The sequence below is a fragment of the Hyla sarda genome, chromosome 13 (assembly GCF_029499605.1).
Source record: "Hyla sarda isolate aHylSar1 chromosome 13, aHylSar1.hap1, whole genome shotgun sequence".
Taxonomy (NCBI): domain Eukaryota; kingdom Metazoa; phylum Chordata; class Amphibia; order Anura; family Hylidae; genus Hyla; species Hyla sarda.
The window spans coordinates 6,894,227-7,138,019 of record NC_079201.1 but is presented as its reverse complement, the minus strand read 5'-3'; the positions used below and the strand labels follow the sequence as shown (position 1 = coordinate 7,138,019).

At 43.6% G+C, this 243,793-nt stretch overlaps 3 protein-coding genes and 2 long non-coding RNA genes across 7 annotated transcripts in view; 4 read left to right on the top strand and 1 right to left on the bottom strand.

Annotated features, from left to right (window-relative positions):
• Window positions 1-411: 411 nt before the first annotated feature.
• STX8 (syntaxin 8) lies at window positions 412-226,844 on the bottom strand. Of its 2 annotated transcripts, none has more exons than XM_056549544.1 (8): window positions 226,708-226,844; window positions 194,344-194,443; window positions 185,438-185,532; window positions 182,886-182,996; window positions 167,884-168,011; window positions 162,590-162,682; window positions 58,812-58,913; window positions 412-684 (listed from the first exon to the last, which is right to left on the bottom strand). In XM_056549544.1, exons 3-8 carry the CDS (start codon window positions 185,506-185,508, stop codon window positions 617-619), a joined length of 573 nt encoding a protein of 190 aa, XP_056405519.1. In that variant the 5' UTR covers window positions 185,509-185,532; window positions 194,344-194,443; window positions 226,708-226,844; the 3' UTR covers window positions 412-616. The 2 variants fall into 2 exon arrangements, with proteins under 2 accessions (XP_056405519.1, XP_056405518.1); XM_056549543.1 differs by lacking the exon at window positions 226,708-226,844 and adding an exon at window positions 199,459-199,619.
• Window positions 41,338-41,764, top strand: LOC130297266 (uncharacterized). Its single transcript, XR_008849461.1, has 3 exons — window positions 41,338-41,430; window positions 41,507-41,595; window positions 41,686-41,764. It is a non-coding gene; the product is annotated as an uncharacterized LOC130297266 (long non-coding RNA).
• On the top strand, window positions 47,131-52,088 carry LOC130297265 (uncharacterized). The gene is made up of 3 exons (XR_008849460.1): window positions 47,131-47,284; window positions 48,500-48,552; window positions 51,974-52,088. It is a non-coding gene; the product is annotated as an uncharacterized LOC130297265 (long non-coding RNA).
• Window positions 199,832-227,900, top strand: LOC130297262 (TBC1 domain family member 24-like). 2 transcript variants are annotated; one of them, XM_056549539.1, is made up of 7 exons: window positions 199,832-199,955; window positions 215,876-216,902; window positions 217,091-217,249; window positions 221,994-222,057; window positions 224,593-224,691; window positions 225,642-225,954; window positions 226,718-227,900. In XM_056549539.1, the coding sequence occupies exons 1-7, from the start codon at window positions 199,925-199,927 to the stop codon at window positions 226,861-226,863; spliced, it is 1,839 nt and encodes a 612-aa protein (XP_056405514.1). In that variant the 5' UTR covers window positions 199,832-199,924; the 3' UTR covers window positions 226,864-227,900. The 2 variants fall into 2 exon arrangements, with proteins under 2 accessions (XP_056405514.1, XP_056405516.1); XM_056549541.1 differs by lacking the exon at window positions 199,832-199,955 and adding an exon at window positions 208,590-208,642.
• A 13,734-nt stretch (window positions 227,901-241,634) lies between these two features.
• Window positions 241,635-243,793, top strand: part of CFAP52 (cilia and flagella associated protein 52) — a gene marked incomplete at its 3' end in the record, with an annotated part of 2,673 nt that continues 514 nt past the window's right edge. Inside the window, 2 exon segments of the mRNA XM_056549542.1 lie at window positions 241,635-241,849; window positions 243,475-243,674. Coding sequence (XP_056405517.1) covers window positions 241,786-241,849; window positions 243,475-243,674 — 264 coding nt within the window.

Here is a 243,793-nt window from a genome sequence, read left to right as displayed (position 1 = left end):
GCGAACCTCTTCTGCTCAGGACAGTTCCTGACACGGACAAAGATGTCAGCATAGAGCACTGTGGTCGGACAGGAAAAAACGACACAACTTCCTGTGGAGCATACACGTGATATTGTGTAGGTTAATATCATGTAAGCTGGTGTACATTATGCATTTTCCCGTTCCTTCGCTCTTAGAGAACAGCTGTTTTCAGGTAACATGGTGTCACGCAGGTCTGAGAATGGATGGGCGTTGGCCTAGTGTGTCTGTGAATATTTATATACACTTCATATATACTTTTCACAAATGTATTACAGTTATTGCAGCACCGGGATGGGTAGCAGAATGTAACCCAATCATTGCCAGATTTCCACTGAACATGAACTAAGGCGGCACGGGTAAAATACCACAACATCTGACGGCCTCATTCACAAGCTCATGAAAAAACTGCTTTATTTTGCATTAATCATTGGGTGAGTGTAGAAAAAGAAGTATAACATGGGTTTAACCATTTAAATTAGTCCATCCATTCCCGTGATACCAGTGGAAGAAATAACCTGTGTCTGCCGCCTCTTACCAGACCATCAGGAGGCGCCAATGTTTTCTCTAGCAGAAATGCCGGGTCTTGCTCTGCCGGTCACTTTGAAGGCCAAACCGCAACGACTACTATAGCGATGAGAAGTAGAACGATAACCACCATCATGGCTGCAGGAAGAGAAGAGAGAAAGGTGTCACTCATTTTGCTTTAATCTGTTTCTAGGAAAGCTGGGTGATGAAAAACAGCAATGATTGGTACCTGTTCACAATGTTTATTCCATTATAAAGTTTACTCTTACACTGGTTACATTTGCTGACAGACAACCTTTACAGGCTGACATTAAAGTATTCAGGGGGGTTGTCACCCAGCTTTGCACAGACCCTGACTTGCACACACACGTGTATGCATTTTTTTTTAGCATTACATCTCTTCCTGCTCTATGTGTCAGTATTTATTGCAGTTGTAGCAGTTTGCTCATTAACCAGGAAGCTCAGGATGAACAGACCTCAGTAATGTGATTATCACGAGTAAGCCTTACAGCACGCCTAGGCGCTTCACTGGTAACTTATCACATCCATTTGGCATCTATGGGCGATCAGAAGGCACTTCACCATAATCTGTAGCCTCTCCAAGACAACAGGTGGCCGGAGAGTATTGTGGGGGATCAGGACATTCCCCGGCCTGGCCACGTTTGCGTCCTGTTGAGATTACGCGCTCTATTAATATAATTCCCCGGCCTGGCCACGTTTGCGTCCTGTTGAGATTACGCGCTCTATTAATATAATTCCCCGGCCTGGCCACGTTTGCGTCCTGTTGAGATTACGTGCTCTATTAATACAATTCCACAGCCTGGCCACGTTTGCGTCCTGTTGAGATTACGCGCTCTATTAATATAATTCCCCGGCCTGGCCACATTTGCGTCCTGTTGAGATTACGCGCTCTATTAATACAATTCCCCGGCCTGGCCACGTTTGCGTCCTGTTGAGATTACGCGCTCTATTAATATAATTCCCCGGCCTGGCCACATCTGCGTCCTGTTGAGATTACGCGCTCTATTAATATAATTCCCTGGCCTGGCCACGTTTGCGTCCTGTTGAGATTACGCGCTCTATTAATACAATTCCCCGGCCTGGCCACGTTTGCGTCCTGTTGAGATTATGCGCTCTATTAATACAATTCCCCGGCCTGGCCACGTTTGCGTCCTGTTGAGATTACGCACTCTATTAATACAATTCCCCGGCCTGGCCACGTTTGCGTCCTGTTGAGATTACGCACTCTATTAATACAATTCCCCGGCCTGGCCACGTTTGCGTCCTGTTGAGATTACCCGCTCTATTAATACAATTCCCCGGCCTGGCCACGTTTGCGTCCTGTTAAGATTGCGCACTCTATTAATACAATTCCCTGGCCTGGCCACGTTTGCGTCCTGTTGAGATTACGCACTCTATTAATACAATTCCCCGGCCTGGCCACGTTTGCGTCCTGTTGAGATTACGCACTCTATTAATACAATTCCCCGGCCTGGCCGCGTTTGCGTCCTGTTGAGATTACACGCTCTATTAATACAATTCCCCGGCCTGGCCACGTTTGCGTCCTGTTGAGATTACCCGCTCTATTAATACAATTCCACAGCCTGGCCACGTTTGCGTCCTGTTGAGATTACACGCTCTATTAATACAATTCCCCGGCCTGGCCACGTTTGCGCCCTGTTGAGATTACGCGCTCTATTAATACAATTCCCCGGCCTGGCCACGTTTGCGTCCTGTTGAGATTACGCGCTCTATTAATACAATTCCCCGGCCTGGCCACGTTTGCGCCCTGTTGAGATTACGCACTCTATTAATATAATTCCCCGGCCTGGCCACGTTTGTGTCCTGTTGAGATTACGCGCTCTATTAATACAATCCCACGGCCTGGCCACGTTTGCGTCCTGTTGAGATTATGCGCTCTATTAATACAATTCCCCGGCTTGGCCACGTTTGCGTCCTGTTGAGATTACGCGCTCTATTAATATAATTCCCCGGCCTGGCCACGTTTGCGTCCTGTTGAGATTATGCGCTCTATTAATACAATTCCCCGGCTTGGCCACGTTTGCGTCCTGTTGAGATTATGCGCTCTATTAATACAATTCCCCGGCTTGGCCACGTTTGTGTCCTGTTGAGATTACGCGCTCTATTAATATAATTCCCCGGCCTGGCCACGTTTGCGTCCTGTTGAGATTACGCGCTCTATTAATACAATTCCCCGGCTTGGCCACGTTTGTGTCCTGTTGAGATTACGCGCTCTATTAATACAATTCCCCGGCTTGGCCACGTTTGCGTCCTGTTGAGATTACGCGCTCTATTAATACAATTCCCCGGCCTGGCCACATTTGTGTCCTGTTGAGATTACGCGCTCTATTAATACAATCCCACGGCCTGGACAGCACAGCTTCTAGGAACATCTACTGGTCTCTATGATCAGGGAGGAACACCATAAGAATAAAGTACTTTTTAATGCTACCACCACGGAGCAGAGCTGGGGTCTGTGCCTACTAGACCAGGGCACCAATAGCAATCCTTTGGCACACATATAAAAGGGGTTATTCAGAAATAGAAAAAACAGAGCTAACTTTTTCCAAAAACAGCACCCCACGTGTCCTCAGGTTGTGTGGTATTACAGCTTGGCTCCATTCACTTCAGTGGAAACGAGCAGTAATAACACACACAACATCTTAGGTGTGAATGGAGAAGAAACATATCACTTTAAGCAGAAAAAAAGGGTTGTAAATCAACTGGTGACATAAAATTATACAGATTTAGAAATTACTTCTATGTAAAAAAAAACACAACAAAAACAACTCAAATCTTCCAGTACTTATCAGCTGCTGTGTGCTCCAGAGGAAGTTGTGTAGTTCCTTTCAGTCTGACCACAGTGCTCTCTGCTGACACCTCTGTCCTTGTCAGGAACTGTCCATAGCAGGAGAGGTTTGCTTTGAGGGTTTGCTACTGCTCTGGACATGGGTGGCAGCAGAGAGCACTGGGTTTGACTGGAAATAACTACACAACTGTCTCTGGAGCATACAACAGCTGGTAAGTACTGGAAGGATTAAGATTTTAAACAGAAGTAATTTACAAATCTATAACTTTCTGGCACCAGTTAATTTGACAATAGTTTTCTTTTCCTCTGGAGTACCCCTTTAAGATTATAATTTCTTACTGAAAGCTCCACACGTAGAAATGATAAGATTCTATAAGAAGCACAGTAAATGGGAAAAAGTATTCAGAACAATAATTTTCCATGATGCAAATTTAACATTTTGAAACTGGAGGGAAAAAATCGGTGTAAATCCCAATGTGTGTGCGCTATGGTGTGGATTCCCACTGAAAAGAATGGAAGATCGAAAAACTACACGTGACTCTGGCCTAAGCGTGTGACATTTTCATTTAAACTCTATGTCATGTTTCATTGAGAATCCACACTGTAGTTCATAAAGCACAGAATGTTTCCTCAGAGGATTGTCAAGGTGGGTTTATACCTTACATCACTGGTATCCATCGATGTCCACAGGATATACTGTAGAATACTGCAGCAGGGACTGTTCTACCTACCATCAGGGCGATTTTCTCTGATATATACAGAAGGCCACACCATTGAGCCCTGTTAAATAAGTACCGTATTTTTCGCCGTATAAGACGCACTTTCTCTTTCTCAAAACTGGGGGGGGGGGGGGGGAGTTGGTGCGTCTTATACGGCAAATACACATTAAAACCCTGTCCTATTGCGGCGGTCCCTGCGGCCATCAACGACCGGGACCCGCGGCTAATACAGGACATCACCGATCGCGGTGATGCCCTGTATTAACCCTTCAGACGCGGCGATCAAAGCTGACCGCCGCATCAGAAGCGAAAGTGATACTAAGCCGGCTGCACCGGGAGGGACCTTACCTGCCTCCTCGGTGTCTGCTCCGTGCCGGGATCCCCTGCATGGCCGGCACTCTCCTTCGTCGTCATCACGTCGTCGCGCACGTGCGTAGCGACGTGATGGCGACAATGGAGAGCGAGGATACCGGGCAGCAGAGACGTTCCGGAGCGACAGGGACACCCCGGGACGCGGCGACAGCGATGGAGGGCGACATCCAGGGCAGAGGTGACGGTCCAGAACGGCGGGGACACATGAGTATTACCTCCTATACCTGTGGTCTTCAACCTGTGGACCTCCAGATGTTGCAAAACTACAACTCCCGGCATGCCCGGACAGCCAACGGCTGTCCGGGCATGCCGGGAGTTGTAGTTTTGCAACATCTGGAGGTCCGCTGGTTGAAGATCACTGTCCTATACTTTACATTGTATTTTAGATTTTCCTCCTTTAAAATTGGGTGCATCTTATATGCTGGAGCGTCCTATAGGGCGAAAAATACGTACATACCAAGGGAAAGTGGCCTGAACAAAACTGCTAGGCAACTAGATTTGGGTGTTTGAAATAAAGAGGCTGCAGTACGTCACAGTGTACGTTGGCATCTTTATCTTGGTGAGATGTTGACGAATACCAGTAATGCATGACATAAGCGCAGTGTAAACCCATCCTTATGGACACTATATCCTTGCTGGGTAGCCTGGACGTGGGTTAACTCCATTGAATGGTGTTAATCTGCATCCAAATCCGCAGTGTGAACACGCCCTTACAGAATCAGATTACAGTTTAGACAGGAGGAGGAGCTAAACTGTGATCACAGGACTAAGAATACGGTATCTAAAACATAACCTTTAATGCATATATCTAAAAATAGATCAACCAAGAAGTCCTTAAAGGGGTACTCATGTGCCTGAACCTTCTGAACATCCGGCTCAGAAGGCTTGGAGCAGCGGTGGCGGTCGCGACATCACCACCTCCCCTCGTGACGTGACGTCACGCCACGCCCCCTCCCATAGACATCAATGGAGGGGGCGTGGCGTTGGGACTGCCACCGCTGCTCCAAGCCGTCTGAACCGGATGTTCAGAAGGCTCGGGCATGGGAGTACCCCTTTAATGTTGTCTATAACAGAGAGACTAATAGACCAGTATCTAGTAATCATAGATCATGGTTAGAGATGAGCGAATTTACAGTAAATTCGATTCGTCACGAACTTCTCGGCTCGGCAGTTGATGACTTTTCCTGCATAAATTAGTTCAGCTTTCAGGTGCTCCGGTGGGCTGGAAAAGGTGGATACAGTCCTAGGAGACTCTTTCCTAGGACTGTATCCATCTTTTCTAGCCCACCGGAGCACCTGAAAGCTGAACTAATTTATGCAGGAAAATTCATCAACTGCCGAGCCGAGAAGTTCGCGACGAATCGAATTTACTGTAAGTTCGCTCATCTCTAATCATGGTTGTCCATTTACAGATTGGGGTATCATACAGCACTATGTGAAAGATTGCCCCCTAAAATTGTGGCCCTAAAAACAATTCCTGTCCCAACACCACTTGTCCTGACGTGTCTCCACCCTAAAGATGGCGGGGTTCAGCAGTGGACATAGGACATGATAATGTAAACTCATGATATGATGTAATAAAGAGATATAAACAACAACAGGTCCAGAGAGTCAACACCAAGACCCAAAGATAGATAACTGGGCATGACATGGACGGAGCTATGATGATAACTGCTGAGGATCTGGTATAGCTTCACTATCCACATAAACTCACAAACCATCAAAGGAAAGAGAAAATGGACAGATCTAAACTGTGGTGTGTTCTAAGGGCAACAAGCTAAATCTTTAAAGCAGCCAAAAAAGCTGAAAACATACAAAACCAATCACAATCTTTCTGTAGAGATACAAAAAGAGTAGATGTGTAGGTTGTACACGTGAAACCTCACGCTTTAAGTCTACAATGGCATTGTTTGAGCCTATTATGGCATAAAGGTCTCCTGCTCAGGTTGATTTCCCTTTTTCCAATAAAGGGGCCGCTGCAAGTTTATTAAGGAGGACTTATGATTTCATATATTAATATCCGTCAACCGAGTGGCCCCCCCCCCCTCCCGCCCTTCACCCACAAATCTGGGCGTCCAGTCTCTTGTGTGAAAAAAAAAGGAGAATTACGGCAGAGGGGGGAGACGAAATCCCCCTTGCCTGGGATCTGGGAAAGATGAATATTACTCAGCTGAATATTTCAAGGCTCAGTTCAGTGGAAAAATTGTAAGATAAATAGGGAATGACACCAATTTAGAGGCTGGAGATGAATGTGACACATGCTGGTCCTTTTAGGATTAAAAAAATTATGTTTTCATGCCCAGGACCCCAATAAACGCCCCTAATTTTGTTTTTGCCAAAGGAGATAATGCTTTCTAAATTGCAACGAAGGGAGTGAGGGACTAGGTTTGTACAATACTTAGGTAGGTAGTACGTGTAACAGTAACATCCACATGGTGCCAGGTTACCAGCAGAACATTGCCCATCACACTGCCCTGCTCTCGTCTGCTACCCATAGTACATCCTGGTGCCATTCCTTCTCCAGGTAAGTGACGCACATGATTCCAGCTATCTACACTATGTAAAACATGATTCATAAGACCAAGCGCCTGTTTCCAATGTTCCATGGTACTAGTTTAAAGGGGTACTCCCGTGGAAAACTTTTTTTTTTTTAAATCAACTGGTGCCAGAAAGTTAAACAGATTTGTAAATTAAATATAATAGATTCATCACTCTCGCTGGTGGAAACTGTGGGCTAAAAAACCTTGCTGCGTTACTCCAGTACGTTTTCCTCTACAGCGTACAAAAATAAGTAATAAAATCTAAATAGAATAGGAGTACGCGCTGGGAAAATTAGCAGGGTAGAATGACAGTAGATAAAAAACATAGGTGATGTCCTACCTTCTGATTAGTAGTGCTTCATCATACTGGAACAATGTGCATACATTTCTGAAATATGGATGAGGATTATAAAATGAATAGAGGACAATAGTAGTGAAATGGTACAGTAAGTAAATGATATTGTGTACACTGGTTAAGTACCTGGAAAATGGTATAAAGATAATATGGCGGCGAAGAAATGAATAGATCCTTCTGTAGTGGGCCCGTTAAGGGGTTGCTCCAGCGCTGCAAAATGTAATGCAATGGTATCTACAAATCCTTAACATAGATACGATATAGCTTCCTGATGTACTTGAATACCTGGAGTCTGTAGATGGTCCGAACAGTCACCTTCCAGGGTAGTGATCTTAGAACAGGTGTAGCGGGAGAACACTCCGGCCGGTAGCGTCTCAACCGGCTTCCGTCCTCGTGGCAAATAGCTCGGTGATGTGTGCGGCTAGTAGTGACGTCACTAAGGGGGCACAGAGAGTCCACAAAGATATCGACGCGTTTCGGAAACACTCGGATTTCCTTCGTCGGGATACATGATGTGGATAAGTGGCCGATACTTATAGGAGGAAGCGGACCTGAAATTTAACCCTATATGTGCTTTCCTGGGTGAGTGACTGACATAATTTGTGGTCCAGCGTTGGAATGTTGATGTTACAGTGTCTATATGTCTTTTTAAGAAGGAACCCAAACATTTCCATTTCTTCATTAAGTCCAAATGGAGCCATTGAATTTAAATTAAAAATCCATTTGCTTTCCGATCAGGATAGTTGTGCAATAAAGTTCCCTCCTCGCCAATGTGGGGCAATCTTCTCTGAGCCAAAAAAATGAGATCCTGTGGCTGATTGTTGGTGGAATCTTTTATAGTGTACTGATAGGGGGTGTCCTTCAAAGCCCCGCGGAATGTTATAAAAATGTTCTTTTATTCTTATTCCTAGTTGCCTTTTCGTTCTGCCTTTGTATATTTTTTTTACATGGGCAGGTAATAGCATAGATCAGCCCTATAGATTTGCAATGTATATGATTATTAATTTTGTATTTGATTTTCTCACATTTATTTTCTACCTCAATTGTCGGGTTGGTGTTTTTAATTATTTTACAGGCACTGCATGCTTTGCAAGGGAAGAAGCCTTTTTTGGTGGGTAGGAAATTGCTGCTATTAAGAGCTGGTGATTTTTTAGTTGATTTAATGGTGGGGGATATTTTTATCCCGATGGTAGGTGCTTTTTTATATACAAAAGAGGGAGCATGTGGAAGAATGTCCCCCAGTATTTTATCACTGCAGAGGACATTCCCATCATCCTAAGGGACAAATTCATATTAAAAGGATATGAAAAAGCCCCTTTGAAAACAATTAGAGCTCAAATACGGGAAACAGACAGAACATCATTAATATTAAAAGAAAAACAAGAAGAAAAAAAACATGAATATGGAAAAACAGAAAACAATAAAAATTCCCATTATAACACAATTCAACAATCAAAGCTTTGCCTTTAGGAAAATATTAAAACGTTATTGGAATGTCCTCTGCAGTGATAAAATACTGGGGGACATTCTTCCACATGCTCCCTCTTTTGTATATAAAAAAGCACCTACCATAGGGATAAAAATAGCCCCCACCATTAAATCAACTAAAAAATCACCAGCTCTTAATAGCAGCAATTTCCTACCCACCAAAAAAGGCTTCTTCCCTTGCAAAGCATGCAGTGCCTGTAAAATAATTAAAAACACCAACCCGACAATTGAGGTAGAAAATAAATGTGAGAAAATCAAATACAAAATTAATAATCATATACATTGCAAATCTATAGGGCTGATCTATGCTATTACCTGCCCATGTGAAAAAATATACAGAACGAAGAGGCAACTAGGAATAAGAATAAAAAGAACATTTTTATAACATTCCGCGGGGCTTTGAAGGACACCCCCTATCAGTACACTATAAAAGATTCCACCAACAATCAGCCACAGGATCTCATTTTTTTGGCTCAGAGAAGATTGCCCCACATTGGCGAGCAGGGAACTTTATTGCACAACTATCCTGATCGGAAAGCAAATGGATTTTTAATTTAAATTCAATGGCTCCATTTGGACTTAATGAAGAAATGGAAATGTTTGGGTTCCTCCTTAAAAAGACATATAGACACTGTAACATCAACATTCCAACGCTGGACCACAAATTATGTCAGTCACTCACCCAGGAAAGCACATATAGGGTTAATTTCAGGTCCGCTTCCTCCTATAAGTATCGGCCACTTATCCACATCGTGTATCCCGACGAAGGAAATCCGAGTGGTTCCGAAACGCGTCGATATCTTTGTGGACTCTCTGTGCCCCCTTAGTGACGTCACTACTAGCCGCACACATCACCGAGCTATTTGCCACGAGGACGGAAGCCGGTTGAGACGCTACCGGCCGGAGTGTTCTCCCGCTACACCTGTTCTAAGATCACTACCCTGGAAGGTGACTGTTCGGACCATCTACAGACTCCAGGTATTCAAGTACATCAGGAAGCTATATCGTATCTATGTTAAGGATTTGTAGATACCATTGCATTACATTTTGCAGCGCTGGAGCAACCCCTTAACGGGCCCACTACAGAAGGATCTATTCATTTCTTCGCCGCCATATTATCTTTATACCATTTTCCAGGTACTTAACCAGTGTACACAATATCATTTACTTACTGTACCATTTCACTACTATTGTCCTCTATTCATTTTATAATCCTCATCCATATTTCAGAAATGTATGCACATTGTTCCAGTATGATGAAGCACTACTAATCAGAAGGTAGGACATCACCTCTGTTTTTTATCTACTGTCATTCTACCCAGCTAATTTTCCCAGCGCGTACTCCTATTCTATTTAGATTTGTAAATTACTTCTATTAAAAATCTTAATCTTTCCAGTACTTTTTAGGGTTTGTATACTACAGAGGAAATTATTTTCTTTTTGGAACACAGTGCTCTCTGCTGACATCTCTGTCCAATTTAGGAACTGTCCAGTGCAGCATATGTTTGCTATGGGGATTTTCTCCTACTCTGGACAGCTCTTAAAATGGACAGAGATGTCAGCAGAGAGCACTATGGTCATTATGTCAGCAGAGAGCTCTGTGTTCCAAAAAGAAAACCATTTCCTCTGTAGTATTCAGCAACTATTAAGTACTGGAAGGATTTAGATTTTTTAATAGAAGTAATTTTTTACAAATCTGTTTAACTTTCTGGCACCAGTTGATTTTAAAAAAAAAGGAGATTTTTTTTAACACTTACTGTAAAATTTATTTCTCGAAGGATCCATTGGGAGACACAGACCGTGGGTGTATGCTGCTGTCTCTAGGAGGTGTGACACTATGGTAATAAAAAGAAAGAGATTTTACGGTAAGTGTTAAAAAATCTCCTTTTCTCTATCGGCTCCATTGGGGAACACAGACCGTGGGACGTACCAAAGCCATCCCTTTGGTGGGTAGACAGTCAGGCAGACGGCTGTTTCACTGCCGCCGGCAACACTTTACTACCCAGACTAGCATCAGCCGATGCGAAAGTATGAACTCGGTAAAACCTCGAGAAAGTATGCAAAGACGACCAGGTAGCCGCCTTGCAAATCTGCGAATGAGCCACAACCCTGAAAGGAGGAATCTTCCCCTTACAGCGATAGTCTTACGAAATGGCGAACCGAATCCACCGAGAAATGGTGTCCTTGGAAGCAGGTTGTCCCTTGCGACGACCTTCCGTAAGGACGAAAAAGGAAGCACGCTGACGAAACAAAGAGGTGATGGAGAGATAAGACCGAACATGTGTAGTAAGCGCTCCTTAGGATGAGAAGGAGCAGGACAGAAGGACGGGAGGACAATGTCCTTATTGAGATGAAAAGGCAGAGACCACCTTAGGCAAAAAGGAAGGGTCTGGCCTGAAAACCACCTTGTCCTGGTGGATCACTAGGAACAGAGAACGGCAGGAAAGAGCTGCCAATTTAGACACCCTCCGAATGGAGGTGATAACAACAAGAAACGCCACTTTCCAAGAAAGTAGACGGAGAGACACCTCTCTAAGGGGCTCAAAGGGTGCACCCTGGAGGGCACTCAGAACCAAATTCAAGTCCCAAGGGGAAGAGGGTGAACGATAAGGAGGGACAGCGTGCGCCACTCCTTGAAGGAAGGTCCGGATATGAGAATTAGAAGCCAGGGGCCACTGGAAAAGAACAGAAAGGGCCGAAACCTGACCTTAAAGTGAACTAAGAGACAACCCCAGTTCCAACCCTGACTGCAAAAAAGGAGAGAAAGACGGGGAACCAAGAAGGTTACCGGCAGGGACGTGCACACATAGGCTTCAAAGGGGGCTCTAGCCCCTGCCCTTTTTTGCATCTGCCCCTTTAATGCCTTTTTATTTTTAATTTTTTTTAAATTAACACCTACAGCACTGCCCAAGTCAGGGCAGCGCAACCTCTACAGGTTGTCAGCAGAACTCGATTCACATAACATAATTACCAACCCCGACAAGCCCCCCCTCCTTCTCTTTCCCTTCCACCTCCGGTCTGCTAGCTCTCTATCTCAAGTGGCCAGTACCTGAACTATCCCAAGGCCTCCGGGAGTCCTCCTTACATTAGAGCGCAGGGGCTGCCTGGGTAAAAGACGTGCGCACGTCTGCTAGGTCATGTGACCCCCGCAGCATTACAGCAGAGGAGTCTGCATTCCTGAAGGGTCTCCGGTGATCTCTTCTGCCCTGCCTGCCAGGGTAATAGTTTTAATTTAGTGTTTTTTTGTGTGTGTAACTTTCAGTATGCAAAGGAACAATACACTACAACTATTGTAGTGCCTTGTCCCTTTGCATATTGGGGGTTGTAGTGCTTTGTCATTATACATGCTGAGGATTGTAGTGCCTTATCCCTTTTCATATTGGGGGTTGTTGTGCTTTGTCATTATACATGCTGGGGATTGTAGTGCCTTGTCCCTTTGCATATTGGGGGTTGTAGTGCTTTGTCAATTTACATATTGAAGTTTGTAGTACAGACTCTAATATGCAAAAGGTTAAAACACTACAACCCCCAGCATGTAAAGTGACAATGCACTACAACCCCCAGCATGTAAAGTGACAATGCGCTACAACTCCCAGTATGTAAAACTAAAGTGCATTACAAGCTCATAACCTCCAGCACACAAAACAAGAAGGCACTTCACAGTCTGTAGTGCCTTCTTGCCTTGTGTGCTGGAGGTTGTGAGCTTGTAATGCACTGTCACTTGGGAGTTGTAGTGCATTGTTGCCCCAAATACTAGAGGTGGTAATACAAAATAGTAAATAAAATATTTCAAAAAAGTGTTAATAAATGTGAATAAGCCCCTTCCCTAATAAAAGTTTATATCACCCCCACTTTTCCCATTTTTCAAATTAAATAATGTAATACAAAATAAACAACAAAAATAAACGTGGTATCGCCACGTGAGGAAATGTCCACGCTATTGAAATATAATATTAAACCGCACAGTCAATAGCATAAAAGTAAAAAAAAATCTGAAGTCCAGAATTGCTAATTTTTTATAACTTTGTGTATGAGAAATGTGTAAACAGTGAATAAAAATTCCAATAAAAAACTATGTTTCCTATTCTGTGAGTAGGAGAGAGTAAGATGTTCTGTACTAGAGTTCCCCTTAAACAAATGTAAGGCTTTTACTAACATTTTTATTTATTTATTTTTTTATAAAATGAAAAGTGCCCTTTATTTTATTTGAGCCCCTGCCCTCCAAAATGTCTGTGCACGTCCCTGGTTACCGGGGAGAAGTCATGAGCTTCACACCAATGAAAATAAGACCGCCAAGTACGGTGGTAAATTCTTGCGGAAGAGGGCTTACGAGCCTTGAGCATGGTGTGAATGACTTGGGAAGAGAACCCGCGGGCCCTCAAAACCGCAGTCTCAACTGCCACGCCGTCAAATGCAGTGACTGTAAATTGGGGTGGCAAAGAGGACCCTGAGAGAGCAGGTCCAGGCGGAGTGGAAGGCGCAGTGGAGCGTCGTCCAGGAGCCTGACAACGTCGGCGTACCAGGACCTTAGAGGCCAATCTGGAGCTTCCAGAATGGCGGGGACGTCCTCTGCATTGAGCATCCTCAGCACCCTGGGAAGGAGCGGAAGAGGAGGGAACAGATAGGGTGGGGCAAACCCCGCCCAGGGAATCACTAAGGCGTCCACGGTCAGAGCCTGAGGGTCCCGGAACTTGGACACAAACGGAAGAATCTTCGGAATGTGGCGGAACGTGAAGAGATCCACGTCCGGAAAGCCCCAGAGGTCGCAGAGCTGCACGAAGACCTCCGGATGTAGAGACCACTCGCTGGGGTCGTGAGACCACTCGCCGGAACCTTGTTCTCCGCCCAGGTGAGAATCTTGGTTACCTCGGCCATGGCTGCCGAGCTGCGAGTGCCGCCCTGTCGATTTATGTACGCCACGGTCGTGGCATTGTCCGACTGAACGCGGACAGGACGGGACTGAAGACTGGCCTCCCAATGAAGAAGACATAGAAGAATCGCCCGTAATTCCAATATGTTAATCGGAAGAAGCGTCTCCTGGGGAGACCAGAGTCCCTGAACCGTCCGATCCCTGAACACGCCACCCCAGCCCAACAGGCTGGCATCCGTTGTAACAACCTGTCAGTGAAGGGGAAGAAACGACCGCCCCTGGGGAAGAAGGGGGGGATGGAGCCACCAGAGCAGAGCCTGACGCACCCTGCAAGGGAGAACAATCTGACGATCAAGGGACAGAGGAGACCTGTTCCACGACTTCCATACAAGTGCAGATGGAGACTGATCCCCGGGTCCAAAGGGAGCGGACCCCCGACGGGAGCGTCAGACGTTTGTCTGGCGGAAGACAAATTCGGGCAGAGGCCTTGTCGAATCGAAGACCCAGGAAGGTCAGAGACTGGGTAGGACAGCGGACTGACTTGTCCCGGTTGACCATCCACCCGAAGCGAGTCAGAGTGTGGAGAGTGACATCCAGATTCTCCAGAGTCTGGGCTCTGGTTGGAGCCTTGATGAGAAGGCCGTCCAGATAGGGTATCACCGAGATTCCCGTCGACCGTAACAGGCCCATCACTGGCGCAAGTATCTTTGTAAAGACCCGAGGAGCCGTGGCTAGACCGAAGGGGAGGGCTACGAATTGAAAGTGCCCCTCCGGAACCGCAAAGCGGAGGTACCGATGATGGTCTAGGAGTATTGGCACATGGAGGTAGGCATCCTTGATGTCCACCAAAGAAAGGAACTCCTCTTGTTCCAGAGACGCCACCACTGAACAGAGAGATTCCATTCGGAAGTGGCGGATCAGAAGAAGACGGTTGAGACACTTGAGGTCTAGGATTGGTCGTACAAAACGTCCTTCTTGGGGACCACAAAAAGAATTGAATAGAAACCCGAAACCGTTCCCCTGGAGGAACAGGAACAATAACCCCCTGGAGAAGCAGAGACTGGAGAGCCGCTCGAAATTGCTTCGCCAGAGGAGGAGATCGGGGGGCCCGGAATCGAAAAAAGCGATCCCTCGGAAGGGAGGCAAATTCAATTCGGTAACCGTTGGACACCACGTCCCTGACCCAAAAGTCCTGAATGTGCGAGGTTCAGATGTCTCGAAGAAGCAAGAGGCGACCTCCCACCCGAGAAGGAACCGCGGGTGGGGGCCTCACTTCATGCAGAAGTGGGTTTGCAGTTGCCTGATTTGGGCGCAAAACGGCTGACCGTTTGGGTCCGACTTCCAAGACGGGCTTCTTCTTGTCCCACGAGGACGCCTGCCCAGACCCTTTGCTGGAGCTAGAGGAAAATGACTTTCTTTCGGAAGTAGGGCGAGCCTTATTTTGAGGTAACAAGGAACTCTTACCTCCCGTTGCCTCAGAGATCATCTCATCAAGGCGATTGCCAAAAAGATGGCCTACCATATAGGGAAGCTCCATGAGAGACCTTTTGGGAGCTGCATCCGCATTCCAAGACTTAAGCCACATAGAGCGGCGGAGACCCGCTAGGTGACCCACTGTAAAGGCAGAACAACGGGCTGACTGCATGGAAGCTGCACACAGTAAGTCCCCAGCTTTAGAGCATTGGAGAGCCAGAGCAGATAGATCCTCAGGAGAGGATCCCGCTAAGATATCCTGATGGAGCTTTTGGCACCACTCCGATAATGCCTGGGACACACATGTCGAGGCGAAGATGGGAAGAAGAGAAGAGCCAGCTGCTTCAGAAGCAAACTTCGCTAAGGATTCTACCTTCTTGTCCGTGGGATCCTTGAAGGCAGCGGCATCTGCCAGAGGCAGTGTAGTCGCCTTAGAGATCCAGGAGATTGGTGGATCCACTGAGAGAGGGGAAACCACCTTAGGGACAAAGACTTTGTCAAATGGATAACGTTCTTGAATTGTCTTGATTCCCGGGAACCTCTTGTCTGGATGTTTCCATGCAGATTCCAGAATGTTAAAGTCAGCGTGAGAGCTGAACCTTTGAGGTGCTGGCTTAGCACGATGAAAGGATACTTCTGGATTGACATCCGAAGATTCTGGGTCCTCTAAGGAAAGGTGTCTCTTATGCCTGTCACCAATGAGTTCACCGTTGCAATCGAGTCAGATGCCGGCTCGGAAGCCTCGTCCACCAGTTCACCTGGGGAAAGAGAATGATTAGAGGCAGTCCTGGAGGGGGGGGCAACCCTGATAGGGTACGCGGCTCTGGCGTGGCAGAGCGGCGACTCAGAGAACGTCCTCTGGAGGAGCGACGTTTGAGCCCAGATGACAGGGGGGCGGGACCCACGAGAGGTACGCTCACGTCTATCTGAAGACTCAATGGAAGAGTCAGACGAAGCACCCCTAGTATGCTTGAAGAGCGGGCCCTCTCAGAGGTCCTGCGCAGGGAAGACCCCTTCAAGGCGGACACCACTTCCCGGGAGGCCTCAGCCACCGAAACGGGAGACTTGGGTCAAGTCAGCCATATAGTGGGTCAGGGAAGAAACCCAGGCTGGTGGAGCGGCTGAACCCACCGGAACCGAAAGGGCATCAGGGGGTACCAGGGGGTCTGGGGGAGCAGTGGAGCAGGCAGGGCAAGTGGACTCAGTAGAGCCAGGCATCTTGGTATTACAGTGCTTAAAGAGAAAATAAGAACTTACCTAATGGAGTCTTCAGTGAAGTCTTCAGTCAGCTTTAGGTACCCGCATCACACCTGGCTGCTATGCGCGAGCGAGGCGAGCAGGAAAATAGGGGGACCCGGACCCATGAGGTACCACCCAGGCGCTGACCGTTGGCGAGGGGGGTTAACAGCGAATATACGCAATGTCTGTGCCCCCTTAGTCCCCACCTGAAAACAGAAAAGAAAAGGGAATAAAGAACTAACACGTCCCTATACTAGGAAAACAAAACAACAGAAAACCTGGTCTGGAGCAAACCAGACCATGTCCACCTCCTGCAAGACACTAAGCTTAAACTGATTAGCTCAGAGCCTGAAGGCGGGTATATCCTGCTGGGAGGAGCTGACTTTTTTTTTATTACCATAGTGTCACACCTCCTAGAGACAGCAGCATACACCCACAGTCTGTGTCCCCCAATGGAGCCGATAGAGAAAAAAGTTTTCCATGGGAGTACCCCTTTAATGCTCTTGTGCCCATTGTAGACAATTTCAGTGGTGGACAGGGGTCACATGGGCTAGCCTTCACCCCCTCCCACACAAAAACACACATCAATGACCCTGCCTTGGACACCCATGACCCTGTATCCAGTCACAGGTTGTTCTTGGACACTTTTGGTCAGCGCTAACCACTACTTTCTGGGGAAACGCCACAAGATCGTCCGTTCTAGAGATGCCGTGCCCAGTTATCTACACATCACTATTGAGTCCTTATCAGTCACTCAGATCCTTACACCTGCTGATAGATATGAGATAATAGATAGAAAGATATAAGATAGACAAATCAATATACAGGAAGATATGAAATCACCCCAAAAAATCCATATTTATTGTAATTATATGAATAAATATTTATTTTCACTTTATTTCCCCTATCCCCATCATCCCATGTGAACTTTTCTTCCATTATAACATTTTTTCGGTTGTGTTTTTCATGCTCCATGGTAACATTAACCCTCGCAACACTTAAGAGACCACCAGAAACAAAAGGGCAATGGCCATAGATTATGGCATATATCAGGATAACAGAGACACTAAACTTACAAGGACTTTCTCATGTGTGCACAAAGGCAGCGATTGTCGGCTGTCAGAGTGAGATTCAGGGCCCGGTCTCCCTGGCATGGTGGTATTTACACTGTCAGCTCCCGGCTCACTGTGCGGCTGAGAACCTGCTTCACATCCTGGCACCCATTCAAGTAGAGTGTGAACAAAAAAAGACCATCATAAATATGTCTTGTTCTGCCTCCCTTGTGTATTGGCAGCCTGGATGCACAAGTCTGGAGCATTGAGCGCTGTGGCGCGACTGATTTACCGTGAAGGAGCACTCCGAGGTGTCGCTCTGCCCGAGTGTGGAGAATATGGGATCAATTAAGGGGCTGTGCTAATGGCTCTATAATAAGGGTAGGGGGGATAATGGGGAAAGTGGGATTCATCCCACTAGTTTTCCCATTTATGTTATATATCTGAAAGGAGTCGATGGACCAAGCTAATATTAATAGAGAGTGGAAAAATAGTTAGGAAAATGCATTAACTGCCCTGGGAAAGACCCTTGGAAGGTCAACAATAAGAAGTGGAGATTAGCAGTCCTTCACCTCCTCTGTGATTTTGTAGATTGTATCAATTTTGCTGTAATCTGCTGTTGACCTTCAATGCAGAAAACGTGCAGCAAATCTATCTAGAGTTCATCCATGCGCTGATCTTATAGACCGCACAAACTATCTCTGGATTGTAAGTGCGCCCCCTATTTCCTTCATCCCGCTACTACATGGAGAGATGTGCAGCTAACAGAAGATTGTTTTCTTCCTCCTGTTATATTGCATGCCAGAGGATATATAGTGCATTTTTATTATTTTATATTACAATTTTATATTTGCATTGAATAAAAATCTTATACTTATAGCATCCTATGTTATTTTATTTAAATATCATTATGTACCTTTCGGGGTAGAATCCTTGAGGATTGGTTATACACTTTGTACATTATTTTTCATAATTCCGGCGGTTGGGTTTCGGCTTATAACCAATATATCCTCGGATTGTGTTTTGTGAGCTGCACACATTTCTATAGATTTGTAAATTACTTTGATTAAAAAATCTTAATCCTTCCTGTACTTATTAGCTGCTGAATACTACAGTGTAAATTCTTTTCTTTTTGGAACACAGAGCTCTCTGCTGACATCATGAGCACAGTGCTCTCTGCTGACATCTCTGTCCATTTTAGGAACTGTCCAAAACAGCATATGTTTGCTATGGGGATTTCCTTTTACTCCTAACAGTTCCTAAAATGGACAGAGATGTCAGCAGAGAGCACTGTGGTCATGATGTCAGCAGATAGCTCTGTGTTTCAAACGGAAAAGAATTTCCACTGTATTATTCAGCAGCTAATAAGTACAGGAAGGATTAAGATTTTTTTTAATAGAAGTAATTTACAAATCTGTTTAACTTTCTGGCACCAGTTGATTTAAAAAAATAAAATAATTTTCACCGGAGTACCCCTTTAAGGGTAGGGTGACACGTACTGTATTTTGCTGCATATTTTGTACAGCAAAATATGAAACGTCTGACCCTACCCTTAATGCGTGTGGGCCAATCACACAGATTTAAGCGGGACTAGCTGACTATGTGGCTACAAGTATGGGTGACTCCCGATCCCAAACAGATCATGTCAAAAGGGTAAAATAACAGGATTTCAGAATCTTAACTGATCAATCCTTTTGTTCTAAGAGTCTATTTGTGGCTTACCCTCCTTTCCCATTTCATCACCCATGCACTCTCATTCGAGTACGCATGTGTATGGAGGGATCAGAGAAGATGGCTGGACCGAACGAGTATTCAGACGTAAGCTAATCTAACGTATGGGGTTACAGAACAGGAAATGTCGTCATGAGGTCACTGGAGAAACAGGAGCTGAAACCTTTGGTGCTAGAATTTAAAGCACTAGTGAAAGTGAGCTATATGTGACCTCTGCTATCTATACAGGTTTATTTGTTACATGTTTGGTTTAGCTTTAACATTCATACAGTCTAATAAAATATACAGGAGTTTACAACAAAGAAAGTTACTACGTTCCCCGCCGTCCGTACAATGAACATTTGTTACACGCTCCGATTACTTCCAAGCCAAACAACAGTAAAGTAATCTTAGGTATCCTTCTTATTTTGGGGTGTCCAGATAACACCCCAGGGTCTCTGCTTTGCACAGCTAGCTTCATGCTGTTTATGAGCTTGTGACATAACTGAACCATTTGGCACTGTTGGATATGGAAGGGTTAAAAGTGGCATCTGTTGGTAAAGAGGATATGAGCTAAGTGTTATATCCAGCATTTCTCCCTAGTGCCCGTCCTGCTTCAGGCTTCAAGGTCACAAATGTTCATTTAACAGCTATGAACCACTCAGTTACTGGACTGCAGATCTGGCACAAGCTGCGTACAAAGCAAGGAATGGGCAAAATGATCGGCCGGCTGTGCCACGAGTAATGTGTGCTGCTGGCACTAGCATGAGGGGCCTGAGCTCTTCACTAAGACTCTGCTGTAACAACAATTCTTCATAACACACACTTACTACAAGTGCAAAATCAACCAGACCTGGAAATATACCTGTGTCCATAATCTTCTGTAATACTGTAAATCCACACAGGGCAGAGATGCTGCAGAATTACATAAATAAAATACGCAATGGAATAAAGAAGCACGCAAGTGTAAGAGCATGTGACTAATAGTAATTATATTCTTGTATATATGAGCAGTATTATAGTAGTTATATTCTTGTATATAGGAGGCAGTATTATAGTAGTTATATTCTTGTATATAGGGGGGAGTATTATAGTAGTTATATTCTTGTATATAGGAGCAGTATTATAGTAGTTATATTCTTGTATATAGGAGACAGTATTATAGTAGTTATATTCTTATATATAGTAGCAGTATTATAGTAGTTATATTCTTGTACATAGGAGGCAGTATTATAGTAGTTATATTCTTATAAATATAGTAGCAGTATTATAGTAGTTATATTCTTGTATATAGGAGCAGTATTATAGTAGTTATATTCTTGTATATAGGAGCAGTATCATAGTAGTTATATTCTTGTATATAGGAGGCAGTATTATAGTAGTTATATTCTTGTATATAGGAGGCAGTATTATAGTAGTTATATTCTTGTATATAGGAGCAGTATTATAGTAGTTATATTCTTGTATATAGGGGCAGTATTATAGTAGTTATATTCTTGTATATAGGAGCAGTATTATAGTAGTTATATTCTTGTATATAGGAGTAGTATTATAGTAGTTATATTCTTGTATATAGGAGCAGTATTATAGTAGTTATATTCTTGTATATAGGAGCAGTATTATAGTGGTTATATTCTTGTATATAGGAGTATTATAGTAGGTATATTCTTGCATATAGGAGGAGTATTATAGTAGGTATATTCTTGTATATAGGAGGAGTATTATAGTAGGTATATTCTTGTATATAGGGGCAGTATTATAGTAGGTATATTCTTGTATATAGGAGCAGTATTATAGTAGTTATATTCTTGTATATAGGAGGCAGTATTATAGTAGTTATATTCTTGTATATAGGAGCAGTATTATAGTAGTTATATTCTTGTATATAGGAGCAGTATTATAGTAGTTATATTCTTGTATATAGGAGTAGTATTATAGTAGTTATGTTCTTTTATATAGGAGCAGTATTATAGTAGTTATATTCTTATATATAGGATCAGTATTATAGCAGTTATATACTTATACATAGGTAGAAGTATTATAGTAGTTATATTCTTGTATATAGGAGGCAGTATTATAATGGTTATATTCTTGTATATAGGAGCAGGATTATAGTAGTTATATTCTTGTATAACGGAGCAGTATTATAGTAGTTATAATTTCAATTCATGTACATAGGAGCCAGTATTATAGTAGGTATATTCTTATGTATAGAAAGCAGTGTTATAATAGTTATATTCATATATATATATATATATATATATATATATATATATATATATATAGGGCAGTGTTATAGGAATTATATTGTTGCACATAGTGGCAGTATAAAAGTACTCATATTCTTGTATATCACATGACCATACATGCCATTGGCACCTCACTGTCTAGTAAGCTTGTACTGTCTCTCTATAGAACAGTTTGAATCGTATGGTTCTGCCCACCTTGTAGAAATTGGGAATATGAATGAACCTTTATGGTAAAAACTACATTATTCTCTGTCTTGTATATATTTATATCACTGCCCTGAATGAAACAATGTGCTGTAATTAATTCTGAGCTGGGCCGTGTGCTCGGCGGTCTGCGTATAGTCTGTGTTTTAACCGCAAGATGGACGAAAAAATGTCAACCTGATGCTCGGCGACTTGTTAGCACTGTGTTCAAATGTCAGCAAAACCACAAAGGTCTGGATTTCATTTTTCCCTTGGCCATGGAAGGATTTAGAGGAGGAAAAGGGCGGACAAAGGACAAGCTGGAGGGATAGGGAGAGAGCTACAAACAGAGAAGTGTCGTTCTCATGATTATACTTTATTATTTCCACCGCCACAACTTAAAATACTCAGATCTCAGTCCTCTCTCTGAGGCCAGGCCACCTGCATCTTTTCATTTTTAATTAAAACAAAGTAAAAAGTGTAAAATATTTTAGCTCCGTTCTGCTGGATATTCCTTAAAGAACACCTGTCACGTCATGCAGCACAGGCAGCTATGTGATGCCATTATAAAGTATATACTCTATCAGCCACAGCACGAAAGCCACCTGCCTAACACTGTCTAGTTCTCTGCTCCAACCCATCAAGGCCTAGAATCCATAGTCCTATGAAGGTGTCCTGTGGTATCTGCACCAAGATGTCAGCTGCAGATCACACCACATCCTATCTAGCTTGAATAGTGGCAATGAAGTGTGGACATTGATGTGGAAGGTGATTTAAATCCACCCAAAGACTTATGACAACATCCCTAACCACCAGAGCACAGATCATAAAGTGTTACATAGGGATAAAAGGATAGAGCAATTTTAAATACTGGGCCCAAAGCTTAAAGCACTGATAAAGATAGTCACAGTCCTGGGCCCAGAGAAAACAGATTCTTAGGCCCACAAACAAAAATTGCTAACCCGCCGGCCCGTATTGTCTGGAAAGGAGGGAAGGACAAGGTGATCCCCTTGTTAAACTTTCTCCTAGCTCCAAAATACAAGACAACTCATTCATGACCCTGAAAAATGGGTTAGAAAGGAGGGGGCTGGGCGACCCATGTCCTATAATACACAGCAGCGGCCATGAAAACATGGGGAAGGGGCTTGTTTTTTCTACAATGATTTGTCAGGATGCTAAAGAATAATCCCCAACCCTTCCTGTCCCAATAACATCTATCTACCTATTTATCTATCTCATACATATATCTATCTACCTACCTTTTTATCTATCTCTCATATCTATCTACCGTATATACTCGAGTATAAGCCAAGTTTTTCAGCAAGATTTTTTCCCCCATTTAAATGGAGTATATAACATCTTAATATATACATTTATTTTTCATTTAATTATCCTCATAACATGGTCATGGTGAGTCAACATATCCCCGATCCAAGGCAAATTAATGATTTCTTACATTTAATGGGATGTGGAATTTCTATCGCCCGACGCCCGGGACTAGCAGTTTTGGGCGCCGGGCAGGTGAATTTGTCCGGCCCTTAGCCCGGCTTCGGGCAAGCAGGGCCGGACCTGACAAGTGCGGTGGCGATCTGCAGTCTGTATGGAGCGGGCTCCCGACTCCTGCCCGCTCCATACTCTGCAGCCTGTGTCCTTGGAAGCAGAGCAGGGGAGATGAGAAGCTGTGTACAGTATTTGTCTTCTCTTCCCTGCTCTGCAGACGTGCGGGGGGAGATGAGGGGGCGTGGCTTATTTCTCCCCGTGCAGATCTGCGTCCTCTGCCTCCACTCCCCGCACGTCTGCACGGGGAGATGCTTGCGGCGCTCACAGGGGAGTATGGAGCGGGCTCCGGATTCCTGCCCACTCCATACTCTGCAGCCCCCGGCTGTTCTCAGTAGGTGGGGGCCGCCGCTAATAGCCAGCATGCGGCGATCGCCGCGGCTGGCTATTAACCCTTTAGATCGTCGCTGTCAAAGCTGACAGCGGCGTCTAAAGGGAGATGTGAACGCTCCCTGGTGGGCTAGTGGGGTGGATCGCCCCCCCCTGCAGTGTGATCGCAGGGGGGCGATCCATTATGGAGGTAGCCGGAGGACTTACCTCTGCTTCCTCCAGTCCCAGCTCTGTCATTGATAGATCCTGGCTGGTCCAGGCTCTATCAATGGATCACAGAGCACACAGATTAATAGAGTTCATTAGATCTCTATTCATCTGTCTGAGGAATCTAATGATTCCTCATAAGTCTAATAAAGTGTCAAAAAAAAATAATAATAATAATAAATAAAAGTTTTAATAAAAGTTTGAAAGACACATATTAACCCAGTGGTCTTCAAACTGTGCCCCTCCAGATGTTACAAAACTACAATTCCCAGCATGCCAGGACAGCCGTTGGCTGTCCGGGCGTGCTGGGAGTTGTAGTTTTGCAACATCTGGAGGGCCACAGTTTAAAGACCGCTGCATTAACCCCTTCCATGTTAAAAGTTCAAATCACCCGCTTTTCCTATATAAAAACATGCAAACATAATAAAAAATAAACATATTTGGTATCGCTTCATGCGTAATTGTACAACCTTTTAAAATATAACATTATGTATCCCGTACGGTAAATGTAAAAAAAATACCAAACCACAGATTTGAAATTTTTATAATATCCCAGAAAAAAAAAGTTAAAAAGCGATTAAAAAGTCAGATCAATGCCAAAATGGTACCGATACAAAAAACAGATTATGGCGCAAAAAATGAGCCCTCATACAGCCTGGTATGCGGAAAAAAAATAAAGCTACGGGGGTTAAAAAATGGCAATTTAAAAAAAATAGAAAAAGTCCAGAATTAGTAAAACATGACGTAAACGATACAAATCTGGTATCGCTGTAATCAGGCGCCTAAAGTATAAAACTAACATGTTACCTCAACCACAAGGTAAATGGCGCAGAAAAGAAAAACCACCAAATCTGCTAAATTATCTTTTACTATTTCAATTTCACTTCCCTTAATATATATTTATATATTTTTTTGGTTCAGAGAATATGTTATTGAAAAATTTTAAGGTGTCATTATATTAGGTAGTCATGGCTATTATAGGGCGAGGAGGAAAAAACGAGAGCGTAAAAGCCAAAATTGGCCCGGACAAGTGGATCGTCATGAGGGACAAGTAGATTTTGCTACATTTTAGTCCCGTGGACAAGTAGTTTTTTTTATAAAATTTCCACACCCCTGCATTATATATGGTTTCAATGTCACTACCACTGACTTTGTATATATGTATCCTTTCATGCATTTTTTTTATTGTCATGAACAGTAATGGTATCTCTTGTGTGTATTATCTATTTTGTAAACAATATATGATTTATTATATAAAAATATATTGATGGAATATAAAATGTTTCATGACACTTATTGCACATGAATGATCATGGAGTGTATTGCAATAAAAAGGCTCTGGAGAGAGAGACAAAACGTCACTTTTGTACCTAATTTTTTTACACAGGCAGTTAACATTTTGTGATATCGATCTATCTATCTAAATATGAGTCTTGTTAATGTTCCACTAATCCAGATTATTGTCCGTCTCTGAATAACATATGTGCTGAACATTTGGAGCCGTACATCTTATAGTGTATACATATCACACCGTACACACGTGCACCACATGCACACTCTCTGCAGTCTGATTCTTCCCTTAGGAAATTGCCTTCATTTTCCAGTCTTGTACAAATCAAACACATCACTGTCACTCCCTGCAGCAATTAACAAATTCCAGACAAATATTATAGCAAAAATTATTTTCAATGGGATTTTTAAATGGGGTCACTACAACAGCAAATTCCGAGAGATGTAAATGCTGCCTGGAGGCGAGCATGGGCTTGTGGGGGCATTTAAAATGAAGTGTAATTATATTTACATGCATATTTTATAGATTACATACAAAACACCAGGACAGGAAAGGTTAAAGGGGTTATCCAGGAAAAAAAAAAATTTTTATAAATCAACTGGCTCCAGAAATTTACAGATTTGTAAATTACTTCTATTAAAAAGTCTTAATTCTTTCAGTACTTATGAGCTGCTGAAGTTAAGGTTGTTCTTTTCTAAGTTCTCTCTGATGACACCTGTCTTGGGAACTGTCCAGAGTAGAAGCAAATCCCCATAGCAAACTTTTTCTAAACTGTGCAGTTCCCGAGACAAGCAGAGATGTCAGCAGAGAGCACTGTTGTCAGACAGAAAAGAACAACTCAACTTCAGCAGCTGATAATTATTGAAAGGATTAAGATTTTTTAATAGAAATAATTTACAAATTTGTTTAACTTTCTGGTGCCAGTCGATATAAAAAATATTTTTTTTAAAGAAATAAAAAAAGGTTTTTCCTGGAATACCCCTTTAATGTGTACAAAAGCTGGAACATACAGATACACAAAGGACGAGGGAGACGGTGAAGACTTATGGCAAGAGTGAATGCTTTTTTTTCTTGATATTAAGTCACAATTAAAATCTTAAAAAGGTATGCCACCATTAATATGTGTGTGTGTACATATATATATATATATATATATATATATGTATATATACACACACACACACACTGTTTTCAGGCCCTTTACCTCCGTTATGTTGCTCCTTGTGCTAAAGAAAAATCTAGTTTCCCCCCCCATTGTTGTGCACTTAATACCCCAAAATGACAAAGTGTTAACAGAACGGTGGAAATCATTTATGGAAAGTAAAATCTTGCAGTGACTTAAGTATTCATACCCTTTACTCAGGACTTAGTTGAAGCCCCTATGGCAGTGATTACCGCCTCCAGTATTCTTGGGGATGAGGCCACAAGGTTTACACACCTGGATTTTGGTATTTTCGTCCATTCTTCTCAGCAGATCTTTTCAAGCTCTGTCAGGTTGAGTGTCGTCTGTCGGTGGAAGCCATTTTCAGGCCTCTCTCTGGCTGAGCCACTTAGTGACATTCACAGAATTATCCCTAAGCTGCTCCTGTGTTGTTTTGGCTTTATACTTAGGGTCACTATCTTGTTTGAAGGTGAACCTTTAGCCCAGTCTGAGGTCCAGAGACATTGACCAGGCTTCTATGCAACTTTGATTTAACTTTTTTTTTAACAATATATTTGTATTATTAATTTTAACACTCAAAAAAACAAAAGCTCACCAGAGCTAAATATATAACTAAATAAATCTTAACAAATAAGCCCTAACAAATTAATATATACACATGCTTTATAATTGATGCTCCCTACAACCTTAATCTCATTTGTATTGCATATGCTACTTTATTTCTTAATTTTCTGTGTATGGTCCACCGGTTTGGTTCCCTTTCTCTGTTTATTCTGAAAAATTCACCTTGTTACGACTCTGAAGGGTTATTGTAATAAGTCTTGTCGGATTTAAAATGCTTAAGCTGGGTTCACACTATGGAATTGTCGAGCAGAAATCTGTTTTGAAATTCTGATACAGCAGAGTCCCATTGCTGGCAATGAGAATCCTCTGCACAGTGCACACTGCAGAGTTTTTCGAGGTGGACCTTCACCCTGGAAAATCCCCTCCCAAAATTTTGCCAGAATATTGAACTGGGTTTTTTGCCCTGCAGACATGCCAGTCTATGGGGATTGCAATGTCTGTGCAGTCCTAGCACCGACTGACTCGATTTCGTCCCCATACTATAAAAATACATATATTATATTGGTATACATTAAAACAGCATGAATGCAAAATATAAGATATCAAATGGGAGGGAAAATCTCAGCTGGATAGAGAAATGAGTGGATTCAAGACAAATCCACAACACAAATATCTATCATAAGTATAATACAAGGTAAATGTTCCCATACTGCAATTATCCCCAAGTGGAACAATCTCCCACTTATTGTATGGAGCAGGAATCAGAAAACATATACATACCAACAAAATTAAACACAATGCACAAGGGAGAGATGGAGTGACGCCACCCCAATGCACGTTTCAGGACAAAGGACATTCCGAAACGTGCATTGGGGTAGTGTCTTCTCCTTTCTTCTCAGTGGAGCGGGCCCATAGGGTTCCTGACAGACCTCCTGTGCCTGGGGGCCCCCAGACCATTCCTGGCAAAGATTCTTCATTTTAAAGACAAAGACGCTATCCTAAGGGAGGTGCGGATTAAAGGCGAGGTGCTCTTCGGTGATAGCAGAGTCGTCTTCTACCCAGACTTCTCCGTGGAATTGAGAAAACAGCGTACCCAATTTACGCGCATGTCCGAGCCAAACTTCGCTCCAAAGGATATCGCTATGCTATGCTATACCCGGCTCGTCTGAGGGTGGTGGATGGACGCACTACTAGATTCTTCACATCACCTGTAGAAGCAATGCAGTCGGCAGAGGCTGCCCCTGACTAATATCCCTGCTGGACTGTCTACTCTCTTCTTAGTTAGTTAGAGGTGTGGGCTTGGAGTGGTAGCAGGCTGAGGTACGAGTTCCCCCTAGGGCTCCCTGGATAGAGGGTCAGGGGGTTGTTGACCTTAGTTTACTAGGTGGGCGGGAGATGGTGGTGGAAGGATTGTAAGTAGCTCCTGCACTCGCCTGATATTGTTCTCTTGTTTGGGGTACAGGTCTGCACTGGTTTAGTTAGTTTTAGACAGGGATTTGTAGCGGGAATGTTATTCCGTTCTTATTTGTTTTTGCTGTTTTGTGGTGTGGTGTCTTTATTGTCGGTCTTTGTTGTCTGGTTGTATTTGGTGTGTCTGGGAGCTCTCCTAGTTGACTGGTTTCTGTTTGGCGTGTTGGGCCTTGTCTGTGTTTTTCACCGCTTTCAAGATGGGGCCTCAGATCATTCTGCATTAATTGTTACTTTGTCCTTAGGTCCCGTCACTCCTCCCGCCTGTGGAGAATGCATCCTGGGTGGCTTCAGGCGGAGGAAGTTTCCTCTGCCTAAGAGGTCTCTCATTCGAATTACTGGGCCCATAATGCCTAACAACCGGATGTTCTGATCCAGTGGGATGCTTACAAAGCGACTGTTCGGGGAGCATTCATGGTGGGGGGTAGCGGGTAGAAGGGCAGCATTGGGAGCCCGGGAACGGGCACTACAATCGGAGATAGGAGTCCTTGAGGCAGCGGTGGTGAGGAATCCTACTCCGGAGGCCGAAAGAGAGTGGGCTAAGGCACAAAGGTCTCTTTTGATTATACAGAAGGATCGGGTACATTTGAAACTGGCGGCAAGGGAGGCGGCCATATTTGAATTTGGGGATAAGAATGGTAAACTGCTGGCTTACTTGTCGAGAGATAGCCGTCCTGTAGCTTCTATACCCTGTATACGTACTGCAGATGGGACGGTAATTAATGGGGTATTTTACTCCTTCTATAGTCCTCTGTACTCCTCCTCCGGGGGGGGGGGGGGGGGCACAAACTATCTTCTGTCTTTCCTGAAGGAGCTCCCACTTACCCCATTCACTCCGCTTCAGTCTTTTGGCCTTGAGGCCCCAATAATGGCGGAGGTGTCTCTCTTGAGGAAGACACCGGGAATGGATGAGTTGGTTGGGGACTGGTACAGGGTGAATGAAGAAAATTTATTCCTATCTTGCTTAACCTGTATGCAAAGGCCTTGGAGTCTGGAGCTTTCCCTGACTCTATGAGAGAGGCCCTGATTGTAGTACTTCCCAAGCATGGAAAGGATCCGACTTTGCCGGACTCTTATCGTCCCATTTCCCTTCTCAATGTTGATATAAAAATTTTGGCAAAGGTACTGGCAAACAGGCTTAAAGGGGTCATTTCTTCAGTGATTCACCCTGATCAGACTGGGTTTATGCCAGGGAGGGCTACAGATATCAATGTCAAAAGACTCCAGCTTAACATCTCCGCAGAGGAGGACAGATCCCCTGGTTATGTTGTTATCCTTGATGTCTATAAGGCCTTTGATTTGGTTGAATGGCACTATATTTGGTGCCTGGTGCGTGTCCTCTGCTTTGGACCTGTTTTTAGGAAGTGGTTCAATTTGCTGTATGATGTGCCTAGAGCCCGAGTACGCACCAATTTGGAGATTTCAGACTCCTTACCGTTGGGCAGGGGAACTAGACAGGAGTGCCCTCTGTCTCCCTTTCTGTTTGCTCTCACTGTAGAACCTCTGGTGGCAGCTATTCTCGCCTCTGACTCTATTAAGGGAATTCCTAGAGGTTCCCTGACTGAGAAGATATCCCTGTAGGCCTATGACACATTGGTTTATTTAGCTGATGCAGAGGGCTCCCTGTGATGCTCTGTTTTGGTCTTTTGGAGAGGTTTTGGGAGGTCTCGGGTCCGACGGTAAATTGGGCCAAATCATCTATTATGTCCTTGTCCCGAGAAGGGGTTTTACCTTCTGTATTGCCCAATGGGTTGCAGGCTGTGTCCCCTTTCGGTATCTGGGAGTGGAGGTGTCACCTAGGAATTCTGAGTATATGGCCCTAATTTGGACCTTCTTCTGGGAAATACGCTTACACGTTTACAGGCGTGGGATTCCTTACCCTTAGCAGGTAGGGTTAATATTTTTTAAATGATTTACCTCCCAAAGTTTCTTTACCTCTTTCATCTGTCACCTGTTATTCCTTCCAGGTTTTTTTTTTTTGTTAAACTAAACAGGGCTCTGAAATCCTTCTATTGGCAGAATAAACCTGATTGGGACATGCGCTGCTCCAGGCGCCAAGGCAGTGGGGGGGGACTAGCCGCTCCTAACATGCATAACTATTTTCTAGCTTCCCAGCTGGTGTACGCGGCCTGGTGAATTGACCTGGATCTCTCTAATGCCTTCACAGCTTTGGCAGGGGCTCTCATGGGTTTCTATGTGACACTGACTAATACATTGTACAGGTATGTTCCCTCCTCATCCTTGCCAGCTCCTATTAAGACGGTGGCTAAGGTCTGCTCGGTGGTCTCTGGGCGCTTTCCTCACCTGGTGGTGTCTCCCAGAGCACCCCTGTGGGGTAATCCTCATTTGGAACTTCTGCGGGAGTTAGAGGCAGCCGGATTCTGGAGCTCCCAGGGACTCAAATTCGCCATGCACTTGTTTGGAGATGACTAAGCCTTTCCTTCATTTGCGGACATTCGAAAGCGTTTTCATGTCCCTCAGGATGCCCACTGTAGGTATCTTCAGTTGCGACATGCGGTCTCTGCACAGTTTGGTTCCCTGGAAGTTACCCCTGTGTATAATGATTTGGAGTTGCTCCAGGGGACCACCGACTTGGCCAGGCCTCTCATTCAGAGTTATGCTTCATTACAAAAAGTGGGTCCGAACCCGTTTGCTCTTGCACAGCTGAAGTGGGTTGAGGATGTTCCTAGTCTTTCTGTAGGCATGTGGAAGGAGATAGTTAAGACATATTACTCAACGGTAGTTAGTGCCCGAGATATGCTTATTCAATCCAGGTTTATCCTCCGTTTGTATTATATTTCTGTTAGACTTCATCGCTTGGGGGTCTCGGGGTCAGATGTTTGTTTTAGGTGTGGGAGGGAGAGAGGTACTTTTTTGCATTCGGTTTGGACTTGCTCTTGTGTGATGCCCTTTGGGAGAGAGGTGATGACGTTCTACTCGGACCATCTGGAATTCCCCTTTGTTTTGATGCCGGAAGTATGTTTGTTGGGGGTTATCAAAGGTTTAGTGATGGGCTCTTATAGGCACATATTGATCTGTTTTCTCTTGTTTTGTGCACGCAAGGTCATAGTGATGGCTTGGAAAGACGTGTCCTTCCCCTCCTCTGTCCCAGTGGATAGCCTTAGTGAATAAATATGTTCCCCTATATCGTGCCTTGTACGTAAGTCAGAAATAGCCAAACAATTTTGGCACAATTGTTGACACAAATCTCCACCTCCCTTCATACATTATGTCATATTATAACATTTTATGGGTTACTCTTGCCCTGGATAGAAGCCCTATAACAGATGTAGGAGTAGAAAAATCTGGCAAAATAAATTTCCAAACACTGCGGCACCATTTCCATTAAGATTAAGCAGTATACCTTCTCTACCAGAATGCCCATGTGTCACACTAAACTGCTACCATGGCTTCTTCATGAGTTCAGGGAGAAAAGATGATATTTTGTGCTTTTATTGCTGCCACTAAGGGGGCCATTTTCTAAATTGTGCCTACAAGTTTAGTATTAATAGGACAACTAGTACCTACTGGCACTTGTGACAGTTAGAAGTGAAGGTCACAGCACCTTATTATGATTTACAGCATTTGTGAGCATACTACACACTCCTTTTTTGCCCATGTAGGGCCTAAATTCCATAATTCAGGAAAGAGTTAAATCATTATATCCGACACGGCTTCCTATTGCTGCATACAAAGAAACTAATGGCCCCAACAAGCTTCAGGCTTTCTACATTGAAGGGATAATAGGGACTGAGATCCTTTATCAACAAGCACCCCGCTTTTTGTCACTGAGCACCCTCGAGGAGAAAGGACTGAGCCTCAGTTTGACAAATGATGGTTCCAGTACCCAAGTATTACCGGAAGAATGGAGTCTGAAGGGTTCTCTCAATTTCTAGTTCAAGGTAGAGAACAATGAGGTTCCTTGTCTGCTTTACTGTTCGATAGTCTGCATCTAATACGCTCCCTCGTGAGACCGAACCCTTGAGCAAAATCCTAGTCATTAAAAGGTGCCTGACCACGGTGAAAACATTACCCACAGATTAAGTGAAAGACCTCCGGAGCGAATCATTTCCGATCTAATGTACTTTATTTGGATGGAAGCATCTGGAAAAGGATTCTGATAAAGAGCATTTACAATTTATACAGAGATGCAATGAGTAGGATGCATAAATACTATATAAAGAGCCATCTAAAACTGCTATTGAATTTGTCCTAATATCATGGTGCTGCTTTTAGACAACTACTTATCTGGACAGCCTTCTCCGCTCTATAAATTCTTGTTTCATAGTGAAGGAAAGAGACAACCAATATGGGTTCCCATAGCAGTCATCAAATGGATGCATTGCAATGTAATGTAAGTGTTATGGGACATTGTTCAGCAGGAACTTAGTATCCAGTCTAAATTTTCTGCAGAACCGCAAAATGGCCATGAATGAAGCCAAGATGAAAATCTACCCCCTCTTTTTTATGCAATGGTGTTGGGCATATACAGAGAATGATGTGGCCAAGAAAAACATCCAGCGAAGGGGAATCCTGTGGACATAGAATGATTCTTGCATTCTTGCAATGTTTTTTTTGACGAACAGGTGAAGCACAGTCAAGGAAAAAGCAGCCAAATACAATGTTGTCCAGGTAACAGGTCCGAATCTTGCATGGATGGGTGATGGCAGAAGATGACCAGCTCCAGGACCATTTTGTTTTAGGAGAAACAAACTCCAACTGAGCCTAGGAAAAGCATTGTCTGGTGAAATAGATCTTCAAGTCACCATGATGATTTGGGGGGGGGGGGGGGTAGGGGGGATCTGGGCAGAAATTAGTACAAGCAGAATTAGCCAATGAGCCCTTCCTGTCAGGTGTCAGTTTAGGCTAGTGGAGGTGGTGTAATTGTGGCAGGAAGGTTTCCATCACGTTTCCTAGCACCTCTAATACCTTTGGACAGTAAGGCTTATCTAAGCATTGTAGCTAACCAAGTTCATTCTTTTAAGAGAGCAAGACAATGTCTGCAGGACTATGCATCATGCACAAGGGTCAGGTTCACACCACGTTTCTGCCATACTGTTTTCAATCAGTTTTTCTAAAGAAAACCATATGGCACAAAAACGGATGGAACTGTATGGGAAAAAGTAAACCGTATGCGTTTTTAAAGCGAATCCTATTTTTAAAAGAGCATCCTGTTTTTAAAAGCGTATCCTGTTTTTAAATGTTGTCCATTTTTAATGGGAGGGGTCACATGCGTTTGCAGTACGGTTTTTACTTTGCACATGCGCATTTGCATCCTAAAGTCCCCACCCAACACCCTGGTTTTGACTCCGGTTTAAAAACCGTACTGCAACCGCATACGTTTTTTAAAACATGGACGTCAAAGGGAAACGCACATGTATACGGTTCAATACGGGAAAAATGTATACGTTTTTACTTTGCACATGCGCATTTGAATCCTAAAGTCCCCACCCAAAAACCCTCCCATTAAAAATGGACAAAATTTTCAAAAACTTATGGGGTTTTTTCTATAAAAACTGACGGAACTGTATGCACTTTTAAAAACAGTATACTGTTTAAAAACGCATACGGTTTACTTTTTTCCATACTGTTCCATCCGTTTTTTTGTCATACGGTTTTCTTTAGAAAAACGGATTGAAAACAGAATGGCAAAAACGTGATGTGAACCCAGCCTTACTTCCAGGAACATGCCAGCAGGTTTTGACTTGCTTCCTTTGCATTTCCTAGATCTTAATCCTGTACAGCAGCTCAAGGATAAGGTAGAATGGGTTGTTTAGAGCATGTCAGTACCTTCTAATGTGTGGCAATTGCAAAAAGTGACCCTTTCTGCATGGGCCAATATTTCCACCTAGTGGAGTGTATGCCACAATAAATTGCTGCAGTTCTTAGGGTCAGTAGTCATTCAGTATATATCACAGTAATACATAACTTGTTTTGCTATCAGGTTCTAAGTCTGTGTAACTCCAAAAGTGCTGTCAAGACTTGTAAAAATGTGGAATACTGTATACTGTACTCTGAAGGAGGCTAGCACTCCCAAATAGCCTTTTTCTAGTAATTGCTGCAAATGTTCTTAATTGGGGACAACACTAACTAACCAAAACCTAAGAGTTGTCTTACTTAGCACAATGCTAATAGACAATTACCACATCTATTTGTTTACCTAAACTGACATTTAATTAGGTTTTACCCTATGACAACTTGTATGATATTTTTTTTACATAATTAAAGGCCCAACTGAACAGCAAATTAATCCAATCAATACTTTAAGTCTTTGTGTCTATGCTTATATTTTTCCATTTTTACTTTAGATATATACCCTACAAGGCAAAGAATGTGTGAATAGTCCAACATTACATACAAATGTTGTTACTGAACATTTTTTTTTTTTTACAGAAGATAGTCCCCCCAAGCTACTATAAGAATCTCCAGTATTTAATGTAAACTTTTGGAAAAAAAAGATGCAAAAATTTGTATCCATTCAGCCATTAGAGCATTGGTGAGGTCCAACGTTGAGTAATATGTCACTCAGGCATTCCAATCAATCTCAGGAGGGTTATAGTCTGAGTTTCTGAAGGGATGCAACTTCTTGAATTATTTTTATTTTTTTTTTGGAGCTCTGCTATGTTTGCAAGATCTCTTCTTTGTACACAATTTACTTATGGTAATTGTCATTGTAAGCAGAGGCATTAAGATTTAACTTAAGTGTTATAGCTCAAACTCCACCATTCCACCACACAGTGCAGTATGCATTTGGTCATGAAGTATTTTCAGTATTTTCATGTTGTCCACCAAAAACAGGGTTACTGGAAAGAGGATTCATCCACCTATTAGAAGGGAGATGCTTGGTATTGCACTTGATGTCAAGCTTGTGTGCAGATACTCAGCTATTAAAAGGTTCTTCTGCTGATATGAAATCTGGTATTAAGCTGTACAATGGAGTATAGATAAGTTTTATTGACTATATGCTTTAGCAGTTGTCTGATTTGTACAATCAGCAGGTGATTTTATAGCCAAGATACTAAAATCTATGTAGACTGTATCTGTTTATTCTTCATAGTATGCACCTGTGAACAATGGATTAGATTAAAATGGCAGAATCCATACATCAGGATGGGTGATCCACATATCTTTGGCCATGTGGTTTTATGACATTCCATTAGTAGTCAGATTGTTTTGTCTGTATTATGTCCACATAACCACAGTATGATATTAAGTTACTTGCCATGTACCCAGATTATTGGACATTTTAACAAATCACTTTAATGACCTTCTTTGGAGAGAAAGTAGATTGCAAGCTCTTGTATCCCAGTCTACAAGTCAGTGGGCTAGACACCAGAGCTCCCACGGTGCTGACCTCTTCCAGCACAGCAAGGGTCTACAAGAAATCTTTTGAGGCTTCTATACATGAAACCAATCGTGTATAAAGTCCTTGGAATGGATAGAGCTTGTTCCCGGTCGCCTGGGTGATTTATCTCTCTCACCCTCTCCATCCCCCAACCCCTTGTGCCCAGCATTCATTATGCACTAGCTCCTAGACACCCCCTCATCCTCTCCTCTGCAAATAAAGTAGATGAAAAGGGAGAGAGGGGTGAGATGAACCAGGCTTGCAGGGGAAACAAATAGCTGATCTCTGGAATACATTAATTTCCTTTTTCTGGAAGCTCTTGGAGGGGATAACAATAGGGCAGTGACTCTAGGGTCTGGGATCTTCAAATAAAGACTCCCTGCTGTCATGGGTAGCAGGACATGGAATGAAGGGCGATATCCCGTGGTCCTTCGTGTTGTTGTTCCTTTGGCGCAGGCTGGAGGCTATCTGTTTGGCCGTTACTAGGGTCTTTGGCAGAAAAATGGAGGCATTTCCTATGCTATTGAAGACTGGGTTTATTAGGCAAATAAAGCTGGTGTGAGACACTTTAGTTGGGGCTGCAGAGGGGAAGACTTGGAAGAACTAGAAGCTGGTATTTAGAGATAAGTGAATTTTTGAAAAATTCGATTCGGCCGATTTGCAGAATTTTCCCCCAAAATTTGTTTCGGTACGAATTTATTCGCGGCGAATTGCTATAAAAAACGGCTATTTCTGGCCTACAGAGAGCCTCAATAGGGGTGTAGAACACTTTGCCGTGCTGTAACAAGCATAGGGTGTTTGCTGGGTTCGTGAAATAATACTGTTATTCAGTATGACATGCAGATCAGAGGCGTCGCTATTAGAATCGCAGAGCGGCACAATGCCAGAGCCTGGAGGTGGCATCAGTATGAGGAGACCATATAGTGGCTGAATGACACAGTGTGGAGGTGGCAGCAGCATGAGGAGACCATATAGTGGCTGAACAACACAGTGTGGAGGTGGCAGCAGCATGAGGAGACCATATAGTGGCTGAATGACACAGCCTGGAGGTGGCGGAAGCATGAGGAGACCATATAGTGACTGAATGACACAGCGTGGAGATGGCGGCAGCATGAGGAGGCCATATAGTGGCTGAATGACACACCCTGGAGGTGGCAGAAGCATGAGGAGACCATATATATTGCCTGAATGACACAGCGTGGAGGTGGCGGCAGCATGAGGAGCCCATATAGTGGCTGAATGACAAAGTGTGGAGGTGACAGAATCATGAGTAGACTATACAGTGGCAGAATAACACAGCCTGGAGGTGGCAGCAGCATGAGGAGAACATATGGTGGCAGTATGAGACAGCTTGGAGCTGGCATCAGCATGAGGAGAACTTATGGTGGCAGAATGATACAGCCTGGAGGTGGCAGCAGCAGCATCAGGAGTCCTGAAAGTTTCTGGTAAGGTGTGTGAAAAAAGGAGAACTTGGCATCAGAGGTGTAGGATCAGAATAGTAGCTGAGGCAGATAGGCAGAAGAAAACATTGTCTCTTGCAAAGGTGTTAGTGTGCAGTATTGAGGATATGCATTACGTAAAATGTAACTTTTAATAATATGCTTAGGATAAAATATATGCCCCCCAATTTTTTTTCAAACAAAAGGAAAGATGTGCAAAAAACACCATGTGCCACCTACACCACCAAGTATTGATGTGTTGCAAAGACCTCTAAAAGGTGGAAGGGAACAACGTATGGTCCATTTTAACCAGTGGGAGTAAAAACTTCCCATGTAAGGCCCTAAAAGGGGGCCCCACACAGGAAACTCTCTCTATTTCCACCTAAAAACCCTGGTAAATGGCCGTGTTTGTAGGGGGAAATAGGGAGAGGTTCCTGTGGGGGGCCGCCCTTTTTAGAAATGTAAAAAAAATTTGGGTACATATATTTTATCCTAAGAATATTATTAAAAGTTACGTTTTATGTAATGCATATCCTCAATACTTACTTGTGGTCTGATGCAAAGCAATGTCTGTAACTGGGGAGCAGCGCCTTAAATATGTTTAGCATTATCCATATTTGTGAAGTGTTGGTGTGGCACCATGGCCAATCTACTCTGATGCATGAGGCATTGGTGGGTGGTAATCCTGTCTGATCCATGCCTGATTCATCTTCACAAAAGGTCAGTCTCTCCACATTTTTCGTGGACAGATGAATTCTCCTTGAGGTTACTATGGCTCCCGCCGCACTAAACACCCGCTCTGATGGCACACGACTGGCCGGACAGGACCACTTTTCCAAGGTAAACTCTGCTAGTTGCGGCCACAAATCAAGTTAGGCTGCCCAGAAGTCCAGCGGATCTTCAAGGTGTGTTGGAATGGTCATGCCCAGGTATGCCACCACCTGCTGTTTCAGGTCCTGCTTCAGGTCTACCTGCTGCTGATGAGTTGCTTCACCATGTGGGCAAAGAAAGCTACTCATAAGCGACTGTTGACTCAGGCTGCTGATGATGGAGCTGGTACTGCTCTTGCATCCCCACCCCTCCCCAGCAGCAATGGCAGTGGAAGGTGCAGAAGGCCCCCCCGAGTCAGACCTACGAGAGGATGGACTATGGCGCAGATAGGCATCAGCCAACTGACTACATAGGATGTCTCTGTAGTAGGTCGGTTTGTCCTCCTTCTCAGTGGGTGTAAAAAAAGGCCCCCATTTTGTGCAGGTAGCGAATAAGGAGGAAAGCCAGAAGTCATCCCGCAATCGGCGGTCACTACGCAATCAAGTGAGCATGCACCGTGCCATTTGTGCAAGTGACTGGGAGGGACTCCCTGCCTTCATCTCCACTGCATACTGCCATGGTGTGTCTGGGTCCTCTGTCTCGCCTTCTTCATAACCCTCTAGCTGCTCCTGCTTCTCCTCTCCTGTCAGATGACTAGAAAAATCGCCCATATTGCGAAATCTAAACTGTGCTCCACTATTTCCCTCCCCCTCCTCCAGTTCCACCCCCCCCACAGGGCTCATGTGGCTGTGAGATGTAGGCGCCACGACCAGCCATTGTTTCTAACTCGTGTTGTAGTAGATGAAGCAGTGGAATGATGTTGTTCATCCCATAATCCTGGCTACTGAATAATAATGTGGCTTCCTCAAAGGGCCTGAGCAAACGGCAGGTGTCAGGTATGAGCTGCCACTCAATGACATTGAAGTTACACAGAGGAGTCCCCCTATCCCCTTGAATCATCTAGAAATCGGTGATGGCTTTTCTCTGTTCGTAATGTCGGTCCAACATATGGAGGGTGGAATTCCAACGTGTGGAAACGTCGCAAATCAGACTATGTTGGGGGATACTGTTCTGACACTGCAGCTCAACGAGGGTGTGCTTTGCAGTGTACAAGTGGCTGAAGTGCATGCAAAGTTTCCTTTCCATTGTTAGGATGTCTTGCAGATGGGGGGGGGGGGGGGGGGGGGGACACTTCAGGAACTGCTTGACAACCAGATTGAACACGTGTGCCATGCAGGGTGCATGTCTCAGGCTTCCTTGTCGCAGCGCAGACAAGATGTTCTTCCTGTTGTCGGTCACCATGGGTCCCATTTCCAGTTTTCGTGAAGTAAGCCATGATTCGATTTCTTGATGAATAACTTTAAGCAGTTCCTCCCCTGTGTGACTCTGTTTGCCAAGGCAAACCATGTGAAGAACAGCGTGACACCGCCATGCCCTGCACACATGGTATGCTGGAGGGGCACTGAGATTTGTCCGTGCAGTGAAGGCTGAGGACACGGTGGGGGATGAGGAGGTGGAGTCGCTCAATGTCACAGGACCAATGGCCTGAGAACGTTGAGGCGGAAGCGGCGTAACCTGTCCAAGTTGCTGTTGTTGCTGGGCAGGAACCACATTCACCCAGTGGGCCGTAAAGGACATGTATTGTCCCTGACCTTAGTCACAGCTCCACATGTCGGCGCTGCCATGCACTTTGGTACCAACCGAAAGGCTCAAGGACTGGCCCACCCTCTGTTCCACAAAATTGTGTAGGGCTTCTTCGCAAAGAAATGACGGCTTGGGACTCATCACCTCGGCTCGGCACAAGCCATCAGTTCTCTGAAAGGTGCAGAGTCCACCACTTGAAAAGGGAAGGACTGTAGCACCAGCAACTTGGACAGGAGCACATTCAGCTTCTGGGCCATTGTCTCTTGGACATGGCTACACTGATGGATTGCTGGTGGAATGACTGACTAAAAGTAGGAGGAGCAGGAGAATCTGGAGCGACAGAAGATGGGAATGACACAGTGGCACCCACTTATGCCAACTTAATCCTGGGCTGGTGGGAGGAGGATAGTTTTTGGAGATTCACATTCACACTTTCATCCGTTCATTCAATACTGGGGCAGATATATAGATGACGTGGCCGTCATCTGGTCAGGTCCCAGATGTGAATTTGAGTATTTCTTGGCTGCCCTAAATAAAAATGAAATTGGTCTTACTCATGAAATTCATCGTAATACGTTGGAATTTCTTGAGGTCCTTCTACAAAAAAAATGCCTGGGGAGGTATAGACACTCAAACTTATAGGAAACCGACAGCCGGAAACAATTTCCTGTCATGGTAAAGCCACCACCCATACCCTCTGAGGAAAGGTACCTCTAAAGGACAATACTTGCATCTAAGAAGGAATTGTTTATCAGAAACAAGTTTCCATCAAGAAGCAAAAATTTTATGCAATAGGTTTAAGGCGAGAGGTTATCCAGATAAAGTGCTTAAATAAGCATACCAACATGTGATACCTCTCAATAGGGCAGCGCTTTTACAACCAAAACCAAAGGAAAAGGAACAAAAAATTCCCACTCACACGATGCTGCCTCAGAAGATATTCGTGGTATTCGTGTTTGTTCATTTAATACTAGTTTACAGTATGTCCCTTAGCCTTGAACTTTGGACCAATATAATACTATGAAATAATGGAATACCCTAGTAATGAATACTCTGTATCTAATAAACTAACTCCTGGTGCCATCATTATAATAATTGCCACAACTCCCTGTACTTTGTTCGGATGTAGTTTTTTAAATTTATTTTTACATCGTTTGTATCAACTTTCTATTGTTATCATCAGATTTCCTCTTATTAGAGTATTGTGTCAAATGACTATTTAGTTTAGCTGTAGCATTTTACAGCCACAGTTTACAATTTCATGATTTCTCACGTACAGCCAGAGTTTACAATTTCATGATTTCTCACGTGCAGCCACAGTTTACAATTTCATGATTTTTCACGTTCATTCATATTACTTATAGATGTTGGTGTCTAGGTGTTACTTACCCTGGGAAAGAGAAGGAAGGGAATAATGTATTACTGTCTGACAAACTGCATGTGGTGATATCATAAATATATCTAGAACTTTCCATTTCTTAACTATATTGCCTATTTAAGCTAGCCTATTATACTTATGGCAGTAGAGATTGTCCCCTTCCCTGACAAGTTTGTGCTTATATTCTGCCCTCCTTACAGTTAGTAGGGTTAATACTTATATTAACCCCTTCATTTTTCCCTTCCTCCCTTTTTTTTTTGTATTATGCGTGCCTGAATATCTAAGTGACAGCACACTACTCCCATTGACTTGAACGGATTCTGGTTTCACTAATACAAATGACTTGCATTTGTGCTATTTCCGTTAGCTGGAACGCATAGCATTCCACAGCTCTCTGAGACAGCGCTTCTGTACATGCGCAGATCCTACAGCAGTAGATTTTACCTGGAACGCATAGCGTTCTACAGCTCCCTGGTATGATGCCTCCGTACTTCCGCAGATCTCACAGCGGTGCGCACATCATCTCCAGCTTGTCGGCATTTAAACGAGACGCGTGGCATCTGCTGCTATCGCCAGCCACGCTTGTTAGCTGCTCCATGTTCACAGTCGGGTAAGCGATACACCTGTATCTTTTGAATGTCACTATTGTCGGCGTTTATTATGGCCCATATGTTGTTGTCTTGTAGTCATTAAGACTGTGACATCGGGAATGCATGTTCATTGAAACACTGAAGGCAGCGCTGCTACTGTGCATTATCTCCATCATTATCTTTTGGTAAGAAATATTTATAAATATCGCTAGCCTTACTCTTCTGACCATTTATCTTCAACTATGGGTGATTCCTATACCTTGTTTATGTTGCAGAAACTTTGCATGGGGGGCCATTTTTGGACATTTTGATCGTATCCATTATATGTCATGATACACCGACAACATTAACATCATTAGGCTGGGTAAGATTCATACCTTTTTTCTTGGTTAACCCATTATTATTTGGCATTTATTTCACATAAGGGTACACTGATGTATTGTCTTTTGTTTTCTCTAGTAACATCTCATGGGGGTCTCATCAGTTTATACACTATCAGTCCTTACTAATTATGTATTGAGAGGTATACTTATCTTTTATAACTTTAAATAATCACCAATAAGTCTATTAAATATGATATTCGAGTGATCCGAGTTAATGTATTTTCTTACAGACATAAGGGGAGTGTCCAACTTTCTTCGGGCATTCTAGCCCTGAGCACTTGACTCTCATCACATGTGAACACTGATGTGTGATCCCAAGAAATTGGAACTATTCTCTTTACCTATGATCTCAATTTACCACTGTTCCATGTTTATGTGATTTCTTTTTGTAAGGTCAAATCTTATATAATTAAGTTTCTTGTGATCACAACGACAATCACTTTCCTATGATATCTCTAAGATGGACCCCCCGTTTACACTTGGCCAACTATATGACTGTCAAACATCCTCTATCTAACAAGCTGATTGAAATCCTCTACTCAACAGACTATAAGACTGTGACCGTGACCTTTGACTCTCACCTATTGTCTCAAGCACTTCTATTGTAGATCTCATGTATGAGATGCATTTATCATCTCTTTGATTGTGTTATGTTAATTTCTCCTACACCCCTGATGAACCCATTGAAAAATATAGGAGAAACGCATTGGATTTTTGGAGCATGAGAATATAGTTAGGATCTAACTAATGCTATTATATCTGAGTGGTACCCAATGTTTATCCTTTCCCCTATCCACCCTTATTGATAGTGAGGGTAAGGGTTAGAATAGGCAGGGCTATTTTTTGGTTAATATACTCACCTGTACCCTATACCTTCTTCCCTCCCTACTTATTTTTGGAAATTATTGTTCCTCTGAGACATTTTTGGTACATTCTTCTTTTGAGTGTCACATTTATTAATGTCGAGGTGATTACATGTTTTTATTGTGCACACATTTTATACCTGTATTTGATTGAATTTTTATATAAACTTAGTAAAAGTTACGTTTTACTTTTATATCTTGGCTTCATTGGTAGAGTTCCTTTTTTCCCCTCAAGTATCTAAGTCTGTCTCAAAGGGAAACAGTATCTAAGTCAATAGAGGGTGACAGGTTTCCCTCAACGTGTGTGTTTCCATCTGCTAAGCACAATGTATCTCTATGACACCTAGTGATCGTTCGCCATTGGTGTACATTTTTTGAAAGGAGGAGATCAGTAATCAGCTCCCTTTTTATTGTAAATTTATGTGACATTACATTTGCGATATGTTGGTTGTGTTATAATCCACCAACTACATGTATCTTCCAAGGTGTCAAAGAATGCACAGACTGTTTCTCAACATTCCTGGTTAACTGGGGTTCTGCATTGTGAGGTATATTTGTTTTGTATTACGTGCATCTAAAAAGAATAAAAACCTGATCCAAAATCCATAAAAAAATATATATATATTTCTATTGCAATGGAATAAATATATTATGCACAAGGTACTGGGACACCAGTTGAATAGGCTTGACGAGTAACAACCAGGGCAGTTGCCATTGCTCCTCCTGGCAACTCAAGGCAACAAGAAGCTTTTCTAAAAGCTCCTACAATGTTAGAAAATATGGAACTGGTGCTTAATACTGAGGTATGTTTGGAATTGACATTCAAAAATTAATCTGTCAGCAATTTTGAGCCATCAAAAAATCCTCTACAGAGGTCAGGGAGGTGGGTAGAAGAACACCTTTGCTTTATTTTCCATCCACCGCCATGGGAAGTGTTCATCAAGCAAGCTCTTTGTGCTAGGTGCATGGAGCTCCTTGTATTGATAGCTTATGCCGGGTTCACATAGCATTGCGCTCTGTTTGTCTGCTGGGAGTTGAGTGGAGAAAAAAAAACTGAAGGTCCCTTTTCTTCTTCTCTAAACTCCTGCGAAACAACAAACACTAGACGGAAACCTGAGGGACCCCACTCTAAGTCAATGGGACCCACTGTAAAATGTTGGTGTCTGTTGTGCAACGGACCATCGAGCTCCGCTGTTTGTTTGTCAACCGAGCTCCAATGAACATGGAAACTCAGCCTTAGATTCCTCTGTCTCTCCTCACAGCTAAGACTGACATCTCTAGAGTCTGATCAGGAGAACCAGGCACTAGAGTTGTCAATCACAGCTAAGAGTAGGAGATCGGGAAACCCTAAATACAGGGAGTTCAGGGCACTAAAAAAGAAGAGCCCACCTCCTGGGCACTTGCCACTGTGGCAACCGAGGGACTATAACACCAGTTATCATTACATTTCACTCCACTCCCTGACATCTGAATAGGGCTGTCACACTCCCTTTTACTCATAAAAAGTGCAACATCTTACAAGCATCCATTATTTTACCACTATGACACAACAACTAATACTATTGTAAAACATAATTTTAAATGCACTTTCAAATGTCTACAGACTGGACAAGGTTTTATTCTCCGAGCCAAAGAAACAGTGTTCAGAATCTTATGGTTAAGCCTAAATCCCGATGGTAGGAACACAATGAGGTCAAGATGATTTCTTTAAAGCAGTGTTTCCCAACCAGGGTGCCTCCAGGTGTTGCAAAACTACAATTCCCAGAATGCCTGGCACCCTTGTTGGGAAACACTGCTTTAAAGAGTACCTGTCATCAAACCATATTTTCTAAACTAACTCAGATTATATTCCCTACCTACTCCTAACACCCCTCCTGTGGTGAGCTTTGTGAGTTCCCGGCAGGAGAAAGTGGGCATTCCCCATCAGGCGCGACATCACTGAAGCCTCCCGCACACACTTCCTGAGTTTGGTCTCCTGCCAGGAGAGCGAGAGGAGACCAAACTAACAGTTTGACTTGTGCAGGGAACAGAACAGAGCCACCTAGTGGCCGTTTTTTCAATCACCTTAAAAACATATAAGGTTAAGAATTTTAACAGCAAGCAAATAGCAAAGGGTCTTATAATTACATACGGAACATTATATTAAACGTTTAGTTTGGTGGCCGGTACTCTTTAAAATACAACCCAACAAGATTTTTTTTTTGGGGGGGGGGGGGGAAATCTTATTGCCTTTAAAAGAGGTAGTATGAAGTTTAGGCCTCGACTGCAGGAAAGGTGACCTCTTTTGCAGAAAGACTCCGAGTCATGAGTGAAAACATTGTGCAAGATCGCAATATACGGTGAATGTAGATTTATTATTCCCAGTCCAGTAGAAAGAGGATGCTGGAATTAGTTACGGATGCCAGAGATGAACCTTTGTACTGCCAGAGAGGCCTGTTCAGCATTTGTTGCAGGCCCCAATGTCCCGTACCTTTAATTTTCATGATCTTTAGTCACCAGAAAGTAATCACTTCAAGGAGGACCCATCACTTTTGAAGAATATACTGAGCGCTTCCAATACAATCCACCCCTCAAAATACAAAAAAAAAATCCCTCAAGTATGAATTTGGCAACTTACAAGTTTAGAGTTGTGTCATTTACCTCAGGCAAAAAATGATCGGAACGCTCGCTGTCTGCAGATATCTTCTATAGTATAAAGTAACATTTACATGTTTGTAGGAATCCTAAAAGATTTAGGGGAAGATTTATCAAAACCTGTCCAGAGGAAAGTTACTGAGTTGCCCATAGCAACCAATCAGATCGCTACTTTCATTTTTCAGAGACCTTTTCAAAAATGAAAGAATCTGATTGGTTGCTATGGGCAACTCAGCAACTTTTCCTCTGGACAGGATTTGATAAATCTCCACCCTTAGTGTCTGTAATGGATGAGCTTTATAAATCAACTAGCTGAGAGAGATCATCGGCCTATTACAGGTGGAGTTACCTTTTAAATGCGCAATGTCATGAAAAAAACATAGGTACATATCAAAAGTTTTGTTTGGTCGAGGTCTAAGTGTTCAGACTGGCCATACAAGAGAAGCAAATGGAAGAAGGGCGCACTTAGAGCATTCTCCCCCAGCTTTGTATCATGTGACCATAATGGACTCATTGGCCCTCATTTACTATTCTAAACCTGACTTCTTTTGTCTGGTTTTTTGGCGCATCTTTGTCTGCGACATATCGCAGACATCGTGCGCCAGTGTGCGGCACGATGCAACATTTTTTTCCCGATGGACCCGATGTGGATTCTCCCAAACCCGGAAAAGGGGCGTAACCCGACATTTCTGAGCTTTCCCACGTATTTATAAAGGTTTCCAACCCGAATTTGTTGAATTGTTGTGGATTTTTTCCCGACAACTCAGAGGAGTTGGAAACCAAAACCAACAAAACCCACGTGCGACAAACAGGATGCGACATAATAATAAATACCAGGGGAAAAAAGCAGTCGGGTAAGAAAGCAAGATAGACTTACAACCCGATTTTCTAAGTAAATGAGGGCCATTATGTAAGTCCGTGGGACTATTCTGGTCTCAAAGACACAGACCAGGGAGATAAGTGCACATCCCTGCTTGTACTAGTGACTGGGTGGGGTCTGAACTATCTATCTATCTATCTATCTATCTATCTCTATCTATCTAATATCTATAAACTTTCTCCTATCTATCTATCTCATATCTATCTATCTATCTCCTATCTCATATCTATCTATCTCATATTTATTTATTTATCTATCTCATATCTATCTCTCTCATATCTATCTATCTCATATCTATCTATCTTATATCTAGCTTTCTATCTATCTCTCTATCTCATATCTCTCTATCTCCTATCTCCTATCTATCTACTATCTATCTATCTCCTATCTATCTATCTCATAGATATCTATCTATCTCATATCTATCTATCTCATATCTATCTATCTCATATCTATCTATCTATCTATCTATCTATCTCATATCTATCTATCTCATATCTATCTCATATCTATCTATCTATCTTTCTCCTATCCAGCTATCTATCTCCTATCTATCTATCTCCTATCTATCTATCTATCTATCTATCTATCTAATGCAGGTATAAGGCAGTATACCTGCATTGGATATCTACCTGTACAGTCTGGGACTGTTAGAAACTTGGCTTGCACCCACTTGCTGTGTGACTACTCTGGCCGTGCTGTCTCTGCATCTCTTGTGTATCTATCTATCTATCTATCTATCTATCTATCTATCTATCTCATATCTATCTCTATCTCATCTCTATATATTTATCCATCCCTGAAGGAGAGCTGACCCAGGATGAAGAGTGTAACCAATATGACTGTATGATGGTGGTCTAGTAGATGTAGCAGGACGAGAACAGTGACTGCAGTAAAGCTCTGACATTTAGCAGTGCAAGTGCTACAACAGTCCTTCTCACTATCCTCCTGCAGGTGACACTTTCATGGAGAACACGTCTTCTGACAAAACCTAACAAGGGATAAAGTGTTTGGTTGCTGAGAGGACATGTAACTTCCCAAAACTCTGCAGAGTTGGCTTTGGGCCTTGTATAATTGCCCAAGCAAAGATGGCGACTTTGGCCAACATGTATGTGTAAGTTCAGCTTAAGTATGTGTTGTCTAGAATTTTTTTACTTATTTTTGTACATTAATATGAGGATAGCTATTTCGGCAGAGCTGTTTTAGTCATGTGCTTTACAACAAGCCCTATAGACACGATGAACCTCCTCAGACCCTATTCATTGTAGGAGGCATGTTCTGTGACCTGTGCAGAGGTCATCAGCTCCTACTGTCTTTTCTATCCACTAGTGCCACCTTTCACTGTAATCCTGTACAGATCACTTTACAGCAGCCCCCTCTTTATCATCACATACAGAACAGGAAGTCTTAACCCCTTAAGAACACAGGGATTTTTTTTTTTAGTTTTGCACTTATTACTTCTTGGCTTCTAATAGCCATAACGCTTTCAATTTTCCACCTACAGACTCATATAAAGGCTTGTTTTTTGCGCCACCAAAGTACATGTGACTGTCATTACATGTCATTACATTTTACTACCAAATCCACAGAGAATCAAAAAAAAAAAAAAACGAATTATTTGTGGGGCAAAATAAAAAAAAAATATATGCCATTTTGTAACTTTTGAGGACTTCCTGTTCTACGCAGCACACAAATGACAAGGGATGCCCAGTTTATATAGGTTTTGTTTTGTTTATGGGAGAGATTTATTAAAAACTGTGTAGAGGAAGAGTGGTGCAGTTGCCCATAGCAAACAGATTGCTTCTTCAAGAGGCCTGTGAAAAATGAAAGAAGCCATCTAATTGGTTGCTATGGGCCACTGCACCGCTCTTCCTCTGCACAGGTTTTGATAATTCTTCCCAATAACTTTTTGTACCAAAATTAGTAGGCTAAAAATTCCTCTTTTGACCCCTATAACTTTTATTTTTTCCATATATAGGGATGTATGTGGGTAAATTTTTTGCACCGTGATCTTTATTTTTCATCTGTACTATTTTTATTTTGATGGGACTTTTTGCTCATTAATTTATTTATTTTGTTCTACTATATGAAGTGACCAAAAAATACGCAATTCTGGACTTACACTTACGCCATTTACTGTACAGGAAAAGTAACATTTTATTTTAATAGTAGTTTAGGCAACTAAGCGCATGGCGATACGTTATTTTTATCATGTTTACATGCATTTTATAAGGAAAATGGGGGGATTTGAACTTCTAATATGGAAGAAGTTGATGTTTGTTTTCTTTAAACCTTTTATTAAACTTTTTTTTTTTTTACACTTTAATAGTCCTCTTAGGGACTTCTATCAAATGAAGAGCCACGGACAGCTGACGAAAAGAGGTAAGCCATCCGGCTACCATTAAAGTGGTTTAGCCCAAACATCCCCCCCCACACACAAACACACACACTGCAAGGGGGGGCGATACACCCCATTAGACCACCAGGGATGGTTTCAATGCCCCATTAGAAACTGCTGTGAACTTTGACAGCAGCAATCTAAAGGGTTAATAGCCGCCTGCTCAAGACAGGAGCCCACTCCATACACCCTGAGCAGCACCATGACGGACTAGTTTAACTTAGTTTTAGGCCTGCAAGATTTAAGGATTATTTTAAACTATAGATAGAAATGGAAAATGAGCAGAAACATCACCAAAAATTATTAATACATATATTTAACATAGAAAGTTGATTTACACCTCATATTCTTTAACTATAAACTTAAGTAGAAAAATTGGAGCTACACTTAAAAACACATAGTGTAACCCAAGCCTCACAAAACACAGTTACTTAAACTAGTATTGTGCTTGTGACTTAGCACTACTCAGAACAGGAAATAACCAGATTCAAGTGTTTTCAAACTTCTACATCATCGGGGCATTTACATTTCTCGTCTTTTACTTTGAGTGGAATGGTCAATATATCCTAAAATTAGGTGCTAATGCCTGCAAGCTTCTGGCTACGCACAGAACCTGGATTATGTGATGTGTTCCACACAAGCTTCGTACCCCCGTGTCCCAGCCCTGTCCGGGCCAGAAAAAGCTTAATATCATGAAGTCACTTTTTAGGCAACATATTGTATTATTAAATGAAAAGCAAAATTCCTGCCACTTACAATGAGTCAACATCACAGGTTACACAGATTGTACCAGACGGACTCGCTAGAGTATATTACAGTAAATTATCTTTAGAGGTTTGGTTTGAAAGCTACTCAGAAAATCTCTTCCACACTCCATTATCTATAGGGAGCAGTGTTATAGTCATTATATTCTTGTATATAGGAGCACTATTATAGTAGTTATATTCTTGTATATAGGAGCACTATTATAGTAGTTATATTCTTGTATATAGGAGACAGTATTATAGTAGTTATATTCTTGTATATAGGAGACAATATTATAGTAGTTATATTCTTGTATATAGGAGCAGTATTATAGTAGTTATATTCTTGTATATAGGAGCAGTATTATAGTAGTTATATTCTTGTATATAGGAGCAGTATTATAGTAGTTATATTCTTGTATATAGGAGCAGTATTATAGTAGTTATATTCTTGTATATAGGGGCAGTATTATAGTAGTTATATTCTGGTATATATGAGACAGTATTATAGCAGTTATATTCTTGTATATAGGGGCAGTATTATAGTAGTTATATTCTTGTATATAGGAGCACTATTATAGTCGTTATATTCTTATATATAGGATCAGTATTATAGTAGTTATATTCTTGTATATAGGAGCAGTATTATAGTAGTTATATTCTTGTATATAGGAGCAGTATTATAGTAGTTATATTCTTGTATATAGGAGCAGTATTATAGTAGTTATATTCTTGTATATAGGAGCAGTATTATAGTAGTTATATTCTTGTATATAGGAGCAGTATTATAGTAGTTATATTCTTGTATATAGGAGCAGTATTATAGTAGTTATATTCTTGTATATAGGAACAGTATTATAGTAGGTATATTCTTGTATATAGGAGCAGTATTATAGTAGTTATATTCTTGTATATAGGAGCAGTATTATAGTAGTTATATTCTTGTATATAGGAGCAGTATTATAGTAGTTATATTCTTGTATATAGGAGCAGTATTATAGTAGTTATATTCTGGTATATGGGGGCAGTATTATAGTAGTTATATTCTTGTATATAGGAGCAGTATTATAGTAGTTATATTCTTGTATATAGGAGCAGTATTATAGTAGTTATATTCTTGTATATAGGAGCAGTATTATAGTCGTTATATTCTTGTATATAGGATCAGTATTATAGTAGTTATATTCTTGTATATAGGAGCAGTATTATAGTAGTTATATTCTTGTATATAGGAGCAGTATTATAGTAGTTATATTCTTGTATATAGGAGCAGTATTATAGTAGTTATATTCTTGTATATAGGAGCAGTATTATAGTAGTTATATTCTTGTATATAGGAGCAGTATTATAGTAGTTATATTCTTGTATATAGGAACAGTATTATAGTAGGTATATTCTTGTATATAGGAGCAGTATTATAGTAGTTATATTCTTGTATATAGGAGCAGTATTATAGTAGTTATATTCTTGTATATAGGAGCAGTATTATAGTAGTTATATTCTTGTATATAGGAGCAGTATTATAGTAGTTATATTCTTCTATACAGGAGCATTATTATAGTAGTTATATTCTAGTATATAGGAGCAGTATTATAGTAGTTATATTCTTGTATATAGGAGCAGTATCATAGTAGTTATATTCTCATACACAGGAGGCAGTATTATAGTAGTTATATTCTTGTATATAGGAGCAGTATTATAGTAGTTATTTATTTTCTACATTGAGTGCAGTAAAAATGAATGTCGGCACTCACCAAATCTTATGTATGTCGTCCTGTCCTACGTAATATGTAAGTATACACAATAAAGAAGAAAATACAGATGATTTGGTGAGTGCCGACATTAATTTTTCTTTGGAAGTATATTAGTCAAGTTGAAGCCATTTTGTCAGAGCACCACGTTATATTCCATAATATTGAAGGCTGTTGGTCACATATTGGCGAAGGACAGGTCCTGGTGTGACACAGTGCCGGACTATTATCTGTTTCTGTTGCATATTCTTATACATAATGAGTAGTATTAAATTATTGTATACAGGGGCAGTATTATATTAGTTATATTCTTATATACAGGGGGCTGTATGTTTTTTTATATTCTCATAAAGGATGGTATAATAGTAGGTATATTTTAATTCATAAAGGCAGGATATATATATATATATATATATATATATATATATATATATATATATTATCAAACTACACCAAAGTAGTAGTTATTTTCTCATACATAAAGTGGCTGTATCATAGAAGTTATATTCCAGGAACATACTGGGCAGTATTATAGTTTATTCTTGTACATAGAATGCAGTAATATAATAGTTATACTCTTGTACATGGAGGCAGAATTATAGTAGTTATATTCTTATAAATAGTACTGCAGTAGTTACATGTTTTCTACAAAGGGTAAAACATGGTTTTTATGTTATTAATGTACAATGGGCAGTATTATAGTGGTTATACTTTTATACATAAGGGTAGTATTATAAAAGTTTTAGAGAGAGTAAAATTATTTTAGTTATATTCCTTAACTGCAGTAAAATAGTACATATATTCTCATAAACAGTAGGGCAGTATTATAGTAATTATATTCATGTACATAGGAGGCAGTAAATAGGTAGATGTTCTGCTTAGTTCCCGATTTCTGTTCTTTTTAACATTAGGTTACGATGAGGAAGAAAGAAATCTTCTTCGTGGGAGAAGAAAATATAGTATAGGTTTCTAAGCCTCCTCATTATAGTAGTTGTTAATAACATTTGAAAATAAAGTTTCTCTGCGACAAATACTCTAGAAAAAAGCTATTAAATTATTTATTTTTAGTCAGTTCAAAAATGCATAGAAATAGAGACATCCATGGCCCATCACTATATCCTTGACAAGAAGCAACAAACATCAATTGTCCTTTTAATTATTTGCCAAGTCCTTCCCTGCTGGGATTTTACATTGAGAATTCTATATTTTGCATATTTTAGGTTTTTGAAATGAGTAAGTTCAAGTGACCTTCTCAAAACATTCTTGAGCAAGCAGATAAGTCAACGGCCAAAGAAAGACTTCTTCATTGATTACCCAATGTTTGAGGGTAACAAAGACACAAGTGTTTGGCTAAGTCGTCCATGAAAACCGCTTAGGCGTCTTAACTGTCGAATTAAAGAAAAAAAAAAAGTATAGGGGGTTTGAAGTTCCCGTGATCAAACTAGTCTTAAGGAGAACTTCCTGACCTCTTTGGTTATGCTTCCCTGGTTGGCTTGTCTCCCGTTAGCCATCAATTTTGGGCCGGTTCCCAGTGGTTCCCTCAGAAACATATTGTTTGCCTTTTGAATCCTAATATCCTAGTGTCTCCAAGCCAGGGGCCACCCAGGGAGGGCAATAACAATGCCATTGTGGGATGCTTGGTTTGTCTTGGCATTTGAGTGCCACCACCCTCGTTCTCTGAACTTGATCTCCAACTGGGATAAATGACCGTGATCTCTCTTGAATCAAAGGAAACCTAACAAATTGGTGCCTTAATCCACTTAGCTTTCTGTCACCCTGTCCACTCTAGGGTTGTAAGGAGCCGGACTCTGTCTCTTGAAATGGAGGGTCTTCAGCACTAATCCTCCAGTGACCAGCAGGGACACGTATTACTCGGCTTTAAGATTCCTCAACGCTTGCCCCGGTGTTTCGACTTACAAAAGAATTCACCCATGTGAAACAAAGTGTGTAAAATCAGGGTGAGAACGGTTAACGGCAAAATGAGGAAAGTTTGTTGGGTTCATGTGAAATCAATAAAATTTATTTTAAAACAAAATAGAAAAAAAACAACAACTTATGTTGCATTCACTGGGAAGTGATGTAACAGAGATGTCTAAAGTGACTTTGCAGAAAATGAGGGAACACTCCAAAACATGTTTGGGTGGTCTGAGTGTATCTTATATCCCATGAAATTCCATTTAAACATGCCTGTAGTGATAAATGGTATGTCTATCTATGGGTCTCGGTGGTTCTGCCCTTAAGAATCCCTGGAAATGGCTCAATGTTACTTGGTGTCTTTTCAAAAAAATCTATATTTAAAGGGAATTTGTTAGCAGTTTGGATCTTTTAAAACTAATGACAGCCATAAATGGAGGTGAGGAAGTGGAACAATATCTGATCTCAGTTATCCAACAGTGTATAATGCTCTGGCCCCCACTACAAGAAGTGTCCATGAGGTGGGCCCTTCTGGTTAGGTGCACTGGGCTGCCTCTACTTCTCCGCCCACTCCTCTTAGTCATGGTTGGAAGCTTTAGGGTACAACCAGGAGATTTCTAGAGATGACAATCTTAGCTATGAGAGGAGCTAGGGAAACAATCAATACAGATAATTCAGGGAGTCCACCTCCTGGGCATCAGCCATGATGGTGACTGGAGCTTAACATGTTGTATAACTGAGAACCGCATATCCTTACACTTTAATTCCCAACCTTTGTAAGAAGCTGCCAGCAGATTTGATTCAAAACGGTTGATGGATTCCCTTTAGAACCTGACACTCTGCTGTTGAAATGTAAAGGTAGCCCATATGTGTAAAGACACTGTCAATCTGCCCAAGACTGGGCAATGGGCATCCTTCTGCTGGTAAATAATGTTTTTTCAAGACATTGTTTTCAACCTCTGACCGTGCTCTCTCCCCAAACAACCCCTGGGTGTGCATTGGTCCTTGTAAAGTAGGTGATCATCAACATTAGGTGTACGTGCTTCACACTACATGCATCGTTATTGGGATCCTGTGGGACCCAATAAAAAAACTTGCAGGTGCAGGTAGGAGTCTTAGGTTTGCAACAGCTGGAGGCACCCTTGTTGGGAAACAATGACCTGTCCAAAGGATCAATGAAGGTCTGAATGCTGGGACCTAATGCTTGATCACCATTCCACTCGCTATGGAACTGGCTGGACGCCTTCGATCAGATTCTTATAACCTAAGGATAGGTAAAAAAGTGTTCTGTTTTTTTATTTCACTTTGAGAATAACCCCTTTAAGGATTTTCAGCCATAAAGGGTTACTCTGGTGGAAAACATTTATTTTTTTTAATAAACTGGTGCCAGAAAGTTAAACAGATTTGTAAATTTCTTCTATTAAAAAATCTTTACCCTTCCAGTCCTTTTTAGCAGTTGTATGCTACAGAGGAAATTCAATCTTTTTGAATTTCTTTTTTGTCTTGTCCACAGTGCTCTCTGCTGACACCTCTGTGTGTGTCAGGAACTGTCCAGAGCAGCATAGGTTTGCAATGGGGATTTTCTCCTGTTCTGGGCCGTTCCTGATACGAGCATAAGGTGTCAGCAGAGAGCACCGTGGGTAAAACAAAAAAGAAATTCAAAAAGAAAAGAATTTCCTCTGTAGTTTACAGCTGCTAAAAAGTACTGGAAGCGTAAAGATTTTTTAATAGAAGTCATTTACAAATCTGTTTAACTTTCTGGCACCAGTTGATTTAAAAAAAAATATATATGTTTTCTACCGGAGTACCCCTTTAAACAGAAGTCAGACTTTACAGAATGATCTTGGCTTAAACCACGTTTCTTTGTCGTCAGTGGTTGATGTGTTTTATTAGCAGGCTGGGGTTGTTAGAAACTACATAACAATAAGCAAAAAAAAAAAAAACTATGTAGCGTGTCTGATAAATTATCCAATATCTCTTCGGGAAGCCTGGATAAAGGTATCTCTGTAAAAATCTGGAAGTAATCAGATTTTTTTCTTTGGAATGGGACCTGCTAGTGATTTTCCAAACCCTTTTATATAGACGCCTAACTTATGAATTTGTTATAATGAAATACAGTATAGTCAGGCTTCACATCTTTGCCTATGGTTTTTCCCACTTTCATGTGTTCATATATTTTTTATTTTTTTTTACATCCTCTCTATTTATTGTTGGACTGTTCAAGGTGAAAAATGTAGAAGTTGTCCACATGGGACAAAAAGTGTTCCTTAACCCTTTCACGGAGAACGCCATTTTTTTTACGGCGGGTGATGAAGTGGGTTTGCGCAGAATGCAGGGTATATACAGCGTTCACCTAATCACGGCTTCCACTGCAGCCCGTGAGTTAAACTTTTCACCTCCCATTGTCTTCGGCAGGGGAGAAGTTCTGCATGACCAGGGACCAATCAGGTGGTCCTGGTCCAGGATCATTGTGATTGGTTCGAGGAGTGACCTATCTGTATCTGCGATCGTGATACAGTAACTCCAGCTCCAATGCTTTCACTTCTATGAGAGTAGCGATCGGAGCAGGAGTTAATATTAATACGGAGAAGAAACCATTGTGTGCCCCCCATCACCTACAAAGCCCATTCTGTGCCCCTTCTTTGCCCCTCTGTCCTCCACTTTGCCCACTTTGGAAGCCAGTGATCAGCCTCTGTAGCCAGCGATTTCCCTCTGCAGCCGGCGATCAGTTGCTGCTGCGACCGGCAGATACAAATCTGTGCCAGTCATTGATAACAACAGTGACTGGTGAATAAAAAAAAATAAAAACACCTTTGCCAAGTAGTGCCCATCTCCCTTTATAGACACCCTCTGTTCTTTCTGTACCTGCTACTGCCCTCTGTTCTGTCCCTGCGCTGCGATCCAGCAGCCATACAGAATAAATCAGTGCAAGTCACTGAACATAAAGAAGAATAAATCATTTCAGTGGTGCCTGCAATAAAAAAAAATGTTGTGCCCAGCAGTGTCCCTTACCCTTTGAAGGCATCCATCCCTGCTCTTTCATAATCTGATTGCTGGCAGTGAATAAATCAGTGCAAGTCACTGAATATAATAATGACTGAAGCAAGAAAAAATGTTTTTTTTTACTGTGTCCAGCAGTGCCCTGTCACTGATAACAGTAACAGTAAAGTTACCCCCATATAACACATGTCGCATACCACCTCAAATACCACAGTTCCACAGTTTTTTCCCTGAATTGAGTGACAGTTTTCCACCGTTAGTTCCCAGTGGTACAGTATGTCATTTTATTTTATTTTTTCCATAAAAAAAAAAATATATATATCTATAACAAAAAAAATATTAAAATTTTCTTCTAAACCATCACTGAATTGAGTGACAGTTTGCCACTGTTCATCCCCAGTGGTGGTACAAATTGCCACCGTTAGTTCCCAGTGGTACAGTCAGTCATTTTAGTTTATTTTTTTCCATAAAGAAAATCTATAAAAAACATAAACATAAAAAAAAAAACATTTTCTCCTAAACAGTTGCTGATTTGAGTGACAGTTTGCCACTGTTAGTGGTAGCATAAGACGGAGTCTACTACAACCCACACAAGTTGCTCGGGTAGCGCAGCTCATCCAGGATGGCACATCAATGCGAGCTGTGGCAAGAAGGTTTGCTGTGTCTGTCAGTGTAGTGTCCAGAGCATGGAGGCCCTACCAGGAGACATGCAAGTACATCAGGAGATGTGGAGGAGGCCGGAGGAGGGTAACAACCCAGCAGTAGGACCGCTACCTCAACCTTTGTGCAAGGAAGAGCAGGAGGAGCACTGCCAGAGCCCTGCAAAATGACCTCCAGCAGGCCACAAATGTGCATGTGTCCACTCAAATGGTCAGAAACAGACTCCATGAGGGTGGTACGAGGGCTCGACGTCCACAGGTGGGGGATGTGCTTACAGACCAACACCGTGCAGGACATCTGGCATTTGCCAGAGAACACCAAGATTGGCAAATTCGCCACTGGCGCCCTGTGCTCTTCACAGATGAAAGCAGGTTCACACTGAGCACATGTGACAGAGTCTGGAGACGCTGTGGAGAATGTTCTGCTGCCTGCAACAACCTCCAGCATGACCGGTTTGGCGGTGGGCCAGTAATGGAATGAGGTGGCATTTCTTTGGGGGGGGGGGGGGTGCACAGAATATTACATAAAGTTGGATCAGCCTGTAGTGTGGTTTTCCACTGTGATTTTGAGTGTGACTCCATATCCAGACCCCCATGGGTTGATACATTTCATTTCCATTGATAATTTTTGTGTGATTTTGTCGTCAGCACATTCAACTATGTAAAGACAAAAGTATTTCATACGATTAGTTCATTCATTCAGATCTAGGATGTGTTATCTTAGTGTTCCCTTTATTTTTTTTGGAGCAGTGTATATGACCCAGACAGGGTTAAAAGCAGCCAATAATGTGCAACTCTGTTTTCATATTGAAACTATGAGAAAAATGGTTCTTGAAGAATTGAAAGCAGAATGGAGGGGGAAGGGGTGGTAAACTATGGAGTGAGGTAGAGGAAAGAGGAAGGGGGGGGGGTGGAGGTCCCGCTTATTCCTGGCAGGTTTTCAAACACCTGGCAACCCGATTCTAGAAAAAACAAAGCATAAATTCACACACCCCCTGTAAAATAGACTATGGCCCACATTATGTACAGTCTCGGTCTTATTGTATGCGATGATTTCACATAACCCACTGACACGGAGCAATCTTTTTATTTGGAGTGGTCAAGTTATAACCAGATTTTGTCTGATATGTTCTGATAATAATAAGATCATCCACAGAGATAGCGCCAACTATAGATTCTATTTTTCTGCTTCCCAGTGCTTTTTCATTCCTTGCTGTTTATACCGGTAAGGGATACTCCATCTGGTTGGAAACGAGGCTGCAGTCCCGCTATTGATAGTATATGATCCCTTTGTATTACAGTATGTAACCAGCTCTGGCACAGGTATGCCACCCAGTGATAAAAGATTCCTATTGTACATATCAGCCTTAGCCCGGAAAACTATTCTTCACACTTTGTTAGCACCGAACTTTCTGACTCATTTTGGGGAAACTGTCATTTTTACTTAGCATTTTCTTACTTCTTCTTGTGCCACATTAAAAGAGTTTTTTCAAAGCTTTTCTCCAATGCAACTTCTCCCCTCCCCAACTAGAGCAAAACTCCAAGACTGGTTCCGTCAACAACATGGTGAATCAAACGATAGCTACACGTGCATATTTTGCTACCCCTACTTGACCCAATCTATAAATCATGTGAGCACTATGTTAACATTCACAAATCACAGCAACTTACTATGTAAGTTTAGACCCTTAGTTGGTATTGGAAGTCATAAGATATTCAGAAAACCATGATCGGAATAATCCATAAATTATCATCAGAGACTCTGAGGACACTATCTGCATAAAACTACAATTATGTGTGATGCCTTGGACCTTTCAGCACTGAGTCCTCATGATTCCAAAATCTCCATCGTAGCTTTTACAAGGTTACGAATATGAGACATTTAGCAGAACACTCAGTATTATTCATATTGATGAATAGGTACAACAGAGCATAAGATTGACCAAACATGACAAGGTCCTTTTACCTTGCTTTATGGGTGTTTGATTGACTAAATCTTTTAATCTGCCCCTAAAGCTCATGAGGTTGATTTTCTTTTTAATAAATTGAAAGATGAGATCATGTCCAATATCCTCTGACAAATTAGTTGCCTTTAAGTGTTCCTCCAACAATGGACCCGTTATAAGGGTCAGAATGTTTTTCTGATACAGAGTTCCAAGACATTGGGGCGACTTACCACATGATCCAGATTTCCTATCCACCAGTTTCACGTGTCTTGTCTGATTGCGGACCCTCGCATCCGTGTTTTCTACAAGATTTGCAAGGTCATCAATAATTTCTAGAAAACAAAGAGAGGAAAATGTTTAGTTTATCACTGCTGTTATCTGTGTGTGCACATATTTTAGGATTATTACAATGGTTGTCACAACCAAAACCCAACACCACTATCCCTGCAATGACAAGGGGGAATGCACCATATAGACAGCCAGTGAAGCTGGTACGAAGCCCTTGGAAAAAGGGTCCCAGGTCCGGCTTGTCTACTCTTCTATGCTGTTAGTGGATAGTACCTGGCAGGAGTCCCCTCTCCAGAGGAATTGCATTGCTAAGAAGCAAGGATCAGAGAAATAGCCCCAAGGCTCATGGAGAGGCCACATTTTTAATGTCTTAATAGGTGGTCCATTTTGATATTTGCTATTGGATCCCTATATTCTGTATAAGCCAATGATGAGGAGTCTATCAGAAAGGGGGATCAACAATTGCTAGGATTACATAATTCTACATATCAGCCCTCTTCCAGTACTTTTTAACAGATGTATGCTACAGAGGAAATTCTTTGCTTTTTGAATTTCTCTTTTGTCTGGTCCACAGTGCTCTCTGCTGACACCTGATTCCTGTATCAGGAACTGTCCAGAGCAGGAGAAATTCCTCATAGCAAACCTATTCTGCTCTGGACAGTTTCTGATACGGACAGATGTGTCAGCAGAGAGCACTGTGGACAAGACAAAAAAGAAATTCAAAAAGCAAAGAAATTCCTCTGTAGCATACAGCTGCTTATAAGTACTGGAAGGATAAAGATTTTTTTAATAGAAGTAATTTACAAATCTGTTTAACTTTCTGGCTCCAGTTCATTTAAAAAAATAAAAAAATAAAATAACTTTTCCACTGGATTACCCCTTTAAGAACCATTGTACAACACTGAAGTATATGTTGGCGTTTTAGCAATATAAAATGACTTTTTTCTGATTGACATCAGTATAATATATGCCAGGGTGGTGAGCTGGTTGACCTTCACTTCATATTCTTAGATCCAAAGTCAGTTTGGTTGCACCAATCAACAAACGCCCAAGTGTTCGCTTAAACCCAATAGACTTTTAATTCTCATCAGTTTCTCCAAATATTAAAACCCCCATGGAAATTTCAGAGGCCAAATAAGGAGAGGTTATCATTCTGCTCTGAAATGTATTACTTTCAATAATAAGAGGATTAGTTAAACGCAATCCAAATAAATCACACCAGAAATTCTGTATATTCTGAGGAGAGACCAGACTTGGGAAAGTGGAGGGGGGGCAGCCACGTAGTGTTCTTAACCTTTGTGATGCCAGACAGACCCACAATGCACTGCACAACAATAGCACGTCCAAGAGGATTAAGTGGCTGCTGCTACATTTCATTGCTCTAATAAAGTTTTTTTTTTCTAAATAATATATTATTTAGATTTTGACAGTTTGTTACTCATTTCTTAGTAATATATATATATATATATATATATATATATATATATTTTTTTTTTTTTTTATTAATAGGAAAGCTGGATGACAGCCAATACAGCTTCTATAGGTGTTGTAATCCAGTATGAAATCATCTATCTTCCATTAAGTGGCCATATTGGTAGCCACATAACTTTCCCAGGAGCAGATAAGAAGTAATGTTCCTTTAATCTCACTAAGCCAAGAACGGATAAAGGGTATTTCTATCATCGCACAAGTATGAGGGCATTGATCCGGCCCGCCCAAGTTGCTTTTCTCGGTTTCTGCGTCAGGCCCTGAGTGTTTTCTTATTTACATCTTGAGATGTGCAAAAGGCCCTTCAGGCTGAGAACTTCTCATCACCTAAGTATTCCACCGAACACAATACTAACCATACTGGCGGCCTGGGGCTCGTAAATTTGAACAAATTAACTATTTCCTATTCTCTTTCATAGAGCGATCTGTATCTCACGTCAGTTCTTAACTTCTAGTGTTGGGTTTTCCTAGTAATATCTATTTCTAGGAAAGCTGAGTAACAACTGATGGCCATTGCTGAGCTTTCTAACAGATTCCAACTGAAAATTACTTTTTATGCAATGATTTAGGGGCAAGGGATGGAGAATGGCACAACTAGGCAAACTTGTCTATCAGGACTGTAGGATAACAACCCCTATTTACTGTAAATGTCTCTATTGCCAATAAATATTATGTCATGATTTGACCTCCATACATATTAAAGAAAAGTCGGCCAAACTGCTTGATTTTAGCTGGACCAGCTGATTGTCTAAGGCCTCATTCACAACATTGCTATCGGACTCCGCTATTCCGTCGGCAATCCGGCCAGATCATATAACAAATCATATAACAGTACCGGGTCGACATGTTTGCACCCGGTGACGTATGCATATGTCCTGCTGATCTCCTGCTCTGCCAGCTTAGGAGATCAGCGGTGGGACCCGGCTGTCAATCACAGCTGAGGTCCCGCCACAGCTGATCCTGGCAGCATTAACCCCATAGATGCCATGATTAATCCTGATGATGGCATCTATGGTTTTGACAGGGGGAGCATGGGGGCATGCCGCATTTAGGAAGCCCCTATGGTGCCAGAACAGCAAAAGAAAAAACACATGGCATACCATTTTGGAAACTAGACCCCTCTGGGAACATAATAAGGGGTAAAGTGAACCTTAATACCCCACAGGTGTTTCACGACTTTTGCATATGTAAAAAAAACAAAAATTTTTTTACCTAAAATGCTTGGTTTCCCAAAAATTTTACATTTTAAAAAAGGGAAATAGCAGAAAATACCCCCCAAAATTTGTAACACAATGTCTCCCGAGTACGGCGATACCTCATATGTGGCCCTAAACTGCTGCGTTGAAATACGACAGGGCTCCAAAGTGAGAGCGCCAAGCGCATTTGAGGCCTAGATTAGGGACTTGCATAGGGGTGGACATAGGGGTATTCTACGCCAGTGATTCCCAAACAGGGTGCCTCCAGCTGTTGTAAAACTCCCAGCATGCCTGGACAGTCAGTGGCTGTCCGGCAATACTGGGAGTAGTTGTTTTGCAACAGCTGGAGGCTCCGTTTTGGAAACAGTGGCGTACTAGACGTTTGTCATTTTTATTGGGGAGGGGGGCTGTGTAGGGGTATGTGTATATGTAGTGTTTTTTACTTTTTATTTTATTTTGTCTTAGTGTAGTGTAATGTAGTGTAGTGTTTTTAGGGAACAGTCGCACGGGCGGGGGTTCACAGTAGTTTCTCGCTGGCAGTTTGACCTGCGGCAGAAAATTTGCCGCAGCTCAAACTTGCGGCCGGATACTTACTGTAAACCTCCGCCCATGTGAGTGTACCCTGTACATTCACATGGGGGGGAACATCCAGCTGTTACAAAACTACAACTCCCAGCATGTACGGTCTATCAGTGCATGCTGGGAGTTGTAGTTTTGCAACAGCTGGAGGCATACTACTTTGGCTGGGAATTGTAGTTATGCAACAGCTGGAGACACACTGGTTTGCTACTTAACTCAGTGTTTCACAACCAGTGTGCCTCCAGCTGTTGCAAAACTATAACTCCCAGCATATCCGGTGCATGCTGGGAGTTGTAGTTTGCAACAGCTGGAGGCACACCGGTCGTGAAACACTGAGTTAAGTAAAAAAAATAAAAAAAATCTGTGTGTTTCACAACCAGTGTGCCTTCAGCTGTTGCAAAACTACAACTCTCAGCAGTCACCGACTGATTGTGCAAGCTGGGAGTTGTAGTTATACAACAGCTGAAGGTACACTTTTCCATGGAAAAAATGTGCCTCCAGCTGTTGCAAAACTATAAGTCCCAGCATGCCCATAAGGGAATGCTGGGAGTTGTGGTGGTCTGCCTCCTGCTGTTGCATAACTACAGCTCTCAGCATGCCCTTTTTGCATGCTGGGAGCTGTTGCTAAGCAACAACAGGAGGCTGTCACTCACCCAACTGCTGATCCACGCTGCAGGTCAGTCCCTCGCCGCCGCTCCTGGGGCCCAGATCCCAACAGGGACGCCGGGGATCGGGGTCCCCAGCTGCCGGGGTCCACATCCCGCACCCGCTCACGTCCTCCGGAAGAGGGGCGGAGCGGGTTGCGGGAGTGACACCCGCAGTAGGTGCTCTGATTGATCGGCTAGTAAACCGGCCAACGAATCAGGGCGATCGTGAGGTGGCACCAGTGCCACCTCTCCCCTGCTGGCTATGGCTGTTCGGGGCCGTCAGAGACAGCCCTGATCAGCCAGTAATTCCAGGTCACTGGAGACCCGATTGACCCGGAATCCTCCGCAGATCGCTGGGCTAAATTGTACAGCGATCTGCGGCCATCGCCGACATGGGGGGTCCCCCATAGGCGATATGCTGCGATGCCTGCTGAACGATTTCAGCAGGCATTGGGCACCGGCTCCGCTCCAGATGGCTGCGGGGTGCCGGGAAAGCACATGACGTTCTCATACGTCATTTGTCCTTAAGGACTCGGAAATGGAGACGTATGAGAACGTCATGTGTCCTTAAGGGGTTAAAGAGACACACATAAAAGAAAAAAAAGAGCCTTGTCTTTAAAGTAAAAAAAATGGGTCCGTCCTTAAGGGGTTAACGGTCGGATGCAAACGGCCATGTGAACCTAGCCTAACGTGTATGGGAGGATTCCCAACTCTCCCCTAACAGAGAAGAAAAGGGTTGGGAATGCTGAATTTAAAGGAGTACTCGGCCCCTAGACATCTTATCCCCTATCCAAAGGATAGGGGATAAGATGTCAGATCGCCGGGGTCCCGCTGCTGGGGACCCCGGGGATCGCTGCTGCAGCACCCCACTAACATTACAGTGCAGAGCGAGATCGCTCTGCACGTAATGACGGGCAATACAGGGGCCGGAGCATTGTTACGTCACGGCTCCGCCCCTCGTGAGGTCACGGCCCGCATCCGTCAATACAAGTCTATGGGAGGGGGCGTGGCGGTCGTCACGCCCCCTGCCATAGACTTGCATTAAGGGGACGGGCCGTGATGTCATGAGGGGCGGAGCCATGACGTCACGCTGCTCCGGCCCCTGTATCGCCCGTCATTACGCACAGAGCGAACTCGCTCTGTGCAGTAATGATGGCGGGGTGCCGCAGCGGCGATCCCCGGGGTCCCCAGCAGCGGGACCGTGGCGATCTGACATCTTATCCCCTATCCTTCCTTGTTTCCTGGTTGGGAAACACTGTCCTAGCGATAACCCGTGACCAGTGAAGTAACTGGCAACTGCCTTTCCTCTCCGTATTGAAAATACAAGAACTCTAAACCAGCGCTTACATGTATGTGGGAATCGGTATGAATAACTGTTGGCCAAATGAACACTCAGGCTGACAAATAAAGGCGTATGGCTGTGTTCTCAGATCTTAAAAATACTGAAAAAACTGAGACCACGTTATTACTGCAAAGTGTCAACATAGCCTTGTAGACAGTAGCATAATAATTTTACTTATTTGCCAAGTGACCGACTTTGATTAAGACCTGGCAATATATTCTTTCAAAACCAGAGACGGTAGTAAAAGTAGGGACTATGCTTTTCTATGAAGTCTGGGCGACTGTATGACAAAATGATGGTATAATAGCTGCTAGAAATGTAGCATTTAACTCAGCTTTAACCCCTTCATGACCCAGGGTTTTTCCGTTTTTGCACTTTTGTTTTTTCCACCTCACCTCACCTCACCTTCAATTTTGCACACAAAAATCCATATTATGGCTTATTTTTTGTGCCACCAATTCTACTTTGTAATGGCATCAGTCATTTTACCCCAAAAAACTACAGCGAAACGGAAAACAAATTCACTGTGCAACAAAATTGAAGAAAAAACATCATTTTGTAACTTTTGGGGGCCTCCGTTTCTACGCGGTACATTTTTCGGTAAAAATGACACCTTATCTTTATTCTGTAGTTCCATACGGTTAAAATGATACATGCAGGAAAATGTATATGTTTAAAATTGTCATATTCTGACCCCTATAACTTTTTTATTTTTTTTGCGTATGGGACAGTATGAGGGCTAATTTTTTGCGTTGTGATCTGAAGTTTTTAGCGGTACCATTTTTGTAATTGGACTTTTTGATCGCTTTTTATTAATTTTTTCATGATATAAAAAGTGACCAAAAATACGCTATTTTGGACTTTGGAATTTTTTTTGCGCGTACGTCATTGAACGTGCGGTTTAATTAACTATATTTTTTTTATAATTCGGACATTTCTGCACGCGGCAATACCACATATGTTTACTTTTATTTACACAGTTTTTTTCTTAAATGGGAAAAGGGGGTGATTCAAACTATTATTAGGGAAGGGGTTAAATGATCTTTATTCACTTTTTTTTTCCCCCTTTTTTTTTGCAGTGTTATAGCTCCCATAGGGGCCATAACATTGCACACACTGATCTTTTACATTGATCAATGGTTTCTCATAGGAAACCAGTGATCAATGATTCTGCCGCTTGACTGCTCATGCCTGGATCTCAGGCACTGAGCAGTCATTCGGTGATCGGACAGCATGCAGGCAGGTAGGGACCCTCCGGCTATCATGTAAGCTTTTCAGGATGGCGCGATTTCACCGCGGCAATCCCGAACAGCTCCCTGAGCTAACCGGCATTAGTTTACTTTCACTTTAGACGCAGCGTTCAACTTTGAACGCTGCGTCTAAAGGGTTAATCAGTGCTGCGCGCTATTAGCCACGGGTCCCGGCCATTGCAAGGTGCCGGACCCGACCCACTAGCTATGACTCTTGGCCACGCCATGGCCCCGCGTTATAGAATGGGAGCCAACCCATGACGTACATGTATGTCATGGGTCGGGAAAGGGTTAAGAGGAACAAGAGGTCAGATGTATAGATGGCTAACGTAAAAAGAAGAAAACACAAACTTTTAACTTAGCTAAAGTTTGCATTTTTTATTGTAGAAATGTTCTGCAACTCTAAGACAGGGTTCACACCATGGAATTTCCAGATGGAATTCCGGGCTGGAGATCCCAGGGGGCACTAGGACTTGGCGGACTGCATTGCCGTCCCCATAGACAGCAATACAATTCTAAGGGAAAGAGTCAAAAGAATTTTCATTCTTTCAGCAGATCCACTGGGAAATGCATTGCTGTCTACGGGCACAGCAATGAAGTCGGCACAGCCCTTGGGATCTCTGGACAGAAATTCTGTAGTGCGAATCCGGCCTATTAGTACAATAGTCCTGCCAGACAGTAAATTGCAGCAATGTCTCTTTAAGTACCTAACATTGTGGAAGTAGCAATCTTAAAGATACATTTCGTTTTACAAAATGTGGCCGCGGGACAAGCTTCCAGTCAACAATCACAGCTCCATATGCTCTTGAAGAAAGTTACAAGGTTTGCATACTCCGCCTTGTTATCATTTCTACAAACTCTTCTGCTTGTCCCCTGTGGGGATTATAGAAGCTTCCTTCTTGGCTGTCGGGCCCTGCAGTGATTTTTGCTGTCATGCTTGAAGATTATGATGTAGAAAGGAAAACAAAGATCTGATAAAAAAAAAATACATATTACAGAAGCCTAAAAAACAACTAAGAAAAAAATAAGAATTCATAGACTGAGAAGGTGCATCGACTGGATCACTTGCCCAGTTTAAAAAACGTCCGTGCATGAAATGTACATGTATTTTCTGCAGCTGATTTTGCTACCCATTGACTTTAATAAAATACACAACAGCAAATATGAAGCAAAATACAACATTTGTGACCCTACCCTTACAAAGCAAAGGATAAATCCTTTCACAATTTTTTTTTCATTGTGTCTGAACTCACCCTTAAAGGGGTACTCCGGTGCTAAGACATCTTATCCCCTATCCAAAGGCGGGACCCCCGTGATCTTCCACGCCGCAACCCGTTAGAATCAGTCCCTGGAGCATGTTCGCTCTGGGTCTGATTACTGGCGATCACGGGGACAGAGCATAGTGACGTCACGGCTCTGTCCCCGTGTGATGTCACGCTCCGCTCCCTCAATGGTGTCACGCCCCTCCAATAGACTTGCATTGAGGGGGCGGAGAGTGACATCACACAGGGCGGAGCCGTGACGTCACTATGCTCCGTCCTCGTGGCCGAGATGGACTCAGCCTGAGGACCTCCAGCGGTTCCGGAAGCTGCTAAAGGTGGGTGCTGCATGGTAGATCCCGTTGGTCCCCAGCGGCGGGACCCCCGAGATCTGACATCTTATCCCCTATCCTTTGGATAGGGGATAAGATGTCTAGGGGCAAGTACCCCTTTAATGGTTATTAGAAAACATCTTCAAGTTATAGGCCACAGATGCAGCCCCATAGATCTGAATAAAAAGGTGACCCAGTGCCGCATCACCCAAATCTTATGATGCCAATACACATTTGATGGCAAATCCTATCATTTCTCATCTATCTAATGTTTATGAGGTGTTCTTTCTTTTTCTTAATGTAGGATATCGGGGAAAAGAAGGATAAAATGTTGGATTTCAAGTGTACATATGTTGGCCCAATATCCACATGTCCAACAGCTCTCAACCGTATATGGAACTCTTTTGTTTTGCAGCTTAGAGGTTCAACGTATATATATATATATATATATATATATATATATATATATATCAGATGTTAGTTGGCCAACCCTTCTGACTTTGTCTGGTGACTAATGTATATAGGTGGTGTCCTTACTCTTTCCTGATGTTGAATATTGGAAAAATAAGGAGCACCCAGCCAACAGCTATGGGCAACTTTAGTCCAAAATTGGGCAACACACTGGCTAGCACTGGTACCATGCAGCACTGCGGTCCTGGGTTCATGTCTGACCAAGAATACGTGATTGTTCTCTGCTTGTTTACATGGATTTCGTTTTCTCCCACAAAACTTAAACCAGTGTACTACTCTATGCAACAGCTCGAGCCACACTGCTGTGGAAAACTGTTTTAAACATACTAAGGGAAATTCACAGCTAGTGTTAAGTAAACCTACAGTTAATTTATCAGAACCAGACAGTTCGGCCGTTGATTACTTTAGTCTGAAAAAGTTCTGGATGACAGTCTAGGTCTCCTAGGACTATATCCAGCTCTTCCACACACCTGGAGCACTTTAAAGCGGAACTAATTTATGAAGACTAAAACAATCAAAGGCCAAGACGTCAGGTTGGGATGGTTTGATTGTAATTTTGCTGCACACTATTCACGCTTATAAAATTACAGCATAAGCCCCATTGGGCCAGGGACTGTAGAGAGTGATGACAATCTATGTACGGGGCTGTGGAATAAGTTGGCTCTATATAAACAAAAGGAAATAAAATTTGCATTGGCCAATATGAAAAAGCCTCTCGTACATGTGTTCATACTCTCAGAAGACCACCATAGACTTCACAGAGAACCTGGTGTCCATCACCTGCCCCCATTTTTTTCTACCAAAATCTACTTAATCTAAGGGGAGATGACTTAAGAAATTTTCATGTAGGAGTTAATACCGGATGATTGGCAAATCCCAGGGATTGGAGAGATCTGTATTTCCTGATGGACGGGAACATGTGAATTGTGACGCGATTGACTGGCAGGTCCTGGGTAAATTGTCCATTTCTCACTGCCGTGCCAGCTATTCCCATTTCAGTCCATGGATGTTTTATGAATGTTGTTCTCAGAGCTCGGATTACACACAATTCTCTATTCTGATTGCCACAATCCGCTGGAACGTGTTACATATGTCTGTCACGGCAGCTGTGCTTTTCTTAGAAAAAAGAAAAAAAACTAAAATAAAAAATTATTTGACGGATTCAGTGTAAAACCCCAAGGCAGGTTGTTGTTTTTCACACAGATATTTTAGATGAGATTTACGTCTTTTTAAGCCTAGATCCGTTCATTACTGGACGCAAACTGAGCCAATGGGACACTGATGCCTTGTCTTGGAGCCAGAAACTTTATAATCCTATTGTGAGATTGGGTCATAGAAACATGTAACACTGTAGCTAAATAAAAATAATTAAAAAAAAAAGTCATTAAGATCTGGTCAGCCGCTACTTGTTAGAAGGGTCACTCAATAAAATATTTGTCCCCTGAAATGAGCTGGAATCTGTCAGGAATCCTGGCAGTATGTGTTCAGTTTCCCTGCAGCACCACCGCAGGAGAAATAAAGAATTACACAGTGTCTATTCAAATCAATAAGTTGTATAATGCAGGACAGAACAGGTCCTCCAGAGGTCCTCCACTCTGTGTAATGGATACCAACTGTGGACAAGAGAGAAGGATCCTGATCAGATGACCCTCGCCTTTATTAAAGGGATTATCCCAAAAAAATAAAACTTATTACCTTTCCACAGAAAAGTATATCCACAGGATAGGAGATAAATATCTGATCAGTGGGAGTGCGACCACCTCTATAATGGAGTGGAACCATGCATTGCTTGGCTACAGCTCCATTAGTTAGCTTTGGGACTTCTGACCATAGGCATGCATGGTACAAGGCTATCTTTAGCAGTTCCATAGCAAGCGAAGGGGTGATTGGATAGATGATAACCCTTAAAGGGGTACTCTGCCCCTAGACATCTTATCCCCTATCCAAAGCATAGGGGATAAGATGTCTGATCGCTGGGGTTCCGCCGCTGAGGACCCCCGCAATCTCTCCTGCAGCACCCACTCGTCATCAGCTGCAAGAGCGAAGATCGCTCCGTGTCTGATGACTTGCGATACAGGGGCATTGTGATTTGCGATACGGAGTATTGTGATGTCATGGCCCGCCCCCTCGTGACATCATGCCCCACCCCTTCAATGCAAGTCTATGGGAGGGGAAGAGGCGGCACTCAGCACTGGGCGCCTTAATCCTCACGAACAGTGGGGTTCCCAGTGGTCAAGCCCACACTAATCATAAAATGAGGGCATTTCCTAGTGATACCCCTCACTCTCAGTAATATCCCTTAGGCACAGTGACATCCAGGGTAGTCTGGAACAAACACCTCTTAACTCATTAGAGGCCTCTACTCTGTTCTTCACCATGCTTTATGCTGCAGTTCTGATAGCTCAGATTGCCTGCTATGTAAAAGTACAGGTTAGCAGGAAGTCAGGGAATAAAAAGTTTCGAATTGAATACTATGAACTACAAAATAATAAAATGGCAGTAAATAAAATAATACTACAAGCAACCAAACCGCTAGTATGAAAAATAACATGCATAGACTAAGCAAGAGCTCAGCTTCAATGGGAGGCAAGTAGGAACCACAATGCTTTGTTTCAAAGTACCACAACATCTCCTGGTCTGGGAGGTGGTAAGAGAGGTTGGGTCCGACCCATAATGTGGTTGGCCCCATAACCTAAACGAAAACTGAAACTTCACAAAATTATTCCTGACAGACCAGTGACTTGTATAAGAAAATAAAAGCGGTAATGAGCGACATGTTCATATAATATGGTGGAGCAGGCTGCACCGCGCATGGCTTCCAATACTAATATGCCGTATGCTAAGTGTATTGTATGGATCTAGGCCAAGACCACCATATTAACACTCCCAGGGCACAGCACAGCACCACTCCGAATACTGGCTCATTCTCCCAGTGCCAACATACGCAATAAATTAGACACACGGTGTTATATATATATTATTTTAACTGTTTTCCTTTCAGGACTGGGAATTACTTATTATTCATGAGCAGGTTCAGGATACATCAAGTGAAAATATTTGGTTGTACTACTCCGGCTCAGGAATTATTCAACCTTGTGAAAGTTTTCAGTGCTCGTCCCAGTTGCTTTGTGTCGTGTGCCAAAATGGCTTCAGCTGGGAGACTATGAAGTATATATATGTGGCGCTGATAACTCTATCATTTGTTGGAATGTTTTTACTAGACGTTTTATAGCTGTGGGCTATAAAAAACGAGAATTCATTAGAGACGTAAAATAAAGTAACCTGAACAAGTCTACATGGGGCGGGAGTGGCTTTATGAGGTAACCGAAACTGCCCATAGTGGTTCATTACAATGTAGTGACGTGAGACAGTAGGCATGAGGCACACGACATCTTCATATGGTAAAATTACATATAAAATATGGTTCATTTATTTTTAGGAATGTAAGTACCTACATGATTCACTGAAATGCTCAACAACGCTGGAGGGTCATCACCGTAAGGAAGGTGTTTTTTTTGTGTGTGTGTGTGTGTTCCATACCTTTGGAATGTTCCGATTTCTGCTGGCTTTCCAAGCAAATACTTCTCAAAGTAGGCAGAGCTTATGCCAATATGTCCATTATGGGCATTTCAGAAGTTTTTTTTTGCATGTTTCTGGGGTGGAAAGTGAGGTTAACACTACCTCTGTACTTTTCTGTAGGTACTTTCTGTCTGTAGAATAGGACCAACACTCTTAACCATAGGGTTCTTTTAGTCAGGCACCGGCTATAACACTGATCATTATGGCATTCACCTGATCACTATACAACAGTATGCCCTCCAATAAAAGAGGATGGAATAGCACAGGTACAACTGCCCTCTGAATAACCACTTTCTGAATTGCCAATCAGGTGGTTGGTTTTACACATAGGCTCATCTCCTACATGAAACCAGTCAGCAGAACTCAAGAAGGGTCCCATGACACACATCACTGCATGCCAAACTCCTAAGAAAAAGTAGGCATGGCCAGTATCTGTTTCAATACAAGGAAAATCTGAGAAGATCCTTCCTTCCTTAAAGGTACTTCCCTCCTTTATAGAAAGACCCTGCAAAGTGAGGCTTCAGTGAACTCTTAAGTCATGCTCTTCATTAGGGGTGTCAAACTCCTTTTCATCAAGAGTCAAATCACCCTTAGCTTTCCTTTAAAGGGCTGTGGGCCCTGTGTTCCCATAGCTGTGCTCTCATATAGTAGATAAGTCCTTTCTGTGCTCCCATATAGTAGTTAGGACCCCACACTACTCTCATACAGTTGTTAGGAACCCTCTGTGCTCTCATATAGTAGCTGGGTCCCCTCTGTACTCCCATATGGTAGTTAGAACTCCTCTGTGCTCCCATATAGTAGTTAGGACCCCCACACTGAACCTATGATCATAGTTAGTCACAGTCTGTGCCCCCCCCCATATAGTAGTCAAGCCCCCTCTCCCCTTCCATATAGTAATTAGGATCCCCACACTACCCCCATATGGCAGTAAAGCCCCCTCTCTCCTCCCATATAGTAAATACATCCCCTCTGTCGTACCATATAGTGCCTAGGAATCCTCACTGCCCCCCCCATATAATACTTTTAATATCCCCTACACTGCCCCCATATAATGCTCCTGTCCAAGAAGACGCAGGCCCGCGAGGTCAGGATGGCTGTTCCCGCCCCCTCTGCCAAGCGCAGTGTCTCCTGAGTATGAAAGGCAGTAGATATAGAGCATGAAGACAGAGCTTGGCAAAGGGGACAATGGAAGCACAGGGAACAGAAATCAGCAAGTCATTACTGGCGGCCTAAAAAGGACCGGCTAGGACATTGGGGTCTACAAAAATATGACATGGCAGGCAGGATGTGGCCTGGGAATAATGTGTTTTGCAAGCAAGTACAATATGGTTTTCTTTAATCTGAACAGACCTCAAAACACCAGCAACTCCTTAAAGGGGTACTCCACTGAAAAACATATTATCCCCGATCTAAAGGATAGGGGATAAGATGTCTGATCACAGGGTCCCGCCGCTAGGGACTCCCACAATCCTTTGGATAGGGGATAAGATGTTTTTCGGTGGAGTACCCCTTTAAGTGCACTTGGGTAACTTACATAGCCTAAAACATCTGACACAGCTTTCTAAAAAGTTGACAGCCACTTTCCACTTTGGATGATCTATCCATTATAGCATATAGCTGATAATGTTCTCCATCCATTTTTTGTACATTATTATGGGGGCAGCAATACTGTCAGAGCTTCCTACACAGCATTCAGAGATAAGCTTTACAGCACCCCCATTCACATTGGAAACAATAGACTGGAGGAAATCATACTGACTTCAATGGGAGACTTTTCCAGGAATGCTCTGTGACCTGTTCACTGATAGAGGGATAAGGGAGCGCTCTAAGCTTTGTGAAAGGCCAGATCCCATTTTCTTTTTTTTTTTTTTTTTTTTTTTTCAAATTCAACGCTTTATTAAACATCACATAGCAGGTTCACAAAGTATAAGAAAGGCATGCATGTTGTCAGTGACAACGTCAAAGGGTACAAAAACAAACCCAAAAGAATAATAAAACAAACCACCTCACGCAGGAGTGGTAAAAGCCGGTATGGGTATATTTGCAAAAGAACAGTCAAGAGCAAAAGGAAGCACATAATTAGCTCACCTGAGAAAGGCTGCCAGTAAGCTACATGGATCCCAGGAAAGGCAGCTAAATGAAAATATGGGGTAGTTATAACGGGAGAGATCCTAACATATTTAGGCAGGAATTGTAACTGAAGAGAGAGTGCAACAGGAAACAAAGAGGGGTGATTGTAGAAAGGAAGGGAGATAGAAGGGGGAGTGGAAAAGGAGAGACCGGATCCCATTTTCTATGTAGTTGGAGTCTGCTGCAATGTTTTCTCTACAGAACAGGGTGTGTGAGTTTATTATTAGGCTTAGTAGCCAGAACAAAAACTGCAAGATTTTAGGACTAGTTAGAAATATAGATTTCCTATGTAAATCAGATTTTTAACAAGAAACTGGCTTTAAGTTGTAGTCTGTATATAAAAAGGCATAAAAATATTTAAGTGTACATCCATGGTTGTATAACCATTCCTGCGAACCATAAAGCATTCCCAGATATGTCAAGCCTTTTCTAAGGAAAACTGGAAGGAAACACCAAAAATAAACAGTTTTGATGCTGGTTCCAAAAGATCTAAAACCGGGGCCAACATGGTGAGTTACCGAAAAGCAACCCAACAGATATGTAGTAAACAGATGTGATGCATCATGCTTCTATGGTCGGGAGTCTGCGATGCGCCTCAGTGGTAGCAGGAAGTTGGCAAGTGGTTCGATTACAATTACTATGATTGTATTCCTGAAAGTTTTTGTTGTCTAGCCCACAAATAAATAAGTTGTCATGGAAGGACAAGAAGTCACGCCGCCAAGGATGAAGGTGCCTGGCACTAAAGAACTAACAGATAAGGGAAGGAGTGATGCTCCTTTTTTTATTTAATGTTATATTGTAATAATTTATTTTCTTTACCTATTCTGGGGCCCCTAACAGCCCAGTAAGATCAGCCATCTTGCATCAGGTCACAGGGATGTTGTCCTGTTGTAAACTTACTGTATATACACTGCTCAAAAAAAATAAAGAGAAAGAAGAAAGGCGCTCCCTGTGGAGTATAGCCAGCACGAGGGTGGGGGAAGGGAGAAAATGAGTTATCCGTGCTCACCCTGCTAAGTTGTGTAGTGGCATACACAACAATGCTGATCGCATGTGATTTGAGGATCACAATCCTGTAGTCTGCTGCCTTCCTGAAGAAAATATGGAATAAAAGAGGACTTCAAAAGAACCAGGGTTTTCGGCGATGACCACGGAGGAATAATCGGAGCCCAGGTAAAGGAATAAGGTTTAATAGCAACGCATTTCACCGCGCTTGCGCGGCTTCATCAGGCTATTTGAAGTCTGATGAAGCCTCACAAGCACGGTGAAACAAGGTGCTATTAAACCTTATTCCTTTACCTGGGCTCCGATTATTTCTCCGTGGTCATCGCCGAAAACCCTGGTTCTTTTGAAGTCCTCTTCTATTCCAAAAAAAATAACGGGAACACTAAGATAACACATCCTAGATCTGAATGAATGAACTAATCGTATGAAATACTTTTGCCTGTACATAGTCGAATGTGCTGACAACAAAATCACACAAAAATTATCAATGGAAATCAAATGTATCAACCCATGGAGGTCTGAATATGGAGTCACACTCAAAATCACAGTGGGAAACCCCACTACAGGCTGATCCAACTTTATGTAATGTCCTTAATACAAGTCACAATGAGGCTCAGTAGTGTGTGTGGCCTCCACGTGCCCGTATGATCTCCCTACAACGCCTGGGCATGCTCCTGATGAGGTGGAAGATGGTCTCCTGAGGGATGTCCTCCCAGACCTGGACTAAAGCATGCGCCAACTCCTGGACAGTCTGTGGTGGATGGAGCGAGACATGATGTCCCAGATGTGCTCAATTGGATTCAGGTCTGGGGAACGGGCGGGCCAGTCCATAGCATCAACGCCTTCCTCTTGCAGGAACTGCGGACACACTCCAGCCACATGAGGTCTAGCATTGCCTTGTATTAGGAGGAACCCAGGGCCAACTGCACCAGCATATGGTCTCACAAGGGGTCTGAGGATCTCATCTCGGTACCTAATGGCAGTCAGGCTACCTCTGGCAAGCTGTGTCACGATGTCTCCAGACTCTGTCACGTCTGTCACCTGTGCGCAGTGTGAACCTGCTTTCATCTGTGAAGAGCACAGGGCGCCAGTGGTGAATTTGCCAATCTTGGTGTTCTCTGGCAAATGCCAAACATCCTGCACGGTGTTGGGCTGTAAGTACAACCCCCATCTGTGCATGTTGGGCCCTCATACCACCCTTATGGAGTCTGTTTCTGACCGTTTCAGTGGACACACGCACATTTGTGGCCTGCTGGAGGTGATTTTGCAGGGCTCTGGCAGTGCTCCTCCTTGCACAAAGGTGGAGGTCTCCTCCACATCTTCTGGTAGCGCCTCCATGCTCTGGGCACTACACTGACAGACACAGCAAACCTTCTTGCCACAGCTCGCATTGATGTGCCATCCTGGATGAGCTGCACTACCTGAGCCACTTGTGTGGGTTGTAGACTCCATCTCATGCTACCACTGCAGTGAAAGCACCGGCAGCATTCAAAAGTGACCAAAACATCAGCCAGGAAGCATAGGGACTGAGAAGTAGTCTGTGGTCACCACCTGCAGAACCACTCCTTTATTGGGGGTGTCTTGCTAATTGCCTATAATTTCCACCTGTTGTCTGTTCCATGTTAAATTGATTGTCAATCAGTGTTCTTCCTGAGTGGACAGTTGGATTTCACAGAAGTGTCATTGACTTGGAGTTACATTGTGTTGTTTAAGATTTCCCTTTATTTTTTTGAGCAGTGTAGTTAGATTATTTCATCCTTTTGTAATATTTGCTATTGGTGGAGAGATTTTTAGTCACTGACTAAAACCAAAAGTAGCAACACTGACACCTACTGGTTATAAAAGCCAATGTACCTGCATGGGTGCAACATACCTCAGATATTAAAGAAACACAAAATGTATAAAAGTAAAAAAAATATATATATACAACTACTGTATTAATCACAGGAAATGTTAACAGCAATTATTATCTCACCTTGCTCTTAAAATATGACTAAAACAAAACCTTTCATAGTCTCCAATATTTTCTTGGAGGCAGCCATTTTATTCTTCCCTTCTTTTCCCTCTATTGAGCATAGATTATAAAAACACCATATTTGGGTAAAGGGGCAGGATTTAGGCTTTGTCTCCTCCCACTATTGTTCTGATTGTAAGTGACACCAAACATACCTTGAACTCAATAAAAACCCTGTGTGCAGTATGTTCCTAAAGCTCCTCCTAGTAGTGGTTGCAGGCAGAACTGTATTATTTAACCCCTACAGGACCCATGACGACATGTACGTCATGAGTCCGCTCCCGTTCTATAACGCGGGGCCACGGCGTGACCCCGCGTCATAGCGGGTCGGGCACGGCCTCTAACAACCGCCGGGACCAGTGGCTAATAGTTCACGGCACTCAAAACCCTTTAGACGCGGCGTTCAAAGTTGATCGCCGCGTCTAAAGGGAAACTAAAACGTTGCCGGTTGGCTCAGCTTACAGTTGGAACAGCTTACAGGACAGCAGGAGGGTCCCTACCTGCCTCCTCGCTGTCCGATCGCCAAATGACTGCTCAGTGCCTGAGATCCAGGCATGAGCAGTCAAGCATCAGAATCATCAATCAATGTTTTCCTATGAGAAACCATTAAACGATGTAAAAGATCAGTGTGTGCAGTGTTATAAGCCCCCTATGGGAGCTATAACGCTGCAAAAAAAAAAGTGAATAAAGATCATTTAACCCCTTCCCTAATAAAAGTTTGAATCACGCCCCTTTTCCCATAAAAAAAAAAAGTGTAAATAAAAATAAACATATGTGGTATCGCCGTGTGCGGAAATGTCCGAATTATTAAAATATATCATTAATTAAACCGCACAGTCAATGGCGTACGCACAAAGTCCGATCAATACAAAAATGGTACCGCTAAAAACTTCAGATCACAGTGCAAAAAATGAGCCCTCATACCGCCCCATATGCGGAAAAATTAAAAAGTTATGGGGGTCAGAACGTATACATTTTTCCTGCATGTACCGTATTTATCGGCGTATAACACACATTTTTTAGGCTAACATTTTTAGCCTAAAGTCTATCTGCGTGTTATACGCCGATAAGCCGCTACAGTTCAATGATTTAAAGCGGGCGCTTTAAATCAATGAACTGCAGCGGCTTTTGCAGGTCCAGAGACCTGCCGTCGCTCCCGGCTTCTCTGCCCCTGCCGATCCTGGGGTCCAGAGACTGCCGGCGCCGCTGCCCCATTGCCTCCCCCATCCCCGGTTTTTCTGACCCTGCAGAAGCCCCCAGGAAAGGCAGGGGGAGAGAGGCCGTCGCTGCCCGCTTCTCTCCCCTGCCTTTCCTGGGGTCTAGAGCCCTGCTGCCGCCGCTTCTCTCCCCCTGGCTATCGGCGCCGCTGCCCCATTGCCTCCCCCATCCCCGGTTTTATAATTACCTTTTGCCGGGGTCGGGTCCGCGCTGCTTCTGGCTCTGGTGTGGCGTCTCCTGCGTCGTTGCTATGCACTGCACGGTGACGTCGCATTGAAGACGTCACTCGTCATTGCGCCTCGCAGCGCATAGCAACGACACAGGAGACGCCACACCAGAACCAGAAGCAGCGCGGACCCGACCCCGGCAACAGGTACCGTATATACTCGAGTATAAGCCGAGTTTTTCAGCACGATTTTTCGTGCTGAAAACACCCCCCTCGGCTTATACTCGAGTGAACTCTCCACCCGCAGTGGTCTTCAACCTGCGGACCTCCAGAGGTTTCAAAACTACAACTCCCAGCAAGCCCGGGCTTGCTGGGAGTTGTAGTTTTGAAACCTCTGGAGGTCCGCAGGTTGAAGACCACTGCGGCCTTCGACATCATCCAGCCGCCTCTCACCCCCTTTAGTTCTGTACAGTACTCGCCTCCGCTCGGCGCTGGTCCGGTGCTGCAGGACTGTCCGGTGAGGAGGTCGTCCGGTGGGATAGTGGTTCCGGGCTGCTATCTTCACCGAGGAGGCCTCTTCTAAGCACTTCGGCCCGGCCCCAGAATAGTCACGTTGCCTTGACGACGACGCAGAGGTACGTTCATTACCAACGTACTTCTGCGTCATCGTCAAGGAAACGCCTCTATTCTGGGCCCGAAGCGCGGAGAAGAGGCGCCCCCGGTGAAGATAGCAGCCCGGAACCACTATCCCACCGGACGACCTCCTCTCCGGACAGTCCTGCAGCACCGGACCAGCGCCGAGCGGAGGCGAGTACTGTACAGAACTAAAGGGGGTGAGAGGGGGCTGGATGATGTCGAAGGCCGCAGTGGTCTTCAACCTGCGGACCTCCAGAGGTTTCAAAACTACAACTCCCAGCAAGCCCGGACAGCCGATGGCTGCCCGGGCTTGCTGGGGGTTGTAGTTTTGAAACCTCTGGAGGTCCGCAGGTTGAAGACTACTGAGGGCGGATGATGACAAGGAGATGATGAAGGGGGGGTGTGGGATGATGACAAGGGGATGATGAAGGGGGTGGGGATGATGACAAGGGAATGATGAAGGGGGGTTGTGGGATGATGACAAGGGGATGATGAAGGGGGGTGGGGATGATGACAAGGGGATGATGAAGGGGGGTTGTGGGATGATGACAAGGGGATGATGAAGGGGGGTGGGGATGATGACAAGGGGATGATGAAGGGGGGGGGGATGATGACAAGGGGATGATGAAGGGGGGATGTAGGATGATGACAAGGGGATGATGAAGGGGGTGGGGATGATGACAAGGGGATGATGAAGGGGGGGGTGTGTGGGATGATGACAAGGGGATGATGACAGGTGATGATGATGAGGGTCTGGATGATGACAGGGTGATGATGATGAGGATATTAATGACGGGGGTCTAGATGATGACAGGGGGGATGATGTATTTCCCACCCTAGGCTTATACTCGAGTCAATAACTTTTCCTGGGATTTTGGGTTGAAATTAGGGGCCTCGGCTTATACTCGGGTCGGCTTATACTCGAGTATATACGGTAATTATAAAACCGGGGATGGGGGAGGCAATGGGGCAGCGGCGCCGATAGCCAGGGGGAGAGAAGCGGTGGCAGCAGGGCTCTAGACCTCAGGAAATGCAGGGGGAGAGAAGCGGGCAGCGACGGCCTCTCTCCCCCTGCCTTTCCTGGGGGTTTCTGCGGGGTCAGAAACAGTGTATCGGGGTATACACATGCACACACATGCACCCTCATTTTACCAAGGATATTTGGGTAAAAAACTTTTTTTTACCCAAATATCCTTGGTAAAATTAGGGTGCATGTTATAGGCCGGTGCGTGGTATACCCCGATAAATACGGTAGTTATGATTTTTTTCAGAAGTACAAGAAAATCAAACCTACATAAGTAGGGTATCATTTTAATCGTATGGACCTACAGAATAAAGGTAAGGTGTCATTTTTACCGAAAAATGTACTGTGTAGAAACGGAAGCCCTCCAAAATGACAAAATGGCGTTTTTTTTCCAATTTTGTCTCACAATGATTTTTTTTGGGTGGTGGCGCAAAAAATAAGCCATCATATGGATTTTTAGGTGCAAAATTTAAAGAGTTATGATTTTTTAAAGGTAAGGAGGAAACAAGAAAAATGCAAAAACGAAAAAACCCTGGGTCCTTAAGGGGTTAAACAAGTTTTCTGAAAAACTTTTCAAAAAAGTTTTCAAAAACTCCCTACAGACTGGGATAAGCATAAAAAAAAAAATCACTCCCTGAACTCTCCAACGTTACAGCACCCCCTTCCCAAAGTGCTGCAATGAGGTCCTTGTGTATTGTGCACATGATGCTGCAGTCAATCACTGGCCATACATGCTATCGCTGAGGCCAGTGATTGGCTGCGGAGACAATGTATGACATATGTGCGGGGGTCACCACAATGGCAATGGTGCTAGAATGGTGTTACAATGAAGGATGACTACAGGTACTACAGGTGAATTTTGTTTTGTGTCACACATTCTCTATAGGGAATTTTTGTTAACTCTCGGAAAACCCCTTTGGATATTTAGAGCATTAAAAGAAACACAGCACAGGGCGTTGTATGACTCCAAAAATGTATTGATATTTATTTTAGGGCCCCCCTTTTATGTCCTCTTTTAATGTTAAATATGACAAGTAAGACGTTTGAGAGAACAGCGCCACTCAGAGCCCAAATGAACTATCAAAGCTGATAACAGGTTTATATTACACAACTGTGATTCTCTGAGAGCCAGAAGAGTAAGGCTGCATTCACACCACGTTTTTGCAATACAGTTCCCCTATACGCTTTTAATATGAAAATTTTATGGAACCATATTGAAAACCGTATGCCAAACAATGCATCCGGTTGCATTCGTTTTGCTTCTTGTGCAGTTTTGTCAGTTTTTTTTCCCGCAACCAAAACCGCAGCCTATCAGGGTTTTTTGGTCCGGGTGAAAAACGATATTAAACCATATATGTTTTTTTAACATGGGAATCAAATGGGAACCGTACAGAACTGTATGTGCGTACAGTTCCAACCGGTTTGCGCCATACGATTTTTTACTTTGCCCAGTTTTTTTTCTTGGAATTTCAATTAAACAAGTGAAACTTTATTCATAATGAATTGAAAACTTAAAAACATATACTTTTTTTTCTTAAAAAAACTGATGCAACCGGACATACTTTTACAACCCATATGGGTTATTTTAACCGTATACGGGTTAAAATTTGTACACTTGACACAGTTTAGTCCGGTTTTTGAGGAATGAATTTTTCATCAAAAACCTGATACGGGAACTGTATTGGAAAAACATAGTGTGAATGCAGCCTAAGATGTTCTCAGTAATTGCTATTGTATGTTAGAATTCCAACAGAGCTGCTATTGTCAGTGGAAAGGATACTACTGAGAATTGGTCCGACAGCACAGAGTATTCCAAACTTAAAGGGGTATTCCAGGCAAAACCTTTTTTTATATATATATATCAACTGGCTCCGGAAAGTTAAACAGATTTGTAAATTACTTCTATTAAAAAATCTTAATCCTTCCAATAGTTATTAGCTTCTGAAGTTTTCTGTCTAACTGCTCAATGATGATGTCACGTCCCGGGAGCTGTGCATGATGGGAGAATATCCCTATAGGAACTGCACAGCTCCCGGGACGCGAGTCATCAGAGAGCAGTTAGACAGAAAACAACAACTCAACTTCAGAAGCTAATAACTATTGGAAGGATTAAGATTTTTTAATAGAAGTAATTTACAAATCTGTTTAACTTTCTGGAGCCAGTTGATATAAAAAAAAGTTTTGGCCTGGAATACCCCTTTAACCCCTTAAGGACTTAGCCCATTAGGACTAAGACAATTTTATTTTTACGTTTTTGTTTTTTCCTCCTCGCCTTCAAAAAGTCATAACTCTTTTATATTTTCATCCACAGACTAGTATGAGGGCTTGTTTTTTGCGCGACCAGTTGTCCGTTGTAATGCCATCACTCACTTTACCATAAAATGTATGGCGCAACCAAAAAAATACTATTTGTGTGGGGAAATTAGAAAGAAAACCGCAATTTTGCTAATTTTGGAAGGTTTTGTTTTCACGCCGTACAATTTATGGTAAAAATGACGTGTTCTTTATTCTTTGGGTCAATACAATTAAAATGATACCCATGATAATATACTTTTCTATTACTGTTGCGCTTAAAAAAAATCGCAAACTTTTTAACCAAATTAGTAGGTTTAAAATCCTCCTATTTTGAAGACCTATAACTTTTTCATTTTTCCGTATAAGCGGCGGTATGAGGGCTCATTTTTTGCGCCGTGATCTGTACTTTTTATTAATACCATATTTGCTTATACAAAACTTTTATTACATTTTTTATTCATTTTTTTTGGAACAAAATCTTATAAAAAAAAGCAGCTATTTTGGACTTTTTATTTTTTTTTTACGTTCACGCCGTTCACCGTACGGGATCATTTACATTTTAATTTAATAGTTCGGATATTTACGCACGCGGCGATACCAAATATGTATATACATTTTTTTTTTACACTTTTTGGGGGTAAAATATGGAGAATGGGACAATTTACGTTTTTATTGGGGGAGGGGGTTTTTCACATTTTTTTTAACTTTTTTTTTTTTACTTTTATTTTTACACTCTTATAGTCCCCATAGGGGACTATTTATAGCAACCATTCGATTGCTAATGCTGTTCAGTGTTATGTATAGGACACAGCACTGATCAGCATTATCTGTCATCTTCTGCTCTGGTCTGCGGGAAGGCAGATCAGAGCAGAAGACTCCCGGAAGGCAGCGGAGGCAGGTGAGGGGACCTCCGTCTGCCATGCAGGATGATCGGATCGCCGCGGCAGCGCTGCGGGCGATCCAATCATCCTGTTAAGTGACCGCGATGCTGCAGATGACGTGATCTGTATTGATCACGGCATCTGAGGGGTTAATGGCTGACATCCGCAGGATCGTGGGTGTCCGCCATTACCGGCGGGTCCCTGGCTGCGATCCACAGCCGGGACCTGCCGCGCATGATGCCGGTATCGCTCCGATGCCCGCGTTTATGCTCAGGACGTAAATGTAGGTCCTGGTGCGTTAAGTACCACATCACCAGGACGTACATTTACGTCCTGCGTCGTTAAGGGGTTAAGGAGGACTGTGCTGCAGGTGACGGGGGATGGAGGCCGGTATATGTCATAATTTTAAGAGAATATAGATAAAGGGAATGTAAAGGGTAACATAGAAGAAGGTGCACGGTCTCTCAGTCATGTACACTCCCAGCTGTGCAGAGTATTTCAGGACTGTGCTGCTCTAATGAAAGGCAATTACCTGTTCACCAGCCCATTAATCTACAAGTCCCTGCTGCTGAGCGCAGATTTGCTATGATATCTTGAGATGGAATAAAGACTGAAGAAGTTTTTATTGCACGTATTAAGTCCCAGCAATGCCTTGCCAGACAAGTACCTATGGTACAGACCACAGGTAGGCAAGCTGGGAGTTGTAATTCTTAAGCCACTTTAAAAGCTACAGGTTGCTAATTTTTCCTAACTTATGTAATTCTGAAAATAAATAGTACCTGCGCTTCACTGAGCACAACTTCAACAATCTCCCGCTTGTGTGTTTTTTCATTTTAACCAGTGTAAAACCACATATAAAAGGGTCTTCTATTTCGCTCTCATGTGCCAATGCCTTTTTATTCTGGGTGATGCTGACGACTCCTGACAAAACGCTGAAAAATAAATGACGGACAGGACCCCACCACCGCTGCCCCCCGACAACCAGCCAGTGCTTGTAATCCATGTCAGCAGCTCTTTCCTGTCGTGGCTTGTTGGGGGTTAAATTTTGGCCACGTTTAATTGAATGATTTCTTATGGGAATAGTTCAAGAAGGATCTAAGGGCGTCCAAGAGCTATTACCAATTGGCATATACCCCAGCCTCAATGTGCCAACTTAAATACTACTCCTTAATGTTACTGGAACGCGCTCCCTTCCAGATGTGGTCAACAGTCTTAGCTCCATGGTGCAGGCGAGGGCTATATTTACAGGCAGAACTATTTGGACTATCCTCTCGCAGTTATCTGGCGATGGATAACAGGTCTTGTAATTAAATGCATGTGCTGTACGGGGAAGATAAGAGGCTGCGGGGAGGCAGGAATAGTTTGTTCTACACGCAGGCCCGGATTGTATGCTGTCAGACACCACTTCTGCTATCTCACTGGGGTATTTACAGCTCACACAGAGCAGTCTGACATGGGAGAATATGGCTGGGCTGCATACTTCTGCCCGAGAAGGAGAGGGCAGGTGTACTATTGTTTATACTTCGCCACAATGGCAAAGGAAAAGCTAATCTGTTGGTGTTCCTTGTGTGGAACTACACGTCTCAGGAGGCAGAGGCTGACAATAATTATGCTATACAAATGAGGTTATTGATAGAACAAAAATATAATTTAGGGTTGTGAATGTGCTTCAATCTGCAATCATTCCTGCAGGTGCGAACAATTCACAAAGAATGAATGCTTAAATAATCTGTTCTTCTGAGAGAACATGGCCCCCTTCCACTAACTATAAAGATGGTGAAATAGTCCTGTCCTTGCAATAGTCCCGTCCTTTCAAACATTATGAAATAACTGGACAGGTCCCTAGAACTCTCTATCTCCTGAAATTCACTGCTCAAAAAAAATAGTGAACACTAAGATAACACATCCTAGATCTGAATGAATGAAATACTTTTGTCTTTACATAGTTGAATGCGCTGACAACAAAATCACACAAAATTATCAATGGAAATCAAATGTATCAACCCATGGAGGTCTGGCTATGGAGTCACGCTCAAAATCACAGTGGAAAACCCCACTACAGGCTGATCCAACTTTATGTAATGTCCTTAAAACAAGTCACAATGAGGCTCAGTAGTGTGTGTGGCCTCCACGTGCCCGTATGACCTCCCTACAATGCCTGGGCATACTCCTGATGAGGTGGAGGATGGAGCGAGACATGATGTCCCAGATGTGCTCAATCGGATTCTGTTTTGGGAAACAGGCGGCCCAGTCCATAGCATCAATGCCTTCCTCTTGTAAGAACTGATGACACACTCCAGACACATGAGTTCTAGCATTGTCTTGCATTAAGAGGAACCCAGGGCCAACCGCACCAGAATATGGTCTCACAAGGGGTCTGGCAGTCAGGCCACCTTTGGCAAGCACACGGAGAGCTGTGCGGCCCCCCCCCCCCCACCATTACTGACCGACCACCAAACCGGTCATGCTGGAGGATGTTGCAGGCAGCAGAACGTTCTCCACGGCGTCTCCAGACTCTGTCACATCTGTCACATGTGCTCAGCGTGAACCTGCTTTCATCTGTGAAGAGCACAGGGTGCCAGTGGCAAATTTGCCAATCATGGTGTTCTCTGGCAAATGCCAAACGTCCTGTATGGTGTTGGGCTGTAAACACAACCCCCACCTGTGGACGTTGGGCCCTCATACCACCCTCATGGAGTTAGTTTCTGACAGTTAAGTGGACACATGCACATTTGTGGCCTGCTGGAGGTCATTTTGCAGGGCTCTGGCAGTGCTCCTCCTGCTCCTCCTTGCACAAAGGCGGAGGTAGCAGTCCTGCTGCTGGGTTGTTGCCTTCCTACGGCCTCCTCCACGTCTCCTGATTTACTGGCCTGTCTCCTGGCAGCGCCTCCATGCTCTGGACACTACGCTGACAAACACAGCAAACCTTCTTGCCACAGCTCGCATTGATGTGCCATCCTGGATGAGCTGCACTACCTGAGCAACTTGTGTGGGTTGTAGACTCCGTCTCATTCTATCACTAGAGTGAAAGCACTGCCAGCATTCAAAAGTGACCAAAACATCAGTCAGGAAGCATAGGAACTGAGAAGTGGTATGTGGTAACCACCTGCAGAACCACTACACACCACTTTATTGGGGGTGTCTAACTAATTGCCTATAATTTCCACTTGTTGTCTGTTCCATGTGAAATTGATTGTCAATCAGTGTTCTTCCTGAGTGGACAGTGGGATTTCACACAAGTGTCATTGACCTGGAGTTACATTGTGTTGTTTAAGTGCTCCCTTTATTTTTTTGAGCAGTTTACTTTGTGCTGCTGGAAGACAGAGCTCCCGCCGGTAATCTAAATCTTAGGGAAAGTACACTTGGCAGATCATATCCACCATGTATACAATGAACCTGCAGCCAAATCCATGAGCATTACAAATGTTTTTGATGATCATGCTGAAAATGATAAAATCCAGAATATGCTCTTCATTCATCTACAGAAATTCTGCAGCGTGAATAGATTAACGGAAAATCCATCCACACTAATGTAAGATTCATGCAGCAGAATTTCTGAGAGGAATTCCGCTTAGACATTCTGTACTGTTAACGTAGCCTTATGGGGGAGTCCAGACACTTCCTCAAAATCAGTCAGTTATTGCCTGTTTGGACTAGGGCACTTTATAGTATGACTCCTTTAACTGTAAAGAACCCTTTCCTATACTGATGTCACAGTAAATTCCATAGCCCTTATAGATAATATACTTAAAAAAAATGTTATGATTACATATTCACCAATGTCAGGCGAATACATGTGTCTCTCCTTCTCTACTGGACAGGGCCATACAGGGCGCATCTGCAGCTTATGTCATGCTGCGGATGTGCCGTCTGCAGAGCGGCCTCATGGCTGTGGCCGGGTAGCTCTGTGTGTCCGCTCGTAGCGGTGGATTTCTACAGTAGGGGCCCGGGAGCCTGCTCTGCAGTCCCTCTGTGACTGCAGTCGGTGCATTCGCAGCATGAAATACGCTGCGGATATGCCCTGTGTGACCCTGCTCTAAAGGAGCAAAACATTTGGTACAAACTCCAGTGTGACTTCTGTTATGACACTAACTTGAGCCCTTGTTGGATATTGTCATCTACTTGCTCACTGTTGAACCCCTCCAGTTCTCCTATATCTTTTTTTATAATGTCACAATTTGTAATCTTAGAGGATTTATAAAGGGGTAACATTACCAACATTGCATTGCCTTATACAAGGAGAGATGAAGAATTGCATAACGCCTATTCATGTCAGTAGGTTGTCTGTTTAATGCAGGACAGAACGAGTCCTTCAGAGGCAGAGATGCTCATATATATGCAGTAATAGGATTCCTGTGGCCTAGGTGAGTTAATCTACACATATCAAGATTCACCTGCCATGTTCCGGCCTATGTTGCCAGCAGGTGATGGTCAGGATTACACAGTCAGGGGGTGTGAATGCTGTACATTGCAGGGCATGTATTAGTTATACATATCCCCTGACTGTATAATCACGCCTATGATTTGGAAAATTTCAGAATTTTTTTTCAAAATGCAGTAAAATGTGTGAAAAATGCAGTAAAAAAATCAAATGTGTGAACAAAGCCTAAATAATTTAAATCTTTATAAAAAACCTCCCTTATGATTATAGGTCATTTTACTTTCACCTGACTGCAACATTTCCCTAAAGCAACAAACTTTGAATAAGAAAGCACATCAAAACTGCACATATTGTACACAGTCCTCAACCCACTAATCAATTCACCTGGGTGACCTCCAGCACCAACAACCTAAGCAGATGACCAGGTGTAGTGATGAAACTCCACTCCCTTTCTTTGCAAATAGAGGATTTATGGAAAGTAGGCAGCATTGGGAAATCATTTTAGTTAGGGATGTCCCGATATCGATACTTTAATTCTAGTACTCGTTGATACAAAGTACGAGTACTTTTATTTTAAAGGGAATCTGACAGCAGGGTGAGCCGGTTTCTGGCGCTGCTTACCGTGTTGATATGTGGGTCCTTGTTGTGTACAATGGAGGCGGCTGCTGTAGTATGAAACAAGACTTCTCTCTTCTCCATTGGACAGAACAGGGAATTTGCATTGGCGGCGAGACCGATGACCACATGGTGAGCAGCAATAGAAACCAGGTCACCTGCACCATCTACCTATAGATTCAAGTTACTGTAGGTAACTCTGCTGTAAGATTGCCTTTAATAGTAGGGAGTATCCGCATGCAGACATTAGCAGCAGCCCCCCGGCAGTCATTAGTAGCAGCCCCCCTTGTAAATAGCAGCCCCCCTGTAGACGGCCGTCACGCCCCCTCCCATAGACTTGCATAGAGGGGGCGGGGTGTGACGTCACACGCGGCGGAGTTGTGACGTCGCGATCTTCCGCTCCCGTTGTCAGGACCCAGAACCTCCAGCGCTTCCGGAACAGAAACAGGTGGGTACCGCATGCTATATTGCGGGGGTCCCCAGCGACGGGACCCCCGCGATCAGAAAACATTTTTTTTTTTTTTTAAATCAACTGGTGCCAGAAAGTTATACAGATTTGTAAATTACTTCTATTAAAAAATCTTAATCCTTCCAGTACTTATTAGCTGCTGAATACTGCAGAGGAAATTATTTTCTTTTTGGAAAACAGAGCTCTCTGCTGTCATCAAGATCACAGTGCTCTCTGCTGACATCTCTGTCCATTTTAAGAACTGTCCAGAGTAGGAGAAAATCCCCATAGCAAACATATGCTGCTCTGCACAGTTCCTAAAATGGACAGAGATGTCAGCAAAGAGCACTATGTTTCAAAAAGAAAATAATTTCCTTTGTAGTATTCAGAATCTAATAAGTATTTGTAATTTACAAATCTGTTTAACTTTCTGGCACCAGTTGATAAAAAAAAATTATTAAAAAAATAAAAAAAAGTTTTCCAAATCCTTCCAGTACTTTACAGCTGCTGTATACTACAGAGAACGTTCTTTTCTTTTTGAATTTATTTTCAGTCTGACCACAATACACTCTGTTGACACCTCTGTCCATGTCAGGAACTGTCCAGAACAGGAGCAATTCCCCATAGCAAACCTCTCCTGCACTGGATAGTTCCGGACATGGACAGAGGTGTCAGCAGAGAGCACTGTGGTCAGACGGAAAAGCTGTGCAATGCTTGATGACATCACTTGTATTGACAACGAGCATAGGTTAGATCTGTAGGATACTAAGATAACTGAGAGCAGGGACACAGATGTAATGTATTTAGTCAGGTCCCATACCCGCAGAGAGCCAGGTGTCCTTTCAGCTTGTCCTATTAGTTTTCCGCTCACTATAATAAAGAAAATGATGCAGGGTAAATATACTTGTAAATCTGTTTTTCTGCTTGTTGCTGGATGTACCCAGGAACACAGATGGAAGTTTGCTTTGACTCACTGCAGAGTTTGTTGGTGTGTCAGATGTGCCTCGATGGAGTTGTTGCATTTGACCGTTAACCAAGGAAGTTACACAATCCAAAGGTTTGGCACAAGAAGAAAGGAAAGAAAAGCACAAGGAGGAGAGGGGGAGGAACGCTCGTCCATTCTACGCTGTGTCATATACCTCCTCCCTAACACTGACATGACTCCAGCTAAACACAACAATGTACCTTGTTGCAAGCAGACTTTGACTTAAGTCCTTTGCTGGCGCAAGCGCAAAGGCTTCTGGGAAAGAGCCATGCAGGTGCAGAATACATGCATCATTTATCCCATCTCAGAGAACAGACAGAGGTCACTCAATAGTCATGTCAGCGCCGGTCCATGAACTGTTGCCGTTGCCCAATTCTTTGTACCAACTCTACTAGGAAATGTAGAGTTTGATGACAGACAGGAAAAGTGTGGCCCACCCAGACTGAGGAGACACAACAACATATTCATAAATTCCACCTTTACAGTGAACAGGTTTCTCAGTATGTAGTCGCCTGACTTAGCTATAAAGAGTTATATTATCCATGCAATGACTTTCCTGACAGGTGCCCAACTATTGTGAAGAAAATCTACTAAAAATTAGTTTCCGGAGGTGTCAGGGCCTAAAGTGAAGTCTTGGTTTGGAGCAGATGTAAAATTAGGGAACAGCTTTACAAGTGATTTCTCTGTTCTTATTATCGGAGTTGCCTGTAAAGAAGAATCAGGCTTTTTTTGTTGCCCATATCATACACACTCATCGTTACTAGTCATACAGTGCCATTTTTCTATTCCAGCACAGCTGCATCCATGCGTTTCATTACTCTAACTTGGTCATGTGATCACCAGTTGGACACAAAAAAGGTGTCACTAAACTTTTAACTTTCATTGTGCCCGGGCAGCAAAAACTAAAAAAAACAAACTTTAACTCCAGCAGCAATGTCCCGCCTCGGCCGGAGATAGGCTGAGCGCACTGTCATGTAAGGAGATCGGGCTGGCTCCTTTCACTGCAACAGGCGATACACTGACTGCAGTGTGACGTTCCGAGCCTAGAACGGGACGTAGATACCGGTGCAATGGAGGAACGTAGGAAGGTGAGTTAAGAAATTTTTATTTTATTTTTTGCAGCCCGGGCACAGGGAAAGTGTAGCATCGCATTAAAAGTTTAGCATCGCATTACTCCTTTAATGTGAGTGACATGATGTCAGACCTGGGTTGTGATCTTCTGTTGGACTACAGAATGACATCATCACCTACCAGATCCCTCCTACTACCTCCCAGACGCCTCCATTTGTCATCCAGATCTGTACACTATTGTTATCTCTATAGGATCAGGATATATAGTAGTTATATATCTCCCATGCAGCTTTATCTTTATACTGCTGCTAACTCTATGGGATCAGTATATATTGTAGTTATACACCTCCCCTCCATTTCTATAGGTATACTGCTGCTATCTCTACGGGATTAGGATATATATAGTAGTTATACGCTTCTCCTCCAGCTATATCTATATACTCCAGATCTATAGGTGTACTGCTGCTGCTAACTCTATAGGATCCATATACATAGTAGTTATATACCCCCCATCAGCTTCATTAGTTTACGTGCACACAGCTCACACAACAAGTGTGAACCTATAATGATACGGTTATTTTGGTGAAAGGGCTTATGGACAGGGGTTGTCTTGAGAAGGGGCAAGAGGGTAGAAGAGTAACAAGTACCATCCTGGGCAGAAAACATAACATATGCCACTGGTGTTACTATTTCACTGCTCATATTTACCTAGTTTTTGGTTCTGGTAGGAAAAACCCAATTAGTCTTTTTATATGACTGTAGAAATGCGCTTTATAACAGGAAAACCACCATGTGTAAACTTGATATTTGCTGGAACCAAACATTACATAAACAACGTGCTGCTGCCAATTGATTTAAGGACTTTCTTTCCTTGAAGTTTGTGTGTATGAAAATGTGTTGTTTTATGCTCTTCAGTCTATAAGTTCCTGGAAAATACATGAATGTAGTAATATCTCACAATAAGATATAATAAATACTGTGAGATAGTGACAGGAATGATGTTAGGGATTGCAGTATTTCCTCAAAGTACCTGTCATATGTAGTAACCAGATTTCAGGAAGTGCATATCCCATCCAGGCAGAGGGTGGAGATATGGGAATCTAGGAGAGAGTTGAATCTCTGGCAAAACTTAGCTTGCTGGGGACTTTTGGTAAGTCCTATTTTTGGGCTAGGATTTATATGGGATGAAAGACAAGATTGGCAGTGGGGCTTTTATTCCGCTTCCCAGGCCATGCCAAGTTTTCAGACAAGTCCAGATCACCACAGGTGCTGAAGAAAGCTGGTCACTGGGTGTTAAAACTGGATGGAAGTAAGTCTGCTAGAGAGGCAGAGAGAAACCCGACCCTCTGTTGGGAGTTGAACTTCGAAAGGTTTCAGCCTAAAAAGTGAACTTTGTGACAAATGCATTAGGTAACAGATTTAAAGTTTGTTTTGTCGGGTGGCCGGGAGTAAACCATCTGTATAGTGGGAGCCAGATAAGGAGTTTATGCTGGGCAGGCAGGTTTTGTTTTAAGCCAGTGTGAATATGACTGTATTTTGTTTTTGAACAATAAACTGCTGGAGAAGCCCTGCATTTAAATTGTGTTAAGTGTCTCTGTCTAGAGATCCTATATGTTAAAGATATGGTTGCTACCAATGAAGAAATCCAAGGTAGTTCAACAAAGGATGAAAACAGACCAAAAAATACAATTTTGCTGCTAAGAGTGGCCCCTACTCTTCTGCACACCAAGCATAACATGGCAACCCATTTCCTGATTACAGGTAAGTCTAAAACATGTTTCCACCACAGAACATGCCGTAAATCCATGGCACTGCTGCATGAGAATTTATTTGCAGATTTACTGCAAAATTTGACAGTGTACACTGAAACTGTGAAATCCATAGTGGAAATTGGAAGCAGAATGAGTATGCTGCTTATTTTTTAGGATAATATTTTCTAAAAACCCTGTTCGCATGTATAATATTGTAATCTGCTGAAAAAATGCTGCATGGAAGTTACAGCATTGCCCCCCAATGTCTGAACTGTATTACGTTTGTCCAGTGGCTGTCAGTGGTAGTCAATACTTCTGAACTCTATAATAAAAATGTATACAAGCATTAAATGAACCAAACGGTAGTCACAATTAGTAACCAAAAGGTAGGCTACAATGCGGTATACATCGGAATATCTTTTTTAATGGCATAACCATAGCGTATAGACAAAATGTGAGGTGACTGTCCCATAGAAATACGAGCTGTCAATATGTCCTATTAGGTACTGTATATGGGTGTCATAGGCTTGGTGCAAGTTTGGCAGAAAGCTGCTGGATGACTTGGTATGACCATGTATAAAATTTTGTTCACAGAACTCATTGCTTATGCTGCAGAGGCAATGAGCAAATATATGCAGGGTTATGTTTAAGAAGTATGCACTGATAAGGACAACCCCTTAAAGGAGTACTGCAGCCATAGACAACTTATCCCCTATCCACAGGATAGGGGATAAGTGTCTGATCGCGGGGGGTCCCAGGGGTCAGGACCCGGCACTACCGCTGCTCTGCGCGGCTAATTTTGGTGTTATCAACCTCACTAAGAGGTCGACAGACATGCCCCTCCATTCAGCTCTATGGGAGAGGCAGGGATACACTAACGCTGCATCTCCACCTCTCCCATAGATACACATGGAGGGGGGTGTTGGCCGAGGTGTCATGCTGCAGCCGACACGCCTCCTGCACGGGTAGATAGCCGAGGCAAGTGCTCTCTATTACCCAAGGTGCAAGAAAAAGTGCAAACATGTCACACAAAAAAAAAAGTGCACAAGGGATGCGGTCTATTGCTAAGCCCTTCTCCAAGAGGATAGAGGCCCCCCTACAAACCTACCCTTCACCTATGGGCCAAAAGACACCTGCAAGGATCCAGGTTCGATGCCCCTTTTCGCCAAAGCTACTAAGGGGCCACAAATGCACCTGGCTTCAACCTAGGCGTTAACCAAGGTATCAGCCAAGGAGCCATATACTGATGGCAACTCGACCGAAGCCAAGATGCCCAGGGGTTGCAGGGAGGTGAGGAACCTGATGGCCACACACCCCTCCCCTAGATCGCCAGGAGGGACACCCAGAACCGCAACTTGACAAAACCTGTGTAAAAGACAGACACGTAAAAGTGGCACAGTGACAAACAAAAAAATAAATAAGTGGATGAGTGCAGATATACTGCCCGGTCATCCAGCCGGATCTATAAAAATTTCCCTGATCCTAGCCAGAAGGCCGGGACACCAAGGGTGAGAACCAAAGGTGAAGAGTGTGTGGCGCAGTGCGTTCACTTAGTGAGCTGTAACACCCAGGGGGTTTCGGCACTTCAGGGTCGCCACTCCCCGAGGCACAGAAGTACCTCGGCTCTAGACCCTCCCAGCCCCGGAGGGAACAGGTCACATCGGGGGAGCCGTTGAGCTGATTCCTCAGAACCAACCCCCGAAACGCCTGCCTCCTCCATGCAGCATCCATCCTATATCAATGGCAGAGACTAGACCACTGATAAGAACAGATACTACACTTGATTTTAGACAAAAGGCCGAGAAGCCTCATGCAAGGGGAGAGCTGCAGCAGACCTGAGGCCCCATACAGGAGATCGTAAGAGATCCCAGCGTTCAGACCCCCACGATAAGACACTTATCCCCTATCCTGTGGATATGGGATACATTGTATTAGGCTGCAGTACTCCTTTTAAAGGACAGGAGGAATATAAACTACCCATACCCTTCCAAGCTGGCCTCCTAAGATCAAGACCTGTATTTTTACCCCAGTCTACATTTGGTACTGTTATAGATGTGATCAGTTACACAACAAAGCGCAGAAAACTTTTGTGACTAATCTAACAAATACAACATCTCATCAAGAGTCACATGACATAATTATTTCCATGAAAAATAAAAGACCTTCAATTAATACCATAAAGTGCCACCGTTTAAAGCAAAGTCTCCATTTCCCAGAATCCCCTGTGCCCCGGCTTGGCAGGCAGGTCGGCCGGCCCTCTTTCTGAGAAGAGGTCACAGCTCGTTTCTCTAATCAGATGACATACACCCTATAAGAATCCCATGCAAGCATTCAGAAACACTTACACACTGAATGAAAATATTTGTAGACCGGGAATACAGGTGCCTAACCAAGGCTATTAAATAAAATAAAAAAAGCCAAAGACAGAAAGAAGGAAAGAAGGAGAAAGTAAACTTACAATAACACCATCTGTTCTTCTGCAAAGGCTGCTACCCACAACCCTCTGCTGAATGAAATAACATACATCTGTATGCATGTGTGTATTTATAGACAAGCACATTGTGGCACTTATAGGATACATACAGTGCATTTGGAAAAATGTTTACATTCTATTATGTTGCGGTCTTGTGCTACAATTAAATGAGCACTGTCAGAATCACAAACATTTTCATTCAGGTAAGACTCCTTCTCCGTTTATACTACACTCCAGTTAAGTTGTTTCATATTGCGGTATCTTCATCAGATTCTTGTTTCCGTTGCAGTTCGGATGCGGCTCTTTTCTGCATGTAATGTGGAGATGCCCTTGTGTAGAACCCTTCTGGAGAGATGTGATGCAGTTCATGGCGGATAAGTTGGATTTGCCTTTTGTGTTCTCCCCGTTGTTTGTCTCTTAGGTGTTCTTAATGATTTGGTCACAGGCTCCCATAAGAGCCTGCTTATTGGGTTCTTATTGTTTTGTGCTCGGAAGGTTTTGATAACGGCATGGAAGGATACATCCCCCCCCTCCTATGACAAAGTGGTTCAATTTAGTTAATAAATATGTTCTGTTGTATAGGACACTCTATATTAACCGTAAATGCCCCAAGAAATTTGATACGTTTTGGATGCCCTGGTTACTTATAGATGAATCGGTGGTTCCCCCCGGAGAGGGTCAGTTCTCTGGGATAGTTTGGTTGTCGGTGACTGGGCATGGGTGAAGGGGAGATCTCCGGGAGTGTGTGTGTGATTATATGTTGTTTGTCTTAGTGGCTATTGTCTGGCTCTTGGCCGGTGTGGTCTCCCCACCAGCTTGTATATTCAGTACTGTCATATAACTCCACGTTTGTAAACCGTGTTGATAGTCTCGGGGGCCCTGTATTAGGCAGTTGTTCTTATATTTCCTTGTTGTATTATAATCAAAAAGTTTTTGATAAATACTTAAAAAAAAAAAAAGAATTACAAATATTTTATATGTTGCACATCTTGGCAAAACATTAACCTTTGTAGTATACTTCATTTAATTTTTTTTTAAAAAAAGCTATTTTTTTAAAATAGAAATTATGGGTTATAAAACAGACCACTAGGGGTCCCCATATCATCCAGAACATTATTCTGTCTGGCTGCAGCATAATCTTTGTCCCAGCTGAAGCACAGGCAGGGCCAAGTCTAGGAAGTGAGGGTGGGACTAGCACTACTCTATGCTCACTCCTATCCTATTACACTGCAGCATGAAAACAGAGAGGAGCAGGTTATAGAACAGCCTGCAGCGATTGGATGAAGAGACCCAGCACAGCATGCCTCGGACATGCCCCTTCCTGAGTAGTAGATGGCAGAATGAGTGAGCAGCAGAAAGGAGAGATTTGTGAGCCAATAACAGAAGCTAGATACATAAAGAAGACATGTAAAGCATTATTGGTGAGTAACATATATAAGCATTATTATTTTTTCTGTGATATGACAGGTACTCTTTAAAGCGTACCTGTCAGATCCCACAAAAAATATATGTTACTCAGTACCTAATCCTGACCATGTACATCTAACACAAATATTTATTATAAAAATACCTATTTTCATTAGCTCAGTGTTAGAAATCATCTAAGGGGAAGGGTGCATGTCCTTTCTTGTGGTGGTGGGAGGTGATTAGTGTGTGGTGTCCCTCCATTGTGGTGGTGGGAGGTGATTAGTGTGTGGTGGGGGGGGGGTGTCCCTCCATTGTGGTGGCGGGAGGTGATTGGTGTGTCTGCTCATGCAGCCTTGTCATCTCTTGTCCATGACTCATAGACAAGCCTCTTGATGCTGCTGCAGGACTGGTTAGTGTCCCAGTAGATATGGGACCCCAAGTTGTGGGATTTTCAGGAGCAGTTTATTAAATATTTAAAAAAGCGTAAACAACTATATTACAAAAGGTACAGAATGGTCTCGAAAACTAGATTTTTTTACATTTTATTTTAGTACAACGCAGCAGCATAACAATATATGAAAAAGTTTAAGGGTCTGAAGACTTTCCGTATGCATTAAATATACATAGATACATACATGAGTGGAGATATGGTCCTACCTAAAAAAAAAATATATATCCAACATATATTCATCTTTATAGGAACACTGATAATAGCGTGCATTACATTGCCCATTGTAATGTCACTTCACTATCTTCGGCATTCCTGCAGAGAGTGAATAATGCGGAGGCCGAGCGTGCACATTGCTGCTCAGTTCCTTCAGGGATAAGAGACCTCTGCTTTCGTGATCAGTATGTAATGGAGAACTGGTCAGATACTTATCACCTATTATGTGGAAAGGTGATAACATGAAATCTTCGGATTGCTCCCTTTAATTATAGCTAGAGCAGTCGATGCTGTAAGAGAAAGGGAGTATGCCACTTAGTGTCAGCAGAAAGTTAGGTGACAACCCCATGGACAGTGTAATGGCAACCATTACATATAGCGCTACTTGTTCGCTAGGTCTGAACAATATGTCAAAAGTTTATTCATATGACACTAATGCTTTAATCGAGCGGTGTAAAGTCTCAGTAAACAAGTGCAGATCACAGAGATCGGCACTCATTATTCTCCCCCTGTTGGGAAAAAGAAAAGGACCTTAAGGTCTTGGGGAGATAAATCTGTCTCTTGGCTCTGTGTCACATGACGTACTTATGGAGCCATCCTGGTCTCACTGACACAGAACAGGGAGGGAAGAGGGCGGCCGCACGCTTCTCTCCCTGTTAATTCTAATCATTCATTGGGGTTAAGACCCTAACCAATAAAAAACTTTTGACATGTTCCTTAAGTTGGCTTCACATCATGTTTTAGGCAATACGGGACCGCATAGGGCTGGGGGAGCTAAAACTGGGCGCTCCCGTATCCCTGCTGTATGCGGCCCTTATGTAATGCATTTCAATGAGCCGACCGGAGTGAAGCGCTGACTCCGGTAGGACACGGTTTTAGGTCCTGTGGGAAAACTGCAAACGAGGCAAAAAAGAGCAGACCGGAGTGAGCGTTTCAGGTTGGGTTCACATCACGTTTTAAGCAATACAGGACCGCATACGGCAGGGATACGGGAGTGCCCGGTTTTAGCTCCCCCCAGCCGTATGCTGTCCCGTATGGCCTTAAACGTGATGTGAACCCAGCCTAAGTCACATCAAAAGTGTTTGTTTTTTTACAGGTATGCTTTAACTTATATGGGCACTGTAATGGTGGCCTTTGCTAGTTATCACCGACCATCTGGTGAAGCAAAAAAAACTTGTCCCTTGTATTTCCAGGTAAATAGAAAATGAATAGCTGAACAAAAACAACTGATTATATGGTTAAAACAATGGTACAGGCAAGAGTGATCACTTGCTGTCCTGGAAAAATACTGTGACGTTACAAGGAAGCGTCCAATCCAAAGTGTGCAGTTCCATCAGAAGTAAATAATGAAAACAAGTTGAAGACCATTAGTGAAAAAAACAAGCTGTAAAACAAATCCTGGCTGGGTGAGGGGAGGATTCTGCAGGCAGAAAAAAACCCACAAAAGCCTTGTAGACACGTGCCAATAGATTAGTGTTACAGATCGTATGAAAAAGAAGTCACCGGGGTAGAGTTTTATGGGAGATTTTTATAGTTCTATTTCCAGTAGAGACCTAAAGCCAGACAAGAGGCAGATAAGAGTCTAAATCTTTCTTTCCCTCTTTTAACTAGAGTAAGCAGCCCTCGGCTTTTTAATGGCAGATCAGGCCGGTTACATTATTAGGAGACGTTTACAAGGAGAGAGGAGATTAATCTCTTTAAAGAATCAGTTTGGCCGCTGTGTTTTCCTTTTACAAGGTTATTAGGGATTGTTGAGCAGTAAAACGAGGTGTATTTAACACAAGACTAAAAAAGAGACAAGGTAAGGCAAATTGTTTTCATTAGTCGCTACCTGACGGACCTAGCGTTACTGCAGCAGAGGCAATATACCTAAGTATTTCGAAAGGCTGTAGGACATCCAATCAAATGATAGTAACGAGCCCAATGTCAGTCATGTTGTATGGGCAAATTATCCAATAAAATAATAGCCCGGAACCTAAACATTATTTATAACTTAAATAGAACCAATCAGCAGATTTTAGCATATATAACGCTTGACAACGTGTTATATATGCTAAAATCTTTATCCTCACCACCCCCGAGCAACATTTTTGCCCCTAGGGATGTTGAAGATATGAAGTTATAAAGCTGCTGAGTAAGTAGTCTCCTGGCACAAAACAGAGCAGTGACACGGGCCGTCAATCAAGATGAGGAGACGGGACAACAGCCACAGCGACGAGACCCGGTAAGTATAAACCAGTGCTCACAAAGACCATCAGTTATAATCCAGTGTTCACACAGACCATCAGAAACCATCAGTAGTAATCTAGTGCAAGGAGAAACCATCAGTCATAATCCAGTCTTCGCACAGATAATTACTCATAATTTAGTCCTGACAGAGACCACTAATTATAATCCACAGCTGGTAAAATCCACTCACACTGAGTTTGGAGAACAATAAATCAAAATCCAGCAATGGGGAAAACCATCAATCATAACCCAATAGTGGCAGAAACCATCAATTATAATTCAAAAGTGAGCAAAACCATCAGTCATAATCCAGCACTGGGAGAAACCATCAGTCATAATCCAGCACTGGGAGAAACCATTAGTCATAATCCAGCGCTGGGAGAAACAGCTAGCCATCATCTAATGCTGGGAGCAAGCATCATTTGTAAAGTCATCAGTAATACCCAAGTCAATACCAAAACTGATCAGTATTGCCCAATTCTCTATATGTGTCATATATTCATGAGGTCCAATCATACTCCTCCTATCATAATAATGAGCGAAGCAAATCACCAACCACAATCTAGAGCTCCATAGCAACAAAATGCAGAGTTAAGACATAGACAGACACTAACATTCGTTATGCTATAAATAACCAGGACTGTGCAAAATTGCAACTAAATGAGCTGCAACACAGTCCCCCATAAGCACTCCAGGCACAAAAAAAGTTCTATCCCCCCTAAAATCCTGGACCCAACTATCCTAAAGGATCCAAGGACCTTCAGGTCTCAACTTGGGCCACCAATGGTTTCCAGTTGTGTTGGCACTTTGTATGGTAATTCTGTCACCACTGCAGGACCCTATCAGCTACAGCTAGAGAAAAGAAATGTATGAACAGCCATTTTCATCCCATGACTGGCACTTTGGGGCCAGGGTTAGTGAGCTCTATTGCAATCTCTAGTTCAGGACATGCAAGTGGGTCAGGCCAAAGTGACAAATTCACATTGAATCGGGCTTAAGTTTCCAACGACACCTTGCAAACTTACTAAGTATACATACTAACCCTTGCATTGCCATGGTAGAAACCCTAAAATAAAAAAGTACACAACTGGTAATGAAAGAGTCAACGTAAGAAGCTAAAACTGGCAACTTGAACAATAACAACCCTACTAACATTGGCTCTTCGCAGTAGCTGGCCAGGATGAGAAGGAAAAAAAATAAGAAAGAAAGAAAGAAAAAAACACACCCCACTAGTAAACGCGAGCCAACGGAAAGCACGCAGGATGCTCTTCTACTCATCGTCTCTTCTTTTCAACCCAAAAGTGAAGAAATTTATAGGACTGACTCAGTCACCTTCCAGTGAACCCTTTAAGTCGGACTTTCCACCTCTCAGAACTGCATCAATCTTTCTGACCATCTCCCAAATACTGATATTTGCCATTTCAGCAGCCGACCATGATACATGGCACAATAAGGATTCAAAATGATTTTCTGCAGTCAACATTAAAGGAAATCTAAATTGTGGATAAAACACTTCACAGTAATATTTACATTCCACATGAGGGGTAGGGTAACTGTGTTGATGCTGATCATGAATCTATCGCACACTATTTTATAGTCACATCCAGAGTGAAACACAAAATTCTGCTGCCCTCCCAAAACCAATGTGAGCAAATGCTCTGTATCTCTACAAAGGCAGTGTGGCGAGACTGTAAAGCATCATCACCTGCCATCATTGTCCTGGGTAGCTGGAGACAAAATTTGCTAGAGACATATCTGACAGACTCCCTTAGGTTATGTTCACACATGTCAGATTTGACATGGATTTCGTCACGGATTCCTTATCATATTCAATGACAATCTGCATTACTTATTTATAAGACAAAACATACGAATTTTCGGCCTCACTGAATGATAATGGTTTATTCTCTAAGTGAATTTGCCCGAGAACTTCTGTACACTTACAGCAATCTGTGGCGGAAATACAGATTCTGATCCAACATGTGAACATGGCCTTAGGCACAGCTCTTATACACATGATTTTGAAATATATTACTATACTGCAACTAGCATAGAAGAGAAAATTTACACAGTTCTGTGTAGTCAGAATTCTATATGGTGTTTCTACAGATACTAGATTTTTTCCATTTTATTTCTTATGGGTACCACATTAGAACTGACAAAGTTTCCAATTACCTACATGGGGAAAACTGGTGGCCATTCAACACCAAATGGAGAAAATAAAGCAGAATATGCATCATGTAGCAAATAGCATTAAGGCTAGGTTCACACGTCCGTTTGCATCTGACCCGTTAAGGGTCTGATCATTTTTTTTTTTTTGAGCCGATCGGATCCTGAAATGTGTCAGATGCAAATTACTACTGCTGGGTCCCGATGGGCCCCATTCACTTGCATGGGGTTCGTGGGTGACCCGGTAATTTTACAGGCTTTTAGTTGAGAAAAAATTGAGCTAGCACTGTTTTTTGCTCCACTAAACTCCGATCCAGGTTCAGGTTGGATTGTCGACGGTACACCAAATAGAATACTCCAAATTAGTGTGAAAATGCAGAAGTATGAATAGAAGCATGGATAACTGCAAAGGATAACATTGAAATTATGTTCCAGATCCATATAACTTTGAACTGGATTGCATCCATACTGTGGCTGAGCTGTTGCTATGCGCAAAACCAGACTGCTTTTTTTCTCTCTTTTTTTTTTTTTTTAAGAAACACTGATAACTTTGGGACTGTGTGTGTGAGTCCAGCAAAAAACAGAGAGCAGAAAGTCTGACAGGCTAAGCAGCAAAATGGTAGGACATTTGTAATAAATATTTAGAAAGCTGCTTTACTTTGCATTTAGGAAACCAATCATAAAAAAACTGAAAAAGTGTTCAAAGCCTTTAGAGGGACTTTGCTAAAATATATACCCTTAGAATGGACTATCAACATTTTGTTGCAGGGGTCGGACTCCCAGACCCCTTACTGAAGTCTAGGTACTAAAGATATGAACCTGAATGCAATTCTTGTCTGAAAATACCTTATTATTTTAGGGCTACAGTTCCTATACAGATTCAAGTGTATCCATGGTACTCTAAAAACAATTAATTTTGTCCAATATTGCAGATATATTCTCACGCATCTGTTCTCTTGTGCTGCTATCCCACTTAATGTATGGTTGCAAGAAATAAAGGAAATATCAAATGTAGGATTAGACTATAGTCTGTATACTGAAATCACACATAAATCTGCACGGGAGCTGTGGTCATGAAACTGAATATTTTAAACCAATTTGACCCACAAAACTGCTTGATATCCGGGACTTTTAATTGATGCCTATCTTCAGTAGCCACCAGTATCTGATCAGTGGGGCTCTGACACCAAGTAACCCCGGCCAATCAGCTATGGAGTCGGCAACACACAGTGGACGAAGCAGGAGGCCGACAGCTCTGTACATTGTGCAGTGGCCATGCAGTTCAGCTCTCAAGGGGTTCTCAAAAACCAATTTAATTTTAGATGGAATGAAGCAACAAAAGCATGGTTAGAAATGTCTATAACGTTTTACCTTTCTGCAAAATCTGTGTGTGCACGCATACTTTTTTTTGTCATTGAATCTTCTCCTAAAGAGAACCTCATTGCGATATCTACAACATTACAAATTCTAATTACATCAAATAGTGAGGTGTAGATATGTTCAATGTAAAAGTCTGCAGTTCTACTGTGTATATGCCATAAAGAAGAAAACCCTGCAGCCTGCGCTTGAGAAATCCATCGGCACATCTGTCCTATCCAGCTCCAACACTTCTGCAATACATTGTAAAGAGGGTAAAAGGGGAAGAAAAAACACAGAGATATTTATGTTCCTAATTTGGAGCAAATGATCACAAGTCTCCCGTGTGGAAAAATCTGTCAATTCCTGTATCATAACACTACACAACGTTACAGGAAAAACAGAGTGTAATTTCTCCATTAAAATCTATTTGTCTTGTCAATGGTCTGTGGTTACCAATATATTTTTGTACTCATTGCTATTTAATTTCCAGCATTCGAGGATCCGGGATTGACCTCCCACAACTCTCCGATTCTCAGATTTTCCCCTCGGCAGAAGGAAGATATATAATATATAAAAATAAAAGTGGAGGGAAATTAAGTGCGTTGGATGTTAAGCTCTTCTTTATGACACCTAACAATGATATAGAAACGCAGCGGACGCTTTCCTTCACTTTCCATCAAGTGCTTTTTTCCAGCGCGGGTGTGAAAGAAAACTCTGCGCCGCGTCTCCATGATCAGCTTAACTCATCTTTTTCCAAAGCCAAATGGAGGGTAAGATCACAAGCAACAAAGAAGTTAAAGGGGTATTTCAGCCACTAAAAATCCCCTATCAATAAAAAGTCTGATCACAGGGGGCAAACAGCAGGGACATCCTATGATCTCCGTAATGGGGCCCCCGTCTCTCCCGGTCAATGGAGCGGTGCGTCAGCTGTTGTATGCTCCAAATATCGTTTAAATGCAGAGATGATGTCACAGAGTGGTGGTCTGGTTATTGGGGGATAATTTCACAGGGCAGGGGTGTAGTTATCAGGGACGACTGCTGAAGTCATAGAATGGTGGTTCAGTTATCAGTGTCAGCTGGTGACACACAGTGGGGGTGTGGTTATCAGGAATGGCTGGTGAAAGTAAACACTATGGGGGAGATTTGTCAAAATATGTCCAAAGGAAAAGTTGCCCATAGCAACCAATCAGATTGCTTCTTTCATTTTGCAGAAGCCTTGTTAAAAATGAAAGAAGTGAGCTGATTGGTTCCCCTGGACAGGTTTTGATAAATCTCCCCCTATGGGTGTAGTTATCAAGGATGGTCCTGTAGGACAAAGAGCAGTGGTGTGGTGTGTGACTATTGATGTCATAAAGTGGTGGTCTGAATATTGGGGTTGACTGGTGATGTCACAGACTGGAGGTGCAGTTATCAGGAATGACTGGTAAGGTCACAAATTGGAAATCAATTTTTTATAAAATGTCTGGTGATGTCACAAAGTGATGCGGTTATCAAGGATGGCTTGTAAAGTCAAGGAGAGAGGGGGTGTATTTGTATAAGGAGAAATGGAGACATCAGAGATGACTAGTGATGTCATTGCTCATTTGACTTAATTGTAACTTGACAAATTGAGCTGGCAGCATTTGTCAGAAACCCCCCTCCCCCTAATCTTAATAAAACCCCTATAAAACCTTGGGGAAAAGGTCACGAGTTAGTTCTAAATAAGACAATGTGACAGCCCTTCAATCACACCCAACAATGTCAGCTCTGTGCCATACTCCTGCCACCCGCCAACAAACACTACTCTTTCCACCAGAGGTGACGGAGAGTTAAAAAGACCCCCAGACATGATTTAGGGCTCCTACAAAGATCCAGCCCTGCATGGAATCTCTCGTCTTAGTCACCGAGCCTTTGATGCGAGCTTGTCGGAAAAGGGCACAGGTTCTGGCAGGAGCAAACTCCTGGCATGTTATAGAGGTTCAGAAAATGGAAAACCCTCCCACGCAAGCTGCCATGAACACGGATACTGGCTTCCACTTCAAGTGTCATCCAAGAGGATGAGTTGACCTTAGCAGCCGTGGAGCTGGAAGTTTAAGTCGGAAGTTAAGGTTTGCCGAAAGCTCTAAAAATAATCACTAAATATATTTCTGCAAAGATCTAATAAATAAAGCAGAAAGAGATAGAAATAAAGCATGGGTTGAATGCACAGCCTGTCAGGTCAGCTGAGGTCCTAAACAATCTGAGATAGAATGATACAGAACTTACTGTCATACAACCTTATTTCTAAGGCTAAGTTCACATAGCGTTGTGCTCCGTCCCATTAAGGAACCTTTTGGCTCCTTTTTTATGCCGAACGGCCCAAAAAATGGGGCCGAGCACAACGGACTCCAGCAGGTGCACTATTTTTTTTCTCTGCTAAACTCTAGTCATTTTGACGGACTTGCCGACGGGGCTCCGTATAACAGTGCGCAATGGCAATGTGAACGAGTCCTAAGCCTGTACCACTGTTTAGCTATGTATGCAATGCAGCCATTGTTATTTGAGAGACTAAAAAGAAAAGAGGTGACACCTCCAAGAGCAGTAGTACTGGGGTAATGTGTAAAACTTTATAAAGTCTTTATATTAAATAGTAGGATTCTGTTGCCAATGGCTGCAAACACAATGCACTTCCAAGGGGGGATTCCACCAAAAGAATGAACATGTTCGGAATTTGAATTTCTGTGAAAGAATTTTTCAATTCTGCAGTTTGCATGGTGCAGCAGAATATTAAAAACAATGGGAGGCTGCTGCATCTGAATTTCTGAGACGAAGATAGGGGCAGTATTATAGTAGTTCTATTCTTGTATATAGGAGCAGTATTATAGTAGTTATATTCTTGTATATAGGAGTAGTATTATAGTAGTTATATTCTTGTATATAGGAGCAGTATTATAGTAGTTATATTCTTGTATATAGGAGCAGTATTATAGTAGTTATATTCTTGTATATAGGAGCAGTATTATAGTAGTTATATTCTTGTATATAGGAGCAGTATTACAGTAGTTCTATTCTTGTATATAGGAGCAGTATTATAGTAGTGATATTCTTGTATATAGGAGCAGTATTATAGTAGTTATATTCTTGTATATAGGGGCAGTATTATAATAGTTATGTTCTTGTATATAGGAGCAGTATTATAGTAGTTATATTCTTGTATATAGGGGCAGTATTATAGTAGTTATATTCTTGTATATAGGAGGCAGTATTATAGTAGTTATATTCTTGTATATAGGAGTGGTGTTATAGTAGTTCTATTCTTGTATATAGGAGCAGTATTATAGTACAGTGACCCCCCGACTTATGATGGCCCCGACATATGATCATTTCAACATATGATGGCTTCTCAGAGCCCATCGTATGTTGAAGGCAGCATCGACATATGATGCTGCTGTGTGTCGGGGCCATCGTCAAACAGCTATCTGACAGCACAGACAACTTCACCAACTGACCAATAGCCAATAGCCTGCAGCATCTTGCTGCAGGCATCCAGTGAGCTGCTGGCTGCCCTCCCCTTCCTTTCCTATAGAGCTGTAGTCGGCAGGATCGTAATGGAGGACATTCTGTCCCCCCTGAAGGTATTTAAAGAACTGTACAGTACTGTATGCGATGTCACACATCACATACAATACATATACACACTATACACCCCATACATCAATGTTTCCCTATCAGTGTGCCTCCAGCTGTTGCAAAACTATAACTCCCAGCATGCCCAGACAGTCAATGGCTGTACATGCATGCTGGGAGTTGTAGTTGTGCAACAGCTGGAGGCACGCTGGTTTGTTAAACACTCCCCATAGACTCCACATACAGTGGTCATCCCAGAACCAATTGTCAGTTTCCCATAGAGATATGTATTCAACATACAATGGTTCCGAGGCCCCAGAACCAATTACCATTTTTACATAGACATACGTACTCGACATATGATGGTTCTCCTGGAACCAATTAATATCATATGTTGAGGGACCACTGTAGTTATATTCTTGTATATAGGAGCAGTATTATAGTAGTTATATTCTTGTATATAGGAGACAGTATTATAGTAGTTATATTCTTGTATATAGGAGCAGTATTATAGTAGTTATATTCTTGTATATAGGAGCAGTATTATAGTAGTTATATTCTTGTATATAGGAGCAGTATTATAGTAGTTATATTCTTGTATATAGGAGCAGTATTATAGTAGTTATATTCTTGTATGTAGGAAACAGTATTATAGTAGTTATATTCTTGTATATAGGAGCAGTATTACAGTAGTTATATTCTTGTATATAGGAGGCAGTATTATAGTAGTTATATTCTTGTATATAGGAGCTGTATAGTAGTTATATTCTTGTATATAGGAGCAGTATTATAGTAGTTATATTCTTGTATATAGGAGCAGTATTATAGTAGTTATATTCTTGTATATAGGAGCAGTATTATAGTAGTTATATTCTTGTATATAGGAGCAGTATTATAGTAGTTATATTCTTGTATGTAGGAAACAGTATTATAGTAGATATATTCTTGTATATAGAAGCAGTATTATAGTAGTTATATTCTTGTATATAGGAGCAGTATTATAGTAGTTATATTCTTGTATGTAGGAAACAGTATTATAGTAGTTATATTCTTGTATATAGGAGCAGTATTATAGTAGTTATATTCTTGTACATAGGATGCAGTATTATAGTAGTTATATTCTTGTATATAGGAGCAGTATTATAGTAGTTATATTCTTGTACATAGGAAACAGTATTATAGTAGTTATATTCTTGTATATAGGAGCAGTATTATAGTAGTTATATTCTTGTATATAGGAGCAGTATTATAGTAGTTATATTCTTGTATATAGGAGCAGTATTATAGTAGTTATATTCTTGTATATAGGAGCAGTATTATAGTAGTTATATTCTTGTATGTAGGAAACAGTATTATAGTAGATATATTCTTGTATATAGAAGCAGTATTATAGTAGTTATATTCTTGTATATAGGAGCAGTATTATAGTAGTTATATTCTTGTATGTAGGAAACAGTATTATAGTAGTTATATTCTTGTATATAGGAGCAGTATTATTGTAGTTATATTCTTGTATATAGGAGGCAGTATTATATTAGTTATATTCTTGTACATAGGAGTACTATTATAGGAGTTATATTCTTGTACATAGAGGACAGTATTATTTCAGTTACTCTGCCGAGGCTGTAAAATGCAGAAATCCCATGCACTGAAAATGGCAAGTACAGAATGGAATCCTTTTTTCCAAATCTATGTGTTAGACATTATTCAACAATACCAGACCCTATATTTAGAAAGGCTATGTTTCCCTTGTAAACAAGAGCAATTTCCCTTCTACATACCTAAATTATGACAGAATTTCGATAGTTCGATTGATATCAGCGGCAGCTGGTATCAATCTCCTCTGCTTGACACCATTTTGTAAGTGATTTGCAAAATCAAGCCATAGGACAATATACATGTGTTATCTGTGCATTCACATTCTTCAATGTGTGTTGAGCGATATTTTCCCTATCCCCCCCCCCCCCCCCCTTGCTTCTTTTTTAGTTCTTTTTTCGTGCAGATTCTTTAAATCAGAAACATCTTGAGCGGTTGTCAGGGCCGGCATTTTTCACCTATGAATATTCCATAGCAAATGTCTTGCTTTCAGAGCGAGGAGAGGGGAGAGCACATGTTATTCATTGGAAAATAATGAGCACAGTGCCTGCTAGTCATAAAACTGTCACCTGGCCGCTCTGATCTCTGTGTTAATGCCGAATAAAATCCTTCTGGGATGGGACGGCTAGGCGAGCTGACAGATTTTCACCTTTGTGAAGCCGGTGGGGGTGATGGAATGGAGGGCCATGAATTGAGCACTCTAAGAATACATATAACCCATTCCTGTTTATTATAATATTAATGAGAAGATTAGGGGCCACTTAAAGGGGAACTCCATTAATCAGGAAGTCCTTAGGCATTTTCATAATTCATTGTTTTCCCAGTGGCCCCAAAAAGTGGTTAGCAACAGTTACCACAGGATATGGATGACACAAGTAAGTCACTGGTGGGCAGGCGGCACTTTATGTGATGCTGGAAGTCAGCATGCTTCCCCCCCCCCCCCCCCCCCAACACACACACCCCTACTGGTAACATAAAAACTGGTAAAATTATGGGCGCTCGACCCTATTTCAAAACACGGTCAAGCTCTTGCAAAATCCTGCAAGGTTAATCACGTCAGCCTCTGAGACCCATTTGTTTCGTTTTAGAAACATCTGGAAGGCAGTAGGTGCCTAGAAGAAGGGGACGGGGTTTTGTAGGAAAGGTAGGAAAGCTTGTTTGACTGCCAAATAATTCCAGGAGAATAAGCTCAGCAGATCTGCCCAGGAATATGTGTTCAAGCAGTGGCAGCATAGGGTGAAAGGGGAGGGGGTGGGGGTGTACGTGTGTGTGTTCGGGAATGCTAACCCTATAATTCTTACCACCATGTGGAAGCGGCGAGGCCGGGGGCAGTGAGGTAATGCAGACCACTGACAGAGATCTGTAAATACCGCAAAATGTCCGAATGCCAAAATTAGGAGCATGCCACCCACCCACCGTCAAGAAAAGACACTTGAGCATAACTGGGCTTGTTCCAGTATTGTCGGCAAGTGTGTACAACTACTGGCCATGCCAAGTGCCCTTCTAAACTGCATCTGCTGAAATGTACATAGATATAATAGCAGCACAGCTCTTCTATTCTGGAGCAAACAGAACATGACGGATACTAAATTTACTGACATTTTGGAGTTTTAGACGTGAAGGGACATGACATAACATTTCTATGCATGGGCAAAGAATTTTCACAAAGGTACAAAAATTATAGCACCAGAATGTTAAATGGTTTTACTGTATCAATAGAATTTCTGCATAAAAAGAAAATAATTATATTAAATAAATAAATAAATATATATACGGTATATATATATATATATATATATATATATATATATATATATACACAAACACACACAGTAAAGTTCCAGCCTGTTGTTCTGGATCAGCGAGACCTGACAGGTGTCGAATTATTAGGTAGTCTGGATTATCAGACAGTTTTAGGAAAGTGTATAAAAACTTCTGATTTACTGTTTGTTACAACTAAAATAAATGGAATTTAAATCTACAAGCTTTTCTATTCCATTGACTTTATAGGCAGGGAATGTCGCCTCTGGCTATGTGTTTTATTAGGAAACATAGCTGCTTTGTGTGTGTGGGGGGCAAGGGTGCTTTTGACTATGGCAGGGGAGTATGTATCGCTTTGGAGTGTCTAGTGTTAACATAGGTGCTCATTAAAATTTAAGAAGCACTCCAGGTTTTTTCCCCCATATCATCCATACTTACCATAACTAGACCTACGGGGCTGTTTTTTTAATTCTAGCACAGCTGCCTCCATGCTTTTTAATGTTCGAACTGGGTCATGTAACCACCATTCTGACCCGCAGAAAATCACAGTGTTTTATGTGTCAGAGGAAGCGGTCAGCTGACTTCCTGTCAACTACAGGATGACATCATCACCTATCAGATTCCCCCTGGCAGCTCCGAGACCCCGCCCCCTTCAGCTCTATGCGTATACTGCTATTATCTCTATGGGATCAGGATATATAACAGTTATACACCTCCCCTTCAGCTCTATCTGTATACTACTATCTCCATAGGATCAGGATATGTATGGGTTCACACATGGAATTTTTTTTTAATTAAAAGGTCAAATCACGTTTGCCTCATGGCAATATTTCTGTAAACACTTTTTTCCTTTGAATAATAAAACACATCAAAACAGAATGCAGTCCGAACTGACAATAATCTACTCAGTCTCTGCAGTTTAAGCTTGTGGTTGCTGGAGTCTAGCCAGGTGATTAGGTGGGTCTAATAAAGTGAATTGAAGTGATGAGACTCCTACCCCCTCTCTCTACAAAACCAGAGGTTTCATGGGAAATATAGGCAGCATGAAAAAATACTTTTAGCGTGGAAATAGAAATCAATATGGTTAAAAACCCCATGTGTGCAAAATTAGCTTAACAGGTAAAAACAATGAATATACAGGAACCTCTACATTATTCTCTAGTAATAGTCTATGATGGGGGACGTGGTCTGCATGGCTGCCTGAGCAGACGTGTGTGCAGGGAGCTCCTGCCATCCTGAGGAACCATCCTGCTTTATCCCGTCCGTTCTAACTTTCTGAGGATCTTATCCCCCTCTGTCTGCCCCCAGCATCTAGCGGCACCTGTTTTTGGCACCATTTGATGTTGTGGAGGACTCTGTGGGCTTGCTGTGCCCTAGCTGGAAGTAGCCCTGAAGCCTCGGCTTTTCCTATTACCTGCCTCTCTGCCCGCGGCCCTCTGCCTTGGACCAGAGCACTAACTGGCCTCCCCTGCTCGCCCGCCATCTTGGAGTGCCAGCCGCTGCATCCTGACTTACGTCCCTGCTGTTTGAGGCGCTGCTGACAGAGGTGCCAGACGGGGCCTCTGCATTGCCGGAAGACAGCCGACGGGAGCACTGCTGCTGTGCTCGGCGGACGTGCCGACAGAGGAGATGAGGGAGCGTTCCTGCTGTGCGGCCGGCCGTCATTGCACATCTCCGGGCAGCGGCCTAACTGCTCATCCATCCCCTTGAGGGAGTCTGTTTTGTGGGGAAGCTTGTCTGCTGGGCACTAAACGGGGGTGCCTGTGATACATCTGTTCTGTATACCCCTTGAAGTGGTGGGGTGCTGAATCTCCCTGGGGCATTGTGAAACTCTCCTGCAGACCGTATGCTCTCCCTCACATTACTGGGGCCTGCCTATTCTCTGTCTCACTGATGGGGCCCCTTCCTGGGGACATTTTCCAAAACTGAGAGCCTGCCAGCTCTCCTCCATCCGCACCCATAAAGCAAGTACATCATTCTACTGTTTACCGAAAACGGAATGAGGCCTACAAAGAAAAGAACACAGGGGGTATTTATCAATTTTGCCTGTTGAAAGTTTCTTTTTACCCTTTTTTTTCACTTTGGTTTTCATGGACATGCCCATTTATCATTTGGTGCAAGTTGTTAGTAATTTTGGCGCAAATGTTGAAATCCGCTGTTCACAGCGCCTTTTACACAGAACTTACCACCACAGAGGACAGCGTATTTTACCCTGTAGATCAGCCATTTCCGATTGTGGCCATGTCCAATGCTGGCTCAATGGAGGGTGAAGGTCCCCCCAGAGGCGTCGCTGCTTTCACCCAAAAAAAATTTCATGTATTTTGACGCCTTTACATTTTCTGACATTGCTATGTGTGTTTTCCATGTGCAAAATTTCTTGGTGGTGAATTGCACCAAAAAGCACCCCTAAAGGCGCAAAATTGCACCAAAGATCGATTGGCGACAAATGATGAATTACTGACCAAAGTAAAAATCCCACACAGGACCGTGTGATTTTGAGAAAGTTTAAAAAATGAGAGTGGAGAGAATGCGCCAAACATTGGCGCAAAAAGACACTGCACCAAAGTGTTGCGCCACAGTTATGGGAAAAAAAAAACATAAATCCTTTGATAAATACCCCTGACAGTACCTACAGTGAAATATGGTGGAGGTTCAATTATGTTTTGGGGTTGTTTTTCTTCCTCTGGCACTGGGGGCCTTGAATGTCTGCAAGGCATCATGAAATCTGAGGATTACCAACGGATTTTGGGTCGCACTGTACAGCCCAGTGTCAGAAAGCTGGGTTTGCGTGTTGCGTGTTTGTGCAAAAAAATTCAATAAAAATTATCTAATTAAAAAAAAAAAAATTGTCTATGATGCACTATAAGTGAAAAAAATTCTGGAGTGCTTCTTTAATAGGCAGAGTATAATTTTACTTCTCCCCTGTAGGGGAGCTGTGTAAATGCCAGCAGTGTACTTTAATCATAAGAACTGTGAGAGCAAATAGGTGATTACGAAAAGATTGTTCTTGCTGGATAATCCGAAAGTGGACATTTATATAAAAATGTTCCTATGACAGATCATATTAACATGTTAAAGCAAAATTTGTCTTTGAAAAACATGGAAGCTGGTCAGGTAATTCACCACAGGTATGGGTCCTTAAGCACCTTTTTTGCAAGAAGACATGTCTGGCTGTATAGATGAATAGCCGGCCACATAATATATGGGTGAATTTTCCATAGTGTTCCTTCATTCTAGCTCACATAGGAGGCTTCAGTGCTATGACAACAAAGGGTTTGGCTTCATGAGACCAACCATTTAATAGTATTGTCTCAACAAAGATATTGATTGGTACCATATTGTTAGGACATGCACCCTATGTTTGATTCTTGGAGGTTGGAACACAACAATATCATTGATGAACCAACCTTTTTACAGTGAATTAGGACAAAGGGTTCATGGAGTACAGTAAAGCACCTAGACACATTTTGTCAAATTTCCGTTCTTAAGGCTTACGCTTGGATGCAAATTTCTCATGACATGCAAGAGGCGAGCTTCCACCTTTTAATCGATATTTTAGATTAGTTTACAAGCTCGTGTGTAATGTTAGGCATCGAAAAATATATGTATGAATGATAGGGTTGGTGGGGATATGTGAACAATTCTGAGGGCATGATTTCAAAGCACACATGTGAAAAGACTTAGGGAGAGTACTGACAGACTCCCTAGGGATCATATGCAAATAAGCTAGGAGAGCGGGCTCCTGGGTGATGCTATTAAAAGATAAGGATTCCTGGCTTGGGTAACCAGAAATGCTCAGGAACTGCGAGGGGTCTCTTGCAGACCACCAGGACCATTTTAGCATGGAGAGGAAGACTGATTACATGGTGTCAGGCATGATGAATCTCCTGTAATGAGTTCCTGCTGTGGGCCCAGGACTGTCCATCAGTGTCTTACTGCAAAAGATGGACTCCTGGGGAGCAGATGCTGCGTGTCAGTACAAACCCTACTGAATCAGACATTCCCATAAATTACTGCTCAAATAAAGAGTTAAAAGCTACAACCACAGAAACATGTTAGGGTGTTAAGAAGAGATTTGGGTAAAATATGGTAAAAATGCAATACAGTTGTTCCTAAAGTGAAGCTTCACTTTGAACAAAACTCTCTGATTCACCTTTTCCCAAAAGTCATAGTCAAAAAGATCAAAGCAGGTAAAATTAGGTAAATACCAGTAGCTGGAGCAAGTCTATCGAGTGCTTTTAATGTAATGGCTTCATCCACAAACTTGGCATTGTGTCTGAAAGGGCTTTGGAGCATCTCTTTACTATTCTTACTGATACCAATCCTCACAAAGGGTTAATCAAAATGTATTTAGCTCATAACATAGTAGGAGAGAGGTAACCATGTGCAGACATGTTTATTTTTGCTTTTCTACATCTCATTTTTTGGTTTGTTTCAGTGATGGAGACCACCAAGTACAGTTTACGAACTTAAAAAAATCTCAACAAACAACATTCACTCCTTTCAAGCCGTTCCATACTGATGAGAATAATAATTCATATTTTCGTAATGTAGATATAGCTGGAGAAGAAGGAATAAACATTTAACAAAGGATTAAAGGGGAACTCCCGTGGAAAACTTTTTTTTTTTTAAATCAACTGGTGCCAGAAAGATAAACAGATTTGTAAATCACTTCTATAAAAAAAATCTTAATCCTTCCAGTACTTTTTAGGAGCTGTATACTAAAGAGAAATCCAAAAAAGAAATGCATTTCCTCTGATGTCATGACCACAGTGCTCTCTGCTGACCTCTTCTGTCCATTTTAGGAACTGTCCACAACAGGAGAAAATCCCCATAGCAAACATATGATGCTCTGGATAATTCCTAAAATGGACAGCAGAGGTCAGCAGAGAGCACTGTGGTCATGACATCAGAGGAAATGCATTTCTTTTTTATCTTTCTCTTTAGTAAACAGCCCCTAAAAAGTACTGGAAGGATTAAGATTTTTTAATAGAAGTGATTTGTAAATCACTTCTATTAAAAAAATCTTAATCCTTCCAGTACAAATCTGTTTAACTTTCTGGCTCCAGTTGATTTAAAAAAAAAAAAAAATTCCACGGGAGTACCCCTTTAAATTCACTATGCGGTAAGAGAAGGAGAAGCTATTAAAAGGAAAACTGTCACATGTTCACTCCCGCACTAACCACAGGTACTTACAGATAGTGCAGGGGATGCTGATTCATATTATCCCTACCTTGCCTGGATCCGTCCGGCCGTTCGCCCGCAATCTTAGTTTATATATATATATATATATATATATATGCAAATGTAGCTTTAACTGGCCCGGGCGGGGTTTTCAGGAGCCTAGTGGCACTGTGACGTCAGCACCGTCTGCTTATGAATATTCATCCTGCCGATCCTAACTGGTCTTTACTGCGCATGTACTGACATGCGCAGTGAAGACCAGTTAGGAGCGGCGGGGAGAGGGAGAGCCGGAGGGAGGGGGGATGAATATTCATAAGTGGGTGGCACTCTAGGTGGGCAGTGCTGACGTCACAGTGCTACTAGGCTCCTGAAAACCCTGCCCGTGCCAGTTACAGCCACATTTGTATATATAGAAAACTAAGTTTGCGGGAGAATGGCGTGACGGATCCGGGCAAGGTAGGGATCACATGAATCAGCGTCCCCCGCACTATCCATCAGTACGTGTGGTTAGTGCAGGAGTGAACATGTGACAGTTTTCCATTAAAGTCACTGGGGAGATTCTCAAAAACTGCTGTATTTTATTGCTGAGTTTTGCGCCATTTGGAAAATGGAAATTAGGTGTCTGGACTGTCTGGGCATGCTGAGAGTTGTAGTTTTGCAGCATCTGGAGGGCCACAGTTTACAGACCACTATACAGTGGTCTTCAAATTGTGGACCTCCCGAGGTTGTAAAACTACAACTCCCAACATGTTTTGTAACATCGAAAAGGCCACAGTGTGCGCCCGCACGGCTGATCGCCGCCTGACCTGATCACTGCCTGCTGCTGCTGATCGCCACTCCTATACTGGTTAACCCCGCTCTGCCCGGACTACCATGGGTGCACAGAACGGGGGAACTAACCTTTCAACCTCCCATGCAACATCTGCTACTGGTCGGTCAACCAACCAATGGCAGGTGATTGGAGGAGATGGCACCCCTGCCACCTCACTCCTAACCTTCAGGGTGATGAGTTCTGTCTCAGACAGCCCAGAATAACCGTCATTTGCTGGTCAGAAATGAACAGCGAATTACGGCAATCACAGTTATTAGGGGGTCTCAGGACCCCCTTAGGCATTGCCAGGGGATGCCTGCTGAATGATTGCCTTGTGAGCAGTGGTGATCGCATACAAGTACGCCCTCCGTCCTTAAGTACCGGGACGTGAGGGCATACCTGTACGCCCTCCGTCCCCAAAACGTAAAAAAAAAAAAAAGACATTTAACATTTTTTCAAAATGATTTAAAGTAAAAAAAAATATGTGTGTATATGTGTATATATATATATATATATATATATATATATATATAAAAATTTATTTTTTACACCATCTGAGAGATGGTGGGAAATTCACACCACATTTTTTATGTAATCTGGTCTAACAGACTTTGAAAATATAATGTAAAGCAGACAATATACGTGGACACGCCCACTTTTACAAAACTGACATGAACAGTGTAAACCGCGGCACAAAGCTCTTTGAAAATGTGGTCGATACTTTTCGCACCAAAATTTTGGCCCCACTGTGTAAATACATTACTTATCCTATACTTATCCTGAGTTATATCCTGTATTATACTTCAGAGCTGTACTCACTATTCTGCTGGTGGGGTCACTGTGTACATACATTACATTACTTATCCTATACTTATCCTGAGTTATATCCTGTATTATACTTCAGAGCTGTACTCACTATTCTGCTGGTGGGGTCACTGTGTACATACATTACATTACTTATCCTATACTTATCCTGAGTTATATCCTGTATTATACTTCTGAGCTGTACTCACTATTCTGCTGGTGAGGTCATTGTATACATACATTACATTACTTATCCTGTACTGATCCTGAGTTATATCCTATATTATACTCCAGAGCTGTACTCATTATTCTGCTGGTGAGGTCACTGTGTACATACATTACATTACTTCTCCTGTACTGATCCTGAGTTATATCCTGTATTAAACTCCAGAGCTGTACTCACTATTCTGCTGGTGGGGTCACTGTGTACATACATTACATTACTTATCCTGTACTGATCCTGAGTTATATCCTGTATTATACTCCAGAGCTGTACTCACTATTCTGCTGGTGGGGTCACTGGGTACATACATTACATTACTTATCCTGTACTGATCCGGTGTTATATATTGTATTAAATTTCTAAGCTGCACTCACTTTATTTGCATCATAGCAATTTGAGTCACATGACAAACATCAAGCATCATTTAACCCCACAGTTTAGAAACAGTGAAGACTATTAAGGAAAGATATTATATCCAGGTCATGAAGGACGTCACCAGCATAAAACAATACAGACTGAGATGTTCAACTTCTCTTATATAAGAAAACTTCCCAGTAATTATAATGGCAGGAAACTAGAACTAAATCACCTCATAAAATACAATTGAACAAGGAAAAAATGAGAAAATTATGGACAGAATAATTATAAAGTAGTTATTGCTTATTTCCATAATTATACACCTCAGGGTGATTTCACTGAACAGACAACATCTGTGGACTGAACGAACAAAAAAATTGAATCTTTCCAAAAATTCAGTTCCCTTTGGTTGCTAATACATGTACTGCAGTGCATGAGTAGACCTACAAAGTACATAGCCCTTCAGCTGCCATACAGCATGTACATGTTGGGGGCACAGCTTAGGACAATCCCTTCACCATCCCTCAGTTCTCCATTCTTAGGATAGGGGATAACTAGTATCAGGTGGGCAAACCTCAAAGTTTGTTAAATCAAAAGGACAAACAAATTTAACAAACTTTGCCAAAATCAACAGGACAAGCAAATATTTGAAATTTTGGGATATATCTCATCAGAGAAAATGCTCAACTTATCACCCCCGTCTATAAGAGGGGGGTGGAGGACATAGCTGTCAATTGAGAAAGAGGCAGAGAGACACACAGAGAAGCGTGGTCCCCCCTGCTCTGTACTGCTCTAAAATATCTTCCATGCTGCTGCTGCTTTTGAAGGAGTATAGAGAAATATAGGGGAGGAAAATACCCTCTTCTGTGTCTGCGTAACAGAGATAGAGGGGGTCAGAATACCCTCTTCTGTGTGGGCTATGGAGATATAGGGGAGCAGACTACACTCTTCTGTGTGTGCAGTGTATAGGCTATGCTATAGCAGATACTTTAAATCCACTCATCTAGTCCATGGATGTGGAAATCCTATCGCCTGACGCCCGGGACAAGTAGTTTTGAGAGCCGGGCAGGTGAATTTGTCATAGTTTTAGCCCTGTATCGGGCTAGAAGCTACAGACCGACTTCCCCCGTATTTTTCTTTAATGCCGGTGTGAGGCGCAGGAGCCGATGCAAGTCTGCACCTCACACCGGCGCTCAGAGTGTATGGAGGGGGCACTGGCGGCCCCCAGCTGATTTCAGTAGCCGGGGGCCGCTGCTCAGAGCCTCCCCCCCCCCCAGCTGGTGTGAGGGGATCTCACATCACAGCTCCTCCCCTCCGCTCTCCGAAGTTTGCCGAGGCTAGAGCAGGGAAGAGCGAGGGCAGAGCCCGCGGACGGTTTGCAGGAGATGATTAAGCCACGCCCCCCCTCCCGGAGTATGGAGGGCGCAGCTCTGCATAATACAAGAAGACAGGGGAGAATGAGGACGTACACAGCCCCTCCCCTCCCCTCCCCTGCTCTGTACACACAGGACCTAATTCATCACGGGGAGATTTCAAGTTTTCACGGGGGGGGGGGGGGGGGGGGGGGCGAATACAGAGCGGGGAGAGGGGAGAGGACGTGTGTGAGGAGACTGAACTGCACTGCACGGGCTGGGGATTTTACCTCACACAGGCTCAGGTGAGGAGGCTGAGCATGCAGGCGGCAGGAAGGGAGGTTGTTTATGTATGTAATGTATGATTAGGGGGTGTATCAGCGGCGGGTGTATGTATGATGTGTGCATATGTATGGTTTATGTGTCATGTGTATATATGAAGTGTATATATGTGTATGTTGTATGTGTGTATGATGTGGGGTGGGCAGCAGCAGGTGTATGTATGATGCGTGCATATGTATGATGTATATTTATGGTGTGAGTGTATGTGTACATATGATGTGTGTATGGTGTATGCATGATGTGTGTATGTAATGTATGATGTGGGGGGGCAGCGGCGGGTATATGTATGATGTGCCTGTAGGAGATATATATATATATATATATATATATATAATGTATGATATAGGGGGCAGTGGCCGGTGTATGTATGCATGTATGTTTTGTTCAGGGGCGGACTGAACTGCACCCCCAGAATCCCACCCCCCTTCATACTCACCCGCCGACCAAGAGCCCCACGGATTCACGCAAACACGCCCGAACCAAAACTACAACTTCCAGCATGTTGCACCATAACCTAAACTGTAGAACTATAAAGTGTAACATGCTGGGAGTTGTAGTTTTGGTTCAGGTCAGCTACAGAGCCATAGGCTGTATCAGGGCATGCTGAGTGTTGTAGTTACTAACTGCAATTCCCTTTATTCCTTGACACATCCTATGGCTCTGCAGCTGACATGAACCAAAACTACAACTCCCAGCATGTTACACAATAACCTTAACTGTACTACTATACAGTGCAACATGCTGCAACACCCACACAACCATAGGCTGTATCAGGGCATGCTGAGAGTTGTAGTTATCTACTAACTAAATGCAACTTCCAGCATTTTCTGACACATTATAAATTAGAGTAAATAAAATGCACCACACAAACTGGAGAAGCATAACCTCCCCCCCAGGAACACAGCGGCTTTCAGTGGTTTCCTATCAAAAGACTCCATATATAAGTCCATATGAAGACTCAAAAATAGTGATTAAAATATTTTAAGAAGTGCATATATGTGAATAAGCCCCTTTCCTGATAAAAGTTCTGATAATAAATGGTTCCTATAAAAACTACAGATCACGGCACATAAGATTGCTCTCATCCCTGTATATGGAAAAATTGGAGTTATAGGGGCCAGATGGGGGGGGGGGGGCTTGCCTCGGGTGTAGAAGGAGCTATCTACAGCTCTCCCGCCGCTAATAGCCTGGCATGCTGCGATCACCGTGGCCGGCTACTAAACCATTAGATCACCGCTGTCTAAGTTGTCAGCAGTGTCTAAAGGGATCTTATAACCATCCCTGGTGGTCTAGTGGGGGGGATCGTACTATTTTGGTTGAAATTATTTTATCTACCAGGACAAGTGGATTTTCTTGAGGGACAAGTAGATTGTGTTCCGCTTTAGTCCCTTGGACAAGTAGTTTTTTTTTTTTAATTTCCACACCCCTGTAGTGTCAAGTGAAGATTAAAGGAGAAATCCATTTAAAAAAAAATAATTAACTCCACAGCATAGGGAATTAGTAGCACGTGCTCCATTTATTTCTATGGGTGCATCGAAAAGACCCGAGTACAGCACTCAGACATCATAAGCACTCTCATAGAAATGAATGGAGGGTGTGCCGTCTACCAGTAGACGACAAACGCTCCTCACTGACAGAGCCAAGGTCCCATCTCAGAGATCGCGAGGGGTCCCAGCAGTGGGACCCCCGGGATCAGCTACTTATCCCCTAATCTTGGACCAATAAAATCCTTTCTATTTGTGGACTCAAACTTGCATGATAAGGGGTTATCCTGTGGATAGGGAAAATGTTTACTTTTATTGGAGTTCTCCTTTAAAGAATGAGCCTACGGTGTACTATACAAGTATACAATATAGAAGTAATTTAATGGCCAGAAATACTACTCCTTACGCACACACATGACAACTTAACCTGAAAAATTGTGATTCAACGCTCAAGGATCAACTACATGGAGGGAGTTCTGCATCAGTGTCTACAAAAATTCAAGCACTGAATTAACAAACTAGAATCCTCAGAGAAATGAAAAGGGTTGGAAGTGAAGTTGCAGTGCCTGGAATTCTGGGAGGATAGAGGAAAAAAAGAGTTATGATGAATACATATTTAAGATCCAGCATGCAAATGTCATGAGTCAGAACTTCCATACTTGATATTATAATCTATGAGGCCTTTTCACGGGACAGGTGTACGAAATGGACTCCCGAGCAGCCAAATGATAGTGAAAAATGGCTGAATAAGCCACATGGCTGAAACATGGCTATATATTTCATGCAATAAAAAGGCCCCACAAAGTCAGGACTGTTCTCTAGGACTCGCTTCCTCATTATAAGGATGCAGGCAGACAAAATGGCCGCAGCGGACAGCTTTTTATTTTTTTTCAGGGATTCGAAGCAACATACATCAGGAACGTAAAGCACAGAGGAGACAGGGCATCCTTCTAGGTGACAAGCAGGTTGTTATATTTCTAAGCAGGCCTGCTGATAAATAACTGGAACTTATACACAGGTCACAGCGCTGCACACATATTAGTGTTATAAAGTGATGATCTATGGCTATGCTTGTCTCTGCTGCTGGGACATTCTGGATATGCTTATTTAACAGTCAGGGGCTTCCCGTGAACAGGGTCATTTGTCTTCAGAAGCTGGTTTTCAGAAACGTGCCAGGTCTACAGGTGAGGCTAGGTTAGAATGGGGGTGGGCTGGGGGGGTGGGGGGGGGGTCAGTCCCAGCTATGACTAAACACTGCAGAGAAATCAAAAAGCGTTTTTAACTTTTGCATTTGAAGAATTGGATTCTGGTCAATTTCAGAATTTTCTTAAAAGAGACATACGTGTACAAAATAGCTTTTTGGTGGAGATACAGCACCACACTGGTCTATTGATGTGTCTGATGATTTCATTAAGACTGATACCAGACCATAAAAAGGAGTGGTGCCATTTCGGGGGAAATTAATTTTTTTTTTTTCTAGTATCACTAATCCTTGTAAATTTTTATTTTTTTTTTACTGAATGGAATTGGAGTGAGATACGGAAACATAAATTTTTTCTAACCTGTTTCTTTTCTCTGACTGTAAATTTTGTATTTCATTTTTTTGTACATTATTGTGGAGGCAGCCATCTTGCCTGTTTTTAACAGCATTTAGAAATATGCTTGGCTACTTTCACACTGCCGCTGCGATCCGACCGTAAACGGCCGTTCGGCTTTTTTTTTCCAGCCTCTAACGGCGTTATCGGAATGGGGCACAACTGTCAATAACAGGTCCTGATGGATCCCATGTACTATAATGGGATCCTTTGGATGCCGTTATTTTGTAGCGGGAGAAAAAGACAGCACAAGCTCCCCGGGCAACCCCGACGGCCATCACACTGCCTTTAAAAGGGTTAAATTTTAGCAAGCATGGCATGCACTAGAAATTACCACATTTTTTGCACCAGAAAACAGGTATACATGGCTGAAAACCTCTCCTGTAATGTCTCTGTGACAAAGTTGCTGAATAAAATAAATTTATGCATGGCTCATTAAGGTTATGGTAAATGATGACAGAGACAAAAGAGAAGAAGAACAATCACTGGGAAACGTAGCTGACATCTGAGGTATTGGTATTTCAGGGTTTGAACGAAACAATATATTTTTATGTATAGCATATATAATATAGATCTTTTGCAGAGTAAGAAATATATTCACTTGTTTTAATGCAAATCATTTGTAATCTTATTGTTGTATTTTATGTCCTTTGGTCATGTAAGCGTTAGTGTATCCTATCTAATGGTGACTGCTCCACCACCTGTCATGCCTGATGAAGCAGCGTTTGTGTTGTGAAACGCCTCGCATGCTGGTCCATTAAACCCTTTCTGTGGACGTTATCAACTCCTGAGTTGGTCCGATCAGCGTCTGGAAACCCTGCGTTCTTATTTTTGAAGCTGGTCCATTATCCAGGAGGGCTGCAGAAGGATCCAATTATTTCCACTATCTATTGTTTTGTATGGGCTGCCCAACATATTGGGGTTAGCACAAACCATACTGTGCGATTCCCATCATCTTGCTGTATTAAGCTATGACGCGCTCCTTCCCTGTTTCTAGCAGTCTATTTACTAGAGCCCATCTGAACAGGACCTATGTGCAGCTATTACCTTGTTCGTCCCAAAACAATGTCATTTAAACTTACGGCATGTGTTTTCACTAAAGTCCTCCTCGATGACAGCCTCATCTCAGAGAAGAAGCTATTCTAAAGTAGGACTGAATTTACGAGCAATGATTGTAGCCACAATGAAGCTTGCTCGTTTTATGCCACCATAATAACTTGCAAAAAAAGATATAGCTCCAGCAGAAATCAGGCAGTCACGTCTCTGACAGCACAATAAATATGCTCCCCTAGTGAGTAAAGGGATGAAGAATTCAGTTCAGTGACCCCCGGATGCTTCCGTAAAACTTTTGGGCATGTGGGACTAAACAGGACGACATCTGGACCAAACTGGGTGGGTTTCTTTGTGTTCCTAAGCATGGTGGGAACATAGGGATTTATGTTTTAATAGACTGCAAGGACAAGCCAAGAAATAAAGACATGTGAAAAATTTGACAAAAATCATGATTAATCACCTATTAAAACTCATAAAGACGCTCATAGTTTTGCAGGTGCCATTAACAACAGACCCAAGCCTGCTCCCCCTCAACCAAAATCTCTTCCCGACTGCTTAGAGGTTGTCAAAAAATTGTTATTTATTCTGGGGGTCGGATGAGAAGAGCTCAAACTTCTAGCACACTCTCCCAGGGAAATGAAGAATTGGTCCTCCTCTTCTTGTTTGCCAGGAGAGTTAAGAAAAGGTCTTGGAGATGCCTATTAGAGAAGGGCGCAGACAATGATGACGTCCATCATCAAAAGGTTATCTTACGAAGTCCAAAGGTGGACATATGAATGTCATAGAGGGAAGCCATTTAAGGGTTAGATAGAGAGAATACAGTGTCCAATGTAGGTTCTCCACTAAAGGTAAAGTTTAGAAAAATCGGATTAATAATGCACTATAAACCATCTGTACAGTTTAATTGTTGTAGTTTTTTGTGTGTCATTCAGAATATTTTAGATATTTGGGTGCCTCATTGGCATATTTAATTATATATTTATATATGTTATCCTAGTTGTCTCCATTTTTATTTTTGCTTTTATGTCTCTAACTGGGTGGGGGTTGTTTGCTGTAGTGTATTATTTTCAGGACAATGTTAAATCACAGCTATCTGATTAAGAAAAACAAATAATGTAGAAAACTAGTACAAGAAAAAGTGAACCCTGCACTGATTATTAATAAAATGTGGTCTAATCTGTCAAAAATCCAAGTAATGCCAAAACATTCACTTACTTTGTCTTGCAAAAGTACAAGGTACATCATAAAAAGTTACACTGTACCTGACCTATAAATGTTGTAGTGACATCAATTGCTTGCACCATATAAGTAACATGGATTAAAAGAAGGTGGTGCAATAAGTTCTTAAAGGGGTACTCCGGTGGAAAACTTTTTTTTTTTTTTAAATCAACTGGTGCCAGAAAGTTAAACAGATTTGTAAATTACTTCTATTAAAAAATCTTCCAGTACTTATTAGCTGCCTAATACCACAGAGGAAATTCTTTTCTTTTTGGAACACAGAGCTCTCTGCTGACATCATGACCACAGTGCTCTCTGCTGACATCTCTATCCATTTTAAGAACTGTCCAGAGTAGGAGAAAATCCCCATAGCAAACATATGCTGCTCTGGACAGTTCCTAAAATGGACAGAGTGTTCCAAAAAGAAAACCATTTCCTTTGTAGTATACAGACCCTAAAAAGAAAGATACTTTCCTACTGGAAAGATTAAGATTTTTTAATAACAAATCTGTTTAACTTTCTGGCACCAGTTGATTAAAAAAAAAAATAAGTTTTCCACGGGAGTACCCCTTTAAAGAGTACCTCTCATGATCTTGATAAATTTTATTATCCTCCCAATTCACTGCCCCCATCATGATAAACCCCCCTGCCTTTATTTTTAGTATTTTTTTCGTTTTCTACCTTGATATCGCTCTATATTTTCTGCTCAGTCTCAGACAGATTCACAGACTGGGAAGGGGCGTTCCCCAGCAGACGTGACATCATCTGAAGCCATACAGGGGAGAACTGCATCCCTCACTCTGCTACACACAGCCCAGAACAGTTCAGTGTGTGAGATGAGCTATGATTGGCTAAGGCTGCACACACACACCTTCAGCACTCCAGGACTGCATTTCCTGATTTTGGACTTCTGCCAGGCCAGAAGGAGTCCAAAATCTGTGCAAGAGATTGGGGGAAATGTGCTCTGAACAAGTAGGGAGACACCTAGTGGCAGCTTTTTTTAAACGCATATATAAAATATAGAAAAGCAAAAAATTTTTAGACAAAGTATATTAGAATTTTTTTTTTTATTTACCATAAGGAGTGCAATAGTAAAAATTTGTTTTAATTAAAGTGCCCATTTAACGCTAAAACGAATATATATATTTTTTACTCTATCTACATTCTGTTGTCCAATGCCTTGGCTTACACGGTAATGTGTCTGACATTGCTCATAGTGTACATTTTCGCTAACTCACCTGTCTTCTCTTCCAAGGTCCCCAGTGACAAATGAGTAAGGCTCCTACACTGACAAGAGCCCCTGGGTTAAGACTCCAGAACCACATCTTTAAACATTACCACCATGAGAGTCAATGACTCAGTGCTGAAACATCAGCCAAGAACAACAGTAATGGCCCAGAGGGATCCCCAGAATGACTAGGATTAACAATCTATTCATATAACCCCCAAAATATTTTGAATACGTCTAATTGTCCTGTTTGGGACTTTAGGGAATGGAACCGTTTTAACTTTCTTTTTCCCTGCTGAATACTTCGAGGTACCGCTCCCCGCACTTTCCCTCCCTCTTTAATAACAAGCCTTTTATTAACATTCTCACGACTAAGGCCTAAAACGGGACAGAATTATATTGTTTTCAGTAACGTAAAGCCCAGAAGGGACATGCGAGGTGTTAACGTGCGTGAACCACAGATGAGTGAAAGGTTGAAACATAGAACTTGACAGAAGGCGAAACGTACACAGCCGCAAGTCTTCTGAATTTCCATGAGGTATTAATGAATAGAGAACATATGGGGTAACTAAACATATCCCATAGAGGTATGTGAAAGATAGACAAAAAGATAGAGGATGATTACGCCAACAAAAAAAGAGACAGAGGGTATCAGTTGCGGCTCACCAAGAAAAAGTATTATTTTATTCATCCACTATGAATAAACACATTTGAACACTTGGGACCATTAATATAATGGATATTCAATTTTTTTTGTCGAAAACTACAATAAACATGACGGTGGTTACTTAAGTTGATTATGGATTTTGGGTGGTAACCTTAGGTTAATCCATTGGGGCCATCAAATCTGCATAAAAAATATATAGCTGTACTGTATTTATGGATGTAAATGTTGTGAATTTGGTTGAGGTTTTGGGTTGGCTTCATTTAGTGGGACTAATCCATGCCATTAGTTCAATGGCTGCAAATCCACAGGAGTAATCCAAGTGTATGTATGGGATTAATGCCTCTGATTCCACAGCAGATTTTTCTGACAGAAAGAAACGATAGAGTGAACAAACCCTTAAAGTGACAAGGGACTATCCACAGAAGACCACCACAAGTACCACAGGATGAATCAAGATGGTACAAATACTTGAGCTAAGCCTTCCTAACAATGACTACCATCACATACATCTACGTTTCACATATTCCTATATCTCATGGCTGATGGTGATGAAACCCTTCGATGGCAGCCACTCTGCCGGCGTTTGTCCCAGCTAAGTAACCAACCACCTGTTGGCCTGTGTCATTATGACATTATCTAGACTCAAAAAGAAAATTAAAGGCTTTGCATTGCATTACTTTAGTATTTGAATTGTTAACATTTTCTTCCATGTTTCTTACATTTCTATAACGCACCCAATAAAAAGACGCATAATTGAGCTGCATTTCCAGAACATCTGTGGACACTTAATTTTCACCCTCGTCCTACACAGCCTGACCTGTTAAATACAGCAGGGCCTTTGCTGAAAAATTATGACTTTTCATTTACAGCAATGGCAGCGCCTCATGTTTTCCTAACCGAAAGAATGTTTGACGGCCTTTGATTTAAAGAGCCCTGGTGTTGGGGCTGCCGCAGAGCACGCGATGATGTGTAATTATTAATCATGCAGCCCTCTCCTTCCACTGGGAACAGCTGAGACGATAGGCCAGGAATGTCAATATGATGCACTTCTTATTTGTGTGCAAAGATCGCAGCTAACAGTACAATACAAAGAGAAGACACATCACCGATTCTAGGAATATCCAAATCCCCCATACAGAGGTCAGTAGCTACAAATATGCAGTCACCATAACTATGGAAGAGGCAACATAGGCCACCATCTAAAGGAGTTTCTCCATATGGTGGTCATGTACACATACACCTGCTTCATGAACCAATTACAGTCTTCATACTAGTTTCCATGGTCTCCAGTGATTCAAGGTTCCCATTTAATTTTAGAAATGGCAACAAGGAGAAAATCAAGAGTGCATCGTAAGCTTCCCGCTATTAGGGGTCAAAGTCTCACAACTGTTCCTGGGCCTACCCTTTTTTCTACCATCTGTGAATATTTGTTGTTCCTCGGCTCGATTACCAAAGATAAATGAATGTTGATGACTGTACTCTTTTCATCAAGTTTTATTGTAGGTTTCATGTACCATCCTGGTAGGTTTTTGTTAGTACAAATATTTGTATTAAACCTATAGCTCCAGTCTGGTTACACACATTAGATAAAACTGGAGAACTGGGCAGCTTGAATGGTGAGGACTGTTACCTGTTGTTCAGCTTTTTATTCTCCCCCTTTTCTGACCAGACAAGCATGATGAGATAATTCCATAACTTCCAGAGGACACAATGGAGAGGGACACGTGCTAGCTCAGCCACTGCTCCACTAAACTCAATGGGGGGCCTGAGGCAAGTGGGAACCAGGGAACAGGGGTAAAGCAAATTCCATTGGTACTTGTTAGATTGGGGTGTGCCACCTAAGGGATCCCCTGGTCTTTTACTTAAAAGGTGTATTTTTTTTTTTTTTGACTATGCTATAGGGGCTGTAAAGTTAGTGTAGTTAAAGGGGTATTCCGGTGTAAAAAAAAATCTTTTTCATATGAACTGGCTTCAGAAAGTTAAATAGAATTGTAAATCCCTTCTATTAAAAAATCTTAATCCTACCAGTACTTATGAGCTGCTGAAGTTGAGATGTTCTCTTCTGTCTGGCAACAGTGCTCTCTGCTGACATCTCTGTCCATGGCAGGAACTGTCCAGAGGAGGAGAGCACTGTTGTCAGACAGAAAAGAACAACTCAACTTCGGCAGCTGGGGACTATTTTACAGGGGATTTTAGTTTTGCAACAGCTGGAGGCAGCCTGGTTAGAAAACACTGGTCTATTGAATTGAATTGAATTGAAGGCAACACAGGTGTGTTTCAATGGCTGCGGTGGCTGATGTGTGGGAGGTAGAAAAATGGCCTCACACTTACACACAAAGAATTATGGGTTTTATAGTTGGAGAAATGCAACTCCAACAGGAAAAAGCAAGTTCACAAAAAGATAGAAACAGCGTTGTGGTAATCTCACAACATAGCCATTAAAGGGGTACACCGCCCCTAGACATCTTATCCCCTAACCAAAGGATAGGGGATAAGATGCCTGATTGCGGGGGTCCCACCGCTGGGGACCCCTGCGATCTCTCTTGCAGCACCCCCGTCTCTCAGCTGCACAGAGAGAGGATCGCTCTTTGGCTAATAATGGGAGATGCAGGGGACAGAGTATTGTGACGTCAAGCCCCGCCCCCTCAATGCAAGTCTATGGAAGGGGGCGTGGTGGCAACTGCTCAACCAGGAAGTAGTTAGAGAAAGTAGGGAAGAGGACTATATTACATAACCACAAAACAAATGGATTTTGATGATTTCTTAACTGGGGCAGAAAGATGAGCGATGCTATATGCAGCTTGATCATTTACATATATATTTTTTCCCCCCATGAGAACCTGTGTAACTACTGCAGGGAGGTATATACTATGCAGCAGGAAGATCCCCAGGTTGCAGTACCTAGAATGGTCATCGGTTGGCAACTGTAATGTTGGAACAGTAGTAACGTAGTCATGAACTTAGCCAAGGGTGTCACCAGGAGATGGGTTAGAAGCGGTACAGATGAAAAGATGGGAGATGAGTCAGAAACAGAGAAGCAGGAGTAGAACAGCAGGTACCAGACAGAAAATCCGAAGGACAAGGTGGGAGACATTGCCAGGAACAAGGTCGAGGTAAAGATTAAAATCAAATACAGTAGTCAATAGCAATGTACAGGAACTAGAGCCAGGAAAGAAATGTACCTTAATCTTCAGCTAAAGGCTTAGCAACCTAACACAACCTTTGCAACCAAAGCAGCGACCGAATGAGCATTGCCCAAGTGAAAAATAGCAACTGAAGCAGATGTGGGAAAGAGCCCGGTTGTCTTACAGGAGCCAAAGGCTACCTGCCGGAACTTGGGGCTGGAACCAGAGAATGTAAGTAAGTACTGAGAGGCCATCACATGTTGAAATTATCGTATGTCGGGGCCATCGTAGGTCGAGAGGTCCCTGTAATTGTTTGTCATTGGAAACTCAGCAACTTTTCCTCTGGACAGGTTTTGATAAATCTCCCCCAATTAAACTCAAAACGAGTACAAGACAATTATTTGCAAAGTTTTTCTGTATGTTTTCTGTGGATTTTAAAGGAACTCTGTTAGCTGTATATGATGTTAATAGTTGTAGACACTGTTGAATAGTTATTAGGGTGTTAAGCAAACTGTACCATTTCTGGAGCTAATGGTGTATGCTAAAAAAGGTATAACAATTGCCTTTTTACTTCTTAGTTAAATGTCAAGGAGGCAGAGCAGAGCTGCTTGAAGTGTACCGGTCGTCAACAAAAACTTTTCATATAATGTAGATAATACCATTATATGTATATATGTAATATACATTGGACAAAAATTGTGTATATTTTTGGGTGAAAAAATGCTGTCCCTGCAGCTATTGTCTGTGTGTCTCTATAAGGAGTCCAAATACAGGAAGTGAGGTTAGGACAAGCACGGATCTGTGCAGGCTCCTGGTTTGTCAATAATCCTTATGTATGAACCAGGAGCATATTCTAGAGCCTCAGTGCACACTGTCCTGCTTTTTCACTTTCTGTATTTGGACTCCTCAGGCAATAGCTGCAGGGACGAAAATATACACATTTTTTTAACCAATGTATATTACAGATATACATATAATGGTATTATCTACATTTTCGAAAAAGTTTTTGTTGACGACAGGTACACTAAGTGCCACAGCCTGGCATGCCTCCACGCTTCTCCTCATCTCCCAGCTCTTTCTCTTTTGTATTATGAAAAGCAAAAAAACAGACAGACCGATGCGCATCTAAGCTTATTGGAGGAGAAAGAGTGAGGAATAGGTCTAAATTTGCTCACCTATATGTGTTGCGCTATGAGCACAATACCACAGCTCGCTTGTTCCCATAGTGAGTGGTATATGGAGGAGTGCAGCCTGCACCGATCACGTGTCCAGGAGGTGGAGCAGGTTCACTGACGAAGAGGGGGTCCCACCTCTCGAAACGCGTTGTTCGCATGCCTTTGTAAATTAAACTGTTTATTGTTTTATCAAGTCCATACCTTGCCGGGAATTTTTCACCAGCCCTCCCCTACTGAGAGGAGAGCGCCGCTCACTGCACCATTTTGAAGGGAGACCTTCCTTCCACTACCTGAATTTCTCTTTTGTATGTCACTCAAGGGGTTAGGAGTCCTAAAGAAGCGCAGCAGTATAGCAAGTACTTCAGCTGTTTGGCACCCTAACAAATAACATTTTATACCCTAACAGATATCCAACAGTGGCTACAGTTCTGAGCAGCGAATACATTTGACAAATTCCTTTTAAATATGGAATTTATAAATTGTCAATGTTTTTGGTTAAAGATTCATAGTTCTCAAACCAAACCACAACAACAGTGTAATACAAAAATATACATGTCCTTGTTACCAGAAGCTACCAGCCAGAGATTGTATTAGTGTGTCATTTATCATGATGCATGAAGTTTATCATTCCTAAAGAAAATTACTCCCAGAAATTCTAAATAATAACAGAAGGGACTTTGCGAGCGGATGGAAGATTTCCCTGAATTTAGTACTAAACAAATCTTTCATAGACGTAGCGCCAGCATCTCTTAATTTACACAAACAACTGATGTAAAATCAGACATAGCGGAGCTCGCAACGTGTCAGAAATGTGAAAATATTTAGGCCTCAGGGAGCCATTTAGCCAACTTTAATCACTGGGGTCTGGAATGGCACAACCTGTGGAAAAATCTCCAGCAGTAGCTCTCAGTAAAACACAGGATAATTAGTCTGACCACTCAAACAGCAGATCTCTGGATAAAGCTCGGATCACGTGGTGTCGCATACTCTGCTAAGTAGTTTTCCAGAAGATCTGTGAAATAGCCTAAAGGAATGAAGTCTATAAAAGTCTCTTGTGGTTCTCTGATGAAGCTTGACATGATACAGAAGGTATGTACATACATACATACATACATAGGTAAAGGTGGCCATCATCCTTAAATAGCTTTCAACCAAATCACAAGCAATTCTTCCATCCTGCACACATACATGCACACTTGGCTCAGCGAGCAGGCATGTGTTCTCAATAGGGAGAAGAGAATAAGCCACTGTCAGATGCTTTTGGTGGCTTATCTCGAGAAAAAAAGGTGTTGACATTACACATATCTGATCCTACTTTCACTTGACAGAATGGGCTGGGACTGGACATTGGCACAAGCTGAAAGACATAAGATAGTCCAGTAGGAATTTCATAAGAGCTCCAGATCTAGTGGAGAAAATAATGCTTAGCCATCGAAACCCTGCAGCTATACTAAATACAGTAGCCGATTCCTGACCATATAAAAAGTAACTGATTACAGTAAACCATACAATGTTTTTCCAATAGAGATACCCCTTTCGTACTATTGTCCTCAGGGGTATCTCTTTGGATGTTTGATGCTGCCCACAAACTGTTGTTGGGCCAAGTTAAAATAGTTCAGATTTGGGCTTTTGTTGCAAGACAGGTTCCAAGATGCAGATTAGTTCTCCTTCGGAAAGAAGACAACAGTGACACCCATAAAAAGCTACCCTGTCAGTGTCCAAACCATATAAAAGCCTTTACAAATGAATAGGGATAAAAAAATTACTAGAAAACAAACTATTTAGGCACCCTTCAGGGTCACAAACCCCGACACAATAATCTACAAATGAATGTCTAGGGGGAAGACTCTGGTTTGGCCGATGTTCCTAATCAGGTTTCATTTGTCCAACTGTAGTATTTGGTAGACTCGAGTTCCATGCCAAGACCCGTAAGGCTGCACCACCTAAACTCTGCCTGCATACACAACCAAAACAAGGTTTGCAGACCCTTTAGATGGTCTTCCTTTCCTTCTATTTACTAGACGTATCTCCCTATGAGGGACTCTGCTTCTTTTTATCAATAGATTTATATTTTTCATGTCTCTTTATTGGTCGGAGATGAACTTACAGGGCTGTTACCTATAGGTGGCACTAGAGAGACAATTTTCCTCCTCCTGTGGAACAACTGGTTTGCATATTTTTCCCTTGAAATATCAGCTGAATCTCTAATACGTATCAGTACTCTGCATAGTCTCATCTTGTCAACAACAACAAGGGGAAAATACCCTGGACAAGCAGTCTACTGACACATTACTCCTTTTTAAGGAGGAGACACTGCTTTGGCAAAATAAAAAAAATAAAAAAATAAATAAAAAAAAAGCTTACAATCTTAAATTTATATACTTTTCGTCGAAAACCAGGGTCCTTAGAGATACAAGCAGGCTGAACATCACTGTACAGGTTAAAGTCAGAAATGGGGGTAACAGGAGGTAACGGCCAGAGTATCAGAAACCCAGGTTGGCACCCAGGTGAAAGCCAAGAGCACTGTTGGTCATTCCTGAGCTTTGGCTTAGGGAGTTTAAATCCTGGATCCTTGCAGGTGCCTTCTTGCCCAGAGGGGAAGGGAAAGCTTGTAGGGGCCTCGCTTCTTTTGGAAAAGGTTTGCGATAGACGGCATCCTTTGGCCCTTTTTGTTTGACACATTTGCACTTTTCTGCAATGGGGTCAAAGCGCATCTTCAGCTGTATTTGTCAAGTGAAGCTGCAAAAATAAAAAAAAAGGTACTTGGGGATGAAAGATGGATAAAAGAATGTAAAAATTGTGCTAGTTTGGGACAGCAATTGAGAGACCTCACTTTAGAGAATACAAGGACCGCGTTCTCGCAAATGATGACAGCGCATAATGAGACACCAGGACAGAAGGCATCCTGGAATATCTGAATATTGCAGGGTAGGAACAATTTCCAACACTAAATTTTAGTTTTTTAGAAGAAAATGAATCATAAAAGGTCAAAGATAGTGTGAGGATAATGTCGTAAAGAACAATTTTGTTGGGAAACAATTCCAAAATCATTCAACAGCTTCCTCACTTTTTCCCAGAGAGAGACCCGCACACAAAATGTTACGAGCATCGGGCTGTCGGGTGATGTTTACGAGCCACCGGCGGGGAGAAAATGTGATGGCTGCAAATCCAAGCTTTCATTAAAGGCAGCAAGGTGTCTGCAAGCAGAGGATACAGAGGATTTGCTTCAGCTGACACTGAACTTCTGAGAAAACTTGTAGAATATTAAAGTTTTGAGCCACTAATAAAGTAGCGTAAATCCCAAGACCTATTCTCCTTCCTTAGGAAACGTTCTTGTGGTTAGAGTAAGAGTAAGCCCCTTACTACAAGTGGGATTTACAATATACCGGTGATTTATACTATATTTATGGTCCTAATAAAAACTTTTTAATTAAAATCTCATTAAAAGATCTGTGTACGGGTCACATGGAGTTGGCCCAAAAAATTCTGTGTAGCGCAGAACTTACTGCTGTAGATTAATGTTAAGACAAGACCCCCATAAAACACAGGGAAATATTCTGAATTGTTCCCAGAAATTTAGTCTGTGGGAAGAAATAATTGGTTAAAAGAGGTGCTCAACAGATTTCAGGACTCTGTCCAAAAAAGAGATAGAGAGAGGGGCCACAATTGGGACCTTACACTATATTAGTAGTAGTTACATTTTCTAGTTTTTGTGTTGTCTGAGTCATAATCCTGTACCCCAATTGCTAGCACGTGACTATTCTGTAACCCAAGTGTCCTTATCCTGTAACCCAAGTGTCCTTATCCTGTACCCCAAGTGTCCTTATCCTGTACCCCAAGTGTCATTACACCAAGTATTATCCTGTACCCCGAGTGTCATTATTCTGTACCCCAAGTGATATCATCCTGTACCCCCAAGTGATATCATCCTGTACCCCCAAGTGATATCATCCTGTACCCCTAGTGTTATCATCCTGTACCCCAAGTGTCATCATCCTGTACCCCGAGTGTCATCATCCTGTATTCCAAGTGTCATCATCCTGTACCCCAAGTGTCATTATCCTGTACCCCAAGGGTCATTACCCTGTACCCCTAGTGTTATTATCCTGTACACAAGCATCATTATCCTGTACCCCAAGTGTTATCATCCTGTACCCCAAGTGTTATCATCCTGTACCCCAAGCGTCAATATCCTGTACCCCAAGTGTTATTATCCTGTACCCCAAGCCTCAATATCCTGTACCTCAAGCCTCAATATGCTGTACCCCAAGCGTCAATATCCTGTACCCCAAGCATCAATATCCTGTACCCCAAGCGTCAATATCCTGTACCCCAAGCGTCAGGTTGTCATTATCCTGTACCCCAAGTGTTATCATCCTGAACCTCAAGTGTCATCATCCTGTACCCCAAGTGTTATCATCCTGTACCCCAAGTGTTATCATCCTGTACCCCAAGTGTCATCATCCTGTACCCCAAGTGTCATCATCCTGTACCCCAAGTGTCATCATTCTGTTCCCCAAGCGTCAATATCCTGTACCCCAAGTGTTATTATCCTGTACCCCAAGCGTCAGCTTGTCCTTATCCAGTACCCATAGTGTTAGCATGTCATTATCCTGTACCCCAAGTGTCATCATCCTGTACCCCAAGTGTCATCATCCTGTACCTCAAGTGTCAATATCCTGTACCCCGAGTGTCATCATCCTGTACCCCAAGTGTTATTATCCTGTACCCCAAGCGTCAATATCCTGTACCCCAAGCGTCAGCTTGTCCTTATCCTGTACCCATAGTGTAAGCATGTCAATATCCTGTACCCCGAGTGTCATCATCCTGTACCCCAAGTGTTATTATCCTGTACCCCAAGCGTCAATATCCTGTACCCCAAGCGTCAGCTTGTCCTTATCCTGTACCCATAGTGTAAGCATGTCAATATCCTGTACCCCGAGTGTCATCATCCTGTACCCCAAGTGTTATTATCCTGTACCCCAAGCGTCAATATCCTGTACCCCAAGCGTCAATATCCTGTACCCCAAGCATCAATATCCTGTACCCCAAGCGTCAGCTTGTCCTTATCCTGTACCCATAGTGTAAGCATGTCAATATCCTGTACCCCGAGTGTCATCATCCTGTACCCCAAGTGTTATTATCCTGTACCCCAAGCGTCAATATCCTGTACCCCAAGCGTCAATATCCTGTACCCCAAGCATCAGCTTGTCCTTATCCTGTACCCATAGTGTTAGCATGTCATTATCCTGTACCCCAAGTGTCATCATCATGTACCCCAAGTGTCATCATCCTGTACCCCAAGCGTCAATATCCTGTACCCCAAGTGTTATTATCATGTACCCCAAGCGTCAATATCCTGTACCCCAAGCGTCAATATCCTGTACCCCAAGCGTCAGCTTGTCCTTATCCTGTACCCATAGTGTTAGCATGTCATTATCCTGTACCCCAAGTGTTATCATCCTGAACCTCAAGTGTCATTATCCTGTACCCCAAGTGTTATCATCCTGTATCCGAAGTGTTATCATCCTGTATCCCAAGTGTTATCATCCTGTATCCCAAGCATCAATAACCTGCACTCCAAGCGTCATTATCCTGTACCTCAGGTGTTATCATCCTGTACCCCAAGTGTTATCATCCTGTACCCCAAGTGTTATTATCCTGTACCCCGAGTGTTATCATCCTGTACCCCAAGTGTCATCATCCTGTACCCCAAGTGTTATCATCCTGTACCCCAAGTGTTATTATCCTGTACCCCAAGTGTCATCATCCTGTACTCCAAGCGTCATCATCCTGTACCCCGAGTGTTATTATCCTGTACCCTGAGCGTTATCATCCTGTACCACAAGTGTTATCATCCTGTACTCCAAGCGTCATTATCCTGTATCCCGAGTATTATCCTGTACCCCAAGTGTTATTATCCTGTACCCCAAGTGTAAACATCCTGTACCCCAAGTGTTATCATCCTGTACCCCAAGTGTCATCATCCTGTACCCCAAGTGTCAATATCCTGTACCCCAAGTGTCATTATCCTGTACCCCAAATGTGATTATCCTGTACCCCAAGTGGCATTATCCTTTACCCCAATGGTCATTATCATGTACCCCAAGTGTCAGCAAAACATTTTCCTGTACCCCAAGTGTCAACGAGTCACTGTCCAGTAACCCAAGTATCAGTGTATCATTATACTGTACACCAAGTGTCAGCGTGTCATTACCATGTACACCAAGTGTCATTATCCTGTACCCAAAATGTTATCCTGTACCCCAAGTGTCATAACCCTGTACACAATTGTCATTATCCTGTTCCCCAAGTATCTAAACAGCCTCCAAGAGCAACTTCTTTCAACCATCCAGGGGAATTTGGTGATGAACAAGGCTTTATTCATCATGATGGAGACATAGTAACATAGTAACATAGTCTATAAGGTTGAAAAAAGACCAGAGTCCATCAAGTTCAACCTATATCCCTAATGAGTCCCTACTGAGTTGATCCAGAGAAAGGCAAAAAACCCTCAGATTAGAGGTAAAAATTCCTTCCCAACTCCAAATATGGCATCAGAATAAATCCCTGGATCAACGTTCTGTCCCTATAAATCTAGAATCCATAACTTGTAATGTTATTATTCTCCAAAAATGCATCCAGACTCCTTTTTGAACTCTTTTACAGAGTTCACATGACCACCTCAGGCAGAGAATTCCACAGTCTCACTGCTCTTACAGTAAAGAACCCCCGTCTGTGTTGGTGTAGAAACCTTTTTTCCTCTAGACGTAGAGGATGCCCCCTTGTTATAGATACAGTCCTGGGTATAAATAGATCCTGGAGAGATCTCTGTACGGTCCCTGATATATTTATACATGGTTATTAGGTCTCTCCTAAGCCTTCTTTTTTCTAAACTAAATAACCCTAATTCTGATAATCTTTCTGGGCACTGAAGTCCTCCCATTCCCCATATTACCCTGGTTGCCCGTCTTTGAACTCTCTCCAGCTCCACTATATCTTTCTTGTACACTGGTGCCCAGTACTGTACACAGTATTCTGTGTGTGGTCTGACCAGTACTGTACACAGTATTCTATGTGTGGTCTGACCAGTACTGTACACAGTATTTTATGTGTGGTCTGACCAGTACTGTACACGGTATTCTATGTGTGGTCTGACCAGTACTGTACACAGTATTCTATGTGTGGTCTGACCAGTACTGTACACAGTATTCTATGTGTGGTCTGACCAGTACTGTACACAGTATTCTCTGTGTGGTCTGACCAGTACTGTACACAGTATTCTCTGTGTGGTCTGACCAGTACTGTACACAGTATTCTATGTGTGATCTGACCAGTACTGTACACAGTATTCTATGTGTGGTCTGACAAGTGCTGTACACAGTATTTTATATGTGGTCTGACCAGTACTGTACAGAGTATTCTATGTGTGGTCTTACCAGTACTGTACACAGTATTCTATGTGTGGTCTGACCAGTACTGTACACAGTATTCTATGTGTGATCTGACCAGTACTGTACACAGTATTCTATGTGTGGTCTGACTAGTGATTTGTACAGCGGTAGAATTATTTCCTTGTCGTGGGCATCTATGCCCCCCATGATTTTATTTGCCATGGCAGCAGCTGCCCGACACTGGTCACTACAGCTAAATTTACTGTTAACTAAGACTCCTATAAGTCCTTTTCCACGTCAGTTGTCCCAAGTGTTCTCCCATTTAATACATAATCCCAGCCCGGATTTTTCCTCCCCATGTGCATTACCTTACATTTATCAGTGTTATTTATCAGATTATTCAAATGTGCGGAATGTCCACCAGTGAAACTCGGCCTTAGTGTCCTACTGCTGGGACTGATCGGTAAAATGGGGGTCTCTTGTCTCCTGAGTGAGTGGTGCAGCAACTGCTGCGTTAACTAACTATGGCACTGCCATAGATATAAAAGTACATGTTACGCCGAGCGCTCCGGGTCCCCGCTCCTCCCCGGAGCGCTCGCTTCTCTCTCGCTACCGCAGCGCTCCGGGCAGCTCCACTGACCCGGTGCGCTGCGATACCGTCTCCAGCCGGGATGCGATTCGCGATGCGGGTAGCGCCCGCTCGCGATGCGCATCCCGGCTCCCGTACCTGACTCGCTCTCCGTCTGTCCTGTCCCGGCGCGCGCGGCTCCGCTCCCTAGGGCGCGCGCGCGCCGGGTCTCTGCGATTTAAAGGGCCACTGCGCCGCTGATTGGCGCAGTGGTTCCTATTAGTGTGTTCACCTGTGCACTCCCTATTTATACCTCACTTCCCCTTCACTCCCTCGCCGGATCTTGTTGCCATTGTGCCAGTGAAAGCGTTTCCTTGTGTGTTCCTAGACTGTGTTCCAGACCTCCTGCCGTTGCCCCCGACTACGATCCTTGCTGCCTGCCCCGACCTTCTGCTACGTCCGACCTTGCTTCTGTCTACTCCCTTGTACCGCGCCTATCTTCAGCAGTCAGAGAGGTTGAGCCGTTGCTAGTGGATACGACCTGGTCACTACCGCCGCAGCAAGACCATCCCGCTTTGCGGCGGGCTCTGGTGAAAACCAGTAGTGACTTAGAACCGATCCACTAGCACGGTCCACGCCAATCCCTCTCTGGCACAGAGGATCCACTACCTGCCAGCCGGCATCGTGACAGTAGATCCGGCCATGGATCCCGCTGAAGTTCCTCTGCCAGTTGTCGCCGACCTCACCACGGTGGTCGCCCAGCAGTCACAACAGATAGCGCAACAAGGCCAACAGCTGTCTCAACTGACCGTGATGCTACAGCAGCTACTACCACAGCTCCAGCAATCATCTCCTCCGCCAGCTCCTGCACCTCCTCCGCAGCGAGTGGCCGCTTCTGGTCTACGACTATCCTTGCCGGATAAATTTGATGGGGACTCTAAATTCTGCCGTGGCTTTCTTTCCCAATGTTCCCTGCACTTGGAGATGATGTCGGACCAGTTTCCTACTGAAAGGTCTAAGGTGGCTTTCGTAGTCAGCCTTTTGTCTGGAAAAGCTCTGTCATGGGCCACACCGCTCTGGGACCGCAATGACCCCGTCACTGCCTCTATACACTCCTTCTTCTCGGAAATTCGAAGTGTCTTTGAGGAACCTGCCCGAGCCTCTTCTGCTGAGACTGCCCTGTTGAACCTGGTCCAGGGTAATTCTTCCGTTGGCGAGTACGCCGTACAATTCCGTACTCTTGCTTCAGAATTATCCTGGAATAATGAGGCCCTCTGCGCGACCTTTAAAAAAGGCCTATCCAGCAACATTAAAGATGTTCTGGCCGCACGAGAAATCCCTGCTAACCTACATGAACTCATCCATCTTGCCACTCGCATTGACATGCGTTTTTCCGAAAGGCGTCAGGAGCTCCGCCAGGATATGGACTTTGTTCGCACAAGGCGTTTTTTCTCCCCGGCTCCTCTCTCCTCTGGTCCCCTGCAATCCGTTCCTGTGCCTCCCGCCGTGGAGGCTATGCAGGTCGACCGGTCTCGCCTGACACCTCAAGAGAGGACACGACGCCGCATGGAGAATCTCTGCCTGTACTGTGCCAGTACCGAACACTTCCTGAAGGATTGTCCTATCCGTCCTCCCCGCCTGGAAAGACGTACGCTGACTCCGCACAAAGGTGAGACAGTCCTTGATGTCTACTCTGCTTCTCCACGTCTTACTGTGCCTGTGCGGATATCTGCCTCTGCCTTCTCCTTCTCTACTATGGCCTTCTTGGATTCCGGATCTGCAGGAAATTTTATTTTGGCCTCTCTCGTCAACAGGTTCAACATCCCAGTGACCAGTCTCGCCAGACCCCTCTACATCAATTGTGTAAACAATGAAAGATTGGACTGTACCATACGTTTCCGCACGGAGCCCCTTCTAATGTGCATCGGACCTCATCACGAGAAGATTGAATTTTTGGTCCTCCCCAATTGCACTTCCGAAATCCTCCTTGGACTACCCTGGCTTCAACTCCATTCCCCAACCCTGGATTGGTCCACTGGGGAGATCAAGAGTTGGGGGCCCTCTTGTTTCAAGGACTGCCTAAAACCGGTTCCCAGTACCCCTTGCCGTGACTCTGTGGTTCCCCCTGTAACCGGTCTCCCTAAGGCCTATATGGACTTTGCGGATGTTTTTTGCAAAAAACAAGCTGAGACTCTACCTCCTCACAGGCCTTATGATTGTCCTATTGACCTCCTCCCGGGCACTACTCCACCCCGGGGCAGAATCTATCCTCTGTCCGCCCCAGAGACTCTTGCTATGTCGGAGTACATCCAGGAAAATTTAAAAAAAGGCTTTATCCGTAAATCCTCCTCTCCTGCCGGAGCCGGATTTTTCTTTGTGTCCAAAAAAGATGGCTCTCTACGTCCTTGCATTGACTACCGCGGTCTTAATAAAATCACGGTAAAGAACCGCTACCCCCTACCCCTCATCTCTGAACTCTTTGATCGCCTCCAAGGTGCCCACATCTTTACCAAACTGGACTTAAGAGGTGCTTATAATCTCATCCGCATCAAAGAGGGGGATGAATGGAAAACGGCATTTAACACTAGAGATGGACACTTTGAGTATCTGGTCATGCCCTTTGGCCTGTGCAACGCCCCTGCCGTCTTCCAAGACTTTGTTAATGAAATTTTTCGTGATCTCTTATACTCCTGTGTTGTTGTATATCTGGACGATATCCTGATTTTTTCTGCCAATCTAGAAGAACACCGCCAGCATGTCCGTATGGTTCTTCAGAGACTTCGTGACAATCAACTTTATGCCAAGATAGAGAAATGTCTGTTTGAATGCCAATCTCTTCCTTTCCTAGGATACTTGGTCTCTGGCCAAGGACTACAAATGGATCCAGACAAACTCTCTGCCGTCTTAGATTGGCCACGCCCCTCCGGACTCCGTGCTATCCAACGTTTTTTGGGGTTCGCCAATTATTACAGGCAATTTATTCCACATTTTTCTACCGTTGTGGCCCCTATCGTGGCTTTAACCAAAAAAAATGCCAATCCCAAGTCTTGGCCTCCTCAAGCGGAAGACGCCTTTAAACGGCTCAAGTCTGCCTTTTCTTCGGCTCCCGTGCTCTCCAGACCTGACCCATCTAAACCCTTCCTATTGGAGGTTGATGCCTCCTCTGTAGGAGCTGGAGCGGTCCTTCTACAAAAAAATTCTTCCGGGCATGCTGTTACTTGTGGTTTTTTTTCTAGGACCTTCTCTCCGGCGGAGAGGAACTACTCCATCGGGGATCGAGAGCTTCTAGCCATTAAATTAGCACTTGAGGAATGGAGGCATCTGCTGGAGGGATCAAGATTTCCAGTTATTATTTACACCGATCACAAGAACCTCTCCTATCTCCAGTCTGCCCAACGGCTGAATCCTCGCCAGGCCAGGTGGTCTCTGTTCTTTGCCCGATTTAATTTTGAAATTCACTTTCGGCCTGCCGATAAGAACATTAGGGCCGATGCTCTCTCTCGTTCCTCGGATGCCTCGGAAGTTGAACTCTCTCCGCAACACATCATTCCTCCTGACTGCCTGATTTCCACTTCTCCAGCCTCCATCAGGCAAACTCCTCCAGGGAAGACCTTCGTCACTCCACGCCAACGCCTCGGAATCCTCAAATGGGGTCACTCCTCCCATCTCGCAGGCCATGCGGGCATCAAGAAATCTGTGCAACTCATCTCTCGCTTCTGTTGGTGGCCGACTCTGGAGACGGATGTCGTGGACTTTGTGCGAGCCTGCACTGTCTGTGCCCGGGATAAGACTCCTCGCCAGAAGCCCGCTGGTTTTCTTCATCCTCTGCCTGTCCCCGAACAGCCTTGGTCTCTGATTGGTATGGATTTTATTACAGACCTACCCCCATCCCGTGGCAACACTGTTGTTTGGGTGGTCGTTGATCGATTCTCCAAGATGGCACATTTCATCCCTCTTCCTGGTCTTCCTTCAGCGCCTCAGTTGGCTAAACAATTTTTTGTACACATTTTTCGTCTTCACGGGTTGCCCACACAGATAGTCTCGGATAGAGGCGTCCAATTCGTGTCAAAATTCTGGAGGGCTCTCTGTAAACAACTCAAGATTAAATTAAACTTTTCTTCTGCATATCATCCTCAATCCAATGGACAAGTAGAAAGAATTAACCAGGTCTTGGGTGATTATTTACGACATTTTGTTTCCTCCCGCCAGGATGATTGGGCAGATCTTCTACCATGGGCCGAATTCTCGTATAACTTTAGAGTCTCTGAATCTTCCTCCAAATCCCCATTTTTCGTGGTGTACGGCCGTCACCCTCTTCCCCCCCTCCCTACTCCCTTGCCCTCTGGTTTGCCCGCTGTAGATGAAGTGACTCGTGATCTTTCCACCATATGGAAAGAGACCCAAGATTCTCTTTTACAGGCTTCATCTCGCATGAAAAAGTTTGCCGATAAGAAAAGAAGAGCTCCCCCCATTTTTGCTCCCGGAGACAAGGTATGGCTCTCCGCTAAATATGTCCGCTTTCGTGTCCCCAGTTACAAACTGGGTCCACGCTATCTTGGTCCTTTCAAAGTCTTGTGCCAAATTAATCCTGTCTCTTACAAACTTCTTCTTCCTCCTTCTCTCCGTATTCCTAATGCCTTTCATGTCTCTCTTCTTAAATCACTCATCATCAACCGTTTCTCTCCCAAATTAGTTTCTCCCACTCCTGTCTCCGGTTCTTCTGACGTCTTCTCAGTGAAAGAGATACTGGCCTCCAAGACGGTCAGAGGAAAAAGGTTCTTTTTGGTGGATTGGGAGGGCTGTGGACCTGAAGAGAGATCCTGGGAACCTGAGGACAACATCCTAGACAAAAGTCTGCTCCTCAGGTTCCCAGGCTCTAAGAAGAGGGGGAGACCCAAGGGGGGGGGTACTGTTACGCCGAGCGCTCCGGGTCCCCGCTCCTCCCCGGAGCGCTCGCTTCTCTCTCGCTACCGCAGCGCTCCGGGCAGCTCCACTGACCCGGTGCGCTGCGATACCGTCTCCAGCCGGGATGCGATTCGCGATGCGGGTAGCGCCCGCTCGCGATGCGCATCCCGGCTCCCGTACCTGACTCGCTCTCCGTCTGTCCTGTCCCGGCGCGCGCGGCTCCGCTCCCTAGGGCGCGCGCGCGCCGGGTCTCTGCGATTTAAAGGGCCACTGCGCCGCTGATTGGCGCAGTGGTTCCTATTAGTGTGTTCACCTGTGCACTCCCTATTTATACCTCACTTCCCCTTCACTCCCTCGCCGGATCTTGTTGCCATTGTGCCAGTGAAAGCGTTTCCTTGTGTGTTCCTAGCCTGTGTTCCAGACCTCCTGCCGTTGCCCCCGACTACGATCCTTGCTGCCTGCCCCGACCTTCTGCTACGTCCGACCTTGCTTCTGTCTACTCCCTTGTACCGCGCCTATCTTCAGCAGTCAGAGAGGTTGAGCCGTTGCTAGTGGATACGACCTGGTCACTACCGCCGCAGCAAGACCATCCCGCTTTGCGGCGGGCTCTGGTGAAAACCAGTAGTGACTTAGAACCGATCCACTAGCACGGTCCACGCCAATCCCTCTCTGGCACAGAGGATCCACTACCTGCCAGCCGGCATCGTGACAGTACAGCATGACCGCATGTATGACCAACTGCTACTAGATTCAATAATAAGTCCCAATGGTTCGCACCCTACTGATCAGACACAAACCACTTGCCCTTGGTAGAAAAATCCCTGTAATCTGTCTCTGAAATATAAGGAGGAGAGGGTCCTCAGAACCGCGCCGCCCAGAATTGCCACTTACTTCACATGGAATTTTCCTGTGGAAATAAGCGTCGGAAATCAAAGTCCATTCAACTAATGAGCTTTTCCGCCAAAAGAGTTCATGTTTATTTTTCCAGTAATAGCTGGATTCGTTGAAATTCGAGGTGTGAACAGTACCACAGAATCCCATTGAAAACAATGGGAGTCACAATGGAAGACAGCCCAAGTGGATTCAGCTCATAACTTAATTTCCTCAGTATGCATGGGACTTAGTGTGCTAAAGTTTTATCCCCAAGTATCGTTCTGTGACGGCACCTTCATCCATCCAGTATCCTTAATGTTAATAACATATTAAAGAGTAAACAATAAATTCCTTCTTGCCCATTGTTTTTCATAAATATGTCTATACTTTCCTCGCAGAATGAGGCGGGGGCTATTAAACAGCTTGACAAATCTATAGTTAATGAAGGTAAAGAACATAAATAGCAGCCTCAAGTAATCTGCCCTCCCACTCGTCCTGCCAGATCTTGCGTCGAGCACGGCGTACGGCCATACATCATTGTCTGTAATACTGTTTCCCTACTTTTCCATATGGTCCAACCTTAGGGTCACATGCACATAAGTAACTTTGACACTGTAAAAAATTCCGTGACAGAATGAGGGCAATGGATGATGTCATGAACAGAGCAGTCTAAGGGCTGTGACATCATACCTGGGAGCCTCCAGCTGTTGCAAAACTACAACTCCCAGCATGCCCGGACTGCCTTTGGCTGTCCGTGCATGCTGGGAGTTGTAGTTTTGCAACAGCTAGCAGCTCCCAGTTTAAGAAACACTTTAATCTTGTTATTCTGCAGGAACCTGGAAGCAGAATTTTACACTTTTTACTGCATTAACCAGTCTTAATCTACCGCCCCCCAGCTTGTTCAATTAGTGCTGCTAATTTTTATTGGCAAGCATTTGTGTTTTCTACATATATAATCCAATTGCCATCAAACCACACAGAGAGGGAAAAATAACAGGCCCGGAAGGACTCCTTCAAGTTCAGAAAGGCAACCTGTGGGTCTATTAAAAATGCATCAGTTGGAGCCTAATCCTCAATACGAAAGCTGTCAACGGAACAAACTCTGCTATTTTCAGCCGCATTAAATGGAGCAGCCTATTGTCTCCACTGGCTTTTTAAGTTGTATGTTGTATTATGAAATTAAAAAGGTCAGATCTCCTTTCTCTGCGGCTTATTCGAGCTCCTTGTCGCACACCCATCTCCTGGGACTCCGCAGTGCCAGGTAATAAGGAGCCGCACCAAGCCGATGCCAAGACAAGGATCGTATCACGATGTCATTGTATTGTTCTCGGAGTGTTCTCAGAAAAAAGGGCACTTAATGGGTGATGCCAGTGATTGAAAAAGAGAGAAAAAAAAATTGCAAGGGAATGCCAAGTCGCAGCCCTTGATGATACAACAGCTCGGGGAACAATGGGCTCTCGGGGAAACAGAATGATGGAGCAAATAAGCACTAAAAACATTCAACATTGAATTGTTACTAGTGGTTAAACCTGACATATACACAAAAGATCTAAAAAAAAAACAAAAAAAAAAAAAACAAACGGCACAGTAAAAATTATAGCCATGAAAGCAATGGTGATAGCTCCGATGCTTGGAGCAGGCCAAGCCCACCTGTTAGAATTGGGTTGCCCCAGTCAAATGTTTTCGGTGCGGAAATTCTTCTATGTGAAATCAATGAGACTCGTGCGGAAATTCAATCCTATGAACATAGCCTTACACTTGAAGTCATAAGGCGATGTTCACACGGCTAAAAAATGGGTGGAATGTCCGTCAAAAAAATATATGCAGACATTCCACACATTTGAAAGTTCCGGCAGGAGCTTGGACCACTCAAAAACGCATCTCATAGAGGGTAATGCATTTCCAAGTGGAATCCGCAGGAAAAATAGACATATCTATTCTTTCTATGTACACTGTAATCAAACAATTCTACCATGTGCACAGTGCAGCAGAATACTACTGAAATAAATGGGACTTTGCTGCAGTGGAATTTCCAAGCAGAATTCTCACGTGGAATTCGCCTTGGAAATTCTGATGTGTGAACATAGCCTAAAGGTTACATTTAGGGATGAGCAAATCAAATCTGACGAATCCGAATTCGTTATGAATTTCAGGAAACATTCGATTCACAACGAATGCGAATATCACCGCAATACTATAGAGCAAATCGCTTAATTAATCTCCATTTAGTGCGGTCCAGGCTCCAGGGCATCTAAAATGGCGGATCCACATGTGAGGACATGGGGCAAGAAATCCTGGGAAGGCGGGAACAAGGGTAGGCAGGATGACCCTGAATCACATGCAGCATGCAGCCTATCAGCAGCCAGTCACCCCTGTGATGTCACAGCCCTATATAATCGGTAGCAATATTGTGGCCAGTCACTTCAGCCTTTCACTGAAGAGATAGATAGGGACAGACAGTGCTGTGTGTTGCACAGAAAAGCTTTTTTCCAGCAGCGATTCACCTCCTAGTCAAGTCAGCGTTCTGTTGCACAGAGAGGGACAGAGAGAAGTGTGTGTTTCACAGAAAATCATCCTTACTGCATCAATTCACCTCCCAGTCACTGTCTACAGAGTTCTATTACAGAGAGGGACAGAGAGCAGTGTGTTGCACAGAACAGCAGCGATTCATCTCAAGCACAAATCCTGCCTAGAAGCACTGAAGGGAGTGAGATTGAGAATTTTGGGTGTAGTACACAGCGACTGTGTGCTGCAGCACTGGTGTACACCAACTGAAAAGCTAATAGTAGCCAGCCAGTTACAGTGGGCATAGAACTAAAAGCATATTGTCCTCTATTAAATGTAACCTGTGTGTGAACCATTTTGTTCCAGTTAAAGTCTTAACCTCTTAAGGACCCATGACGTATGCATACGTCATGAGTCCCGGTCCTGCGATATAACGCGGGGTCACACGGTGACCCCGCATCATATCGCGGCGGGCCCGGCGTCATAGTGAAGCCGGGACCCGCCTCTAATAGCGCGCGGCACAGCTATTAACCCTTTAGCCGCGCGCTCAAAGCTGAGCCGCGCGGCTAAAAACGAAAGTAAAAGTGCCCGGCTAGCTCAGGGAGCTGTTCGGGATCGCCGCGGTATAATCGCGGCATCCCGAACAGCTGTAGCACAGGAGGAGGTCTTCTTACCTTCTCCTGTGCTGTCCGATCGCCGAATGAATGCTTCAAGCCTGAGATCCAGGCTTGAGCATTCAATCGCCGAAAGCCCTGATTGATCCATTCCTATAGAGATGGATCAATCAGTGTAAAAGATCAGTACATGCAATGTTATAGCCCCCTATAGGAGCTATAATATTGCATTAAAAAAGTGTAAAAAAATCATTAACCCTTTCAATTATCCCTTCCCCTAATAAAAGTTTGAATCACCCGGCATTTCCAAAAATAAAAAAAACATTATGTAAATAATAATAAAAATAAACATATGTGGTATCGCCGCGTGCGGAAATGTCCGAATTATAAAAATATACCACTTTTTAAACCGCTCGTTCAATGGCGTACGCGCAAAAAAATTCCAAAGTCCAAAATAGCGCATTTTTGATCACTTTTTATACCACAAAAAAGTGAATAAAAAGTGATCAAAAATTCTGATCAGAACAAAAATTGTACCGCTAAAAACTTCAGATGACGGCGCAAAAAATGAGTCCTCAAAGTGCCCTGAACACAGAAAAATAAAAAAGTTATAGGGGTCAAAAGATGACCATTTTAAACGTATAAATTTTCCTGCATGTATTCATGATTTTTTTCGGAAGTGATACAAATTCAAACCTATACAAGTAGGGTATCATTTTAACCGTATGGACCTACAGAATAAAGATGAGGTGTAATTTTTGACAAAAAATGTACTGCGTAAAAACAGAAGCCCCCAAAACATACAAAATAGCGTTTTTTCATCAATTTTGTCGCACATTGATTTTTTTTCCCGTTTCACCGTAGATTTTTGGGTAAAATGACTAATGTCATTACAAAGTAGAATTAGTGACGCAAAAATTAAGCCATTATATATAATTTTAGGTGAAAATTTGTAAGAGTTATGATTTTTTAAAGTTAAGGAGGAAAAATTGAAAATGAAAAAACGAAAAAGCCCGGGTCCTTAAGGGGTTAAAGGCCTAGATACTGTGAAAGGCCAGGCAAAAGTACACACCTGCTGGTGTTGGAGACAAATACTGTTTTAAGCTTAAGAGGAGAGGCGTTCAACCTGATAACGACCATGGACATCTATGCTCGTCCAATGGCCGTTACCGGGGTATGACGCAGGCTCCCGACTCGAGCCCGCGTCATAACGGCCGGCCCCCAGCTGATTCTTGTAGCTGGGGGCCGGCGTTAATAGCCAAGATGCGGCGATCGCCACGGCCGGCTATTAACCCTTTAGATCGCCGCTGTCAAAGTTGTCTAAAGGTGCCTGTATCCCATCCCTGGTGTTCCAGTGGGGTGGATCGCCCCCCCGCAGCGCGATCTCGCGGGGGGGGGGGGGGGGGGGGGGGGTTGGGGGGGTCGATCCACTACTGAGGTAGCCTGAGGGCTTACCTCTCCTGCTGCGGCGCAGGTTACATTTTACGTAATGCATATCCTCAATACTTACTTGTGCACACTAACACTTTTACAAAAGAGACCGTTCTTCTGCTTACCTGCCTCAGCTAATATCCTGATCCTGCCACCAGCCTGATGCCAAATTCTCCTTTTTTCACCCACCTTCGTCACCGGGTACTGGTATTGCCACCCACCGCACCACTCTGTCACCGTGTCACTTTCAGGACTCCTGATGCTGCTGCCACCTCCAGGCTGTCTCATTCTGCCACCATATGCTCTCCTCATGCTGATCTCAGCTCCAAGCTGTCTCATACTGTCACCATATGTTCTCCTCATGCTGCTGCCATTTCCCGGCTGTGTCAATCAGCCACTATATGTTCTCCTCGTGCTGCCGCAAACTCCAGGCTGTGTCATTCAGCCCCGCTGTGGTCTCCTCATGCTGCCCCCAACTCCAGGCTGTGTAATTCAGCCACTATATGTTCTCCTCATGCTGCCACCACCTCCACGCTGTATCATTCAGCCGCTATATGTTCTCCTCGTGCTGCCGCCAACTCCAGGCTGTGTCATTCAGCCACTTTATGATTTGCTCATACTGTTGCCAACTCCAGGCTCTGTCACTGTGCCGCCATGAGACATGTGACTCCTTGTTAGATTTGGTCTTTTGTAACCACATTATTTATTCATAAGTAAATGCCAGGGCCCGGGAAATTAAACTTTGGAGTGAAGTATTAAATTTCAAAAAATCGATGTAATCTTTTCAAGACTGAGGCACCTATGGTCGTCGACGTCATATATTAGCTGTGGAATTAGCGATAACAATGAACCATAACTGATTAAATGAAACATTTGCAGTTCTAGAAAGAATAAGACAGTGGGTGGGGGGGGGGGGGTGCTGCGGGTGCTGAGGGGCACCGGCTGGAACAGGTGGTAGCTCATCTCGTGGCAGACCGCCAGTTCAAATGGGTACTCAAAAAATGTAAATAAATTGAAATTAACTTAAATAAAAATTACATAAAAATCGATTTATTCTCTTACATTTTGATGCCATATGTCTCCCTGCTGCCACATCCAGAAGCTCAGTGATTCTAATAGCGATGCCTGTAATGTGCATGTCATACTGAATAACAGCATTATTTATCTAACATAGCAGCACACTCCCTATGTGTGTTAGGACAAAGTGTTCTACACCCCTATTGAGGCTCTCTCTATAGGTCAGAAATAGCCATTTTTTTATAGCGATTCGCCGCAAATAAATTCTGAACAAAACTATTTTTGGGGGAGAATTCGGCGAATTGGCCGAATCAACATTTTAAAAAATTCGCTCATCTCTAGTTACAATGGATGAAGCTGAGGTTGTCTGTTGTTATGAATTTTGCTGGTAGCAGCTTTAGGGCCCATGCACACTATGGAATACACACAGATGATGCTTGCTGCAGAATCCCATTGATCTCATGTAATTCTCCTGCTCAGTTCACAGTACAATGGTTCCGTAGGGGAACTTTTCTAGTGGAATTAGTTTCTGCCTGAAGAATAAACATGTTCAATCTACTGGTGGTATCCGCCAGAGAAGTCCTGCCACTAAGCTTCAGATATTGGGTATTTGCTTGTGTAAATTTTGCAGTTTGAACTGGCCTTAGAGCTTTAGTTAGATCAAAGCCAAGATCACCGCTACTGATATACAGTGGTACCCCGACATACAATCATTTAAAAATATGATGGCCTCTCAAAGGCCATCGTATGTTGAAGGCAGCATCAAGATACGATGCTTCTGTGTGTCGGGGCCATCGCAAAAACGGCTATCCGGCAGCGCTGACTGCTTCAGCTGCTGCGGGATAGCCGTTTGCATGTGCCCCACTGAATGATACTTATATATCCCCGTCGCTCCTGCCCGTCATTTTGCCACTTCTGTGCTGCCGCTGCCCTGCGCCGTCGCCCTCTGTTGTTGTCATCACGTTGCTGCTCACGCCGCCCTGTCGTCCAATAGGGGCGGCGTGAGCTGCAACGTGATAGTGGTGATGGAGAGCGACGGCGCAGGGCAGCAGAGACGTAGTAATACGGCATCAGAGGAGCGGCAAACTGACGGGATGGAGCGGTGGGGACACCACATTCTTCAACATGGTTTCAACAAACGATGGTCCGCCTGGAACCAATTACCATCGTATGTTGAGGGACCACTGTTCATACAAAAAAAATAAGTTTTAAAGTTGCATAAGACTTAATGGATGCAATTTTTTTTTTACCTGTCTACTATAAACATTTTTGTTGCCTTTTTATGCACAGAAAAATATATTATTGAGGAAAAAAGCACCCAAAATTCCACAAATAATAACACAACAAATAGAGGCTTATTTATATATACTGTGCTATCTAATGGTTCCAATTAACACATATAATTTTGGAAGGTTTTAACCTTTCAAGGATATGCGATGAAAACAAATCATTCCTTGTACACCTCTTGGCGGCATGTGCAGACAGAGACAGCTGGTTAATAGTAAAACTGAAATAGAAACATCAAGCCCTGGATGACATGATCTTTAATAAAGGAAACCTTGTACAAATAAATACAAAACCATGCAAAGGAGAAAATTCATGGAGGAAAGGTGTGGTTATAATGATCTGCGTTTAGTATTCATCTCTCTGATCTTGTAATTTTAAAAGCCATCACAAGGTAGAACGATGTACATCATATCCCAACTTTAAGTATGTCCACATTTGAAGAGAGTTTTACTGTTTATATGTAGCTTTAACCTACATTAAACAGAGTAGTCTGTGTGTACATACATTTTATTACTTATCCTGTACTGATCCTGAGTTACATTCTGTATTCTACTCCAGAGCTGTACTCCCTATTCTGCTGGTGAGGTCACTGTGTACATACATTACATTACTTATCCTGTACTGATCCTGAGTTATATCCTGTATTATACCCCAGAGCTGTACTCACTATTCTGCTGGTGAGGTCACTGTGTACATACATTACATTACTTATCCTGTACTGATCCTGAGTTATATCCTGTATTATACTCCAGAACTGTACTCACTATTCTGCTAGTGAGGTCACTGTGTACATACATTATATTACTTATCCTGTACTGATCCTGAGTTACATTCTGTATTCTACTCCAGAGCTGTACTCACTATTCTGCTGGTGAGGTCACTGTGTACATACATTACATTACTTATCCTGTACTGATCCTGAGTTATATCCTGTATTATACCCCAGAGCTGTACTCACTATTCTGCTGGTGAGGTCACTGTGTACATACATTACATTACTTATCCTGTACTGATCCTGAGTTATATCCTGTATTATACTCCAGAACTGTACTCACTATTCTGCTAGTGGGGTCACTGTGTACATACATTACTTTACTTATCCTGTACTGATCCTGAGTTACATTCTGTATTCTACTCCAGAGCTGTACTCCCTATTCTGCTGGTGAGGTCACTGTGTACATACATTACATTACTTATCCTGTACTGATCCTGAGTTATATCCTATATTATACCCCAGAGCTGTACTCACTATTCTGCTGGTGAGGTCACTGTGTACATACATTACATTACTTATCCTGTACTGATCCTGAGTTATATCCTGTATTATACTCCAGAACTGTACTCACTATTCTGCTAGTGGGGTCACTGTGTACATACATTACATTACATTACTTATCCTGTACTGATCCTGAGTTATATCCTGTATTATACTCCAGAGCTGTACTCACTATTCTGCTGGTGAGGTCACTGTGTACATACATTACATTACTTATCCTGTACTGATCCTGAGTTATATCCTGTATTATACTCCAGAGCTGTACTCACTATTCTGCTGGTGAGGTCACTGTGTACAAACATTACATTACTTATCCTGTACTGATCCTGAGTTATATCCTGTATTATACTCCAGAGCTGTACTCACTATTCTGCTGGTGAGGTCACTGTGTACATACATTACATTACTTATCCTGTACTGATCCTGAGTTATATCCTGTATTATACCCCAGAGCTGTACTCACTATTCTGCTGGTGGGGTCACTGTGTACATACATTACTGTTACGCCGAGCGCTCCGGGTCCCCGCTCCTCCCCGGAGCGCTCGCTTCACCTCCTCCGCTGCAGCGCCCCGGTCACGTCCTCTGACCCGGGGCGCTGCGATCCTGCTGCTAGCCGGGATGCGATTCGCGATGCGGGTAGCGCCCGCTCGCGATGCGCACCCCGGCTCTCCTACCTGACTCGCTCCCCGTCTGTTCTGTCCCGGCGCGCGCGGCCCCGCTCCCTAGGGCGCGCGCGCGCCGGGTCTCTGCGATTTAAAGGGCCACTGCGCCGCTGATTGGCGCAGTGGTTCCAATTAGAGTTATCACCTGTGCACTCCCTATATTACCTCACTTCCCTTGCACTCCCTTGCCGGATCTTGTTGCCTTAGTGCCAGTGAAAGCGTTCCTTGTGTGTCCCTTGCCAGTGTTTCCAGACCTTCTGCCGTTGCCCCTGACTACGATCCTTGCTGCCTGCCCCGACCTTCTGCTACGTCCGACCTTGCTTCTGCCTACTCCCTTGTACCGCGCCTATCTTCAGCAGCCAGAGAGGTGAGCCGTTGCTAGTGGATACGACCTGGTCACTACCGCCGCAGCAAGACCATCCCGCTTTGCGGCGGGCTCTGGTGAAAACCAGTAGTGGCTTAGAACCGGTCCACTAGCACGGTCCACGCCAATCCCTCTCTGGCACAGAGGGTCCACTACCTGCCAGCCGGCATCGTGACAATTACATTACTTATCCTGTACTAATTCTCTGTTACATCCTGTATTTTTGGTCCGATGAACAAATAAAGTCTCAGACTATCAGAACTGCTGTACTGTACATGATTAAAGGAATGACTAAGCATAGCAACGCCAAACATTCATCAGCAGAACATCATTCCTGAACACCTTGTTACCAGAAGATTTCCCTCATGCATTCAGTGATGAACCCTGGGTACTATGAGCGACCAAATTAAAAGATTCCTGGTAATGGGCAATGTTTCCGAAGTGTTTGGCTTCACATGTTCTAGTTTTTCGGTTCATTGAGAAGTGATTAGTGTGAGCCGTGCCTGTGTCTGAGGCCCCATGTGGTCATACGATTAGAATGCAAATGCTGAAGTGATGAGTGAGGCCAGTGGTGACAGACATGTCTCTCACACTTCTCAAGTCCCCCCAACCTTATAAATATATATATCCCACTAGTATCTGGGGGGAAAAAACCAAGAGGGGTCCACAGCTGTGTTTCTGATGCTGTATAGGCTAATATGTTAAATTTAAGGGGGTTCAGATAGAGTTAAATATTGTTTAAAAGCCTCTTCATATTGGACAATAACTACCAGCTAGATAGGTGTTTTGACAATAAGCTAATCACAAAGTGTCCTCTTGCCAGGACCTCTAGAGACCATCTAGAGATCATATATGTGGGACGGCCTAGTAGTAAGGGTTTAATTTCCCTACAGCGCCCCCTCATGTGAAATGAAGCATTACACTGTGTCCAATCACACCAATAGGCTGTGTGTATAATCCAGGACAGGACAGGTTTTCCAATGCCAAAGGCTGAGAGGAAAGGAGCCAAAATAGGGAACCCTTTTTTACTCAGAATTCCCTGATCTGATATAGGAAAATCGGTTTAAACAACCCCTTTAAAAGGTTTCTCTTCCCTAACTTCAGTAATTAGAGTTGTAATATTACGACTTAAGCAGGAAAACAGAGACAAGTGAAAACTTAGCCAGAGAGTCACACAGAAGCTTAGAGTGCTCAGCAGCACAAAGTATTTCAGCAGCAGTGATCTCGAATTTAGTGCAAGCTGAAGTGGTCATGAATTTATCAACTGCAAGTTTTTTTTTTTTTTTTATTCATCGCAAAATTTTAGTGCAGCAGAATCCCACTGAAAAATAAATGGGAGGCTGCTGCATCGGAACTTATTTCCGAGCGAGAATTTTTCCACTTGGAAATTCCGTAAGGTGAACCCAGCCTCCGAAAATGTGCACAAAAGCCCTGCAACCATTTAATAAATTTGGCGCGTGTACGCATTAGCACCACATAAAATAAAATAAATTTACCTACAACATTGATAAATTCCACCAGAGCATTTATAGGTATAACATAGTGTAAGGGCAGGGTCAGAAAAGGGGTGTGCTGTATTTGTGTGACGTAAAAATAATTAAATTATGGAAGCTATAAGGGCCTTTGGCAGTATTAAGATTTAAGGAGATTTGATGGTAGTTGATAGACTAAGTATGGCACAGTGGAAGAGCAAAGTGTCCACAGCAGAACAGAGTATTTAGGAGAACTGTGGGGAGAAATCATGGTAGGTCATAGACTGAATATCACATAAAGGAAGGGGCAGGGACCCTGGCAACACAGAGCATTTCAGGAGAGGTATGTGTTGTTCTTGTGAAAGGGAGGGGGCAAAATATATGGCTGCTCACTCCTGTCTTCTTCCTCTCTGGATAGGGCGCAGTGATTTATAAACATTTTTTTATTCCTCTTCCTACAACAACCAGACTTTCTCAGGGGGGACCTGGGCGATTAATGAGAGATGCAGAAGCAGGGCCTGTCTGATAGAAACCTTTAAAAATGTTCCCATCCAGATGTGAAACTTTGACGGGCTGGATGTGGTCTGGTAATGCCGAGCCAGGTGGCAAATGTAGCTGGCGGATTCCTCCCTCTAATGTGACGCCAAGTGGCAACCTTATTAGTGCTGGAGGCATGCGAGGCCTGTGAATGAAGTATGATGAACACAAGTTTTTTTTTTTATCTCGCCATTCCACCCAAACAACTCACAGCTATTTGGAGTCGGAGGAATTTAAAGAGTATCGCTGTGACCTTGCATGACAAGCCATGAAGACGTAATTGCGAAAGTTCTCATCACTGCGCCTATAAACCGCATCCCAATCTGCAAATAATCCCTTCTTCCTTTGCATGGCTGCAGATCGTCATGACCCGGAGCCAAACATTCTTCTTTGACTATGCCATTTTCTCCATAGCCTGAACCTTCACTGCCCTTGTTGTTATATGAGTCGATTCCCGCACGCCTTGGGCGCGTCTACAACAACCTTTACCGCTGGTTGACTTGTTTTCGGTCCCTAGGACTCACAATGAAGTTCTGCCAAGTGTAAAGTTGTTGTGCTGTACACAGAGACTTGCCAGGACATGGGGCAGCAGGGCCCCAAGTTTAACACATTTACAAACAGCATACTAGTTAATTTCAGAGAGTGTCTTAAACTGGTGAGATAAAGTCAGAAAAGCCATGGTAAACATGAAATTGCCCATTGAGAGCAACTCCGCTTGCTCTCAATGGGCACACATTTGATTCAAATTATTTTTAAATTAAAATAACATTTTATCTGATTATTTAATCATCAAAAGTAGATTTTATAGGCACACAAAAATAAGCTGATCACAAGGTGACCATGATCAGCTGCTATCTGTAGGGAAAGCAAGTGAAGTGTTCCAGTTCCCTACAGCACCCCAACAGGGGGAAATAAACATTACACTGTTCTCCCTAATAGCAATGGGATCTCCATGCAATTCATGAACATGTATGGTCTTACAGAGCATCCAAAACAAGTGACACTACAAAAGTGGTTCCCCCCGTGTTTTTCTCAGATATTCATTCTGTTAAGAAAGTCATACTCTGGCTTAAAGTTATTTTTTTTTTCTTATATAGTGAATCGGCTATTATTAAAAAAATATAGGAAAGCTTCTTGTGTATTTCTTGCGCTTACCTTTTTAGCTGATGTTGCAGGCATAAGTTTTCAGCCATACTGGATGAAATTTTGAACATAAGTGCCCATTTATTCACCTTCACCATAGCCCAGAGAAACAAATTCATGTGTTTTGTTTGGTGACTTAAGTAGTGCCAACTGTTGTATCTCTCTGATTGATGAATTTTAGATATTTTCATCAGCCGAAATTGATATGACCTATTATGACCACTGAGGTGTTTTGTGAAGATGTGAAGTCTTTAGGTTGTGCTCACGTAAAATTTTTGCTGCATTTTCACACATTTTTACTGCACTGCGGCTGTTTTTTGCTATGATTTTCAAAAAGTTTTTACTGTGATTTGCCCATTTGTGGTAAAACAGCACAGTTAAAAATAAACTTATATCTCATCATATGCACCGTGCAAAGGAGAATAAATATCACTGGAGCACTGCATTAAAAAATAACTTTATTTCAGGATAAAAATGTGCCCTCAGTGGTCCAAAAACTCATATGTGATTACAAAGAAACACAGAAAGATAAAAGATACCTGGATAGATCTTCTACAAATATAGGGAGAAACAGATTGAGATGATCATAGAAAAGCAGTAGAAGTCCAAATACAGGTATAGAAAACTGCGCTCAACTACACAGAGACCTGATTACAAAAATACCTCTGAGTAATGTAAAACAAATCACCCCGAATAGTGTGGAGGGGTATTTCCCTTCAACTTGTGTTTATACATGTTTTTAAAGTGTTTTTAAATTGCATAATAAAGTTTGTATAATTATTTATAGCTTGTTTGTCAACTTTTATCTCTATTTTGTAGCAATCTGTATTTTTTGCCTGTCCACTTGTTTCTCTGGAGCTGCAATAAAATACACAACCTGTGGGCAGGTGTGGCGCTGTTTTTAGAAGAAAGCAGCCATGTTTCTTTAATCCCTATGACTAAAACAAACATTTAATGGGTTGTAAACTTTCACTGACGCCTTTGCAGGCGTTTCTTTTGACCTACTTAGTGTTTATTTCAGCTGAAGCCAAATGCTCCATGCACTGTATCTACTTATTCTGGAACGTCACAAGCCTTTAATGAACGATCATCACATAAACATTTAACTAGTGACCATAAAATTCTGGGATGCCAATAACAAGCCGAGCAACAAAAGGGAAATAGTTGTGTTTGCAATTACGGAGAGAGGAAATTTTTATCAAGGTAATGAGGGGCAGACGGTTCCCCTATTGATGTGGAGAAGGTTGGTTTATGGGCAGCGCTTAGTCACAAAGCCCAGCTTCCAATAAACAGAAAGGTTGACTCACAGAGGAGGACTGAGGACAAGATGGAGGTCGTCTGACTCAGTGACGCACTTCTCCACGTGAAAGATCGAAAACAAAGTTAAAGTGAGCTTGGAGTATTTTCCTAACAAATATAAAATCTAAACGAATATAGATCTAAATTATATCTGGAAATCACCAGCACTGGAATGGATTGAATGGAGTATATATCTCTAGCTGCAGCAAAACCAAGTCAGCACATGTCCCCGTATGTTGTGCAATAAGTGGAGATACAAAATATATAAATTAGTGGTATGCGCTACTGGAGAGCTGCATCCATTCAAAAGACCTGTGGTTTTTAATCAGGGTGCCTACAGTTGTTGCATTAGTTGCAGATTGCTCTCTCCACCCCTTGAAGCAGACAGGCTCCCTGTCATCAGCTGACTAGTGATGTCAGGTCTCGGACGCATTGCAACCTGGGAATAATCTGAGACAACAGTCATTTTGTATGCTGTTAAAAATAAATATTGGGGTGAAAATCACAGAAGAATTGTGAGAAAACCGTCACACACAGGTACAGACACTATATTATGAACTACACTAACTTTACAGCCCCTGTAGCATAGTCAAATAAAAAAAAATTCCTGGAATACCCCTTTAAAGTAAAATAACACATCATGCCCCTCACGATTTTATATGACTAGTAGTTTGTTGGAAATAATCCCTTACCTAAGTTTTCCCTGGCTGCCATAGTTTAAAAGAAGAAAGTAGAACAAGCAGGGACTATGAGGTATGGTTGACCATGTGACTACATGATGGCTCCTTGCAATAGTACTTTCTGAAACTATATAAGAAAGGAAGAATAGCCATTGTTGAGGCACGATTCCATTAGAAAATGATGTTAGTAAGATTTTTCAAAAAATTTCCATGTACAGACAGAGTAGCATACGTCACCAATAGTGTGTGTGTGTGTGTGTGTGTGTGTGGGTGGGTGTGTGTGTGGGTGGGTGGGTGGGTGTGTGCGCGTGTGTATATATATATATATAGATGCAAATCAAAAAATGTTGCAGTATCTAGAGAAGTTTTCGGGATTACTCCCTTTATCAAGTCCAAAGTAAATCTAAGCTCACAAGCAGAAGACACAGGCTACATCTCACAGATATGCAGGGGTTAAGACAATAGATGAGTCCATGGCCTATCTTAGTGTGAATTCTCTACATCTATTGTCTTAACCCCTGCATATCTGTGAGATGTAGCCTGTGTCTTCTGCTTGTGAGCTTAGATTTGCTTTGGACTTGATAAAGGGAGGAATCCCGAAAGCTTCTCTACAAAATTCTGTTAGTCCAATAAAAAAGGTTATTACAAGATACTGCAACAATTTTTGATTTGCATCTGCATCACTGGACTAATACGGCAACTCAAAATTTACAATATATATATATATATACACACACACAGTCTTGGCCGTAAATGTTGGCACTCCTGAAATGTTTCTATAAAATGAAGTATTTCTCACAGGAAAGGATTGCAGTAACACATGTTTTGCTATACACATGTTTATTCCCTTTGTGTGTATTGGAACTAAACCAAAAAGGGAGGAAAAAAAGCAAATTGGACATAATGTCATCAAACTCCAAAAATGGCCTGGACAAAATTATTGGCACCTTAACTTAATATTTGGTTGCACACCCTTTGGAAAAAATAAGTGAAATCAGTGTCTTCCTATAACCATCAATAAGCTTCTTACACCTCTCAGCCGGAATGTTGGACCACTCTTCCTTTACAAACTGCTCCAGGTCTCTCTTATTGGAAGGCGCCTTTTCCCAACAGTAATTTTATATCTCTCCACAGGTGATCAATGGGATTTAGATCTGGACTCATTGCTGCCACTTCAGAACTCTCCAGCGCTTTGTTGCCATCTATTTCTGGGGGATTTTTGACGTATGTTTGGGGTAATTGTCCTGCTGGAAGACCCAAGATCTGAGATGCAAACCCAGCTTTCTGACACTGGGCTGACCCAAAATCCGTTGGTAATCCTCAGATTTCATGATGTCTTGTACACATTCAAGGCCCCCAGTGCCAGAGGCAGCAAAACAACCCCAAAACATCATTGACCTCCACCATATGTCACTGTAGGTACTGTGTTCTTTTCTTTGTAGGCCTCATTCCGTTTTCGGTAAACAGTAGAATGATGTGCTTTACCAAAAAGCTCTATCTTGGTCTCATCTGTCCACAAGACGTTTTCCCAGAAGGATTTTGGTTACTCAAGTTAATTTTGGCAAAATGTAGTCTTGCTTTTTTATGTCTCTGTGCCAGCAGCGGGGTCCTCCTGGGTCTCCTCCATAGTGGGGTCCTCCTGGGTCTCCTCCATAGTGGGGTCCTCCTGGGTCTCCTGCCATAGCGTTTCATTTAAATGTCGACTGAGTTCGCACTTACACTGAAGCTCTCTGAGCCTGCAGGACAGCTTGAATATCTTTGGAACTTGTTTGGGGCTGCTTATCCACCATTCGGACTATCCTGCGTTGACACCTTTCATCAATTTTTCTTTTCCGTCCATGCCCATGGAGATTAGCTACAGTGCCATACTTGATAATGTTGCGCACTGTGAACAAAGGCAAATCAAGACCTTTGCAGATGGACTTGTAGCCTTGAGATTGTTGATATTTTCCCACAATGTTGGTTCCTGAATCCTCAGACAGTTCTCTTCTCCTCTTTCTGTTGTCCATGCTTAGTGTGGCCCACACAGACACAAAATGCAAAGACTAAGTGAACTTCTCTCCTTTTTATCTGCTTTCAGGTGTGATTTTTATATTGCCCACACCTGTTACTTGCCCCAGGTGAGTTTAAAGGAGCATCACGTGCTTAAAACAATCTTGTTTATCCACAATTTTGAAAGGGTGTCAAAAATTTTGTCCAGCGCATTTTTGGAGTTTGGTGACATTATGTCCAATTAGGGATCGATCGATATTGATTTTTTAGGGCCGATACCGATAATCTGTGGACTTTCCGGCCGATAGCTGATAACTTATACCGATATTCCGGTGTAAGTTATCTGCTATTTCAACACTCCCCCCCCAGCCCTACAGAAGCCGCTGCAGATCAATGATTTAAAGCGGATGACTGTATATAGCCCTAAATCTCAATATTTTTCAAATTTATTTCAAAAGAAAAGTAGCAAGACACATTGTTTTACATAAATGCATCGCATGCACAGCAAGTCCTTAAAGGGGTTATCCAGCATTAGAAAAACAGAGCTGATTTCCTTAAAACAAAAACTGACCCTAATTTGTCTACAGGGTATGTGTGGTTTTGCAGCTCGGTCCCACTGAAGTGAAAGGAGCCAAGTTGTAATACCGCACACAACCTGAGGAGAGGTGTGGTGCTGTTTTTGGAAGAAATCAGCTCTGTTTGCTAAACCTGAAGAACCCATTTAATATATTGTTTAAATGATTTGTAAGATTCAAGATAAAGTGTATATATTAATAAGTAATTGTTCTCTGTGCAATTCTCTTTATGTAAAAGGATTGAATTGTACTAAGTTACAGATATAGTATCAAGGCCGGCTCAGCCTATAGGCAAAACAGGCAGCCATCTAGATCACCCTCTAGATGGGGGCACCGCTCTTTTAGCTGCAATAAAGTGAGCCAGCATCCGAAGTGCCTGCCCATCAAGTAAAACCCTGCCACGCTTCCTCCACCCCACCCGTACTATAATAATCAGCATTTTCACCCTGCTGGAGGAGCGCTGCACCATTTTCAAGCCAGACAGGGGTGATCATTAAGCTCAGATATGTCCAGCATCACGCACGCCTCCATACATTGGGAGAAGCCAATGAGCGGGGTCAAGGGGAGGCAAAATTAGCTCTTGCCTAGGGTGGCAAAAATCCTTGCACCAGGCCTGTATACTATGGGGTTTACAAAGTCCATCTTGTCCTCCTTCCAAGTACCATCCACTCCCTTCTTAGCAATTAGAGCTCCCCATGTACTATACACACTACCTACTCATGATTCTCCCCCCCCCATGTACTATCCATAGTCCTCACACATACTGCCCACAGGCTAGAGAACCCTAGGTAGTATTCACAGGTTCCCAAATAATATCAACAGCCCCCCATGTGCACAGTCTACCCCTGCACCCTACGTAACATTCACAGCCACTACATGTACTGTCCACAGGTCTGTCACAACCCTCTATGTGTGGTATCCAAAGCACCCCCCCCCCCCTCACACACACACACACACACATATAGTATCCATAGTCCAGTCCCCTACAGCCCTCTTATGCAGAATCCACAGCCCACCATGTACTGTCCACAGTCCCCCATGTAGGATCTACAGGCCCTGTCCTGAATAAAACATTTAGGGTAGGGTAACACGTGCCGTATTTTGTTGCTGCATATCTTCCTACCAATTGAAGTCAATGGGTAGGAAAATACGCAGCAGCAAATATGCAGCAAAATACGGCACATGTGACCCTACCTTTAAAGAGCTCAAAAAAGCAGTATTCGGAACAAGTCGAGACTGGGCCAAACCATGTCCAAGGAGGGCAATGCATCCTGTGGCATTTATTCCCCAAGGACACAAAATGCTCTGTATACACAGTCTACGTACCCATCCGACACAGTAAATCTGACGAGACCCAACAGACTGCATGGCTACAGGGTACAACAGAAGGTTCACTATACACCTGTTAGGTAACAGAACCCACGAGACAAGTCATTGGATCAGAGGTCATCCTGGCGATTTCAGTGCAAGGCCTGAGAAAACCTACCAGCAGAGAGGTCTTTGTTCAGGGACCCACCAGAAAAATCACTGGCTTCCTGGTGGGCCAATCCTGGAAATTGAATTTACCATTCAAACAAAAATCTAATTTGTGCGACAATGAGAGAGAGAATTTTTCAAACTATTTTGATTAATATTCAGATATGACGTGAACAGACCCTGACATAGGAAAAAACACAAAAGGAATTGCTAGGACCAAAATAGTTCATAGCAAGGTTTTGGGTTCATATATAAGACCATGTTACAGATCTGTGTTTTATGCACGCATATAGCACCCATAGATACTTACTATACACGCTTGCTTCCTATGTATTTTGTCTAGGATTTTCCTGTTTTACAGCCTGGTAACCCTACCCCACTGGATGCATCTATCAAGTGAAAGGATTTGTGAGGCCCCTGCGATGGTTTATTGAATATTCTCTTACTCTTTCGTTTGTTTTGACGGAGCACGGTTCTCACAAGAGACAAATATTTACATTCAGAGATGTGTCACTTTTGGCAGGGTACGAGAAAAAGAAAAAAAAAAACCTTCCTCATTTTTACTTCAGCGAGGAAATGATTTGTTTTCTTGTCTGCTTGACCCAGCACAGGACAAAGCACCTTGCAAATATCAGCCACTTGACAAGAAAAGAGCAAGCGGCCAAGCATTGAGCAGACGGGATTCAGGGAAGCTGGTGAGAATCTCGCTTATATAAACCAAGGGTTTGTTTGGGAGTGACATCATGGTAATGACATCATACCTGCTATTACATAAGCTTAACCCCTAAGCTACCGTCACTCTGGCACTGGCAACGTTTGCAAATCCATTCTCGACTAATGATAACAGATTGAGAAATTATTTTTTAACTTTAAGTTAAAGACATTATAGCTTTATTTAATTTTCTAATTTGTTAAAGTGGGAGCAATCATGCCTAAAGCTGGAGCTCAGGTGCTCAGTGACACCCCCTGACGGGGCAATACACTTGTTATTGCAAATGTAGAGAAGAAAGGAACTTTACTACTTACCGTTCTGTTCTTCAAGTTCATTTCCAATATCGTATCCCATCTGCTTCTGACGGGCGATGATCGATGAGAGAGCATCCAGGCCAGCATCTTGTTCTGAAGATAGAAATAATAGAGGTAAATTTAATAAATGAGAGATTGGAACATGCAGATCATAGGAGAAGCCATTCTGTAACCCTCCAAATGGAAATCATTATAAAGGGGATCTCCTCATTTGAGAAGTCTACTGAAAATTAGGTAATCACACTGTGTTGTACTTCTGGGGACTCCGGCAATCATCTGTAATCTGTGGTAAAGCCAAATGCAAATGTTCAGTTTCCCTGCAGCGGCAACACAGGTCAAATGACGCATTACATTGTCCTATAGAAGTTAATGGGCTTCCCCTGTATAGATGTACTAGGTAATCCAGACAGAGGGTTTTGCTTTATAGCTGCTTTCAAGGTAGGACTCAGGGAGCTTAGAAGTCCTTCACATGGTATTTATAGTGGGGTTATCCCAAAAATACAACTTGGCAACTATAGGATAGGTGATAAGTAGCTGATAATAATGTGACTTTTCTGACCCACAGTGATCATTTAAATGGTGGTCCTACGTCTCCCAAGTAAAGGTACTGGTGATGAGCATGTACCCTGCTGCTCCGTCACTCGCTACAGGACTGCTGGAGATAGCCGAGTACAGCAAGTGAGAAGGACAGTAGCGCACATAATTGAGCGCTGCTCCACTCACTCAGGGGACCACATTCTCATGAATAAGTCAAACCCCTTCAGCCCAATCTGATATCAGGTGTGCATGCCGGGCGCAAAAGTTTCCAAAGCGACTGCCACCTGTCCTATTCTAATAAAAACACGCACGACACTGGCATGTGGTTCCATCTATTCATGCTCAGGTCAGGTAAAAGAGAGAGACGCTGGACAACATAGGCACTGTACCACCCCATTAAGTTGATGCATATCACTAGGTAAACATGAAAATACTTTTCTGGTCTTGCATTGATCTTGAATGACAGTGTGACTTGAATCACATCCAGAGCTCCATTCCATCTGATCACAAGCATACATCTCGCTGCTGCCACCTGGTGGACCAATGTTTGTAAAGAGCACTGTATGACATGCAAAAAATTACATGAAGCACAATACCTTCTGGGTGTGACTGGAGCATGATGTAACAGATCAATACAAGAGTGTAACACAGTGTGGTGGATTATATGTATTTACAAAGTAAAGATTTTTCATGCTGCAAACTTTGCAACGCAAGTTTAGTGTCCCTGTACTGAAGTCCTTCTTGTTGAATCACCAGGTTTACAGCACAAAAAGGGTTATAATGGATCAAGCAGACAGTGATTCCTATAGTCTTAATCTGGGACAGCTCTGAGGCTTCCAGACACCACAAAGGTATTGCGGTGTCTGTGTACAGAGGCCCAGATGTGCCAGAATTGCCTTTTCTCTGTATTAGAAAACACTGAGGCATTATTATCCCCTCCTTTTCTTCAGTTTCGGTGCCTCACTACATAAAAGCCGGGGGCTGCTATGGGATCTCAAGAATCCAGGAGGGTCATGGATGAAGAATAAAAACCAATACAATAATACATTACAATCTATCCATACACTAAGAAATTCCCTAATATATTATTCTCTGTGTCTCTCGTCCACCAATAGCAGTCTTACGCCCCAGGACCTCCAGCAGCGAGCAGCACTTGGAGGAGTCAAGTGACGGGACGTTTGGGGATTTTGTATGTCGATTTTTAGAAACATTTTAATGCTGCCAGGACGTGTAATCTTGTCGATCTGACAGCTTTGTTCTTTGAAATCAAAACCCAGAAAACGTTTGCAACAAATTAGGTCTAATTTTCTGTATTGGTACAATATGAGCGTTCTTACTCAGAACAAATCGTCTGATAATTGAGGTGGACAGGACCAAAAACAGGGTGTTGGTGATCGCTGCTTTTCCTCGCCGGCTGCTGCGGAGTGAGAAACTAAATTGTCATAGATATGGCACGGGCTGGCGTTCTGAGCAATTCCACAGAGAGCATTACACATGGATACAATCAGCACCCACGTAATATAGGAGAAGAAACGCCGAATTCATCTGGTTCTGGTTCCTATCAGGGACAGGAGATATAACAGGAGAAGAGGGGAGCACAAAACTGCTTGGGGTGCAGTGGTGCGATTTTCACTTCTTCAGTCACCCATATTGTTATCTGTCTACCTTTGTATGCAACACAATGGCCCTGATTTATTAAAGTACAACAGACTTTTTTTCTCGGTTTATGCGCCTAAATTTTTGTCGCACTATCCGTGCGACTATTTCTGCACCCAAATTTTACGCCGCACAACCTACACTTAACTCTGAAATGGGCGTGGTTAAATCCATAAATGGGCGGGTTCCCAACAAAAAGCTGAAAACACTCGGAGTAAAGTGGTCCCTCAAGTTACAATATTAATCGGTTCCAGGGTGACCATTGTATGTTGAGACCATAACTCTATGGAAACCTGGTAATTGGTTCCAGGACGACCATTGTATGTTGAGACCATAACTCTATGAAAACCTGGTAATTGGTTCTGAACCCCCAAAATGTCATCCAAAATATGAAAAAGTGAGGATTAAAGAAAAATAAGTAGATAAATAATATATATAAAGCAAATCCTTATATATAAAAGTAATAAAGATCTGCTGGAAGCTGTAAATCACTGTCTATGTCAGTGTTTCCCAACCAGGGTGCCTCCAGCTGTTGCAAAACTACAACTCACAGCATGTCCGGACAGCCGTTGGGAAACAATGGTTTATGTAGAGGACAGGAGCTTCTTCAGGGTCCTATACAGTACACACAGGGCCCCAAATGGAGCCGCCCTTACTTGGTGTCCAAAGGAGCAGCTAACCCTGGCACAGGTAAGAAGTAGTACAGAACTTGTAGTTCCTCCCTGTACTGTAGGGGGCGCTACCAGACAGCCAGTCAGTGTATGCACTTCAGAAATTGAGGTGACTTACCAGTAAAATGCCCATTCCGATTGGTCAGTTCGTCCAGTTGTGGCACATTTCACAGATCTTGACTGTCCGTACATTGTATGTTGAGTCTGGTTTCAAGTTACAATGGTCCAGAAAAAAACATTGTATGTTGAAACTATTGTATGTTGAGGCCATTGTAAGTGGAGGGATCACTGTACTTCAAAAATCACTCCAGAAAAAGCATGAGTTTGGCTCACAGAATAACCCACAGCCAAGAGGACGACAAAAAATGGAGCAATTTGTAACAAGGGACTGTTTACCATTGTGGTGTGTGTTAAAGTAACTTGTTTTCTAACCTGAAAACATTTTGTACAGGTCAACACTTTTATGAATAAAATATTGAATGTTTTTGGGATAGTTAAATGTTAACAAAAAAAATAAAAAAAAAAATTTTTAAACACATTTGCAATTTTAGGTTTAAATCAATTTAACACCCAAGCTGATAAACAAGGAGAATTGTTGTAATGTTTGAAAAATTATAACACATGAATACTTTTGATTTGAAGTCTAAACCATTTTCACTTACACAACTAATTTCTTTAGCTCGGAGTTTGTGCGACACAATTGACTAGTGCAACAGAAAAAAAAAATGGAAATGTGCGACAGAATAGTAAATAAGCCTGAAAAAAAAAAAGACGAGTGATCTTGAAATCACTCCAGAATAAACACTCCACTCTTAGTAAATCAGGGCCAATGACTCCATCTCAGTTGTGACAGCGCATGACTTACAATCCTTCTTGTTCCTGCACCTTTTCTTCTTGACTATTTATCTCACATCTTTTTATTCTAACGCTGCATTATTACTGTGCAATCTTCTTTTTTGCCCCGTCATCTTGATGGCAACAGGTCTGTGTGACATGTAGAGCGGTTTATTATACGGCAGCAGATGGCGGGGACTACATCAGCACTGTAGGCTGAAGGCATGTACATGGAGCACGCTGTAGGTAACTAAGTTCCATAGACAATAAAATACACTAAAGCTGGCTATAGTTACAGTATGGACAAGCAGTTTGATGCCAACTTTACATCACCAAGTGGCAGATGGAGGGCTGTAAAGCCACCGCCACTTAATTCTGGAGCAAAAGAGACGTGTTCTGTGGAGTGAAAGATCACACTTCTGTATCTGGCGTCTGATGGATGAGTCTGGTTTTGGTGACTGCCAGGAGAACATTACTGGCCTGTAAAGATTGGTGCAGGAGGGATAATCCTCAGGGGTTGGTTTAGGCCTTTTAGTTGCCGTGAAGGAAAATCCTAATACTTTAGTGCCAAGACCTGGTGGACAATTGTTGCTTTCAACTTTTTGGGAATGACTGCACCTCGGTAACAGGAAGGTCCACAAAGACATGGTTGGGTGGGTTTAGTGTGGGAGAACCTGAAAGAGCCCTAACTACAACCCCATCCAACAGCTGTAAAGGGGTTCTCCGGTGCTTAGACATCTTAACCCCTATCCAAAATATAGGGGATAAGATGCCTGATTGCGGGAGTCCCGCCGCTGGGGACCCCCATGATCTTGCACGCTGCACCCCGTTTGTAATCTGTCCCCGGAGTGTGTTCGCTCCGGGTCTGATTACTGACGACCACAGGGCCGGTGGCGTGTGACGTCACGCCTCTGCCCCCGTGTGACGTCACGCTCCACCCCTCAATGCAAGCCTACGGGAGGCAGCGTGATAGCTGTCACGCACCCTCCCATAGGCTTGCATTGGGGGGCGTAGCGTGACGTCACACGGGGTGGAGGTGTGACGTCACACGCCGCCGGCCCTGTGGTCGTCGGTAATCAGACCCGGAGCGAACACGCTCCAGGGACTGATTAAAAACGGGGTGCCGCGTGCAAGATAATGGGGGTCCCCAGCGATCAGGCATCTTATCCCCTATCCTTTGCATAGGGTATAAGATGTCTAAGCACCGCAGAACCCCTTTAAGATAAACTAGAATGTAGATTGTAAGCCAAGCCCTCTCATTCAACCTCAGTGCCTGACTTTACAAAATGCTTGTCTGGATGAACGGGTAAAAACTTCCAAATTCCTGTAGTAAGTCTTTTAGGAAGAGTTGAAGCTATTATAACCGCAAGAGGAGGGGACAAGTCTATATTAATTCCTAGAAATTTTAAATGGAGTGTCCTAAAAGGGTTTAGAATGTGTCCATGTAGTGTACGTTAGACATATGACAATGTATAAAGGAGAAGGTGACGTATCCTAAACATCTTTCACTGGAGAAAATGTTTTCACATACACCTTGTCCCCCAGACAGCTACCTTATGTACATGGGCACCTTACAGGGAGTCTAGGATAGGTTACCTGCTATAACCCGCTGCTGTTGTTGTCTCAACTCTCCAACCCCGAGGCCTCGTGTCTCCTCTGGTTCCTCCATCACCCATGGATTGTACTGAGACGATCCTGCTGCTCCGCCAGTCATCAGACTCGACCTGGTTACAGATAAATAGAGAAATTAATGCAATGGTGAAGTGCAACCTACAATCCCATGGCAAGTTGACCATCTAGTCTGGCATTTGCATTGTCAATGGTAAGATAAGACGATGGAGGGGTCCGACCTTGCACTTGTTAATCTTGACATGTTAGCGCCATAGTAGACCGTAAGTACATATATGTCAGCACCAATGCACGTATCCAAGACGTCACATTATTACCTCTAAAGGGTAGCGTCACGTGAAGTGTATCCGCAGCTTATCTGACACTGCGTATTTCACCTTTAAAATAAATTGCGAGTGACAGCAAAATCTATGCAACTATATATCCGCATTATAATATTTTATTGAACTTAGTAGGTAGCATGCTGCGGGTGTGACTCTTTTTATTAACTCAAAGAAAACACGAACAGCGTATGAGGTGCAAGGAGAAGAAACGCAGCATCAAATATCCTGATGAACAATATAGAAGGTTTGTATTTCACACACCAAAACTCGCTGGATGGCCAATAAGAGTTGGCGGTGTATTTGCATTTGTCAAATAAGCAGCGGATGCATAACGTGTGACCCTACCCTAAGGGTGTATTCACATGTACTGCATCCACCACCGATTTCATGCCGCGGAAAATCCGCTGCAGACTCGGCTACCTATTCTCAACGGGTCTGAAGAAAATCCGCAAGTATACCACTATTGCTGGCGGATGCCGTATCTGTGAATGTACTCTTAGGCTATATACAGACGGAGGAATTATTGCGTTCTCAAAACACAATATTCCCTATTGACTTCAATGGGATTCCGCCGTGGAATTCAGCAAAATAAAAGACTGGCCTTATATTTTTGCGGAAAACGTTCTTTCCGAAGCAGAATGTCCGCTGCACAAATTCCGCTGTGTGAACGGGACGGCGGAATCCCACTGAACATAACCTTAGGGTCTATTCACACAGCAGAATTTCGACTTGCGGAATCCCGCCTCAAATTAAAGCCCACAGACTTCTATGGGATTCCGCAAGTGGAAATTCAGAAGTGTGAATGGGAGTGCGGAATCCCATAGAAGTCTATGGGCTTTAATTTGAGGCGGAATTCCCAAAGCGGAAATTCTGCCGTGTGAATAGACCCTTAGTGTCTTCAGAAGCCACCCCAATATAGAGCCGATAAGTGCATAAGCAGTCATGTGTATGTGTGTGTATACAGATGATGCTTCCGAATGGGTTATAATGGAGTATCATACATCCTACACTATCGAAATATATAATCCAATACATCATTACGCTATGCAACTATTGTCGCCTGTTATCAGACAAAAGAGGGGGGTAGATCTAGAATAAGAAATCCAACTAGAGAACATGACGGACCACAAGTTATTCAGGCAGTAGGTTAGTGATCCTGTTTGGGAAACACCACATTGGAGAAACTGACACCTACACAAGAGCAAAGGCCTCTGAGCTGTTTAGGATCCCAAACCACATATATGAAATGTAACACAAAGCCTCCAATGTGCCTAATACACCTCAGGGATCTATGAATACACAAGGCTTTTATTATGGCAGGGTAAGCATTAAAGGGGTACTCCGGTGGAAAACTTTTATTTTTATTTTTTTAATCAACTGGTGCCAGAAAGTTAAATAGATTTGTAAATTACTTCTATAAAAAAAAAAAAATCTTAATCCTTCCAGTACTTATTAGCTGCTGAATACTACAGAGGAAATTATTTTCTTTTTGGAACACAGAGCATTTTAAAGTACTGTACAGAGTACAGCAAACATATGCTGCTCTGGACAGTTCCTAAAATGGACAGAGATGTCAGCAGAGAGCACGGTGTTCGTGATGTCAGCAGAGAGCACTGTGTTCCAAAAAGAAAATAATTTCCTCTGTAGCATTCAGCAGCTAATAAGTACTGGAAGGATTAAGATTTTTTTTATAGAAGTAATTTAAAAATCTGTTTAACTTTCTGGCACCAGTTGATTTAAAAAAAATTAAAAAGTTTTCCACTGGAGTACCCCTTTAAAGGGGTTATCCAGGATTAGAAAAACACACCAGACTTCTTTCAAAAACAGCACCACCACTGTCTTCAGGCTGTGTGTGGAATAACTTCATTCACTTCAGAGAAACTGAGCTGCAATACCCAACCCAACCAGAGGACAGGGGTGGTGCTGTTTTTGAAAGAACTCTGCTCTGTTTTTAATCCTGGATAAACCCCTTTAACTGTAACCTGAAGTCTATGGGCCTCATTAGGTTGCATATTGGGATCTGTGTATTATACAGCGACTAAAAAGCACCTTTTACGGTCTGGAAAAGAAGAGCAACAAAAGGACACAAAATGTGGACAGCAGAATATAACAGATGACAGTGGGAATTAGGATTATTATGACAAGCGATTGAATTGCAGTGCGTTTTAGGGTCATTAGGTGGTGTAAAGCGCCATCTACTGATCAGTTTTGGGAAGTGCATGCACAGACAAACCAAAGACCAAATCTCTGCAACAAGGGATTGCTATTACTGTAAAAGTGTTGTAAAAAGTTTTGTTAAAAGGCACCTGAACGGATTATGTACAAAGATACTATGTGCACATAATGGGGGTAAGGACTGGTATATCGGTAATTGCTACAGTCAAGTATAATGTGTGTAGAGTGTTACCCAAGCTGAGTGCCTCCAGCTGATGCAAAACTACAACTCCCAGCATGCCTGGACAGCATGTGCACATTAAAGGGGGTATGGACTGGTATTACAGCAATGGCTATGGTCAGGTATAATGTGTGTTTAGAGCATGTGTGTTTCCTAACGAATGTGCCTCCAGTTGTTGCAAAACTACAACCCCCAGTATGCCCGGACAGTCGAAGGCTGTCCGGGCATGCTGGGAGTTGTAATTTTGCAACAGCTGGAGGCACCCACTGGTTGGAAAACACTGGTGTAGTGGGATAAGGATTGTAAAGTGCAGACAGATGGACGCACAGACTAATGCAGCGTGCATAGAGAGAATAGGCATAAGGCTGCATTCACACCACGTTTTTGCAATACAGTTCCCGTATACGTTTTCAATGTGAAAACCACCGCATTGAAAACCGTATGCCAAAATAAAACCGTATATGTTTTTTTTTTTAACATGGGAGTCAATGGGAACTAGAGATGAGTGAACTTACAGTAAATTCGATTTGTCACAAACTTCTCGGCTCGGCAGTTGATGACTTATCCTGCATAAATGAGTTCAGCTTTCAGGTGCTTCCGTGGGCTGGAAAAGGTGGATACAGTCCTAGGAGACTCTTTCCTAGGACTGTATCCACCTTTTCCAGCCCACCGGAGCACCTGAAAGTTGAACTCATTTATGCAGGATAAGTCATCAACTGCCGAGCCGAGAAGTTTGTGACGAATCGAATTTACTGTAAGTTCGCTCATCTCTAATGGGAACCGTACAGAACCGTAAGTGCGTACAGTTCCATCCGGGTTTCACCATACGGTTTTTGACTTAATACAGTTTTTTTTTTCTTGGAATTTCAATCAAACAAATGAAACTTTATTAATAATGGAGTGAAAGTTAAAAACGTATACTTTTTTTTATTAAGAAAACAGATGCAACCAGACATCATTTTGCAAACTGTATACGGTTTTTAACTGTATACGGGTTAAAATTGTACACACGTTTTAATACAGTTTAGTCAGGTTTTAAAGGAATCCGTTTTTCATCAAAAACCTGATACGGGAACTGTATTGCAAAAACGTGGTGTGAATGCAGCCTAAGCTAGGTATTGTATAATGAGTAAATCAGTAAGGTTACAGACTTGGAGTTTTTCTACCCAGGTAATTCACGGCATATCTCTATTTGATCAATGCACCCATATTGTAGTTCTCTAATCTGGTATGGAGGATGCAGGGTAGAACGATGCACAGGCTAAATAGGAGTGTATCCCAGTAACAACATCCATTCTGCTTTCTAATCGGTGCAGGGAGACAAGTTCAGGAAGAGACAACTGAAGCCATAAATGCAACATTGCCCATAACCTAACACCAAGGATTGCTGGGAATTGTAGTTGTATAGTGATGTCATTCAGTGAATAATAAGGTAAAAAAAGAGAAGACAAGCGACCTGGCACTACTGCTTCACACACTTATAACACTAATCCCAAATAGACACATAGAAGCAGCTTGTCAATCGTTGCATATAGGTGGTGCTATACTTGTCGGAAAAAGCAGTCCACTGTGAATTGGATAGTAACAAAGGAGACAAGTGCACCAATTCGTATGCTTCTTCTTTATTTACGAAATCATTCGATAAACAGAGACATCGGTGCAGGGGGATACGACGATGCGGTGTTCAGCGGGCGCGTTGTTGTATCCCCCTGCACCGATGTCTCTGTTTATCGAATGATTTCGTAAATAAAAAAGAAGCATACGAATTGGTGAGTGCACTTGTCTCCTTTGTTACTATCGAATTCAGTGAATAATGTCATAGCAGGGCTGCACCAATATAATTGTTATTAAATTATCTACAGAAATCAAATTACACACAAAAAAAAATAAAAAATATCAAATTTCCAACATATCTCTGCTAAACGGCTACAGGGGTTATCCAAGATTAGAATAACAGAGCTGATTTCTTCCAAAAACAGCACCACCCCTGTCCTCAGGTTGTGTGTAGTATTGCAGTTCAGTCCCCCTGAAGTGAATAGAAAAAGCTGTAACACCACTTAGAAACCAATTGACCAGGGGTAATCCCCTGATCACAAAAACCCTTATTAAATTATTTACGGTAAATTGAATTTATTAAGGGTTTTTGTGATCAGGGGGTTACCCCTGGTCAATTGGTTTCTAAATGTTTCTGACCATAACCCATTCTGGGGAATTTTGTTTTTAGCTGTAATACCACACACAACCTGACTACAGGTGTGGTGAGGTTTTTGAAAGATAACCCTTTCTGGATAACCCCTTTTTGCATCCATATTACAGCTGCAAGTCATGGCCAGACAGCAGGTTTAATGACCTGAGCTGAAAGACTTATAGATCTGTATGTCAGCTCGGGTCAATAGACCCGCAAGTCAGGCCTTTGGGGATGCCAAAGTGTTTCTGTGTTAGGACATGCTCACACTACAGAAAATCAATGTGGAATCCATGCTGAATGTCCGCATTAAATCCAGTGTAGATTCCACCTCGAATCAGACTCCCATTGATTTAAACAGGTTTTCTGCTACTCTGTGCACACAGTAGAATTTCTGCATGGACAATTCTCTCGTGGATCTGAGTTCTTGAAGAAGAATAAACCTGGTCATTTTACCGGCGAAATCTGCAAGTAAACTCTCATTAAATCAGTGTGACTTTGAATTTCTGAGCTAAATTGTATGTAAAAAAGAACAGAAAGAGGATTTCCGCCAGAAAATGTCCTTGCTAAATTCTAGTGTGAACATACTCTTACACTCATCTAAAACGGGACTAAAACACCAGTTATCCACAACGTTATATGAGGTTGCATGTGTAAAAGGCTGATAAACGTCCACCTGCACGCGTATCATCCTAGATGCCTAGTGATCTTACTGTGCAAGGATGAGGCACTTTGTTGAGTGTTCCTGTTGTGACATTCACTATAAATAAGTTAGGGAGATCTCTGGCAATTTGCTATATAAAAGCAGCTGAGTAAAAATTAGAAAGAAAAAACAAAAAACAACTCCCATAGAGCAACATGGAACTAGCTATTATAATAGCCTGTCACAGCAATTTCCATGTATTTTTATATCATTTTTCGTGTAAGTGAACCTGTTGCGACTTATCACAAGAGATCCACCTGTTGCTACATTGTACTGCACAAGCGTCTATTCAACATGGCGACCAAGGGAAGAGACGTTACTACTACGAATGCTCCTCCCTAGAGACCTCCTCTAGCCCATTGCTTCTCCTACATTGGGATAAACCGCTACGGAAAAATCACTGTCAGACATTTAGCAATTATTTCATTGCAATTTATCTCTAGCGATTAATATCTCCAGCATTGTCCCAGCTTTAGGCTTCTATATACTGTATTTATCGGCGTATAACACGCACTTTTTAGGCTAAAATTTTTAGCCTAAATTCTACCTGCGTGTTATACGCCGATAAGCCACTGCAGTTCAATGATTTTTAAAGCGGGCGCTTTAAATCAATGAACTGCAGCGGCTTTGCAGGTGCAGAGACCGCCAGCGCTGCCGGCTTCTCTCCCCCTGCCTGTCCTGGGGTCTAGAGCCCTGCTGCCGGCCCTTCTCTCCCCCTGGCTATCGGCGCCGCTGCCCGTTCTCTCCCCCTGACTATCGGTGCCGGCGCCCCATTGCCGGCGCGAATAGCCAGGGGGAGAGAAGCGGTGCCGACAATGGGGCAGCGGCGCCGACAGACAGGGGGAGAGAAGGGGCAGCGGCACCCATTGCCGGCGCCGCTGCCCCGTTGCCTCACCCATCCCTGGTTGCATAATTACCTGTTGCCGGGGTCGGGCAATGGGGCGCTGGCACCGATAGTCAGGGGGAGCGAACGGGCAGCGGTGCCGATAGCCAGCGGGAGAGAAGCGGCAGCAGCAGGGCTCTAGACCCCAGGAAAGGCAGGGGGAGAGAAGCGGGCAGCGACGGCCTCTCTCCCCTTGCCTTTCCTGGGGGTGTATTGGGGTATACGCATGCACACAAACTTTTTTACCCAAATATCATTGGTAAAATGAGGGTGCGTGTTATAGGCCGGTGCGTGGAATACCCCAATAAATACGGTAGTTACATGTAGTGCACCAGGCTGGCTTACATCCTATTGTTCACACCATTACTATAAGATCAGATGGGCTTCCTAGAACCTTCTAAGTGCAGCCCACAAAGTACTGACAGCACATTCCAATGATTGCATCCTGCAATAATGACATAACCTGAATGACTTCTCTCACTGTAGTCTGTTGACATTCTTGCAAGGAACTCGTGACTTACAACGTCTGCAAAACTTGTGGCTAGTACAAGAGGAATTGGAGAGGTACCCCTGTACAGAGTAATGCTCCTGTAATAAATAGATGGCTCATGTCTGCCAGAGCATTATAATTTGTATGTTTAGGGGCCACGAGCTGGTATTTTATGTATGCGGAAGCTGCCTGGCACATAGCTTATTGTTGCTGGAGAGACACATGTTGGGAACTTTGCTGTAGATGTTGCAGCCACAATGGGCACATTGGAGTTCTAGATTGCAAGTATGAAGTATGGACCAATAGAAGACCAGTTTTGGGCCCAGTATAGGCTCAGGCAGTTATCATTTTGCAGCCAGTACAGACCCATGATGGGAATTGTTCTTTTGCAACCAGTATGAATGCATAGGAGGCCACAACCAGTATGAATACATAGGAGGCCACAACCAGTATGAATGCATAGAAGGCCACAACCAGTATGAATGCATAGGAGGTCACAACCAGTATGAATACATAGGAGGCCACAACCAGTATGAATGCATAGGAGAGCACAACCAGTATGAATGCATAGGAGGCCACAACCAGTATGAATGCATAGGAGGCCACAACCAGTATGAAAGCATAGGAGGCCACAACCAGTAAGAATACATAGGAGGCCACAACCAGTATGAATGCATAGGAGGCCACAACCAGTATGAATACATAGGAGGTCACAACCAGTATGAATACATAGGAGGCCACAACCAGTATGAATGCATAGGAGGCCACAACCAGTATGAATGCATAGGAGGCCACAACCAGTATGAATACATAGGAGGCCACAACCAGTATGAATACATAGGAGGTCACAACCAGTATGAATACATAGGAGGCCACAACCAGTATGAATGCATAGGAGGTCACATCCAGTATGAATGCATAGGAGACCACAACCAGTATAAATACATAGGAGGCCACAACCAGTATGAATACATAGGAGGTCACAACCAGTATGAATGCATAGGAGGTCACAACCAGTATGAATACATAGGAGGCCACAACCAGTATGAATACATAGGAGGTCACAACCAGTATGAATATATAGGAGGTCACAACCAGTATGAATACATAGGAGGCCACAACCAGTATGAATGCATAGGAGGCCACATCCAGTATGAATGCATAGGAGGCCACATCCAGTATGAATGCATAGGAGGCCACAACCAGTATGAATGCATAGGAGGTCACAACCAGTATGAATACATAGGAGGCCACAACCAGTATGAATACATAGGAGGCCACAACCAGTATGAATGCATAGGAGGCCACAACCAGTATGAATGCATAGGAGGCCACAACCAGTATGAATGCATAGGAGGCCACAACCAGTATGAATACATAGGAGGCCACAACCAGTATGAATGCATAGGAGGCCACAACCAGTATGAATGCATAGGAGGCCACAACCAGTATGAATACATAGGAGGCCACAACCAGTATGAATACATAGGAGGCCACAACCAGTCTGAATGCATAGGAGGCCACAACCAGTATGAATGCATAGGAGGCCACAACCAGTATGAATGCATAGGAGGCCACAACCAGTATGAATGCATAGGAGGCCACAACCAGTATGAATGCATAGGAGGCCACAACCAGTATGAATACCTTGGAGGCCACAACCAGTATGAATACATAGGAGGTCACAACCAGTATGAATACATAGGTCACAACCAGTATGAATACATAGGAGACCACAACCAGTATGAATACATAGGAGGCCACAACCAGTATGAATACATAGGAGGTCACAACCAGTATGAATACATAGGAGGTCACAACCAGTATGAATACATAGGAGGTCACAACCAGTATGAATACATAGGAGGTCACAACCAGTATGAATACATAGGAGATCACAACCAGTATGAATACATAGGAGGTCACAACCAGTCTGAATGCATAGGAGGCCACAACCAGTATGAATGCATAGGAGGCCACAACCAGTATGAATACATAGGAGACCACAACCAGTATAAATGCATAGGAGGCCACAACCAGTATGAATACATAGGAGGTCACAACCAGTATGAATACATAGGAGGTCACAACCAGTATGAATACATAGGAGGTCACAACCAGTATGAATACATAGGAGGTCACAACCAGTATGAATACATAGGAGATCACAACCAGTATGAATACATAGGAGGTCACAACCAGTCTGAATGCATAGGAGGCCACAACCAGTATGAATGCATAGGAGGCCACAACCAGTATGAATACATAGGAGACCACAACCAGTATAAATGCATAGGAGGCCACAACCAGTATGGTCCCAAGAGAGAAGTTGTTGTATTGCAACCAGTATAGACCCAAAGGAGATCAGTTTTGTGACCAGTATTAATTCATAGGAGGCAGAAGGCTGTCAGGGCACAGTAGGAGTAGTAGTTTTTCAACCAGTATAGGCCCATAGGATCGTGAAGGCCATGAGGGTATGCTGAGAGTTATAGTTTTGCATCAGCTGAAGAGTCACGGTGGGAAACACTACTCCAGATATCACAGCCACAGTCGTCAGGGAGTGGTGGGGTTGTATTTTTTATAACAGCTGGAGAAGGATAATTTAGGAAACATTATATAAAGCTTGAACCCTTATAAGATCTAAGCTACTAGAACAATTTTGAAGCATCAGTACTATATCAACATTCTTTGTACTGTTTGGCCACTTTAATAAAATTTATAGGGTCCAAAATCCCCTTGTGACATTAAACAAATCTCCTCTGATTCCTTCATAAACTGCAATTAGATTCCTAAATTGAGGTCTGGCTACATTACCATGAAAGCTTAGACATGTAAGCCGCTATCCCAACGCCGGACAAGGTTTTGTTCTGGACTGAATTAGTTTTAACTACGACTCATTAAAAAAATGAGTGACAATCCCCCCTCTTTCTCATCGGCCCCTTTATACTGATGCAGAGACATGGCCTGATTATCTCTGCAGGAAAGTGTAATCTCTCTGACATGTTTGGTAAGCGCTTTCCAGCAGGACGAGGCATAACTTCCTCTGCGTCCTGTGATCGGCCCGGCTCAGCTTTTTTTTGCTGGTGTGAAGATTAAAGATTATCCAATTAGCCCCCCGCAGCCTGCGTTCACTTAATCCCCGAGTTCATGGCTGAGCGCTGGACTGTGCCCATCGCTTCTGATCACACCGGCACACTCACTAATGATCACTTGTTCGGAAGGGCGCGAAGGGAAGAAGGATGGTGCTGTATGGCACAGGGGGGGTACGACCTTGGTCTATCCAGTGATCGGCTCATAAAGGGCCATTGTTGTACTATATACTTAATAATAAAAGCAACAAAGCTGCACATAAAAACTCAACTGGTATCACTGGATTGTATGTAAGGATGAACACAGATCAGCCATAACATTCAACCAATGATAGGTGATGTGAATATTATTGATTATCTGGTGACAATGGGGGGGTCCATTAGGCAGCTAGTGAACAGTCAGTGCATATGCAGAAGTATTGCCTTGTAGTGGTTAGTACCTATCATAAGTGTAAAAGGGAGAAAAACTGGTGATCGGCTCATGGTGCCCAAGGCCTCACTGGTGTGTGTGGGAGGTGAAAGCCCAGCTAGTCTGATCACACAGAAGAGCTGCTGTAAAGCAAACTGCTGTTGAAGTTCCTGTTAGCTATGACAGAAAGGGGTTAAAACACAACTACAGAGCAGTCAAAGCACCCATGCTGACCTCTGTCCATTAGGAAAGAGGCTACAATGATCACCTGAGCATCAGAAATGGACCATGGAGCAATGGAAGAAGGTGACCCAGGCTGAGGAATCCCATTTTCTATCATATGGATAGCTAAATGTATATGAATCACTTTACAGGGGAAAAGATGGCACCAGGATGCACTATGGGAAGAAAGCAAGCTGACGGGGGCAGTGTGATGGGCAATGTTCTGCAATCTTGGGTTCTGGCATTACGTGGATGTTATTGTGACACGTACCACTTACCTAAACATGGTAAAGACCCCCTTCATGGCAGTGGAATTCCTGCCAAATGGCCTGGACTATAGACCTGTGATGTGTCCTGGGGTATTAGCAGCAGGTTCTGTAAGTCCTGTTAGTTGTGAGGTGCGGCCTCCAGGGATTGGACTTTCTCCAGAACAATCCACAGATTATCGATCAGATTAGGATCTGGGGAATGAGTCACCATCCAGCTCTTTTGTCATTTTCCTCATAACTGGCTGGAACATTATTTTGCTGAGAGAGGCCACATTAGGGGGTCCCTCTGCGATCAAAGGGGGACTTAATTCTATAAAACGTTCAGGTAAGTGGTACGTGTCACAGTAACATCTACGTGATGCCTGGAGCCAAGGTTTCCAGTGGAGCATGCCCACGCTGCCATGTCCTGAGGGTATATGATGTCATGTAGTAAAACAGCAGCCATTTTGAACTTGTAAGAACTTTTTTTTGTCATCTCGCTGATCAGGCAGTAACCAGCCCAATGTTCTACCTGGCTGAATGTGACATTTCCATCAGAAAATAAATATCACTGAGAGCCACTGAGTTATGACTAAATATAAACTCTGATTCATTTCCCTAATTTCTCAGGAAAAGAAGATGTGGGCATTGGGACCAGAACCTTTATATGATCATCAGAGCAGTAAGTGGAATGTGGAGCGTCACATGGAGAAATGAGGGGGCGACGGAAGCTGTCAGCTCAGAGAACAGGGAATGATGGACACAGGGTGAAAGGCTGGAACAGGAGTCAAAACGTTTCAGCTCTTAAGTAAGAAGAAAGGGCGGATTCATCGGTCCAGTACCTCGGCCCCTGTGCCCTGTTCAAGCTACCAGGCATAATGGCTTAAATGAGACTGTCAGATGGTGGCACCATGCTGTGCGAGCCCAAACAACCAAGGGGAAAAAATACTCAGAAGAAACACTTAGACTGAAATACACAGATATACAGAAAATATATATAATTCCTTATAAATAATACATACCATATGCACAGTGATCAGGCACTAACCAGTATACGGATGTTAATGAAGAATATAAATTACATACATATGTACACTATATAAATAATATAATAAGGGTAAGTTGGAACATGACTTGGTTTCTTTGTAAAATCTGCATAAATTTAGTGCAACATCCGAAGCGGGGCTTGCGTAAAATGACTTTGCAGCAGAAATAACTACAAACTTATTTAGGGAGATTTATCAAAACCTGTGAAGAGCAAAAGTTGACTAGTTGCCCATAGAACCAATCAGATCGCTTCTTTTATTTTCCAAAGACCTTTTTAAAAATGAAAGATGCAATTTGATTGGTTGCTATGGGCAACTGGTCAACTTTTACTCTGCACAGGTTTTGATAAATCTTCCCAATTGTTTTTATGTTAAATCATATGATCATGTAGGCAAAAGCTGAAAATCCTGTAAAAAAATAAACACACCAAAGGTAAGCTGGATTTGTGGGGACGGGTGTTGATAAATATAGGTGCTTAATTAGCACCTTTCACCAGAAAAATATTGGATTCACTTCAAATGGTCTTAAAGGGGTTATCCAACATAAGGTGATTTTAGCACCTACCTGGCAGACAGTAATGGACATGCTTAGAAAGGATCTGCGCTTATCTTTGGGTTAAATGGTTATATTGTGAGATTACCATAACACTGTGGCTTTCTTTTTGTGAACCTCAGTATTTCCTGTTGAAGTTTTCCTTTTTACTACAAATCCCAGAATTCCACTTTCCTACCTCCCACACATCAGCCACCCCACCATTGAATAAACAAGCTAGATTCAATGAAAAAGGTCAGTGCTTTCTAATCAGGGTTCCACCCATTGAAGCAGACAGGCTCCCTGTCATCACCTGACTAGTGATGTCAGGTCTCGGCCGCACTGCATCCTGGGAAATACCCAAGACAGGAATAATTTTGTATGCTGTTAAAAATGAACATCCAGAGCAAAGATCACATAAGAATACGAGACCAGCCATTAGAGACAGATACAGACACTATATTATGAACTACACTAACTTTACAGCCACTGTAGCATAGTCAAATAAAAAAAAATCCTGGAATACCCCTTTAAATCAGGTAGTGAAATATATGAGCCCTGAAACATATTCTTTAAATATTTTCTTCTTCATAGGTGATAGCTAGGATCTCTAAAGTACGGTGTGCACTTAAAGGGGTATTCCAGGATTTTTTTTATTTGACTATGCTACAGGGGCTGTAAAGTTAGTGTAGTTCATAATATAGTGTCTGTACCTGTGTGTGACGGTTTTCTCACAATTCTTCTGTGATTTTCACTCCAATATTTATTTTTACCAGCATATAAATGACTGTTGTCATTTTCCCTGTTGTCAGCATATAAATTGACTGTTTTCTCAGGTTGCAATGCGGCCGGGACCTGACTCACTAGTCAGCTGATGACAGGGAGCCTGTCTGCTTCAATGGGTGGAGCGATCGCTTGGTGGGAGAGAGATCAATCTGCAGCTAATGCAACAGCTGTAGGCACCCTGATTGAAAACCACAGGTCTTTTGAATGTATGCAGCTCATTTATGTTTCAATGGGTGGGGTGGCTGATGTGTGGGAGGGAGGAAGATGGAATTGTGGGATTTGTAGTTAAAAAAAAGAAAAGTCAAATAGGAAATACAAGTTCACAAAAAGCTAGCCACAGTGTTATGGTAATCTCATGACATAGCCATTTAGCCACAAGATAAGCGCAGATCCTTCCTAAGCATGTCCATTACTGCCTGCCAGGTAAGTACTAAAATCACCTTATGGTGGAGAACCCCTTTAAAGGGGTATTCCAGGCCAAAACTTTTTTTTTTATATATCAACTGGCTCCAGAAAGTTAAACAGATTTGTAAATTACTTCTATTAAAATATCTTAATCCTTCCAATAGTTATTAGCTTCTGAAGTTGAGTTGTTGTATTCTGTCTAACTGCTCAATGATGACTCACGTCCCGGGAGCTATGCAGTTCCTATGGGGATATTCTCCCATCATGCACAGCTCCCAGGACATGACATCATCATTGAGCAGTTAGACAGAAAACTTCAGAAGCTAATAACTATTGGAAGGATTAAGATTTTTTTATAGAAGTAATTTACAAATCTGTTTAACTTTCCGGAGCCAGTTGATATATAAAAAAAAAGTTTTTGCCTGGAATACCCCTTTTAAGGATCTGAGTCCAAACATGAATACATTTAGATCAATGTTTCCCTACCAGCGTGCCTTCGGCTGTCCGGGCATGCTGGGAGTTGTAGTTCTGCAACAGCTGGAGACACCCTGGTTGGAAAACACTGATTTAGATCATTGGAGTCAATGCCTGTATGTTTACATTTACATGGGCACATGATTTGCTGAACATGTCACAGAGCTCTCTGTATAGTGTTTCTCTGGTCCCTCCCTTCAGCCATGATTCACAGTTCAAGTGATTTCTACAGCTGTCAATCAAAGCTCAGAGGGGAGGACAAGGAAGCTCTCAATACAGAGTTCAGGACACCTAAGGAATGTCGACCGCCAGGATAATGGCCGTAGCGGCAGCTGTGACATTAAAGAATTAATGTCAATTTAAAATTCTGACATGTCGTCCAGATATATCCAAAATTTTGATCGCACTAGGTCACAGTCCTGAGACCCAGTGCGATCGTGAGTAATAGCTGTCTGAGGTGCACAGCAGTGAGAACTTCACTCCCCAATTGTCAGTCAAATCTGACTCACAAGACTATGGAGAGAATGAGTTGGATCGAGCAGCTGGCCAGGCAGTAGAGTACGCTGTAGTGCACTTCAGTTGGCTATTACTCATGATCACAGCAGGTCTCAGGACCGTGACCTGGTGCAATCTAAACTTTTGACATCTCTACACGACTTGTCAAAAGTTTATATTAACGACACTAACGTTTCAAACAATGTTGCAGAGATTGTTGCACTTCTCTCCGTGTCCTCTATATGGTTCAGATGCCCTTTCTGCCCAAACACAGAATTCCTTACCTTATGACATCTGGTGCGGCACCTTCACTCTTAAAGGAGTCTTGCAGCTGTCGCTCTTTGGTGAGGAGCTCATCTACCAGGTTCTGTCTGCGGTCTCCTTCTAATTGTGTGCTGTACAAGTTCTTTGTTAAGACCATAAAACAAAAAGCATATAGGAAGGTATTGGTGTGTACTTACCATACTAGACAGAAAACATATCTCTAGGCCAGAATTGATTTTACCTGGTCCCAAAATTTAGGACCATCTATAGACATAATATCTAAAAAATGGATACACTGTGTTATGCCTTATGTAGGGAGAGAAGAAGGGGTAAATAGAATGGGGAGTATCACTGGCCCCCTAAGCCATGCATTAGGCACAGCACTGTCTTTTACTGTCTCCTCTACATTCTACCCACCCTTCTGTAATTGTTAAAGAAGCATTGCGGAATTTTTTTCTCCCATATATAGTGCAGCATAGGCTACTAATAGAGAGCAATTTAGAGGTTCTTGAGTGTGCCTTACCTGTGCTTGCCTGTTTTAGCTCCGTTGGCATGGAATAGGCGTTAATTTGTATGTAAATCCATAATTTAAATGGTTCTGTAATGCTGCCTAAATTCCCAATGAACCCTTCAGTTTAAGGCTGGGTTCACATCCCGTTTTTTCCCCATACGGGAGCGCAAATGGCAGGGGAGAGCTAAAAACTTGTGCTCCCGTATCCCTGCATATGTGGTCCCATATGTAATTCATTTCAATGAGCCGGTCGGCTCATTTTTCCCCGTATGCGGTTATCTACCGTACCTAAAACCGTAGTCAACCACAGTTTTAGGTACGGTAGAAAACCGCGTACGGGGAAAAATGAACTGACCCGTTCATTCCGGTCGGCTCATTGAAATGAATTACATACGGGAGCGCATACGCAGGGATACAGGAGCGTAAGTTTTTAGCTCTCCCCTGCCGTATGCGCTCCCGTATGAGGAAAAACGTGATGTGAACCCAGCCTTACAAGGAGGGGGGGGGGGGGTCTCATTACTGCACCTGGTGATCTAATTAGGCTGCTGGTGATGGAGGTCACCCAGTTGAACTGATTACACTCATAAGTGGGGTGAGGTCAGTTACACTGAGGGGAATTTATCAAACAATTTAGGCTGCTTTTCTGTCAAAATTTGTTGCATGAAAAGTCGCAGGCTGGCCCCATGCGACATTTTCTGCAACATTTTGTTTAGAACATTAAAATTTCATTACCATGAAGTGATCTTATTTAGAGCACTGTGTGTAGGTCAATGATTTATCACGTGCAACTTTTTGTGAAGGGTCACAGAAATGTTGCAAAAATTCTGCATGGGCAAGATAAGAAATTATCATAGGACAGGTCAACCATGCCCTATAGAACTACCAAAATGGCTCTATGCGACAATTGCATTAAGGTCCATGTGACATTTCATTCAATTGTCGCATGGCCGCCACTCCTCTGTGTCATTTAACCAGACCAATTATGTGGTGATTCATTTAAGTCTGTGCTCCATTTGATAAATTTGGAAAAAAACTTTTTTTTATATATATCAACTGGCTTCAGAAAGTTAAAATATTTGTAAATTATTTCTATTAAAAAATCTTATACCTTTTAGTACTTATTAGCTGCTGAAGTTGAGTTGCTCCTATCTGTCTAAGTGCTCTCTGGTGATACCTGTCTCAGGAACTGTCCAGAGTAGAAGCAAATCCCCATAGCAAACCTCTTCTACTCTGTGCAGTTCCCAAGACAAGCAGAGATGTCAGCAGAGAGCACTGTTGCCAGACAGGAAAAAACAACGCAACTTCAGCAGCTAATAATTATTGGAAGGATTAAGATTTTTTAATAGAAGTAAATTACAAATCTGTTTCACTTTCTGAAGCCAGTTGATATATAAAAAAATTTTTTCCAGGAATACCAGGAATGTATCATCCCAACCTGAAGGATTATTAATTTTATCAGGGATGCCCCAATTGTGCATGTACAGCTAAAGAGCAGTGATATGCAACCTGTGGCTCTGCAGCTGGTGAAAGACTACAACTCCCAGAATGTTTTGACAGCCAAAGGCTGTGCTATAGAGTACATACACTTTAAAGTGTTACTGCCCCCCTACGCATTGCTGGCAGTTATCACTGCCTAGTGGGAGTAGTTCTGCTGCACCAGCTACAGAGCCACAAGTTACAGATCACTGCTCTATAGCACAAAATGCAGGGAGTTGTAGTTTGGGGTCAGTTTGGTTTTTTGGTCAAGCCTTTCCCATATTTTTGGTTTTGGTCCAAAATTTTTATTCATCGATAACGTGCACAACACGTTACTCTGTGTGAATAGAGTTGCCGAAATCCCACTGAACTCAATAGTGTGATGCAAGGCAGAATTCATGTAGAATTCCTCGCAGATTACGCCTTGCTTTTCTACGGTGTGAACATGCCCCATCCCAGGGTGTGCATGCTGGATCACTGCTTTATACCACCCCTCCCCACCATGGATGGTCCAGGTCTCTAAGGGTCCCCTTGAAGGTAGATGCCACCTTCCTATGTCACCAGATATCAGAAGGCGAAGGATACATCTGACGTGTGGAGACCGATCGCAGTAAGGAATTCCTCAGCTGTCCGATGCTCTCATTCAGCCTCTTCATGAGAGACCTAACAGTCACATTTATCTGTAGGAGAAAAAAAACACCATCAGATGGGTCACTGTCATAGGATTAAAACAATACAGGATCACGTGGGACACAGTCTGTGCTGAGAGGGTGTCACTAAGCCTATAGGGAGAGATTTATCAAAACCTGTGCAAAAGGAAAAGTTGCCCAGTTGCCCATAGCAACCAGACTGCTTCTTTTTGCAGAAACCTTATTAAAAATGAAAGAAGCGATCCGATTGGTTGCTATCGGCAACTTTTCCTCTGGACAGGTTTTGATAAATCTCCCCCATAATGTGTGATACTGTTTTCTGAGCTGCTGTATCTAAGCCTATGATGCGAGATGCAGTCTCCTATGCAGCTAATCCTGAATATATGCATATTAATAGTGTGGTATTGCAGAGAGAGAGAATAGTAAGCAATAGGGGGTGTTGTCTTCAGGTAAATAACTACGATATATCCTGAGAAAACCAAACAGTCAAGTAAATAAGGTTAAAAATAAACTTACAAGGACACATGCCTGACCCCCCTACTAACACCATGACCTGCAAACAAAATGAGCAGTGGAAATTTTGTGGAAAAATAAACTTGCAATAAATACACGACTTTCCCCTCAAGACGATGACTAAAACGATAATCTGCGGTACAGTCAGTTGCCATTGTTGTCACTACAAACACTATGGCATGTTTTCTCTATGAGACGGGCTGTTTACAGTACAAGCAGGTATGAGAGTAAGTCACTCATCCAGAGAGACCTGACTATGAGACTTCATGACAACACTTCTTGCCATCAGGGATATTTGGATGCCAACCAATCAAAATGCTTCTTTTACTATGCACTTGGTATGTATGTGTGTGCCCGGAAAAAAATAAATTATACATATATATATATGTGTGTGTGTGTGTGTGTGTGTGTATAGTAAGGTTCGGTGTTTGGTTTTATACAGTGCTGTTAGAAAGTTTACAGTTCTTCAGGCGCTACTCATCACCAGCCCAATACCATCCCTACAGTGATCATGGTGGGGGCAGCATCATGTCTGGTGGAAACCAGGCACTACCCATCACCTGCCCAATACCATCCCTACAGTGATCATGGTGGGGGCAGCATCATGTCTGGAGGAAATCAGGTACTGCTCATCACCTGCCCAATACCATCCCTACAGTGATCATGGTGGGGGCAGCATCATGTCTGGTGGAAACCAGGCACTGCCCATCACCTGCCCAATACCATCCCTACAGTGATCCTGGTGGGGGCAGCATCATGTCTGGAGGAAATCAGGTACTGCCCATCACCTGCCCAATACCATCCCTACAGTGATCATGGTGGGGGCAGCATCATGTCTGGAGGAAACCAGGCACTGCCCATCACCTGTCCAATACCATCCCTACAGTGATCATGGTGGGGGCAGCATCATGTCTGGAGGAAACCAGGCACTGCCCATCACCTGCCCAATACCATCCCTACAGTGATCATGGTGGGGGCAGCATCATGTCTGGGGGAAACAAGGCACTGCCCATCACCTGCCCAATACCATCCCTACAGTGATCATGGTGGGGGCAGCATCATGTCAGGGGGAAACCAGGCACTGCCCATCACCTGCCCAATACCATCCCTACAGTGATCATGGTGGGGGAAGCATTATGTCTATAGGAAATCAGGCACTGCCCATCACCTGCCCAATACCATCCCTACAGTGATCATCGTGGGGGCAGCATCATGTCTGGGGGAAACCAGGCACTGCCCATCACCTGCCCAATACCATCCCTAAAGTGTTCATGGTGGGGGAAGCATCATGTCTGGAGGAAACCAGGCACTGCCCATCACCTGCCCAATACCATTCCTACAGTGATCATGGTGGGGGCAGCATCATGTCTGGGGGAAACCAGGCACTACCCATCACCTGCCCAATACCATCCCTACAGTGATCCTGGTGGGGGCAGCATCATGTCTGGAGGAAATCAGGTACTGCCCATCACCTGTCCAATACCATCCCTACAGTGATCATGGTGGGGGCAGCATCATGTCTGGAGGAAACCAGGCACTGCCCATCACCTGCCCAATACCATCCCTACAGTGATCATGGTGGGGGCAGCATCATGTCTGGGGGAAACAAGGCACTGCCCATCACCTGCCCAATACCATCCCTACAGTGATCATGGTGGGGGCAGCATCATGTCAGGGGGAAACCAGGCACTGCCCATCACCTGCCCAATACCATCCCTACAGTGATCATGGTGGGGGAAGCATTATGTCTATAGGAAATCAGGCACTGCCCATCACCTGCCCAATACCATCCCTACAGTGATCATCGTGGGGGCAGCATCATGTCTGGTGGAAACCAGGCACTACCCATCACCTGCCCAATACCATCCCTACAGTGATCATGGTGGGGGCAGCATCATGTCTGGAGGAAATCAGGTACTGCTCATCACCTGCCCAATACCATCCCTACAGTGATCATGGTGGGGGCAGCATCATGTCTGGTGGAAACCAGGCACTGCCCATCACCTGCCCAATACCATCCCTACAGTGATCCTGGTGGGGGCAGCATCATGTCTGGAGGAAATCAGGTACTGCCCATCACCTGCCCAATACCATCCCTACAGTGATCATGGTGGGGGCAGCATCATGTCTGGAGGAAACCAGGCACTGCCCATCACCTGTCCAATACCATCCCTACAGTGATCATGGTGGGGGCAGCATCATGTCTGGAGGAAACCAGGCACTGCCCATCACCTGCCCAATACCATCCCTACAGTGATCATGGTGGGGGCAGCATCATGTCTGGGGGAAACAAGGCACTGCCCATCACCTGCCCAATACCATCCCTACAGTGATCATGGTGGGGGCAGCATCATGTCAGGGGGAAACCAGGCACTGCCCATCACCTGCCCAATACCATCCCTACAGTGATCATGGTGGGGGAAGCATTATGTCTATAGGAAATCAGGCACTGCCCATCACCTGCCCAATACCATCCCTACAGTGATCATCGTGGGGGCAGCATCATGTCTGGGGGAAACCAGGCACTGCCCATCACCTGCCCAATACCATCCCTAAAGTGTTCATGGTGGGGGAAGCATCATGTCTGGAGGAAACCAGGCACTGCCCATCACCTGCCCAATACCATTCCTACAGTGATCATGGTGGGGGCAGCATCATGTCTGGGGGAAACCAGGCACTACCCATCACCTGCCCAATACCATCCCTACAGTGATCCTGGTGGGGGCAGCATCATGTCTGGAGGAAATCAGGTACTGCCCATCACCTGTCCAATACCATCCCTACAGTGATCATGGTGGGGGCAGCATCATGTCTGGAGGAAACCAGGCACTGCCCATCACCTGCCCAATACCATCCCTACAGTGATCATGGTGGGGGCAGCATCATGTCTGGGGGAAACAAGGCACTGCCCATCACCTGCCCAATACCATCCCTACAGTGATCATGGTGGGGGCAGCATCATGTCAGGGGGAAACCAGGCACTGCCCATCACCTGCCCAATACCATCCCTACAGTGATCATGGTGGGGGAAGCATTATGTCTATAGGAAATCAGGCACTGCCCATCACCTGCCCAATACCATCCCTACAGTGATCATCGTGGGGGCAGCATCATGTCTGGGGGAAACCAGGCACTGCCCATCACCTGCCCAATACCATCCCTACAGTGTTCATGGTGGGGGAAGCATCATGTCTGGAGGAAACCAGGCACTGCCCATCACCTGCCCAATACCATTCCTACAGTGATCATGGTGGGGGCAGCATCATGTCTGGGGGAAACCAGGCACTGCCCATCACCTGCTCAATACCATCCCTACAGTGATCAAGGTGGGGGGCAGCATCATGTCTGGGGGAAACCAGGCACTGCCCATCACCTGCCCAATACCATCCCTACAGTGATCATGGTGGGGGCAGCATCATGTCTGGAGGAAACCAGGCACTGCCCATCACCTGCCCAATACCATCCCTACAGTGATCATGGTGGGGGCAGCATCATGTCTGGGGGAAACCAGGTACTGCCCATCGCCTGCCCAATACCATCCCTTCCAGTGATCATGGTGGGGGCAGCATCATGTCTGGAGGAAACCAGGCACTGCCCATCACCTGCCCAATACCATCCCTACAGTGATCATGGTGGGGGCAGCATCATGTCTGGAGGAAACCAGGTACTGCCCATCACCTGCCCAATACCATCCCTACAGTGATCATGGTGGGGGCAGCATCATGTCTGGAGGAAACCAGGTACTGCCCATCACCTGCCCAATACCATCTCTACAGCGATCATGGTGGGGGCAGCATCATGTCTGGAGGAAACCAGGCACTGCCCATCACCTGCCCAATACCAGCCCTACAGTGATCATGGTGGGGGCAGCATCATGTCTGGGGGAAACCAGGTACTGCCCATCACCTGCCCAATACCATCCCTACAGCGATCATGGTGGGGGCAGCATCATGTCTGGAGGAAACCAGGCACTGCCCAGCACCTGCCCAATACCATCCCTACAGTGATCATGGTGGGGGCAGCATCATGTCTGGGGGAAACCAGGTACTGCCCATCACCTGCCCAATACCATCCCTACAGTGATCAGGGTGGGGGCAGCATCATGTCTGGGGGAAACCAGGCACTGCCCATCACCTGCCCAATACCATCCCTACAGTGATCATGGTGGGGGCAGCATCATGTCTGGAGGAGACCAGGCACTGCCCATCACCTGCCCAATACCATCCATACAGTGATCATGGTGGGGGCAGCATCATGTCTGGGGGAAACCAGGTACTGCCCATCACCTGCCCAATACCATCCCTACAGTGATCATGGTGGGGGCAGCATCATGTCTGGGGGGAAACCAGGCACTGCCCATCACCTGCCCAATACCATCCCTACAGTAAAGAATGGTAGGGCCAGCATCATGTCTAGGGACATGAAGACTGGTCAGGGTTAAGGGAAAGCTGAATGGAGCATAGTACAGAAAACTTGAACCAGAGCTCTCTGAACCTCAGACTGGGCTGAACGCTCACCTTCCAACAAGACAATAATCTTAAGCACACCGCCAAGACTACACAGGAGTGGCTTAGGGACAACACTGTGCTGATGAACCCAATGGAACAGTGGTTTTCAACCGTATTCGCAACTGTACCCCCAAAGGGTCAAAGTACTTAATTTCATAAACCCCCCTCCATCTTAATCGCCTTGTGCCATTATTTCCTCAGCTCTGGCCGCGGTACTATATAGTGAGCTGCTGCGTCAACTGCGGTGTCCAATCCCCGCTCTGCGCTGACAAATACTGGACAATGCATGGACGGTATTTGTCAGAAAATTGCCGTACCCCCGCATAACCCTTGGCGTACCCCTAGGGGTACACGTACCCCTGGTTGAGAACCCCTGCAATGGAACATCTCTGGAGAGACCTGAAGATGGCTTCCTTGAGAGGATCAGAAAAGAAGAATGGCAGAAAATCCCCAAATCCAGGAGTGTAAACCTTATGGCCTCATCCCCAAGAAGACTGGAGGCTGTGATCACTGCAATAGGCGCTTCATCTAAGTCCTGAGTAAAGGGTATGAATACTTATGTCACTGCAAGATAATAGGTTTTCCTTTTCAATAAAATAGAAAAGATTTTTAACAATCTGTTATCACTTTGTCGTTATGGGATACTAGAAGTGAGAGTTAATGGGAAAACTTGATATTTTTCTATTTTAGCACACGGAGCAACATAAAATAAGAAAACGTTAAAGGCTCTGAACACTTTACAAATGCCTGTATACTGTATTTATTGTTATCGTTCCTGAACCTTCGGCTTTCAAACTCTTCCAAAACTACAACTCCCAGCATGCTCATGCTGGGAGTTGTAGTTTTGCAACATCTGGAGGGCCACCGGTGCTAGACGTTTGTTTGTGTTATCTCCAGTGCTACAGCTCAGATCTCACCTGCTGGGACCTGTAGTCCCACTGATCAGCATTATAAAGCTTTTCCCATAGGCCAGTTCATTGAGCTGAGCAGAGATGTTTTTGATTACATCTTATTTACAGAAAACTGATGGAACAGGAGGATGAAATGCTTGAAATAACATGCGGTCAGGATGATGTTTCCAATACAAAGGTAACGGTGGTAATTATAGATTTGTGTCCGCCATAACATAATATATCTACGAGGACGTTATCACATGCAGGGTACACGACAAGAAAAGCACACTGTGGGGGTCATTCATCAAAGCAAAAAAGCAAAAGGATCAGATGTCGGCTTTTATCCTTCAGGCTATGGGGACAAGCCATGTGATGCCTGACTCGAGGCACATGACAGGTGTTATTACTGTGATCCACATACTGTGTAAATATTAACAACTGATGCTTGCTGTCAGTGAATAGGGACATTATTGTTTACATTCAGAGGCTCAAAATCTGTACAGACAACATAGCTGTAATTTCAGGATAAGCTGCCCTGTGTGTAGAATAGGAGTAGCAATATTTCTGGCTATGATATAAATTGCATATGGCATTTTCACCAGGCTGCATTTCTACTTTTCAGTTGTCCCCATAGATTAGCTGCTATGATGTCTCCATACACAGAACACACCCAGAAGAGGGGATGCTGCTCTCCTATACCTCTATAACAAACCCTCAGAAGAAGCAGCAGCATGGAGGACATTATAAAGTAGCAATGAACAGTGTAAGCTGGGAATCCAGGACTAGGAATGGGGTAATATAACACTCACCTAAGCGTTTAGAAGCTTCCCTGGGTATCTCTACCTGCCTTACCTTGCAGCTTCCTCCCCCAACATAGACTTCTATTGGCAGCATGTTACCTGAAGCTTCAGGGAGATGATCAATGTTGACTTGGACTTGAGCAGTTTTATACAATGAATGCAAAAAGTGTGGTGCTAGCACAAGCACCGCAGGCTCTTAAATCAGCTGGTCAATCAGGATGCCCTAAGCCAGACCCCCACCAATCTTTCTTCTCTCTTGACAAGTCAGTCACAATGTATTCAGCTTCTGGGTGTCAACAAAACTTTTTCCACTAAAATGCCATTAATATTATCTAATTAATACAGCCTAATACAGCCTAATTAATACAGCCTAATGTACAATAAAATGTATCAAATATAGTACATTTTTCAATTCTTCAAAATTTCTAACATCTCTGCTTGCAGTCAGTGGATTGAAATGTTTTTAATTCTACCCAGAAGTAGAAAACCTGTGCAGATCTAGCCCTGCTCACCACTGAGGGTTTGCTACAAGTATATGTAGTCCAGTTAAGCCTCTGTGAGTTAAACTGACTGGACTCCATTTTACCTTCACTAATATGTTGTAACAAACGATGAGAACAGGATACATTTGTGTTGCTGATGTGATTTTCTCTAGACTAGTGGTTCCCAACCAGCGAACCGTGGTACACTGAGGTGCTGTGAGTAGCCACCAGAGGTGCCACAAAATTTTGGAGGGAAAAATGTTTAAAGGACTTTACAAAAGACAAGACATGAGTGGTTAGGGACAACTCTGTGAATGTCCTAAAGTGGCCCAGCTAAAGCCCCAACCTGATGAAACATCTCAGGAGAGACTTGAAAATGGCTTTAACCAATGGTGCCCATCCAACCTAACAGAGAAAATATGCAAATTCAGGTGTGTAAACCTAATGGGGGAGATTTATCAAAACTTGTGCCGAGGAATGGCTGCCCAGTTGCCCATAGCAACCAATCAGATCGCTTCTTTGATTTTTAACAAGGCCTCTGCAAAATAAAAAATAAAACAATCTGATTGGTTGCTATGGGCAACTGGGCAAGTTTTCCTCTGCGCAGGTTTTGATAAATCTCATCCAATATCGATGCCAAAGGTGCTTTAAAGGGGTACTCCGGTGAAAAACATCATGAGCACAGTGCTCTCTGCTGACATCTCTGTCATTTTAGGAACAGTCCAGAACAGCATGCTATGGGGATTTCCTTTTACTCTGGACAGTTCCTAAAATGGACAGAGATGTCAGCAGAGAGCACTGTGCTCGTGATGTCAGCAGAGAGCTCTGTGTTTCAAACGGAAAAGAATTTCCACTGTAGTATTCAGCAGCTAATAAGTACAGGAAGGATTAAGATTTTTTAATAGAAGTAATTTACAAATCTGTTTAACTTTCTGGCACCAGTTGATTTTAAAAAAATAAGTTTTTCACCGGAGTACCCCTTTAAAGGGTCTAAATATTTACGTCAGTACTTTGAGGTTTTAATAAATTAGCAAAGCTTTGTTAGATTCTGTGTTCACTTTGTCATTATGGTGTATTGAGGGCAGAATGATGGGGAAAACTAGAATATTGTTGATTATAGCACAACAAATAAATTAAAGGGTCTGAAGACTTTGTGAAGGTGTTGTAGATACACAGAGAATTCTCAAATCAGCAGAAAATTAAATCACAACATAATCACAACATACCCTCTCTAACGTCCTGCTCTTTGTTCTGTGGTATTGTAACCTGTGATGTTTATGGCCATAAAAAGTGTTTTAGACAGAACAATAAGGCAATTATAGGGAACGCGGCAATAATCACCATAAGTACCGCAAATAATCGTGCTTCATCTGTTGTCATCAAAATATAAAACTGTATTTTATGATGGATTAAAGTTACATAAAGCAAAATGTGACAAACTTCCCTCGCCAACATATCCCTGCATATACAGCACTTACCTAATTGCAAGGGGATATGGTACAGGACATGAGGTGTACGGTGGAGTTCTGCAGTTGTCACCCAATTCATGTAGGGATTGTTGCTAGGCAATAGCCTGCCTAATTTTCTATGTCTGACATACAGGAAACATTGACTGTTTACTTATTTTCCTTTTATAATTTTTTACCTTAACTGGGTTCTCTCCATTCCGCAAGTATCGATTCCGCTCGTGGATTTTCTCGGCAATCTCTTGTGCAAGGCGATAGGTAGAATCATATGTAGACAACCTGCAAATGATATAAAATCCTTATCAGTCCTTTAGGATTCACATACCCCAGGAGTGCACATGTTAAAGGCAAAGTACACCCAATAATGGAGTCAGTACTATAGAGTGTGCTACATACTTATCTATACACATGAAAGATAATATAAAATGATGGTGTTTCACATTTCCCAGAGTCTAGGGGGCTAGGGGGGAGAACCTTTCAAGTCAACCCACGCTGCGCTGGCGGATTTAGACCTTAGATGTACTCATTCTTGGCTTAGATTATCCTTTACCTAATTGTAATAATACCTATTTCCGCAGTGGTCCCTCAAGTTACAACATTAATTGGTTCCAGGACGACCATTGTATGTTGAACCCATTGTATGTTGAGACCAGAACTCTATGGAAACCTGGTAATTGGTTCTGAAGCCGCCAAAATGTCATCCAAAAATAGGAAAAAAGTGAGAATTAAAGAAAAATAAGTAGATAACTAATATAGATAAAGCAAATCCTTATATATAAAAGTAATAAAGATCTGCTGGGAGCTGTAAATCACTGTCTATGTCAGTGTTTCCCAAGCAGGGAGCCTCCAGCTGTTGCAAAACTACAACTCCCAGCATGCCCGGACAGCCAAAAGGCTGTCCGGGCATGCTGGGAGTTGTAGTTTTGCAACAGCTGGGGGCACCCTGGTTGGGAAACACTGGTCTATGTAGAGGACAGAAGCTTCTTCAGGGTCCTGTACAGTACACGCAATGTCCTAAAAAAGTTACATGGAGTCGCCCTCACCTGGTGTCCAAAGGAGCAGGTAACCCTGGTACAGGTAAAGTGTACAGAACATGTAATACCTCCCTGTACTGTAGGGGGCGCTACCAGACATCAGTCAGTGCATGCACTTCAGTATTACAGGTGTTTTACCAGTGAATGTCCATTCTGATTGCTCGGTTCTTCCGGCCATTGACACGTTGCACAGATCTGGACTGTCTGTGCATTGTATGTTGAGTCTGGTTTCAACTTACAATGGTCCAGAAAAGACCATTGTATGTTGAAACTATTGTATGTTGAGGCTATTGTAAGTTGAGGGATCACTGTATATTAATACACTGTTCCCTTTACATGTTTCTACTACATGTTTTACCCTTGGTCAGTTTGTATGGGTGCAGGTCATTATTGTGAGGTCATGCTGTCCGGCCTATTTCTGTTGAGTGTTTTCACCATAGCACATGGTCTGTTTTTTGCTCATGCACCCCAAGCAGTTTCTACCCCGTGAGGAAGTCGTGAGTTATATTGCAAGAGAAACATGTTGGATGGTCTGGGTGTATGCTAATTGTGAGCCCCTTGTTCACAGGGTGCACTCTATAGTACTTGGAGTCCACTCTGTTTGAGTTTATAGCCCTGCAGTGTGATTGTAACCCCCCAATACATTCAGATTTTCACACTGTACAACTTCTGTAAATGTTCCAGTGCAAAACACAGCGACTCCTATCTCAGCTGTAGAGCTGCCCATTTACTTTATTGTTTGTGACCAAAGCCAAACACATGCATACATGACCTGAGTGTGTATGAGTAATGGTGCCGGAATCCTCTGCTTCCTTCTCCTAGATATGTATACTGCTGCTATCTCTATGGGATCAGGATATATATTAATTATATACCTCGTCTGCAGCGCTACCTGTATACTGCTGCTATCTCTATGGGATCAAGATGTATAGTAGTTATATACCTCCTTTCCAGCTCTATCTATATGGGATCAGGATATATAGTAGTTATACACCTCCCCCTCTAGCTCTATCTTTATACTGCTGCTGCTGTCTCTGTGGGAACAGGATATATAGTAATTATACACCTCGTCTGCAGCGCTATCTCAATGGGATCAGGATGTATAGTAGTTATACACCTCCTTCCCAGCTCTATCTGTATACTGCTGCTATCTCTATGGGATCTGGATACATAGTAGATATACACCTCCCCTTCAGCTCTATCTGTATACTGCTGCTGCTATCTCTATGAGATTAGGACATATTGTTGTTACACCCCTCTGCTTCAGCTCTATGGGTATACTGCTGCTACTATCTGTATGGGATCAGGATATATAGTAGTTATACACCTTCCCAGCAGCTCTATCTGTATACTACTGCTGCTATCTCTATGGTATCAGGATATATAGTAGTTATACACCTCCCCTCCAGCTCTATCTATATGGGATCAGGATATATAGTAGTTATACACCTCCCCTCCAGCTCTATCTAAATGGGATCAGGATATATAGTAGTTATACACCTCCCCTCCAGCTCTATCTAAATGGGATCAGGATATATAGTAGTTATACACCTCCCCTCCAGCTCTATCTATATGGGATCAGGATATATAGTAGTTATACACCTCCCCTCCAGCTCTATCTATATGGGATCAGGATATATAGCAGTAAACACCTTCTCTTCAGCTCTATCTGCATACTGCTGCTGCTATCTCTATAGGATATGGATACATTGTAGTTAAGCACCTTCTAGACTGTGATGGTGGAAAAAAGGTGCTATTTCATGGCAATTGTGCACATCACAGCCTCAAAAAAAATGCGCAAACACAGCCTCAAGACTTCAAATAAAAAATTTGAAAAAAACAACACAACTGTGATTATAGATCAAATAATTCTTGCTTCAAGGCAATGGTTCTCTAAAAAAAATGCATTTTAATTACGAAAATTAACAAAACTGCACATACTGTGAACTGACCCCAACCCACTTATGCGTCTAATGAGTTAACCCGGGTGACCTCCAGCACCAGCAGACTAATCGGATGACCAGGTGCAGTGATAAGATTCCCGGAGTGCTTCTTTAAGTGCAGTATCTGATATTATCTTTAATGTATAGAAGAAATGCCAGCGTGGATATAATGCAAAGAAAGTCCCGTTTATTGAGTAAAAGCCGGACTTTTACTCAATAAAAGGTGAGCAGTTCACTTCAATGTCCCTCAGATTTTAAGCTTTGCAATAAGGCAGCACATGGATAGTACAAAGTAACTTATAATAAACTTTGTCAAGCAAAACAAATTGTGGAAAACACAAATGTGCGCCTGATGTCTCCCAACATGTGTACACAGTAAATAGTAAAAAAGAGTGAAAATACCGCACTGCAACACACAACCCTTATATAATACTGGAGGTCACAGAGATAACCACCGCCTTACAGAAAGTGACCTGTATTATAGAAATAAAGATTATTCATTGTCTCATTAAACAATTTGCCTTTGGGGGGGAATTTATCATTTGCTCAGTTTATTGCGCTTTAAGTATTTACAATCAACACATGGCTGAACAAGAAGAAAAAGAAATGCAAAACTTTCACACAAAACAACAAAGATATCTGTTTTATTACAGTATTACAAGATTCTTCAACATTCTATAATTTTGCATCTGCTAAAGCTATAGATAGATTTGCCCAGTGTGTAATTTATCATTAGTTTGACGCCTCGTCTATCGCATGGACTGTGCTCCGATAATACATAAACCGTATAATAAACTGTTCATTTATTTAAGCTTTAAAAGAAAAAAAACCTGCGTGGTGTCAAAATGTGAATGTTTGGAGGTTTTTAATGTGGTCAGATGTAGAACTTTTTACAGTAGAGAATTTGTTGTAACAATTGTGTCCTCTATGAGCTGTAATCACTCCACCTTGCTCATATTATCTACATACAGCCACAATGCCTCCTGTTTCACTATAAACCTGCACTCCTTATGAAACAGCAATGTATTCTTCCATTCCTCTGTTATTGCCACTGGAAATGTATGGCTAAAGTGGATGTTACCAGTTGGGGACATGTTACACTATCCAACCAAAGCTGATAGTGCCAGTCAGGGTAGGGACATGCCACCAAATGGTAACACCCATACATTTCAGAGAGAAATAATAGATAACAGGACATACACAGAACCATAACAAAACATGCTCCAGAACTTTTATTTCATGGGAAACACAAGGATTTACTAAAACTGGTCAGGAGAGGTGACAGATCATCTTGAGTGGTGATATGATAAAGAACAAGCTGACACTCGGGGTACAGGATAATGACAATTAGGGCACAGTATAATAACACGCTAACACGGAGTACAGAATAATTACACGCTGAATCTTGGGGTACAGGTTACCGAGACTCGGGGTACAGGATGATGACACTCGAGGTACAGGATGATGACACTCGGGGTACAGGATGATGACACTCGGGGGTACAGGATGATGACACTCGGGGTACAGGATGATGACACTCGGGGGTACAGGATGATGACACTCGGGGGTACAGGATGATGACACTCGGGGGTACAGGATGATGACACTCGGGGGTACAGGATGATGACACTCGGGGTACAGGATGATGACACTCGGGGTACAGGATGATGACACTTGGGGTACAGGATGATGACACTCGGGGTACAGGATGATGACACTCGGGGGTACAGGATGATGACACTCGGGGTACAGGATAATAACACTCGGGGTACAGGATGATGACACTCGGGGTACAGGATGATGACACTCGGGGTACAGGATGATGACACTCGGGGTACAGGATGATGACACTCGGGGTACAGGATGATGACACTTGGGGTACAGGATAATAACACTTGGAGTACAGGATGATAACACTCGGGGTACAGGATGATGACACTCGGGGTACAGGATGATGACACTTGGAGTACAGGATGATAACACTCGGGGTACAGGATGATAACACTTGGGGTACAGGATGATAACACTCGGGGTACAGGATAATAACACTTGGGGTACAGGATGATAACACTCGGGGTACAGGATGATAACACTTGGGGTACAGGATGATAACACTCGGGGTACAGGATAATAACATGCTGACAGGGTATAAAAGGATTGGATAGATTGAATAGACTTTGCGCCTATCACTAGCCTAGCTCACAAAGCACCCGCACGCATTGCTGGGACTTGTTGTACTCAGTGGACTAGACAGATAATATAAACATAATATAAAACACAAGGCATAAACAATAATCCGGAGTTACACTGCACCCACCAAGAATCCATCGCTGCGGCAGTGAAGGGCGACACTTCCTGTTTGTATCACATGATCGGACGGCTCCTCCTGCGGGTCAAACTAGTGTGAGCGCGAAGCTCTGCGGAGCACGTGACAATGCAGAAGCTTTAGGATATATTTACTACACTGTATATATTTTGGTATAGAATAGGCAGTGTCCAGATTATCCTTCATGATCTTATCTGAAGAGGATTTGGCTGTTCCCGGAATGCTGGGAGTAGTAGTTCCACAGTAGAGTCGGTGCACACAGGGCTCAGGCATTTGTTGCTGTTTATCACATACATGACCCCTGATCAGTCATATGATGGCCCCATAGAGGTCGTGGGGAGAGGAGGAGGAGGAGGAGGACGAGGAGGAGGAGGACACCACCACCACCACCACCACCACCTTGTGTGCACAACAAACATGGCAGACACGTGGAGCCTGCTGGAGTCTGTATATCCAGATGTGTCTGACATCACATGAAGCCTATTGGAGTAAGTAAAGGGCAGCAGTGTAAGGGCTTGGGAAACAGCTGGAGGGCAACAATGTAGTGATGTGTAGACTACAGGGATTCTGACTACACCTCCCATAAGTCACCAGCAATCTATAGTATTGTCCCCTTTAGTGTATCTAAGTGTAGTGTCTAAGCCTGTCGTGTATGATACTATCTGCTGAGATGGTGTATCTAAGCCTGTCATGTATGATACTATCTGCTGAGATGGTGTATCTAAGCCTGTCATGTGTGATACTATCTGCTGAGATGGTGTATCTAAGCCTGTCATGTGTGATACTATCCGCTGAGATGGTGTCTCTAAGCCTGTCATGTGTGATACTATCCGCTGAGATGGTGTCTCTAAGCCTGTCATGTGTGATACTATCCGCTGAGATGGTGTCTCTAAGCCTGTCATGTGTGATACTATCTGCTGAGATGGTGTCTCTAAGCCTGTCATGTGTGATACTATCTGCTGAGATGGTGTCTCTAAGCCTGTCATGTGTGATACTATCTGCTGAGATGGTGTATCTAAGCCTGTCATGTGTGATACTATCCGCTGAGATGGTGTATCTAAGCCTGTCATGTGTGATACTATCCGCTGAGATGGTGTCTCTAAGCCTGTCATGTGTGATACTATCTGCTGAGATGGTGTATCTAAGCCTGTCATGTGTGATACTATCCGCTGAGATGGTGTCTCTAAGCCTGTCATGTGTGATACTATCTGCTGAGATGGTGTATCTAAGCCTGTCATGTGTGATACTATCTGCTGAGATGGTGTATCTAAGCCTGTCATGTGTGATACTATCTGCTGAGATGGTGTATCTAAGCCTAACATGTGTGATACTATCTGCTGAGATGGTGTATCTAAGCCTAACATGTGTGATACTATCTGCTGAGATGGTGTGTCTAAGCCTGTCATGTGTGATACTATCTGCTGAGATGGTGTATCTAAGCCTGTCATGTGTGATACTGTCTCGAAGCCTATCATGTGTGATACTATCTGCTGAGATGGTGTATCTAAGCCTATCATGTGTGATACTATCTGCTGAGATGGTGTCTCTAAGCTTATTGTGTGTGTACTACCTGTTAAGATGGTGTATCTAAACCTATCGTGTGATACTGTCTGCTGCTGAACCAATATATGCCTATTGCTTGTGATACTATCTGCTGAGAGTGTATCTAAACCTATCGTGTGACACTGTGTTCTGAACTTATGCATATAAAACTACTGTGTGTGATACCTTCTGTTGAGTCGGTGTATCTAAGCCTATGGTTTGTACTATTATCTGTTGAGGTGGTGTATCTAAGGCTATCATTTGTGATATTGTCTGCTGAGAGAGTGTATCTAATCCTACAATGTGTGATGCTGTCTTCTGGGACAGTGTATCTAAGCCTGTCATGTGTGATACTATCTGCTGAGATGGGGTGTGTGTGTGTGTGTGTGTGTGTGTGTGTGTGTGTGTGTATGTATATATATATATATATATATATATATATATATATATATATATATATATATATATAACGAAAGGCAACCGCACTCCCACATCATGCAGAAAATAAGGTCTTTATTCACACAAGCGTGAAGGTGGCGACGTTTCAGCTAGCTCACCTAGCCATTATCAAGCTAGATAATGGCTAGCCGAAACATCGCCACCTTCACGCTTGTGTGAATAAAGACCTTATTTTCTGCATGACATGGGAGCGCGGTTGCCTTTCGTTTTATACTTGGAGGGATTCGTAACCGGGATTTGTAGCAACGCACCCTATCATCACTGCATTGACCCTAGGAGTGCTGCTCTCTTGGGAGTTTTTTGTTTATATATATATATATATATATATATATATATATATATATATATATGGCTATGGTGTGTACTATTATCTATTGAGATGGTGTATCTAAGCTTATGTATGATACTAACTGCTGAGACAGTGTATCTAAACCTATCATGTGTGATACTGTGTTACAAACTTATGCATATAAACCTACTGTGTGTGATACCTTCTGTTGAGGTGGTGTATCTAAGCCTATGGTGTGTACTAGTATCTGTTGAGGTGGTGTATCTAAGCCTATGGTGTGTACTAGTATCTGTTGAGGTGGTGTATCTAAGCCTATGGTGTGTACTAGTATCTGTTGAGGTGGTGTATCTAAGCCTATGGGTGTGTACTAGTATCTGTTGAGGTGGTGTATCTAAGCCTATGGTGTTTACTAGTATCTGTTGAGATGGTTTATTTAAGGCTATGGTGTGTACTAGTATCTGTTGAGATGGTGTATCTAAGCCTATGGTGTGTACTAGTATCTGTTTTGAGGTGGTGTATCTAAGCCTATGGTGTGTACTAGTATCTGTTGAGGTGGTGTATCTAAGCCTATGGTGTGTACTAGTATCTGTTGAGGTGGTGTATCTCAGCCTATGGTGTGTACTAGTATCTGTTGAGGTGGTGTATCTCAGCCTATGGTGTGTACTAGTATCTGTTGAGGTGGTGTATCTAAGCCTATGGTGTGTACTAGTATCTGTTGAGGTGGTGTATCTAAGCCTATGGTGTGTACTAGTATCTGTTGAGATGGTTTATTTAAGGCTATGGTGTGTACTAGTATCTGTTTTGAGGTGGTGTATCTAAGCCTATGGTGTGTACTAGTATCTGTTTTGAGGTGGTGTATCTAAGCCTATGGTGTGTACTAGTATCTGTTGAGGTGGTGTATCTAAGCCTATGGTGTGTACTAGTATCTGTTGAGGTGGTGTATCTCAGCCTATGGTGTGTACTAGTATCTGTTGAGGTGGTGTATCTAAGCCTATGGTGTGTACTAGTATCTGTTGAGGTGGTGTATCTCAGCCTATGGTGTGTACTAGTATCTGTTGAGGTGTTGTATCTAAGCCTATGGGTGTGTACTAGTATCTGTTGAGGTGGTGTATCTAAGCCTATGGTGTGTACTAGTATCTGTTGAGGTGGTGTATCTAAGGCTATGGTGTGTACTAGTATCTGTTTTGAGGTGGTGTATCTAAGCCTATGGTGTGTACTAGTATCTGTTTTGAGGTGGTGTATCTAAGCCTATGGTGTGTACTAGTATCTGTTGAGGTGGTGTATCTAAGCCTATGGTGTGTACTAGTATCTGTTGAGGTGGTGTATCTCAGCCTATGGTGTGTACTAGTATCTGTTGAGGTGGTGTATCTCAGCCTATGGTGTGTACTAGTATCTGTTGAGGTGGTGTATCTAAGCCTATGGTGTGTACTAGTATCTGTTGAGGTGGTGTATCTAAGCCTATGGTGTGTACTAGTATCTGTTGAGATGGTTTATTTAAGGCTATGGTGTGTACTAGTATCTGTTTTGAGGTGGTGTATCTAAGCCTATGGTGTGTACTAGTATCTGTTTTGAGGTGGTGTATCTAAGCCTATGGTGTGTACTAGTATCTGTTTTGAGGTGGTGTATCTAAGGCTATGGTGTGTACTAGTATCTGTTGAGGTGGTGTATCTAAGCCTATGGTGTGTACTAGTATCTGTTGAGGTGGTGTATCTAAGGCTATGGTGTGTACTAGTATCTGTTGAGGTGGTGTATCTAAGGCTATGGTGTGTACTATTATCTGTTGAGGTGGTGTATCTAAGGCTATGGTGTGTACTAGTATCTGTTGAGGTGGTGTATCTAAGCCTATGGTGTGTACTATTATCTGTTGAGGTGGTGTATCTAAGGCTATCATTTGTGATATTGTCTGCTGAGATAGTGTATATAATCCTATAATGTGTGATACTGTCTTCTGGGACAGTGTATCTAAGCCTGTTATGTCTAATACTGTCTGCTGAGCTGATGAATCTAATATTGTCATGTGTGATACCAGTTCCATATCTAACACTACCATGTGTGATACTGTCTGTTGCACTGGAGTATCTAAGCATATAGTTTACTGCAGTCACTAAGTGGCTGTATCTAAGCCTGACACAGGTGATGCACTCTGATTAGGTGTTGTTTGTAGTGTACTATTGTTGGCATTACTGGTATATCTATACATATAGTGTGATGCTGTGAGCCCTTGTATCTAAGTCTATCATGGGTGATGCTGTATTGTAGCCTAGATACTGTCAGAATATATCTAACTGTTGAGAAGCCGTATCTAAGTCTGATATAGAGATAATACTGGCTGCTGAGACATTATTCTTTAACCTGTCCTATATATTACTGTTGATGTATCTAAGCCTGTCGTGATACCTGTCTCAGGGCACCTCCCAGCATCCTTTACCATATGGTGGGCAGCACAGGACTGACACACTGCGGCAGCACATCATGTATGTGTAGTAGTTGCAGGAATCACAATGGCTGCATTATGAGGAGTCACAGACAATTAGCTGCCTATTAAATACAATGTATCACAGTTTATGGCGCATTATAAGATCATCAATGATAAATGGCCTTTAACTACTGTTGGATCGGATTCATGTTACACAGATCATAAACTTGTGTTTGTACTGCCAAGTCCGCGCCATCTTACTGCCATGTCTGGGGATGGTGGTCCTGGCAGAGCTTTGGTATCCACATCAGGCACCTCTAGGCCGGGTTCACACCTCGGAATTTAAGGCCGGACAAAATCTGCGCCGACTAAATTATCGCTAGGACCGGACAGACATTGCTGCCCCCATAGACGGCAATGTCTACAGAGCGGAAATCTGCCAGAACATTCAACAAGTACAATATTCTGGCTGAATTTTTGGAGGGGACTTTCCAGGCAGAAAGTCCGCCTCAGAAACTCTGCAGTGTGCGCTGTGCAGAGGAATTCCATTGCCAGTAGTCTGTAGTGTGAACCCAGCCTTAGACATCAGAAACTCTGCAGTGTGCGCTGTGCAGAGGAATTCCATTGCCAGTAGTCTGTAGTGTGAACCCAGTCTTAGACGTCAGAAACTCTGCAGTGTGCGCTGTGCAGAGGAATTCCATTGCCAGTAGTCTGTAGTGTGAACCCAGCCTTAGACATCAGAAACTCTGCAGTGTGCGCTGTGCAGAGGAATTCCATTGCCAGTAGTCTGTAGTGTGAACCCAGCCTTAGACATCAGAAACTCTGCAGTGTGCGCTGTGCAGAGGAATTCCATTGCCAGTAGTCTGTAGTGTGAACCCAGCCTTAGACGTCAGAAACTCTGCAGTGTGCGCTGTGCAGAGGAATTCCATTGCCAGTAGTCTGTAGTGTGAACCCAGCCTTAGACATCAGAAACTCTGCAGTGTGCGCTGTGCAGAGGAATTACATTGCTAGTAGTCTGTAGTGTGAACCCAGCCTTAGGCTTTGTTCAGACGTCAGAAATTCCGCAGAAGGATGCAGAATTCTGGCCAAAATAATGCATGAATTCTGCAGGAACATATTATGACAGCCCCCGCAGTCTGTAAAAAGCTTCATTTTGGGCGGAATCCACATTTTGCCGAGAAGAAAAAAAAAAATTCAATGTGCTTCTACAGCTGAATTCTGCAAAAATATAAAACACGGCTTATCCGCAATTTTAGTAGCGAAAATTCTGCTGTGTGAATCCCAGGACCTGGGTATGACTACAAACTAGAGATGAGCAAACTTACAGTAAATTCGATTCATCACAAACTTCTCGGCTCGGCAGTTGATGACTTATACTGCGTAAATTAGTTCAGCTTTCCGGTGCTCCGGTGGACTGGAAAAGGTGGATACAGTCCTAGGAAAGAGTCTCCTAGGAATGTATCCACCTTTTCCAGCCCACGGGAGCACCGGAAAGCTGAACTAATTTATGCAGGATAAGGCATCAACTGCCGAGCCGAGAAGTTTGTGATGAATCGAATTTACTGTAAGTTCGCTCATCTCTACTACAAACCTCTGCATTCCCTATAGCAGTGGTCTACAAACTGTGGACCTCCAGATGTTGCAAATCTACAAATTTCTCCAGGCATGCAAGGAGTTGTAGTTTTGCAGTTTGGAGACCACTGCTGTATAACTCCACTCTCAGGCTCTGGTGTCGATACCTAACTCAGATGCCTCAATCACCGCCCAGGGTTTTGCCATGTAAGTTTATGTTCACACATCAGGATTTTTGTGTGGAATTCTGCACGAAGATTCCACAGCCTCAGAGTCCAATTGAATTCAATGGGATTCTGCTTCATTGTGCAGACGGCGGATCTTGTGCGCCAGATGTTTGTGGGATGGAAATTCCTATTCTGGTGTCCGCATGAAAAAAGGACATGTCCATTCTTTATGTGGACTCCATACAGAATGCATTGCTATGTATGACACACTGCATTCCTGTGCGGTCCTAGCACCGGCATATTATGCCAGCCCCTGCCCCTGCCTTTCTAGGTTCACACGGCACAATTTTTGCATGGAATTCCGCATAAAAATTCTGCATGAATTTATAGCCAATACACTTCAATGGGATTCCCCTGTCCCATTCACACAGCAGAATTTCCGCTGCTGGAATTCCATTGAAGTGAATTGAAATAAAAAGGATGAAAAAGCGCTCCACTGTGAAGGACAATATATAGTGACCCCCCCCCCCCCCCCCGACCTACGATGGCCCCGACATATGATGAAATCGACATACGATGCTTTTTTATGTCGGGGCCATCGCATTAAGTGCTATCCGGCAGCGCCAAATGCCTAAGCTGCTGCCGGATAGCAGCTTAATGTTCCCCGTGTGGTGCGGTAAGTATTACTTACCCCTCCACGATGCCCCGGGGTGCCCTCCGGGTCCAGCGCTGGTCTTCCGGTGTCTTCTCGGCCCTCTCCGATGACGTCAATACGCTGCTGCGCACGTCATCCAATAGGAATGGCGTACGCAGCGGGGTAATGACGTCGCTACGCAGGCCCAGTAAGGCCTTGCGGAAGACAGCGGAGGAGCGGAGAAGACAGCGGAGGAGCGGAGAAGACAGCGGAGGAGCGGAGGAGACAGCGGAGGAGCGGAGGAGACAGCGGAGGAGCGGAGGAGACAGCGGAGGAGCGGAGGAGACAGCGGAGGAGCGGAGGAGACAGCGGAGGAGCGGAGGAGACAGCGGAGGAGACAGCGGAGGAGCGGAGGAGACAGCGGAGGAGCGGAGGAGACAGCGGAGGAGCGGAGGAGACAGCGGAGGAGCGGAGGAGACAGCGGAGGAGACAGCGGAGGAGACAGCGGAGAAGGGAGCGGAGGAGACGGAGGAGACAGCGGAGGAGACAGCGGAGGAGACAGCGGAGGAGACAGCGGAGGAGACAGCGGAGGAGACAGCGGAGGAGACAGCGGAGGAGCGGAGGAGACAGCGGAGGAGCGGAGGAGACAGCGGAGGAGCGGAGAAGACAGCGGAGGAGCGGAGAAGACAGCGGAGGAGCGGAGAAGACAGCGGAGGAGCGGAGAAGACAGCGGAGGAGCGGAGAAGACAGCGGAGGAGCGGAGAAGACAGCGGAGGACCGGGATCACCATCGGGAGCGGCAGGGACACCATCTCGAGCGGCGGGGACAGGTGAGTACAGCTTCCTATACTTTACCCATTGCACGATTCCCTCAACATACGATGGATTCGACAAACGATGGCTCGTTTGGAACGAATTACCATCGTATGTTGAGGGACCACTGTATAAAGAAGGTGAGCCCCTATCAATAGAGTAACTCACCAGATAGTGTTGTGCTATGAAAGAGGCTCAACACTCTTGCGGGCATGTAATCCTTTCGGAGGGTTGTGATGGAGATTCCGCCTGGACATCCACCTAGGACTGCAGCTTATCCCGCCCTCGGCTAGGCATAGGGAATGTAAATTGAAGATTGTGCACAGGTGATGGGGATATTACAGCGCCGTCCACAACCAAGGTGAGTAGTTTAAAAGTTTTTTTTATTTTACATGTAACGCGTTTCAAGGACGCTCCGGACCCTGGTACAGGTTAAGTGTACAGAACATGTAATACCTCCCTGTACTGTAGGGGGCGCTACCAGACATCAGTCAGTGCATACGCTTCAGGTGTTTTCCAGTAAATTGCCCATTCTGATTGGTCACATCTTCCGGCCATTGACACATTTCACAGATCTGGACTGTCCGTACATTGTATGTTGAGTCTGGTTTCAACTTACAATGGTCCAGAAAAGACCATTGTATGTTGAAACTATTGTATGTTGAGGCCATTGAAAGTTGAGGGATCACTGTATCAGTGTTGGCTAACCTCCCAGGTGTTGCAAAACTACTACTCTTAGCATGTCTTAGGCTGTCAGGGAATGCTGGAAGTTGTAGTTGAGCAACAGCTGGCGTGCCACAGGTTGGGGTACACTGCTTCATATGGACTTTCGACACTTGTACTAGGGGGTCCCAGGGAATACCTGATAACATCTAAATGTGGACTTCCCTTTCAAATAACTTTCCATCTCTACCTGACCTGTGGTCGTAACTCATCCACCTATAAATAGCGACGTGTGAATTGCAGAATAGTAAATTTCCCCATTTATAGAAATGATTAATGTCTGTTGATGTTTTGTATGGGAGGAAATTTACTCCTGAAATAGTGTTTTGCCCTTGAAGTGATCACTTCTTCCCTCTCGGTCATTGGAGCAATCTGTTCCTTAATTATCTTCTCGCAGATCTACAATAATAACACAAAACAAGGCCTGTGTGTGGGCGGGAGGAGGGCATAAGATATCCGCTCTTCATAATGTACATGGGACAGGTGAGACCATAGACATCATCGTAGCTGCTGCTTGTGACAGATCCCAGAACTGGGGACGGAGTCCTGTGCTTACTTTGGGTAAGGATTATATACTATCTTCATTTGTTTACATCTCTTTAAGGGTTAATGTATACTTAATGGGTAACTCTAGTCAAATGTGTACAATATCAGGGGTGACTACAGTAATGCCCAGTATCCCATTACTCCTCCATGAAACACTTAAAGGGGTACTCCGGTGGCAAACTTTTTTTTATTTATTTATTTATTTATTTATTTATTTTTATCAAGTGGTGCCAGAAAGTTAAACAGATTTGTAAATTACTTCTATTAAAAAATCTTAATCCTTCCAGTACTTATTAGCTGCTGAATACTACAGATGAAATTCTTTTCTTTTTGGAACACAGAGCTCTCTGCTGACATCATGACCACAGTGCTCTCTGCTGACACCTCTGTCCATTTTAAGAACTGTCCAGAGTAGGAGAAAATCCCCTTAGCAAAACATATGCTGCTCTGGACAGTTGTCAGCAGAGAGCACCGTGGTCATGATGTCAGCAGAGAGCTCTGTGTTCCAAAAAGAAAATAATTTTCCTCTGTAGTATTCAGCAGCTAATAAGTACTGGAAGGATTAAGATTTTTTAATAGAAGTAATTTACAAATCTGTTTAACTTTCTGGCACCAGTTGATTTAAAAAAAATAAAAGGTTTTCCACCTGAGTACCCCTTTAAAGAAGTCTGGGAAACTGAGTAATGGGCAGTTTTTGTGATGGGGGCTTTGGACTGCTGCCTGTCATGGAAGAAGCAAAGTAGTCACCGCAGACTCTTCACTTGACTTTAAAGCTAGGTTCACACTGCGGAATATCCAGACAGAAAATTTCCGCCTGGAGATTCCGAATGCGGCCAGTGCTGACTGAATCAGTCGGCGCTAGGACTGAAGGGACATTACAGTCCCCAATAGACTTCAATGTGTTCCGCGAGTAGGTCCGCCTGAAGAATGAGCACCACCATTCTTCAGGTGGAAATTTGAAAGCGAATTTTCCATTCACAAATTCCGCTTCAAAAATTCCGAAGTGTGAATTTGTGAATGGAAAACCAATTCACTATACTGTACATTTTAGTAAGCATAATTTCTGCCTGCAATTTCAAAGCGGAATTGCAGCCGGAAATTCCGTAGTGTGAACCTAGCCTAAGGGTCTATTCACACGGCGGAATTCCTCCTCAAATTAAAGCCCATAGACTTATATGGGATTCCGCACTCCCATTCACACTTCTGAATTTCCACTTGTTCCGCAAGCAGAAATTCAGAAGTGTGAACGGGAGTGCGGAATCCCATAGAAGTCTATGGGCTTTAATTTGAAGTGGAATTCCGCAAGTGGAAATTCTGCTGGGTGAATAGACCCTTAGGCAGCGTTACCACAAACTTTTTTTTTTTTAAATGTATTTATTATTTTTTAATTGAAAAACAGCCCCAGCAGATCTGTTGCACACCAGACACCAATGGCGCCCAATGGACTCCACTGACTATAATGAGGTCCCATTGGGTCCCCAGTATGGAAGCTGCAGTATTTTTGATGGGACTTGTTGAGACGGAGGCACCCATCGTTGGTGTGAACTCATGTTCGCGCGACGGGTTTGCTGAACGCAATTGTGGAATTCCGCCAGAATTTCTGTGTTCTCAGAACACAGAATTATGCCAAAAAATTCAAGCCCCAGTGACTTCAACGTGATTCCGCAAAATGTTAGACTGGTCCTATATTTTTGTGGAATTTCTACAGCGGAATGACCTCCGCGGCAATTCCGCTGCTGAAACTCAATGGGCAGTAAATTTTGGTGGAATTTGCAGCGGAATTCTTCCGCACGGACATTCCGCCGTGTGAACGGCCACTTTCTGCCCAGAACTTCCACTTGGAAATTTTGTCAATGGGATATGCAGCAGAATTTCCTCTGCAGAATTTCTGCTGAAAAGAATGAACATTTTCATTCTTTTGGCGGAATTTAGTGCGATTGCTGTCAATAGCGACGGTTCAGGTCCGTGCGGTCCTAGTGCCAGTGGTGCCTGCTGCCTGGAATTTGACTGTAGAGCTGTAATTCATCTGGTTGCTGAGTGCTATTCCTTACAGTCTGATCTCCGAATTGCGGATCTCAAGTGTTGCAAAACTACAACTCCCAGCATGCCCGGACAGCCAACGGCTGTCCGGGCATGCTGGGAGTTGTAGTTTTGCAACAGCTAGAAGTGTACAGTGTTTTTTTTGTTTTTTTTTAATATGTTCTACAATTTCACGCTATGCAACATAGTCGTACATACTGTCCTATCTTTGTGAATAGAATCCCAGACCTGTAGTGAAGACTGACACAAATACAAAGTACCACAATATTCCTCCAAGATGAACCACAGGATTAAAACAGGCGCTAGAATCTTGTTGGGAGCAATCAGTTTATTTTACCCACAATGCAACGCGTTTCGCAGTGAAGACCGCTTCATCAGGCATGATGAAGCGGTCTTCACCGCAAAATGCGTTGCATTGTAATTAAAATAAACTGATTGCTCCCAACAAGATTCTAGCGCCTGTTTTAATCCTGTGGTTCATTTTGGAGGAATATTGTGGTGGTTTGCATCTATCCCAGATCGGAGAATCCCTTTTCTCTATATGCCTTTACCATTGTTGTGCTTGGCTGAGTACAACCACCGCGGGTGAGCATAATTCATTACCATTCACCGATTTCATATATATACGGTTTCACACTATGGAGCGCTTTCCTTTGTTTTAGCTACAAATACAAAGTAGTAGGAAAGAGAAAATCAGGGCAAAGTGAAGGGCAACACTTAATCCGAGACATTTCCCTTAAATATTTTATACAAAAAAAAAAAAAAAAATCTTTATCTGTCCTTGAAATGAACTTTGTGACTTCTCATCTACTTTATCCAAAACGTTAATAGTTTGTTTCATAAACAGACAAGAAGTAATGAAGCGCAGGCTTCTCCTGGTATTCAGCGATTAAGATCAGGAGAAGAAGTGGGTCATGTTGTCTGTCATCCTGAACTGTCTGAACCCACATGTCACGTTCACAGGGTTATTGCTGGCCTCCTGACTCTCCCCTGACAGCAAATGTGGGCGAATAGGAGGATTAAAGGGGTATTCCTGCTATAGGAGGTACTTATTTTTTTTTTTTTTTTTTTAGGGCCGGAATACCCCTTTTAAACATGTTTCATTTTAACTGTCTGATCCTTTTGTCCTCAGGGAGATAAGCCACCAGAGAAATCTACTAGTGACTGTCCCCTCTCTTCCTATTCAAAATACATGTACACTCCACCAAGCTGAGCGTGCATTTGTCATTCCAAAATGTATGGCCAGCTTTGAACAAAGATTTATCTCTGTGGGACTGATAGAGATAACTAGATACAACACACAGATATATCTGAACAAAGCTGTGGTGTCTAGGCCATAACTGTTGCTTCATTCAAATGGGGGACATGGGACCCCGTTCTCATGATCAGTGTGGACCCCAACTATCAGACACCTGACCCCAGCCATCAGGGCCAATTCACATTATGAACCTTCCGAGCTGAGAAATTCCGGTGCTGCTATGTTCACACGTCAGTCTGACATGTCCGCACGGAAAATCTCCATGCTGACATTCCGGAGACTGCGGGCGCTGGCATGTTATGACGGCGCCCGCAGTCTCCGGAATGTCTGCATGGAGATTTTAGGACTGCACAGGAATGCGCCATCTCATAGAGGGCTATGTATTCCAGTTCGTTCTTTCTGCAGACACTGAAACGGAATTTCCGTTATGTGCACAGCGCAGCAGAATCCCATTGAATTCAACAGGACTCTGCTGCAGCAGAATCTCCGTGCAGAATTCCAATCGGAATGCCGCACAGAAATTCCGACATGTGAACATGGCCTTATTGTTTTCAGTAGGATTCTGCTACACCATGCACATTACAGAAATTCAAATTCCGGACTCCGCCTAAAGAATTGACCTGTTCATTCTTTCGGCAGAATTCGCTCAGCAATGCATCAGTGGAGATGCCGCATTTCCGAGCGGTCCTAGTGCCAGTTGATATCTGCAGCCGCTGCTGCATACTAAATATCTGGCCAGAATTTTTTGTTGTGTGAATGCATAATCTGCTGCGGGGTTAGGTTGCTACCTATTGACTTCAATGGGTCTGCAGCAAAATTTCTGCATTTATGCATGTACCCAATGATTACAGCCTTGCCTTTAAGTCATGGACGGGTATAGGGACAACTGAAGCAGCTCTTAAATTTGAGGATCCCGTCAAACAAGACCCCCTACATGTCAGCTTCCTGGACCCCTGTGATATGGTAGGGAGGGGAGGATATAAGGATTACTTTTTTTTCCCCGTTAGGCTGTCCATTAAAATGGCTGATTCTGCATTATGGATTGTAACTTTTTCTTTTTTTTTTATATAGCATAGTGGACCGCGTTTTTTTGCATACAGCCTAAAGTGGAGGAAGGAGGATGGCAGCATTATGTGAGCCCTGTGTTATCTCACTCCTTCAAAAACAAAATGCCTTAGTGCCAACACGTGTTTGCCCTGGGGCATCCACAAACTTTTACCTGCCCCTGGGGTCGGCACTGCTAAGTGATCTAGGACTCTACTGTGGTGGGGTGCTCGGACTGCTGTATTGAACCTCGGCGGTGCTCTGACTTCAAACAATAATCCATATAACGTGTAGAAAGATGAAAATGTCGGCGACTCACCGATGCTGGTTCGTATTAATCTTCTTTATTCAACATACTCACAAACATGGGGAGAGAGACGACGTACAGGGGAACAGCTGACTGGCAACGGGACCGTTTCACATGGTATACATGCTTCTTCTGGAGGCCAGAAGAAGCATGTACACCATGTGAAACTGTCCCATTCTGGAGGCCAGAAGAAGCATGTACACCATGTGAAACGGTCCCATTCTGGAGGCCAGAAGAAGCATGTACACCATGTGAAACGGTCCCATTCTGGAGGCCAGAAGAAGCATGTACACCATGTGAAACGGTGCCGTTGCCAGCCATCTGTTCCCCTGTACGTCGACTCTCTCCCCATGTTTGTGAGTGTTGAATAAAGAAGATTAATACGAACCAGCATCGGTAAGTCGCCGACATTTTCATCTTTCTACACGTTATACAGTGATCCCTCAACTTACAATGGGCTCAACATACAATAGTTTCAACATACAATGGTCTTTTCTGGACATTGTAACTTGAAACCAGACTCAACATACAATGTACAGACAGTCCAGATCTGTGAAACGTGTCAATGGCTGGAAGAACCGTCCAATCAGAATGGGCATCTTACTGGTAAAATACCTGTATTACTGAAGTGTATGCACTGACTGATGTCTGGTAGCGCCCCCTACAGTACAGGGAGGTATTACTTGTTCTGTACTCTTTACCTGTACCAGGGTTAGCTGCTCCTTTGGACACCAGGTAGGGGTGACTCCATTTTACATTTTTAGGACATTGCGTGTACTGTACAGGACCCCGAAGAAGCTCCTGTCCTCTACATAGACCAGTGTTTCCCAACCAGGGTGCCTCCAGCTGTTGCAAAACTACAACCCCCAGCATGCCCGGACAGCCGAAGGATGTCCGGGCATGCTGGGAGTTGTAGTTTTGCAACAGCTGGAGGCACCCTGGTTGGGAAACACTGACATAGACAGTGATTTACAGCTCCTAGCAGCTCTTTCTTACTTTTATATGTAAGGATTTGCTTTATCTATATTAATCTACTTATTATTCTTTAATTCTCACTTTTTCCTATTTTTGGATGAAATTTTGGTGGCTTCAGAACCAATTACCAGGTTTCCATAGAGTTCTGGTCTCAACATACAATGGTTGTCCTGGAACCAATTAATATTGTAACTTGAGGGACCACTGTATAAATTATAATACCACAATACCTAATGTAGTCTATAGTTAAAAAGTCAGTCCTGACCACTGGTTATTCAATTATCGATATTATATAAAGGTGAGTAAGAAATGTCCGGTCAGTCTCCCAGGGCACACAGATATAGCCAGACAGTATGTCCCTTGATAATAGCCCTTTAATATCACACTTGGCCAATTGACCAGCTAAAAGCAAGAGAAAAAAGGGGAGGGGGGGGGGGACAGTCACCTTATCAACAACATTAGGTATCCATCAAAACTTATAGCACCTCTTGTGAAAATAAGTGAGAAATAAAAGAAACAACATTACAGACTGTCGTCCTATAGTTCCGACGCGTTTCCCCCCATATGGTGTCGAGGTTTCTCGAGGAACTTTAATACGTATTGAACAGTCCAATGATAATGGACAGATGTTAGAGTGAGGCTGGCTAATAGATAGTGCTGATAGACCTCATGTTGGTCAGGCGTGCACCCCGGTCAGTGTGTATCCAAACACGCCTGATACACACTGACCGGGGTGCACGCCTGACCAACATGAGGTCTATCAGCACTATCTATTAGCCAGCCTCACTCTGACATCTGTCCATTACCATTGGACTGTTCAATACGTCTTAAAGTTCCTTGAGAAACCTCGACACCATATGGGGGGAAACGCGTCGGAACTATAGGACGACAGTTTGTAATGTTGTTTCTTTTATTTCTCACTTATTTTCACAAGAGGTGTTAAAAGTTTTGATGGATACCTAATGTTGTTGATAAGGTGACTGTCCCCCCCCCTCCCCCCTTTTTTCTTGCTCTTTGCTGGTCAATTTTCTGAGTGTGATATCGTGGGGGTCCCAGCAGCTGCACCACTGCGATCAGACATCTTATCCCCTATCCTTTAGATAGGGGATAAGATGTCTAAGGCGGAGTACCCCTTAAAGGATTTGCCTTTTTTCCCACTGGAGATGGCCTTGTATCCGATCACAAAAGTCCAATTAACTTCAAGTCACGTTAAATTCAACTGATTTCGGCTGCTCTGTGCACACGGTGGAATTTCCATGCCAGAAATTCCATTTTACATGTCAGCACAAGGAATGAACACATTAATTCTTTGTGCGGAGACTGCACGGAATGCATAGCTGTCTATGAGACAGAGCATTACCGTGCGGTCCTAGCATTGGCAAATTATACCACCACCCGCACTCTCCAGAATCTGCGCACGGAGATCCTCTGTGCTGACATTCCGGTGTGTGAACATAGACTAACTTTACCTGACAGTGAATGGTTCTTAGAGACTACTACACTACTCAGAGGTCTTCTAAAGTTTGTGCCCCATACATTTAGTGGGGACCACCCACAAACTACCTGTAGAACAAGTACCTAAAGGTTCACCATCTCCTCATATGTTTTCTCCTTCTTTCCCCAGAAATGAGCATTTCTTGTGCACCCCCAGTAATCATTACACCAGACGAAAATGTCTGGGAAATCGACACCAACGCCTACGCAGACTGCGGGCACTTTGTGGACTGGGACCAATTCTCGACTAAGTCTGGACCACAGAAGACTAACCATATAGAGATTCCTCAGTCACAGAAGGACCTAAAGAAGATGGCGAGAGATGGAACTTGGGGTGCTAATCAAACTATGCGGGCTCAAGCCTACAACCAGATCATCAAAAACGTTAACTATCGAATATTTACACCCAACGCCACTGTTTATCATGATGTATCCGAAAGGCTTTTCGGGAAGAGTGGACTCGTTGATCACCCCTTACCAGATTTCGTGGATGGTTGTCTTATGCCCATGTACTGCCTTAATGTTCGAGGTGAAACTGCTGTGAAGAAGATACTCATATGCATTGGCAACCAGTATCCAGACATCACCTACAGCCCTGTGATGCCCGCTGTGGTCGCAATCTTAATGCATTTCAGTGAAGATGAAGCTGAGTGTTTTGAGAGGATTTGCCGCCTTATCTCCTGTACAGAACCTCATAAGACTTACATCGAACAAAGCTTCTTGTCCTATGAAGCTTCCAGCATGACTTTTGGTGATTTAGCCAAAAGGTATTGCCGGGCTTGCCATAAGTTCATCACTACCCACTGTGAAAACTCATCGGAGGTCTTCTCAGATTGGTTGATGTGGCTCTTCGGAGACTTGCCCTTTGATTACATCATTAGGGTCTTTGACGTCTTTCTTCTTGAGGGCGACAAAGTGCTGTACCGAGTTGCTCTAGCTTTGCTCAAGCAATACAAGCTTCACACAGAGTATGAGGGACAAGACATTAGGAGTGAAATCCAGGAGTTTGTCAAGAACATCTCCAACCACATTTGTGTGGAGAAACTCTTGGAGAAAGCCTTTAGCATTAGGCTTTTTTCCCACAAGGAGATCTGGCTCCTACACATGGCCAACAGAAAGGCTTTGTCCCAGAGTGGAATCACGGTCATGCAACCAAGGTGAGTGGATACTTAAAGCGATAACTGATAATCAGGAGTGGTAGAATCGTTCTGTGAATGTAAATCTATTGCATATTTGTCTGTATCCTGGTAATCTAAACTTTTTGGATGGTTACATGGAGATGTCTCAAAGATTCTCCTATGGTATATTGATGTAACGTTGATAACACTGTAATGTCTCCTTGCAGACAACCAGCTCACATGTCCGTAGACATCACAAATTTCTTCTCAGAAGTTGTAACGGCTCATGAAATGAGGGTTGTGTGGTCGTGGATTCCTGAGCGCTACTCCCTGTACCCCCCTGTTCTGCTGTTCTCTACCATGGAACATGGCTATAGTCTGCAGAGGTAATGGCATGATTAACACTGGTAAACAGGATCTCACCATGGAAGGCCAATTTATATAAAGCTATTAGAGCCAAGGACAAACACCCCATTAGGCTCCTATGTGGTTGGGTGGCCCTTCCTTATGATCCCCCATGATCACTGGTTCCCTAGCATCTTCAAATAAGGGAAAAGCAAACAAGCTCTAGCCCCTTTAGTAATCAAGGGAAAGGGCATAGTAATAGGCTCTGGTGCCTGGAGTCCAAAGTCACTTCTACAGCACAGGAAGACAACAATATTTTAAACAGCAGGTAAGGGGTGTTTGGTAGAGATTTTTGCACTGAGGCCCAAGGCCAAGAGCTATTGTATTGGCATTTGAGACTTTCCACGGTCAATAAACATTGCAAACACTAAACATACTAAAATGCCTAATGAATCAAGGTCCTGAACAATTCCATACAAGCTAATTTTCATATGTGGTGGCTCCACCCCTGTATGCACTCGCTTAACAATTCAGCAACACTGAGGTTCTTTACCCCCGTATGACTCTTCCTGTTACCCAGACTTCTAGGTCTAAGGGTGTAAAGTGTCTCCTAGAGGAGACTAGCAAGCTGGCCTACCATGTAATCCTTCATGGGGAATAAAATATGCAGCTCTTCTCTAGAAGGAAAAAAGAGTGCCCCCTCGACTCCTTAAAGCGTGCCTTTAAAGAAAATATATATTTCACATGTCCTAGGGACATGTAAAAAGTTTTTTTATTGGTCGGGTCTGAGCGTTCAGATCTGGCTAATGACAAAAACAATGTCACTCCTCTCTCCACTCTGTATCTAGGAGACCTGGACTGCCCCATAGACTTACACTGTAAATCTGTCCAGGTCACATGACACATACCTGGCAGGGAATACACTATGTGCACACTTCTGGCTCGTTCTCGATAACATTCAGACCCTAACTGATCAAAACTTTTGATATATCTGTACGACATATCAGCGATTTTATAAGTGCCCATTTAAAGAGTTTTGAAACATGAGGAACACCCCCTGACTGGTGTATAAAGTAGCAGGGTAGCCCAGTGTTAACTAGGTCCCTATAATAATAAGAGTGTACAGAGACTTATAATTCACATCCAGTGTTTTAGCTTCAGGCTTCTTATTTTTCATTATATTACAGATAGTCCTTTCCAAGTAAAAGCAATTTAATGCCTGAGTTACTTTTACTCAGCTGCTTGTATAACATTCAGCTAATTTATTGGCTTTCTTCAGACGGGAGTCCAGAAAATACATTTATCAGTGCCAGGAAATAAGTATTAGGACAGAGCATTAAAGGGGTACTCCGGCCCTAATACATCTTATTCCCTATCCAAAGGATAGGGGATAAGATGTCTGATCGCGGGGGTCCTGCCGTTTGGGACCAGCCATCAAGCCCCCTCCCATAGACATGCATTGAAGGGGCTTGACATCACACGGGGGCGGAGTTGTGATGTCACGATACTCCGGCCCCGTGGTTGTCACGCTGCACACTCTGATCCTACAGTGCTGCGGAGAGCTTGCAAAGGTGGGTGCTGAAAGACAGATTGCGGGGGTCCCCATCGACAGGACCTCCGTGATCATACATCTTATCCCCTATCCTTTGGATAGGGGATAAGATGTATTAGGGTGGGAGTACCCCTTTAAGATAAAATGATTTAATGTATTTTTGCCCATGCGGCTGAAGTTGTGTAACTGAATGTGACGTCTTGTTTAGATATTCTGCTTTACCTTTTGTTATCAGTGGTAACCTAAAACTGCTACCTGTGAAGCTGGAGTGACAGCAAGCAGTGCATAAGAAAATACAATGAGAACTAATATGCATGTGTTGTGGTGGGTGCGTGAACCTCAGATACTCCACGCTTTGCTTGTAAGTTGGACCCCACCATCCAAAAACAAAATGGTGGCCATAGCGTAGCCTGAAGATTGTGGCCCCCAGTGCTGTAGCTGTACATTGACTGCCATCTATCTGCTGATAACATTCCCCCATATGTACTGATAGCTCCCTGTGTAACATCTATATACAAATTATAAATACTAACTTCACATGTGACAAGTGAGCTCTCTTTACTACCTGCACATAGGTGGAGATTTATCAAAACCTGTGTAAAGGAAGAGTGGTGCAGTTGCCCATAGCAACCAATCAGATTTCTTCTTTCATTTTTAAAGAGGCCTGTGAAAAATGAAAGAAGCGATCTAATTGGTTGCTAGGGGAACTGCACCACTCTTCCTCGACACAGGTTTTGCTAAATCTCCCCCATAGTGCTGCTCTCCCCCTATTTAGCACCATAGACCTATGGGCCATGCAGGAATACAAACTGAAGTTTAAGGGTACATTCTCACATTAATAAACTTGCAGCTGGTTCCTGCAGCACAAAATCCACTGCTAATTTTTTTTGTTACCATTCACTTCGATAAGTCCGCAGAAAATCTACGATAGTGGCAGATTAGCAGATTTCGGTGGACCCATTGAACTGAAACATAGGTCTCCTAGAAGAATGAAAATTGTAATTACAAAGAAACAAAACATTTTTATATCTAAAAATATTTTATATAAAAGGAAAAACTACAAAAGAAAAATAATTCTAATTATGAAAATCTTTGGTATAACTGCGTTTCAAAATGTCCGAACTATAACATTATTTATCCTAAAGAAATACGAAGTGCCAGAATTGCTGTTTTTAGGTCACTTTTCCTCCTCAGAAACATATATTAGAGGGCAGTCAAGTAAATAACATCTACAATTAAAAGGCCTCTGAAAAATAAAAGAAGCAATCTAATTGGTTGCTATGGGCGACTACCACTTTTCCCCTGCACAGATTTGAGAAATGAAAAGGGGTTAATGGTACCCTAAAAGGATCAGGAAGGAAGTAACAATTCTACTGATTTAGGACCCCGACTCCAATCTTGACTGAAAACGCAGGGCTGCTGCAGGCTAACCCTGTGTGTATGATCATATGAGAATACACAGCGTATTTCTTGCCGCAGATGATTCTGCGCAGCGTGAAATGCGCTGCGTAAGCAGTACCTGGCACCGTACCCTTAAGAGAATTTTCAGAATTGTAATTGAAGCTAATTGTACGCTTGTCATAAATCAGCAGTTTAATTTGCCTCCACCAGGGGGCACTAAATGCACTCACATGAACTTGTTTGTTTTCTTCTGAATTTCTAAAACTTCCTCTATCTTTCTTTACAATTTATACAAACTTGCTAAGGTCAAACGCAAAACAAAATAGCAGAATAAATCCCAAAATTGTTTTTTTCTATCAAGAAAATTGGGGTCATGTGCTGCTAAAGGTTTCCTTTATAAAAGTTAGCTTTCTTCAAAGTTTTCAAAAAGTTACCCAGAATCCCCCGCTACATAGAGAGCAAGTGAGCAAAGCAAGGAGCAGCATTCACCAACATGTGACTCTAAAGCTGTTGGAGAGCATGCTGGGAGTTGTAGTTTTGCAACAGCCGGAGAGCCACAGGCTGGAGAATGCTGCTTCAGACCTCGCAGTTGCAACCGCAAGCTGTCAGGGCATGCTGGGAGTTGTAGTGTTACAACAGTTGAAGCCACAGGCTAAAGACCACAGTTAGGGGTACACTCTGGCACACTGTGTAATGCAACATGAAGGGCCCCGCTGAGAAGGTCCATATGTGTAGCAGGAGGCATGGTTTGTCTCCTAATTTAAGGCTGCTCTTTTTTTTCGATTCTATTTTTCGATTCAATACAAGACTATGCAGCAATGTGACAAACAGATCTGATCTCATTGGGGGAGATTCTCAAAGAATTTTGCTCCAAAAAAAAATTTTGCCGCAAAAAGTATCAACCACATTTTCAAAGAGCTTTGTGCCGCGGTTTACACTGTTCACTTCAGTTTTGTAAAAGTGGGCGTGTCCACGTATATTGTCGGCTTTATATGATATTTTCAAAGGGGCGAGAGTCCAGTTTCCATCAAAAATTTCACACCAGCTTTTTTTTTTTTTTGTTAAAAGGTGTTATTTAAGTAATTATTTAAAAAAAATAATAATATTGAAAAATGTTATTTAAAAAAAAAAAAAAAAAAAAAAAATTATATATATATATATATATATATATATATATATATATATACATATATATATATACATATATATACATATATATACATATATATACCCTTTTTTGGTCACTGCCCCTGCACTCACATTTAAGATCAGAAATGTTTTATAAAGGCTAAGTTTCCACTTGTTTTTTTCTGGCAGTTTTTGGAATACTGCCACTGCAATTTTTGAGCCAAAGCCAGAAATGTATTGAAAAGGAATAGGACATATATAGGAAGGACTTACACTTCTCCTCCCTTATGGATCCACTTCTGACTTTGGCTCAAAAACTGCAGTGGCAATATTCCAAAAACTGCCAGAAAAAAAACAAGTGGAAACTTATCCTTATACAGTTCTCGCTTGTCTGGGCGCTAGTAACCATGGAATATTTTGTGAGATGTTTCCGCCAGAGTTTTCTGGGATGTAAAATTTGGCGCATATATCGTAAATTTTGGTGCCAAACTCTGCAATTTTGGTACAATATGGCTGCAAAAAAAAATATTTGGGGCGCAAAAAAAAAACAGTGTCGCGAAAATAAATTTTCACATTTTCATATTTTCAAAGCAGCACAAAAGACCTTTGAAAATGTGAGGAGAAAAAAAAAAGGTGTGAATAATATCGCTGGAACAGAAATGACAGTCGTTTTTGAGAATCTCCCCCATTGTCTTTGACTGCAGGTTTTATTCACATTGTGAAGGGACGGAGCCCACGGTCCTGTTCATCAAGACGACTGCAAATGAGGTGAGACTCTTAATTGTTGTAATAGTAGAATCTGCTTTTTATACATATACTTTATATACCTATGCTTGCGAACAGTGGATGGAAACATTTACACACTTAACACCGGTACCAACCATAGAGTAGTTCTTAATGCTCCTTTTTACAGCTGAGAGTTTTTTTTAAATAATTGTTTCATATCCCACAGCAATTTTATGTGAGCTAAATACATCAGCAGGTTACCCTGCGCTTAAAGGGGTACTCCACCCCTAGACATGTTATCCCCTATCCAAAGGATAGGGGATAAGATGTCTGATCGCGGGGGTCCCGCCACTGCGGACCCCCTCATTCTACCATGCGGCACCTACCTGTAACGGCTTCTGGAACCGCTGGAGGCCCTCAGGGTAATACCATAATACCATCCCGACCACGGGGACTGAAGATTGTGATGTCACAACTCCGCCCCCGTGTGACATCACAGCCCGCCCCCTCAATGCAAGTCTATGGGAGGGGGCGTGACAGCTGTCACGCCCCCTCCCATAGGCTTGCATTGAGGGGGTGGGGTGTGACGTCACACGGGGGCGGAGTCGTGACGTCACGATCTTCCGTCCCCGTGGTCGCGATGGTATTGGCTTGAGTGCCTCCAGCGGTTCCGGAAGCCGTTACAGGTGGGTGCCGCATGGTAGAATGCGGGGGTCCCCAGCGGCGGGACCCCCGCGATCAGACATCTTATGCCCTATCCTTTGAATAGGGGATAAGATGTCTAGGGGCGGAGTACCCCTTTAATGTATCAGGCTATAATCCAGACTGTATTTTTATTTTATTTGTTTCCAAGAGAGAGGACTCTCTCTTAAACCTGCTTCAATATGATCTGACATTTCAGCATACTTTCGGACGATGCGACTTTTCGCCGAAAAGTCGCTATTAATAAACTCACCACCAATGCATTTAAAATAGACTAGAATGCATGTTCTAAAAAAAGTCGCGAAAAAGTGGCATGTATTTAGACTGCAACTTTCTGTGCGACAATTTTAGATGGGAAAAACTAATCTAAATCCTTTGATAAATCCCCCCTATGTGTCACAATTTAGACTAGATACAACCTCTGATGTTTTCGGACAGGAGAGGTTCTTCTAGGTGTAAACAAAGTTTCCCTTTCACTGACAGCAAGCAGAAATCTAGAAAATGATGAATGATGATTAACTGGATTTTCCCAAGTTAGACACTTAGGGGGAGATTTGTCAAAACCTGTGTAGAGGAAGGGTGGTGCAGTTGCCCATGGCAACCAATCAGATTGCTTATTTCATTTTTCACAGGTCTCTTTAACCCCTTAACGACAATGAACGTAAATGTACGTCATGGTGGTGTGGTACTTGGCACGCCATGACGTACATTTATGCTCCGTGATGACCGAGAGCACCGGATCGGTGCTCGCATCATGCACGGCAGGTCTCAGCGATCGCGCTCATGTCAGCATTAACCCCTCAGATGCCATTATCAATACAGATCACAGCAATCCAATCATCCTGCATGACGGCCGTCACGCCCCCTCCCATAGACTTGCATAGCGGGGGGATGACGTCACATGGGGGCGGAGTCATGACGTCACGATACTCCGTCCCCGTGGTCGCCACCCGGCTGTTTGTGAGCTGGCACCGCGGCGTGCAGCTCGAACAGGTGGGTGGCGACAGCAAGATTGCGGGGGTCCCCAGCGGATAGGGGATAAGATGTCTCAGGGCCAAAGTACCCTTTAAGGTCAAAATGGGCCTGGTCATTAAGGGGTTAAAAATGAAAAAAGCAATCTGATTGGTTGCCATGGCCAACTGCACCACTCTTCCTTTACACAGTTTTTGATAAATCACCCCCATAATGCCATGAGTAATAGACCCAGCAATCAGCAGAAAAACGTGAAAACACTGCTTGGTGCTTATATCGAGTACAGGTTTACCTTTCTAAAAGGACCTCTAGGGGGACTATTGCTGGGAAAATCTGCATTGGTAGCAAGAATGCAGGGCTGTGATCTGGCATATTCTAAACTCTAAAGCAAAACCTATAGCCTTATGATTTCAAAATCATTGGGGGGAGATTTATCAAAGGATTTAGACAGTTTTTTCCTGTCTAAATTTGTCGCACAGAAAGTCGCAGTCTAAATATGTGCGACTTTTCTGCGACTTTTGCTTTAGAGGATTTTTAGAACATGATGCATTCTAGTCTATTTTAGACAGAAAAATGCATTGTGCTGAATTTATCAAAAGCGACTTTTCAGCGACAAGTCGCATCGGCTGACAGTACGCCAAAATATCAGACCATGCTGGAGCAGGTTTAAATACAGTCTAATAAGCATAGATCCCGAAGTCCGTGCACAGAATTTATCAAGAGCCATGCAACTTTTGATAAATTAGGCGCACAATAGACGGGCCTAACCCTCTGTAGTTTAGTCTATATTGATGCGGGACATAGACAACTTTGATACATCCCCCCCAATATGTATATAATTACTGTATAAATAATTGGTATACATTATAGTGATTTACATTTCTTTCTGTCTCTTTTTCTTAGGTGTGTGGAGCCTACCTGTCGACAGACTGGAATGAAAGAAAGAAAAATTGTGGGCAGGTGTCCTCATTTTTTGGAACTGGAGAATGCTTTGTGTTTTCTGTAAGTGACTGGCTGTTTATTGCAGTACAGCAGCATAAAAAGAGGAGTGATCGATATCAGTCACGTATATGATGTAAATGTCTACAGAGGTTATATCAGTGTTGAAGTATTATAAGAGGAGCCAAACTGGTAGAAATTCAATAGCCGGCACTACCCACATTTTCAGTGTGCCTATCCTAAACAGGTGGACTAATATCAGCTCCTGGTTGCACTCTACATATAAGCACGGCATAAAAGCTTTATCTTTTGGGTAGAAATAAACTTGATGTTCACCAATCTTTGCAGTAAAAGCCTTCTTCATTTTGCTTCCATCAAAGGCTTAGGCCATGTTCACACTTCGGAATGTCTGCATGGAAAATCTTCATGCGGATATTCCGGAGACTTCAGGCACCAGAATAAAGACAGGTTCATTCTTTCTGCGGACACGGAAATCAGAATTTCTGTGATGGAAACATCTGGCACAGAAATCCCACCGTGTGCACAGCGCCGCAGAATCCAGTTGAATTCTATGGGACTCTGCTGCTCCAAAATCTCCTTGCAGGATTCAAATTGCAATTATATGAGATGGCGCACTCTTGTACAGCGCCCCCAGTCTCCGGAATGTCCGCATGGAGATTTTCCGTGCGGACATTTTGAAGTGTGAACCTAGCCTGCAGGACTGAGTTGTTACCACACAAGTCAAGCCTACAGCTGTTTCATGTTATTGTAACACTATGATGCGTCACAATGACCTAAAACAAATGTAGCCTGGACTTCGGTGCTAACATTTCTGTCCTGCACCTGTAAGCCTTTGATGGATGCAAAATAAAGACTGCATTTATTGTTTTTAAGGATTGGTGAGGGCCATATTTATTAAGACAGTTCTAAGAGGAGCAGCATAGATCAGTCACATATGATGTAAATGTCTCTGGATGAGCAGTTGAATCCATTCAAATCTATTTTCCTTATAGATACGCCCCGAGATGGAGCATTACGAGTGGGTTGTAGTGAAGAAACCAGAGATGGTGAAGACGGCCCCGCCTTCCCCACGCTCAAGACCCCGATCTTACTCTTATGGTGCCCGACTTTCACCAACCCTTAGACGTCGTTCTTTTACAATCCCTTCAGCTCCCTGCAGTCCCTCCCAGTCTGCAAACTTTCTGACTGTCCCAGGAGAACGAAACCCAGACCGGTTATCCCCGTTCCTTTCTGTGCGACATTTCCAGCTGCCGTCTACAGCCGCCTCCATGTTTATGTCTGGAAACAGCCAAAGCATTATAGTAGGTAAGAAGTTGCGATCACAGGTATCCGTGTGGTTCACTCATTGTAAAGACTTTTCACTTCTCCTTTTCACTTAAAGCTTTCCCTTTGTATGTTAATACTGTTAAAGGGATAGTCCAGTATAGGATTGCAGGGGGTCTTCCCCCCCCCCCCTCGATTTTCTGCATGGCACTCCAGCTCTCCTTGTGCATGGAGTGGGGATTGACAGCCCCCCCCCCCCCCAAATGCGGAAGGGGAGCCAGGGATACACAAATACAGTGCTAGTGTATTTCGGCTCTCTCCATAGTGTGTATGGGCCCTTGATTTTCTCTTGGGGCTAATTTGGTTTATCAGGACTTCTGGGCTTACAGGTGCCGGAAAAGATGCTCCAAATGCGTGGAATTTTTGGGGGGCAAACAAATGCTGTGGCCAGATGTCAGCAGGTAGTCAATAAGAAAATACATGAAACTCCAAATGCACTTGGGGGGAGATTTATCAAGACCTGTGCTGAGGAAAAGCTGCTGAGTTGCCCATAGCAACCAATCAGATCGCTTCTTTCATTTTTGAAAAAGCCTCTGAAAAATGTAAGAAGCAATCTGGTTGCTATGGGCAACTCTTCCAACTTGATAAAATTCCTCCATAGCGTTTTTGGTTTTGGAGTCTCCCCCCAATTGTTTAATAGTAATCCTGGTGGAGTCACATGATGAAAGAATCACATTACATATTGATGCATACCCTAATAATGTATCCAAATCTACTTAGGTTACTCTGTAATACCTTGTTTCAGGAGGTGGCGGTGGACAAGCCTTGAATATCGATGCTGACCTCAATATCGGAAGGACGCAGCATTGTGAAACATTTGACAACCCACCACTATGTGAAGAAAACTTTCATATACAGCAGCTGGAGGTCTGGGGCTGCAAAAACTCCTAAACCTGCACAAAAAAAAAAGAGAGACAAAAATAATGAACCTCTGTGTTCTCTCAATAACAATGCTTTTTTTTAAAAGGTATTGCCCTGGGGTAAAGATGGCTGCCATGTTCTTCCTCACCGTTATATGTAGTTGTAGCCCTTCTAGTATAGGAAGGCTAAAGGTGCGATGAGTGGATGATCTGTTACATACATAAAAAGAAGGCCGATAATGTATTCATTTGGACACTTGGTAATAAGTGTGTATTTGACAAGTCGCCTTAAGATGCTGTATGTGCAACCAGTTAATTCAAGATATAAAAGAGGTTCTCTGGTTTTGGGGGATCCCTGATAGAAGGCTCCTACTGGGATCCCCAGCAATCAGCTGTCATCTGTGGGAAGACCTAGCAGTAATTGCTTTATTTCTCTGCAGCGCCACCACAGGTGTTATTAAGAATTACACTGTGTTCTTTCACATCAATAGACTGTCTATGAGTGTATGTTCACACGGGTGGAAAATGTGCGGAATGTCTGCCCGGAAAATACGGCGGATATTCAGCACATTTGAATAATATGGCGGGCGCTAGGACTACTCAGAAATGCGCCGTCTCATAGACCGCAATGCATTTCCGAGTGAAAGCTGCAAAAATAATACATAAGTCTATTCTTTTTGCAGATGCCTGAATCAGGATTTTCGCAACAGAAACACTTGTTGTGGAAATTCCACCGTGTGCACATTGCAGCAGAATCCCATTAAAATCATGGGGACTCTGCTGCAGCAGAATGTTGCGGCAGAATGTCTTTGCGGAACATACCCTAATGCAGGATAGAACAGGACAGGTCCTCCATAAAAAAAAAAAAAAGAAAGATTTTTTTTTTTATTTAGGTTTTTGTCACTCGGTTTTGAGAGCCAGCATTTGTGAATTTAACTGTTGAAGTTCCCCTACAAGGGATTATTTTTTGTGAAACAAAATGTGTTAAAGGGTTACTCCGCTCCCCAGCGTCCGGAACATTGAGTTCCTGAACGCTGTGTGCGAGCTTTCAGTGTTCACGCTCGCCCCCTCGTGACATCGCGGCCTGCCCCCTCAATGAAAGTCTATGGGAAGCGAAAGCCGTCACGCCCCCTTCCCATAGACTTTCATTGAGGGGGCAGGGCGTGATGTCATGAGGGGGCGAGCGTGAACACTGAAAGCTCGCACACAGCGTTAAGGAACTCAATGTTCCGGATGCTGGGGAGCAGAGTAACCCTATAAGTTAAAAATAGCGGATAGCGGAGGTCCTGCTGCTGGGGCCCCCCGCTTCATGACATCATGCCACACCCCCTCCATTCATGTCTATGGGAGGGGGCGTGGCTGTGATGTCACGATCGCGACCTCTTGCTCCGAGCGTTCTGAACAAAATGTTCAGAATGCTGAAGCATCGGAGTACCCCTTTAAATAATGAAAGTTCTTATCTTTTGGATTTTGTTTTTATGGTCTTCACCATGTGGTGTAGATGATGTGTATTATATGTTTTATTACTTTTGCCACAATAAAAACTTATTTTAAAATAAATTATTAGTTTTTCTTTTGTCCCCACAACAACTTCTTTCAATGAAGCTGTTTTTCCACCAGATAATAATAGGAGTACAAGGAGTACAGGACTTTTGAGGGTGCGTTCACACGCTAGTGAAAAGTTTCCCATATGTTAGGTTATCATTCATTTGAAGACACTATTGCGGACTGTCTGACCCATTCAAATAAATGGTGGCGTAACTTGCAGCGGAAAAGGAGATTTTTTAACACTTACCGTAAAATCTCTTTCTCGAAGGATCCATTGGGGGACACAGACCGTGGGTGTATGCTGTTGTCTCTAAGGAGGTGTGACACTATGGTAATAAAAAAGTCAGCTCCTCCCAGCAGGATAAACCCGCCTTCAGGCTTTGAGCTAGTCAGTTTAAGTTCCAGAGCAATAGGAGGAGACCAATAGGTCAAAGAAAAACCCAAAACTGTCCGAGAACCAGAAGAAAAAACATAACTGAACACACACTCGGACAGAGAACCAAGGAAAAACCCAAAAAGTGCGGGAGCTGTGTCCCCCAATGGATTCTTCGAGAAAGAGATTTTACGGTAAGTGTTAAAAAATCTCCTTTTCTCTATCGGCTCCATTGGGGGACACAGACCGTGGGACATACCAAAGCCGTCCCTTGGGTGGGCAGATAAGAAATCAGGCGGACGGCCGATCCACTGCCGCCTGCAACACTTTACGCCCCAGACTAGCATCAGCCGATGCGAAAGTATGAACTCGGTAAAACCTCGAGAAAGTGTGCAAAGACGACCAGGTAGCCGCCTTGCAAATCTGCGAGGCCGAGGCTCTATTCTGGAGAGTCCAGGATGCCCCAACAGAACGAGTGGAATGAGCCACAACCCTGAAAGGAGGAATCTTCCCCTTGCAGCGATAGTCTTCCGAAATGGCGGACCGAATCCACCAAGAAATGGTGGCCTTGGAAGCAGGTTGTCCCTTGCGACGACCTTCCGTAAGGACGAAAAAGGAAGCACACTGACGAAACGAAGAAGTGATGGAGAGACAAGACCGAACTGCCCGAAGTACATCCAGCTTGTGTAGTAAGCGCTCCTTAGGATGAGAAGGAGCCGGACAAAAGGACAGGAGTACAATGTCCTCATTGAGATGAAAGGCCGAGACCACCTTAGGTAAAAAGGAAGGATCTGGCCGGAAAACGACCTTGTCCTGGTGGATCATCAGAAACTGAGAACGGCAGGAAAGAGCTGCCAGTTCAGGCACCTTCCGGATGGAGGTGATAGCCACAAGAAACGCCACTATCCAAGAAAGGAGGCGGAGAGACACCTCTCTAAGGGGCTCAAAGGGTGCACCCTGGAGGGCACTCAGAACCAAATTCAAGTCCCAAGGGGGAGAAGGTGATCGATAAGGAGGAACAGCATGCACCACTCCTTGCAGGAAGGTCCGGACATAAGAATTAGAAGCCAGGGGCCGTTGGAAAAGAACAGCAAGGGCCGAAACCTGACCTTTAAGTGAAATGAGAGACAACCCCAGTTCCAACCCCGACTGCAAAAAGGAGAGAAGACGGGGAACCGAGAAGGTTACTGGGGAGAAGTCCTGTGCTTCACACCAACGAAAATAAGACCGCCAAGTACGGTGGTAAATTCTTGCGGAGGAGGGCTTACGAGCCTTAAGCATGGTGTGAATGACTTGGGAAGAGAACCCGCGGGCCCTCAAAACCGCGGTCTCAACCGCCACGCCGTCAAATACAACGACTGTAAATTGGGGTGGCAAAGAGGACCCTGAGAGAGTAGGTCCGGGCGGAGCGGGAGGCGCAGTGGAGCATCGTTCAGGAGCCTGACTACGTCGGCGTACCACGACCTTCGGGGCCAATCTGGAGCTACCAGAATGGCGGGGACGTCCTCTGCCTTGAGCTTCCTCAGCACCCTGGGAAGGAGCGGAAGAGGAGGGAACAGATAAGGTAGGGCAAACCCCGCCCAAAGAATTACTAGGGCGTCCACGGCCAGAGCCTGAGGGTCCCGGGACTTGGACACAAACAGAAAGATCTTCCGATTGTGCCGGGACGCGAAGAGGTCCATGTCCGGAATGCCCCAGAGGTCGCAGAGCTGCGCGAAGACCTCCGGATGAAGAGACCACTCGCCGGGGTCGGGTGAGGACCGACTGAGGAAGTCCGCTTCCCTGTTGAGCACTCCCGGAATGTGAATCGCCGAAATGGCCAGAACTTTGTTCTCCGCCCAGGTGAGAATCTTGGTCACCTCGGCCATGGCTGCCGAGCTGCGAGTGCCGCCCTGACGATTTATGTACGCCACGGCCGTGGCGTTGTCCGACTGAGCGCGGACAGGACAGGACTGAAGACGGGACTCCCAATGAAGAAGACAAAGAAGAATCGACCGTAATTCCAATATGTTTATCGGAAGAAGGGTCTCCGGGGGAGAGCAGAGTCCCTGAACCGTCCAATCCCTGAACACACCGCCCCAGCCCGACAACCTGCCAGTGAAGGGGAAGAAAGGACCGCCCTTGGAGAAGAAGGGGGAAGCGGAGCCACCAGAGCAGAGACTGAGGGACCCTGCGAGGGAGAACAATCTGATGATCGAGGGACAGAGGAGACCTGTTCCATCGAGAGAGAATCGCCAGTTGAAGGGGGCGGTAATGAAACTGGGCAAAGGGTACGGCCTCCATAGTTGCCACCATCCGACCCAGGACTTCCATACAAGTGCGGATGGAGATTGATACCTGGGTCCGAAGGGAGTGGACCCCTGACCGGGAGCACCAGACGTTTGTCCGGCGGAAGACAAATTCGGGCAGAGGCTGTGTCGAATCGAAGTCCCAGGAAGGTTAGAGACTGGGTAGGACAGAGGACTGACTTGTCCCAGTTGACCATACACCCGAAACAAGTCAGATGTGGAGAGTGACGTCCAGATTCTCCAGAGTCTGGACTCTGGTTGGAGCCTTGATGAGAAGGTTGTCCAGATAGGGTATCACCGCGATCCCCCTTGACCGTAACAGGCCCATCACTGGCACAAGGATCTTTGTAAAGACCTGAGGAGCCGTGGCCAGACCAAAGGGGAGGGCTACAAATTGAAAGTGCCCCTCCAGAACCGCAAAGCGGAGGTACCGATGATGGCCCGGAAATATTGGCACATGGAGGTAGGCATCCTTGATGTCCACCGATGAAAGAAACTCCCCTTGTTCCAGGGACGCCACCACCGAACGGAGGTATTCCGTTCGAAGTGGCGGATGAGAAGGTGACGGTTGAGACGCTTGAGGTCTAGGATTGGTCGCACAGAACCGTCCTTTCTGGGTACCACAAAAAGATTTGAATAGAAACCCCGAAAACGTTCCCCTGGAGGAACGGGAACGATAACCCCCTGAAGAAGCAGAGACTGGAGAGCCACTCGAAATTGCTTCGCCAGAGGAGGAGACCTGGGGGCCCGGGATCGAAAAAAGCGATCCCTCGGAAGGGAGGCGAATTCGATCCAGGACCCGTTGGACACCACATCCCTGACCCAAGATACCTGAATGTTCGAAGTCCAGATGTCTCGGAAAAACAAGAGACTACCTCCCACTCGAAAAGAAACCGCGGGATGGGGCCTGACTTCATGCAGTGGTGGATCCACTGAGGGAGTGGAAACCACCTTAGCAACAAAGTCCTTGTCAAATGGATAACGTTCTTGAATTGACTTGATTCCCGGAAACCTCTTGTCTGGATGTTTCCATGCGGATTACAGAATGTCCTCAAAGTCAGCGTGAGAGCTGAACCTTTGAGGTGCTGGCTTAGCACGATGAAAGTATACTCCTGGACTGACATCTGAAGATCCTGGGTCCTCCAAGTGACAGGTGTCTCTTATGACTGTCACCAATGAGTTTATCATTGCAATTGAGTCTGAGCGGTCCTCTGAGTCAGATGCCGGCTCGGAAGCCTCATCCACCAGTTCACCAGGGGAATGTGAATGAGTAGAGGCAGTCCTGGAGGGGGTGACCCAGACCGGGTACGCGGCTCTGGCGTAGCAGAGCGGCGACTCCGAGAACGTCCTCTGGAGGAGTGACCTTGTGCCCAGAAGATAGGGGGGGGGGCAGGACTCTTGAGGGGAACGCTCACGTCTATCAGAAGACTCAATGGAAGAGTCAGACGAGGCACCCCTAGCACGCTTATGAGAGCGTGAAGTACAGGGAGATGAGGAGGGCCCTCTCCGAGGTCCTGCGCAGGGAAGACCCCTTCAAGGCGGACACAATTTCGCGGGAGGCCTCAGCCACCGAACGGGAGACTTGGGTCAAGTCAGCCATATACTGGGTCAGGGAAGAAACCCAGGCTGGAGGAGCGGCTGAACCCACTGGAACCGAAGGGGCACCAGGGGGTCTGGGGGAGCAGTGGAGCAGGCAGGGCAAGAGGGCTCAGCAGAGCCAGACATCTTGGTATTACAGTGCTTACAGATATAATAAGTCACTGAATTTCCAGGTTTCTGTTTGGAGGGAGGAACAGCGCGGGTACAAACATAATGTGAGAAAAAAGAAGACAGGAACTTTCTCACCCTAGTCTGTGTCCCCTGTCAACTGCAGTGAGGAGAACTCGCTCCGTGCAGCCAGAGAGACTGAACAGGCCAGCCAATAGGGAGGGAGGGGCGTGCCTGAAGCAAGGCACTCAGTAACCGACCCCTTCACATAGAAAATCGCGCCCACGGCGCTGATTGGACGCTGCTTCGCGCCTCTGAGAGCTCCCAGCCCAGTGGGCAGAACTCCAGACGGCCGAAGAAGAACTGTCATGGCGCCCGCTCCTTGTCCCGAGTGCACCTGCCTAGCCGTATATGCGCTCGGGGGAATAGAGCGGGCGGCCAAAACGCCAGCAGAGGCTGCCGGCGAAAGTGAAAGTAAGCCGGCGCTGAAGCGCCTGGCTCGTAGCAGCAGCTGTCAGCCGCGATAAGGCGCTGCAAGCATAACGAAAGTAAGCCGGCACTGAGAGCGCCCGGCCTGGAGCAGCGCCGCGGCTGGCAGCCGCATATAAGGCGCTGTAATAGTTGCACCAACACACACCACATAATAAAGTGCCCCATACTATATGCCCCCTAAAGTAATGTGCCTCAGAATATATGCCCCCTCAGCTCCCCCAGCATAAAGTGCAGCCCCTGTAATCAAGCCCCATAACTGAAGGTAGGACAAAAACATGGGGTCTCCAGAGGTTGCGAGTCCGTACCTCAGTCAGAAGAACTTACCTAATGGAGTCTTCAGTCAGCTTTTGTCCCTGCATCACGCCTGGCTGCTATGCGCGAGCGAGGCGAGCAGAGAAAAAGGGGGACCCGGACCCATGAGGTACCACCCAGACGCTGACCGTTGGTGAGGGGGGGGGGGGGTGAACAGCGCATATACGCAATGTCTGTGCCCCCTTACTCGCAATGGGGGAACAGGGAACCGGAGTCCCTGAGCCCCCACCTGAAAACGGGAAAGAAAAAGAATTAAAAAACTAACACGTCCCTATACAAGGAAAATAAAAAATCAGAAGACCTGGTCTGGAGAATCCAGCCCATGTCCACCTCCTTCAAACACTAAGCTTAAACTGACTAGCTCAGAGCCTGAAGGCGGGTATATCCTGCTGGGAGGAGCTGACTTTTTTTATTACCATAGTGTCACACCTCCTAGAGACAGCAGCATACACCCACGGTCTGTGTCCCCCAATGGAGCCGATAGAGAAAATTGTTTTTAACTTTTTTTTTTACAATTGTTCTTAATTTTTATTTTTTGTCTCACAGAAAGAATCAACTAGATCAGTGATCTCCAATCTGTGACCTTCCAGATGTTGCAAAACTACAACTCCCAGCAAACCCTGCTGGGAGTTGTAGTTCTGCAACATCTGGAGGGCCACAATTTGAAGACCACTGATCTATCTGATCACTTGTAGAGTAAACATCTCTGTCGCTGTCATGACAACTAGAGATGAGCGAACTTACAGTAAATTCGATTCGTCACGAACTTCTCGGCTCGGCAATTGATGACTTTTCCTGCATAAATTAGTTCAGCTTTCCGGTGCTCCGGTGGACTGGAAAAGGTGGATACAGTCCTAGGAGACTCTTTCCTAGGACTATATCCACCTTTTCCAGCCCACCGGAGCACCTGAAAGCTGAACTAATTTATGCAGGATAAGCCATCAACTGCTGAGCCGAGAAGTTCGTGACGAATCGAATTTACTGTAAGTTCGCTCATCTCTAATGACAACCCATAAGCACACTGTGGCACCTCCCTTTGTCTAACCATTTTATATGCTATAGCAGTGGTCTCCAACCTTCGGACCTCCAGATGTTGCAAAACCTCAACTCCCAGCATGCCCGGACAGCCGTTGGCTGTCCGGGCATGCTGGAAGTTGTAGTTTTGCAACATCTGGAGGTCTGCAGGTTGGAGACCACTGTGCTATAGTCTCCATTGTCCACAGCATATAATTGCAATTGGAGTTTACTCCATTCATAGCCAGTGCATCAGTGTCAGCTGACATATATTGCGGATGCCGTGAGTCTGCGCCTTACATAAATGGCAGATTGCCTAAGGATGCGTTCACACGCTATTTGTTTTTGCGGGTTTTCCGCCGCATATTTGAAAGGGGGCGGGCTCTTCTCGGCTGTCCACAGCAGATTTTTCACGGAGGAATTTAGGCTGCGGAAAATCCGCCACAAGCCCCATTGAAGTTAGTAGGGACTGCGGCGGATTTTCCGCAGCATAAATTCCGCCGCGGAAAATCTGCTGCGGACAGCCGAGAAGAGCCCGCCCCCTTTCAAATACGCAGCGGAAAACCCGCAAAAACAAATAGCGTGTGAACGCACCCTTAAAAGGATTTTGTCACCACTCTGCCGCCCCCTACAGTCATAGCCCAAACATACAACTAGTGACTAGATTTGGACCATATTCCACATGTTGACATTTACTTTGTAGAGGTAAGTGGAGATTCTGTGGGTTGGTCGAAAACCAGGATTTCTACAACCTGCAGAAACTGTCTGGCAGCGCCCTCCTCGCTCCCCTTCCCCACTATATGTGCTGTAAACGCGCGTATTTTGTAAGGCCTCGTTTACACGGTGGAATTTGTGTGCGAAATCCGGCTGAAAAATTCCGCTTGCAAATTTCCTTGCAGCAAAGTCCCATTGTTTTCACTGGGATTCTGCCAGACTGTGTACATGACGGAATTTCTGCGTCAGAATGTCAATTCTTTCCGCGAAGGCAGAGATCTGAATTTGTGCAGTAGCTGTTTCTGCCGCTGAAATTCTGCAGTGTGCGCAGTCCAGCAGAATCCCATTGAAAACAATTGGACTCTGCTGCAACTGAATTTCCGCGGTGGAAACATCTGCAGCGGACAATTCTGATTTCGGCCTCTGCAGAAAGGATTGACATGTCAATCTAGAACATACTGGTGCTAGGACTGCTCGGAAAATGTGCAGTTTCCATAGATGGCAATGCATTTCCGAGCGGTCCTAGCACCAGTATGTTCTGCGGGCGTGCAATGTCTGCCGTGTGAACGTACCCTTATACCTCCCATTGTCTTAATCGGAATGCTGCAGAAATTCCGCCACGGAAATTAAACTTCTGGGCTTCATCGAAAGAATGAACAATGATTCTTTCAGCGGACATCCGCAAGGGCTGCATTGCCGTCAATGGTGAGGGCGCATCTCAGAGCAGTACTAGTGCCGACTGTTTCGAGGCAAAGATTCCGTAGTGTGAATGTCCAAAGGGGCCCAGTCACACGGCAGAATGTCCGCTCGGAAATGCGCCGTCTCTGTAAACTGAAATGCATTTCCGAGAGGATTCCGCAGAAAGAAAAGACGCATAGGTGCAGCAGAATCCCATTAAAAAACAATTGGAGTCTGCCGCAACGAAATTTCAGAGCAGAATTCCGCTGTGTTAATGGGGCCTAAGATTTTTTTTCACTCCCACAACTTAAAGGGGTTCTCCGGTGTAAAACTTTTTTTTATTTTTAAATCAACTGGTGCCAGAAAGTTAAACAGATTTGTAAATGACTTCTATTAAACAAAATCTTGATCCTTCCAGTACGTATTAACTGCTGTATACTACAGAGGAAATTATTTTCTTTTTGGAACACAGAGCTCTCTGCTGACATCGTGACCACAGTGCTCTCTGCTGACATCTCTGTCCATTTTAGGAACTGTCCAGAGCAGCATATGTTTGCTATGGGGATTTTCTCCTACTCTGGACAGTTCTTAAAATGGACAGAGGTGTCAGCAGAGAGCACTGTGCTCGTGATGTCAGCGGAGAGCTGTGTTCCAAAAAGAAAAGAATTTCCTCTGTAGTATTCAGCAGCTAATAAGTACTGGAAGGATTAAAGAGGTACTCTGGTGAAAACCTTTTTTCTTTTAAATCAACTGGTGGCAGAAAGTTAAACATATTTGTAAATTACTTCTATTAAAAAATCTTAATCCTTCCTGTACTTATTAGCTGCTGAATACTACAGAGGAAATTCTTTTCTTTTTGGAATGCTCTCTGATGACATCACGAGCACAGTTCTCTCTGCTGACGTTATTATAATAATAACGCTTTATTTATTGTTGTCCTTAGTGGGATTTGAACCCAAGTCCCCAGCATTGCAAGGCAGCAGTGCTAACCACTGAGCCACCATGCTGCCCTTAGCATACATCTGCTATGCACGGTTCCTAAAATGGACAGAGATGTCAGCAGAAAGCATTGTGCTCGTGATGTCATCAGTGTTCCAAAAAGAAAGAAATTTCCTCTGTAGCATTCAGCAGCTAATAAGTACTGGAAGAATTAAGATTTTTTAACCCCTTAAGGACCGAGCCCTTTTTCACCTTAAGGACCAGAGCATTTTTTGCAATTCTGACCACTGTCACTTTAAACATTAATAACTCTGGAATGCTTTTAGTTATCATTCTGATTCCGAGATTGTTTTTTCGTGACATATTCTACTTTAACTTAGTGGTAAAATTTTGTGGTATCTTGCATCCTTTCTTGGTGAAAAATCCCCAAATTTGATGAAAAAAATGAAAATTTTGCATTTTTCTAACTTTGAAGCTCTCTGCTTGTAAGGAAAATGGATATTCAAAATAATTTTTTTTTGGTTCACATTCAATATGTCTACTTTATGTTTGCATCATAAAATTTATGAGTTTTTACTTTTGGAAGACACCAGAGGGCTTCAAAGTTCAGCAGCAATTTTACAATTTTTCACAACATTTTCAAACTCGCTATTTTTCATGGACCAGTTAAGGTTTGAAGTGGATTTGAAGGGTCTTCATATTAGAAATACCCCATAAAAGACCCCATTATAAAAACTACACCCCCAAAGTATTCAAAATGATATTCAGTAAGTGTATTAACCCTTTAGGTGTTTCACAGGAATAGCAGCAAAGTGAAGGAGAAAATTCAAAATCTTCATTTTTTACATTCGCATGTTCTTGTAGACCCAATTTTTGAATTTTTGCAAGGGGTAAAAAGGAGAAAATTTTTACTTATATTTGAAACCCAATTTCTCTCGAGTAAGCACATACCTCATATGTCTATGTTAATTGTTCAGTGGGCGCAGTAGAGGGCTCAGAAGGGAAGGAGCGACAAATGGTTTTTGGGGGGCATGTCACCTTTAGGAAGCCCCTATGGTGCCAGGACAGCAAAAAAAAAAACATGGCATACCATTTTGGAAACTAGACCCCTCAGGGAACGTAACAAGGGGTAAAGTGAACCTTAATACACTACTACAGGTGTTTCACGACTTTTGCATATGTAAAAAAAAAATTTTTTTTTTACCTAAAATGCTTGGTTTCCCAAAAATTTTACATTTTTAAAAAGGGTAATAGCAGAAAATACCCCCCAAAATTTGAAGCCCAATTTCTCCCGATTCAGAAAACACCCCATATGGGGGTGAAAAGTGCTCTGCTGGCGCACTACAGGTCTCAGAAGAGAAGGAGTCACATTTGGCTTTTTGAAAGCAAATTTTGCTCTGGGGGCATGCCGCATTTAGGAAGCCCCTATGGTGCCAGGACAGCAAAAAAAAAAAACACATGGCATACCATTTTGGAAACTAGACCCCTCGGGGAACGTAACAAGGGGTTAAGTGAACCTTTATACCCCACAGGTGTTTCATGACTTTTGTATATGTAAAAAAAATATATTATTTTTTTATCTAAAATGCTTGTTTTCCCAAAAATTTTACATTTTTAAAAAGGGTAATAGCAGAAAATCACCCCCAAAATTTGAAGCCCAATTTCTCCCGAGTACGGCGATACCCCATATGTGACCCTAAACTGTTGCCTTGAAATACGACAGGGCTCCAAAATGAGAGCGCCATGCGCATTTGAGGCCTCAATTAGGGACTTGCATAGGGGTGGACATAGGGGTATTCTACGCCAGTGATTCCCAAACAGGGTGCCTCCAGCTGTTGTAAAACTCCCAGCATGCCTAGACAGTCAGTGGCTATCTGGCAATACTGGGAGTAGTTGTTTTGCAACAGCTGGAGGCTCCGTTCTGGAAACAGTGGCGTACCAGACGTTTTTCATTTTTATTGGGGAGGGGGGCTGTGTAGGGGTATGTGTATATGTAGTGTTTTTTACTTTTTATTTTGTGTTAGTGTAGTGTTTTTAGGGTACAGTCGCACGGGCGGGGGTTCACAGTAGTTTCTCGCTGGCAGCTTGAGCTGCAGCAGAAAATTTGCCGCAGCTCAAACTTGCAGCCGGATACTTACTGTAATCCTCCGCCCATGTGAGTGTACCCGTACGTTCACATTGGGGGGGGGGGGGAAACATCCAGCTGTTGCAAAACTACAACTCCCAGCATGTACGGTCTATCAGTGGATGCTGGGAGTTGTAGTTTTGCAACCGCTGGAGGCTCCGTTTTGGAAACAGTGGCGTACCAGACGTTTTTCATTTTTATTGGGGAGGGGGGCTGTGTAGGGGTATGTGTATATGTAGTGTTTTTTACTTTTTATTTTATTTTGTGTTAGTGTAGTGTTTTTAGGGTACAGTCGCACGGGCGGAGGGTTCACAGTAGTTTCTCGCTGGCAGTTTGAGCAGCGGCAGAAAATTTGCCGCAACTCAAACTTGCAGCCGAGATACTTACTGTAATCCTCCGCCCATGTGAGTGTACCCTGTACGTTCACATGGGGGGGGGGAATACCTCCAGCTGTTGCAAAACTACAATTCCCAGCATGTACGGTCTATCAGTGCATGCTGGGAGTTTATAGTTTTGCAACAGCTGGAGACACACAGGTTGTGAAACACCGAGTTTGGTAACAAACTCAGTGTTTTGCAACCAGTGTGCCTTCAGCTGTTGCAAAAGCTACAACCCCCAGCATGTACAGACAGCGGAAGGGCATGCTGGGTCTTGTAGTTATGCAACAGCCGGAGGCATACTACATTGGCTGGGGATGCTGGGGATTGTAGTTATGCAACAGCTGGAGACACACTCGTTTGCTACTTAACTCAGTGTGCCTTCAGCTGTTGCAAAACTACAACTCTCAGCAGTCACCGACAGCCAACGGGCATGCTGGGAGTTGTAGTTATGCAACCACCAGATGCACCACTACAACTCCCAGCATGCACTTTAGCTGATTGTGCAAGCTGGGAGTTGTAGTTATACAACAGCTGAAGGTACACTTTTCCATAGAAAGAATGTGCCTCCAGCTATTGCAAAACTACAAATCCCAGCATGCCCATAAGGGCATGCTGGGAGTTGTGGTGGTCTGCCTCCTGCTGTTGCATAACTACAGCTCCCAGCATGCCCTTTTTGCATGCTGGGAGCTGTTGCTAAGCAACAGCAGGAGGCTGTCACTCACCTCCTGCTGCTGCTCCACGATGCCGCCGCACAGGTCAGTCCCTCGCCGCCACCGTCGCTCCTGGGGCCCCGATCCCAACAGGGACGCCGGGGATCGGGGTCCCCAGCACCGGGGGTCGTCTTCCTGCACCCGCTCACGTCCTCCGGAAGAGGGGCGGAGCGGGTTGCGGGAGTGACACCCGCAGCAGGCGCCCTGATTGGTCGGCCGGGAATCCGGCCGACGAATCAGGGCGATCGTGAGGTGGCACCAGTGCCACCTCACCCCTGCTGGCTCTGGCTGTTCGAGGCCGTCTCTGACGGCCCCGATCAGCCAGTAATTCCGGGTCATCGGGTCACTGGAGACCCGATTGACCCGGAATCCGCCGCAGATCGCTGGACTGAATTGTCCAGCGATCTGCGGCAATCGCCAACATGGGGGGACATAATGACCCCCCCCTGGGCGATATGCCGGGATGCCTGCTGAAGGATTTCAGCAGGCATCCGGCTCCGGCTCCCCTCCGGCTAGCGTCGGGGGCCGGAAATGCTCAGGGCGTATCCATACGCCCTCGGTCCTTAAGGACTTGGAAACGGGGGCGTATGGATACGCCCTATGTCCTTAAGGGGTTAATAGAAGCAATTTACAAATCTGTTTAACTTTCTGGCACGGGTTGATTAAAAAAATAATAATAATAAAGTTTTCCACCGGAGTTCCCCTTTAAATGTATCGGTGCGGGAAACAGTTCCTGACTAAATGACTACATTGCAGCCATTAAACTGAATGGGGCCGCTGTCGTTACGCCGCGGTATACGCCAGCGCCACTTGCTGTGCTAGATATTCTAAATATAAAGAATAAAACATGATGTGAACAGTCCCTTATATTTTGTCAATGATTTTCCAGTCACTATTGTGTCTATGATCGAAGAAATTCAAAATGGAGGACGATGCGGCGGTCATATTTGATGGATAGCGTCATAGTCCAACCAGCAGCTGTTGCAAAACTACAACTCCCAGCATGCCCGGACAGCCGTTGGCTGTCCGGGCATGCTGGGAGTTGTAGTTTTGCAAACAGCTGTAGAGCTGCAGGTTGGACATACTTTTTAGTCATGGTTTCTCTTATTTACGTATTTTCTTTCCGTATTTCAGTCATAAAACTATGTGGAACTAGATTTATATAATTTTCTAGGCGTATAAAACTTTTCAAAGAAACTTTCGGAATATTTGTATGACTTATAGTGGAGACATTGACATTGTACATATATTTTGGCAAAAATATGTATTTTTTTCTGTCACATTTTATGTGTGAATATTTTAAAACATTAATTTTGGGTATTTGTGAGACCTACACATTGTACAGCACCCGAATAAATAAATAACCTTCTTCTTACATCGAGGGACGGAGTCTGCTTGCTGAGGGAGGACATGTACCTAGCGCTGCAGCGACACTGACTGGAATTTAGGCGCCAAAAACACTGCGCATGCGCACGTACCACAGCTGTGCTGACGATTGCTGCGAGATCGCGCACGCGCACAATCCGTTTCAGAGGCGGTGTACGCGTATGCGTGTGCGTCGTATCTATGCCAACGGGTGGCAACAGAACCGTAGGACCTGTTGCTAGGAGACGGGAGGAAGCTCTTATATACTATACGGTAAAACAGAGCGGACGGAGCTACGAGGGACAAATATGGCATCCTCGACCCAGGACGACGGACTGCAGCTGGAATTGGAGTCAGTCATCGGGTTTAATGGTGAGAGCGACGGAGAGAGGGTACATGCTGCGGTCTGTGTTACTGTATTTAAAGGGGAGCTCCATACATACATAGGGATCTGTACAGGACACAGTGTTATGGGGAATCTGTAGATGACACACTGTTATGGGGGATCTGTAGATGACACACTGTTATGGGGGGATCTGTAGATGACACTGTTATGGGGGATCTGTAGGTGACACAATGTTATGGGGATCTGTAGATGACACACTGTTATGGGGATCTGTAGATGACACACTGTTATGGGGGATCTGTGGATGACACACTGTTATGGGAGATCTGTAGATGACACACTGTTATGGGGGATCTGTAGATGACACACTGTTATGGGGGATCTGTAGATGACACTGTTATGGAAGATCTGTAGATGACACTGTTATGGGGATCTGTAGATGACACACTGTTATGGGGATCTGTAGATGACACTGTTATGGGGATCTGTAGATGACACACTGTTATGGGGATCTGTAGATGACACTGTTATGGGGATCTGTAGATGACACACTGTTATGGGGATCTGTAGATGACACACTGTTATGGGGGATCTGTAGATGACACACTGTTATGGGGGATCTGTAGATGACACACTGTTATGGGGATCTGTAGATGACACATTGTTATGGGGGGATCTGTAGATGACACACTGTTATGGGGGATCTGTAGATGACACACTGTTATGGGGATCTGTAGATGACACACTGTTATGGGGATCTGTAGATGACACACTGTTATGGGGGATCTGTAGATGACACACTGTTATGGGGGATCTGTAGATGACACACTGTTATGGGGGATCTGTAGATGACACACTGTTATGGGGGATCTGTAGATGACACACTGTTATGGGGGATCTGTAGATGACACACTGTTATGGGGGATCTGTAGATGACACACTGTTATGGGGGGGTCTGTAGATGACACACTGTTATGGGGGGGATCTGTAGATGACACACTGTTATGGGGATCTGTAGATGACACACTGTTATGGGAGATCTGTAGATGACACACTGTTATGGGGGATCTGTAGATGACACACTGTTATGGGGGATCTGTAGATGACACACTGTTATGGGGATCTGTAGATGACACACTGTTATGGGGATCTGTAGATGACACACTGTTATGGGGGATCTGTAGATGACACACTGTTATGGGGGGGATCTGTAGATGACACACTGTTATGGGGATCTGTAGATGACACACTGTTATGGGGATCTGTAGATGACACACTGTTATGGGGGATCTGTAGATGACACACTGTTATGGGGGGGATCTGTAGATGACACACTGTTATGGGATCTGTAGATGACACACTGTTATGGGGGATCTGTAGATGACGCACTGTTATGGGGATCTGTAGATGACACACTGTTATGGGGGATCTGTAGATGACACACTGTTATCGGGGATCTGTAGATGGCACACTGTTATGGGGGATCTGTGGATGATACACTGTTATTGGGATTTGTAGATGACACACTGTTATGGGGGATCTGTAGATGACACACTGTTATGGGAGATCTCTAGGTGACACACTGTTATGGGGGATCTGTAGGTGACACTGTTATGGGGGATCTTTAGGTGACACTCTTCTTGTGTGTCAGGACATGTGACCTCTGGGCTGATCAGTCACCCGGACAGAGAACACCTGGTCTACCCCTTGGGGTGCACGGTCGTCATTCAGAGCCTGAGTAAACAGAAGCAGCACTTCCTGCACGGTCACACCAACAACGTGTCCTGCCTGGCCGTCTCCAAGTCTGGGAAGTATCTGGCATCAGGACAAGTCACCTACATGGGATTCAAGGTAGGAACCTCTGCTAGCTGTACGGAGTCTGTATTATATCCAGAGCTGCATTCACAATTCTGCTATCTGGGAAGGGTCACAAAGCTTGTGGTAAGAAACTCTGCTGTCTGTAATGCAGG

Coding starts and splice junctions, on each gene's coding strand:
- LOC130297262 (XM_056549539.1), top strand. CDS start 199,925: ATGTGTCTGACATCACATGAAGCCTATTGGA. Junction 222,058..224,592: donor TCAAGACGACTGCAAATGAG/GTGAGACTCTTA, acceptor TCTTTTTCTTAG/GTGTGTGGAGCCTACCTGTC. Junction 225,955..226,717: donor CAGCCAAAGCATTATAGTAG/GTAAGAAGTTGC, acceptor ACCTTGTTTCAG/GAGGTGGCGGTGGACAAGCC.
- STX8 (XM_056549543.1), bottom strand. Junction 182,997..185,437: donor TCGGTCTCCACACGTCAGAT/GTATCCTTCGCC, acceptor GAACTTGTACAG/CACACAATTAGAAGGAGACC. Junction 162,683..167,883: donor ACAGCAGCGGGTTATAGCAG/GTAACCTATCCT, acceptor TTCTATCTTCAG/AACAAGATGCTGGCCTGGAT.